Consider the following 288,358-nt stretch of genomic DNA (forward strand, 5'->3'; position numbering starts at 1 on the left):
AAATCTCGCGAGCCCTAATCTCGCGAGGACACGCGGTCTCTTGTCTTCTCTCTTGCTGTTTTCCCGCCTAGCGCGGAACCTCACCCTGCTCTCTCTTCGTTGCTGAGAAATTACGAAGTAAATGAATGTGTCAAAGAGGGATCTAGATTCAGTTAGTATTGCTTTAGCAGACCCATGAAAACTCTTCTGTGCCCTTAGAAAACCGGACTAACAAAACTCCACTAACAAGGTGAGTGGTCATGATGGTAGCTGTTAGTATTGTTAACTCGTGGTTGCCTTCCCTGTGTTTGGATAGCACTTTGCAGTTCACAACACTTTCACATGACCAGCCACGGCCCCCCGTACTGTATCCTAAGACGCAGTCACTTCTTCTTAGGTTTCCCTGTAGTCACCGCAGCCCCCGGGGTAGTGACATCAGCCTCATCTTAGCGCAGAAGTGATGCTCCAGGATGTTGGTAACTGGCCGAAGCCACGTCATCAACAGGTCGGAGGCCTGGGATTCCGCCCCGGGCTTCCTCCTGCTTCCTCAGTGTCTCCCCTGTGGCCAAGGGAGGGAGGACACTGGAAGGGATGTCTGGCCGATCCACACGCTGACACGTGCATTTTTCAGAGGCGCTAAAGGCTTAGCCTGAGGATCGTAATTCAGGCCTTCTGACTCCTGTTTCCTGCTTGTTCACTCCCGCAGAGCTACCTGCCGACGGAGCTGCAATCTCCAGGCCTCCTCAGGCCTAACCCAGAACTCCTCACCCCTCGGAGAGGGGGCTGGAAAGACAGGCGGGCTGCTCAGCCCCACTCACAGCAGGAAAGTGGGAGGCTAGGTCCTGTGTGCCATTCCAGCCTCATTTACCGTTAGATGCAAGGGCCCTGTCTGGAATTGTAGGGTTTTTTGCATTGAGGTCTCTTTTGCTTGAATTAACTGTAGTTACGTCAGCTTTCTTTTGTTTAGTTTTACCCCATATTATTTTTCCATCCTTAATTCCCAGGCTTTCTTAACCTGTGTGTCTTGTGTCTTGTGTGTCTTTTTTTATAGAGTTGGATTTAGTTTCTTTTACCAAGACTAACAATCTTTATTTCATTGGTATATTTAATCCATTTACTGATATATTTGTACTCATTTCTACCATTTTAATTTGCCCCACCTTTCTATTGTTTTTCCTTTTTTTTTTTTTTTTTTTGTCCTCTTCTCGATTGAGTTTTCTTACCACCCTCCTCATGGCAGTTCTGGAAATGCTAAGGTTACCACATACTGTCAGGGCACAGCCAGCTCCACATGTGTTTGTCCCAATGCAGTCCCACTTTCACGTGGCTTCTGGAGCCAGAAATGCTCCTCTCCTGTAAACCGTGCAATGCTTTAGAAATGGATGTTGTGCTTATTTTTTGTTTAGTTTTAAATCAGACATTTTAGGTCTGCTGCTATATTGTCAGGGGTAAAAAAAAAAAAACAAAAAAACAAACCTCTGTATTTTTTCTCTATTCATTTATTTATTCAGTCACTTACTCACACAGCAAGTATTTATTGAGCACCAAATAGGTGCCAATATTGTTTTAAACAAGTAATACAGTAGGTACCCTTGTAATCTGATTTTATTTATTTGCTTGATATATTGTGGACACATTTCCTGGTCATTGAGTATTCTATAAAATCATTTTCATGACTTTATACCATTTGTTTTTATTCATATTGATAATACATCTAATGCCAGATATTAAACAGTAAGATTATTTTTTAAAGTGGCTTTTACGGGGGAGAATATAGCTCATTGGTAGAGTTCATGCTTAGCATGCACAAGATCCTGGGTTCAATCCCCAGTATCTCCATTAAAATAAATAAACCTAATTAACCCCCCGTAAATAAATAAATAAATAAATAAACAGATAAATAAAAAATTTTAAGTGGCTTTTGTAATAAGCCTTGTGATGAACATCCCTGTGGGAAGAGTTTCATGCACAGACTGCACAGGGTAAAAGTTTACATTTGGAATTTGTGTCTTAGAGGGTAAAATAAAAGGCTGAAATACAATGAGAATTTAATGAGAATTCAATATCTACATTAAGAATTCAGAGACTAATTCTATTATTTCAGGTGGAGAGGGAGAGAGACTTCCTAGGAAAAATTCTAAATAAGGCAAAACTAAAAAATTTGACACTAAAAACTACATACAAATTTTACATGTCTGTACATAAAAAGCATAAAATTACATGGCAAGCAACAAAATGGAAAAATATTTACAGTGTAAAACAAGGGTTAGCAACTGCGGTCTGGGGGCCAAATCCTACCTGCCTCCAATTTTTTTTTTTTTTAGGTTTTATTGGCACACAGCCACGCTCATTCATGTGCTTTTTGTCTACACTGCTTTCCCACTAGAATGGTAGAGCTGAGTAGTTGTGACACAAAACGTCAAATATTGACCATCTGGTCCGTTACAGGAAAAGTCTGCCAACCCCTGATACAGATGACAGAAGTTTAGCATCCCTAGTATTAAAAAACTATTACAAATCAGTAAGAAAGCAACCCTGACTGAAGAGATCATTACTCAGCATCTGTTTGTGCTGGACCTTGTTGCTGAGAATGCAGTAGGAACAAGACAGACAGTCCTTGCTCTTAGGGAGCTGCTTACAAGGGACTGAGGCAAGTATAAGTGTATTAACAAATGAATAAAGTGATATAATTCCAGGTATCAGTAAGTGCTGTGAAGATGCTAAAAAAAACAACAAAAACAGCAGTAATAAACTATGTTGGATTTGGGACCCAGGGATGTCTCTGGCTGGGAGAGTTTTGACTGTGGTCCTCAGTGGAGTTCATATATGAGCTTGCAATCCTTACATTGAGGATTAATTTGTAATGTCTGGAGCAGGTAGAATTAACACCACAGTGAAAAGCTAAATGTGGGTATTATGGTATGTATCCTTCTAGAATTGTATTTGTTACTCTGAAAATAGTTACATATCTATGAATACCGGGACAGATGGGAAGAGATTATATTCTATATTCCGCTATATAACTTATTTTACTAAAGTATCCTTCTACAGCATACTTGAGGATTGCTCTGCAATTTAACAAATTTGCTATGACTGAACATTTACTTTTGTTTTCATTTATTTTCTCCTTCATAATTTATGAAGTACTTTGTGTGGAATAGCCTTATAGTTGACTCTTGACTTAATGATTTCCTTGGGAAAACCTCCTAGAGGCACATTTGCTAGATCAAAAAGAATTCACAAGTTTAGGGCTTTTGAGATACATTGAGAACCTGAGTCTGAGACAGTTTGCATTTGCATTGCCTCTGATGATTAATAAGATTGCCTGTTTTCCTTCATGCCATGAAAACATTTAAATTATTTTCAGTGTGATGTGGGTAAATGTTATTTGTCATATTTTAGTTTCCAAGATTTTTATTCAGATCAAATAATATTTATGTCTATTTGTATATTAACTTTTTTAAAAATTCATTTTAAATTCTTTGCCCATTTGTCTGTTGTGTTTTGATATGATAACTAATTTGGAAGAGCTCTTTACTTGTTAAAAATAGTAACCCCTTGTTTTTAGGTATTTTCCCCAGTTTGTCATTTCCCTTTAATTTCTATCCATGATGTTTTATTGATAACAAAGTAATTTCCTGTCTTGTTAATCTAACCCATTTTTCTTTGTAATTTCTACCTTTGATGTCATTTGTAGAAAACTTCCCCAAGTAGCCTGTATTTTTACCTACTATTTTCATTATAACTTTTCTTCCATCTTAATATTGTAGGGGAAAAAACCCTTTATTACTCTTCTCATTTGAGTTGTTTTTTTTTAATATATATATTTATTAAAGTATAGTCAGTTTATAATGTTGTGTCCATTTCAGGTGTACAGCATAATGCTTCAGTCATACATTAACATACCCATATTCGTTTTCATTTTCTTTTTCACCAGAAGTTACTATAAGATATTGAATATGGTTCCCTGTGCTATACAGTATAAACTTGTTGTGTATCTATTTTATATACATTAGTTAGTATCTGCAAATCTCAAACTCCCAGTTTATCCCTTCCCACCCTCTTCCCCGCTGGTAAACATAAGCTTGTTTTCTATGTCTGTGAGTCTGATTCTGTTTTGTTAATAAGTTCCTTCCTCCCTCCCTCCCTCCCTACCTCCCTCCCTCCCTCGTTCCTTCCTTTCTTTCTTTCTTTCTTTCTTTCTTTCTTTCTTTCTTTCTTTCTTTCTAGATTCCATAATAAGTGATATCATATGGTATTTTCCTTTCTCTTTCTGGCTTATTTCACTTAGAATGACAATCTCCAGATCCATCCATGTTGTTGCAAATTGCATTATTTTATTCTTTTTTATGGCTGAGTAGTATTCCATTGTATAAATATACCACAACTTCTTTATCCAGTCATCTGCCAATGGACATTTAGGTTGTTTCCATGTCTTGGCTATTGTAAATAATGCTGCTGTGAACACTGAGGTGCATGTGTCTTTTTAAATTAGGGTTCTCTCTGGATATACGCCCAGGAGTGGGATTGCTGGATCATTTGAGTTGTTTTAAACCACTTGTTCTTTAAGATAAAATTTTTGTGATTCTTTATTTTCAACCTACAAAAAAAATTCTGTTAAAATTGTACTTAAATTATAGATTTATTAGGAATAGATTGAGGCATTTATATTGTCTTCTCAGGCAAAATTTCCACTTATTCTGATCTTTCACATTCCTCAGTAAATGTTTCTTTTCTTTCTTTTTTCTTTATACAAGTCCTACAATTTTCTGTCAGTGTGACTACAAGATTTTTTTAATACTTCTACTGTGAATGAAATCATTCTTTCATTATACTTTCCAACTATGTATTACTGGTATATAGCAATTATATTCCCTTTGTACATTTAGTTGTATTTGTTTTATAACTTTACCTTTATTGAAATTTTCCATCAGTTCAAATAAATTTTATATTATCTTTGGTTTTCTATGTCAATAATATCATCAACAAAAATGTAATTCTTTATTTATTAAATATTTGTATTATTCATTTTTCTTGTCTGGTCAAAAGGGACTGAAATTCCAAACCACTATTAAGTAATAACAGTAACAGGAGATATTTATAACTTGCTTATAATTTTAATGGCAATCTCTCATGTTTTTCACCATCAAATAAGAGGTTTATTCAATTTAACATAGACATCATTATGCTACTAGGAAATGTCCTTCCATTCCTGCCTTATCAAGAGCTTTTGCCCAAATGAATGCTGAATTTTAACAAACCTTTTTGCAGGGAGAGATGGTAACACCTATCAGGTTAATTACGTTACTGTATCTGTGATCTTTTAACCTGACCCTCTATATTAATATATTGCATCCCACTTAAAGTTCCTATCTTCATAAAATAAAACCTCATGGTTTCCTTTTCTGTCGATGAACTATGAATTCTCTGCAATAATGTATTTTATTTAGAATTTTCCTATATTACTTTGTTTTTTACATTTAAATCATTAATCCATTTGGAATTTACTTTAGTGTAAGATATGAAGTAGAAATAAACTGGGGTTTTATTTTTACAAAAATGGTTAGCCAGTTGTGCAAATACCACTTATCAAAGAATCCAAAACTTTTGAAATACAACATTTTCGTGGAATAAAAATATTATGTGATTGTCTTAGTCAGCTGGGGCTGCCATAACAAAACCCCATGGACTAGGTGGCTTAAACAACAGAGATTTATTTTCTTACAGTTCTGGGAACTGGAAGTCCACGATCAAAGTGCCAGCATGGTTGGATTCTGGTGAGAGCCCTCTTCTTGGCTGGCAGACAGTTACCTTCTCACTGTGTCCTCACATGGCAGAAAAAGAGTAAGGGAGAAAAAGAGAGAGAGAAAGAGCTCTCTCTCATTCTCTTCTTATAAGGCCCCAGCCCTGTTGGATTAGGGCTCTACCCTTACGACCTCATTTAACTTCAATTACTATCTCCAGACACAGTTGCATTAGAGGTTGGGGCTTCAACTTACGGATTTTGAGGGGCCCCAATTCAGTGCATGGCAATGATGTAATATGCTATTTGGATCCAAGACACAAAGAATTGAGTTAATCAGACTCTTCAGTACATGACATGCTGTCATCAGCAGTCTGTGCAAAGCAAATCTCTGATTTTCCTTTCTCCTTACTTCTTGTGCCATTCTCCACTCCTGCAGACACATAAGCTAATGTGTTTCCCTAACTTTTCTGGTATGTATGTATTTTTAATTACAAACATCTCCTGTTATTATCATTATTTAACATTAATTTGGAATTTCAGTCCCTGTGGTCTGACAAGAAAAATAAGTAAGAGATCAAATGTTTAAGAAATGAAAATATTAACAGTTTTGCAGTTGATAAGATCATCTACATATTTGTCATGTTGTGTATCAAAGTTATAAATCTATATGTAGACAGTAGAGTTAGAGATACAGATCACAAAGACACCATACATATTTAAGACAAATATAATCAAAGACATTATATTATCTGTATTGGTATAAAATGTTAGACTAATTACACCCAAAGGTGCTTCTAATTAATTGACATAAATCATATTAGGTTGTAGATCTTATTATGCTCCCTACTTTCAAAATCAACTTAGGTAAGAAAGATCTTATTTAAAAAATATCTAGAAAGTTACTGTAAAAGATATAAGGAGTAAGTTTGAACATTTAGTATTATAATGTTTATTGTAATCTATAAAACAAAACGCAAGGGAAAAAGGAAATAAAAGTACTTCCATATTAGAAGAAAATTCTAGATCTAAACTATCCAGGATGGTAGGCCTTAACCACATAAATTTATTTAAATTTGGATAAAATAAAATTTTAAATTCAGTTCCTCAGTTATACTATCCACATTTCAAGTGCCCAATAAATATATAAAGCTAGTAGCTACTCTTTTGGACAGTGCAGATCTAAGACATTTCAGTCATTGCAGAGTATCCTGGCAGAGAGTTCTTTAACTAGGCAATATCAGTACCGTGGAAATGGGGAAGGGAAGGGTGATGGAGAAAAGATGGTTCCTTTTCAGAGATACCGTGTCTTTGGAATACCACTTTAAATTAAAAAATAGAGATTTTCTAAAGTTTCACTTTGTATCTTTTGAGTATATTTGCTGAGATTCCATGTATGCCTCCATTTATTCATTCACTCTTGAATAAATATTTGGGTTCCTGCTAATTCCAGGTCTTTTTCTAAATGCTAGTCATAAAAAGAGTCTTCTTTTCTGATGCTTTTATTCTATTCAGAGGAGACAGGCAATAAATAAGTAAACAAATGACACATAGGATAGTTTCAGATGGTAGTAAGTGCAGTGAAAAGTTAACTAGAGTCTGTTGATGCAGAGATTTATGGAGTGTCTTTGGGGGCAGAAAGGAGCTTCTTTCTGCTGAGATGTTTCAAATGGAACATAAATAATGAGGAGCCTGCAGGTGATGGATTGCAGAAGAGTGTTCTGGGCAGAGGGAGTAGAAAGTGTGAAGGCTCCGAGCAGTAAGGAGTGTGGAGTATTTGAGAAAATCAACAAATTCTAGTGAGGTTTGAGCCCAGTGAGACCTGAGGAGGCTAGAAGGTGAAATGGAGAGATGGACAAGGGCAGGTCACGCAGGGTCTTGGAGTCCATGAGGAGGAGTATGGATTAAGTTCTTAATTCATTGGGTGAAATTAACAAAGTTCCATACAGAATCCCTTAAGTTTGGATTAATAAAGTAATCTTAAAGCTCATGTTGAAAAATAAATGGCTTGAAATAAATATAATTATGAAAAATGTGAGTGATCCTTCTGACTCAGATAAGAAGTCCAGAAGATAAAAGAAAAACAATGGGCATATTTGATTACATAAGATTTTTGTTTTAATTATGGAAATAATTTTTTGCAGGTTGGAACATGTTAAAGAGTTTATTATTATAAAATTTTAGACTGTAAAATATATCTTGACCTTTGCTCTGATAAGAGGCTATAGAGCCAGGGGTACTGGTCCCAGCTTCCATCACTAGGAAACACTTGGGGGATGTCATTAATTCAATGGATATTTGTTCTTTTGTGCTGGGCACACTTTTAAGTGAGTGATGACCACTGCAAGGTCACGTGGAGCTTACATTCTAATGGTTAACAATGAAAGGTGATGGTAATGAAGAAATGTGGGAAGCCTATGGAATGCATTGGGGGAAGGGATTCTACTTTAGATTGGATGATCAAGGAGAGCCTTTCTGAGCACATGGCATTGCATCGAGACCTGAAAAATAAAGGAAACTAGCCGTGCAAAGGTGTGAGTGAAGGGGGAGAGCAAGGGCAAAGCACCAAGCCATCAGTGGGCCTCGAGCACTTCATGAGGCATAGGAAGCACCATGAACTTACGGCAAAACAAGCGTAGGAGAGAACCTTAAAGAGAGATACTGTCTTGGCAGTAGTAAGGAATGAAGAATATTGATCTGGTAGACTAGAGTTTCTCAAGCTTGGACTGTTAGCATGTTGAGCCAGATGATTCTTTGTTAGCAGAGGGGGATGTCCCTGTGCACTTCAGGATGTTCAGCAACATCCCTGGCCTCTACCCATTAGGTTCTGATAGCATAGCTCTGGTTTTAACAACCCAAAATTATCTCCAAATATTTCCAAATATCCCTTGGGACCCAGTTGCCCCTTGTTGAGAAGCTTAGTGCTGGACTGTCCTGTTCTTCTTTTTCAGCGTCGGTACTAGTTTTATTCTTAGATTTATTCACAATATCTATTTGGAAGACAGAACCGCACCTTCTTTAAAGTCGGATTTTCCGTGCACCAGACTGTGGGACAGTCCTCTTCCTTAACTTCAATGTCATGGTATCAGTCCCCACCAACCCGTGACTCCAGCTGCTGGCAGTCGTGGCAGCCAGGCTGACTTAGCTTTCCCTACTTCACTTACCCGCAGCGGGGGGATCGTCGTATCACAGGCTTGTACTCACCAATGAATTTTGGCTGGTAACCTTCCACTTTATCAGAAAGTATCAGACGGAGCCTCACAAAGAATCTACTGCTGTGTCCCAAGTCAGCGACTCTAATCCACATACTCCGAATGTCAGCTCGATTTCTGTTTCTTGGCAGCACCATAAGACACCTTACGTCAGATGCTGCAGGACTGAGCAGCAGTGGCGAGAGGAGAAGAGGGTGTAGGGTGAGGCAGTCTGGGCCCCTCTCTGGTTGGTCTACTTATTGTGATAGGTGTTCTTTGGGTTGAAACCAATATTGTATTTAATTGGCACGTGGTTAGTGTGATGGTGGAGTTTATGTGTCATCTTGACTGGGTCACCGAGTACCCAGACATTATTCCGAGTGTGTCTGTCAGGGAGTTTCTGGATGAGATTAACATTTGAGTCTGTATACTGAGTAAAGAAGATGGCCCCTTCCCCAATGCGAGTCGAAGACCTGAAAAGAAGAGAAAGGCTCTCTAGCAAGCAGAGAAAGACTCTTCCTGACCATCCTCAAGCTGCAACATCAGTCTCTGCTGCCTTCAGACTCAGACACAGATTGGAACTTACCCCACCAGCCCTCTCGGTTCTCAGGCCTTTGGACCTGGACTAGAACAATGCTGTCCTCTCTCCTTGGTCCACCGGCTTGCTGACTGCAGAGCCTGAGGCTTCTCAGCCTCTGTCATCTCAGTTATAAATTACATATAGCATAGCAAAACGGAACATTAAATAAATATAATACATATTTATATATAATAATATAGCATATGTGTATGTATGTTGTAATATCTAATATGTTACATATTATGTACATGTTATATATATACATAGACACACAGTTGTCCCTCAGTATTTATGGGGGGATTGGTTCCACGATGCCTGAAGATACCAAAATCCATGGATGCTCGAGTCCCTTATGTAAAATGGTGTAGTACTTGCATAAAACCTACACACATCTTCCTATATACTTTAAATCATCTCTGAATTACTTACAATACCAGTGTCAATGCTGTGTAAATATTTGTAAAAACAATGTAAATTCTGTGTAAATAGCACATGGCAAATTCGCTTTTTGGAACTTTCTGAAATTTTTTTTCAGATAATTTTATGTATATATATAGGGAGAGAGAGAAAATGGAGAGAAGGAAAGAAGGAAGGGAGAAAGAAAGGAAGAAAGGAAGGAAGGAAGAGAAGAGAAGAGAAAAGAGGAGAGGAGAGAAGAGAAGAGGAGAAAAGAAGAAGGAAGGAAGAAATACTAAGGAGGCTGAGAAGTCCCAAGGTCTATAGTTGGCAAGCTGGAGAACCAGGAGAGCACATAGTTATTACATATATATTATATAATAAAGAGATTTATTATAAGGAATTAGCTATTGGTTCTGTCTCTCTGGAGATCCCAGACTAACACAGATAGGATTTTAACTTAGGCTTTCAAACCCATAAAGAAGAGTCATTGTAGGGGGCAGAATAGATATTTTTCAATCACACACATGGCAAAATGATATTTTTGAAATATTCATAGGCACTTCCCCACCCTGCCAATATTTACTCCATCTTTGTGTTTCACCCCCAACCCTTGCTATGCAAGAGCTGGATTATTCTCTGCTCATTATTTCTGAAGGAGAATGTGACAGCAGAAAGAAGGAGATAAAAGTAGCTGCTGTCTGGCTTTGATATTAAAAACACAGGTCTTGAGAGAAAAGGAAAAGAATGAAAGATTAGACAAAAACTTTAGAGAAAAACAGGAGAGGACAGGGAAGGCGCCTCTTCCTCCTTTGCCCCCACCCCCTACACTTACATACATACATACATACCCCACACACGTGCATTCAACCTAGGCCTGAAGGGTGAAGAAGAGCCAGGAGGGAAGTGAGGGGACAGGAGCCAGCAGGGTCTGGGGCAGGGAGCACACTAGCTGTAGGAACTGGGTCACTCCTCCAGATCGCCTGACCTGCTCTTCGCAAGGAGCCTGTCCACTGTGTGAGCGCAGAGGCAATGCCCATTGCCTTTTCAACAGTGTCCCTCTGACAGCAGGCAACCCCTTGCCCATTGGTTATGGAGCAAGAAGGATGCCCTTTTGCCCCTGACCCCTTAAAACCCTTAGCAACATCCCAAGACACTTCTGTGTCCATTACCTGACTGTGGCCACCAAATTCAGTGAGGCTGGGGATGGTGTGGAAAGGAAACCCTCAGAGCTTGGTTACACAAACTCCATCCAGGTCAAGAAGTAGCAGTGAACACGTCTTCTGAAGGTCACAGGTGGCTCCCCGCAGCCTGCTGTTCTATGCCTTCTGCAAAATGGCAGCCGAGCCATCACCCTCTGCTTCCCATCAGCACCAGGCACTTCGCTGGGGTACTGGGAGATACCTTATCCCCCTAGTGGCCCATCGTCTCCATCTTTCCCAGTCTAAGCTGCTGTGAACTTGAGGCTTCCCAGAGGTCACAGGGTGGTTGATGCTCCCCTCCATCTGTATGTCCTGTGGAAGTTCCCCTAAGTTTCTGACATATTGATGACTTAGACTGATTTCCCCCTCCTATTTCCGTATTTCTTTGGTCATTTCAGTGGAACTTGGAAGGGAGAGGCTTTACCCAGGTGGACTAAATTACTTCTCTTGAAATTCAAGTAGGCATTGTCTTTTCCTCATGTCATCTTAACTTCACCACGGTTTGTAAAATAGTTTTGAAGTTTCTGGAATTCGAGCAATGGTACAAACCCTTCCTCATCTGTGGTCATTTTAAGGGGGAGGCGTGATAATACATTTACGAACATGTGGCCTCAGATTGCATGTTTTCACCAGATTCAGTAGGTTTCTTTTAAATTCCAGCTCTAAGTTGACAGAATGTACAGAAATCTCTGTTCTGGGATTATTTCTGCTGTTTTAGGTGTGGTCATGGATGCTCTCTGGAGCATTTGGACATTGACAAAAACTAATAAAAATTTGAAAATAAAAGAAAGACATTCCCTTGTGTAATACCAATGCATGCAGCTGCCTTCTTCATTTTCTCCCGTGCTGTGTAGACAGCAAGCCAGAATTCATTCCCCCTTTGCACCTCCTTCAATTCTTTCATTTTCTTTATTGGCACTTGACATGAAAGAAAATGTGCAGATTTAAGAATGCACTTTAGGGTCTTCCTCTCTGCCAAACTTGCTTGCAAATTTTGCTTCTGCTGGAGGATAAAATGGAACACTCTTGACATTGCCAATATTCCTGACTGTAAGATCACTTAAGATATTACTTTCCCACTTAGCAGTCCCTGAAAGTTGTTCTCCTCTGTGATTTGATACAGATCTTTGCCAATTTGCTCTATTTTTTTTCACTTTTAACATATTTCCATGCAATATACAAACGCCAGTGTGCAAATCATCCTGAAGTATTCACATCCTAAAATAAAGTTCCTGTTCTTTTCCTGTGAGATTATAAAGCTGAAAGTAAAGTTTAAGAAGAAAAAGTAAAAGACAAACCCAGACGGATTGTTTTCATTTGTGTCTGCTCTCTTAGTGTCGCAGTGGTGGTTTCTGCAGTGCACCCTGAGAAGTACTCTAGCCACCCCGACCAGATGGTGAAACTCGTAGGCTGACACCAAGCAGGACATCCAGAGGAAGGTAAAAACCTTAAAAAAAGTACTGGTATGAATAACGAAAACGCCCCCGTGGCCTGGTCATCACTGAGTTCAGATGTTAAGGCTGGTACTCTTTTCTGTACCCTGACAAGAACAAGCCCAAAAGGAAACTGAAGAGACCCCTAGCAGATTCGAGGGGCTGCGGAATTAATAGTGAATCTAAACGGGGCCGACTGCCATTATGGGAGTGCCGGGGACGAGGACCCCGGAGGGAGAGATGGCTGCTTCTCGGAGGGCCTCATTCCTGCCTCTGAGGATTTCAGAGTCTGGAGCAGACACTAGAGGCCCAAACTTGGAAGAGGTCAAAGGCAAGAGCATGAGGGTTATGACCCTCTCACTGGGGTCAGCTCTTGAGACCCCGACACGGTCCTGTGTCAGCTCAGACACAGGCCTGGCTGAGCAGGAAAAATGAGGCTTGACCGCTTTCCTGTGGAGCCTGCCTTTCCTCTTCTTTCCTCAATCCTATGGTTTCCATAGTTATTTTTGGCTTATTTTAGGGCTGATTAACTGTTGTTGAGAGCTGACCTCAGCCAGGCACTGCATTAATTGCTTTATATTCCTGATCTGATTTGATCCACACAACCCCCCGCCCCAAGTAAGGACCACTATTGCCCCCATTTTACGCATCAGGCAAGTAGGAGGCATATTAGCCGTGTGCTCAGGGCCACGCCACCCGTAAGTGTTCACTCGACCCGTGCTGTTGCCACCAAGCTTTGGGTTTCTTCATGTTGGACTAATGCACTTCTTTCAAAGTACCTCAATTTATTCTATCTCATTTTAACCTTTTAAGCTTTCAGAGTTTCATCATCCCTTTTATCTCTCATTTTTATAATCATTTAAAATTTGTGTCTATTTGTCCTTTAAATATTTTATATCTTCTAATATTTACCCTTTAATAATTTAACATCGGCATAATTTTTATGTCCTTTAATGTCTGAGCTTTAATTTCCAATGGTGAGCACTTTTCCTGGCACATAGAAAAATTCAAATTAATATTTTTTGAAAAATGAGTGAGTTTCTAGCTTTCATATTTCTGATTTGTTAACTTGCTCTATAAGTTTCCTTTTAATTATTTATCCTCTTTTACTTTTTATTATTCACCCTTTTGTAGTTTAACTTTGACATAATTAGGTCACTAAGTTCTGAGAGTGGTTTTCTCTCTTGTGATTGTTTCAGCTTTTCCATAGGTTGTTAATATGTTTTAAACTTTTAATTTTAACTGTCAAAGCCCTGATTTATCATTCTTTTGCCCCCTCTTAATTTCCCTATATATAAGTTCTTAAATTTCTGTTTTCCTTAAACTTTTGGTTTCTTTTTCCATGTTACCATATGGTCTCACCTTTTTATTTACTCATTTTCCACTGATCATTGTTCTACTCTGAATCTGGCTTTTAAGTGTATGATTTGGGAGAGGGTGGAAGACCAAAAATAAATCCTCTTCATGTTCTTCTCCATAGATTCTTCCTATCCCATTGAATTCTGCTGGTATAAATAGTCACCAAAAAAAAAATTTGTACCAGGAAAGAACAACTAGACAACAGGTATCCACGTAGTAGGATGAATGTTAAGCCTCCTTCACTATCAGAATAGACGCAGGCACAGGCACCAGCCAATCAGAACGATGCTGGCTGCCCACGACCTTCCAGGCTGCCTGGAGAGGACTAGCCGCCAATCAGGGCCAGGGAACCCATCTCTAAGAAAGGGGAGACTGCCACCTCTTTCCTTTTTCCTTCAGAGGAAGTCCCATTGGAAATTTGGGGTTGATTATTCCTTTCATTTTCTTCATGGTTTACCACATACCTGTGCAACCTTAAACAGTACATTATTTAGTTTTTGCACTTCAAAAGCAACTTTTTGTAAATAGATTTATATTCAATGCATTATTTTAGGACTACCTTTAATTCACCAAGACTAAGAGGCATCCTTATTACTGTCTGTAGCTGTGGTTTATATGTTTGGGGATGGGGTAGTAATTAGGTTTATTTATTTACTTTAGTGGAGGTGCTGGGGACGGAACCCAGGACCTCATGCATGCCAGGCATGTGCTCTGCCACTGAGCTATACCCTCCCCCCATGTGGTTTATATATTTTTATTGCTGTATCATATTCTATTGTGCAAATACACTACATTTATCCAGTCTAAATCATAATGTGTGTTTGGATTTTCCTTAGATTGTTTTGTCTTATTACTAAGCTATGAACATGTTGATTCCTGTCTCCTGATGCGCATTTGCAAAGGTTGGTTTCCAGATGTCCAACCAGTTATCTAGAAATGGAACCAGCAAGTCTTAAGGGATGTGCATCTTCAGCTGCATTAGAGACTGACAGATTGTATTCAAATCGTGTTATACCAGTTTACACTCCCTCCAGTACAGTTGTAAGAGTTCCTGTTTCTCCATGCCCTTGTCAGCATTTGATTTTACACATTCGAATATTTTTGCCAACGTGGCAGGTGTGAAGTGAAATATCATTGTAGTTTTGCTTTGCCTTTTCTGAGTTCCAAATAATAGCCATGGTCTTTTCGTAAGTTTTGTTGGTCATTCATTTCTTCTTCTGTATGGTACCCGTTCAAGATTTTGCCTATTTTTCTACGAGCCATTTTCTTTTTCTAATTCATCAGTTAAAATTATTCATACATTCTGGATATTACACATTGTCTCATCACTTTATTTATGGGCCTTTGGTTAAACATAAGTTCTTAATTTAATGTCGCAAAATGCATCAGCCTTGTCCTCTGGAGTGTGCTTTATGTTTCTTGCTTAGGAATTCTTCCCATCGCCAAAGTCGTGAGCGTATACTCCTGTGTTTTCCTCTGAACGTTTTATAGCTTCGTCTTCTACACTTAAGACTTCATCTATTGAAGAACTAACTTTTGACCTTGTTCATTCTCTCTATTACATGCTTTATTTCTACTTCATTAATCTGTCTTTCTATCTGGTATAAACATTGATGATCCTAAACACATCCAGATAAAACTTAACCTATACATAAATAGAAATGTTTCAAGTTTCACAGTGGTCATTTGTTTAGAAGATATGAAAGAGTTTTCTTAACACACATACATGGATAGATGATAACACTTCACTTAATTCTTCAGACCTTGGAGAACTACCAAAATCTACTAAAACTTTTAATGGCCAGAACTGCATTTTCAAAAAATAACTGCAGCTGGTGTAGGTGAGATCATGGAATCCTGAGTGATGTCACTGACTGTGGGTATTCAAGAAGAGGGTTTAGTTGGGTCTCACTGGGTGTGAGGGATGCCAGAGAACAGGTCAGTATTCAGTTTATGGTTAGTGACTATTAATTAAGACAGAAAGTACAGTAGGCTAAAGTCTGCGTCCCCCCCTTTAAAATTTGTATTTTGAAATCTAATACCCAATGTGATAGTAGCTGGAGTTTGGGCCTTTGGGATATGATAGATCATGAAAGTAAAGCCCTCTTGGAAGGGATAAACCCCTATAAAAAAGACCCCAGAGAGCTCCCTTGCCCCTTCTGCCATATGAGGACACAGTGAGAAGACAGCCATCTACATCTCACCAGACACCAAATCTGCCAATGCTTTGATCTTGAACTTCCCAGCCTCCAGAACTGTGAGAAATGAATTGTTTTCAAGCCACTCAGTCTATGGTATTTTTGTTATAGCGGCTTGGAGAAACTAAGACACAGATGTATGGGACTAAAAACAGAATCAAAGGTTGAGAGTAAGAGTAGGCCAGTCAGGATCCCAGTAGGAAAAGATGGCACACAAATTGGATAATTTCATGAGTCCATGGTCAGGATTACCTAACAGGAGCTACAGCTTTGGTATAAGGATGCAGCCAAGCCCTTGGGACCCAACAGATGCAGGGAAATACATTTCCAACCTCTCCCCCCACCTTCCAGTCTTTTGCTAATGCTCCTCATTTGGCAAGCCCAATTAGAAGCCAAAAGGAAAGAAGCCTCTGATGTAGGCTAAGCTAAGTCTCTCTGGACACAGAGCAAGGAGCTAAAAGGTAGTGAGTGCATTTGAAGGGACAAATGGGTGATTTGCAGCACAATAAGCAAAATGAAAGGATCTTTTTCATGTTCTTTAAATAATCAACAGAAAAGCAGAGACAGGTGAAACAGTATTGGCATGGTGTCTAAAGCCATGGAGTGAGTTCTTCTTGGGGGCTCTTCATACTTCTCTCTATATGCTTTCTGAAATTTTAAAAAGTAAAAAGAAGAAGAAAGAAGAGGAGGAGGAAGAAGAGCAGGAAGAGAAAGGGGGAGATGTGATTCTACTGGTTCCATTGAAAGTTAAGCCTTGCACACACATTATCCTCAATACGTGTTTTGCTTTTCATCGTGGGAAGGTCTTGTTAGTACACAATGAAAGCACTGCAGTATCTGGGAAGAGAGAAGAGAATACAGCCAGCCTCAGAAAAAGGTGTGGGGAAGCAAAGACATGATGGAAGTCTGACCATTAGATTGTCGGGGAGCAGACAGGAGAAGAGATGGCTGCACAGAAACAAGGACGCAGAGCAGCCTTCTTGAGCACCACCCTACTCTCAGACCACGTCAGCAGGAGGGAGAGTAGCTGATACGTTACTGCAGAGAGGAGAAATAGCAGCCCCAGAAGATACTATCCTGCACTCCAAGGTAAGCCATGGCCATCTTGGAAAGCGAGATGGAGAGAAAGCGTCCTGTGCAGCTGGAGCAGGAGCCCCTCTGGTAAGACACCACCACCCACCCCACCCCTGCACAAGTGAAGACTGCAGGACTCTGCATTGTCCATTATTTGGGTTCAGCTTTGACCTTTCAAGAGCTTTGCTCACTCCTTAAGAAATAGGATGCAGAAACCAGGGTGGGCGCAACATCAGGAGTCAGGTCATATTAAGACTGGGTTCCGAGCTATCCAGGGTAGCACAGGTATGGTCCCTGTGGTCCAAGTCAGAATCACACAATTTTCAGACTTCTAAACGTATCTACAGCTGGCTCATCCTATAGCTTGGTGGTGATGCACACAGAATTGTGGTGTCAGACGAACTTAGGTTTCAACTCCAAATACTAAAGCGTGGCAAGTTATTTAATTGTATCAGAAAAGGAGCAACATAAATATATGTACTTTATAGGGTTGTTGAGATTAGATGCAAACAAAGAGGAAATAGTTAAGATCTCAATAACTATTATCTGTGATTATATTTACCATTTTATTTATTTAGTTTTTTTTTTTAGTATTTAACAGTTTTCAAGTCACTTTTTTTTTCTTCTCTTTATTGAAGTATAGTCAATTTACAGCATTGTGTTAATTTCTGGTGCACAGCATAGTGATTCATTTTTGTGGATATATATATATATATATATATTCCTTTACCATTGTCTTTGAATGCTGTATACCCAGTAAGTTTTGTCCTAGGCATTTAACCTACATTTTATTTGGTCCTCACAATAACCACCAAATTATGCTAAATCACGTTAACATTCAGTGAGCCAGGCTCAATTTGTTAAATAATTTCCTTGATTGTTCAGTTAGGAAACTTAGGGGTCATAGTTTAAATCTGAGTCTATTTGATTAAAAACACTTGGGAATTTTCACTGCATGAGGCTGAATTATATTTCAGGTGATTCAGAGAATTTATTTCAAAATGAAGCAATGCCTAGATAAGGATTAATGTATTAGGTCCTAAGTTCAGTTTCTGTCTGAATATTGTTTTTCCCACTTTATTACTTTAATAAACAAATGAGTTTTTAACGTAAATATGGAAAATCGGGGTGAATGGAACAAATCTCATGGATTAATAAATAAGTGAATCTAAGCTTACTCTTTGAAATATATTTTTATTATAAAATATTTCAAATATTCAAAACTACAGAGAATAATACTGTATCACCTCATGTACTTATACCCAGATTTGACATATGTCAAGAATTTTCCATATTTTTTAAGAAGCAGAGCATTACTGATAAGAGTTGAAGCCTTAATCTCATTGTCCATCCTGCTTTTCTCCCCCCAGTAGTGATAACCACTTCTTGCAGTTGGTATGTATCTTTGTCCAGCTCTCTCTTTGCAGAAATAAATAATGTGTCATATTGTTTCCTTGATTTTAAATTTCATATAAACTATCATACTGTATATATTCTACCACTTACTTTCATTTGCTCAACATCATTTATAGATAATACATGTTCTTATATGTAATTCTAATGTAGTTATTTTTACTGTATTATAATATCCATACAGAATCTAGTATATTTATACATTATGCTGTTAATTAATTTATTCATTCTACTATTGTTGGGCATTGAGGCTGTTTGCAATGTTTGCATTAAGAACAGTTACAGTGCACACTTTGGCACATGTCCCCTTGAATACATGTCTCTAAATGTGGGATTCTAGTCCTGGAGTGTTTCCATCTTCAGATTAAGTGAGTATTTCTTGGGTATTGCAACTTTGTTCCAAACCTTATAAAGACAATGAATTACAAATATTTTTGTGCACTTTTTCAATGATTTTCTTAATTTGTTTACTTCTTTTTTTCCTTACCTCCTAACTCCTTCCCAACTATAGATCTCATTCCTTTTATTAGCTAAGAATATCCCATGTCACAGTTGAACCACAGTTTGTTCAGCTGTCCTCCTTTGGGTGAACAGTAAGGTTATTTCAATGTTTTATTTGGCTGCTACAAACAACTGTTCAATAGGCATTCTCACTCATTACACCCTTGTCTACTGATACTGTCGATCCCCCAAATTAGACTATTAGGTCAAAGTTTAAATGTACTTTTACATTTTAGTAAGGCTGTAGCAGTTTTCTATTCCCACTCGTTTGGTATTATCTCTCTTTTAAAAATCCTTTGCTATTTGATTTTGTAGCAACCTACTGACTTTATAGCAACCATCTCTTCTGCCTGATTGACCATTAAAATTCTCTCTGGTTGAAACTGCCTGTTCATCTTCTTTACCCAATTTTCCATTGGGCTTTTTTCGTTACCAATTTGAAGGAGCTCTTCTTCATATGAATAATATGAAATACCTTTATCTGTTTCATCAAGCATTATGGTTATCCTGTTTGACGACCATACCCCCAGCTCTGCACACACCTCTCTTCCTTGGTAACACAACCCTGAATTTCTTAGACATCAGGTATGAGATGCTCAGACCCATGAAAATATGTCATATTGATCCATAACCCATGATGGAAATCTCCCTCTAGTTTCCAGTATCTGGTGTGGAAGTAGCCTTGGGTCCTAATATATCCAATATAGATATAAGAGAAAATTTATGGGAGTGGAGACCTTCTGTGAAAGATATGCCAGCTCCCCACCTCAAAAAAAAAACAAAGATGAAGCTAAAGAGGCATTGGGCCGTTTTGGGTGTGGGGGATATTATTTGCAGCTGAAATCATCCTGATACATCAGTTACACTTACTGCAAATATTTTCTCAGTTGTCAGGAAACTTTGAGTTTGTTCATATCTTTTGTTAGGCAAAAGGTTGTTTTATGCTTTTAAATAGGGCTGTCTTTCTTTAAAGATGGTGCATTCCCCTAGGTGATAGAATGGTTGCTGCTGTTTTACACTCAAGTTTTTACAGTGCTGGGAATTAATTTTTTATAACATATGATGTAGGGATACAGTTCCTTTTTTAGGTGAATAGCAAATTGCTCCATTATTGAATGTTAAATAACCTATACTTCCCCACAGTATGCAAAATGGAGCCACTCCACTGACTTTTTATCATGATGTTTAATAAATGTATAAACCATGTGGTGTATCCTACAGTCTGACTAAATAAGGGAGGAGCACACAGCACTGGCCAGCGGTTCCTTTTGAGAGATGCTCTCTGAGCTCTCCTTTGGGACAAGACACTCCATCCTCCTCCTGCAGATGCCCTGTACTATGTCTGTCCTGGGAAGAACACTCTCTCATAAACTTTGGGAAAATTGCCATTTTTAATTTCACCACTATAATGAGTCTTCAAATAGTCGCATGAAATTTAATCTGGGGGAGAATAAAATCTCTCAAATGTACTTTCTCTCTGGCGTGAAAGGAAACCAGAATGTGTCCTGGGCACACTTTTTCCTGAGCCTTCACCATCTGTGTGTCATTGAACATAATCTGAGAGACAGAGTTGGGGCAGAATTACACAGCTTTTCCCCAAAGTGGATTTTTCCATGTCGCAGTCAGTCTGACGGTTCTATTCTGGCGCTGGTAAGTCTTCCAGTTTTTCCTGGAGCCAGCCAAGCTTTTATCCTGTTAATATGTACTTTCAACTTTATTAACAAGAGTGACTTACCAAACAAGGCTTTTCAAAAGCAGCAAAATCAATGGCCTTCCTTTGCTCTGACTCCTGGGGGCTGACAGAAAAGTAGACCCGGGTTAATTATGTTTCTACCACATGTATTTCTTGGAAGCTTCGGCAGGGGTGTGTCAGATTTACAGTGGCTGTTAAGAAGAGCTAGTGCACTTTCATCTGCATGCATAATTTATGCTAATGGAACACATTTTCCGTGTGTGTATACAAAACACTAGCAGGTTGAATTGTGTTCATGGAATGGATGCAATCAGGAAATCACATATGTGGCATTTTCCTCTTCTGCAGTTTCAAGTTTAATCCAAAACACGGAACTACTTAACGGTGATTATAAATGCGTGCTACATTGAAAAGATAATTGCTTTTACATTTTGTCAGTTATTTGCTAGCATAAACTTCCTTTATATGTGGATTTCTTCCCAAATGCCTTCCAAGTGAATAAAGTCACCATTTACAATAAACTATGAACTCCCACTTTGTTGCAGTTGGGAGGTTTTACAGTGTTTTCTGCACCAGATCTTCTCAAATGCTGTATAGAAGAAAACAAGTTTTTTCCCCCAATGCATCACTGACCAGTCATTTTGGAAAATATAACAAAAGTGAATTGTTACAAAAACAAAATTTAAAAAGTACAGAATATAATCCTCAGGGATTTGTTTTAATTTTTCGATTAAGGAGACATAAGGTTACTCATTCTGCCAGATTGTTATAGAAGTTCTAACACTTACTCTCAGTTCCTATATTTATCTCGTTGCAGACCAGCGAGACCAGTGATAGTTCAGGAGGGGACTCCTATTCACGTCCCTATTTTGAGTAACACTGCCCTAGATAATGACTGATAAAGGAACATGTGTGACTTTCAAGTTTCTACTCTGTAAGGAGATGCTTAGAAAGATAATAAAAGTGTCCCCTGTCTTTGTCTAAACTGCACAGGTTTATGGGAGCTGATGATATGCCCTAGACTGATTTCTGAAAAGCTAGCTGAGACCAGGATTTTCTTCTGAATCCTGTTTGGTTGGCCACCTAAATGTGTGAATAAATCTCTTTGAGACCCTGTTAAAGAACCAGAATTTAGGGAAAAGTTTCCTGAGAATGAGTGCTCTCAGAGTGTCACAAGAACATCTCTCAAATCTGCCCACTTCTCTCCCTCCCACTGCCATCACCTGGTCTAAACTGGCACGCCCCTGCTCCCCTCTGAACTCCTGCAGAATCCGTCTGCAGTTCCACCCTGGTTCCCTTCCAAGCCATCCCTTGCGTAAGTCCCTTCTGTGGCTTCCCATCCCCCCAGGGTGATATCAAGATGACTGACCATGACATAAATGATCTTGTCCACATCTATCTCCCCAGCATCTTTGTCACTCTCTCAACACCCCCAGAAAACAAGGGGACATAGAAAAACTCAGAAGCCAACCCGAAGTGGCTCTTACCAGACAAAGATGGGGAAATTTAAGCAACCATAGGAGTAATAACTGTATAGATCAGACATGCCAATAGATTTAGATCCACATGTTCACAATAACAGTTTTAAATACATGTAGATGATCTGGAAAATACGAGGGAACTAACTCATTATTCTCAAAGCAGGTGACGAAAGGAAAGACACAAGCATTTATTCCGTCTTTGCTATACAAACCATACCTCAGGATAATCAAATAATTGATAAGGGAAAGTTTTTCTTCATAGAATTATTCCAACAATAAATGAAGAAAGGCTATCCGCAGTTTGCAGCCCCCTAATGGAATAGTCGATGCAGGTGATGACCAGTAATGGGAGTATTCTTGCTGAAATACTTAATCAAGAGTCTAGATCCAGCTACAGGTTTCGGGAAATACAGGCGGTGGTGAAATAGACTACACATGCTATGGGGACGCAGCCAAGAATATCTAGAGTATGAGAATTCTACGAGGGTGAACAACCCAGTTTCTCCAACAAATAAATGGCAAGTTGGAAATCTGTAGGTTAAAGTACACTTATATGATGGAGCAACCAAATGTCACTTTTAGACCTTGTTTGGATTTTGATTTGAATGACCCATACAATATATATGTTATTATATACTGGTTATGTAGATATGATATACACATTAGTATTTTATATATTAATGAGTAAATTAAGAAAACTTGAACCCTTGATATTGAGAAGTACTGACAGTTACGCTAGTTTGATAGTGGTGACGTGGCTGGTTTTATAAGATCCTCTCTCTGTTAGATATGCATACTGAAGTGTTACAAATGAAATTGTGCAGTGCTTAGGTTTGCTTCAGAATAAACCAGTTGGGGTAGGTGGAAGGATTAATACGGGACTATAGATGAACTTGGATTGACCACGAGTTAATTGTTGAAACTAGATGTTAGGTCCAGAGGGGTTCGTTACTCTGTTTTTTTGTAATATTATGTTTGAATTCTTGCAATGAAATAGTCTTTCACTAAATCACCTGTAATTTCAGGCTCCAAGATAATCACTACTTGTAACTTTTTAGCCAGTATTTTTCTATGCATATATATAAATATATGCATATAACACATGTAATTCATATCTAGTTTGATTTTTAAAAGAGGCAGTTCTATACATAACCTTCTCACCTGGCCATTTACACATAACCGTATGCCATGATTGCTTTGCGTATCATTAAATATCCTTCCACAATATTATTTTAATGACTTCAGAGGGCCCCATTAGATGTATATATAATTATTTTTTTACTATATTTACAATTTCTGTATTTTTGGTCATCTGTATTATTTCTGCTGTATTACTGTTATAAATAATGCTGCATTGAACTTCCTTGTATGTTATTTTTTTCAAAGGATCATTTTCTCAGGAATTGTTTCAGATATACTGAAATAAAAGACAGAAAAAATTTAAGACCCTGCACATTTAGTGTCATATTGCCTTTATGAAAATTGTGACCATTTTATCACTCCTCCTTCAGCAGTAAATACTATCAACTTAAAAAGTGGATTGAAGCTGTTTTACGCTGAGTTTTTTTTAATCTGCTGCAGAACATTGTCAGTGAGCTACCTTCATTCTGGAGGGGACTTCAGACAGAGGAAGTCAGTAGCCAGCTATCCTCAAGGCCAGCCTTGTCCTGCAGTAACCTTTGGGCCATACCACCCCTGGGGCACTAAGAAATAAGAAAAGCTTCCCAGTGAACTATGACATGTCATGGGCTGTGAAATACATCCTGATTTCGAAGATGAAAATGTGGAAAATTTTGCATTTTATAACAAGAGTATGGTATTCCCTTCCTGTCGTTAACTGATTTAATAACCTGTTTATTCAGTATATAATTCCCTCATTCAGAAACATTTTCCAAGTTTCTCATAGTAGTGTTTAGATACTGTTTAGAGCATCAGTGTAAGGATAGATAAGAATGGGTTCTCTGTCTGCCTTCAGAAAGGCTGAGGCTTAAGTCTATGTAACTAACTACAATACAGTATTTTCCTGTTAGAGCAGAGGTGAATAGGAGATATTATCGGAGCAGAAAGATTAGCACACTTGCTGTTTTTCCTGGGGAGATTGGGAAGCATTAGTGAAGACCACGCACGCCACCTGCCCTTGAAGAGGGAGCCTGTTCCTCCGGGCAGAGGGAGGCAGATGTGCAGAAGCACAGCTTGGCCCTGGTCCGGCCTCTGAGCCCAGCTCCTGGCTCATTTTCCTCTCGTAAACGTGCGCTTCAATTAGGTGGGGTAGTAAAGGTGGCATTTCAGCCTTGGCTCCAAAAATCAGAGAAACAGGTTTTTTAAAGGCTTCTGAGGAATTCAAGACTACAATAGATTGCCTCTGATGCTGGGGTGAGAATCTCAAATCAATGCAAAAGGTTAGAAGAAAAAATGTGTAGCTAAATCTGCCCTGGGGAGAAAAATTGTCTCCTTTAAATTACCGGGACTCGAGCTCTTGAAGTTCAAAAGACATGATTATTTTTTTTCTTCATTGTTCTGCACGTTTAAAGTGATGCCTTTCTCTTCCTTCTGGTGTTTGGGGAAAAGTCTTGGGAAGGCAAATGAGGAAGATAAAAGGATTCTTTTCCCCGGCCTCTCTCTCTCTCTAGTCTCAGGGTTGAATTTGCCTGAGTAGGATACTCAGATGATGTGACTTCGTTCACATCACTTACAGAATATAAAGCAAGTAATTTAAAACATTTAAAGAATTTAGCGCAAACTGAAAGACAAACCAAAGGAAACCATGAAACACGTAAGTCACATGAAGTCATGTAAAAACACAACAGATAAAAGCGTATGAACACAATATTATTATATATGTATATATGATATATTTTCATATATATAAACAGAAAATCCAGAAGCATATATACCAAATTGTTAACAGTGCCTACATCTGCGGAATAGAAACAGGAAAAAAATTGGAAGGACATTCATTTTTAACTGTATCTAATATTATCTGCATTTAAAAGCAGTGCTTACGTCTTCAAGTTGAATAATTATTTAAAATATGAACTTGTAGTTTAAGTCTACATGTCGTTCTGTGTTGTTTTGAATACATCTTTGCTCTTTGCTTTTTTTTTTTCAAGAAATACAAGTTTATTTGAGAAACTTGCTTCCAAATTACTTTTATGTGTTTTAAGAAGCCCCAAGGAGCATCCAGGAAGAATGTTCCCTCCCCCACACCCATATAAGTGGTTGGGGAAGGAATCTGAAAGATTAAACATTTAATCAAAAGAAATGGGAAAATGCACTAAATTTTATTAAATGCCTTACCAGTGCCCAGCTATTCAGTGAAAGTGAGGGAATCAAAAACTATATAAAAACTAAAGAAGTTAATTTTTTTTTCACTGCAAATCTGAGTAAAATTGAGTAATTTTGAGAGCTAATATACATGCATGTCTACCTAACCAACCTTTTCAAAAAATAACAGAATAACAAATGAAAATAGATTAAAACATTCAAGTAAAAGACAAAACCTCATAGACTGGTTGATATACACCAAAAATATAAACCTAAGTTTATGCAGTTTAAAAGGGAATATTTAAAACCAAGGAAAACAAATTTATGTTAGACAAATATGTATTACATTTGAAATGTGAAAAATGAAAAATGTTGTAAAAGGAAGTCATCTATTGGAAAGAGATCAATGGAAATGAATTATTATCATAAACCTTTATGCAAGGAATGATATATCCTCAAAATAAATAAAGCAGATTTTTAAAAATTTTATGGACAATTCACAGCAAAATATGATGTCTTGATTTTTCTTCCTGGGAAAAAAATTCCCAAAGTATGTTTCTTTCCTGATACTTACATGTTGTTTGTATGTTTATACCCTGGAATATTTTTGTCATTTCCATGTTCAGTCCTTAAATGTGTTTAACCTTAGATCCTGCCCCTGTGTTTTCTCCAGAAACAGGTAAATGGATTCTTGCTGAATTAGGTAAGCACAGTTAGGAGTCTCCCTTTAGATCTCCAGGCCCTATGCCATTTGACCAACCCAGAGGGAGAAGATGGACCTGGGGCCCACAGAGAACCTCATAATAGCTCTTCCTCTGGGCACTTTTCCCTCACTTTGGCATGTGTTTTGTACTGTACCTGATATGAAGGGGCCTCCTTTCTGGTGCTGGAGTAGTCCCACTTTATCTTGGACCTGTTTCACCAACTGTCAAATTTTGCAACAGAAGAAGAGTCTCCTTGAAATTCCTTCTCCAGAATCATTGCTGTAGCTTTGGCTAGTTCTGTGATAGTCTTGCAGTCAGAGTCCTTGGAGCCAGCTCACAATAATAAATGTAAATGGATCAAATTAAAAGGCAAAACTTCATAGAATTCAAAAAGCATACAGGATTTGGGGGGAAATTTTTTTATGTCCTTTACTGGAGGATATAAAAGATCTAGAAAGAAAAAGGAACGCTATATATATATATATATATATATATATATATATATATATATATATATATATATGGAAAGACATACCATATTCTTATGTGGGGGAAGTCAGTATCCTTAACCGATTACTGTACTTTCTAAAAAATAATATATCAGTTTGGTGCAGCTCCAAGCTCATTCCCAGATATTATTTTGGGGGAGGATGGGGATGGAAGAAACAACGCAGGGAGGTTGGATACAAAAGTTTTTTTTAAAAAACCAGAAGAATTATAGCATTTTAACAAGGCAACTAAAAGAGTACAGAAATTTTAAATTAAAGGAACTGAGAAAGCTTTCATAAGCAAATATAAAGTAAAAATATAAAGGATAAGGCCAGCAATATAATACTAGGTAAAAAATGGTTTCAAGAGAGAAGGCCCTGAATGGGACAAAGAAGGTGATTTTAATTTTTAACCTAAACTTGGAAATGAAGATGTGATATTTATGAATCTTTGAATTAAATAAAATCACCTTTAAGTTTACCCTCCTTAAGGTTACTCTCCAGTCATCTTGATTGGAGTTGTAGATGTCTCTCAAATTTCAATCACGAGATCACAGGTAACCTTTTGATTTGATCCCTCAGATGACTAATTATAACCAGTATGTATGTGGTTCTCACCAATTTACATCCAAGTGTTGGAGGGGACCCTTATTTTCTCCTCCTTTTACTGACAACAGATGTCAAGGTAGATAAGTTTTTTTCAGAGTGAGATTCCTCTTGGTGGATACAATCAATCAATCTTTGAATAGTGTAACCCCAGGCTTCATGGCTTCTGTATTATTTTTTAAAATAGGAAGAAAGGACATAATGAGGAAGAATTTTTGGATCTGCTGTTCACTTCACCAGCTCTGAGGTGAAACTGTTAGGTCAGAACACCACTGAGATGAGTCAGAAGGAGTCAAAGGAAGAAAGAAACAAAGAATTATCTTGGATTCATTGGAGGGGATGCAGGCAGCTGGATCATCTGTGTAGAGGACACACATTGTCTTCAGTAATCGCCACAAACATGGTCCTCTTTTGCATTATTGAAACACATTCAGACGTTTGTTACTGCTGAGGTATTTTACAACAGTGGGAGAAATTGCTGTAGGAAATATAACCTTGGAAAGAAAATTGTAAAAACTGTATCTAGGTTAGGTGATCATTTCATTTTCAGCACATACACAAAAAAGTCCAGAACAGTGAAAGAAGCATGCTGGTCTTTTCATCTTTATTCTCCTGTGTTGATTCAAACATCTCTAAGAGCTATTTCAAGAACTGTTTTCACACATTCACTGATTTTGTTTCTTTTTTTAAGCTTTCTGGAAGCAAAACCCAAGCTGTCAGTTGCAGCCATGGAGATAAACAGAGATCTGAAAGCCATCATTTTGAAGTCCTCTTCTCTTTTAACTATTCTTAACAGGATGAAGCTACCCTGACTCCATGATAGATCACCTAGGGAGCTTTTCAAAAACCCCAGATGCTCAGGACACATTCAAGGCCAATTAAACCTGAATCTTGTGAGGCGTGCACCCAGGCACAGCAGAAGTAGGTGCCTCCTGGCAGCAACTTTGTCTTGGGACCCAGATTCATGGATAGTTTCTAGGTCATCATAATAAGCCCTTACGTTGAAATAGCTTTCATTTCTCTCACAAATACGATCTCATTTAATCTTCACTGCAAGCTGCGTGGTGGATCAGACTCTCCCAATTTTACAGGTGAAGAGATTTAGGTTCCAGTGAACTTGTAAATGTCAGACCCAAGTGTGCAGCCCAGTGACCTAAATCCAAGGATAAACTAGATCTTCCTGAACTAGACCCTTTACCAGTTTCCCACTGACTTAACTCTCATTACAGAACTCCTACAGAAGAGAACAGCTGGGTCCACGTTGTCAAAACTTGAACACTAGGGAAACCTTCCCTGGCTTCCATATCGGTCTCCTTCTGGTGAGAGTCCTGTGACTTGGAGTGAGTATTGAATTCTTGGTATGGATTAGAATTCTTCATGGGCTCATACAGTCCTGTGAGACAAAAGAATATTTATTAGTCTCTGCCTCTGGTTCCTGGCATAAAGTTCCTGAAACCCTTATAATTTCCTAAGAGATAAAAAGCACTAGAAGCATCTTTCATTCTAATAGGTGGCCTCTGACCCCAGTTCTTGACACAGGGCTCCTGGAACCTTTATACTTTCTGCAGTGAGAGGATGTCTTTTGTTCTAATGAGCTGACTCTGGGTGGGCAACTAGATGGGAGCTGGTCACCGGAAAGACCAAGACATGATTAGAAGTGTGGAATTTTCAACCTCACCCCTTATTCTCTTGAGAGGGAGAAAGACTGAAAATGGAGTTAATTTTTAATCATGACTATCTGATGAAACTTCCATAAAAAAATCCCCAAAGTACGGGGTTTGGAGAGCACCCGTATTGGTGCACATGTGGAGGTGCTGGGAGAGTGGTGCTCCCAGAGGACGTGGAAGCTCCATGTCCCTTCCCATGTACCTTGCCTGACACATCTCCCCCGTCTAGCTGTTTGTCTGTATCCTTTATCATGTCCTTTTACAAACCAGCACATGTGAGTAAGTGTTTCCCTGAGTTCTGTGAGCCATTCTAGCAAATTAATCAAACCCAAGGAGTGCCTTGTGGAAACCTCCAATCTACAGCCTGTTGGCAGAAAAACGGACGAAAACCCAGGCTTCTGAAGTGTGTGTGGGTAGAAAGAGGGGCCGTCTTGTGGAACTGAGCCCTTAACCTGTGGGAACTAAAGAACCAAATGGAAGAGCTAAAACTATAAAACTCGTAGGAGAAAACATAGGTGTAAATCTTCATGGCTTTGGATTAGGCAGTGATTCCTTAGATGTTATACCAAAAGCATGAGCAACAAAAGGAGATAGATAAATTGGACTTGAATTGGACTTCTTTTTTAACTTCACAAGGATTAATTTAATGGTAAGTAAATTACTTCTCAATAAAAAAGAAAAAAATTATAATGTTGAACAGAAGAAATCCAAGCACAAAAATTCTATTTGTATACATTTCAAAAGGCAAAACTGTAGCATTCAGAGATTTATACTTAGATGGTAAAACTATAACAAACATTTATGTTTCAAAGGACACAATCAAGAAAATAAAATGACAACCCACAGAACCAGAGAAAAGTGTTTGCAAATCATAGGGACTAGTATCCAGAATATATAAAGAATTCTTACAACTCAACAATAAAAAGACAAACCAATTTAAAAATGGACAAAAGATTCAAATAGGCAGTTCTCCAAAGATATACAAATGACCAACATGTACATCAAAGGATGCTCAATATTATGAAAAAGCAAATCAAACACCACAATGAGCTCCCACTTCACAGTCACCAGGATGGTTATAGCAAAAAGATGGATGATAACAGGTGTTGGCAAGGATGTGGAGAAACTGGAACCACCACACATTGCTGGTAGGAGTATAATATGGTGCAGTTGCTTTTAAAAATTTGGGCAGTAATTCGTATATTCAAATGTAGACTTCCACATGATCCAGCAGTTTCACACTTTGGTATGTAACTAAGAGAAATGTAAACATATGTGTACACAAAAACTCGCACACAACTGTGTATAGCAACAGTATTTTCTTCTAATAGCCCCAAAAGTGGAAACAACCCAAATGACCATGACTTCATGAATGTGTAAGTAAAGCATGGTATATCCTTATGTTGGAATGTTACTCAGTCATAAAGAGAAATGAAGTTCCAATATATGCTATAAGGTGGATTACCTTGAAAACAGTATGTTAAGGGAAAGAAGCCAGACACAAAAGCCACATACTGTATGCTTCCTTTTATATGAAATATCCAGAATAGGCAAATCCACAAGGACAGAAAGTCGAGTAGTAATTGCCAGGGCTGGGAGAAAGGAGACACAGGGCGTAACTGCTAATGGGTACAGGGTTTCTTCCAGGGATAATAAAAATGTTCTAGAATTAGTCACTGATGATGACTGTACAACTTTGTGATGATACTAAAAATCACTGAATTGTACACTTTAAACGGGTGAATTTTATGACATGTATTAGTTCTCAATTTAAAAAAAAGAAAGAAAAAAATCATGTTGAGCAGAAGTATCCAAACCAAAAAAAAAAAAAAAAATCCCATTTAAATAAATTTCAAAAGACAAAGCTGAACTATAGTGTTAAGGAATACATACTTAGGTGGGAAGACTATTACCAAAAAAAAGTTAAGTGATTATCGTAAAATTCAGGATGATGATTATTTTAGAAGTTTAGAGGTTTTTGGTTTGGAGGCAACACATGAAGAGAACTCAGGGTGCTGGTGGTACTTCATTTTGTGGTGTGGGTGGTGGTCATCTGGCTGGTCATTTTATGATAACTCAGTAAGTTGCACATTTATATAGTATACACTTGTCTATTATGTGTTTTATTTCACAATAAATGTTCTTTTTATTTTGTTAGAAAAAGCCCATGAATTAGATGCACTACAATTTACTTAATCATTCCCATATTGTTGACATTTCAATTGCTTCCAATTTTTCATTATTCTTAATAACACTTCAATTAACATTTTTGTGCAAAAGTCTCTTCCCGTATTTTTTTATCAACTTGGGATAGATTTACATATGTGGGACTACAGAGTCAAAGGATTCACATACTTTGCAATTGATGCTGTGAGCCCTTAAGTGTAGTTTTCCTTTGTTACATGTGGTTTATTTCAACCCAATGTTCCAGTTTTTCAAGGCCTTTCTGAATTCTGATTCTGTCTTCAGAGATGTTAGCTATCCCTTCTCCCTCCAAGGCATCTCCATCTTCCTCTCAAGCAGGCTCATGGACCTCTCACTGCAAGCCCAGGTTGTGTAGTGAGCGTGGTTCTGCTCCCTCCTGGTTACATGCATAAATGTTTGGGATCATATCCAGAGCACTCCTGATAAGGAAGCCTTGTGGCTTCCAGCAACCTCTGCTCTGCAATGTACTCTTTTTTTTTTAATTTAATTTAGTGGAAGTTCTGGGGACTGAACCCATGACCTCCTGCATACTAAGCATGCACTCTACCACTGAGCTATCCCCTCTGCCCTGCAATGTATTCTTAAAACCACAATGAGGTGCCATCTCCACTGTCAAATACAGCATTCATGACTCATACAGATACAAAATGAACGTGTGCCCAACTTTTTCTTTCACTTCAGTTAACAAAAGACCAGTAAAGAATGGTAAAACTGGTTTAGAGAACAGTTCAAGGAATGAAGATTGACGGAGTTAGTCGGTCCAAGAAAGGCTGAAATGAATTTGCTGATAGATGCAAAACTATGTTGAGCCCCAGAGGGTATTTAAACACAAGTTATCTTTTTACCGGACAGAAATTCACAGGTGAGCATGTAACTCCACAGTGTGTGGGTATTAATCAAGTCAAATTTAGGCATCTTTGGCTAGCTGATAAATAACCTTTAGGGGAAGGATTGTGAAATAGTGCCCCAGAATGACATTTAAAGGATATGTAGTCATCCTTTGGCTTTATTTCCCAGTGTTGGATATTTTTTCTAACCACACTTTTTCAGTGGCCCTGAAAAAAATCACTGGGTCTGTCTTTTGCTATTTCGAAAATACTGAGAAACTTGGGTAGATTGCATTGTAAAATCTAAGTCTCTACATAGAAAACATTTTTTTTTCCTAAGGCCAACTCAGTTCTGTTTTGCATTTTTGCCCACAAAAAATCAGCTTTCCTTTGTTGACACCATTGATGTTTTGCAAGACGTAAGAAATCTCCCATCTTCAAATGTCTGTGGACAGAGCACACGCCCCTGAGTCTCCTAAAACTGTTTCAGATGATTGGGATAGGTGCACGTGTGCTTTCTGCTGAAAAAGGAAACAAATTTCCATGACCAGAGTTAAAAACACTGCCAAGTGGGGCCTCTGCCCCTGTTATTTCCATGGAATTAGCCACCATATTGCAGGGAGCTTTTGCCTTTCCTTCATGCATGTCCGGCTGCTTTCTTTACAATCACTGGTTATAAACCCTGCTTTTAGTCACATCCCTCCTGTCTGCCAGCTTTATCCTTCCTAGGGGACAAAAGGTACCCATAATCCTCTGCAGCACCAACACATCCACGCACGGAGTAACACTGCCAGAAAGGGAAAGACACGCAGAGGTGCCATACTCTTGGCTATTATATTTTGCAAAGCAAGCAAACAAACAAACAAGCCCCGCTGTTAATGAGGCACTGCTCCTTTGTTACAGTAATTCCTGCTCTTCTACATTTTATTTGCAGCCTGTCTTTGTTAAGAATTCAGACACACTCTAACATAACATTTGCATTATGTGAATATATATATGAATATATATTTAGCATAAAACAGTTGCAAGACACCAAGAGTAATTGGTGCTAAGGTTAGAGTTCCTATGTAAGCTGTGAAGTAAAAAGTCCAAAATCCATCTTAAGGCAGGAACGATCCATCAGCGTGTTGGAGGTTCAGTAAGCCATGTTGTCCTTCGGTCAGTCCAAAACAAATGCCTCAAGCAAAGCCATTAAAAGCCTCTTTCAACTCACAAATTTTATTTTAATTAGAGACTAGGGTTCTTGGTAACTGAAGGAATTGTGCCTTAAATAAGCTTTCTATTTATATACCCTCTGAGATACTATTTTTAACAGAATTTTTTTCTTATTTGAATAAGAGGGATGGCATTCTTGGGGCCAAAAAGATCGGGGGTAGGAAAGATAAAAGAGACAAAAAGCAAGATTTCAATCTCTCTCCAATGGTGGGTAAATAACATTTCACAGTGTAACAGTAGTAACGGCAGGTGCCATTTACTGAACACTTAATATATGGCAGTCATTGTGCCATGTGTCTTATAGATGTGTAGCCGTTCATTTACCTAATATCTATTCAGTGCTTCTTGTGAGTCAAGCACCGTCTGTATGCCCTAGCCCCTAAAACAGGAAGTTGCTGGCCTCTCAGTTGTTTGTATGCTAAAGAGAGGAGAGGCCATAAACATAGAAATAAATACAAATACACACACACATTTTTAAGCCACTTTACTGAGGTATGATTGACATACAAAATGCTGTGCCTATTTAGTGTATACAATTAGATTAACTTGGAGCTAAGCATTCACCCAGGAGGCCATCACCACAGTCTATGCCATTAACGTATCCATCACCTTCAGACATTTCCTCCTGTTATTATTATTACTGCGTGCGATAAGAACACTTCACATAAGACCCACCTTCTCAGCAGATGGGAAGGTATATAATACAGTATTACTAACTACCAGCACTATGCCACATGGTGAAGCTCTAGCTCTAATTCATCTCACATAACTGAACGTTTGTAAGTTTTGACTGGTATTTCCCAACTTCCCCTCTCCTCAGGCCCTGCCAACCAGCATTCTGCTCTCTGCTTCTGTGAATTTAACTTGTTCAGATTCCCCTATAAGTGAAATCATGCAGTATTTATCCTTTTGTATCTAGCTTATTTCACTCAATACCCTCCACGTCCATCCACGTTGTTGCAAATGGCAGGATTTCCTCTTTTTTAAGGCCGGATAATATTCCATTGTGTGTATACACCACATTTTCTTTATCCGTGTGTCCACTGATGGACATTTAGATTGTCTCCATGTGTTGTCTACAGCGAACAATCCTGCAGTGAACATAGGAGTGCAGAGATCTCTTTGAGATCCTGATTTCAATTCCTTTAGATACACACCCAGAAGTGGAATTGCTGGATAATACAGTAGGTCTTTTTTTTTTTTTAAGAACTTCCATATTTTCCATAGTGATTGTACCAATTTACTTTTCCACTAACAACGTACAAGCATTCTTTTTTCTCCACATTCTTGCCAACTCATCTTATCTTTTGGTTTTTTGTTAATAGTCATCCTTAAAAATGTGAGGTGATATCTTACTGTGGTCTGACTTGCATTTCCCTAGTTATTAGTGATGTTGAGCATCTTTTCATATATCTGTTGGCCAGATATATGTATGTCTTCTTTGGAGAAATGTCTATTTTATTTCTTTGCCCATTTTTAATCACATTATTTGTTTTTTGCTATTGAGTTGTAGTAGTTCTCTATATATTTTGAATATTGACCCTTTGTCAAGTATATGGTTTACATTTTCTCCCATCCCATAATTTATCTTTTTATTTTATTATTGTTTCTTTTGCTCTGCAGAAGCTTTTTGTTTGTAGTCCCACTTGTCTATTTTTGCTTATCCAATAATTCATTGCCAAGACCAGTGTCAAGAAACTTTCCCCTATGTTTTCTTCCAGAAATTTTATGGTTTCAGATCTTATGTTTAAGTCTCTAATCCATTTTGAGTTAACTTTTGTGTATGGTGTAAGATAAGTGTCCAATCTCATTCTTTTGCCTGCGAATATTTAGTTTCACAAATACCATTCATTGAAGAGTCCTTTCCCATTGTGTATTCTTGGCACTCTTGAATTTTGGTATACCTTTGTCAACACACACACACACACATGTGTGTATATATATATATAGTTTTAGAACCTGAGACATACCTTAAGGAAAACAGGCTAACAGAATAAGAGGTAACTGGACTGGGCTGGAGGAGGAGTATCTTGTCCAGATGGTCAAAGGCCTCTCTGAGGAGGTCTCATCCCATGAGATGACATGGGGAGGAGCTTTCCGGGCAAAGGAAACACCAAAGGCAAACGCTGTGAGACTGAATAGAGTTTGGCATGTTTGAGAGACTCAGAAAGAAGTCCAGCAGCCTTGCTGGGTGAGGAGGAAAACTTTTGAGGGTTTAAGTCAGAAAATAATGTCTCTGCTCATTTTTCGAAGTGCCCTCTGGTTGCTCAGTGGGGAACGAATGGTAACGGGATAAGAACAGAAGCAAGGAGAAGGTTAGGAAGTCACTGAGTTGGTGCAGACAAAAGATGATGATTGTGATGGGGTTTACCAGGGTGCATGGCAAGAAATGGCAGGTTCTGTTTATATTTTTGAGGTGGAGTGATTAGGATTTGATGATGGCTTAAGTACAGGGTGTGAAGTCGGGGGAATTAGAGATGAATACAAAAATAGACCACTGTTCTCCTATCTCCTTTCCCATTATGGAAAAATTGATACAAGATATAGAAAACCCACCACAGCAGTCAAACAAGTGTCCCAACACAGTGCATAACGTGTTTAACTTTGTAAATAAATAGGTGAAAATTTATAAACCAAAACTGTCAAAACAAAGATTTTTAAATGATATATATCTGGATTATGAAGGATGGTTAAAGAACCACTCTGACGCCCAAATGGTAAAATGTAAATGAATCCAAACACTCTGAAGAGAAATCTGAAAATTTATTTTCAGTCATCTTCATAGTATATGCTTTCTCCAGTAATTCCACCTCTTGGAAAATATTCTAAGGAGATAAATATATGAACTATACTTACATTCAAAAATTATTCATTACAATAATAATAAAGGAAGATTAGAAACAATATAAATATTCAATGATAGCTAAATTGTTAAAATATGGTACAAACATTTATACAAAAATTATTGTCATAATTTTTGTGATTATAAAATAATTGTGATATAAATAATATTGAGTTCAAAAAGCTTGATAAAAAACTTTATATGCATAAACATACATGTGCATACAAATAACAGGGCGTAGAACTCTAAGAGGCTAAGCATGGTTTTCTCAGAGGTCAGATGACAGCTAATTATTTTCAGAATATCTACAACGAACTTATATTACTTTCTTCCTCCAGTGTTACAGAGGCATGATTGACAAACAATAATTCTGTATATTTAAGGTGAATAATGTAATGTTTTGATATATACATTGTGAAATGATTGACCTTTTATCATTACAAACTGTACAAGCCCCAAGAAATCCAGAGAGATTTCTGGGCCTTGATTGTGGCCCCACCGCAAGATATGACCGTTGCTGGCAATTTCCACGGCCTGGTGAGGGCAGGACTGCTGCCTGAGTCCACCTCTCTAAGCTGGGGGACATCTGCAGGGTCCTCCTGGGAGTCTCTTATATCCACTCTTGTGTTGGATTTTCTTTCTCATGTGACTGACACATTGATTGGCTTTTCTCTTTCTCTGATCCTGGCTGTGAAAATTGTGCTGAGAAGTCTTGAGGTTGGAGGCGTGCTTCCCCGAGACTTGTGCTGGTAAAACACCTCTTGTGATGTTCCTTTCACGATTGAAGTGGGGGGTGTGAGACCGGGAGTCAACTTGCTGAGCCCAGGTCACATCTGCACACAGTACCCTAGCAGCCGAGCTGCTACACTTCTCCCGGCTGCCAAGTTCCCTCACGTGCCAGCAGGAGGAGGATGGGGAGAAACAGCAGAGCGTCACTTCAGGGGGACCCAGTACAGTTGTTTTTGCCACTCTCTCTCCTGTGATCTCACCAAATCAGGACCCTGTCTGTCTAATATGTGTAAAGCTGTAAAACCAATGAAACCAAAGATACACTAGCAAATATCTTTTGCCACAATGGCCATATCTAGCCAGCTACAGAAGCATACGTATAGGTGATTAATTGGGGTCCAAACACAAAGCAGAAACCAAATTTTCAACCTGTTTTGGATGCATAGTCTGACTTGAAAACATTGTGAATGTAAGTCGGCAAGTTCTTCCAAGATTGTCACATCCAGTGACTCCAATCTTCATTGTATCAATTCTCAAATTTTATTTAATTTTGTATTATTAGTCTTTTATGAAAAACTTTTCTTGTATGATCATTCCATCTCTCTTGGTTTTTGGAGGAGAAGCAATACCCTGACAAGGTGGTTGCTGAAGGGTTATTTAATCAGCATTCTCATAAATTACACATGTTTTCTGTCTGATTTGCATAGAGGGAAATTTCTTAGGGCAGAAAGAGTGTCTTCCATATTTTAATTTGATTTCCCGGCCTACTTACATTTGCTGAAACTCAACACACTTGTGAGTCTATAAGGAGGGCAAGTGTATTGTGTGATGTTATTCGGCTTCTTAAAACCTCTAAAGTTGGTTTCCTTTCCTGGAAATTGAACTCCTACTGTAATACAAGGATATAGGCATCAAAGGGAACTTATTTTTATCACATATTAAAGAAGAGATTTTAATACACAGTTGATAAATTGACAATGGCCTCTTGGCAGAAAGTGATAACAGAAAATATGGCTGGAATATCAAATAAGAGCAATAGGATAAAAAAGTGCCAACTCTGTCAGTTCTTCCAGACACACAAGCTTGCACCTTCTCCCTAAACGCACCAGTTACTTTACAAAAGGTTTTCAAAGCTTGTCAATTTCTTTTGAAATGCTTTGCACAATTTTTCAGTCCCTTTCATTACCAAATTCTAGATTGAAACTTAAGTGTTTTTTTACAAGCCTGAAATATTGCAATATCTTGTATTTCCTCTCTAGTCTTTCACCTACTGATCTATAAAACAGCGACATTCTCACTTTTATTATATGAGTTACCTAATTAAAATACCCGTAATTACCTCCTCAGTCAGACTCAAGCTCTTTAGACTGGTAGGAGAGTAAAAAATAAAACCACAGTAATGATAATGATACTGATTGTGGCCAATTTTTACCGAGTATTTATGTTCCAGACACTTTTCTATATGTTTCACTTGAATTTAACTCATTAGTTTTCACAATCACCCCATGAGGTAGGTAAGGTGATGTACCAGTTTGCCAGATGTAAAGGCGAAGGGCAAGGCTGAGCTGACTCTAATCCCAGGCATGGACACCCGGGCAGAGGGAGAGCTCCTGAGCCTGGACTGAAGCTGGAAGTGAAAGGGAAGAGCGAGCCAAGGTGGTTAGAACCATGCTTTCCAAGTAGCTAGTGTACGTGGTGGTTGGAGGAGAAGCCGGTGGATGGCCCCAGAGAAGCTATGGAGAGTCTTTATGGTAAACAATACTAGAGGAATTTAGGATCAAGGAGCCTGTGGTCAAAGATATCAGGAACAAGTCAAGCACACAATGCTTCTTGAAGCAAAATCAAGTCCAAATGTATTCCAGGAACAGAAGGAGAGGGTCAGCATCCATTCTCATTGGATGGTTCCGAGACAGACCAGTGTGTTCAAAGCCTCAAGGAAAGGCAGGAAAGTAATGAGACTGTTTCTTCCAAAATTATCTAAATGCAGACTCTTCCTCTACTTCCATATCTTCTACAAAATTGTTTCTGGACACTTTGCCTATAAGCTACTACTCTTCTGATCTCACACAACATTCAGTCTCTATAAATGATAAACTATATCATGATTTACTATTTGACATTTTATTTATGTATGTTTATATGCCCCTCCTAGTTCCAAGAGGAATTTAAAGTATTATCATTTAGTTTCTTTTCTGTATGCAAACAGTCTTCTCTATGTACATTATAGTTCCCTCCATCTGTTTGGCCTCTGCTTTCCAAATAGCACGACTGTGACAGACCCAGGCAGAGGTGTTTTTCTTTTAGGGACCTGGTATATTCAGGTTTCCACCCTTCCTGCTTAAGGAGAATGGAGAGTCAACTTCCATCTCCCAGAAAGAGCCCTGATGACTCTAAGCTCATGACAGGGCGCTGCTTGGGGAGGGGAGTGGGGATGGCATCTCCCTTGGGAATGCACATAGGACAGAATGATGGCCAGTGGAGCATAGGCAGCAGTCTGCTGGGAGATCCTGGAAAAAGTTGTCCCACTCTTAAGAAGGACTCATGATAAGAGAAGCCCTATATTGTCCTCTGGACAATGTCTAAACTAAATGATGTCCCTGGAACTTCTGAAGTCATTTAAAACCATAAGAGAAACTAACCTAGTGATAAAGCTGGTGCTAAGGATGGCAGAGCAAAGAGACGGAAGCAGTCAGGGTCTGTGAAGGTGGCAGGTTCAAGCCCCAGATGTACGGTGTCCTCCTCCTTCCTCCTCTGAACTTTCAGTTATATGAAATAATAAATGTGCTTAAGACAACTTGATCCTGGGTGTCTGTTTGTTGGAAAGTTGTTCCAACCCATGGCCTGGCACGGCCCTTGACACATAGTAGGTGCTATACTCATACTGGCCGATACGTTGAATCAATAGTTCAGTACGCTGAATTCAGATCAAACCATCACAAAGTAAGAGGGATTATCACAGAGCAGTGTATTTGGTTAGCTGTCATAGAAACTGACATCTAGTTGTAAAATTTTTAATAGGAAAATGATAATAGTACCACAAAAGTTCTGTGCAAAGATATAATATGATGACACATGGTGATTTTACGTACTGTGGTGATGCAATATGGTTTTATACTTCGTTGTGAATATTGGTTACTACTAATGGTTATTGTATTTCAACAGACATCAACTCTTATTTTTTAGAAGCAAAATATAATTTAAGATACAGATTGTGGTAGTGGATTGTTATTAACTGCAGTAATGCTGGATCTCAGAATCACATAATTTTTTTAAAAAACTACTTTATATTAGCTAGTTTATTTGTTCATTATTTTATAGTCCCATGCCTAGAGCAGTTCATTAAATTAGAAACTCAGTGGTGTCATTTATGAAAGAATATGAAAGAGGATGAGAGTTAGGTTATTTCTCCATTTAACATCTCTAGTTTATCTCCTTAAAACAGGTCATATACTTTAACGAGTGTCTGTGAAGACTGACCCCAGGTTTGGAGGATATTTTAAGGATGAGTCAGTTTTTCCTTTTTTGTTTTCTAGCATGAGGGTAAAGAGATCAACCCATTATTCCTTAACTAAAACTCACAATTTAGAGATGGAGATAGAAATGGAAGAATACACAGTATTTCCTTTAGTTTTTCATAACCATGGTTGTAGCAAAGTGACATGACCTCTGTTGACCTTCTCGAGCCCTCTAACGTTGGTTCATTACAACGTGTCAGAGCCATGCCTGAGGAATTAATGCTATGGGTAATGGAGCAGTTGCAAGAAAACAGGCATGGTCCCAATTTTCCGTGACCAGGTTGAACCGTGTGAACTCTGAGCTGCAGGACATCAGGAACCCATGTTTTATTTTCTTGGTCTCGGTCATGTTCAGAAACATGAAAGCAAACTCCAGGAACTGTCCTGCTGAGATCATTCTAAGAGTCAAAAGAGTAAGGAGAGGTCAAAGGACTCAGCAATTGCAGAGTCTCAGGTTACAGTTTGAAGCCAAAAATTTGAGCAGATTAGCAGAGTGAGGCTTTTTTTTTTTTTCCTTTTCTTTTCATTCTTTTGTCTCTCTCAGATTCTGCGCAACCAGGCGGGCATAGGGTGACTATTTTTGAAATCACATCCAAGGAAATAAGGATTAAATAAGATCCATTAAAGCACTTAGTGGTGCCTTACTTTCTTAGAACGTGGAAGTTAAAATATTTAATTTTTCAAGGAGACAACATACGGAAACCACCTGGGAGCTAGAATGTGCACTTACTTAATAAGTCTGTGAGTCAGCTGGGGCTGCCGCAGCAAAATGCCATACACTGGGTGGCTCAAAAAGCAGAGATTTATTTTCTCACAGTTCTGGAGGCTGTGAGTCAGATCAGGTGCTGGCAGATTTGGTTTCTTCCAAGGCCTCTCTCCTTGGTTTGCAGATGGCCGCCTTCTCCCTGTGTCTTCACATGGTCTCTGTGTGTCCTCATTTCCTCTTTTTATGAGGACACCAAGCCGGGTTAGGTTAGGGTCCACACGAATGGCCTCATTCTCGTTTGACTTAAATTGCGTCTTTAAATGCCTTATCTCCAAATACAGTCACATTTTGAGATATTGGGAGAGGACTTCAACATACGCATTTGGGGAGAATACAGATCAGCCCATAACATGAAGTTAGAGATAGTAACGTTAGAGATGCTATACCGAAATAAAAATCATGCCAAGTTGGGCACCAGTTTATGATAAAATAGACTAAGCCAGAAGCACTCAAGACTTTAAGAACTTGTCCATAAGAGTTGTCCAGATTGCCCCAAATCTGTCTTTCTTTTTCTTTGTAATCTCATAGGCTACATAATTTTTAAAAAATATAATATAGTAAAAAATCACATTATAATATGTAGTGCTTTTATTAGTATCCAATGCTAATGTGTTTACACAGTTCCATCTTGGGGTACTTGGTTCGTGAGTTTTTAAATGCTTAAGCACATGGTGCATTTTTCATTATCATGGTGTTACTGCTTTCAAGTTTCATTGCCGTATGGGGAGACAGCGTGTCCTGTATGAAAATAATTATTTCAAATGTGTCGAGGTTTGCTTTGTGACTTAGGACTTACCCAAATTCTAGAACTGTTCCATGTGTATTTGAGAAAAAAGTGTATTCTTTGTTAGGTGCCATATATGTCCATTAAAATCTATCTTATTTACTGCATTAGCCAACTTCCCTGTTTGTGTGATGTGTGTGTGTTTGTCCTACAGTTACTGATATGGGCTGGGGAAATTCCTACTGTGATGAATTGGTCACACTTTCCCTTGTAAGTAGTTTTATATATTTTAATGCAATTTTATGTATTTTAATGCAAGTGTCTCTCCCTGGTGAAGTGACACATTTTTTTTAGTCATGTCCTACCCTCATTGATGTTTTTGTCTCAAAAACCATTTTGTTTGATATTAGTAGACATCAGCTTCCCTTTGGTTAATATTTGCCTGGTATATCCTTTTTCACCTTTTACTTGCGATCTTTCAGTCATTTCAATGTCTTTATATGGTCTTTTATTCTCTTATAATCAGCAGATAGCTAAATTTGGTGTCTTTTTAATCTTATAACACAATCTCTGCCTCTCAACAGATGTGTTTAGACTTTTCACCTTTTTGTGTTATCAATTATTTAGTTCTATTTATCTGAAATTATTTTGTGCCATTTTCATTTTTTTGTATATTCTTTTCTCGCTCTCTCTCTTTCTTTTGATTAATTACACACATACACACTTATTCTGTCATCTTTTCTCTATAACTGGAAGATATACACACTATTTTTATTCTTCTAGGAGTTCTGCCAATCCTCAAATTCACAGCAGTTGGTTTGGAAATTTTTTCTTTGTGAGTTCGTACTTGGCTAAATGTATTCTCTGGGAACCCCAAGGGCTCCGGGTGAAGGATCATCTTCTCCGGAGAGGATCTGCATCTGCTTCTGTTCAGTGCCAAGGGCCCTGCCAACCTGATACCACTTTAATTTCACTTTCTTAGCTGGGGATGGTCATGGCTCCGCAGGCAGCAACCATTCACTCCCCAAGCTCACATGAGGTTCAGCTTTGGGTTCCAATTTTTCTGGGTGAAAATTTTTGCTTGGTTTTGTTTTACTTTGTGGTTTCTTTGTCTGTCTGTCTGTCTGTCGGTTTGTTGTCCCCAGTCCAGAGCCTGGAGGTGATGGCCAGATCTCCTTGTTGATTGATGCTCTGCCCCAGTAGGTGTAAATGTTGTAACCCCCTTCTCTGAGGGAATGTCCCTCCTAAGGGTCCCGACTTGATGTGGTGTCCCAGGCTCAGCTCCCCTCCTCCTCATGCAAAGCCCTAATCTCTTGTTCTCCCCTTTGCTGTCTTCAGGGAAGCTCTGGGATCTTTGCGTTTTCATACTCTGGATTCAGCCCCCTCCAGTGTAGTTTAGCCTTTTACTTTCTGGAAAGTTCAGTGATGCTTTTACAATATGCTTGTTTTAATTTATCCAGCAACTCGTTATTTTGCAGTGGCAGAAATTTTCATAACACTGAGACCACCATTCTGATGGAGGCAGAAACATAAAAAGCACTTTTCATCAAGTTGAATATTGAACTTGATCAAATGCATTTTTATCCTGTATTGAGAAATGTTTTCTCCCCTTCCATTTATTAATTAGTAACATTTATAGAGAATTTACAATATGCAAGGCACTGTGCTCTGTGATTTGTGTTCCATCCTATCTCATCCTCAAATCCTGAAAACCCTGAGAGAATGTCCCAGACCATTACTCTCTAGAGATGGGATGTGCTTACAGGTAATTCTTTGCCAAGAACCCCCTTTTAAAAAAAAAAAGTTATGAATTTTACTGATATGAAGGGTATGTAGCGCATAATTTAGAATTAACAATAAAATATACAGTACTCTTTATTGTTAATTCCACAGAAAAGGCCCCTTTATCCACAGTCATCCACAAAACTCAGTTAAGTATCATTAAAATGGGCAACTTGCTATAGATGTCATTGTTCAATTGTTGCTTAATTATATTGCTTAATCTTTTTAAGTTTCTATTTTTTCACCTGTAAAAAGAAGGTAAAACTAATATCTACCAGGCAGGGTTGTATGAGATGAAATGGGAAAAAAAAAAAGTAGGTACAAATGTAGTACTGTACTTGGATCATAATAGATGCTCAATTCATCTGTTCATTCATGCAGCAAATATTTAATTGACTACTTTTGATTTACTGGGCAGTGGGCGAAGGGCTGGGAATGGAGCATTGAACAGGCACAGACACGGCCCCCACCTTCATGGGGCTTACATTCTGAGGGAGGTGAAGGAGGCTACGTAACAAATCCCACAGCTCTGCTCGTCATTACAGTTGTGATCATTTTGATGAAGGAGACGTACATGGTGAGATGGCCCAGGAACCAGAGCTAATCTCAGAGTCTGGGAAGGCTTTCTAGAGGTACTGACAGCTAATCTTTCCCAGCTTACCTGGAATTCTGTTAGACGTAATGCAATCTGCAATACAAGTCTGTAAATGCAGGCAGAATCCAAGGCGTTCCCCAGTGCCCTTCTAGAGTGGTGAGCTAGTGGAGGTCCCATGTGTTTGCACAACTCTAGATAGAACAGCAAAATAAGCCTGAGATGGTGACAACAGTTCTCTGCTCTTTTTTGAGCCTGGATGTACTTCTCAGAAATGTACACCCTTTTGTGCAACTGTTCATCAGCAGAACTCTTGTGATATTGGGTTCTTTTTCATCACTATTCAAAAAACACCCCACTGCTCCATCACCGGAGAGAATATATTCTTTGAGATCCCCTGCAGTCCCCTCTTGATATGCACTGTCTTTTGCTAAGGCATAATTCAGTTATTGACATTGATATGATATTCTCTGGTAATCACTTTGACCCCAAATTATATTTTAATCAAATTGCATAACCAGAAGAAAGTAAAGAAATAAACCAGCCCCTCAGTCATCATTCACTCACTCATTCAGTCCAGACTGAGCCTTTCCCAATGTGCCATATCGTCTTCAAAGGCTAGGTATACGGTAGGAGCCAGTCAGGAAAGGTTCCTGCCTGCTGTGACCGTAAACTCTAGGGATGGGAGGTAGACAACTAAGTATCAGATGTGATGGGTTTTACTTTGAAAAGGGCTTGATGAAAATAAGAAGGGAGGTTGAGAGAATGCCTGGAAATCATTTGAGAGAGAACGGTCAAGAGAGGTCTCTCCAGTGAGATGACACACGAACTGGGAGATGAGACAAAGAGCCAGGAAGTGAGCCAGGAAAAGAGCCTTCAGGTCCCCCGGGCACACTGGGCTCCAGCTGCGGCAGGTTTCTCAGTATAACGGAATTCAGCCATGACCGCAGGCTCGAAGGGGCAGATGCTGCCGGTGGGGGGTTCAGCTGCGACCCCGCTTCCCTAGCAGGTAGCTTCTTCCCAGAAGGCTAGATGTACAGTGTAGCCGGGGTGAGGTGCAGGTGGGGGTGCCTCTTCGGTTCCTTTGGGTAGAACCTGTGTCTGCAAGATCAGCTAATACCTGATGGAAGGAGGTTAGGCGGGGAGCGACTGTTGGTGAGAACCGCCCGTTCCCCTGCCAGCTGAGCCTGGTCTTTTCAGTCATGGGTTTAGGCAGCAAAGTGTGCAGGTCTCCGATTGCAGAACGATGCAGTCAGACTCGCCCTGTGGTTTGTGAATCATCTCCCAGACTTTTTGAAAACAGCTGGACCGCTACCTTCAGTTTTTAATCTGATCTTTCTCCCATGACGTGACAAAAGACCATAGCAGGACTTGCTCTCTTAAAACAGAATAAACCACAAAGACTGAAGTCGTGTAGACCAGACCTTCTATGTTCTTGGTTTTATAGCAGGTATTTTTGTATGTCTGACTGCGTTGCAACAAGAACCTTCACAAGTAAGTTCTGTAGTGACACATCTTTGAGCACTTCCTTAAATCTGTTCCAGAGAGAGAAGAATCCACCTCAAGGGGTCCTGCAAGAACACAAAGCCTATGTTTTTTGCATCAGAAATTTCCACAAGCACGAGTCTATAACAGCCACAGGCCTGAGCAAAGACCCTCCCTAGAAAGGTGTCACAGATGGGGACTTAGTGACAAACAGGGCGGTTTCCCTCAGCCCGCCTGTCTCTTGTAAGCAACACAAAGGCTCTTTGGAAATGGAATTCTGGTCTTATAGTTCTCTGGTGCCATCTGGAGGTCTGATGCTAAATTCACATCCAATAATTTATTTCTGCAAAACTGGTTCAAAAGTGGCAAAGAGAAACGAGTACGTAATTCCTAAATGAAGACTCTTTGTTGCATCCGTAAAGGTGAAGCGAAGCAGTGGACTGAGAAAATTATTTAGATAATTTTGACCACCTAGCCTTCCTAACATAGAATCAAATGGCATGGTTTATCGTTTCTGTAAAGGGTGAAAAAGGATGAGCTGTGCAGATGGACTGCCTACACTGGAAGGACGCATCAGGCAACTGTTCAGTGTTTGAGTAGACTCAGGCTTCAGCTGCATTAACTCAAATTCAAGGCTTAGGAAGACACTAGGAAAACATGGGAAGCATTTTTATTTAAGAGCCTGCGTTCTGAAGACAGTTTGCTTTGGTTCGAATACTGCCACCACCAATTATAAACTGTGCGATCTCAAACAAGGCATACAAGTTATTTTCTCTCCTCCAAAATGAGTTTAACGGTCTGAACTGTATAGGGTCGTCGTGAGACTCAAACGACGTCATGTGTGTCAAGTGCTTCCCGCAGAGTCTGGAGCTCAGCGCTCAACAAACATGGAGATGTATTAGGCGGCCCCAGACCTGTCCCAGCCCTCCACCCAGGGCTGGGAGGCGAGCTCCGGCTGGGAGGGGCAGGCTCTCTGCCGGTGAAGGTAGTGAGTGCTTCCTGGAAGGGTTAAGCGTTCAGCTGACCGCATTCACCATGTGTGGCCTATCATCGAAGCATGAGGTCAGGCTGGACATAGGAAGATGGCTTTGCTTCTGAGAACAAATCATCAGAGTGCCTTTTTGCAGCTGGAAGTCACACCCAGTGCAATTCTGGGAAAGGCAGCCCATGGGACTTCATGTACTGGATGCTAGTTGGTGAACAAGATCTGATGCCTCCCAGGGAGAATTGTTTTCATGCTTCACAATCTCGTTGGGGACATTATACAAACACAGGCATGATTCCGGTTTAGTATGGAAAATTCCACCCTGGATGCACACAGAAGAGGGCCAAAATCTTCAGATATAGGTGGGACGGAAGGGAGGGCCGTGGTCTCCAACATGTTGCCCATTGAAGAGGTAACGAGGTCGGGTGTGGTTAAAGCACACGCTGCACAGAACGTGCTTCTCCTTTCTCTTAAATTCACACGAACATGACGTGCAAGTTAACTTCTGCAGCAAGGACGCAGGCTTACTGTATTAGTGATTGCTATTCTTGTAATATCAGTAACACCCTCTGACAATCACGTAGCCTTTGTAGTTTGCAAAGGATTTTCATGAACAGGAACAACCCCAGAGAGTGTTATTTTTTATACATACTGACTTAATAAATGCAAAGCACCTCAGACGGTACGTGCCACATAAGCAGGGCTACATTTATTACTATTGTGGTTGTGGTGGTGGTGGTTGTCCTTAGAGGCAAGTGATGTCTAGATACACTTGGCTCTAAAACAAATTTCTTCATAGTGTGTTGCACCATGTAGATGTGATTTTAAAATATATCCAATATAAGATGCAGTCTTTAATGAGGAAAGTAAATGATTGCTTTGAGAAAATTAACCTCTTTACGATCAAGTTGTTTGTCCCACAATTGAATCTTGATAATCCCTGGTATCATTCTCAGCGTTAAAAGCTGTCTTTGATCCCTAGGTGATAAACTCAAGCTACTTAAGATATTGCCCGTTTAAACCGGTGTAACTGGATTTATTGAACCGTCTAAACCCAATAAGCACAATGTGAAATGGTTTTTGCTTTTCTCTGATCTTCGCTTTCAGACTCAATAAATTGCATCTCTCCTTCTCAACATTTAAGGATGCTTTGGGCAAATCTCAGAGCTTTTCAGTCACTTCCCGGCACTAACGTGATATTCAAAAGCCCTCTCTAGTCCAGTTCATTTTGAACTTCAATCGCTTACCTGACCTATCACCCGTCTCCTGCTCCCCGAGACCTGCCAGGCATCAGACCAGAGACTTGAGCATGGTGTGATACACGCTGTCTCGAGCCCTTCTCCCTCCCTCCTTTCTGCTCCCACCTTAGAACAGGGGAGGACGACTCAGAGAAAAGGTGCAGAGGTGTTTTTATTTAATTGGTGTTATTGCCCATTCTGGCAGCAAAAGTGCTCTGTGTAGGAGGCTGACTGTTTTGTGAGGCATGTATGTGTTCCTTTGGGGACCGCATAGGTGGCTTTTTCAGGTACATTTTCTTTATAACTTGGGACAGTCACTCCAGCTTAACCCTTCTGTAAGCCAGCTCCTGCCCCCAGAGAGATGCCCTCATCCTCGTGTTTTGTGTGAGGCTGTAGCTGCTCCCGCCTGCCCACTGGCCCACTTTGGTGAGGTACCATCAAAGTCATGCAAGCCTGACAGCCTTCCACAGTGTCCACTTGAAAAGCAGGAAATCTGCCCACCCGGCCACACCAGATACGGGGTGGGGGCGGGGGGAGGGGGCTGGCTGTAGCCCCTCTGTCTGCCATCTCTCTCCTTTCTTTTCCTTTGCTTGATTAGACGCAGACGGCACATAGGAGCGGTTCACTACTGACCCAGACGTCTAGCCAGGGATGGAGATGCCCACAGCCCCCCACTCACACACACACATTACTGAATGTCCACATCTCTGTCAGTGATTCTTAGCGCACTTCTCACTTTGCCTGGAGGAGCAGAGTGAAAAGCCTCAGCCTTCAGCCAGGACTCTGCAGGGTCCCATCTCTTCCTGAGCCTGGTCTCACCTGCACTGAGGGATGTGGTGGACGGATGGTACCCAGGCCAGTTCTTCTGTCTCTCTGCAGCTCCTGCACAGCCCCTTTGTGTTCAAGCACCGCCCACCCCCAACCTCCAATTTCCATCATAGACATTAGTTTCAACGTAGTAATGTAGGAATACAGATGGACTAATGACACATCGACCACGCATGACACGGGGAAACTCGGGACTGTCCGCTAAGTCGGGGCTGAGACAAACTCATCCATGTAGATCTTGGAGCACTTGAACAACCTGTAAAATGTACTAAGTAGGAAGGCAATGACATTTATAACCAGTATCACATTTTAAATTGATAGAAACTTATGTGAGCAGAATTGTTTCATCCTTTTTTCTCTGAAACTGCCCAACTACACGAGGACTCCCACCCTCAATACACCAAGAGGAATTCGTAGATCACAACTTGAGAAGCATAACGGAGGAGGCTCTTGGCTTTAAAAAGCCAACGACGTTGACGCCTCCTACCAAATAAATGAGAGCTGTATGCACTGAATGTCTGTGTCCCTCCCCCGATGCGTATGTTGAACCTCTAACCCCCAATACGATGGCCTTTGGAGAGGTGGTTTTTCAATTGGTGCGGCTGCTCCATTGTTTGCTAAGGAAATTAGTGTAGGTGTGAACCAGAGACCTCGCCAGTCATCCCAGCAGAATCCAGGGGTAGGGATGGGATTACACGAGCAGACACACCACCAGCTGGGATGAAAGGACACAGAGAAAGCAGGGCGGGATGGAGGTAGACCGCGAACAGGCACCGTTCTTCAACACGTGGAGGAGACTGACCATGGAGGCAGTTCGGAGGTCATTAGGGCCACCACCTCCATTTCAGCAGGCCAGCCGGCCTCTGCCCAAAGCCCTGGCAGTGGGCTCTGCTGGAGCCCTGGGGATGAGACCTTCACAAGCAGGGCTTTGAAGATTTATTTCTCCCTTTTGGAACAGGAATGTCTATCCGACACCGGATACCCCCTTTGTGTTTTAGAAACATATAACTTACCTGGTTTCACAGGTTCAGAGCTGGAGAGAGGTTTTATCTCAAGATGAATCAGACCTCGATTCTCACACCTTTCTGATTTAAATGGTATTTAGAAGAGACCGTGGACTTGACTTGAGAGTTGATGCTAGCGTTAAGACTTTTGAGGCTGCTAGGAAAAAATGAATGTATTTTGAAGGAAGAAGGCTATGAATTTGGTGCGGAGAGCGGGGAGAACAGGGGCACAGTTTTATCAACTGAATGTGTTTCCCCCAAATTCGTGTTGAAGCCCTAATTCCCCACATGATGGTATTTGGAAGTGGGAAGGAGGTAATTAGGTTTAGCTGAAGTCCTGAGGGTAGAGCCTTTGTGATAAGATTAGCACTTTTATAAGAAGAGGAAGAGACCAGAGCGCACTGTCTCTCTGCCACGTGCCACGTGAGATACAGCGAGAAGATGGCTGTCTACCAGCCAGGACAGGAACCTTCAGTTGACACCGAATCTGCTGGCGCCTTGATCTCAGACCTCCCAGCCTCTAGAACTGTAAGAAAGAAACACCTGTTGTGTAAGCCGTCCAGTCTATGGTGTTTTGTTACAGCAGCCGAGCAGGCTTTTATAGTAGCATATATGAGGGGGAGGGGGAGGGCACATGTGTCTTTTCCTGGGCATAAATGTCAGGGTAGTTGAGAATTGGTGAGGGGGGTTAGCCTGGTGCAGTTCATCTCACATTTCAGTGTAGTTCAGAATCATCCCTTCTGGCCATGTGCATGGACTTCACCCTATAGAGTATGATTCAGTAGGTAGTGGGACCCAAGATCTTGAATCTTAAACAAACATCCCAAATGATTCTGATGCAAATGATTCACGGAACTGACCTTGAGAAATACTACCTTAGATCACGTTTAAGACCTCTCTGAATCCTAAAACTCTGATTCCATAAACTCCATACGACCTTCCTGTCCCTGGAAGGACTTTGTCTGATACAAGATGATAGTGCATCGGAAATTTCCCACCAGGTTTTTCCGCACTTGATGAGACATTGAACTCATCAGTCTTTTAAACCTTTTCCCATTTTTAAAACGTGTTCGTTCATCATGCACAGCTTGAGAGCTTTCTTCACCTTCGCCCACTGGTGTGACAAGCTGACACACAGACACTGCTGTCCTCCTCGGGTACAATCTGTCACTCCACAGTCCCGGAACAGGGGACAAGAGAGTGAGGACCAGGACAGGGGTTGAGATTCAGGATGACAGTGAAGGCAGGGAAGTCTGTCTCAGACATACTCAGCACCAAGTGCAAGGAAGCATGGCAGGTGATGATCTGACTACTCATGTATGAAGACGGTCCTGCAAGAGACCCTGGACTTGAGTCCATGGAGTTCTGGGGGCTTCCACAAAACACATGATGAGCGAGGATGTCCCTGTGCTTTTAACAGGGAGGCTAGACTGAACAGGAGCCGCTCACATCAGTGCTGGGAAACGGCCGATAAGGAATTTCATGTCACAAGTAATCAAGGGAGCTCTGCGACAAGAATTACCCAAGAAAAACCAAGAGACTTAAGAAATACAGTTCTGTGAAGGGTTTACTGCTCACTTTATGAGAAGCCTGAAATGTATCTAAGATGCACTGTCTTCTAGAAAACATCCAGCATGAGCAGAAACAAGGATATCCAACACTTTCCCACAATATGTCCTCAGAATCTTCCCCTTAAAAATATGTCTTGGAGCCAACGTGCTTCTTAGACAATGCACACTAGCGCTAAATAAAAATAATAATAAAATAAAGAATATTCTGGAGAATTATAAACAATACTCTGAAATTACGTTACATTGTTAGCTCTCTCTTTTAAATCAAATTATTTTTTCCAGGTAATTTGAAAAGTCAAATATCACTACAAGGTTTATAATTTCTTAAAGGGCTGCAGTCTTTGAGGCTTCCTTTTCTAACCTCTAAGATAGCTAACACAAAGTCCAAGAGAGATGAAAATTCTCCTTCCACAAGCATGGAAGTGAGCTTGGAGGGTGCTGAGCTGGTCTGAATTCGTTCAAGTGCTCTTTCCTAAACTCATCACTGAAACAGGGGGATGCTTATAGTGAGGGACTTAATGCCAGTCAGGACCCACTCCTGGAACTGGACAAAGGTCCCTCTGAATCATACCTCATGGCTGCTATCCGGCAGTGGCAGCAGTGGAATAAACACTGGACAGACCAGTAACAGAGTCCACTATACTGCTGGTAACACTTTTCCCAAGCTCCCATCACTTTCTCCCTGTAGTAGACTGACTCCTAGTCCCCAAAGATACCCAGGTTCTAATCACGGGAACCTGTCGATAGCAAATCCCTGGACCTCACACGGCAAAAGAGACTTTGTAGATGTGATTATGTCAAGGATCTTGAGATGGGGAGATGATTCCAGATTATTCAGGTGAGCCCAGCAAAACCACAAGCGTGCTTGTAAGAGTGAGGTGGAGGGGGATTAGACAGAAGAATAAGGCCAGGTAAGGACTGAAGCTAGATGCTACCCTGCTGATCTGAACATGATGGAAGGGGACATACGCCAAGGAAGGAAGGAATGCAGCTCTAGAAGCTGGAAGAGATTAGGGAAAAAATTCTCCCCCAGATCCTTTGGAGGAAGTGTGGCCATGCCAACACCTTGATCTAGATTCAAACTGACTTTGAACTTCTGACTTCCAGAACTGTAAGAGAGTAAATGTGTTCTTTTAAGCCACCAAGAGGGTGGTAATTTGTTACAGCAGTCACAGGAAACTAATATACTCCCTAGTTCCCTAACTTTTTTTTTAAACCAAAACACACTCAAATCTCTGCTCTATTTCCGCTTCCCATCCTACGGTCTTCATCATGTAGATTGCCCGAGCCCTTCCCGAAATCCTTCTCCCTTCTCCTCTACGTTCTAGAACGTCCTTCTGTGTGTAATTTTTGATTCTGCAGTGTGCGCACACACACAAACAAATCTAGGAACTAGTTAAACAGAGAGCCTTTAACAGCTAGAAGAAGCTGAGTGTAGGCAGAGGGAAAGTTGGCTTTGCCAGTGAGGAATCTCTTTGTAGATGGAGGGGAGACACAGGCATGGAGCGAGACTATGGACAACTAAGCCTTCATGGTTACATCCTGCACAGGGACCTATATTCAATGGCTGGTAGTAACCTGTCATGAAAAAGAATATACTTGTATATGCATAACTGAATCACTATGCTGTACACCAGAAACCAACACAACATTGAAACTCAACTATAGTTCAATTTTTTAAAATGTTTTTAAAAAGTCATATCCTGCCAAAAATAGCCAACCAAGTAAAATTACATTAAAAAAACCAAATAATAAAAGGAAATACAAAGTGAAACATAATTGGCTGATGAACTTATAAGAGATTATATGTTTAGTTTGCTGACTAACCATCAAACAAATGCAAATTTAAACCACATCATGATTGCATTTTTTCGCTTAACTGCCTAAGATTAAAGTAGTTGCCTAGTGTTTGAGAGATAAATTTTCATCTCATAAAACGCTCACTGAGAGATTAATGGGTCTAGCCTTTTTTGAGAATAATGTGCTTCAATAGCGAATCTCTTTAAAATATGCATTCTGTTGAATCAGCTGTCCCACCTTCAGGAATTTATCCTTAGGAAAAGATCATGAACACATGGAACCTTTAGCTAGAGCCATAGGAATGTCCTCAGGAGGAGTTTTATAACAGCAAGAAAATTAAATGGTAGAAATAATATATGGGTGAAATCATCTTTGCTCCATCTGCTTAATACATTATTTACGTCCTTTTTGCCAAATGACAAGAAGGCATCATTGACCTCACCATCCTTTTCATAGGCCTGTTTTATATTAGTCTTAATATCTTAGTTCTCCAACTTTTATCTTCTAGCCAACAGTCTAGCCACAATTTAATAAAATTTGAAGTTTGCCCCTCTTGGGGAGTGATGGAAATGTTAACTTATCTTGATCATGGTGGCGGTTTCACTGGTGTATATACATGTATCAAAATTCATCAAATTTGTAATATGTGTAGTTTACTGTGCAGGAATCATAATACAATAAAGGTGTTAAAATATTTTTAAAGAATAGGATAGAACTAGGATGCAGTAAACAGTAAAAAAAAAAAAAATCAAAACTTTTAACTGTATCTCCTAAGGAAGATTAGAACTAACTGGCTCAGCCCTTTCCCCAGGGCACCGGCCACGTCTTAACACTTCCTTGAGACTTTTTCTTTTCTTCCATCACCAGCTCTAATGATTTGCTTTCTTTCCAAGACCATGTATCACAAAGAGTAGGATTTATCACCTCATGAGATCTACTCTTCTCACAGCTAAGAGTAAACTAGGAGACAGCCGTCCTGAAACACGGATGTGGGGACCCCGTGGGCCTCGCCTTTTGGGTGTAAGTGACATTGGTTGCCTACATCAGTCATGCACAGGAGAGAGCTGCAACGTGCCCTTCTTTCTCTCGTGGAAAATTTCATGGGCTAAATACCACCTTTTCTGGTCTTGTGACTGCAACTCTTGCTTGGTTTAGCTGAACTCTGCCTTGTCACACACCTGCCCACCTTTCCTCTCAGCCCTGCTCATCGCGGCACTTTGGGTCTGTCTCTCCTGAACGGAAGAGAGCCGTGTTCTGCTTTTGATCCAATAAAGTAATTTTCTCCTTATAGATCAGGTAAACCCATTAGCAGTTATTCATGTGACATATTTTGTCTCGGTTCTGTCATATTATTTTGTGTAAAAGTTTCTGCTTTATAATTTTAAAAGCTTTTCAAAAGCCAGGTGGCGGGCGTGTGTGTGTGTTCAGTTTTTTGATGCAGGTATATCCCTCTATCTGAAAGTTCACTTCAGCCACTTGCCTTTTACCAGAGACCTGCATTAGTACCTGTTTTTGCTAATGGAAAGAAATCTGAAGAGGATTTTGAATTCTATCAAAAAAAAAATTTCCGTGCTAATGTAGATCGGAACGGGAGGGACACTCTTCGCTTTAAGTCATTTCAGCTTCAGAACGGTTTCATAGGAACACTCTGCGTGGTGATTGCAGATAGCCGGGGGAACCGTATTTCTGAAGGTCTGTCTGTGCGCTCTGGTGATGATCTATATGACATTATTAAATGCCATCACTTCTTGATTTCTTTAGATACAGTGGGGACCAACAGTGACAAATTAGCAAATTTCCTTTTCTTTTCCCCACTCCCTTTCCTACAACCCTATTTTAATTTATAATATTATGTCTCTCCCTGTTGCTTTTTGAACTATTAAATAATATGATTACTTGATTTAAATTAAGCTTTGGGGGGGTAGGGTATAGCTCAGTGGTTGAGTGCATGCCTAGAATGCGCAAGGTCCTGAGTTCAATCCCCATTACCTCCATTAAAATAATTAATTAATTAATAAAAACCTAATTACCTCCCCACCAAAAAATTTAAAGTAATTAATTAAGCTTTATTCCACTTTAGCACCTAGGACCTTGTCATACCCTTGATCCCGTCCACCTCTGGACCCTTCTCCCCAGCCCTCCTACCTCTGTTCTCTTTTAACCTTCCCCTGCCCTCCCAACCCATGTCACAGGACACCAGGGGATTCTTTCTAAGTGCGTGTGATTTCAACCCTTCAGCTGACCCTCAGGGTAAAATCTAAGTTCCTGATAGTAATGTACATTGTAAGATTTTGTTCCTTTTTTAAATTCCACTCCCTCTGACCCCTACATGTAATGATCAACCACTCTCTTCTCTGCCCTGTTAACCCCCACGCCTCCTTGAGGTGTCAGTGCAGATGCCTGCTGTTCTGGAACACCCACCCGAGTCCCTGGCTCTCCCAGGTGTTCACACAGCACATCCACCTACATGAGCACCAGATACCCTGTACTTCCCTGTCGGCTGGTCTGCCCCGCTGGACTGTGAACTCACCGGGAGCAGGCACTGTGTGGAGCACCAGCCTGTCCTCGCTTCCCAGCACATTAGCAGGCCCTCTCTTGAGTGAAAGAATGAAGCGATGTCTTCGCACAGTCCATGGTGCAAGTTGGAGTCCACTTCCAAACGGCTGGATGAAACCTGCCTGCCGGGTTTCAGCTGACAAGGGGTGTTTGTTTCCCATGGAAGGTGCTGACTCTTGGATGGTTTGATGTTCATAGTACTAAGCCGGCGTGCAGAGCTGAATTTAGCCACAAGATGGAGACTTCATCTCAGTCCTGGAAAGCCTTGCAGCTCCTAGAATTTCTGTACTTAAAATTTCAGGATGAAATGACTGCATTAATTTCTAGTCCAGCCTCTGGCCCCGTCTATAAAATGGAGGGGTCACAGAGAGGTCACAGAATCTGTTTTCAGCGGACAGGAAGGAGAGATTCTCCTGCTGATCTTGAAGAAATAAACAGCTGTGATGTGAACTGCTGATGAAGAGGACCCCAGAGCAGAGGACCAGGTAGGGCCAGACTCGTTCAGGAGTTTAGACTGGATTTGGAATAATTCAAATTGAGCAGTTTCTCATGGGATGAAGGTGACTGCACCATTCAGTCTCTTTAACAAGGTACCTCAACACATCCTGGACATCCCTGTGGATGGGGCGGAATAATAGGCCGAGTCGTAGGGCCAGCGTGCAGGAAAAAGGTGGAAAACATTGCACTTTTTTTCTGGCCTTAAAGGTAATGTCTTCAGGATGGGAGCCCCTAAAAGCTGTCGTCATCGTCTTCAGGTATCCCTCCCACCCATCTACACCCAGTGAGAAGGACAAGGTGTAGCATCAGTCGATTATCACAGGGAAAGACCTTTCCCAATCAGGGGCTGCAAACATGAAGAGAGGGATTCTAGCGTCAGTATTTTGACATAGGTCTCTCTAAGCCCAAGGAGGCAGGAGTTGTCTCCTTATGTGGCCTTACCACTACCAGGCCTCAGCTCCTGGAAAGTAAAATGAGTCTGTGTGCATCCTACACACATGTTGGGATCACCTAATTTCATCCCTGGTGCACTGGAGTCTCTTTTACCTTTCTGAACCCCCTACCCCCTAACAAAGCCAGACGATGAGACATCAGTCCGTCACTGCAGAACCAGAAGACAAAGGATGCAGATACTTGACTGTTAAATTCAAAAGCTCAGTGGTACCAAGATGGGCAACTTATCTAAGTAAATGATAGAAGGGGCTGAGGGAGAGCCAGAGAAGGAAGGGCCAAGGTAGACAAGAAAGAATAAGGTCCAATGATCTCCAGCAGCCGAGGGAGCAGGCATCATGAGTCACCGTGACCTTAGAGCAGAGTTGTCTTTCTTTCCGTCATCAAGGGAAGATCAGAACTGGAGAGCAGCCACCACTGCTCTCAGTTCTCCAAGGAGAAGAGCATCTGTCTGTGTGGTGGGAATTTGTTCTAGCCTCCATCCAGCCCATGCCATGTGGATATCCCTCGTTCTGTGGTACAGAACACATTTCAGCTGTGCTGCACCCACAGGATGGCATCCTGGAATCCTGCAGCACGGTGGGGTCAGAGGATGTTATCCTCCTGGCACATTATGCAGAAATATTACCAACCAGGAAGCATTACCCCAGCTCTGGTGTCCAGAGTTTTTATTGAGGTTTTATTATGTAGGCACAATTGATTGAATCATTGACCATGCAGTTGAAATCAACCTCCAGGCTCCCTCCATTCTCTAGAGATTGGGCTGATATCACCTGCCTCGAAGCCTCAAACCATTTAATCACACAGTTGGTTTTTCTGGCAGGACTGGTTCCCTTCTTGAGTTATTCCCTGAGCATAAACTATCAAATGTTAGCCTCAAAGGCCCATGAATAATGAAGACACTTCTACGATGCAAGGAATTCCAAAGGTTTAGAGTCTTCCACCTTAATAACAAAGACACTTCTATTATGCAAGAAATTCCTAAAGTTTAGAGCTATGGGGACAACGGTCAGAGACACTCTTTATTATACACCAGTTAAAATATAAGGATGGTAACAAGAATTGGTTGTGGGAGGTGTCAGTGTTCAATGTCAGATTGTAGTTGCAAGGAGAGTGATAGTTGTAAAGTCAGAGTGTGTGAGCGTTCCAGGGCCCAGGAGGTGGAGTTAGGGAACAGGGGGCTAATGCGTAACGAACAGTCTCAAAGTGTGAAAGAACAATGGCATGAATCGCGCCTTCAAGTAGAAGGGATTGGACTCTTGGGCTCTTTCAAAAGCTGCCGTCTTCCAGTGTTCCTGTGTGGCCTTCTGGCACTCATATCTCTAGTGGCCTCCTTTTTCCTTAGAGTACCTCAGTCTTCAAGTACTGACCCCGCTACCCAAATACACATTGAAACACTTCTTTGTGTCTACCCAGCCTCGATGGGGAGACTTCCTTTTTTCACTCCTATTGCATCAAGGCTGAAGACATTGGGAGAGAATCCTTTCTCCACCTGCATTTCGTCATGGACTAGGTCAAAGTCATGGCTTTTATTCTCATATTATCAAACAAAACCCATAAGGACAAAGGAGATAGTTCACTTACTCTTCATTTCAACTCCTCCCTTGAGAGGAGTTCATGTCTACAAACTATAAATTTAAAGACTAGCTTAGAGATCCCATTCTGAAGGACAGGCACTCTGATCCAGACCATCTAATCATGTGGTTTCTCACATAGAGAACTGTCTGCCTGGCCCGTGCGACCAGCCCTCCCGGTGTGCCTGGCCATGACTCCCCCGTATGAAGGGACCTAGCCCCAGGCTGGGGACAGGGGCTCCTGTGAGTCAGAGATGAGGGAGCTCCTTATGCAAGGCTGGCTGTGGCCTAAAGAGTCAGTGGATTCTTCATGGGGAGCTCAGAATTCTAATGCAAATTTACAGAAGCTCTTCCAAAAGGAGCTTTGTTTGTGTTGACTTGTTCTGTTTATTTGAAATGACGGTGATCCCTGTTCTCCAGGAGCTAATGACATCATTGGAACAAACAGTGCTGCGATTGATAGCCTGCTTCTCTCTGTTCCGAGTAACAGGCACCGAGGGCGGCCTTGGGAAGACACTTGGCCAGACTTCCATCTATTTATCTGCATCAGGGCTGGCGGACACTGTAATTGCATTTGCTTCATTTCCTATACAATTTATAGGAAGATCATCGAGCAACAGGAAAGAACAGAAGTCAGAATATATGAGAATGACACTGAAAGGTTTAGGCTGGGCCGTTGGGATTAGAAAGACCAGAAAGGTCTGCTTCAAAGACTTAAAAAAAGGTATGAAACAAGGCTGTCATTCTCTCCGTGACTGTCATTCCTTGAGCCAGTATTCTTCAAATTTTATTTCAAAACAGTGAGACCATTGATCATATCAGTAGAGACTATGTAATTACACTGTCGTGGCATAGTAGGTATTATCCATTAAGTCTCTGATCTGTAGGAGTCATCATGAAAGAGGTCATATTCAACACCACCAAAACTGGCATCTGGCTCATACCTGAGACTGATGTGGTTCCAGTGATGCTGCAGGGAAGCTCTTCTCCACGCAGTGACTCAGGGACCCAGCTTACTTTCATCTTGTGGCTCCGCCATCTCAGCCCATCACCTCCACGGTCACTGCCAAGGGGGATAAGCCGTGTAGATGGGTTATACCAGCTCTTAAATGGCTTGATCTATATTTAACGCATTTTACTTTGGTTCCCATGTCCTTAGAACCAGGCATAAGACCTGGGCTAATCACAAAGGTGTTGGGAAATACAGTGTTCCCAAGTGTCTGTGAAGGACAGAAAAAACAGATATGAATGAGTCCTGATGGTTCCTTCCTTCCTGCCTCGTAAGTGTCCTTATTATCAAGCCTCTGACAGAGTTGCGCTGTTGCAGTGCGTAGATGCAACGAGTGCACAGGAGGTGTTTAGTGAACGCTAGCTTTTGTCCTTGTCTATTCTTCCATGTCATCAGAGTAAGTGTGTAGTTCTCACAAAAGAAATAGCATAAAAATAAAAGGAGAAGATGGCATTCGGACAGGCAGCTGAGAGCTTTGTTTTCAGTACCTGACACTACCATATTTTAAAATAATCTTTCATTTTATAGTAGTTCTCTATTTAAAGAAAAATGGTAAAGATAATACAGAGAGTTCCCGTATACTCCACGCCCAGCCTCCCCTGTGTAATGTCTTACATTAGCACGGTACATTTGTTACAATTAATCACCCAGGCAGGGCTTAGACAGTATCATTAATCAAAGTCCACACTGTATTAAGGTTTCCTTAGCTATCACCACCTGGCCTTTTCTGGTTCGGGGGTCCCATCCAGGATTACATTAAGTCATCATTTCTTTTTCGACTCCTCTTGGCTGCCATCACCTAAGCCTTCAGTTCCAGTTCCTCTGATCCATACCCGGTGTCTAAATGTCCACACCCACGTGACCCCTGCTACGTATCTTGTAACTCCCTCCTTTGTGCCCAGTGGCTGAGGCTGAAAGATAAGTGGATAACAGAGTATCAAGGCTGCGGTTCGGAGCCTGTGTCATTGGAGGACAATTGGGGACGGCTCCTACCTGTCCCCAAAGACCATCGTAGCTTTTCCTCTTGGGTAGCCTACAAATCACCTCCACTGTCCTTTCAGAATGATAAGTCATCTTTCAAGGCTTACACTAAGCAATACTCCCTTCTTCTCTTCTACCCTTCTGTAGCTCCAAGCATCTACCAAGCTGAGGGTTCAGAACATGTCACCCCAAAATATGGCACTTTGGCATATTGATTATTTTGAGTTAAAGGTGCTTAAGAAACAGCCAGTGCAAGAAGGACACTCCCACCTTCCTTGTCCCCCTGAAAACGGGAGGTGAATCTCGCAGGTGAAAGGTGCCCTCCCTTATCACCAGAGCGATAGAAGGTATCCTTATCACCAGAGACAGGGAACTTAGAGCCAAGAAATCGGTAAACAAACCTTGTTACTTCTTCACCATTTCCTGCCCTAGCCCAAATCCCTTTGTCTTGTCAATGCTTCGCAAATTTGTTGTGCCTTTGTCTACAAAGAACAAGAGCTTCCTTCTCTGGTCACTTCTCCAGGTCTTCCTTCTCTTGTGACGTCTTCCACCTTCACGTGAAAATGCAATGACATGTGTACGCTTTACTCCTGTTAATCTGTTTCATATTAGTGTCATTCTTCAGCTCAGCCAGAGACTCAAATTGGGTGGAGGAGAATTTTTCCTTCCCTGCATACCACAGCAGTTACCGCACTGCACAGGGATTCTTGCTTTGTTTGCCTGTCATCCCACAAAGCATCACGTTGCTTTCGGGAGAGGACCATGTAGGTTTTCTGTGTCATCCCTCAGGGAGTGCACAGAACCAGGCACAAACCAGACAGCAAATGCTTGGTGAGGAAGCACGGGAATGGAGGGGCTCGTTTACGCCTTAGGCGTCCTGGTACATCTGCTTGTGCTCCATGCCCCGGCCATGGCAGCTCATCCCAGAAGAGGCCAAGTTTGAGAATTCTACCATGGCCTTCATATTAGGTTGGATTGGAGGGGACAGGGGAGAAAGGCTATGGACAGCAGGCAAGGAATAGACATTTTTTAAATGACAGGACCAAAGGATTTCTGCCAGAAGGGAGAAAGGACAGGAAAGGGTCAACCCAGCTTTCAGAATAAACAAGTCTGGATTTTAGCAAGCTAAACTTTTTTTTTCCCCTCCTGCATGTCTGTTGACTGCCATCTCTATTTTATGGCCATTTGGAGATCATTTGAGGTCCATTCCATAATTGTTTTCTTGCTAAGCTTCCTTTATGCAGAAAAATGATAATACAGTTAGGATGCTTTCAAAAGTCCTGGGGGAAATTAATTTGTTTACAGGATTGTGTATCATATGGTTAAACCAACAAGGAGGAACAGACGGCTCTCTTTCTCAGCAGAGCTAAACCACTGCCCAGTGAGGTCACCAGGCGGGCGATGTTTGCAGGGTCCCAGTGAGCTCAGCGTGGGCTCTCTGTTTTGTACTGTGGCCATCCAGATGCATCATATCGCCATTCTTTCGAAGGTGGCTCCCAAATCATCCTTACCACAGGGCTGCTCTCGGTTACACTAGCCCAGCTCTTTGCTCTGGGATTTCGATCGTCTTCCCTGGATGCATGTGTGCAGCCCTCACACCTCTTCTGCTGTCCATCCCTGCACCTTCCTTGCCTGTGTCCTCATGAGCTTTTTCTCTCCATTTGACCACCACTCAAGTGCTTTCCTGGCATGTGGGTATTCCTCCTGCACCCTGAGCGCTAGCCTGGAAGAGAACCGTGACCACACTCAAGCAGATGGCACAGAGGGGTCAAAAAATAAGTACACAAAAATGAGAGACAATAAACTTAAATAAATGACTGGCCTGAATCACCTAACGGTGGACTGTAATATAAAATTTCCAAGGGATAGCACTGGATCATACAGCTTTATTCTCTATCAAGTCGGCACTATCACAGTTTCCAAATTTGCAGGGTAGAAATTTAATAACCATAATCATCTAATAATCAATAATCATGGCCCTATCATAATCAGCACTAGTTTGTCTTCCTTTTTTAATCTCACGCAAGATACCACTGAACAGATTTCATCCTTCCTGCAGCTGGGCTGGGACCGCGTGTTCACTTACACGGTACAGTCCCTCTTAGAGGTCAGCCTGCTTCCCTCACCCGTGGCTGACTGTAGTAAATGCAGACACCCAGAGTTCAGCTCCACATGGGTAATTGGCTACTGTTTGGGCTTATTTATTAGACTCAGATGCTTTTTAAAAGAGGGAAGGCAGGTTCTGGATATGTTCTGATGGCCGAATTACTTTGCATAAAAAGTTACATTTCATTAATAACTTCACCATTTACCTTTTTAATGTTGAAAAAGTATATGGCCCAATGTTTTACATAAATCTATCACAACTGTATCTTACATTTATGAACATTTACTCTGCCCAGCCCTGTTCTCTGCTTTCTGTAGATACTCACTCATTTTATCTTTAAAAAAAAACCTTGAAGTAAAAACTACTCTTAATCTCGTTTTGGAGATAAAGGGACTGTATTCCTTTCCGAGGAGTGCTGACACAAATGACCACAATCTTGGTGGTTGAAAACAAGAGAAATTCGTTTTCTCACTGTCCCGGGGGCCAGAAGTGTGAGCCGGTATCACTGGCCAAGATGAAGGTGAGAGCAGGTCTGCTTCCTCCAGCGGCTTTCGGGGAACCTCTCTTCCAGCCGCTGGGGGCACCAGCAGTCCTCGGCTTATGGTCCCCTCACCCCGCCCTTCAAGGCCAGCATCTTCAAACCTCCCTCTGCTCTGTTTTCACGCCGTCTCCTCCTCTGTGTGAAGTAAAATCCCCCTCTGCTGCCCTCTCACAAAGTGACATGTGGTTGTTTTTAGGGTTCATGCAGGGAGTCCAGGATGACCCTCCCATCTCGAGATCCTGAACCTAATCCTACCTACAAGGCCCTCCTATTTTTTTTCCTTTTCTTTTTCTCTTACCTGTAAGATAACATTCATAGCTCTTAAGGATTAGGATGTAAATATATTGGCGGAGGTGGGGAGCATTTCCAGCCTGCCTCAGTGACACTGAGAGCATCCTCTGAGTTTAAACATTACCATAGCAATGTTCGTTTATATTAATTGTGAAATGCACGTGGGTAGATTGTACCAGGAGCGAAGACATTGTGACACAGGTGCTTAGTAAATATTTGCCAGGTAAATGAATGCAGAGGTCCTCCTGAGAGATGAGAGAGAAGGGGAAAGAAAACAGTGTGAACATGGGAATTCCATCCAGCAGAAGCGGGGACAATTGTATGTTTCATTTTTTTTTTTTTTTAATTAGGGGGAGATCTGCGGTAGCACTAGAAACTGGGAAAGAGAGGCTTCAACGTACTAAATGCTTCAAGTTCCTGGAAGATATGGTAAAATGGAAGATGATTAGAGGCAGCTCTGATGGCCACTTCAGAACTCGTGTGCACAGGAAATTTGAGGTGCATTTAGCAGGAAGTTGCTAGAGCCCCACAAACACCACTATTACAAAGGGGCAGGGGCTACATATGAGGATGGGCAGTGGAAGAGATACGGAGCCTCCCTTGTTCTGCCCTTTTCCTTGCTGTAGCTTGAAAACATTCAGAATGATAAGCAAAATGTGGTAAACACATCCAATGGCGAATGAGTCAGCCTTTAGAAGGAAGGGAATTCTGACACATGCTACAACATGCATAAGCCTTGGGGTCACGATGCTTAGTGAAATAAGCCAGTCACAAAAAGACAATACTGTATGATTCCAATTCCATGAGGTACCTGGAGCGGTCAAATTCATGGGGACAGAAGGCAGGATGATGGTTGCCAGGGGCGGGGGGGGGGGGAGAGGAGTGGAGAGTTACTGTCTAATGGGGACATAGTTCCAGTTTTTCACAATGAAGAGAGTTCTGGAGATGGTTGGTGGTGATGGCTGCACAACGACGTGAATGAACTGAATACCACTGAACTGTCCACTTAAAGTGGTTAAAATGACAAATCTGAATATTCAGTATTAGACAGTAGGGACAGAAGTGATCGAAACAATTATGGTCACTCCAAACAGGAAGTCTCCAGCCTGGGTATTTTCTGTAGATTCTGACAATCTCTGATGTGGCAAGATCTTCCTACCACGGAAAAGTCCCTAACAGAGCAGGGTGGGAGGCAGACGAAGCCACATAAGGATCTGAGGATGAGGCCATGCTGAACAAAAGAACAGAATGAGAGAATTGCCCACTGGTGCAGGAAGGGAGGAGCGAACAGAACAAACACTCAATTCTTCTTTTTAGGATGCTCCCAGCCTTGCCCCCCCACCACTTTCTCGCCCCACAAAGTCATCATCCAGCAGTCCCCACCCCCACCCGTGAAGAGCTGAGAGATGGAATCCACCAGCATCCCTGAAACAGGAAGGAAAACCACAGAACATGATGGGGGAGCAAGTATCATACAGGACTAGACTATTTCTTATTCAAGGAGCATGAATAGAAAAAGAGTTAACATGGAGCCCAAGTAAAAATGCTGCAGCATCACAAAGGAAGTGAATGTGTAGCTCTCAAGAGGTAGAGAAAATGCACAGTTCAGAAAAAAAAAAAAACTTTACTACAGAAAACAAATGGTAACTCTGAGACCATATTTGCTTCTCTCAGTGACATAAAATCAAATGCTTCTTTCTGAAACAAGAGATGCAGATTGATGTCATAAGAGAAGATGGTGAGTTATAAAGGAAACCGGAAGAGTTAAGAAAAATGTGAGTGGAGACTGACATGGCAAAATGAAAACTGGATTCGCAGAATCTCAAGACATCGGGTAAGAGTAATCCAAGCTCCTCAGTAGTCTTGAATGAAAGGCTAAAGTCAAGGATTATAAAAATAAGGGAAAAGTGTAAACATGGTAAAAGGAAGGATGTCAGTCACATAACACAGGTGACTGAGCTTTTGTGTGTGTGTCTTACTCATATTTGTTTATTCAAAAAAAATTTTTATTAAAGTATGCAGTGTAGACAGACCAAGTTACTAACACACAGTGGGTCCTCAGGAATCTAATCACAACTCCCACTTGGCTCTTGGCCCTTTCTGAGCAACGAGTTGGGAGGAAGGGTTCAGGGAGAAAGTTAAACTGCCCTGGCAGAGCAGTACAACCATCTCTAATTTAAGAAACAAGAGTAGCCACGAGAGCTTTTCAGCCAGGGTTCAACCAGAGAAGCAGAATCAATATCTAGGGTTTGTTATAGGGGTTAAAATCACCTTAGTCATGAGAGGTGGTCCAGTCTAAGCAAAGACATTGTTTTTGCCTCTGCTCTTGGGCCAAAGTTGCTCTAGGTCACATGGACTGGGAGTCAGGAAGGAGAGCCGAGTGGGAAGTGATGGGGAGTGAGGACAAGAGGGCTTCCTCCCTCGCCATCCTCCCCAGAGTGACTGGAACCCGCACAGGCAAAGCAGAACCCACCTGTGTCTCCCATCACCTCGACCTCAAAGATGCAGATGACTTGGAGGAGTGGTCGGTGCCGTCATACACAGCTGCACACACACGTGGCCCAGGGCTCGGAGAAGCTGGAGGGAAGATCCAACGGAAGCCGAAGGAGCTGAGGGTTGGGATACAGCCCCAGGACGACAGGGCCAGCCAGCAGCTCAGAGACCCCGTGTGTGACGGGCCACCGCCCCTGCTGCCCTTCACCAACCTGAGAGCGTGGAAAATGGCCACCCCTTCTCTTCCATCTTCTAAACCCGTCCGTGTCTCTCTTTTGTAGCCAGCCACAACCCAGAGCCGCACAGAACAGGGGCCACTGGGAAACACATTTCCAGCTTAGCTCCGTTATCACAGTGCAGAGCTCCCCCAAGAGACAGGAAGACCCTATATTTGGAGTCTCTTTTCTCACTGCAGATCCACACCCCTCCGCTGCCCAGGAGACTAAAGGCAGCGTTTCACTACCAGATACCAAAGGGTGCTGCTGGTCGGGCTTCTTGCTGATTCTGCGAGGTTCAGCCTCCACGGAGAGCGCTCAGCCAGCTCCCCGGTGATGGAGGGCGCAGCCCCTCGGCCACGGCCACACTGCGGAAGCTGCTGGAACGGCAGTGAGGCTGGAAACAGACGGTGATGCCAGATGCTGGCAAAAGGGAGAAACACAATAAGAAATTTTACTTCTGCCTGCTTTTTTGCCAGTTGCAGCTGCCTCTACCTCGGGCTATTAAATCTCTAAACAAGTAATAGAAAAATCCCGGAAGATTTGTAGGGAAGATCGTCCCTACATTTGTGTGTACAACACTTAAGATGAGAATAGAATGTGCGCATGAACTATTGCTGGGCACACACAAGGCCAAAATAGACCTCTCCTCATTAGAAAATCAGCAAATATGGGTGGACCTATGAAAACATGCTTTAATCTAAAAGAAGGAGGTAGACTTCAAAAAGGAAAAAAAGGGAAAAGGGCATTTAATTTTTTTTAAGTCTTGGTTGTGGGAAATGAAGTAAATTTTAGGGGAGAAATTGCTTTAAGGGAAAGGATTTTGAAAGGTCATGATAAAGCAGGAAATGAAAATGTTACATCAAAAATACAAGAAGAAGGCATGCCAATAAAAATTGAAGGAAGAAAAGGAATATATTTTCCTGAAAGAGAGGATTTTTTTTAATATCACACTTAGACTAAAGCAAGAACATGGTAAACATCGCGGTTTGGTGGTAGGTCAGCATATCACAGAGATGTCTTGTTCTGTTCTGTTCACTCAGCTGATCCGTAGATATTCCTCGGGCTTCCGTCAGCTGACGGAGACATAGCACTTCTGGGAAGGATTGGGGAGGAAATGCTGAGAGGAGGCCACCCCTCCTCAGAGACAGCGCCGGCCTTGCTGTCTAAAAGTCCCCCCAAATTAGGGAACATGCAATCTAAACATCATAGAAGAAAAATGGCAGCCGACTACGAAATGATTGCTTGACAAGGAATTCAGCTGCTTTCTTTTACCCCAGTTTTTGAGAAAGTTCGATTTTTGTCCATTTCCTAGGAGTTTATGTGTTTAGAGATAGTCACCTGTGCCAAAGAATTTTTTTTTTTTTGAGAAAGCATAACTGCAGTGCAGTACAGGAAAGCTCTATAATTTGTACCCCAACTGCAACCAATCTGATCATCAGTTCCTCCTTCTAAAGGACTCTGTTGGGGTGGTGACTGTCTTCGCTTACTGCAGGGGGCAAGAGGAGCAAAGGACAACCCCACCCTCCAGCCCTGCTGTCCATCACTCACAACTGTCTAATGAGTAACAGAAGTGTTGCAGTTTCCCTGATGGAAATCTCAGAGTGTCTGCTCAGTTTCAAACTTATTTGCAGCTGATGATTTCAGGAAGAATTCAACAACTGCAACAAAAAATTTGTTCTCATGTCTCAACAAATCTCGGTATTATTTACAAAATTGAAAACAATTCGTGAATGTCTTCCCTAAATCACATTTTCCAGACCCGAATCGTATTTCTAAACTTCAAACAAAAGCTTTTAGAGTCACTCAAACAATACAACAGGCCTGTAAATAATATCTCACAAACAGAAAAGTCTCGTAAAATCCAGAGCTAAAAATGTGGTAACTTAGAAAAGGGAGCTTGGCGTGGCTGCCGGGACGCAGGCATTACCTCTCAGGGATGTGAATGTCTCAGAATAGTTCCCTTGGCCGGAGGGACGTGTCTTTAACTGATGATGAAGGCTGTGCATGTTTCTGTTCCTGTAAGCTAAGCCATCTGATGATTTCTGCTCAGACCTCCTGGGATTTATAACAAAATTTTATTCTTTTTTTTTTTAACTGAAGGGATTTGTGTGTTATACAAATAGACCTTCACTTGCTGCTTCTCTCCTTTCCCCTTTATTATCTTCTTCCTTCTCCCACCACCCAGAACCTGTAAGCAACTGGTCTAGGAGATAATAGTTTCAGCCCATTTTGACATTGGATCCTTTCTGATTTGTTTAGATGTTTCCACTGTAAGCACTGGAGGGATTTTTAGTCATTTTGTCTTTATACACATGCTGGCTTACCTTAAAACCATCAGGCACATCGAAAGCCTCTAATCAAATTGTCAGAGGAAGTCAGATGCACGCCCAGTAATTTATCCCTTGCATTCGGAACGCGACATCTCCTGCCTGCACTTCCTCTTTCCGCCTGGCCCTCGGGAGCCTGGAGGAGCTGGGGCCCAGGGAGGAAGTGGGGAAGTGAGCCGGAGTCCCTCGTGCTGGGATTGAGGAGCAGCAATGACAGCCTCACCTTGAACTCATCACTAAAACGAATGCCAGGTGGACTTCAAGACATTTTTTTAATCAAACCAAGGAACCCATAAAAAAACCGCAGACAAATTTGAGCACATTAGCACAGAGAACTATATTCAATTTCTTGTAGTAACCTATAATGAAAATGAATATATGTATGTATATGTGTGGCTGGGACATTGTGCTCTACACCAGAAACTGACACATTTTAACTTACTATACTTCAGTTAAAAAGAATTTTTGAGCACATTAAAACTCATTTTATCAATATGAATAAAAACACATCATATCATAATCTGTTTTAATAAATCTCTGTAGTATACTTCAAAATTTGGTATTACCCCTCCCTACACCTCGAAAAGCTCAAGTGTGTGTATATATATATATAATATATGTAATATATATATAATACATATATAATATACATATATATGCAAAGAGACAAAAATGCTCAAAATAATTGGTTGCATAAAACTAATATAAAATATTTCAAATTTTGAATAAGTATTTCAAAATAAGGCAAAGGGGCCTTTAGGAAAAGGAGGATGAAAAAAAAATCTTCGAAATGTTCGGAAATAGTCCATGTAAGTAAAAACATCTAAAAGAATGCTCAAAAAAACGGTCAAGAGGCTGAAAATAACTCTGCTGTATATGCCATTTTGTCTGTCTGATAAACACAAATTGTATCTAGTATTACTAGTAGAATATCATGTCTGATGTCCTCAAGCAAACTGACAGGCAGGTGACTTGGTCTCCCAGGCCCCCAAGCCCATCTCTGGGTGAGGGCTGGCTCTGGTACCCGGGCCTCTGCTTCCTTCCCGTGCCCTGAGCCCCAGGTCTGGACGCCGGTCTGGTAGCCCTTGAACCTTAGGACCCTGGGCTAGGGCTCTGGCTTCCTTTGCCAGACAGTAAGAGGGGTCTAGTTATTTCCTAATGAATTAATGGGGGAATGAACGAATGCAGTTCCTCCCCTACGCCCCACACCTGGAGCTGCTAACAGATCTCCCTTCTTTCCTGTTGCCTGGCGCCTCTCATTCACGTACCACATTGTGGAGTCTCCCGTGTATGAACCAGGAGGCGTGTTCAACTTTCTGTCTCTCATTTCTGTCTCATTCCTGCACCTCCCCATTCAGCTAATGTGCAATTAACCTTACGGCAGGCAACCTATCTCTTGTGTTCATTTGAAAATGGAGGCTTATATGGTGAAACTACGGGAAAGTCCGGGCTTGAGGATGAATGCTTTGACAGACAGTTGTCTGTCACTAGGATTCTAGTGAATGGTACTGGTGAATGGTGAAAATGGGACCTTGCAGGTGACAAGGGACCTGGGTACCATTCTGCTGGTGGCTGGGGAAGAGGAGAGGGAGCTGCTGATCTTTGCCCGAGGACCAGGATGGGCTGGGCGTCCCATTTGACAGCAGGAGATTTATTTTCAGAATATTTGTGTGATCATTTAATCTCTCTCAAATTCTGACTTTCTTCCCGTGAAACTCTAGGAAACTATTTAATCTCTTAGCCCCAGAATCATAGGATCATCACACTCATGAATGTGACCACGTTTAGGAAATGTAAAATATAATAAAAAATTAATTTGAATATTATGAATATCACGCTGAAGTATTTTGGGGTGATGAGTCATTATTGCTGAAACCTACTTTTAAATGGTGTCGGGGAATTGTCACAATTATTGTAAACTGACTACACTTCAATTTAAAAATTTTTTAATAAAAAAATAAATGGATGGGGGAAGGTGTATCGATAGAATAAAGCAAATGTGGCAAAATGTGGCAAAAGTGATGAATCTGGGATAGAAATACATAATATTCGTGGTACTGTTCTATCAACATTTCTGTAGGTTTAACTTTTTTCAAAATAGAAAAAAAAAAAGCTGAGAGTAGATAAAAACAAAATGTATGATGGTGCCTCTCCTGGACTCTGCTCTGTGAATGGGGACAAGATTCTTACTCTCTCTACACTTCTTTCTAGATAGTTAATCGTGACAAGCTATGCCTTGCATTCTCCCTAACCAGTCGTGTAACAGATGTAAAGTACTTTGCAAACCACAGGGCCCTTTCTGGGCACAAGGGGTCACAGATGTGACTATTTGGGAAGCACCAAGTGATCCTAGATCACCTGGCCAAGCCTCTTGCCTTTGGCTGTCTTGATTCCAGCCAATCTCTGCTGCCACAGCCACCTTCACATACATATGCATGATTGGCTTCCTGGCTTCTCCGCTGCTCTGATCATCGGCTACAGACGTGCAGTCCTGCTCCTGAGAACTGGAGGGCAGGGCAACTTGCAGATCCAGTTCAGAAACCTCCGGTGGGAGCAGACCCCTGCGTGCCAGCTTCCCAGCACCCTGCCCACCCCCTACTGCTCACGGGCAGCCTGTCGCTCCCATGAAACCATCAAAGGCATCCCAGCGTTACAGAAGCATCCGGAGAAATACCAGCCAGCACTGCTTCTACCAGGAGTCCCTGCTGCTCAGGTGAGCGAGCCCCATCCTTCCACTGGGCGGTGAAGGCAGGTTTGTGAGGAGGGAAGGCCTGGGTCACCCGTGCTCGAGTCTGAGCAGCGGACCAAGTCCCCGTCCTGTTGGGTTCTCCTTCAGAATGAACTCAGAAACTCCTTTCTCCAGATCCCTGTACAGCGAGGGTGGCAACCTTGGCCATGTGCACAGAGGGTGATGGCTCAACCTGCTTCTGATCAGAATCCAAAAGCCTGTATTGCAACCTGTCTGTCTTTCTGGCCAAACCCACAGGCATGCTTTGTCTACTTTCTCTCGTTTACTCAATCAGCGATATCAAGAGAGAGTAGACAGTTCATCTGTCATAATAAATGAGATTTCTGTTGGAAAAAGCCTCAGGCTGATTAGCAGTGAGGGAGTGTTATTCAAATTTGTTAAATATTTACAAAGGTATATTAACACCTCCATTAAATTTGGAGAAATGGGAGACAATTCTCCTTTGAGTAAGTAAAAGCAATCTGAATTAGAGAAAAGCAAAGGAATTATTTTTCTCTTACTTTTAACTGCATCATTGATCAAATAGCCACGGCAGAATATTCTTATCGCCTCCTGAAAATTTGCATTAGGATTAACATATTAATTGTTACTGGGAATAAATGTTGCTACATGTTCAAAAGTTGTTCTCCCAGAGAGTGACTATTTCCCTGAAAGATTTGTCCATGTAAATTTGCTTAGCTAATTTCTCGTTCACAGAAATTGCTGCCTGTTTGCCTCTGTGATCTCTGATTTCAAATGAATCAAAGCGGCAGTAAGGAGGGGTCTCTGGATGAGAGAGTTTGGTTTCTATTTATTTCATATCCAGAGTTAAGGGACAGGGAGGTGTCCTTTCTCTAAAATCAGCTGATCATTTCAATAAGCCTAAAAAAGAAATTGTTTTGCCATCAAAGACGCTGCTGTTCAGGAATCGTACATAAGCACTGTCATGGTTCCTTTTATGACATCTTCTGATAATATCTTTTATCCTACGAGAGCTGTAGCTTTCACTGACCCACCAAAGTGCTAGAACCAGGGAACTGTGTTCCAGTGACTGCTAATCCTGCAGAATTCTCTCTGCCTCCCTGTTCCCTCCCCTTCACACACCAACTTCATACGATGACCTGGGGCTGTAAGATGCTGAACTTGCCCAGGGCAAGATCTTGGCTGGAAGCAATTCTGCTAATCAGATTTTGTTCTTAATGCCTTGATCCATTCAGCACCTTGGATGACAGTTTTACTGCTGATGACACAGGGGACAGCAATGATCCAGAGCAAATCTTCCAGAATATACAGTTCCAGAAAGATCTCATGGCAAACATTCGCTGCCGACCCTGGACCATGGGACAGAAGCTGAGGGCACTGAGGTAAGGATCCCAACAGCATTTACTGGTTATTGCAAGTATGCTTACCATTAAACCACCCTGCCCCTCCCAGGGAGACGAGGGAGACAGGCATAAAGACCCATGTGACAGTCATGGGGCTGACACTCTTGATCTGACTTAGGGAACTCATAAGCATGTCCGAGGGGTCCAGCTGGTCCAGACAGGGCCTCCGTGTGTGTGTGTTGTGTGCACACGTGCACGTGTGTGTCTGGCTCGAGTGTGTGTGTTGGTGGAGAATTTGGGGGTTTCTACCTCCTCTGTAAATAGTAGATCTTAGCACTATGCCTAGAGGTGAACAAAATAACCAAACTCTCTAGAGACAGGTGTACCATCCAGAATGAAAATAGATATTAATTTTACCTGCTTGGTTATGACCTCCCTCGAGGGGGAAAAAAAACCTCTGTGAGATACTTAGAATCATACTGGAGAGTCTGTTTAGATAATAATGAAGAGCTAAAGATGTGAAGACGGATTGCATGGCCACGTGATATTAGGTTCTTTTCATAATTTCTCTAAGGACCAGTTCCTTTCTCCTTAAAGGTGAGGTGGTGGTGAGGACCAGCACCGACTTCCCACAGCAGTGTTTCCAAAATGTTGACTGTTAAGCCATCAGGGTGCTGCTAACGACAAAAACCCCTGGCAGCCCTCAGACTTACTGAATCAGAAACTACAGCAGAGGGCCCCAGCATTCTAACGGGCATTCAGGTTGATTCTTTTGCAAACTGAAAGTTTGAGATTCATGGAGAGCAGTTCACGGATTAAATGCCATGTGATGTTCAGCATTGTATCTGGTCTTCAGTAGTCCCTCCCTGCAAGTGAGCAGTGATTGACGGCGCGGGTGCCCGGGATCACAGCAGAGGGACTGAGCAGAGTGGTCCTGATGAGCCGCGCGGCTGAGCCGCTCTGACCCAGGACGCGGACCTTTCTGGAGAAACAGACCCACCTGACCGTTAGGCACACACTGTGTGGCCAGGATTAGAACCACTGCCGCATCTTATTTTTTAGCGCCTCTTTCTAGATGCCAAGCAGATTGCCCTTTCTCTCCAGTCTGCCATTAGGTTTGCATTTCTTTCCCATCAGATCACGCCTTTATTAGATTTCCACTCCAGGCACTGTTCTTCCAGCCTGGCCAGTGACCCAGCCTGCCCCTCAGGTGGCTGCGGCAGACAGCTAAGGTTATCCATAGTTTACGCTCCCAGAAGTTCCCAATTAATTCTCCATGCCTGTTACCAGCTCTCGTCACTTCCAGTTCTTTGAGTAAGAATGGCATTTTTCAGATGAGAAGGCTGATACTCAGAGACGGTAAGCAGCTTATCCCAGGACACACAGCTGCTGAGTGCTAAAATTGAGCTTTAAAGTTTGGCTTCCTGATCCCAACTCCAATATTCTGTTCTATTGAAACAGAGGGATCCTACCCAAGTAATCACTGGAGTAATTTATCTTAAAAAAAAACAGTCATACGTTCTATCAGAATTTTAAAAATCATACAGAAATGCTGAAGATGTATGATTATCTAAACTGTAAGAGGGTGAGCTTTTTTAACCTGGGGGCAGAGCAAAAGCACACGATAACTTCTCTGTCAAAGCACTTCAGAAGCAAAAGAACAGATCAGGCCTTCAGCCCCAAGCATGGCCAAGGCGCTCGGCCGGGGCTCCGAGGTGGCCAACGCCAGCGAGGCCTCGGCCAACAGTCCAGCTCTTGGAGAGCAGCTCGCCCTCTGAGACCTGCATTTGTCATCCCCTTGTCACACGTCTCTTCCCGGTCACCTTGAGAAGCTACTGGAGCAACGCTTCACTAACTGCACCTGCCGAGACTCGTCCTGGCGCCTCTGTGGGAGGCGCAGAGAGCACCGGACCCTGACTGCTGGGGGCCCGAGGGAGCGTGGCCAGCACAGATGAAAGCAGGGAGCTCTAGCTGGGGTCCGGAGCAACAGCCGCTCGTCCGGGAGGACGGAGCGCACACCTGTTTCCTTTGTAGGAAAGTACGTGCCCGGTGCCGGTGGAGTCATCGCTGGTCTGTGACGGGAGGAGGTTAGGTACGGTCCTCCTGCTGCCTTAGCACCAACTCAGCCTCCATCGCCCTCGCTCACCCTCTCTCTCTCGTGGGGTCACTTCAGGCCTCTCTCACCCCAATTAGCTAGTGGACTCTTCCTGGGCAACCACTCTGTTTCATGCACCTCCGTATTCCGCTCTGCCTGACTCAAATAAGTTTGCAGAAAATGTCTGCAGGACAAAAAAATAATAAATAATGAAATGAAATGAATTATTTTTTCACTTGTGTAGGCATGTACCTTCTAGATGCTCTATCGGGCAGAATATCAACCCTTCCCCTTGCCTGCGTGTCTGGTTCTGAGCAGACTGCAGCCGGTGCATTGGCGGGGCTGTGAAGGTGGGGCGATGGCAGTGAAGGTGGGGCGATGGCAGTGAGGGCAGGGAGGTCCCAAGCTCAGCACTCTGTTAAGTCATGTTCGGAAGAGATCATACTCTTTGTGGAAAAGGGAGTTAGATAGTTCCTTGGGTCTCTCAAGAAAGGTATCCGAATCTGTGGGTGTTGCTGGGATGTTCCTTGGGTGACACACACCAGAACTTCCTAATGAGTAAACTGGTCAAACTGGCAAACTGAATGATTCAGAAGAACTAAGTTCTTCGACGCTGAGCATGATCAAATGTTCAACCACATGGGGAGCTCATCAGTGCAGAACCAGATGAAGTCACCTTGAAAAGGACATTCATCTGTCAGAGTCTTTGACTTCGGTCTGTCCCATGGCACTAACATTTGTTTTCTAATCCTGCAGTTCGTTTACATCCACACGTAAACCATCCATCCTAATAAATTCAGTCCATTTTCAAAAATTAACCATTTAAGCAAGACATCAGTTCAAGTCACCAAAGGGGGCAGCTAGTGAGTCAGTAGTTGGTCTGAGCTAAATCTGGTTGTTCGTGGCTTCAGAGACGCAATTTTCTTGCTCACATTAACCAGATACCACCCTTTTCTGAAGCAGATTCTCTAGGGTGGGTCTGACTTTCACTTCTAAAAAATTAATTGCGGGGGAAGGCTTCTGAGATTAAGTGGAGAGGCCGAGACGCTGGTACCTGCTACAAGGATTTTGAAATCTCACGATGCCCAGCCAACAGCCAGAATCAGGGCGGGGCATTAAGAAATCCAGTTGCAACTGATGTTGACATTAATTCATCATCTCCTATGAATTTGTGCATTTAAATCTTAAAGAAAATACTTTCAAGGTGTGATAAAATCATGCTCCTCATCATGGTTTTCTCCCCTCAGACGAGCAAAGGACATTGTGCTGAAGTTTGAAGGGAGGCTGACCAGGACCCGAGGCTACCAAGCGGCAGGCGCAGAGGTAAAGCCCCCACACACAGACGCGCCACCCTCCCTGTGGTCTCCGGGCCTGGGAAGCTGTGCTTGCCCTTGCACGTGCCGTGGTACACAGGTTGTGAGCATCCGTCACTAACAGCTGTAGAGCAGTAAGGTGAACTGGAAGGTCTGTGTTTCCCAAAACTTGGATTTTAGTCCCCAGCGCCACCACTTACTAATTGGGTGACCCTGGGTAAGCCCAACTCTTAAAAAAAAAAGAGGATACCTTCCCTTAGAAGAACAATCTAGCCTCTTTCCTGAATTAATCCCGCTTGTTCTTGTAGGTTTTAGTTACTGAATATCTTACAGTGCAAAAGTTACAGGCGTATTCCAATGCTCATTGTATAATGCAGTGCTAATGTTTTTGTTTCTTATTTTTCCCATTCAGTTACTTAAAGCTAAACTTTAGGAGGCCTTGACATTATCTGTTTTTAAAGACATTCCAAAAATTTTCATAAATGTTTAGGAGACAAAGGAAAAATTATTTCTCCTTCTAGGATTGTCTATTTCCCAAGGTAGTATCTTTTTTTAAACTTCACATTTCACTCATTGGATATATAATTTTCACATCAAAGTAATTATGGTATACAGGTATTTTTGTCTGGATTTTTTTTTTCACTTAACACCATAACAAGGATTTTTCTCCATGCTGCTATGTAGTTTTTTTACTTATCATTTTCAATGACTGTGTAATATTCCATCAGATAAGTGTATATTAATTTAATTAGTTACTTATCTGTTGATGATACTTAAATAGCTTCTAATTTTTCATTATTAGTAACAGCCTTGCAAAGACTATCTTTACACAGATGGCTTTTCATATCTTTTAAAATTTTCTAAAAATTTCTAAAACTTTTTCTAAAATTTTTTAGAATTTTCTAAAATTTTTTAGAATTTTCTAAAATTTTTTAGAATTTTCTAAAATTCTAAGAATTTTTAAATTCTTTTTCTTAGATTATAATCAAAACTATGATCTCTGTAGAAAAGAGTATGATCCATCTTTTTTGGCTCTTGATAAATATTAATAAATCATTTTACAAAAGCCTTAATAATTTACACTGCCACCCACAGTGAAAGAATTTACTGTCCTCATAGTCTCTCCACCTCCACTGAATATTGTACTTTTTAAAAGTTTGTTATTTTAACAGATAAAAACTGACAGATGCAATCTTTTCAGATTCTCTGAAAAAAAATACCCTTAGTGAAGTTTAAATTAAAGCTGTCATGAATTTTACATAACTGATAAATTAGAAAACATCAAAGAATCCCCACGGCCCTGCCTTAGCTTGCTTGCTTCTTACACTTCGCAGAATCTACCTGAAGGCTCTAATCCGTTCTTACGATCAAAATTACTCATGACTCCTTGTGCTTCTCACACTATGATGAACCTGGTGGGATAAATGTACAAAACAAAATTAGGTTTTTATAAGCTTATGTGCTGCCAAGCTCTCTCTCATTTTCTCTAAATAAACTGTATGAAACGCTACGGAAAAACGTTTGAAAAAATATAAGGTCTTTCACTTGGGTTCAGACAACCTGTAAAATAATTAACCATGAAAAAGTACTGGGGCTTTTAGTAACCGTGACCTCAGTATGGATTATAACTTACTAATGGACTGAATGTTTCGAATCAGAGCTTTTAAAGTCAGAATGGTGATCTGAATTTTCAGCCTTACCTAGAGATTGCCCAAAAGTTTTCAACCAGCACTTAGCAGACACAGCTGCCCCAGTCCTTTCAATATTACCAATGGCCCTGCAGAAAACAGGTCAATCTAGTTCAGTTGAATCCACGCATCATGCTTTGTGCCGGGCACTGGGGGGTAAAGAGGTGGCTGAGGCAGTTTCTTCTGTCCTCTGGAGACGCAGCAAAAGGTCAAAGAAAAGTCATCCACCATGTCTTCCTAACACTTTGATCTGTCCCCTCCTCATTCAGAACATCATTCCTCTACCTTTTTTATGTTTAGAATTTTTTTTCACACTAGAAATTTTGATACGTATCACTGAAGATCAGCATCCACTTACTCCGCCTGCAAAGTAGAGAGAAAATAGAAGATGTCTAGCCAGTCTGCATTATCGCCTGCAGTCTAATGAGTTTTGTCTCCATTTATAGTCATTGGTTTCTATCATAAAAATGATCATTTTGTTTTTCAAATAGTAAACTTTACATAACCACACAGTCTCCCATGACTCCCGCTACTGAGATCCTGGTCACCACTCACCAGGGCTGCCACTCTTTCCTCTCTTGGGAATCACTGTTCCAGAACACAGGGCATCCTCTGGAGCCCCTTCCAACTCTTTCCCACCTGCATCCTCTGTTCACGTAGGTTTCTTCCTGATTCTAGCAGGAAAACACTTTTATTATATAGTCAGTCTGCCTTTAGCACTAGCATATTGCTGTGTTTCATAAGAAAACACGGTCTGAGTGTGTGACACACCTGGAGCACCAGGTATCACGTGGGCAGAAATGCTGCACTGGGCACACAGAACAGCAAACACCGGGAGTCAGGGCACCTAGGTCCTTCCGCCATCGTTTCTCTGCTCTCGGTAATGACTTTGGAAGTGATGAGGTTTTCGTGTTTGAGTCTTAAGATTTCTTCTAGTTCTAATAGTCTCTGTCCTTGGTTTCTCACATGATATCGACAGGGGAGGTCATCCTTCCTGAGAAAGCTTCATGGCATGATTTGGCAAGAACACTTCCTCTGTGAAGGATCTAAAGGCTCCTGTCCATGATGGTGTGTAGACTGACTGGCCTCCTAACAGATCCTCCTGCTTCTGCCCACGTTCCCCCATAATCCATTCTCTTCCATATAGGAGCCAGGGAATTCTTTGAAACAGTGAACCACTCATACCGTCTCTTTCTTCAAACAATGAAGATAGATAGATAGATAGATAGATAGATAGATAGATAGATAGATAGATAGATAGATAGATATACAGACAGACAGACAAAGTGTCATTTAATCACACTTAGAATTATATCCAAACTCCTTCCTCTGGCCTGCCTGATCTGGCCATTACCTCCCTATTGGCTCTCATGTCAGTGCTCTCTCCTTCACCCCCTTCTGTAGAACGCCCAGCTCACTCTAACCCACAGACTTGTACGGGCTGTTCGCTCCTCCTAGATAGTCCCTCTACCAATTTATTATTTTTCAAAATATTGATTCATCTTCATTCAAGTCTCAAGTATGAGCACCCCAGGTAGACGTTCCTTGACCATCTGTTTCAAAGAGCCTCCTCCCGCAGTCCTAATGGACTGGCCCCAGGTGGCATTGAATTCTTTGTTGCTGCCTCCCCTCTACCTGAATGCAAATTCACAAGTCTTGTTTACTATTTGCATCCATGCTCCTGGAAACACAGCCCAGGTGCTCAGTGCATACTCTGAATGAACACACTTTTCACAAACTATAGTACCTGTTGTTAGAACCCATTTGCTCCAGGTGAATTTATAAACCTTAACAAAACTCAATAACCCAGGCCCACAGTTAGAACCTGTTTCTTCTAAGTTTGGTTTTTGGTTTTGCTTTATTTTGTTTTCACCTTGCTCTTAAAATCATGATTCATTCCAAAGTTTCAAGGCTTTTGTCATGGAGATTTGGTGCAAATCATCAAAGAAGCGTGGTGGTTTTCCCCATAACTTACCAAGTCTTGGTCATTAACAAATCACATTTCTTCAGTCACATTTGCCTCACCAGAATGAGCGCTGGGGAGTCATTCATTCTATTGCTCTTTAAGATGAGTTTTGAGCCCCTGGCTTCTCAAATAAGCACCAGAGGCCAGGGAAGGAGGCTTTGCTCTGCTTTCGTCTATTCCATGTACTGAAATTCTCACTGAAATTTGATTGAATTTTAGATTGAAGGAGCCCTCTGAATCCCACTGATTGAATCCTACTTCTTCTTGTACAGATGAGGAGATGGAATCTCAAAGAAAGAAAAGGACTTTCCCAGGGCACAGAGTGACAACGAGGTTGAGCTGGAGCTAGACCCCCAGGTCTCTGGTCTCCCACCTGGTGCTTCTCACACTTTAGGGCTTCACAGTGGACCAGAAACTCAAATGCTTTCAACACTAAACCCTCACCGAAGGATGTTAAGCACCCTGCCTCCGGACACTCTGGGGGATGAAAGATCAGAAACCCTTGGTCCTCCTCTCTGTGCAAGAGGAGATAAGCCAGGTGAACCACATAGAGGCAAGGCAGGATGTGATAAGCATTATCAGAGAGACCAAAACAGTAGCTGGGGGAGTTTACAAATGAAAGAATGTATTTCTGGCTACAGAGAATCTGTGTGAGGGCTTCAGGAGCTTGGCTGTATTTGAGTTGGGTCTTGAGCAGCAAGCAATTCTAACTTCTGATAAAATTCAAACAGACTTTCATTTCCAACCAGCCGTCCTGGCCTTAGCAGACACATTCAGAATAACATAATCATGCGTGTCTGCACCAGGACCACGTGCCGTCTTAGAGTTCAGAATGTTGTAATTACATTTGTAATGGCCCTTCTTTTGGCAACGATATCATTTGCTTCCAACACAAACCCAGATTGTTTGTGTGTTAAAATGAACAACCTGCCAAGGTCGTGGGGGAGCCAGCCCAGTGTCAGGGCACAGTTTTCACATTTTGCTTTATTCTCCTTCGAGAAAAAAAAAAAAAAAAAAAAGACTTGAACTTTTGGCAGTTGCATCTTAAATGTACAAGACAATTTCCAGACCTTATGGTGGCGCCTTTGGCCGGGAGAGAGGCTGGAAAAAGAGCTCCAGCTGCAGGATTAGAGGCACACAGTGGGGTTCATGTTTAGGATATGTTCTAGACTCTTAGGATGGGAATTGTCATCATCAGGGAATTTGTTAGCCATGTGGATTCCTGGGACCCACTCCCAGAGAAGGCCAAGTGGGTGTGTTTGGACGTCATTCCTCAAGCAGAACCCCCCCGCTTTAGTCCTCGCAGCAGGAGTGCCCTAGAATAAGGCAGGCCGCGGCCCTAGAGAATATGCGCTCGGCGCAGACACCCCCACTCAGAGCCCAGAGCAGGAGCCCTCAGCTGCGCAGCAGCACAGAGAAGACAGGGGTTGCACTAGTCCTAGGGCTCCCTAAAGGTCTGTGAAATCAATGAAAGAGAGCAGCTGGTGTGTCTGAGAGTGGGGAGTCTCTCCTCCGCTCGGGACCCTGGTGCCACCAAGTCAGCTCTAATCCTCTAATCCTGCTCCCTCCTGTCTAGCTGTGGCGGAAGCTTGCTCGTCTGGCCTGTAACTTTGTGGTCATCTTCATCCCCTGGGAAATGAGGATAAAGAAAATTGAGAGTAAGTCTTGGCACTTGGAGGGGTGAGGTGGGGTTGCGGTCCTAGTGGCCAGCCAACAGCATGGTCTGAGGTGGGACTGGTGCGTCCTGGTCCTTACACTGGGCAGCCAGGGGCGCCTGCACCCATGGTGCTGACCTGGGCTGGACCTGGGACAGTGGAGACGGAAGACGCGGTGTCTGTCCCCACCACCTCCCAGGATAAAAACAGCCCCACGTTCCACTGTGGCTCTGCTGTTCTCTGTTCTTTGCCTTAGTCAGACACAATGCAAACCCAAAAGGACAGCGGGAACAACCATGTAGATGAAGAAAAGGGTAACGTGGGCAGCTGCAAAACAAAAATACAAAAACTCGCATTTTCAGAGAGGTGATTGTAACCACTTAGGAACCACCTCCTAAAAAATAAATAAATCACAATCACATTTACAAACACACACACACAGTACAAACACACCCTATGCAACACACAAGACCAGGAATAAACTTTACTAGAAGTCTGAAGTAAAGAACACTGTAAAATTGGGGCACGGGATATTAAAAAAAAGTCTTGTGACAAGACTTAGGATGATTTAGTATTTAGAAGGTGTTGATTTTCTCAATATCAATTTACAAGTTTAATGCAATTCTAATAAAATTCTCGATGTAATGTTTTTTGTATTCAACAAAATGAACTCATACGGAAGAAAAACATGAAAAAGACTAAATGAAAGCTTTTTAAACGGAAAACCACAAATGAACTTGCATAGCCAATAGGTTAAAGTACATTATAAATGCTATAAAAATTGAAACAGTGTAGTGCAGTGCCAAGATGATGCTGGAACAGTTGAGTCAACTGTTTTAAAGAATGAGGTTAGATCCTTCATTTTAATGTTCCGTTAAATATTTAAATACAAAATAGGAAACCATGAAAGAATTTTTTAAAAATAGAAATAATGTGATCTCAGAATGGAAGGCTGTCAAACTATAAAAGAAGAAAATCACCGAGAAAAGTACTGTTATATTTAACTACAATTAAAATTAATTTTGCACACGTAAACAAGTAAAGCTAAAAGTTAGATGGCAAATTGAGGGGAAAACATTGTCAACATTTAGATGAAACTAAGCACTTTCTACCAGCTGGTGGAAATGTCAATTGGATGATATTTCTAGGGGGAAGTTATAATTTGTACCAAACATCTTCAAAATGTTTATACTCTTTGATAGAACTCTTCCATCCCTTAACAACCAGAGACAACAACAGCCACAACAGAATTAATGCACGAGGCTGTGTGGACACACTTGGTGCCCTGCCCGGATCCCTTCACTTGGCTGGTCCGCCTTTTCTCAGCTCCTCAGGGTATCGGCTGCTCTGACTCATCGCTGCCCCCTTTTCTGGGAGATTAGCCTTGATCCCCATTGTTCCAGATGTCGGGCCCTCATCATCTGCTCCCCCAGCTCCACTGGGCAGCTGAGAGGCAATGACCAAGGGGTATTCAAGTCCAGTTTTTTTATTGAAAGGGGTTCAACTCTGTGATGCAACCTGCCCTGCAGAGCTCCCCATGCGATCAGGCTAAGCCAGGCTCCAGCTGAGACCACATCTCTGCTTAGTTCTTTCCCCCTGACCACCCCCGATCCCCAGTCCCCTTTCTCCTGAGAGCACTTCCTTAATGTATCACGTTAGCTGAACCCTTTCCTCAGGCTCTGCTGCTAGGAAGCCTGACCTTAGACAGAAATTGCTTCCTGTAGTTATTTATCCTAGTGAATACTCTACCTATGAGAAGTTAGACACTTCGGGACTATCAAGTCGTGGGGGAGAAGTTAAATAATGTATGGAAAAATCATTTGCTGGGACAATAAAATTCAGTTTGTAGGGAAGTAGCTTTCATGAGAAAATGCTTGTAATATATTGATAACTCAAGATGCATGTTGTAGAGAAATGCCAGTTTTATGCCAAAAAAGTATACATATGGAATAATAATGAAGGGTTACACTAAAAGTTTACCAGAAACTAATTCTAGTAGTGATTTTAATTTACTGACCTTGTAATAGGTAATTTGGGGGTTTCTTTGTGATGTTTTATGTTTTTCTACTTATTATGACAAACAAGCTAGATTTGAAATAAAAATTTGAGACTATTTTTTTTAAGTATGGCACAAGTCTACCTGCTCCCAGAGTCATCGAAATATCACCCACATCCTCATCCAGCTTCTTCTACGCTCCCTTATTTTCTCAATAGAAATTTGTTCTTAAATGCACTTTCTAAGAATAACTTTAGATGTATGGAAAAGTGGCAAAGAGAGTTCCCCTAACCCCTTCACCCAGGTTCCCCTAACATTAATATTCAGCGGAGTGTTACTCATTTTGAAATTAAGATAAAAGAAAAATCCTTGGAATTCTCAAAACCATGCAAAATAAAAAAATACACATATCAAATTCTCGAAGGACATTAATACTTCCGAACATACATGAAATGTTTTTAATTTGATAACAGCATTCTAGATGAGTATCTCATTAGGATAATTATTAAATTTGGAATTTTTTCTGCATGTATTACATGTCGATATTACTGAACATCTTAATCCATCTAAATGATCATTTGGGTGGGACACCCTGACTGGTACAGCGATGGAGTTCTCACTATGTCGTGTTGATAGAAGGAAAATCAGTGTGACTTCACAGAGAACTTCTTGCACCGCGTGGGTTTTATATCAGCTGTTCTCGTTTTCTTGTCTCTCTTTAGGTCATTTTGGATCTGGTGTTGCCTCTTATTTCATATTCTTGAGATGGTTATTTGGAATTAATATTGTGCTCACGATTATGACAGGTGCTTTCATTGTCATTCCAGAGGTAAGAAGTAATTCAGGAGAGTAGGAAGTGCCATTTGTTGAAAAGAAGAGACGTTTTTAAAAAGAAGAGACGTTTAGAGCTGTAGCATAAAACAGCTGCCCTCATTATCCTCGTGGGAAGGACAATCTGTGCATTAGAATAGGGCTCGCAGACTTTTTGGGTAAAGGGCCAGGTAATGAATATTTGCAGCTTTGTGGGCCATGTGGTTTCTGTCACAACTACTCAAAACTACCGTGCAGTGCAAAAGCAGTCCTAGACGGTAGGTAACTAACTAGTGTGGCCGTGTTCTAATAAAGTTCTATTACAGATACTGAAATTTAAATTTTGTATCATTCTTAAATATCACAAAATACTATTCTTTGATTTTTTTTTCTAACTATTTCAAAATGCCTAAATCACACTTAGCCCTCAGGCCATACAGAAAGGGGCTATGGGCTGGATTTGGCTTATGGGCCAGTTTGCAGGCATTATGTTAACATAAAACCCATTTCTCAACTAAACTTTCTCCTCCCAAAGTAAATGGGGCCATTTCCTATGCCTTTATAGAAACCTGGTGGCCTCAATCATCCACCCATAGAAGCCACATCCAGCCCAGAGAGAGTACACCCAGACAGGCCCCCATCAGGCAAAAAGAAAATCTGGCCACCCGTGATTAATTTTCCATCAATGGGAATCAAGCAGAATCCACTCCCGAGAAATCTCACATGTGCAGCATCTTCACCGGGGCATGGAGATCAACAGCCCCCTTTCTTCTGGTCCCTCCCACTCAGAGGACCACGTGACATCCTTTCCTGTCTCACCAGCTCATTGCAGGCCAACCCTTTGGAAGCACAGCCAGCAAGACCATCCCCACGGAGCATGTGGCATCTGCCCAAGACTTGGACACCGTCTGGTCCCTGGGGGTGAGTTTCAGGCTTGGCCACAGCCCCGCCTTGAGGGAGTGGGTGAGTGGGCCTGCGTGCTGGGACCTGGGAGTCAGCAGTGACCCCGAGGGCTCTCTCTGCAGGGTTACCTCCAGTACTCTGTCCTCTTCTACGGCTACTACGGCAAGGAGAGGAGGATCGGGAGAGCGGGCTACCGGCTGCCCTTGGCGTACTTCCTGGTGGGGATGGCAGTGTTTGCTTACAGCTTCATCATTCTCTTAAAAAAGTATGTCTGCTGAATTTCTCAAAACATGATGCAAAATGATACACATGATCTCATTTAATTTTACCAGTACCATGTAAAGTTAAGGCAAAGCTCTGCCCATTTTACAGACGAGGAGACCACGGATAAAAGAGATATATGCTCATTTCGACCCACACTGATCGAATACTTACTACTTTGTGCCGGGCTCTGCATTGGATGTGGAGAGGCAAGAATCTCATAGACGTAACAGTTCGTGTCATTTGAGACAATGTAGTAACTGCACTAATAACGATGTGCACACGATGGTCTGGGTGACCAGAGGTTGCAGAAAGCAAAGCATCCTCCTTTGAGTGTATGTTTGCCTCTTGTCTGTGTTGTGATGCAGTCGAACATGCAGTTCGGTACTGAGAGGAGGCACAGCGGGAAGAAAGCAAACTGGCTGGGGCAGGAGTCCTGCACCGCCCCCTCATGAGACCACAGCTACTCACTTCCCCTCTCTGGGCAGATGGCTGTAAAATGGGCAGGTTGGCTCAGAAAATTCCCAGTTTCCCTTGCAGCTTTCACATTCTATGCTTCCGTGTAGGGGGCTAGATCCATGCAGACTGCCAGAGAGGCTCTGAGCCCAGGGAGAGCCTGGCCCCCACCAGCCTGGCTCACCTGCCACTTCTCTCTGATTCCTGGGTACTAGTATGTCTTCAGCACAATGCCCCTTGTGGCATTTTAGCAACGTGCAGGTAGAATTGATTGGGATTTAAAAAAAAAAGATAAAACAATCACCACCATCATCATCAAACAAACAAGAACCTAAGGAAATGCATAGCAACTTGAGGAACTTCAGTTCACGGGAAGCTTTCCAGCTTAGCCTCCAGGTGGCCTCAAGACTCCACCTAGAAGACAGACTCTTTGCTGGATGTTACAATTTAAGAGACAAGTTGAAGTGAACTCAGGAGCAGGAAACAGGGGTGGAGAGGAGAGGTAAAAACCTGTAACAGGAGAGATGGTCTAAGGGACAGGGACTTGCGCCTGAGGAGGGAGCATGGCTCCTGCCTTCCCATACAAGGAAGTGTCGTGTACAAGAGGGACCCCCCATGCTGGTGAGGTGGAGAAGCGTTTCCCTCAGTGGGAACTCCAAAAAGACTGATTCAGCTCAAAGGAGAGAATTTTGTTTCACCATCACAGCTGCACAGAGATGTGCCCACACCTTCAGGGACCTCCCAGCCACCACAGTGGTGGGACCGCTTGTCCAACACCCTCAGCCAAGGATGGGCCATTGGCGTCTTCATACTGTTCGGAGGGGCTGGCTGAGGACACGAGCCCTGAATCCCTCCAGTGCTGTGCTTGCCGGACCCAGACGGGCTGCCGGCTCTGTGCCCCCAGGGGCTGGGCTGACTGCTGGCACTGTGCACGCGTGACCCCTTCCGGATCCTCTCTTGCAGGATGGCTAAGAACTCCCGCACCAGCCTCGCCAGCGCGTCCAGTGAAAACTACACGTTCTGCTGGCGGGTGTTCTGTGCCTGGGATTACCTCATTGGAAACCCGGAGGCGGCAGAGAGCAAAACCGCGGCCATTGTGAACAGCATCCGGGTGAGTAAGCCCGCCAGCCTGCCGGGGCTGCCGGGGAGGGGCGCGGGGCCGGTGCTCTGAGCACCGCGACCGCTGCAGTGTGAGCCGGGGCCCTCTGCTGGGAGAGCCGGTGGTCCTCTCCCCGCAGCGCTCACAGGCCAGGGCGGCCGTCCCCACGGTGAGGCGACACGCCCCCGCCACCACGCCCCAGACAGTCCGGTGCAGTACAGGAGGACAATCCTGGACCTTCTCTTTATCTTTTTTTTTTTTGATTGTGTCCTTCTAAAATTTCAATGCATCTCTGATAATTTGCAAAATAGATTACTACCACATGGCATGTCTCTAACTTGTCAATAAGTGAATACATATATGTTGGAGATTTACGCTTTTAGTGTTAACTTAGAAGATAAAGCACTTGAAAGCATTCAGAGACTTGGGTCAACTGTATAACACAGACAGCGAAATGGTGCCCCCTTTGGAGAAAAAAAAATCATTTAGATCATTTCAGTGATCTAAGTAATTTACTTCTCCATCTCTTCTTCCCAATCCCCAATTTGTTTATCTAGTTATTATTAGATAAAGCACTGATATCAATAGAATCTTACAGAGTGAAGTCTAGGTATTGAAGTTGTGATTGAAAATACTGGATAAATCATTTCTTTCATAAACAATGTGTAAAGATTTATGATTATTGAGAATGCCAAGCTCTCAATACCGAATGTGTCTTTCTTTAAAGGAGGCTATTCTGGAAGAACAGGAGAAGAAGAAAAGCAAAAACCTGTATGTATTAAGACTCCCCGTATTGAGTACATTGATAAGCTGTTTTAATTCGGTACCAAAATCACCAGACTGTATCTTATTTCCACACACTGTCAGGCAGCTCTTCTTTCTTCTTAACATCTCTCCTTCTGGTGATGTGGCCTGTGAGGACGCCATCATTTCTCCAGAGCAGTATATTTAGGAGTTGTTCCTCCTTTCATAGATCCTGAAGTAAGGATGAGAGGTCTGAGAAGGAGCTGCTTCCTGCTTATAAAAGAGGCCTTTTTAGCACAAATTTCTAGTTTGTTAAAGCAAGCAAAGACTAACTTTATTTAGCGACAAATCTCTGACGTCCTAAGACACAAACCGCATGCATTTCTTGGTAACGAAGCGTCTAAGGTGACCTCTCAGATTTGAAGCTCTTCTCAAGGTTGGGAGGGCCTCCTGGGTGAGGGTGAAGCCAGTGCTGATGACACGGAAGGGCCGTTCCCAGGACAGGGGAGTGACCCTGTCCTCCTGGGACAAACACGCCTGCCCATCCGACACCCTCGGTGGCTCTTGGGCCCCACGATTAGTTCCTACATTGCAGAAGACCTGTCCAGAGGGACGCCGCGGACCCAGGGAGCTGGCCAAACACCCTGCCCCTGCGAGGAGCAGGGGTGTCACGGTGGGACGGACTCTCCCCAGGGAGTCGGAGGAGGGATTGTAGCCCTTGCTTTGTCATTGTGACCTCGAAACCCCCTTGACTTTTCTGGGCCCCCACCTCTGCACCTATGAAAAGAAGGAATAGGACTCCCTCCGTGCTTCTCAGCGGGTGGAGAGCGCCCACCCACATCAGATCACCTGTGGGCACTGCAGACACAGACCCCTTTGGCTCCCACCCTGATTTACTGCGATAAAACCTTAGGAGTCAGACACAAGGGTCCACATTTTTAGCAGGTATTGCAAAGCAAAACTCACAGGTGATTTTCACGTTCCCTGAAATTTGAAAGCGACAGCCGTCCCAAATCCACTCTAGTTCAAAAACATCTCATTCAGTGATTCGTTATTATAGGAAACACGTCAACCCAAAAACCTATTTCTCATCTCTTTTCCACAAACAAATCCTGAAGCCTCCTGATTCTGTCAAAACTTGAGAACAGATGTGTAATAGGCCTTCTGGGATATCCAGGGTATTACAGCAGGAGGTGGAAGGAAGAGGCTGGAGAGAGGGGAAACTAACATGTGACTGGCTACTTTCCCGCAAGCCCAGCACATGCGTTTGCTGGTGCGATCACCATGAGGACCAGCAGGTGCAGGAGGAAGAAAGAGAGGGACCATATGTGCAGGACCTGCCTCAGGGGACCACGTGGGTCACCTGACCCTACAAATGATGACAGCGTGGTCGGGGGACAGGGAAGAAGCACTAAGATGGTATGAATGGACCTTACCCTGGAGTCTTCCATCTCCAGTGCTCTATGATTTGTTACCTAAAGCTCTCCTCCACTGGAAAATAAGGTGGCATTTATCATTTCATTTAGGAGTGAGTTTCCTCATTGCACAGAGGAAGGGCTAAGATGCATGTAAAAGATGTCATGACCTGCCCAAGTCACCCAGAGGGTGGAAACGCCCTGTGGGAAGGGGATGGTACACTTCTCATGTGCCCCCCCAAACCTCCGGGCCACATCTCTTTCTCCAGCCCCTGCTGCCAGGCGGTCTGCCAACGGCTGCACACACACGGCTCGGACCCCTCGCTGGTGCCTACTGCTCACTGCCCAGGGCTCCTCCGAGGCTGCAGCGTGGGGCGCCCGTGAGATCCCAGTCCACGCGCACCCACGGGCACCTAACAGGCTGGTGCAACGCTGGGAGTTAGTGCTCTGGGGTCGCCCTGGACCAGGAGGGAACAGGATCAGAGAACAATTGCTTCTCTTTATCACCCTGGGCGGCAGTTCCAGTTCCCAGCTGCGTTTCATAGGCCCAGCTCCACCACCACACCCCTTGTCCTGCGGCCTTTCTCTCCTGTCGCACTTCCCAGACCTTCACTCACTTTCTGTCATCACTTCCCCCAAAAAACTACTCGCAAACACCCCTCTGCCTGAGGTTCTGCTTTCAGGGGAAACAGACTAAGACTGGCCCCAAAGTCAGAAGAAGATGCCTTAAAAATAAGGCAGTTGGAATCCGTGGGTTTTCCTGCAGCGCTGGAAAGAGCAGATTTTTTCAGGTGACACTGGAAAAGTGTAGGTAAACAGTAGCATCACGGTTGACTGGGACAGCCGCCCGCGCTCACCGCCTGCGGCCCGGCAGCCAGGAAGGGAGGAGCCCGCGTCCCGCTCCCTGACTTACCTGCTCACCTAGCAGGTCATTGTGAAGTGCTCAGCTGCGCCGGGTCTGTTCTAAGAGGTGAGAATACAGCAGTGAGCAAGACTAGAAAAACAAAGTTGAGAGCTTACATTCTAGAGGGAAAAGACAGCTAACCAACAAGCAAGTGCGTGCATGGTGCAAGGTGGAGTCATTACCTCTCCCTTCCCCCGCCCCGAACTTGAACTCCTATAACTGAAATATGCATATGACAGGACTCCAATTTTAAGTGGCAAAGCAAGGACTGAAACCCAAATACTCAGACTCCAGAATCTGTTTGTGTGTGTGTGTGTGTGTGTGTGTGTGTGTGTGTGTGTGTGTGTGTGTGTGTGTTTGTGTGTGTGTGTGTGTGTGTGTGTGTTTAAAGCCCCACTGAGGCTGGTGGCTTAGATTTATAACTCACTGTTGATCTCTTAAGAGATGAGGAGTTCTGGGGGGAAGAAAGAGCTCTGATTCTTCAGGGCAGAGAACCCACTTGGCAGTAAATGTGTTCCCGGGCTTACCTGGCGCCGTCTGTACACTGAGATGCTCCGGGCAGAGCGCCGTGTACCGCCCTCACGCCTGCCTCTCCCCGCAGGGCAGTGACCATCTGCCTGAGGGTCGTTGCCAACATCCTGGTGCTCCTCTCGCTGGCTGGGAGCATCTATCTCATCTACTTCGTGGTGGACCGGTCCCAGAAGCTGGAGCAGTCCAAGAAGGAGCTGACGCTCTGGGAAAAGAACGAGGTACCCACGCCGCAGGAGCCGCCCCTCTGTTTCCATGGTGTTTCTTAAGTGGGTTAGCTGGAAACGCACCACAGAAAAATTGTAGTCTGCTTGTTCTAGAGCGCAGACCACAAGGGCCTGGAGGTAGAGCGGCACCCCCCAGGCTTGGCTCAGTTATTTCCCTGGTCTAAATCAGGGAAGATTTTTGATTCAGAAGCACCTTCCTGTGTTTGCACGTGCTTCACCTTTGAGTTTTGCTGCTGACCGTGCTTTGCTTTTCTCGCTTGATGTTTTTCCACAGACACGTCACAGACACCGACTTCACCTAGACTTGCGTTAACATTGCACTGTATTCCATCACGTGGGACAAAACTGACTATGTGGTGATTATCGAACGTTTAGGTGGTTTCCATATTTCAAAATCACAAATAACAATTCCTGAACCATCTCTATGCCAATAACTTGGTTTTTTTTTAAGATCTTTTCCCTCCACTTAGGTGAATATTCCCATTAATAAAAAATCACCAAGGGGAATGTTATGGACAATTTTATAATTCTTAATATTTGTTAGAAGACTGTTGTCCTGAAAACTTGGTCCAACTTACCTATAAGATTTGAATAGCAGAAATAACACAAATGCCGCCTCTCAGACCACTTGTATGAAAATGACCATCATCTTTGGGATTTAAAAACAAAGTGTGCAGATGATACGGTGATTATAAATTTATCCTCAACGTACAGTCGTTTTTCAAAGTCTGAGACTGCATTAGACGGTCTTATCCCACATCTTTTGCTGTTTTGCATCAATGAACTGGGTTCTGTAAATGTGTGCTTGTGTGTCGATGGCTGACACAGAGAGGTATCTAAACAGATAGACAAGTTTTTTGAAGCTCTATTCATAAACTATGTCTTACTTTAGCTCACACCTCTTGAATACCAGCTAAATCTCCTCGTTCATTTGTCAGACGTACAGAAAAACAAGAGCCAGGCATAATTCGCTAGACAATTCATCTTCCATGCACAGAACGGATATTAAATTTCCTCTTTTCTATTCATAATAGCTGCAGTTATTTCCTTCTTCCATCCAAGCGAAGGGAAGGATAAATAGAACGAGATGGTCGTTGGGGAAGGTGGCAGAATAGCCAGTGAATCCCGGATGGCACATCCCCATGTCTTCAGATTAAGGAGCCGTCCTGAAAGGAATCGACCCATGACAAAGTGGCAGCGGCCTTTTGAAAATAGCAAACTAGCAGAGATTTGGGGGACGGTTCCCATGCAAGAACTGCATGACCCTCAGAATACCCCCGACCAAGTATTAGGCTAAGAGACCGACTGTGAGGTGAAGGAGGCTGGGATGCTGGACCCCAAGGAACTCAGCCTAGCCCGCACTCTCTTGGTAGGTGAGCGTGGTGGTCTCCCTCGTCACCATGCTGGCACCATCAGCCTTCGACCTCATCGCCGCCTTGGAGATGTACCACCCGCGGACCACGCTGCGCTTCCAGCTGGCGAGGTACGGCCACCCTGCTGGGAGATGCCTCATTGGGGGTCACCTGCCTGGCCACCCATGGGGGGATCTAAGTCCCTCGAGAGCCAGGGCTTGCTTTGTTCCCCCCAAAACTTAGCACAGAACTTCCCCTGTGGATGCATCTCAAGCAGGATACCACAGGAGAGAAGGGCGAGAAGGAAGAGGGAGGGGAGGCAGGGAGAGAGGAGGGGCCGGAGAAGAGGGAGGAATAGGCAGAAAAAGCAGATACCAGGGAAAGAGGACAGAGGTGATGGAAAACATGCCCTGTTTGCCTCACTTCCAGTCCCTCCATGGGTTGACTGTGCAGAGTAAGAAAAACCCAAGCTGTTTTTCCAGACGTGAGACAAACATAATACTTTGCTTCCTTTAGCTGACGCCGGCCAAACTGACTCTGAGGGTCTTGCCCGGGGCCAGGTACTGTGAACACAGAGATGGAAGGGTCCCCATGGTGCCCAAGGGACTCCTTCCACAGTGCACAGGGGAAGCCAAGGTGAATCACAGAGATGCCCCCTCCAGATGCCCTCGCTCTGTTTCCCTGCTCACCCACTGCACACAGGTGGTCACAGGTGTGAGCTCTACCCCTGCGGAGATCAGGAGGCCTGTGGGGCTGGGCAACTCAAAGCTTTCATCTGGAGTCTTTTCCTCATGTTAAATCTGCTTTTCTCTTTTTCACCAACTGGCTTTGGCTTCATGATTCTCCAAGCGCTAAGCTCTGTCCTGTGAGGGATTTGTAAACCGGCCACTTTCCTTTCTCATCTCATTTTCCCAGGCAGGTTTCTGATAAGACTCAAGGCTGCATCCTAGGAGGTTCAGTGATGTGTTTCCAAACTTTCCAACTCTGGGGAAACCGGCATCCAGTCTTCGATCATTGGCTGATTGAGGTGGCTGCTGGCAGATTCCATTTCTCATGGTTGCCCACCTGTGAGCAGGTGGAGCTGTGCCCACGGGCCTCTCAGCGCCTGTCTGGCGGGTTCAGCTAGGATTTCAGAATCAGACCACTGGGATCCCGAATTTGTATCCTGCCTAAATTGTGGTCGGTCTAGAGCCGTGGATTTTGTGTGATGCTCTGGTCTCTCAAGGTGGGCTTGTGGCTTTCAGGGTCCTTGTGTTGTATCTGGGAAACCTCTACAGTCTGATCATCGCCCTCTTGGACAAAGTTGACAGCATGAGCATTGAGGTGAGTGCTCCCCACTGGGCACTTGCCCAGCCAACCACTGCCCCCCCATACACACACACACACACACACATACATACACATATACACACACAAAGACAAGTATACATATGTACACAGAAACACTACACAGACACACACATACACAGACACACACGTACACATGTACACATGTACACACAAATACCATATATGCACATACACAGACATGCACAGATACACACACATATATATACACAGATATATGTATATCTAGATATACATCTATATCTAGATAGAAAGAGACAGAGACAGATTATTCCCAAGCAATGCAATGATACCCTTGGTATTCATGGTAGATTCTTACTTATAAATACACGGACAACCTTTTTTTCTTCCCTCTCTTTCTCCACAGGAAGCTGCTTCCCAAAATAGCACAAGTCACTGGACAGATTCTGCCACGTTCGCCACCAGGGCTGCCTCTGAAGAAGAGAAATGGTCCACGCTTGGGCCTGGGGTAGGGCTCAGGAGAAACAGCACCTGGGCTCTGGAAGAGGCCAATGTTCCAACTTACACCTCACCTCTCTCAGGGGCCAACAAGACCACCGTCTCCACCAAGCGTCCACAGGACCAGTGCTGGGAGACCTACGTTGGGCAGGTGCCTCCCTTTCTCCCTTATAAAGCCCTTCCACGTCCATTTCATCACTTAACCCCAAAACACAGATAGTAAAGAGCAGGATGAGGGCCCGAGCCCAGGCATCTGCTCCAAACTTAGCGCTCAGAACCACTCTGCCGTTCACCTTCGCTATATAACCTTGTCCAGAGAATCTCAACCCCAAGGTATCATCCCGTGACAACACCTTGAGTAGTCTCCTGTGGTTCAGAAGCATAGGATTTTTTCCTGGTTTTGGTAATGCTGGCCTCAGATGTCAAAATTCAAATTAACAAATATTTATTGAGCCCCCTTTGTGTACCAAAAATGAAGTCGCCTTTGGAGGGGACCCAGTGGCTCAAGCCATGGGAGTGAACAGAGAAGGGGGGGCCCTGAGGAAGAGGTGGAGGGTGGGAGGGGCAGGGCGTGGGGGCATCCGAGGACACCTGTGTTTCAGGAGCTGCTGAAGCTCTCCATCATCGACATGCTCTTCACCGTGGCCAGCATTCTGCTCATAGACTTCTTCCGAGGACTTTTCGTTCGGTACTTAAGTGACTACTGGTGTTGGGACCTGGAAAGCAAGTTTGTAAGTAAGATGCTGTGTCCACTGGGGAGGTTCGTATGGCTAGATCCACCCTTTCCTGATGTCCATCCAGGGAAACTGATGTGGCCAGGAGAAAATACGTGAAGGAAGAGGGAAAGGGTATACAAAGCTGAATTTCCATTTCTTTCTTACATCACTGTCTGCTGGGATGGCCACATGGACAGTGATTCCTGTATATCTGTGTGAGCAAAGAATTGGATGTGTGTGGCTGTAATGAACTGGTTTATGCAAAGAGTTCTGGAACGTTTTTTGATGCAGAAGTTCATTTTCTCTTGCAGCCCGAATACGGAGAATTCAAAATAGCAGAGAATGTGTTACATTTAGTCTACAACCAAGGAATGATTTGGTAGGTGTCAAAGCTTCTCCCTGCCTCTGCTTACATCTAACTTGGGCTAAGATTTTAATTTACTTAGTCTGGACGGGACGTGACAGTAAAAAACACAGTCATAAGAATCCAGAAAGGATGTAAACAGTTTCTAACTGAACTATTTCACATGTCTAGTCATTTTAGTCGTGGTTTTCTAAGCATTTTACAGAAAGGAATGATGAAGGAAATTGTCCATTTTTGGGCCCTTAGCCCCCTACGCTTGCTCCCCCTTGCCTCCATATTTTCACTTAGACACCGAGGCCAGGTGCACAGCCATCCCCTAAACTGACAGACCCATCCAAGGGGGAGACCGGGAACGTGGGACGTCTGCCCATTCAGGGCAACTCCCAGCCAAGGCAGTTCCTAAAGACACTGAAGGTGGAAAGAGATCATCCACTCCACGTGGATGTGTGTCTGGAGGGGCACGGCGGGGAGCCCCTTAATCGTCCCTCCATCTCTGACTTTCCCTGCTAGACCGCCAATAGTGCTATTTGTTAACATACAAGCAAAGGAAAAAGAGGAACCCTGGATGTTCCAAACATTCAGAATTTAACGCAATCTCTCTTTCTAGTCATTCAGTAAGATGTAGGGGGAATTGAGAGATGTTACATAATATTCCTTTACTCAAATTCTATATTCTTACAGTCCACTTATTTTGAAATGTGTTTTCACAAATACAGTATTAAAAATAATACATAATTGAAGTATAGTCAGTTATAATGTGTCAGTTTCTGGTGTACGGGGTAATGTTTCAGTCACACATATACATACATATATTCATTTTCACATTCTTTTTCATTGTAGGTTACTACATATATTGAATATAGTTCCCTGTGCTGTACTGAAGAAATTTGCTTTTTATCTGTTTTGTAGATAGCAGTTAGTATCTGCAAATCTCGAACTTCATTAAATGAGCTAAAATATGTGAAGATGTTTAGCACAAGGTCCAACAAAAGTAGCTGCTCTACACACGTTGATTAAACCTGAAAGTCAATAATTTATTAACGTCACCCTTCACCACAGACAGGCCAAATCTAGAGCTTGCCAGATACCTAGCTATCCATTTATCCTATTCCCCAAAAGAGGACCTTTCCTTTGCTAAGTGGGACGACAGAGACCAGCCCTTAGCACCCCTATGCTGAGAGGATATTTTAAAATAGGATCACTACTCATCTGCAGAAGTGACTCATCTCCAGAAGGTGGAGGGTTGGGGTCCCGGGCGTTCGGGGGCTTCTCCAGTTCTTTAAGTGCAGAGTGTGCATCTCAAGCTCTCAGAATCAAGAGAGACTGGAGGAGAACAGAAGCTAACTGCCCTGCCCTGTGGTTTCAGGATGGGGGCCTTCTTCTCCCCCTGTCTCCCTGCGTTCAACGTGCTCAAGCTGATTGGGCTCATGTACCTGCGGAGCTGGGCTGTGCTGACTTGCAACGTGCCCCACCAGCAAGTCTTCCGCGCCTCCAGGTCAGTGAGCGTAAATCTGCTGCCCAGAGACCTTCCATCACTCACATTCGACTTATGCAGGGCACCCTCCAGCCAGGGGGTCTCCCCAACTCTCTGCCTGCCCAAATCTTGTCTGCCTTCCAATTTCATTTCCTCCTTGAAGCCAAGGCCAGTGCCCCACCCTGGGAATTAATCGTGACTCTCCTTAAGCTCGTGGCACATCTTTTAAAACTTTTGACTGCACTTTAGTGTGCAAATCACAAATATTTGGCTTGATGAATATTCACAAACTGAACACACTCTGTCACCAGCCCCCAGCTCAAGAACCAGACTGAGAACAGCCCCAGAAACCCTCCTTGTACTCAGTTTCAGTCGCTCCCAATCTAACAGCATCATCACTTCAGCCAGTTTTTAATTTTATGTAAACGGAATCACGCTCAGCATGAGCTCCTCGGTTTCTGTCTTCTTTCCTTCGATATTGTGCCTGTGAGATCACCTCACTGAGGGCGTGTACCCCAGTTTCTTCACCCATCCTCCTGTCAGCTGCAGTGAATAACGTGATCATTCTCAGGAGCGTCCTTTGTGGGCCGCATACCTAGACGTGCACTCGCTGGCTTGTGGACCACGCATGCAATCACCTTCAGTCCACAGCGCCAACCAGTTTTCCAAAGCAGTGGCGCCCTTTCCACTCCCACCAGCGTCACCTGAGTGTCCCAGTTGTCCCACAACCTTGCCAACACTTGTTCTTCTCTGCAGTTTTCATTTTAGCCATTTTGGTGAATTCATAACATATTTTGAACACCTTGATTGAAAGTCATTTATTTAATTTTTACATAATCGTTATTTATGCAGGTGTGTATCAGTGGCTTTCAGACTTCGTGATGATATACAGCATGACAGTGTTTATATTTTACCTAGTGACCAGTACACAGAGATGCATACATTCATATGTATATATTTTGTATATAATTTGTATAGCATGTGTATAACCACTTATATGTGTGTTTGCATATATAAATACATGCATACATATATACATAGTAAATATGCATACATACAAACATGTATGAATGGATACACACACATACATAGTATCTATATATTTAGTATATATACATAGAGAGAGAGAGAATGTGTGTATAGAGAGAGAAAGTTTCCACAAATTGACAGTCACCTACTCCCTACATCCTATGTGCCCTGATATTTTTCTGTTCCCTTTAGTCCAGTCTATTTCATTAGAGACAGAGGGACAGAGAGTGCTGGCTGAGATCCTCCAGGTTGACAGACCACCCATTCTCTTTGCAGAACCGTGTACAGGGCCTTGAACACAGGGGAGGCCTGGGCAGCCAAGCCCCCTGACACTGAGGGCCCGGGGCCCAGGGCTTGATCAGGCAGGGCATTTACCCCCAGCAGCCAGGAGCAGAGAGGAAAGAGGTGGAGAGAGACATCCAAGTGAGAGAGTCAAGAGCCATAACGAAGGTGACGAGCCATCCTCAGACATAGGGGACAAGTTCAAGGCTGGGAGCAGGAGAGGGAACCACTAGGTAAGGATTCGGGTGGGTGGGGCAGAGATTCTAAGGTTTTCCCCCGAATTAAGCTTCTTGTGTGATGGCCACAGGTTCACCCCTCTCTTGGTTTGAGGTGACAGGTGCTCAGCAAGTGCTTAGTAGACAGACAGGTTGGGCTGGATGGCCTATGAAGTCCCTCTGGGCGCTGATTTCTGGTTGGCTAAGCTGCCCATGATCTTACAACAGACCCTTTCCTTGGCAGCGATGCAGGGATTTTTCTGCTTGCAAAGCGTCAGGGCTGCAGTTTCTGTGTCGGTCTTTGGAAGGAGGGGTGCATATGCGTCATCGGCCGCTGGCCATGGAGCGAACCTGGCGCGTGGCACTTGATTTCTTTACAGATCCAACAACTTCTACCTGGCGATGCTCCTGTTCATGCTCTTCCTGTGCATGCTGCCAACCATTTTTGCTATTGTGCGCTACAAGCCCTCTCTAAACTGCGGGCCATTCAGGTGAGTTATTTTGGTTCTGTCAGCTCTGCCTGGAGCTGCTGATGACTGTCAGGGAAGGACCCCGGCCTTGAACTGAATTCTTCTTCTGGCTCACAGCCCAGATCAACAGCAGAGAAAAAAATTTCAAACTTGTATCTTGTATTTTTGAATTTTTTATTGAAGTATAGTTGATTTACAATGTCGTGTTCATTTCTGGCGTACAGCATAATGGTTCAGTCATACATGCATATGTACATGTTCTTTTTCATATTTTTTTCATTATAGATTACACGATATTCAATATAAACTCATGTCTTTTGAATCCAAGACCAGTGCCCTTTCCTTGCTAAGGAGGCTGCTCTCAAGTATGATCATCTCTGCGCTCATCTTTAAAAGACACAGTGCACTTAGAATCAACAAGGGAAGCGACATTGCTCCAGTGCTAGAAATAAATTCTGCCTGGGCCATCTTCCCTGCCAGAACTCAGAGAGCTTCTATTAAAAGACAGTCCACATCACCTTTGATTCTGCAGTATCTAACTGCGCCAAGACAGGAATCCCTAAAGTTATCTCCACCGAGCTAGCATTTGCTTTAAGTCAGTTTTGATGCATATCTGTAACATTTGGAGTTTATCTTTGTGTACATTACTCACACACACACACACACACACACACACACACACACACCATGGGATCATTGACCCCCTCCTCAAACCTACATGTTAATTAAGTGACTAGTTCAGATGCAATCATCTTAGGAATGTTACATGTCTTTCACATTCATCAGATATTTACTCCAGCTTTGTAGCTGACCTGGAGGATTGGATTCTAGCCAGCTAGCCTTTTTTTTTTTTTTTTTTTTTGATGACTTACAGGATCCTTCTGCCAAAAAACAATATAATCTGGAATGATGGTTTTCTTTCTGACAGTGGCCAAGAAAAAATTTATGACATCGTGTCAGAGACGATCAACAAGGACTTTCCCGCGTGGTTTGGCTCTGTGGTGGGGTACATCAGCAGCCCTGTGGTCATCCTGCCAGCCGTGCTGCTGCTCTTGTGAGTAACTTTCCTGCCAGCTTTGGGGGTACTTCTGCGTGTTTGGCCAACAAGAAAGCGCTGCTTTCCAATAATCGCATAAAGATCAGTGAGTTCATTCAGAAGTCACTTATGGAGCCTGGTGACCTAAGGAGGGCCGTGGAGTCACACCAGGGCCAAGGGGGTGCGACATGACTGATTCACCACCAGCATTTGGGCAATCGCCCTGGCCACTGTCACGGGGTTGAATGCTTCTACCATTATCTCATTTTCCAGAAGTTTAATATCAAAAAGGAATTTTACAGTACAGCTGAGTAGCATCCGTTTGTTTTAACTTAAAGAAAAAGAGCAGCAAGCAGTGGATCCAATATTCCTAACATGACACACTGTAAGATGCTCTCCTGTCTTCACATCTTCCTTATCGCTATCGCCCGTGCAGAATTCCAGGTCAATGCGGGTGGCTTTGAAAAAGCAGCCCCTTCCCAGTGTTCCCCAGCTTGAGAACTCACGGATACCTTTTGTCCTTGGGGGACAGTGCATGGTTCGTGGGCAGCCCACCTCTGGCAGGGAACGTGGCTTTTCAGTTGGATGAAGTACCCTCACTGTTCCATGCTGTTCCGTCCTAGCATGCTCATCTATTACCTTCAGAGCATCGCAAGATCCTTGAAGCTCAGCAACCACCAGCTCAGAATGCAGATCCAAAACGTAAGTATTGTGTAACCTTTGTGCTTGTGAATGTGAGTCAACCATATGACTGATTTCACCGGCCAGGGAATACAAATGAGGTCACATTTTCAAATTACCAGGACTCTTGGCCACTTGCTAGGGCACAAGGCTGCCCCTCCCTACCAGGTTGCCCAGAGCTGTTTGCAAGAATACCCTGGACAGCTCCCAATGGCCAGGAAGGAGCCTGCCAAGGGCCTTCCCTCCTCTCCAAGACAACTTGCCGATGCCCTGAGCACTTCAGCACCCCTCTTGTGGCCACATCAAGCTTGCAAGGTGGTGGACTGTTCTCCTGCTGTACTGGACTGGGCGGCGGGGTGAAGGTCCCTCCTCAGTCCCATGTCAGTTTGGACATCTGAGTCCAAAGGCACTGTTTGGAACCAAACACACACCTTTTTCATACCTTTTCAATTCTAGTTGTCATTACCTTCTCTCCCATCTGGGGCTCAAACCACAGATCTCTAGACAGCCAGAGGGAGACCAGCACTCCCCAGCTCCATAATATCTCCTCCTCTGCACAGCCAGATGCTCCCCTAGGGCCAGGACTAGGTGGAGGCAAATGCCAAATTGAGACGCACACGCTCTCAGGGTCACACCGACCCTGCATTCTCACAGCCCCAAGAGTGAGCACCTCCTTGTATTTGACCCCAGTTACCTGACTGCTTCAAGTCAGCCCCAGAACCTCATGCAAAAAATTTCCACCTTTCCCAGTTTAAAAAAAAAATAATTCTCATGAATATCAATTCATGTGAAGAAACACCAACTCATTGCATCAATAGTCAAATAAGACATGCACTAGGAGTTGCAAAGGGCATTTTTAGGGAAATATGCATCTCCTCCATGTGGTTGAGCCATATTTTCTCTTTTGTGTCTCAGGCAAACCATTCTTAGTGGAATTAAACATGGTCTATCAAAGAGCTGCCCCTAAAATTAAAGCTTGCCAGGGATAAAACTGCAGCGCTCAGGTGTCAGCATTGATTCATTCAAGTACCAGGCCTGAGTCCAGAGCACGCTGTCCCCAGGTGACAGCAGTAGCTCCGCCACGGCTCAGCATCTGAGCATGATGCATACGTCGTCCCCGCCCCCAAGAACAGGATTTGTTACCCCTTCCTGCTAACCCCCAAACAAACATATGATTATCATTTATGTTTTAGGCAAGATCTGAAGATAAGAAAAAGGTTGCCCAAATGGTAGAAGGTAAGTACAAACAAAAATTCCCACTGTCTCATTAAAAACACAGCAGTTTAAGGGACACCACCGGTAAAAAAATTCCTGATGAACTGTGGTTTTCACAACTAACTAGACACACTAAAGTAAAATCTAGGGATAGAAATGTTGATCTAAATCTATGATTTTTACATCCTGCCCAGGCCTGTGAACAACCCCAAAATATGTCTGAAATCAGAAGGAAATGTTGAAGTAGGAGAGAAGCACAAAAACCTGGGGAAAACCCGTAAGAGCATCTCGGCCCTGTGCACTGTTGCACACTTCCTCTCAGTGGCCCACATCTTCCTGACAAGGCCCCCTCCCCAGGGTCTCTGCCCCTTGAGTCGTGTCCTTTCTGGGCCACGCCTGCAAAGCAAAGCCACGTGGGCAGGTCCAGCCATGAAAAGAGATTCCCGAGTGAGAAACCCAAACCCAGCGGGCACGCCTTCTCCTCCCGTCTTCTCCAGCTGCACCTGGACGCGCTCGTTCCCGTCCCATCGAGGGAAAAGGAAAGAGCCTCCCTGCACAAAGAATGAAAATACGAGGAGCAAAAGGCTGGTGTGGGCTGAAGGGAGGACAGAGCGGGCAGGTGCAGCTGGAGGGAAGCAGGTGGGCCACTTGGGGCCACATACCGGTCCTGCTGTGAGCTGGAAGGACCACTGGGCAGTGGGAAATGGCACAGTCCATGTTGTCCCCCAGAAGATGAAAGAGAATGAGATCCAAAAAGCCTCTGTGGGCCCACTCTGTGTGTCCGCCTTAATGCAGAGCCACGTGGGAGAGGTCTGATCCCTTCCACGAAAACGCCTGAGTAAGAGTCAGGGGGCCTAAGGGTGGTGGTTGCCCCATCCAACAGCCTGCAGGTGAAAACTGCTGGGGAGAGAGACTGCAGCTCCTGCTGTGAAACTCCGCTGGAACTGTCAGGTCTTCTTTGCTAATGGAGCATAACTCAGTTTAGCTCCACTTGTCTTCAAAAGCTAGGGTTTCCATAAACTCTCAGGGTAGCTATAGCCTTGTCCAGTGTCCACTTACCAGCTCAAGACCACAATGTTTTTTCAGAACCGTTTCCAAAAAATCGTAATTATCATCTAAGCTTAGTAGATAAAGAATCAGAGCCCCAAAGCTGGTGAGTAACCCACTCGGCCTCACGGGGGCATCAGATGATGCGTCTGCAAGCTTCCGGGCGTGTTGGCTTCCTCCTGCACAAACCTGCCAGCCCCGGCTCTCTGTGAAGCAATGATCTGAAGCATGGAGTGTTTTGTCGCCCATGGGTTAGGTGTGCCTGCAAGTGCGCACGGCTGCTTGGAGACGCCCCATTGGAAGTCAGGACACCCCTGCAGCTGCACCAGCCTGAGTGTGTCCTGCCTTGGGCTTGCCTTCTCATCACCCTCCCTCTTCCTGCAGCTCGCATCCAAACCCAAGACGAGAGCACCAAGAGGCTTCCAAAGGACAGCGATCTCGGCAGCCAGCTGTCCTCCACTCACCCGGCGACTCCCCAGAACAACGGCAATGTGGTCAGTTTCGACTCATCAAGCAGCAAGAGTAGCAGGATAGAGACCGTCACCCACCCCGCGCCCCGGAGTCCCCGGCCAGGGCCCGGCAGTGCCACCTCGCCCCTCCCTGGCTTCTCCAAGTCCAGGCTGGAGCCCAGCACTACCAGGTGAGCTTACCTGCAGCTCGGCAGGAAACTTGCCTCCTGGGTGACACCTACCAGTGACGGCCCAGAGCCATAAAGCGCAGAATGAAAAGCCACCAGGGCTTCAAAGGTCTTAACAGTTTCAGGAAGTGAGAGCCTTGAATTCCATTTCTGACTGAAGGCCACAAGGTCAAGGGCTGCCACAGCTGACACTGAGAAGAAATGAAGGGGCGAAGTTCACCCAACAAGGCAAACTCTTCCTCCTCGGCCTCCTGCCGTCTAACCGTGAGCCAACCTTCCTGCCACCCTAGGGTATTTATTTCCATAGCCCAAGAAAAGAGCATGCCTTAAAAACGCTTTTGTCCTTTATTTTTTGCACTCCAGACTGGCCAGATATTGGCAAGATGATCTTTTAGCTCTAGGCTGCCAAGTAACTGGCAGGTTCACCTCCACATGACACAGGTCTGTTGCTTCAGTCGTACCTGCATACGAGGAGGGCAGGGGAATCCTGCACGGCTTCCACGGAGGGAGGACATCCAGAAGGATGTGCTGACCCCAGCTCAGCTGGAGAGTTACATCTGAACTGAATGTAACACGGTGAAAGCAGTGTAGATAAAACATAAGGGGTTTGGGTTTTTTGGATTTTTCAAAAAGACAATGACTAAGTTAAGAACGAATTTGAAGTCTTGCTACATGAGGAGTTCTTTTCTTGTATCTATTGGGCTTTGACAAGGAGGAGGGATTCCAATAGTCTTGGGTAGGTGTCAACTGAAAAAAAAAATGCACAACCTAAAAGTTGAGAATTATGTTTTATTCGGTGGACTTACTAAGAACTATGGCCTGGGACACGGCCTCTCGCATAGCTCTGAGGGACTGTCCCAAAGAGGTCAGGAAGGAGCCAGGATATACAGAAATTTTTTGCTGGGAAAAAAACCGCAGAGTATAATATCAAAAGATTAATTAGCACTAATTACAAAAAAAAAAAATCCTGACATCTCAAGTTAGTGGTTTTAGTGCTTGTCTATGTATGGGAAGAGGCAAGAGTCTGGGCTCACTGCAGTCATTTTTTTGATATGCATCTTTACTCTCTAGGGCCAGTATCTTGTTTTTCTCTATCCTGAATTCCCCTCAGGGTGCACCGTCAGGGCTACTGCAGTGGCTGATGGCTTTCCATCCTTTGTTTACTGAAATGAACTGGGACATTCTTTGCCTACGTAGGCTACAGAGGAAGTGTCCTAGAAGCTGGACAGCTCCATGGCAGAGGTGACGAGGGGCAGTGTTCCCATTCTGTGCTACACATGACTAGTCCCACTGTGTGCTCCTGGACCAGAAAAAGGAGGGCTCCATAATGAATACATTAGCACAACACTCTTTGCCCTCCGTGGAGGTTCACGGTGCACAGCGTCACACTAAGGCTCCTGAGAATTCCAGCAGGAAGGGAATCTGTTGAGCCCAGTCCTCCAAGTGCTCCTATGCGTGGAATCCACCAGACACCCATGAACATTTTAGAACCAGCTGCAGTGAAAATGCAGCGAAAACTGCTGCCCTGGGTCTCTGTGCTGGGATGGCACGGGGTTCTGAGAACACCCAGGCCCCAGATGCTTAACCACCTCTGTCTTTCAGGTATCCACATGCAAGCACAGGTGAGCTTCACAGGAGCAGATCCTGCACACCTAGGACGTTTACAAAGCACGTGGAAGATGTTTACTCAGAGCCTCTTTTCCAAAAGGACATTCAGCAAATTAACCCTCCTTTTCCTGGATCCGGGGTCTCGGACTTGCTGCCCCATGGTCGCAGGTCCCATGCCCCCAGATACTATATCGTTAATGAACGTGACTCTCACCAAAAAAACCGGTCAGCTTTCTGGCCCGAAAGACACTTCAAGGTAGATGCTTTTGAGGACACGGTGGAGATGTACCCCAGGAACACACGACAGTGTGTGTCCTGGGCCTCCCGCCAGCCTCGCTCTCCACAGCTAAGTGAAGAAGAGGGCGAGATTCTGAGGAGAGAGGTGTTCGAGCAGGCTTTCCACCCACACTCCCTGACTGACCTCCACGGGGCTTCTCATTTTTATGTGGGCCAAAGTTTAGAAAGCCGGGCCCTGACCTCCGAGCCCCAGAGACGGACACATTACAAGTCTTGGAATGATGGTTTCGAGGGCCATCTTGACAGGCCGATGTACATGCACAGAAAGCCACGCTCCCGGAATTTCCAGTACCCACAGCACCCTCTGAAGCCCAGAGTTAAGGCCAAGTTCGAGCCGTCCCTCACAGAATCCGACTCCATGTCAGCAGCGTCCAGCAGTGACCAGCAGAACAGCAGCGCTGACCAGTACCTCCAGGTCACCCGCAGCCATGGCAAGTTCCTGAGGTCTGCGGGCCAGCTCGGCAGGAGGAAGGCCCTATCTCGGCAGGAGCTGACTACGGATCTGCATGACCTGGTTTATTCAGACGTCTAGGGCCTTCTTCTGGAGTCCCGTTCGTAGAGATCAGAGCCCCATTAGAGTGCAGCATGGTGTGACAGTGCATGGTCCTTCCCCTGCTGGAAACAGAGGTGAACACAGCCAGGAGCTGAGACCCCCGGGGCCTTGCGCAGGCCGCTGGCCGCAGCCCCGAGACTCACACAGCTACGACTCCCTGTTCTACACCAACCACATGCGAGTGGGCTGCGTCCAGCACCTCGGGCCCGTTAGGCCATCATTTCAAAAAACCTCAGTCTTTGACCTCCATTCAGGGTGATCACAAATCGTTGGCAAGGCAGACAGCTCATCTAGTTGCAGAAGCTTCACCCGACGTGTGTGTGCTTGTCCTCGACCTCACAAGTGAACTGTTTGTATTGTGATGTTGTCTTTCAGCGAACAAAACTCAGCCCTCCCTGACAAGCACCCCGGAATGAGTGGGCCGCTCGTAAAGATTTCACAATGCTCAGTTATTTCATATCAATAATCAGGTTAGTAATGTCAAGAGTAACTAAAATTTATTGAAAGCTTACCATACTGTTTACCCGGCTGTGTATCTGTATTAATTAGGACACCTGGGTTGGAGGCAACAAAATTCCCAAGGTTTCTTGGTTCCTTTAACTGGGAGGAGTGGGAATCAAGCTGGCTTCAGGCTCAGTTGGACCCAGGCGTCAACTATCTTCAGGATTCTGTCTTTTCAATTCTCAACTCTTTCTGTTTGTTGACCTCGTTTTTGCCTACTGCCCACAGGGTTCCTCCATGTAGGTGGAGGAGGAGTGTACAGCCACAGAAAGTTCCATGTTGATGGCATCCAGACAGTGAGCCCCAGGGAAAGAACCAGGGTCGTCCCTCCGCACTTTTATCTTCACCCTCTTCCATGTGCTTGGTCTCGGGCCGTGGCCGAGAGCTCCCTGGGACACTGAAACGTATTTGGGAAAAGCCTGGCCCTGCTTCCAGACACCTGCGTCTGTGTGAGAGCGGGGAGCCACTCCATCAGGATCAGAGACTCAGCAGGTCCTGCCGCATTCCTAAGAAAACCCGAGTCTCGCCAGTCCATGTCCAGGGCTGCGAGTATGTGTATCGCCTTTCAGTGAGCGACTCCAGCACTGAGTACTGGGCTGCACTTCAATGTAGAGAAATTTAAAAGAGGCAGAACGGCACAAGCGCCCGTGTCCCCACTGTGTCGGCAGCTGTTGAAGCTTTATTCCCATCTGGCCACTTTGCTATCATTATTAAAGGAGATGTTACAACTGTCATCAGAATCTGCTCTAACCCCCACACTTAGTTTCATTCCCCTCCTGCCACCAGGAGTTCAGCCTGGGTCCATTCAGCCAGCCGTGTATGTCGTATGCGTGCATGTAAATATAGATGTATAAGATTCATCTACCGTACGTGAGGATGTCTTACTTAGGTAAATGCTGTCATGCTGCATGTATCGTACATATTTTCGTTTTCGAGGTCAGTTGAAGAAATATACAGATCCAGCTCACTCACAGCAGCTGCGTAGTATTTCGTCATATGAATAAACGGTACCATATTGATCCATTTCTTACTGATGGACATTGAAGTCATTTCCACTTCTTTGCAGCTAAAAATAATGTTGCACTGAACATCTTTCACACAGCCTCTGCTGCCCGTGTGCTTGTGTCGACTTAGAAGCGGATACTGGTCCTTTGAAAGGAGACCTCCCTAGCTCACAGGGGAGGAGCACGCTCAGCTTTCCTAGCTGATCCTTTATGAGTCTGCATGTGCCCAGACCCCACGCAGACTCCCTCTGCAGAGGATGGGGGGGCATTTTTTTTCTTCCCAGCCTCCCCAGTACTTGATATTGCCACACTATGTCATTTTTACCAACCTGATGGAAAAAATATACATGTTCCAAGTTGTTTGAGTTATTTTGCATTTCTTTGATTGGTAGCGTTTTCCCCTCTGTTGACCGGCCATTTGCATTTTTTTCTTCTCTGAACTGGTTGTCATTTTTGGTCATTTTTCTGTTGACAGGAGCCATCACCTCTAGCCTTTATCAAGTTTCAGCAGCAGAAAGCTCTATATCTACACAATCAAAATGCCTTTGCGTAACTGATTTCACAATATTCCTTTGGCTTTGAGGAATAGTCCATGGCGGGGGTGGGGGCGCGGGGAGATGGTTCATGTCTGCCTGGGGCTCCGACTCACTGGGGACTTGTTCCCCAAGATTATTAAAAGTCTCCCCAAAAAATACGTGTATAACAGACTCCTCTCAGGTCTCAGGGATCAGAACAGTTGTGTCCATTAAATATGAAGAGTGAGTCCTCTTGGTAAGGACAGTCTGATACGCATCTAAGGATGATTCCCTCGGTCGCTCCTTATCTTTCTGAATTCGTGAATGTCAGGCAACTTAGGGAAAAGTTTCCTATGCACCTCTGCAAGGCTAGCGCCCCTAGTCTGAGGCAGTATTCCTGTTTTCCTGCTATTCTGCATTTGTGTTTCTCTTCTCTTTAGGGTTTGTAGGTTATTGTGTGTGTGTGGTGTGTGTGTGTGTGTGTGTGTGTTTTAACCTTTGCCCATTCCATTGTAAACACTGCACATCCTTATAGGAGGTAAGAATCAGTAAAACATACGAGCAAACATGACCTTTAAGAACAGAAACTGGGTGTGGTGTGTGCCACAGCTGTGTCACTTGCTAGCTACGTGACCTTGGACACCCTACGTGGTCCTCAGTTTCTTAACCTATAAAATGGGGAGAGTTGTCTCTACTGCTGACAAAAGATCGGCCCCCACCCCTGTGGAGCCGAACTGAAACTCAGAGACAGGGTCTTAGTGCATAGAAGCAAAGAGACAGCTTTATTACTTTGCTGGGCAAAGGGGACTCACAGCAGGCTAGCGCCTTCAACACTGTAAGCCCTTCTTGGGGATGGGGCAGAGTGATTATATAGCCATGGCTCAAACAATAAAGCATAACAATCAACAGAATTATTTTCTTCTCATAAGACTCAGTGGCGTCACAGTGTCTCCAGGTGACCAATTCAATAGAGGCTAGTGGTTGTCGCTCTTTCCATCTCTTTATCTTGTAAGTGCCCGTGGCCTGGTCTTCTTGGTAATTCAAGCTATTTTGTAAGGTTACAGTCCCATGACCTCCCTGGAGACAACTCAGAAAGCAACTATGATTATTGCTTTCGATTAGTGGAATAAAGAAGAGACAATCAAATTAATAGCTTCATTTTAACAACGGGCCTGGAGCTGTGAACAGCAACCGGTCAGTCAGGTTAGCTGGACAGCTTAAGAGCGAGCAGAAGAAGCAGCAGTCTGTTAGCCTAAGTGCGGCCATTTTATTAATTCTCCTTCACTGCCTCGTGACGTGTTTGGTGCTGTGAGGGTTAAACGGCACAGTACAGGGTAAGTGCGTAGGACAGTGGGTGGCGAGCCGCACCTGCTGATGATCAGCTGTTGCTCAGTGAAGAATGAGTAAACACACACATGTTTGCCGAGGGCGCTCACCGAGCGCCTGCCGGAGCTAACGTAGGAAACACACATACAGTTCATCATCAGTGTCTAGGTAGAAAGCAAACTCCATTTAGGAGCTTTTAGGATTGGAGCACTTGTGTTACCAGTCACAAGTTTGTACGCCCGACACACTATGAGGTCGAACAAACTGAAAGGTCAGAGTTCGGAGCAGAGAAAGGTTTATTGCAGGGCCGAGCAAGGACGACGGGGTGGCTCATGCCCAAGAAAACCCTGAACTCCCCAAAGGGTTTCAGTAAAGGCCAGGTAAGGTGGGGGTGGCTCACAGGGTGCCTGATCAGCTGGTGAACAATTATCTGATTGGTCGATGGTGAGGTAATGGGGCTGTGAACACTATCAATCTGAGGCACCCCAAGGTCTAGGGGCCACGTGTTCTGGATCATCAAATAGTTAATTTCTTCGATTTGGTGGCAGTTTTTAGCATCTGAAAAACTCAGGAAATATGCATGAGATACTGTTCTCTGAGTACTTCAGAAAGGAGCTTACAGCAGAGGATATGGGGGAGGGGGCTGTCCCAGGAAGCTCCCAGAAGGTCCTGCTTGGCTACCTTCGGACACTGGGGCTACACCCCCTTGGTGGTCTGGCGGTGGTTTGGGTTAGAAGTCACTGGGCCCCATGCCTCATATACACAAATTTAAAATTCAGCTAGCATTTCAGTGAGGTCTACTCTGGACAACTGGGTGACTCAGAGGCCAGAGGACCCCTTGGGAGGGGCTCTGATGGATGGAATCTACAGCTGTCAGTCATTCCTTCTACCCCGTCAGTCTCACCTGGGCTTCAAGCAGCTTGCTAAATAGAGAGCCACCCCAGGCCCAGCCGAGCAGCTGTGTAGGCAGCTCCCACCCTCTACTGGCTCCATGCAGCTGCTCATCCTGCCCCGTCCCGGATTCCAGAGGCAAAACAGAGCAGACGCCTGCCCACAGCTGTCCCCACCTCACCCGCGCCCACTGCCAGTGTACGCAGGCCTCAGGGATAAACAGTCTGCTTCTCCAAATGTTTCATATATACCCAGGACTTCCCATTTTCTGGCAGCAGAGATTAGTCTCTTACAGTGCTAGAAAACTTTTTAAACCCATGCTCCATTTGGATAAGCATAAAAATCTCTTGAAATGTCAATGTCTACCAAAAGTCATTTTCTACAGCAAGACTTACTTTCCCTCAGCTTTGTTTTCATGGTGTTTTATCCCCAAACAAAATTCTAATAGCCTCCCGACTGAGAGGGTCTCGAGCTACGGCTTTACAGACACACTCTACATGGAATTTTTTAATGATGCTTTTTAAATTTAAGAACTACCTGTTAGTAATTAATATATTAAGCAGTATATGATGATATGAAATGAAAAAGAAATGTCCTTTGGTATTACCCCCTACTGTTAACAATTTATTCTGTTTATACCTTTCTAGAAGGGACTATTCTAAACATATACATATATAAACATGTACAACATATATGTAGACATAAAAATAAAAACATATACAAGCACATCTCTAGTAATTTCTCTTTCCCGCCCAAGATTTATATGCATGATATATGATATGTATATTATCAATAGGATATTATATATAAATGTTTACTGTATGCCAAGCAATTCTCGTTGCTGTTCCTTTACTAAACCCTTTAACCCATATGTCAACCCTACGAGTTAAGACTAGTATTTTTCTCATTTTCCAAATGAGGTCGCAAAGGTCTGGAACAGTCTCTAACTTACCAAGTTCATAGATAGTAAGTGGCGATGCTGGGATTTGAACCCTGGGCCATCTAACTTGAGCAGTGATCTTCTTATCTACAGAACTGTTGTCCTTCGATTTACATATTTTGACTTTATATATTATGGATATCATTCCCTGTCAATGCACATATAAAACATTTTATTTGATGGGGTAAGAATTTAAATAATTTTAAGTAATTTTTAAAGTTAAGTTTGAAATACCATTAATTTCCTTCATAGAATGTGAATTGCTCTTGGTTAGACTAATTCACTGATAACAACTCATACTTCTAGTCACCTGGGCTCTACTGGCATTTCTGATCTGTTCCAGCCCCACATTCCTTCTTCGGTGCCACATTATTTTAACGGATACATAACAATCCACTAGATGAATATCCTGTAACTTTGTTTAATCTATGGACTAAAATAATGAGTTGCTTCCAGTTGTAAAATCTATCTCCTACATCTTTGTGCAGGAGTTGCTGTTTCAAAAAACAAGCAAATTAAAATTTTCATGTTATTTTGCCCTCAAACAATTACATAAATTTACACTCTCACCCACAGTGTATCCAAACAACTGTTTCTCCATACACTCACCACACAGGGAATTAACAAGCCTCTCCAGATTTGTCCCTCAGGTAGGTGTACAAAGTGCCCCCTTGTGTGAATTTGTAATTCCCTAACTGTGAGGGCGGTGCTGCATCCTTTCACATCTTTGTTAGCCAGGTTAATTTATTTTTCTGCCAAGTGCCTGTTCATATCTGACACATTCTTTTTGTCTGTTGGGTGGTTTGAAAATGCCTTAATGATTTGTAAGAGCACCTTGTACATTAAGAAAATTTACTGTTAGTTAAAACATGCTCCAATTTTTCCCCTCAGACTATAGTCTGACTTTTTATAATATTTTGATGTGTTTAATTTTTTAAACGTGGTTAACATAATGGTCTTTTCTTTTATAGCTCCTAGGAACCTTCACATGCACTCCTTCACTAGCCTTTTGCAACGGCACAGGGAGACATTATTATTGTCCCATTTCACCTACGGGCAAACAGGCTCAAAAAGGCTGAGTGACTTGCCCAAAACCACACAGTGAATCGTGGGTGAAACTGGGTCTAGAACTTGGACTCCCTAATTCTCCATCCGGGCTCCTTAACACCTTGGTAGCCCATCACATCCTCCAAGAAGAGTCTTCAAGTAGTCATTTTCTTTATACTATTTTCTTCAAACCTTTAAATGAACAATAAGGGCACAACACAGAAAAATACAAACAGATCTCAGTGTTTGATCTTTTCAAATATTTAATTGGTTATAGCACTGAAGAGGAGGAAAGGAGGCTGGGGGAATGTGACCCCACTCACTCCTCCAGGTAGAGGCCACCCAGGTGCACAGAACTCCCTGACCTCTTATCTAGAGTCCAGCTCTCTTCCAGATGCCAGCGCATCTCACTGTCTCCTGTACACCGCTTAGAGGTCTTGCAGGCACCTCCAACTAGATATGCCCAGAACTGAACTCTTAATGTTCCCCCTCGAGCCTGTTTCAGGCCCATCTCAGCTAAGCTACCAGTGGCTCAAGACAAAAGGTGGGAGTCATGATGCTTCCTCCTTTTGCACCCCCCCGCATCTGTCACAGAAATCTCTATATTCCATCTTCCAAACACTCTACAAGGGGTCCTCTTCTCTCCACCTCCACCGCCTACTCCCTGCTCCAGGTCACCACCACCTTTCCCATTATCACTACAACTTCCTAAGTGACCTCCCAGGCTCCAGCGCACTCCCTCCTGCACCCCTGCAAGAGCCGCCCTGGAAAGGTATTTCTGATGCAAATTTCACCATCGCCCCGCCAGGCTGAAAGCCTCTGCATTGAAGACAAAAGTCCACGCCCCTTATACAAGCCTACGACGCGGTCCGTGACTTGGCCCAGCCCACTGGGCTCTTCACCGCGGGCCCTGTAGAGCCCGGGAGCTCCAGGGTCCCTCCCAGAGCCGGGACCGGCGGGAGGCGGATCCCGCAGAACTTTGCCCGCGGCGCCCGGGACTCGACGGGGCGGCGTGCGCCCTGCGCTGGGGAGGGGTCGGGCGATCTCCAGCTCTGCCAATCTCAGAGCGGGGCGGGACCCGTCCGACGGCCTGGACCAAACCGAGAGCGGGGGCGGGGCTCCGGGCTCTGCTCCCGGTTCCTGCTTTCCGGCTTCCCAGATCCTAGTCCCCGGCCTCCGCCACCGCTCACCACACCGGCGACCCCGGAGCCTCGTGCAGCTTTCGGCGCAATGGACCCGGCGCTGGCCGCACAGATAAGCGAGGCGGTGGCGGAGAAGATGCTTCAGTACCGGCGAGACAAGTCAGGCTGGAAGATTTGCCGGGAAGGCGTGAGTGAGGAGCTGGGCGGGAAGGGGTCGAGGGGCCTTTGCTCCTTGGGGCCGGGGTCCCAGAAACCCCCAGGCTCCTCCTCTCCCAGAGGTTTTCTGCACTCCAGTCCCCCAGGGCTGGATTGTGGAGGAGACTCCACTGGCGGTTGTTTCCTTTAAAAAGATATATCGGGCCTGTTGTGTGCACAGTGACCCCGGGAGGTAAGTATCTGTACCTTTCATTCAAAGATTTGGCCAAGGTCACCTGGCTGGAGCCAGAAGCACCGGGCTCCAAAGCATTTACTCGTTCCTCGGGGCGTGAGCCCCTCTCTGCGTTCCCTGGCCAGGGGATATGCTGCTCACCAGACGCTTGGGGTTTTTAACAAGCAGACCTAAACTGCTTGAGGAAACAAGACTCGTGGTAGCTTTTAAGGTGGTTTGAAAACTTGCCAGTGCTCCTAGAGTCAGCCACTTCAGACCCCAGACCCCTTTGCCCACCACGTGCTCCTGCAGGGCAGCTTTATCCAGGACTGGTCCCGACTCTGCCACGTATCAGGTGGGTCACCTTGGAGAGTCGCATCTGGAGACTCGACTTCTCTTCCAAAGAACAGGGATCGGGCCAGGTGATCTCCCAGGGCCCTTCCAGCGCTAAAAGTCTGCGATTCTGTGCCTTTTGACAGAACGGAGTTTCAGTTTCCTGGAGGCCGTCTGTGGAGTTTCCAGGGAACCTGTAAGTGCATGCCTTGTTCAAAGCTTGTCAGGTGCCCCACCTTTCCTGATGTTTCTGTGGGTTTTCTTCCTAAGAGACGCTAATCGGCCCTAGCACCTGGAATCAACTTGCCAGTTATCTTCCAGAAAAGCTTCCGTGTTTAACTAAATCGTTTCCTCGAACTGTATTCTTGTGAAAGCTTTCCTTCTGTCCATTTCCGCCAGCCTGAGGGGAGGTGGGCTGGTACACTTCAGCCCCTTCTCTGCAAGGCTGTCTGGAAGAGCGATGACAGACGTGGCTTCTAGTCCTTGTATGCAAGCCCAGGATTAACAAACTTGATTGATACCTTGGGTCACATTCCTCTTTTGTGCTCCAGGTACCGAGGAGAAGGCATTGTGAATGGGACACCAGAGCAGGTGTGGGACTGCGTGAAGCCATTGGCTGGGACCCTCCGAGATAAATGGGATGAGAATGTGGCCGGTTTTGAAATTATCGAAAGCATCACTGATGTAAGTCTTTCCGAGCACTGTTATTCTTAGACGGTAACCTGACTCTGTGCCCTCTGCAGGGGGTCAGTGACATCTTTAGGCAAAGGGGGTACACGGCGAGCCCCCAGCACCCAGCAGACACAAGCCGCCCACTGCTTGACACTCGAGCCCAGCCTCAGCCCAGGTACAGGTAGGAAGCAGTGAGACTTAGAGGGGTAGAGGTGCCCGCGACACAGCTGAGAGAACATCGCAGCGGCTGATGAAGGCAGGAGTGCAGAGTGAGTGTGAACTCGGGGGGGCACTCTGAGCACGCTGCAGTGCCTGGATTGGATGCGTCAGCACTAGTTTGAAATACTGTCCCTTGACAGGATGGGACCATGGTAATGAACCGAGTCCTGGCCAGAGAGTCAGGCTTCTGTGCCGCTGTAGGGCTGTGCCAGGGGGCAGCCTCTACATGACAGCTTCTCCGTTGGTAAAAATGTGTGGTGTCTGGTCTGGTGCTGCCCAGCAGAGCTTTCTGCGGTGATGGGAATATGCTACCACAGCGCTGTTTAGTACAGTAGCCCTGGGCCCACCGTGGCCACAGAGCATTTGAAAGGTGCCTAGTTTGAAGAAATAAATTGTTAGTTTTATTTAAGTATCATGACTCTCCACGTAAACTTAAATAGCCACATAGAACTTGTGGCAACCATAATGGACAGCACAGATCTAGGTGGTCCTGTCCTGGGATCCCCTGTACTGTTAAGAATCCACCTCATTTTGCTTAGAGGAGTTGAGGGGGAAAAAAAGAGAGAGACGTAGCCAAAATGAATTAAAAAGTTGCCTTGGGGAAATGTTGCTGGCCTATTTTTTTTTTTTTTTGATTCTGTTGATTTTTATTAGTTCAGATAATTTGCCGGCCTTTTTGATTTGAACAGTGTCTTGATTTTGGCATCCGTGGACACGACACCCCCCTGGACGTTTCCATAGATGGTGTTGTGAAACCTCAAGCCAGAGCTCTTTGCTGGTCCGTCACTCAGCAGGACCCGGGTGTTCTTAGCCTTGACCAAGAACTCACATTTCAGTTCGTTATCACAAGAGTTTATGTCAGTGTTTCTTGAAAGGCAGGGCAAATAATGTGGGGGCACAAGGCGATAGTAGGTCTTTAACAGTCAAAGCTGGAATGGCATCTCACGTAGTGAGGTCAGCCCACTTCAGTTCTCCTTCAGCCTCCCTGATAACGTGAAGGGGAACAACGTCTCAGTCAGGTGCTCGTGTGCCTTTGACACCTGTTTAACACTTGCGGATCTCTTTTATCACAGAACAGACAGCTGGCCTTAGGCTCAGAGTTAGAATTTAAATCCAACCATCCCTTGTATATATATTTTGCAATTGCCTTTTATTTATGCCAAACGATACTTATTTTTTCATTTTTAGTTGTTAAATAGCTTCCTTTTAAAAATAAACTTAAGTTTTAAAAAGTAAGCACATTTAGATAAAAATATTAAGTGAATAATAGGATAGGTGCTACCAGAGATAGAGATAGGAAAAAAATTGTGACGGTAGTAAGTAAATAATGATACACAAATGCTTGAAGTTAAGGAAACACGGGTTCATGTCCTTCAAAACATAATAGAATTGTAATGACAGAATGCCCGTATATAGAATTTTCTTTCTGCAGATAAAAGTGGCTGCATTTTTTTAATGTGTTTAGATAGTCTATCTTCGCACAGTGAGTGGTAGGACATGAGAAAAAATGAAAGGTTTAGGAAATTATAGGAAAAATCTTAAGCTGCCGTAATAATGATTAAAATGCTAAGTGCTGCCATTTATCGAGTCCTTTTATACTCTGCCACGTGCTCAAAGCATTTCAGTTGAATCCCTGTGGGAAGGACACAATTTCACAGAAGTAAAGAGATGCACCCAAGTTCACCCAGGTAACAAGTGGCAGAGCCGGCTGATGGCTCCTGACCTCTTAGTCACCCCCGGGTCCTGCTAACCTGATCCCCTGGCAATGTGTTTTCCTCACGGTTCCTGTGTAACCACCTAACCACTGCCCTTTCCCGAGCCTGCTAGGGCCATGGATCACCTGTGCTCAATTCTGCTTCTGTGCACACTGTGGAATTTGGTGGGTGATGCTGCCAGGGTCCCTCTCCTCTGAGCACCCTGGGCATCCCTTGGGGAGCATGCCTGCTTCCCTGTCTGGGGCCGCTGAACCAAGCTGCACAGAACCCTCCATCCCTGGCACCCACTTCCCTGAAGGCTGAGCCCGTGTCAGCAGGAAGCAGGGCTCCCCCTCCCTGCACCGCCCCACCCCCGCCATACCCTGTCTGACCCCTCAGTCCTCCAGTGCAATGCTCTTCAGACTTTTTGCTTGCATACCTCCAACAGATTTTTGAGAAATTATGTATCATCCCCACACATCTAGCTGACATTTAACACTTAGTTGACATCTAAAATTTTCATCGTAAATTGCAAAGCATGTCATTTCTAATGTGTGATAAATTTGACAATTTTGAACCAATGACATCATTCTTTTAGACATATAGAAATAAGATAAATTTGTATTTATCACCAGCCATTTTAAAAAGACATGAACAAATTTTCCTTACTCAGAAATTTTATATCGTTTTTTTCCTTGAACTCAAATTTCTTTTTTTTTTTTTCTTTTTGGAAATAATATGATTTTTTGTTTTTATTTAGTTAGTTATTTTACATTTTTTTATTGAGTTATAGTCATTTTACAATGTTGTATCAAATTCCAGTGTAGAGCACAATTTTTCAGTTATACATGAGCATACATATATTCATTGTCACATTTTTTTTTCCACTGTGACCTACATCCTTGAACTCAAATTTCTACCTCATGTATCCTCCTGAATTTTATCCTAATAGATTTATTCTTGAAAGTCATCATCCTACATCATAAATTCATATATAAACTGAAATTAAATTTTTAAAAAATGGGCTGCCTGTGACCATCAGGCTCTAAAGTGTTGAAAAAAATCTGAATTGAGATATGATTGTAATTTATTAAAATAATATGACTATATTACAACTATTGAAGGACCGTTCAACATAAAAAGTAAAATAGTGTCCATCTCTAATGAGGTGAATGGGAGGTCTTTGTTCTAATTAATTCATGTGACCATGAAAAGCTACGACATTGCTAGAAAGACTCAGCCTTCAATAGACGTTAACTGCAAAAAGAAAAGAGAACACAGGCTGCTGGTAGGCTCAGGTTTCCGAAAAGCAGAGAAGCAGCAAACAAGTGGTAGCTTTTTGTCATTTAGTGAAACAATGAAAATGCAGAGAAAGGGCCCTTCCTTGCAGATTGGCATTTAACAGGATGATTTTGACAAATCTCAAATATTCTAAGGTAGATCATGGACAGATGGACAGGTGGATGGAAGGATGGGTGGATGGAGGGGAGACAGCCACATTACAAGTTTATTGCATTTGTAACACGTGCTGCCACCTTCCGCCGTTCTCACCCGTGTCCTCTTCATCGTGTTCTCCAGACACTCTCTTCAGGGCTGATGCATTTGTAACAGCAGTCAGGAGTGGAGGCTCTATAGTTTTTCTTTTTAAAAAAGTCTCATCACTTCTGCCATTCCTACTACAAAATATCAGAATTCAGAAAAGGCAGAATTACCTTGTCTCTAGCAGCACGCATTGGCCTTTAAAAAGAATATGCTGTAAGAGGGGGGAAACATGAGACTCTGACTCCCATGTGCAGGGCCGTGGTTAGGCACTGAAATCAGCATCGGCAGGTGTCCCTCTGGCCCCTGGGGGCCTTACACCCCAGGGCAGTGCGTGACTGGAAGATCCCAGGTAGGCAGGGTAGGTGGCACCTTTCGGCAAGTGGGAAAGGAAAACCAGCGCGAAGGCGCAGCCCGTTCTCAGGCTGGTTATTTTAGGAAGAAGGACCCACGGAGGTTGAGGCATCTGGAAACTGATTCCCGGGGCACCTACTGGAAGGTTCTCAATCTCATGCTCACCTGGAAGACTCAGACCCCGAGGTCAGAGGCTTCTCAGCAACACACGGTGCCCTGAATCTAAACACTGAAAGGGCAGAGACACAGGGGGAGCGATCTTCTCCAGTCCCCCCAGAGCTCTCAAGACTCCCATCCTCAGGCCTGACCTGAACTTGTGACCTTGAAAGGGCGGGGTCCTGCTGGTGGAGCGGAATAGTGGGGTAAAACATGGGGTGAGTTTGGAGGGCCCTTGGCTTGTAAAGTGGGAGAATGGACTTGGTGGGATACCCTGAGCCTGGGTGAAACTCAAAGGATGCTCCCTCCTGGGGCTGGAACCATGGGAAACCAGAAACACACATTTAAGGAGGCACTGCCATCAGGGATAGGCAGGTGCAGGGTCAGCCTTAGAAAGGAATGGCCTCTCGCCTCATCCTAGTCCCAGTTCAAGTCTCATCACCCCCATGAGCTTTGTGGTGAATTCTTTCTCCAAGCCTCAGTTTCCTCACCTGTCAAATGGATTAATGATACCTATTTCTCAGAGTTGTGAGTGACCACTGAGTGCTTTGTCCAGCCAGCTGAGCTAGATGCTCAGTCAGTGACAACTCTAGGATCTTGGGGAACAAGCTCAGAGGGGCCCTGATCAGCCCTGGGCAGCTCGGGTCACAACCCTAGATTTTACAAACTGGGTCTATTCTCGTGCCCCTTGGCACTTCAGGAAAGCTCACCCTGACCCTCCAGGTCACAGTGCCACCCTGCCATCAGTGCTTTTCCCATTTGCCAGACCCTAGAGTGTGGGAAGGGGTTGATGAGCTCAGATCGGACTCAGGGCGGGAGGCACTGGCTGACCCTCAGAGGCAGCTGGACTCCCCTTTGCTGTGACAGACACTGTGCATCTGCCGAACGACCACCCCCTCGGCCGCCATGAAGCTCATTTCTCCCAGAGACTTCGTGGACCTGGCGCTGGCCAAGAAGTATGAGGATGGGACCATCAGTTCCAATGGTGAGTGACGGCGGGGCTGCTGCCCAGCCTTCGTGGGACGCCGGGCTCTTTCTCCTCCACACCCGCCCGGGACCTCAAGGAGAGCCGCCCAGCTGGACGTCACCGGCAAGCTCACAGCCTGGGCCCCTGTATCTGTGTGTGCCATGGAGGTCTGGGATGGGAGAGCCCACGCCCTAGTCATTGGAGTTGTGATTCGCCCCAGTCATCTGAGTTGTGAATCACGGATTTGGTCCGCACCCCTGATCATCCCTGCTGAGGCTCAGAGTTTGTGCCCTAGACACGCGGGGTTGTTTGGCTTCATGGGAGCCCAGGGTGCAGTGATCCCTGGGATCCACAGTGTGCCCTCCCGGGAGGGCTGTGGGGCTATCGCCTCCCCCCTTCCCAGCAAGGAGCAGAGTTCCTGCCGCCGCTGCAGTTTGTGTCCCTGCCTTCTGAAAGCTACGGCCCCTGCTGCTCCTTGGAGTCTTCCCCACAGGGGGAGGCGGTGGGCGCATCCACATGTCTGTTGGCTGCGGTTTGAGACAAGGGGGACCCTCGTCCTCCTACGCCCAAGCCTTACAGTCTGAAACATTCTCTTCTCTAATATTCTGGCAGGCTTGGGGGAGCTGTAAACGTGAGCGCATGTATGTGTGCGTGTGCGTGTGAGTGTGTGTGTGTGTGTAAGGGACAGTGGAGGGTGGGGCGGTAAGAAGAGCTCAGGGCCAAGTAGCAGGGTCACCTGCTGACAGGCTCCGGGTGAGCAGTCTGCACGCACAGGGGGTGCCCAGGAAGGCCCTTCAGTGGTCGTGGCCCGACTGTCTGAACTCGTAGCTCACTGACCATCTTGCTCTGTCCTCCAGCCACCCATGTGGAGTATCCATCCTGTCCCCCAAGGCCGGGTTATGTGAGAGGATTTAACCATCCTTGTGGCTGCTTCTGCGAGCCTCTGCCAGGGTAAGGATCACCTCCCGGACTGAATTACATGCCCAGACTTACCTGACTGTGGCTTAACTGAGGACATTCTGTTCAGTGGGCACCTGAACTGTGATTCACAATAGTAAGACTGCCTCCCAGTCCTGTCGGCCTTGACATTAAGAGCCCTGCACGTCCTTGTCAGAGACGTAGGACACCAGAGTTCTAGGCGCCGGGGAAAGAATGGTGGGGAGGCGACGTTTTTGATGCAAGGAATCCTCCCTTCAGCCCCAAGCAAGCTGGGCAATTGTCATGGTCCCATTTAGCAGAGGAGGAAACTGAGGCTCGGAGAGGTTGAGTGGTCTGTGCAGGGCCACTGGCTGGCGGTGCAGGGCCTGACTGCCCAGCCTCTGCCTCCGAGAGCTTTGCTGTCCCCACCCTGTATCCCACGTGGTGCTTGTCTCCCCTCAACGAGGAACGAGGTGGAGGTGTTTGGGGCTGAAGGATGATTCAGAGAGCAAACCAGGAGTCGGCCCCAGACCTAAGCTCAGGTTTTTACCAGGAGCTTTCTGTGCGGTAATCACCTGAAGGTCACTAGTTTATCCTGGGAGCCAGCCAGATTGACAAGGAAAGAAATTGTGCCTGAGGGTGTGTCCCTGTCACCTCGCAGTCCATGAGCAGACACCAGGAGGGGTAAGTCTGTGCTGTTGCCACATCACCCTGGGAGTAGGGCCGTGGTGCTGTAGCATTTTACGTAAAACCCACGTCCACACCTCCGTGTAATGCTTTTGCTAAGCCGGCTTCCAAACATCTTGTGGAAGACTTATATTAAACACAGCAAAGCTTTTGAGTTTGAAAATAATAGCATGGCTGCAGTCCAACACAGTTCCCCTTAACACACACACACACACACACACACACACACACACACGAATTTTCAGAATAAGAGGCAGAGCCCTTTCTCCACGGCCACCTTCTTTCAGGAGAACACACAGTATGATGAGGATTGTCATGCCTCATGGCAGACAGCAAGGGTGACTGCTCGGACTTTGTAGCTGGGGCAGTTGGAGCCAGAAAGGTCCCACAAAGCCCAGCTGAAGTGAAGGTTTTCACCCAGCTTGATTGAAGCCTTTTATGTTCCCAGTAACGCTGTCTGCCGAAGTCAGCCACATGCAGGGTTAGTCTCCTGAGCGGGGGGATTAACTCATTTTTATTCTTACAACGACCCTAAGGTACTGTTATTGCCGTCAGTTTTTATCTAAGGACTCTGGGGCACAGAGAGGTTATGTAATTTACCCAAGATCACACAGCCAGGAAGTGAGAGAGCTACAATTTAAACCCAGGCATCTGACTCCAAAGTCTAGCCTCTTAATTTCAGTATTGACCCCCTCAAAACAGACAAGTCCTCTTGGAGTTGAGATTCTAGTGCGAGCAGGGTAGACAGACAAAACTCAAGCACAGTAACTCTCAGATGTACAGGTATGTCATTATCAGATGTTAAGTGCTTTGGAGAAAATTTAGACCAGATAAAGACGCCAGGGAAGGGTGGGGGAGTACAGCATCCGGGGGTCATCAAAGGCCTCCCTGATCAGGCATTTGAGTGAAGCACAATGCAGAGAGCCTTGGGGATGTGGTGGAGGGTAGAGGGGGTGTTCCTGGCAGAGGGGTGAGCAGTACAAAGTCCCTGAGGTGGGGGCAGAGGAGGGGCATTTAGAGGTCACAGCACAGAGGCCATGGTGCTAGATTGCAGTGATCTGGTCACCAGGGCAGCAGGGCCCGCACCTCGGAGGGCCGCGTGGGCCGCAGCGAGGACGTACGCGCTCTCCTTTGAGTCAGCCCGTGGTGAGGACCGGGAAGCCAGAGGAGAGTTTTGAGCAGGATGTGCTCTGAGCTGGCTTTCCAGTGCTGTGATGCACCTGGAGTGCATGAGGTCGTGAGCAAGTGACAGAGGTGACTGAGCTCAGGGTGGCTGCAGGGGACGGGAGAGGTGTGGATTCTAGTTGTCCTCCGGACTGGGGGGTCCGTGTCAGAGCAGAGGCAGGAGAGTCATGTCATCTATGGAGCCCTGCACGTCTGCGTTAGTCCTTATGACAGACCGGTGGTGGCCGCCCTTCCCTATCCCAGCCTCCTCTGTGAGAAGACGGGGCGGCTCCAACCCCTCTCTAAGCCCCCCTCTGCCCGCTCTGTTAATGATGTACAAGCAAGAACCGCTGTTCGCCGTGGCCGTGGCACTCTGCAAGGTACCAGGTTTGCCTCTTCCACCGTGCACATCACATACTTACCTCCTACCAAGCCCCATCCTCACCCGGAGGAAAGCATGGATGCTGAGCAAAATTTCTCCCTCACCTGTCCGTGCTTCCAGACCAAAGAGGACACTGCTGAGAGATGAGGGTCTGAGGTAGCGTGGGGGAGGAGGAGCAGAGAGAAGACAGGGTCCCAGCAAAGGTGGAGGGGCTGCGGGTTGGTGAGTAAGGAATAGAGGCCGATGGTGCAGAGGCGCTGAGATGTCAGGCAGTCTCTGACCCCCGGACTTGGGGCTTTGTGCAGAGACTGCACGAACAGAGGAGAAAAGCCACCGCCCAGGGCAGCAGGTGCTGTCCTGCGTGGTTGTTCATCTGCTGGCCCCGCCCCCGTCTGTGCATCCGGGAGGGAGGGCGGGGGTCTCCACTTCTCAGCCCTTGACCCTCCATCACGTCAGGAAACATTCCGTGGGCAGGTGCAACGCTCCGTGGGGTTCCAGATGAGACTCTGATGCTGTTGACGGCACCATTCAAATCAAATGCCAAATGGTCTCCAAGGCCTGGCCTTCAGGAAGTTGTGACAGTGTAAACCTCCTGTCCCTACCAAGTTTGGTCCCTTCTCCCATACGTGCCCCTCACTGAATCTGACTCTGGCTGGTGGGTCTCACCCTCCTCGTGGCCCTGAGCATGAGGCCATCACATCTGCAGCCTGGGGAGGTCCACCGAGTTGCTGGGTTTGGTTTCAGGACCCTGCCTCTCGACTTCCAGCCCAGGTCGGTGCCCTGCTCCCTCTGAGCTTTGCCACCCCCTTCACGTGTGCCCAAGTTCTTGGTCCAGTTCTAAGTCAGCGGTTCTCACGGTTTTGACCTAAGCCTTCGTTGTCCTCTATTATTCAGGGCATCAAAGGGCTTTTGTTCATGTGGAGTATATCAATATTTACTAGATTGGAAATTGAAATGGGGACTTTTAAAATATTTATTTTAGAAGAACAATAATACGTTGGTTATATGTTAGCAAATTTTTTATTTAAAAAAAAAACCCTACTTTTTCAAAAGGAAAAAATAGTGAAGAGTGGCCTTGGGGATATGGATTTTTGGAAATCTCTTTAATGTCAGGTTTCGTAGAAGCTCTACCTGCTCCTGCATTCAGTCTGTTGTGATATCATACATCATGTAGCCTCTGGAAACCCCCACCTGAAGCTGTTGGCAGCTCCAGTCAAATAAAATGCTAAATGGCCCCCATAAACCCTCTGCCTTCATTGTCCTGGCCATTGGGAAGTTTGTGAGAGTGAAGTCCACTCTAAGAGAACGGAAGTGAAAAAGACAAATCATATCTGAGTGCTGTGATGCAAATAGCTTTGACCTTGCAGACCCCTCCAAAGGGTGTCAGGAACCCCCAGGAGCTCCCAGGCCATTTGCCCTTAATGGATGAAGGCAGCCTCGTGTCTGTCCCCCTCCACCAGGACCCGGCAGAGTGAGTTCTCCGAAAGCCTTTGCCAAATGAATCAGGCACAGGGAACTAATGACCATCCTGGGCTGAAAGTGGGGGCTCCTCCTCGCCTGACGGCCTGGCAGGGCCATGGAAGCATCCATGAGAGGGTGTGCTCACATCCTGAGGAGGAGCAGGTCCAGAGGGGGCCCCGGTGCAGTGAACCAAGTCCCTGTGTCTGGGCCATTTCCCTGGGTCGGCCGCTCTCCGCCTGCCCTGATGCTCAGCCCAGCCCGGTCTTCCTGCTCCAGGCACGTAACAGCCCTGCCTTTGCTTTCACAGGGAGCCCCACAAGACCAGTGTGGTCGCGTTCTTCCAGACCGACCTCAGCGGCTACCTCCCGCAGGGCGTGGTGGACTCCTTCTTCCCCCGCAGCATGGCCGGCTTCTACGCCAACCTTCAGAAGGCAGTGAAGAAATTCTACGGCTGACGTCTTGGCTTGTTGGCAGAGAACTGGCATGACTCGTGGAGCTGCAGTTACCGGGACACTGGAATGCCTTTGAGAACTGTGTTTGTCCCTTGAAACCCTCTGACGGACAGCTCTCCTGGAGCATCAGCCAAGGGTGGCCCTGGCCCTTCCTGCTCCTCCTTCCACTCGGCTCCACCGGGAGGAGCTTCTGCCATTTTCCAAACACACCTCCTCCGGCCCCCAGGCACCAGACAGGGACTCTGCCCTGGTTCCATGTGATGCACTCGGGTCCACAGCCTTCTGTGCCAGTCACTCTCGGAGACCTCGTTTCCCCGTTTGTCCAAAAGAATCACCATAGTTAATGAAAACCTGGCTCGGCCCCTTTGGAGCATCCCGAGCTCGCTCAGTCCTGGGCTGCAGATCCCTGGGTGTGCCTTTCTGGTAACACCGTGCCAGATTTCCCCCTTAAGAAGATGGCAACTTGGAAAATGATGTTTAAAAAATGATACAAGCATTCAGGAAAAATACTTTCGATACTCCATGAATTGTCTCTTCCATTCAAATCATTTTCCTCTCTTTTTTTCCCCCTGTACAAGTTTCAGGCACCTGGCGAAACCAGGCAGCTTGAATCTGCTCCAGGCAGCACACTGGAATGCTTACACGTGGAAGTCAGAGGAGAGCCTCCTCTCCATGGACATTTGCCTTTTCTTGTCCTCTGTTATAGAAGATGGAGCAGGGGTCCTCTGGCCTCCAGGCCCTGGTCGGGCCGTACTGCTGTCAGCAGGAAGGAAGCAGAGCAGACCCCGCCGCCGCTGCCGCCGCCCCCAGCCTGTTAATCTGGGCCAAACTGCAGAAGAAAGGACTCACTCTCATCATTGGCCATCTGGATAAGTTGCCTACTATTTCCGCGTCTCAGTGCCCTCATCTGTACAATGGGACAATTCCAAGCTCTGGAGACACTGCTGTGATTACTAAAGACAGTGTCCGCTTGGCACCATCACAGGGCTTGGCATATGGCAGGCGAGGGGTAGCCATTTGTTACCCTCTCCTCCCCGGGCCGGTCCTCTCGCTGGCACAGCTGAGCACACGTGGAGGGTCTCCTGTACTCCTCTCTGCTTACTTGCTCTGCCACTGGTACCGCCCCTGCTAGGAGCACCTTTCCAACCCAACCAACCAAAAACAGGTTTGCAAATGTTTCATATAATAGACTGTACTTTCCAAAACTAGCCCCAGCAATCTTCCCCCTCTGCTTAAAGCGGGGCAGGCCTGGGCCAGCTCTGACAGAGTACGGCAGAAGTGATGCTGTTCAACCTTGGCAGCAAGGTCAAAAAAGGATGCAGCTCCTGCCCGGCTCTCGCACTCTCTGGGGACACCTAGCCACCATGCTGAGGAAGCCCAGGCCACAGAGGGAGGCCAACGGTAAGTGTCCGCGCCAACAGCTCCAGCGGAGTTCCCAGTCCACAGCCAACATCAGGGGCCGCAGGTCTGCGTGAACTGACCCTTCTGGGAGTTCCAGCACCCCCCACCCCAGCCTGTGAGCTGATGCCAGGTGGAGCAGGATGAGTCACACCCTCCAAGCCGGCCCACGTGGCAGATTCATGAGGAAAACAAAGGTTGCTGTTTCAGGTGGTTCGTTACAGTTATAGTACTTGGAAAATCTGCAAAGCCAGGCACGGATTTCATACCGAGTCGTAATATACCCATTTTATTTACACCACGATATTACCATTAAGCTCTCTCTATACACAGTCTACAGTCTGTATCAGCACCCGGTGTGACTCTGCCCTAACTTGGGACAACCCTCTTGCTGCGTGGCGTCCCAGAAGGTCCAGACCTGGGCAGCAGCCCCCAGGAAGCACACCCGTGCTTTCCCCCAGGGGGTGGGGGCTAGCAGTGACCCTGAGAATTAGTGGTTGTGGGGGGCTGCGCGCTCTCGGCTTTGGCGTCAGCACTGGTGTCCGGCCTAGGGGTCTCCGGTAGGCGTGGGCCCCTGGGACTGGAGACTCTTCCTCCTGATGACGATCGTGACAGGTCCATCAGGCAACGCCTTGATGATGTTCCAGGCTTCAAACCGTGTGAGGCCCTGCGCGGCGGTGCCGGCCAAGTGTAAGATTTCATCTCCCGGCTGGACCGTCTCACTCTGTTCTGAGGCCGACCCTGAGAGGGGAGAGGAGGTCATGGATTCCGTGACTGACGGGGGAGTAAGGCGTCACCGCCTGCCCCTGGTCTCTGAGGAGCCAGGACAGCTCAGAAGGGAACTGGTGCCCATCCCTCCGGAGCTTGCTGGTGGCTCGAAAATGAGACATCTCATAAAATGGGGACTCTGAGGTTGGCATACCTAGCGCCAGCTCCCTGTGGCCCATGCTGTCCCCAGAGAAGGGAGATTTCAGGCAGCGCCAAGCCAGCGCTGGGCCGAGGAGACACCCATGGGTCTCAGAGGACTCCCGGGAACTGAATCCTCCTCGGAGCCTCCCTGGGCACCGTCCCCACGCTCCACTCCCTTCACATATGGTCTCCCTACTTCTAATGAGATCACCAGGCATTGGGTGCTATGGGGATGGAGCTGGTGGGATGTTTACAAGACAACCTTCACAGGACTTTTGGTTCTGAATGGCCTGGAGAAGACCCCTGGGTCCGTGTAAGAAGGATGTAATCACATACGGCTCCCACTCTTTTTTTTTTTTTTTTTTTTTAATGGAGGGACTGGGGATTGGACCCAGGACCTCATGCATCCAAGCAGGCACTTTACCACTGAGCTCTGCCCTCTACTCCCCCTCACTCTTTCAAAGGTACCTGTGGAAAGAGAGCTATATACTGTTTATGTTGGAAGAAAATTTCCCATCTGTTTGACACAATGATACTCAGAAATATTGAATGAGATTATGAGATAGTGGTAATGATAATAATAATTTAAAAATAAAGTATATTGGGCAATTATATACAGCAAGCATGTTGTTAACGCTTTGCATTGATGGCAGGAATCCTGGGAGGCACCTACTCCTACTGTTTATTCCCTTTCTACGTGGGAGGGAACCAAGGACTCAAGTAACTCACCCAAGCCTCAGCGCTTCTGAGTGGTGGTGCCTGGGTCTGAACCCAGACCCTGCTGCAGAATCCACAGCCCTTGGTACCACATCATCCTGCAGCCAGTAGGCTCATCCCCATGTAAGCAAATGGGACCAACATGGGGAAGTGATTTGCCCAAGGTCATGCTGCCACTGGAATCCAGGTCTCTTGACTTTGAACCCTATGATCACTCCAAGTCGACCTTCCAAAGTTAAAAATATTTTCCCTGGAGTTGGAGTAAACATGGATTCCCAGGGAGCCTCCACGTGAGCCTCAGCCTGCCCCCTGGGTTCCAGCAGCTGCAGCGGATCTCCCGTTAACAAGACCAGTCTGCAGCAGGAGCTCCCAGGGCCGGGGAGCAGAGCTGCAGGGCCTTCAGGTCCCCACACTCAGAGCCCTCAGACACATGCCTGCACGTCTCTTTATAGACAAGGAGCCCAGGCCCAGAAGGCAGTGGTCACTCAGCAAGTAGGAAGCCGAGCCGGGGCTAGAACCCAGGCCATGCGCCTCCCCGCCCACAGCTCCTTCCTCTGTCACTCGGCGGGTCCAGCTTGAGAAGCCGTGAAGACTCGGGGGGAGGAGTCTATGTGATAGCTGCAGTCCATGCATGATTTTCACAGGAAACCCGAGTGACCCCCTACTCTAGGCTGGCCTGCTGCCCGATCCATGATGAACAAAATCTCACAATTTTGAGTAAAGGCAGGAGCTGAGGGGTCCAGGAGGAGGGTGAGGCGAGGGAGGCCGAGCTGTGCAAGCAGAAAGTCAGACTCTGTCTTTATTTACAACTTGATGGTTTGTTCATTATGGATTTTTGGAATTCATTTTGATTTTTAAAAACATTGCATCGAAACGGTATGTATCTTGATTACTGAGTATTTTGGTGCCCCCAGGGCAGTGCCACCTGGTGCCTCACCCTAGTCCTGGCCCTGCAGGCTGCACCAAGCCCAGAGCTCGGTCACTTACAAGGACCCAGCAGAGAGGGGTTAAGGGGCTGTCTGAGCCAAGGAGAAAAGCGAGAGAAAGCAAAATCGAGTCCTTACCAGGCCTGCTGGCCTCCCCAAACAAAGGGCTTGGGTTGTGGGAAACCAACATGGCCCAGAAGGTGCTCAGAAACCTTTGCGGGGGCCAGGCCAAACACCCACAACTGGAGGGAAAGCCAAGAGGCAGACAGACACACGCCGCACCTTTGAAGATCCTGTTAACGGTGAGAGGCTTGTCCCCGTGCAGGGAGCCCTTCCCTCCTTCCAGACTGAAGCCCAGCCCTGCAGAGGTCTTCTCCAGCGTCACCGTGCAGACCGTGGCCTCTGCTGCTGAGAAAAGCATGGAGGTGTTGTTAGGGACGGCCTCCTCCCCAGGCCAGACATCCGGGCAGCAGGCGAGCCTGGCTGTTGCTGCCGGCAGAGCTTGGACGCGTGCACATGCAAACCCAGGCCGGCATCCTGGGCAGCGTGCAAGGCAGGCCACGTGTTCTGGGGGCCACCAGGTACTGAGCCGCTTCACCAGGACTGGCCTCGTGTGTCCAAAGGTGGTGTGGCCCACGGGGCTTCGGGAGCGAGGGACTTACTGGGTTCCACGGAGACGTCACTGGCCGCTGAGGCCGACGTTGCAGAGTCTGTGGAGGAGTTCAGGTCGGGTGTGGCCTCCAGAGCTGGCTTCCTTGTGACAATCACAGCTTGCCTGGGGTCCCGGGCTTGGCGGAGGATGGCCAGAGCGTCGTTGTGCGTGGCCCCTTTGAGGGACTTGCCGTTGATGGAAAGAACCTCATTGCCCTTCTGAATAGTCCCTTCCTGGGAGGCCAGCCCGTTGGGGAACACCCTGTGAACCTGAGCAGAGCAAAGGAGGTCAGATCTGGATTCTTGTGGGAGGAGGACTTGAACAAGTCAAATCCAGAAGATTCTGAGGCCAAAGAAAATGAAACTAAATGTGTTCTAGATCAGGGCTGCGGATTCCAGCCTTCCCTCCTTCTCCACCCAGAGCAGAGATCATTAGCAAAAATGGCCAGGATGGCCCTCAGAATCCTTCCCAACACAATGTCCTGGACTGTATCACTACAAACCCAGTTAGCATTCAGTGAAAACTTTTTGCTTTATCTGCTCCACATCAGCATTTCCCAGAGTGATTTCCTTCAAACACTGATTCTGTGTCATATTAATAGGCATTGTATAATAGGCAAGTTTCTCAAGTCTTAAGAAATTTAAGAACATTGAAAAAAAACGTAAGCTCTCAAAATGTCTAATTTAAAAACATATATGAGAGACTCTACAGTGCGAATCTGCATGCTGATTCTCTAAGAACGGGCAGTATAACACAGTGATTTCCCCCAAAAGCATTTCAGCAAAGAATCTTTTTTTCATAGACAAATTCTCAGGCCCCATCTCCTGCAGAATTCCTCTCCTAGGAAGTCTAGACATTTTTAAAGCTCCTCCCCTAGAAATTATGATCCTTTAACTCCAGTTAAAAGGGACTAACACACCCACCCTCCCGTTCCCTTTCTGGAAGTATGTGGGATTAAAAAAAAAAACTTGTGACTTCGCCTCAGCCTTTTTAATGATGTAAATTCTAATGTGTTTGATTAAGAGGACTGAATGACAACATGCTTGGGCAGTCACTAAACTGTGCTGTGTGCTGTTTTGCAAATTATCTTTTGAATGAGGTTCTTTGTTTCTCTAAATTGTTTCGGTGTTAGAAAAGTTTTACGTGGTCAGGTGTGCGGTCAGGATCCTCAGGCTGTAAGACCCAAGTACGAAGCAGGACCTACGCTCTGCATCTTAGGTCCTTCCTCTACAAAGGAAGCATCGTGCCCCCCACTCCCCATCCGGAGGTGTGGGGAAGACGAACTGAACGTGTGAGTTGGTGCCCAGCTTGCCTGTGGTCACAGACAGTTGCCCAGCGTTAGTTCTCTCTTAATGAATTTGGAAAGGAACAGAGATGCTCAAACACAGAAGGAGAAAGGGGAAGTCTGGCGCACGTGATCAGCCACTGCGTTTAGTGGCGGCAGTGTCTCGGGGGGGCTGGCCAAACGGGGTGCAGAAAAGTCCCTACTCAAGGAAGGTCAGAACCCCAGATCCAAAGTGCTATTCCCACAGGCAAGTTCTCTTTTCTTCTCTTCAAATAGAAAGTAAACTGCACCACCAGGAACCTCTTTATGGGGCTCTGCTCCGGGCTTAGTGACAGAAATAGGTCCTCATTGGTTTCATGTGCTTTTTTTTTTTTTTTTTCCTTTGTGGCAGAGAGCTTGCTTGCAAAGAAGGAAGTTGCTGCTCACACACGATGGGCTCAGAAATGGCCAACAGGAATGGGCCAAGTTACCACTGCCGGGGGACGTGCTGCGTTTAATGCTGACCAGTGCGGTGAACTGGAGGGGTTTTTCAGCTGGGCGAGGAAGTCCAGATGAATTCACATAAAAGAGGCACTGAGACAGCACAGCCATGGGATGAGAGCAGTGCTTTGGAGAAAAGAAGCGGCCACGTGACAGCTCGGTCCATGAAGACGGGCTGACCAAAAACCACCTGGGTAGCATGCAGGCGACCTACCGAGCGGGCGGCGGGCAGCGGCTAGTGCTGATCAGACTGTGTGGGCCAGAGAAATGTGTTCCACGGGAAGAGACGCAGATGGCCTGGGGCTGCTGCCCTCCTCACTCTTACCCTGGCTCTAGCAGGTCCTGAGAGAACAGGGGCTGGACCACGAGACCTGGTGCCTCGGGTTTATCCTGGGATGTGGGCTGTGCTCTGTGAGCAGGTGTAGGAACTGCTTCCCGTTCTTTCCAGCATGACCCCACCCAGCCATCAGACCAGCTTCGCAACTGTCCTGTGAACACCCCCAATCTCCAAGGGGGCAAAACCAGGAAAACAGCCCCCTCTATAGGCTTCCCAAGGCCTCTTTCTGTCCAGGTGAGGCCTCCTCCCAGCCAGGGGCGCTGTGCCACGTACCAGGGCCAGGTCTTCAAAGCTGGCTGTGGACCCTTCCATAAAGGACCCTGTGGTCATAAGTCATTCTTGCCTAAATGTTGGTGGCTAACGGGTTTCTGGTCTCTGTGTCCAAAAGAGACACGGCACTGAACACGATTTGCTTTGGATCTTTTCTGCTTTGTTGTTGTTGTTGAGGTGAGATTCACGTAACATTCAGTTAACACTTTAACGTGTACAGTGCAGTGACAGCTAGTGGGTTTGAATTTTTAAAACATCCCTGCAGACAGAACCATAAAAAATGCGGGCATTGAGGCTTCAACCTTGGGAAATTCTGATTCAACAGCTCTAGACTGAGGCAAAGACACCTGCCTTTTCTGTAATGCTCCACAAGTGGTTCAGATTTCTTTTGGTAAACTGAAGCTGTTTTGTGTACTCAGAGACCTTTTTAAAATTAAGGATCATGATTTCCCTGTGCTGTACAGTATAATCTTGTTCGTCTATTCTACATTTTGAAATCCCCGTCTGTCCCTTCCCACCCCCCACCCCGCTGGCAACCACAGTTTGTATTCTATGTATAACTGAAAAATTGTGCTCTACACTGGAATTTAACACAACATTGTAAAAGGACTATAACTCAATAAAAAAATGTTTTTTAAAAAAAAGGATCATGATGAGGGTTGACTACGGGGGTGGGGGGAGCGGACACAGATGACAGTTACTATGCTTCTTGGAAAGGATCTTAAGATTCTACCCAGTGGCCGGGGGTCCTGCGTTCCTCTGACCCTCCTGGTGGGTGCTCCCCACGCAGGGCCACTGCCTCTGGCTCTGCTGTGCCCCCAGGGCTGAGCCACTCACCGTGATCACCTTGTTTTCCAGATCTGCTCCCCCTGCCAAGCTGAACCCAAGGCCAGCGCCTTCCTCCTTGTGTAGGATGGTGACATGGATGCTGTCTAGTTGCTGCAGAAGGAAAAACATGTATTAAACAAACTTCTACTGCAACAGCATGAACAATTTAACAAGTGTTCTCACATCAGGCTGCTCTGATCTCAAACCCCAGTTCAGCCACGCTCTGGGTTATGTCACCTCCTCCGACCCGTTTCATCATCTGCAAAGAGAGGACTACACTTTCCAGAGTCATGGGTAGCTCAGAAGGAAAGGATGTGTTTGAAGCAACAAGTAGGGCTCTTTTCCTCTCCTACTCGCCGCAGCTTCCCCCACGTTTGCACTTGGGTGCTACGAAGTCCGCTGGAAACCCCAGCATGCGGGATAAGACAGCGGGGCCGCTTCAGTGGGGGACGCTATGAGGCCAGCCCGTGGGACTCCGGGTCAGCAAGCCCAGGGCTCCGCCTTGCAGAAGTCGGTTGCTCCTTGCCTCCCCCTGCTGCTCCGTGGAACACAGCAGCAGCACTACCCAGAACACACACACACACACACACCCCTGGGCACACACAGTACTTCCCGGCCTGGACATGGCTCACCTGGAGCCAGAACCGTCCCTCCAGGCTGTCTAACTAAAGTCACAGACCCTCATTCTGGTCACGATCAGGGCTCTCAAACGCAAATGCGTGCAGGGCCCAGGCAGACGCCGTCAATGAGCAAAATGGGCAGACGTGAGGCATTTAGGAGTGACGGGGACTGCAGGGAACTGGAGAGCACGGCTCCTGCTCAGATGGGCCCGCTTCTACATAGGAATGCGGACCCAGTGCCAACACAGTGTTCCCTTGATAAAGACAGAGAAGCCAGAAACCCAGGCTTTGATTCAGGTTTTGTAATATTTAGAATATAATAATTTTTATTCAGTATCTTGTAATAGAAGATGACTTCAATACTTACAATGAAAATAATATGAAAAAGAATATATATATACACACATGTATAACTGAATCACAATGCTGTGCACCAGAGACCAACACAACATTGTAAATCAACTATACTTCAAATTAAAAAAAAAAGAATATAATAATGTTTTACAAATCACCACGCAGACCAAATAAAACATCCCTGCAGGCTCGCAGGCCTTGTTTGTGCCGTGGCGCTAGGGAATAACCTTATGTCAACGACTCCCCCTGCTCTGACAGCACCAGAGCACCCGTGGTGCAGCTGGCCCTCTGATCCTCTGACCTGGTGGCCCCAAGACCCAGGAAGGAGGAGGGAAGAGCAGACCCCGCTGCCCCCGCCTCACCCCAGCTCCGGCCCAGATCCCCCAACTTCTGCCCAAGTATCAGCTGACTTGTCCTGTACGAGGCCTCTGTCAAGTTGGAAAGCAAATATCCTCCCAGGAACACGGCAGGCAGGATGGCCCTTTGTGTTTGATACAAGCACTTCTGCCTCTGTTATCCTGTTCGAATCAGGCCCTGGGGACAATGGTCCCAGGGCACAGGTGATGAGTGAGAGCCACGGAGGAGGACTCCTGGCCCAGAGCACCCTGTGTTCCTCAGGTGCCCACAACCTTGACCTAGGGGATCCCAGCGATGGTGGCCCCTTATCCTCTCATCCCAGTCTGGATGATTCCAGTGCAGAAAGGCTGCACGGACCCAGGGCGGCCCAGGTGGGTGCAAGGCCTGTGAGCCTGCGCTAGCCTGAGCTGAACAGGCCCCAGCTCTGCCTGGCCACTTCCTTTCCATGCACCTTTGGGTCATGCTCAGAATGCAAAGAGGAAGTGGGACTTTCAGAATGACTTGACTGAAGTGTAGGAGCCCTTGTGAGCCCTGGGATCAGTCACTTCTCAGAATGCAGGGCAAGTCCCCAGACGAGAGCTCAGAACCATGCTGCTTACAGCGGACAGCGTGCTCCCACGCAGCATCTCCCGGAGACACACGCCAGGCCGGCAGCCCCTGGGATGCGGGAATAGCGCTGAACGTGGAGACAGAAAATGCCGGCTCTGGGACCTTGAGCCTCACCTGTCTCATTTATAAAATCGTCACGAAGATACAATAAGTTAATGATTGAAAGCACTTCCTGAGCTCCAAAGCTCCCTGCAGTGGAAGGTCTTCCTGTGGTCCTCTGCCCCAGGCAGGACACACACACCTGGGTCTGGTGTCAGCCCCTGGGAGCTGCCTTCTCGACCTTGAGGAGCCCGGGGCCACCTGAGCGGCTCCCCCTCCGGCCTAGCTGAGACGACCACACCGCTCACAGCCAGACCTTCGTCTCTATAAAGAAACCTACCTTTAACGTCGCCTCGTCCAGAACCTTCACTTCCTCCATGAGCTTCTTTAATTCCTCGGAACTCAGCAGGGAGATAACTGATTGGCCGGACTGAGAGGTGCAGTGGTCCCAGTCGTCGGCGTCCGTGGGCTCACTGAGACCCTCTGTGTATTCTCTCAGCTCCGAGAGGCTTTCACAGGGAGAAGAGTCATGATATTAATAAGAGCTGACATCTCTTGCACAATTACTTCATTCCAGGCCTGGTGCTGAGCACCGATGTGCATTCTATTATCTGGTGCAACAAACCACAAGTAGCTATCAGCATCCCTGCACTCCAGAGATGAGGAAATTGAGGCTCAGGGAGGGTAAATATCTTATCTATAATCCCAAGGCTCTGAAATGCTGAGATCTGGGAATCCCAGATTATGGTGTGTCTGACACCAAAGTCCGTGCTCTAAACCTTGACACCTCACCCAAGAGAACAGTGGATACTTTGGACCTACCTGCACTCATGCCACAGTCACCCGCAGGCCCCACACCTAGATGGTCACCACGACTGGTGTCCTTTCAGACACACACTCACTCGGCCTCCTTCACAGGTGTTGCCAGCACCTGCTCAGCCTACCTTATTAGCACCTTATCACTACACCTAGTGCCCACGCAGCCAGTAACTGGCCGTCCTTTTTCTTTTGAGCCCATGTTGGTACCCGTAGCTGCTGTGTGTAATGACACTTCTTATTTTGCATGAAACTGTGGTTTCAGTAGTAGGAATTATTCCTCCCTCTGACTGACAGGCAGGTGAAGAGGGCCTCAAAGCAGTAAATTCTAATGGTGAGCCCCCCAGTTCCAGCAGGGGAACAGACTCTTAGCCAGAAAGAGCCATGTTAGAAGCTAAGGGGCGCGGTTCTCCGGCTGACCGACCCCAACGAGCTACGCGTGTGTTGGGCTGGCCCTTTGGCCCCCGCTCCGGGCGCGTCCTGGCAGAGCTTTCCTGTTCCCTCAAGGTCGCTGGAACCTCATGGGGTATCTGGGTCAGTGGGCCTAAAGCATTTCTCAGCAGCATAAGAACAATAAATAAAAGTGATAAACTCAGAATTGTTCTGCTTAAAGAGGGAAGATTAAACCCCAGCCCTGCAGCAGGAGCTCTGAGGCGTCGTTGGGAGCCCCCTAGTTTTGGGGAGCAGGGCTCGCCCAGCTCCTGATTTCAACTTTAGGAGAAACTGAAGGTGAGTGTGGAAGGAACCAGCTCGTGGTCAGGGCGTCAGTGCCGGAGCTGGGACTGGGGCCCAGTCCAGGGGCCTGAACCCACATGCAGAGTACAAGTGGATTCCTTTGCGGGGGCTGGGAGGCAGCAGGAACCCTCAGTGGATTGTCTCCTGGCCTCCGTCTGGTCTTCCTGAGCAATGGCAGGACACGTCCAGGGTGCATTAGTTCCGAATATGCATGGGCAATTCACCAGGGGACCAGTTCTGTCCCCCAACCTCCCACCCCTCCCAAAGCCAGGTGTTGTGAAAACCCCTCCTTAATACAAAACACAGGTGTGTAACACACACACATGCACAATAAAGAACCATGGAACAATCCTTTAGCATCCCTGAGAAACTTTTGTAAAAGATACATAGGATTATAAGAGAAAGAAAGATGAGGAAGGTGGACACTGGGAGGAGACACTCACTTGAGCGAGAACCCCGTGTCCGAGGCAGGAGTTTCAGTAGAACCATTTGCTGCGGGGTCTTCCCTGGACGCAAGCGGTGGCGATGCCCCTTCCTTGGGGCTGCAGGGAGTCTGGCCGCAGGAGACTGAAGACGGAAGGCACAGCAGGGACTTCATGACCGCCGATGACACCTGGCTGCTGATGGAGTAGAGTTTACTGGTCTTTTCATCCAGAGGCTTCATCTCGCAGGACTGGGTCCTGCTCAGGGGGAAGCTCCGTGCCCGCTGGCTCGGTATCTTGACCACGGGGCCTCGAGACTCCTCGGTCTGCGTGGAGAGCAGCCTCGAGACAGGGTCGGGGTCTGGGGGAAGGGTTTTCTGACTGGGCTGCGGTCCTGAAGGAGGGGTCCCCGACACACCCGGGTCGCTGGCCTCCGGGGTGGTGGGGGAGGCCCGTGGCGGCTGCTCCGGCTCCAGCCGCTGCTCCACGGAGTGGGGAGCTTCTCGTCCCAAGAGACCAGAAGCCGGTCCTCCATCTTGCTTCCCGGGAGGTTTGGCTGCCTCCCCCAGGGAACTGGAGGGCTGGAGGCTCAGTCTCTGGGCTCCTCTGTCAGGCAGCTGAGAGGAGGAGCCAAAGGTTTCAAAGGAGCTGATTCTCTGCTTGATGGAGGAGGAGGCCCGCATGGGTGGCCCCAGGGGCTCCCTGGAAGCGGGTGTTGGCTGGGTGGAGGAGGAGGCCTCCGGCAGCCGCCTGGGGTCTGGAGCACGATTCCGCAAACCTTTCAAGCTTTGGCGAAACCAAGCTGGCTTGGGGGCCACCGGAGGCCCCTTCTTCACAGTGCTGCTGTCTGCCGACTTGCATACTTGGGCGACACCACTGGTGGCATCCAGCTTTGGTGCAGTCCCATCTGGGTGGCCCTGAGTCCCAATGTCTTCACCCAGTCTGACGCTGGGCTGTAGAGGCACGTGACTCTCACTCATGATGGGGCTAAAGAGATTTTTGATGCAGTCAGAAATTCTTACCCAAGGGTCTTCGGCTGTGGTGTCCAGGCTACAGTCCATCCGAGCCTGCCTCTTAAGCAACGGGTGTTTTATTGGGGACGTTTGTGTCACTAGGGAGCAGAAAGGTCAAAGTTGTGCATGACATCTGACTGCGAGCTTTCTGCCTAAGTTCCCGCTTCAAAGATGACCAGCGAGGAGGATTCCCGAGAAGGAGGTGAGCAGAAGTGGGGGACCCCTGGCTGGGTGAGCTACTACCCTAGGTGCCATTACCTGGCTGCAGTGCAAACAGGCAGGGTCGCAGAGCCAGAGGGCCAGAGCTGAGAGTTAGGGCCAGAGCTGAGAGTTAGCGCCACAGCCTCCTAGCGCTTCAGAACTAGAAGAGTTCGCACAGAATCTCTAGTCTGATCTCTGGCATCGTATAACTGAGGAATCCAACATTCAGAAGGGAAAGCGGTCATCTGATGGCCAAGCCAGGGAAAGACCCCATGTATCCTGATTCCCCTACTTTCGCGTCCTTTCCACTGTACCAAGTAGCCTTTTAGATAACTCATTAAAACGTTAAAAGCCAAAGTAGATTCTTACTTTTTAAACTTTCAAGCCAAAGGTTATGAACCGGCAGCCATATTTGGTTTGGACCATCCATGTCATTAACAAGCAATGTGGACATGCGCCCCTTCAGATGGGGCGCACCCCACTCAAGGCAGTAAGAACCCCCTTTCTTACCAGGTCAGCATTTCACACATGGAAGCATGCGCCTGGCCCCCGAAGTCACGTGAGCTCGCTACTCTCCCTACTCGAAGGTAATTAACGCCTTTGCTCAGCAAAGGCGTGTCCCCGCTGCTTGATGAGGCAATGAGAGGGTTCCAGGCAGAAGGGAGCTTTGTGACAATGACTCCCAAACTTGGCTGCACACTGGAATCTGGAGGGTCTACAAAAGCACTGATGGCTGCCCCAGGTTCTGATTTAATACACCTGAGATGCAGCCAGGGCACTGGCATTGGGTCATTCCAACTTGCTCTGTCAGCCATGCCCTGCCAAGTTCAGCCCCTCACCAAGGGCACAGCATGTGAGGTCTTTCTTGGAAGCCAGCCTTGAACAAGCCAGAACAAAGGAGACTCTGTCCCTGATTCTTTCCCAGAGACAGAGGGAGGCCGGCCCCCAAGCCCTGCACAGCCGAGAACCCAAGTGGATGTGTGACTCTTCAGTTACCCCCAGGTTTGATCTCTCCCTGGTTAAAAGAATGCTGCTCTGGCTCCATACTCTGGGGGATGCTTGGTAACAGAAGCAACCCAGGACAAGGAGGACCGATTCCTCCTGCCTCCTGCCTCAATGCCAGGCCTCGAAGGATGCAGACCATGCAGAGCATTAAGCCTTGAAGATACCAAAGAGAACTTCCACATGATCCCAAAAACTGGGGTGGTGACTGCTGAATCCAGGGCTTTAGCAAGGAAGTCCTGCCCTCTCAGTCTGGTTCTGAATTTACACACTGCTCTCTGTTGTAAGACTGTAGTCAGACATTCTACAGGCGAGGCCTTTGCGGACTGGGGTGAGGACCTCTTGCCAGTAGAACACCAGGGCGTTTCCTGGTGTGTTCCTCAACTGGGATGACTAAGGGACGGGAGAGGGGAGGAGGCGGAGCCTCCAATATTAGGGCATCTGCTCTGGGTGAGATGTGCCAGGTATTTCCATTCAAAACGTCCCTTAACCCTCCAATAACCTTTCATGTACTTATCACATAATGTTTCTCAAATGGGCGTATGGTTTGTAGCCCCATATGTATTGCTCTGCCACTCCTGGGAGCTCCCTGATGGCAGGAACTGGTCTGTTTTCTCTCTCATTCTTACTCCCTCTCTCCCTTTTTCCCTCCCACCCTCCTCTCCTCCTTCCCTCCTTCCCAAGAACCTAGCACAGGGCTTCACGAAGCCAGCATTCAATACGCGCTTGCTAAATTGAATCACATGTTGGGATTCTATGGGATTTCCCACCCCTTGCTGGTGAGTGAATCAAGGCTCAGAAAAGCAACGAAAGTCACCCAGAATCACATTTGTAAAGGGCAGAGCCAGGTTTCCTACCCTGGTCTTCCTGACCCCGAATCTGATGGTCTTTCTAGCAAACCTCTACGCATTCAACTCATCTCAGCATTTCCAGGGCACCACGTGGGCACAGCCCTTCCACCCCCTCTACATGAGGCCGTGATCGCCTGCAACATCCCATGCATTCTCTCTGAGCCTGCGTCCCCAGACTTGGAAGTACTGACTGCAGCTTGCTAGAATGTTGTCCCCCTAGAGGCAGTGGCCACCTACTATGGTTGGGTGGGAGGTCTTGAACCTTTTCCCAAGGTCTCCATTCTCCAGCTGACTATCTGCCTGCGTTCCTCAGGCACTCATCCAACCAGGAGGCTCCCACCCTGGACAGCACCCCCACTGCCCTGCTGCGCTGCCGCCTCCAGGGACGCCTGACGGTTCATTAGCCCAAGGCCAGCTGTCAAGGTGCGCAGAACCCTCCAGTGCTCTGGAAAAACGCACATCCCCCCCTTATCACTGGACCTTTATCTGGAAGGTCCTTCCTTTCGGAAGATGGAAGTGGAAGCCTACCCGGGCTGGCTCCTCTCCTGGCCGGCTGGCCCTCTGAGGAGGATGTCGTCTGCGAGCCAGCTGCAGCAGGTCCTGGGCAGCAGGCAGCGGCGCGCGGGGCTCTCCCTGCTGTGTCTTCCTGCAGAGGCAGTGGCGGAGGTAGCTCTCTGGCTTCCTGTGGTGTAAACAGGAAGCAAGACCGTGTCAAAAGCTGTGACAGAAGCGCCAGCAGGAACCACTTTAGTGAGAAGCTCAGCCCTGCCAGGAGGGTCCTCTCCTCCACCGTGTGGACTGCATCACTGATCCGGGGAGCCCGCCCCTCCTCGGGGCCCAGAGCATCCCTCTGCTTCCAAGAGCTAGTGTCCAGAACACGGACTCATCCGGTGGACATCTGTGAGGACCCCGGGCTCCCTGTGATTGGGAGAAGAGGCTTAGGAGTGTGTAAGGGGGCCGACACTTCCTCATTTACCATGGCAACCTGGCGAGCCACCTGTCCCAGGTGGGGACAGCACAGGGTAGAAACCAGTAGGCAAAGAACCGCCCTCAAGTCTTCGCTCAGCTAAGGTCAGAATACTCAGAGGAAACTGTGTTAGTTGCTTTCTACATTGTTCTGCATTATTCAGTTATTTCGGAAGCTGTGAAGGCTGACAAGTGCTCAGGACGGGGCCCCCCGCTTCCCTTTGCAGCCCCTAGGTGACGTCCTCAACCTCGGGCAGCAGGGGTCCCTGCCGGGCCCAGACGCCGTCTCAGGCTCCTTCACAAAACAGCCTGGAGACGAGCTGGACCAGACAGCAAGTAACTGCATGATGCTTGGCTAGAATCTGGGTTTTCATACAGCATGAAGGAGGTGCCGCCCGGGCCCAGAGGAAGCAACCAGAACTGGTTCCGCCCCAGGGCCGTGCAGAAGGCTTCCTGAGAGAAGTGCCGTTTGTCCGGTGCTTGAGCAAAGGGTAAGAATTCTCCAGGTGGAGAAGCCGGGAAAGAGTGTTCCAGAGACACAGACACACACGGTGGAAGGAGGAAGCGCGACACCAACCCGGGAAAACAAAGGCGAAGGCAGGCGTCATCAAAGTGATGCCGCCTCTGTGTGACTGTCTGCAAGGGGAGCGCCCTGCCCCGCTGCGCTGGCCTCCCCACTCTACTCGCTGCAGTGTCAGATGGAGCGATGGGCTGGCTCTTCAGCAAAGCTGTGGGCTTCCTCCCAAGGAGGAAGGAAGATAGGAAGATAGGAAGGAAGGAAGGAAGGTAGGAAGAATGCATCACTTGGAACTAAAACAGAAATGGAAGACGTCCGTGGCCTGAGATTTAATACCTACATTGACAATAGACCTTCTTTAGGAATGAACGTTCTACAAAAGTTAGGAATGTGTTCACAAAGCGCTGCCCCAGCGCAAGGTCCCTACGGTAGAACTGAGTTCTAGGGGAGGGTTTTAGAAACACTGAAAGACCAGCCAACTCAACGGAATCATTGTGTTTCCTGCTGAAAAAGCAAGATGTGGCCGTGACATTAGAAGCTGAAAATAATAGAGCGATGGCATCTAAGACACTCAACAGCAGGAGGAAAAAAAAAAAAGGCATGTAGCTGACTTAATTTCACCCAGTTGGGAGCTCTGTAAGGTGACATCTGTCCACATCCATGAATTGCTGACACTTTCACAGACCGATGCTCTTGGTACCGAGCACAGTAGCGATAGCAACTTTGCATCTTGGAACAGATACAGATGTGTTTTGTCTTTTCATCAACACACGTGATGATGTATCCTCTTCATGAGAGGTGTTTTGTATTTTTTAAATTAGCTCCTAGAATAAATTTGATTTTACTTGATTTTTTTCTTTAAGTTGTGTTTCCTGCGCACTGCTTGGTGAATGAGAGAGGGAGAAGGGAAAGAAGGAAGGCAGACAGACCTGTGGACATGAGAGATAAAGTGTTTTGTGGGGTTTTTGTTTTTGTTTTTGTTTTTCAGTCACAAGTGATGGTTTGAGCTCATTTTCTATAAGGGAGAAAACTAGTCTTTTGTTGAAGATGATATCCCAAAGGTCATTTTGGTTGGGGAGTTGGTCCCCTTGAGTTATAGCAGATGGGAAGGATTTAGGGTTGTCACAGACACTTGAGAAGGGTCTTGGGACTCTGGAGAGAAAAGACTGGGGGAGACAGAGGGTAGGGGACAGAGAGAGAGAGAGAGAGAAGGAGGAGGAGGAGAAGGAAGTAAGTGGTGGAGGGAGGGAGGAAGGGAGGGATGGGGAGATATTATTCACTGGGGCCAAGGAGAAAAACACCCAGTGAGAAATGCCCAGGAATGGTGGGGGAGATTTTAAGAATGACGTGTAGCAAACAGCCTCCTGTTTTTCTTGTGCTGTAATCCTTTCCCTGTACTCCCCAACGCCCAGTAAAATAATGTGGTGTTGGTTGTGCTTTTGTAAAAGGCTGTGGAAGGGTCTGTGGGCCACAGGGGAAAACACGGAGGGACAGAGAACCGCAGCTGCAGAAAGCGAGAGGATGCGGGCAGGAGGGACGGATGCTGCAGGGGCAGCACAGGGCGGCAAAGACCAGGGACTTCTGCCTGCAACCAAGCTCCTTGCCTGTCTTGCCTGCAGAAATCCCGCTTCCTCCTCCAGCAGCCTCAGCTAGGGGGGGGAATGCCTGCCCCAGATCTGGCCCAACCTGGCCAGATGGCCCAAGGGCATCACCCGGCAGCCCTAGTGGGCCCCAAAGACCTGCCCTGGCAAATCCACTCCTGTACTGGGGCTCCAGGAACAAAGTAAAAAGCCTGGCTTCTCAGCCTCTCTGTTCCTAAATGCCCTCCTGGACTTACAGGTCTCAGGCTTGAAGGAAAATGAAATGTTTGCTTAGCGGAGCGGAGGGGGAACCACCTTGCCAACTCCATTGTGAGTTGCTAACCAGCCACATCCTGTCGGCTCTGCAAAACTGTATTTCCTTTTTGGTACCCTGGTTTCCCCTTCACTGCCGCCCCTCCTACTCAACGCCTTCCTCCCTGGGTTTTCTTACTCCTCCTGAAGTTTGCCAACCCTCAGACTGCTAGAGGGGATTTCCAGAGGCCCCGGTTCCGCCTGCCCCGGAACGCAGCCGCCGGAGTGAGGACATGAAAGACAGCGCAGCCTAGTGACGAAGCGGCCCACTGGCCATGTGAACCTTGGCAAGTCCCTCGGCTCCCTCTTTGCGTGAATGGGACCCTCATCCCCAGGCAGCTGTGAGGCTCAACTGGGACAGAGCACAGGAAGGGCTCAGCGCAGCACTGGGCATGAAAACGGCCCTGGGATGCAGCAGCTGCTGGGCCAGCAGCCTTCCCTCCTGTACGGGAGGGCGACGGGGCTGCAGAGAAGGGAAACCAAGGTCTGCCGGGGTGTGACAGAGGGACGGCCATCGCAGCGGACACCATTATGCCTGAGATTCTGTTGGGCATTCACCTGGCTGGTTCCCTTTAATCCTCACACCAGCCCTTGGAGGGAGCCACTACATTTAGCCCCAATTAACAGGTAAGGAAACTGAGGTGCAGAGAGCTTGTAAAAGCAACCTTAAATTCCAGTGTGTTACGGATGGGAACCCAGAAACCTATCAGCAAGACCAGGGCTGCAGTGAGAGGCACCAAGCAGCAAGCCCATCTTCCTGCACGAGGTCAGCCGTAAGCGTGAGCCGAGCCCCGCCTCTCAGCTGGAGCAGGAGAAACCCTTTTGCCCACAGCTAACCCTCTGCTAACGCTCGAAACGGTCCGGGCTGGTGTGGAAGAACACTCAGCCCATCACCTCTCTTACCGGGCCACAGGTGGGCAAGGTGTGCCCAGAAGGGCACAGGGAGTCCCCTCTCCCTTCTAGACTCTTCTGAGTGTCGCTGTCACTTTTGAAGTATTTTCTGGGTGGAGGCTTGGGTTTCGAGGACGTAGGCTTTCTCACCAAAATCTCGAAGGATTTCTTCAGCCTCAGTGGCGGGTGACCGCCCCGGCCCTCAGGGAGGGGTGGGCTCTCCTGGGCTGGCCTGGATGATGTCACGGGGGGCACCCCTGGCTCCTGCCGCAGGGGCAGGCTGGGGCTGTGTGCGCTGACTTCCAGGTCAGAGGGCGGCTGCTCTCCACCGCTGCTGGGACTCCCCCCCGGGGACCCCGACACGTAGCTGCTGTCGCTGCTGGAGCGGATCATGACCTTCTGAGCCCTGCGATGCGGGGGTGCCGAGTTCTTCTCCCGCTCCTTCTCCAAGGTCGGCCGCCCGTGCCAGCTGCTCTCCAGCCTTTTGACACCTGCATCAGAAGCACAAGGGAACCTCCAGCCCCGGCCTGGCTCACGACTGCCATGGGCAGCACACCGCTCGCCCAGACTGTCTGCTTCCCATCGGAGATCACTTTGGTTTGGAGCTCAGCAGCCTGGGGGCTGGTGCCCAAGGATGCCTTTAGGTTGGGAAAATAATTTAAACTTTCTGAGTCTCCATGTGACGGATACTGAGATACACCCCCTGAAGTGCCCTTCAAGGCAGGGCTTGAGGTCCCAGCAGAGTGCGGGTGGCAGATGGCCTGCAGCTGTCAGCCCCTCCAGGAACCGCCTCACCTGAGGGGTAGCTAGTCTCCAATAACGGATGGAGATGGGGCTGGAGAGGCACAGTCATCTCTGCCAACAGGACAGCTCTGATGGGCCATTTGAGCTCCAGGGGTTGGCTGAAGCTGCTTGGTATCATCTCAGCTCGACTGGTCCCTCTGCCCAGCCTGCTACTGGGTGGGTCCCTTTCACAGGTGTGGGTCCACAGGCTGCTTCTGAATGAACATCCTACATGCTAATCGCCATCTCAGAGTCGGCCTCCTGGGGATCCAACCTCTAACACTCGATTTCCTCATCTGTAAAATGGAGATCATAATTCCAGGGTCACCGGGCATTTTGAAGCTCAACATCAAAGAGAAAATGCTGGTGAAGGTGCTTTGAGCCTCATACCAAGAGGTTACAATTCTTTCCAGAAATGAGGGTGATGCGAGGCCAGAAAACCATTGTTTGCTAGCCAGCGTGCCCTCTTTCTTTTCTCTCCCTAGTCAGCTCTTCTTCCTGGTTCTCAACCCCTCGCCACCCCCCACCCCATATTCGCAGCACCAGGGCCAACCCCCCCACCCCAGACGCCCTTCTCTCTAGCAGCAAACTGTGGAAGATGCTCCTTTCCTAGAATCCCAGCTCAAAGCAGTGGGAGTTGACTGAGGCCGAGCCTCACCAAGAAACCGAAGCCAACAGCTGGAGAACTGGGATCTGCTCGGACGTGGTTTATGGTTTAGACACTGTGCATCACAAGGAATACTGCTGAGGGGGGAAAATGACCTTTTCTCAAAATGTAACTTGAAAACAAAGTAAAATGTGCAACATAAAAAGAATTGCTCAAACTCCAGCTCATTCTGCGAGGCCAGGAGAGCCCGGGGGCTCCATGAGGGAGCACCTTGGACCTCAGGAGAGAACCAAAGCCAGCCGAGCTCAGAATTCAAATCCTCTTTAAAACAATGTTTTCTTTTGCTTTTTCCTGATCATAAAATAATGCATCTTTGTTAGAGAAAAGTCAGCCACAAGAAAGAAATAAAAGTAAAAATTCACCTGCAGCCTATCAGCCAGAGATAACCTTTGCCAAAAAAATTTTCCACTGGGTTCTTTTCTTGAGCCTATATGCATGTTAAGTGGGTGCAAATGGCAGAACATCACTGAAATACAATGTTGTGTCCTGTCCTTTTCTCTGAACATTTTCCACGCCATTTAACCTCCTTGTCAATATCAGTGCTAATGGTTGCACGTTGTTCTATCGTGTGGACGTTCCACGAAGACCTGGCCAACGCCTAACAGCCGTGCATGGAAGTCAGCCAGTCCAGGTCCCATCCCAGACCCTCTGTGCACGAAGTGGAGTGATTTGGGGGTAAGGAAGCCCTCAGGGCCCCCCTTTTTCCTAAAAAATATGCATTAAAATTATATGTGAAGGTTCAGGGAAATGATGCATTAATTAGCCCATTGTCTGACATCATAAGAACTGAATGTATGTTAGAAATTCTATTAACAGATATCATTATTTCTAAAGATTCTATTATTTGGGGCTAGGGGTTGAAATCTCAAATGCCTACAGGGACAACTGTGAGACTGGCAACGTGGTAGAAGATAATGGGGAAGGGTGGAGACCACAAAGAACTAGAGAGAGTTGCTCATTTAAAGCAATTCAGATTCAGACCATTTTAGAATCTTGTGCCTCCCAAACAAACAAACAAAAAAAAAAATGAGCCAAATGTAGCTGGTGGACTCCTAGCTTTTGCCCCTGGTCAACAAAGCACGCTCATTTGTGATGACCATTACGTATTCCTGGGGTAGAGGGTGAATTAATGGCTAAACTCAAAGATTTCTAAGAAGACAAAGATACTGCAAATGAAAGTCCACTATCTCCTTACCTTCCAGACTCCACTGGTGCCTCTCCTTTCCAAACTTGATGTTCTCCACAGCCTGGGCCACAGCTTCTTTGAGTTGCTGCTCAGAGACCTAGAGAATATCATCACCTCCTCAAGTAAACCGTGGAGACTCCTGCGGGAGGACCAGAGTCCTGCACCAGCTCCCAGGCTGGGCCCCTGCATTCTGCCTTCTTTCCTTCAACACCCACTCTGCAAATCGCTGACAAATTTAATTTCCAAAAATAGCCGGCATCAATGGTTCCCTAGCATCTTCTAGGTCAAGTCCCTACTCTGTCAGTAAAGGGGTTTCTGACTCTCCAACCTTCTCTCCACTACTTGCTGCAAAACTCCAGGTAAAGTTACCACTTCAGAGTTTACCTCTAGGAGCTATTCCATTCTTGGCAATGATGTCATGACATCATCATCATTGTCATTACCACCACCACCATGGACAGCAACATCACAACCATAACCATCACCACTTTATTGTCATAGGTAACTAATCACCTGAGAGTAACAGTTAAGAGTGTGAGTCTTGGAGCCAAACAGACTTGTGTTCAAGTCCCAGTTCCCCAGTTCCTAGTTGCATACACTTGGACAAGTTGCTTAACCTTCTAAACCTCAATTTCTTTTTTCTGTAAAACAGTAACAATCATAGGACCTACTTCACAGTAAGAACAGAAGGTTTAAAAAAATGAATTGTTTGACACCAAAAGCACAGGCAACAAAAGAAAAAAAACAGATCAACTGGACAGCATCAAAATGAAAATATTCTGTGTCTCGATCAACGAAAGAGACAACAGAGTGAAAAGGCAATTCAAGGAATGGGAGAAAACATTTGCAAATCAGACTCTTATAATGCAACAACAAAAACAAACCATCCAATTAAAAAATGGGCAAAGGACTCAAACAGACATTTCTCCAAAGAAGATATATAAATGGGCAAAAGCACATGAAAAGATGCTCAACATAACTAATCATTAGGGTGATGCAAATCAAAACCACAATGAGATATCACTTCACACCCATTAGGATGGCTACTATCAAAATAACCTCAGAAAATTACAAGTATTGATAAGGATGCGGAGAAACTGAAACATTTCTGCACTGCTGGTGGGAATGTAAAATGGTGCAGTCACTACTGAAAACAGTATAACAATTGCTCAAAAAATTAAAAATGGAATTACCATATGATCCAGTAATTCTACTTCTGTGTATATAAAAGAATGGAAAGCAGGAACAGATGTTTGAACACCCACGTTCATAGCAGCATTATTCACAGTAGCCAAAAGGTGGAAGCAATTCAAGTGTCCATCAACAAATGAATGGATAAACAAAATATGTTATACATATACAATGGAATCTTACTCAGCCTTAAGAAAGAAGGAAATTCTAGCACACGCTACAACATGGATGAGCCTTAAGGACATTATGCTAAGTGAAATAACTCAGCCACAAAAGGACAAATACTGTATCTACATGAGGTATGCAGAGTAGTGGGGGAAACTAACTTCTGATATTTCTTGCTTTATGTAACCTTCCCTTCTGTAACCCCTGTATTCTCCTAGTCATTACCAGTCTGGATTGCAATTATTTCTATGTCAGTCTCCTATCAAGAGCGTAAGCTTCTGGAGGACAGGACTGTGTGCTAGGAGCTCACTTCTCCCTGTATGCTCCATGCCCAGCTCCAGACAGCCACATAATGGGGACCCACTGGAAGCATGGATGAGTTAACCTCTTCTATCTGCTAGTAGGAGCTCTGGGTCCCTATTTTCCTGTCCAAGAGCTTGTAGTCCAGCTGCAAGCACTTCCCTAAGCTAATGCCCATCACCTCCTCATCTAGGAGTTTGTCAGAGGACCTCTGCTGCAGATGCTTGGTACTGCAGACACGTGGAGTGGCTTCTTGGAAATTCGGGTTCACTCTTGGTCAACAACGTCTCTATTTTCATAATTTCTCATTCCAATCTGAGTACTGGAATAGTGGGCCTGGGTAGAAGAGCATGTCCAGCAGGTGGTACCTGTGGGTCTGGATGTCGGCTAACAATGATGGGGACTGGACCCGGACTGCAGTGACTCAGGATCGCATAGACTTCATTGAGTGTCATGCAGTGCACTGGGGAATCGTTGATCTCCACAATCTCATCACCACACCTGCAAAGGCATCAGCAGGAAGCCATCAGCAAGCTCCTCAGTGTGGCATGTTCACGGCTGCCTCCCTAAGGTCCCACCCCTTCCTGGGCTGTGTAATCAGACCTAAAATTCACCGCAACAAGTAGATCTCCTCAGCCAGCTTCCTGACTGACTTAGCACACAGCCAACCAAGCAGCACATCGCACACCCCTCTGCTGCCAAAATGGGGACGCAGACCCAGAGTGGGGCAACGGTCACAAAAGTTGGTCACTTTTTTCTGCTCTTTTCTGTTTAACTCAGCTCAGTCAAGATTTGGGGCATAGTTTAAGCCATTTAATGGATTAACCAATTAGCTACAATTGAACCAGTCATGTCCTCTCCTGGGTCCTCAGCGTCCCCATGGGTAGGGTGGCAAAGTGGAAGGGTGGGCGGGACGGGCTGAAAGGTAAAGAAATCACTGGGCAAGGGAGCAGTTGAGGTTCTTGCAAAGAAAAAAGAAAGAAGGAGGGAAGGCGATGGGGTTGATTCTTGTTGTAAGATAGGAAATGGGTTATCGGCAACCCAAACAGAAAAAAATATGTGTGTGTATATACATATGGTAAAAAGATAAGATTGCATCGACACATAGAGGATTTGTACAATCTAGTCCCCTTGTTTGACTAAGGCAATCATTCCGACTCTGTGATCCTGTCCCAGGTAATAACAGCACAACAACTCGGCAAATCAGCTGTCACCCTCCTGCCTACGACAGCAGCAAACCCATCTCTAATCCAGAAGCTCCTTCAAGATACCATCCTAAGCAGGGCTTGTATATACTGTAGTTATAGGAAAACCTTTTAAAATATGGCTAAACTCTCCTGGTTTAGTAAAACCTAAACCCAGTAGAGAAGACATACTTGAAGATACACTATGTGAGAGAAACACAGAGATATACAGCGTATGTCAGATGCTATGTGAGAGAAGACACACCATATATAAATGCTGGAGTGAGAATAAAGGATTGTAATAAGTTAAACTGGAATGAAATGTTATTGCCAAATCCAGATCACTTATTGGAAATAAAATTTAGACTTTCACTTCTCTTAGAAGTTATTCACAAAAAGATATACGTTGAATGCCTAAAAGTACTTTGTTTATGCCACCAAGAAACTGAGTTGATATCACTGATCTGCTTAGCAAGCTTCTTTTTCCCTACATACCACGCGGGTAAATCTCACCCAAGCTCCTATTTATGTTACTATACAGTCTGTTAGTTAACGACTGAATTAAAGTGTGTTCATTTCATGTTTTCCGTTTCAGACTGATATTCTCTGAGACAATGCCTCTTACACTGCAGTGACCATACATATCCCCAGGGATCTAGTTAAAAGCAGATTCTGATTCAGTGGGTCAGGGGAGGGCCCTGAGATTCTGCATTTCTAAGGAACTCCCAAGTGATTGCAATGCCACTGGTCCAGGAACCACACTTAGAGGAACAAGGCTGTGAGCCGTGCCTGGATCATTCTAAATGTCTCAGCTCCAAATCAGTCTCCTGACACTCTAAGGGATTCCTTCCCTCTGTTGTAAATCAGGGGTTTTTTCAAAAACAGAAATCAGAACATACCGGAGCCGTCCATCCAGATGCGCCACAGATCCTGGAGAGAGGGTATGAACGAAGATGCCGGAGATGCACTGGAAATAGGGGACGCTGCACAGGCCGATCCCCAGCCCAACGCCAGCCTCTGGAAGGCAGAACGGGATGCGGTGGGGGGACTTGTGACTGAGCTTTCCCACGTGTGCACTAGTCTACACGATGCCCAAACACGGTCCTGGGTTAGTGGGTGCCCCCTATTTACTAAGACATTCTTTCCACCCATGTTGATGGAGCATCCACGTGAGTAGCAGGCTTTCCTAGTCTAGGGTCAGTAACGGTGGCCCAGGCAGATAAGGATGCTAAGGTCAAGTAGGGAAAGAAAAGGAAGGAAGGGAGGGAGAGATGGAGGGACTGAGGGAAGGAAGATATCAGGAGTGGTAAGTATGATGCAGAGAATTAATGGGGAATGCACTAGAACACAACAGGATGGCCACTTCAGAGCCCAGAGTGGACAGTATTTAAGCTAAAATACAACACAAAGAAACCAGGGATGTGGTGATGGGGGCAGTTCATTCCCAAAAGAGGAAAGAGCCAATGCAAAGGCTCAAGGTAAGAAGAAGCATGTATGTTGTGCGGGACGGAAAAGGAGGCCAGTGTGGCAAGAATGTAGCCAGTCATGGGGACAGTAGTACGAGATGATTTAGGAGAAGGAGGCAAGGGTCAGCTTAAACGGGACCTTGTCAACAAGGATGTATCGGTGAAAGGATGCTATTCTGTACTGAGAAGGGATGCCATCAGAGTGCTGAACAGGAAATGACAATGATCCAACCTCTATTTTTACAAATAGGGCTGGCTTCTGGGAAAAGAACTACAAGGGGTCAAAAATGGAAACACAGATGGGGTAGGAGGGTGCAGCTCAGTGATAGAATGTGTGCTTGGTGTGTATGAGGCCCTGGGTTCAATCCCCAGTGCCTCCGTTAAGGAAAAAACAAAAATAAAATATAAACACAAGGCATCTTTAAATAAACAAATAAACACAAGGCATCTTTAAAAAATGGGAACAAGGAGAAAAGTTAAGAGGCAATTTTTGACCCAGCAGGTGGCTTCAACTTTACCACTAGTGAAGACGCAGAGATGGATATACATGGAATGTACCTGGAAGACAGACTTGCTAGTGGACTAACTATGGAGATTTCATTGATAAAAATTAAGATAACTTGGAGTTTGGTTTTTTTTTTTTTTTTTTTTTTTTTTGGCTTTAAGGACTCAGAGACTTTTTGGCTGGAGTAACTGGGTGGATGACAGTGTGATTTACCAAAACAGGAAGACTGTGGAGGACCAGAATCATGAAGATGGTGACGAGATGTCTGGTTTTGCCCATGTCACTCTTGAGATGCCTATGAAATATCCAAGCGGACATGTAGAGTAGATAGTTGGGTAGATGAATCTGGAACCCAGCAGGGAAGGCAGGGCAGAAGCTTACAGTTTGAAAGTATCAGCATGGAAGTAGTGTTAGGGTCATGGGCTGAATGGGTCCCCCAGAGTGTGTGGGAGAGGTGGGGTCTGGGGTTTGCTAGCATTGAAAGGACAGGAGAATGAGGGGCAGCCAGGAGGAAGGACCAGATGGCATGGCCTGGGAATAGGACAAAGACCTTCTTATGGTTTGCATCTGGCGATGACGATTTACGGAGCACATTCAGGAAGTTCATGAATGTTTTCGCCTTCCGATACTGGTCCTGCCAGCAGTCCCATGCGGGTTGCCAGGGCAACTGTTAGCAACCCTATTTGACAGACGCATAATTTGGGTTGTGACGTGGCCCACAAACAAAGGTCAGAGCCGTTTCCAGAGCCCAGGTTTCCTGATCAGAGTGAGAGTTCTTCAGCCTAGTGGGCATCAGAATTGTCACAGGAACTTATATAAATTGGAGATTCGCGGGCCTCACCCCTAACACTGCGGAAGCACGATTTCTGGGGGTAGAGATTAAGACGCTGTGTTACACACGGCAATCAAACAAAAACCCTGCCTAACGTATTTCTGATGCCGCTGATGAGAGGAAACACCACCCGAGACCAGGGCTCTGCCCAGTGGCCCACGGAGCCCAGTAAGGAGAGGAAGAGCCGTGATTCAGCCCCTCCGCCCCGTGCCTGCTCAGGGGACTCACGGAGGGAGCCCTAGGTACAGCTGGTGGCAGGTGCCAGCACACACCTGGAGGGGCCTGGTACTTGTGCCAAGCACCATGCCAGGCTTCTGGAGGCACGGGGATGTCTAACCCTCAGGTTGCCTGCAGTCCAGCAGGGAGCCAAGAAATGCAGGAGACAAAGCTCCACGCAAGGAATTAATTATACACCCTCTTCATTCACTTCTACGACGTATCTCAAATCCCTCCACCCCTCTCCACCTCCACCTCTCCATCCTCTCTGACCCAGTGGCTGCAACTGGTTCCCAAGCCTCCCGTTTTGTCACACGTAGGCCATTCCCTAAAGGGAAAGCTAGGAGGGATTTTTTTAAAGCATATGCTGATCGTGTCACTCCCCTTCTTAGGAATCCTTAAAGGGCTTCCAACTGCGATTAGAAGAGAACTGCGCTGTAAAGTCCCACCTGGTCTGTCCCTCTGCCTCCGCCAAGTGCTCCAACATCACTTCCCACCCTGCCCACCTCACTGCAGCCACACCCGCCTTCCCTGCGCCCCCAGAATCTGTTCTGGCCCCTCCGCGGGAGCCCAGCCACGTGCTAGCTGCCTCTTCCTCCTCCAGGACACGGCAGAGAGGGCCTGCCGGGCCACCTGCAGCCCCCGGGGCTGGCGAAGGGACTGGATGTCGATCCCAGATGTCTGAGCTTGAGAGAACCTCGATCCTCCGCCGCCGCAAGTAAGGAAAAGAGTCCCAGAGGGGACGTCATGACCTGCTCAAGATCTCCCAGCAGATTAGATGTAGAGCTATAACTGTGTGTGTGTGTGTGTGTGTGTGTGCGTGTGTGTGTGTGTGGCCCGGTCAGAGGGTGGGGGAGGCTGGGGGGAGGTCCCCCCGGGAGGCAGCGCCCCTACCTTTCTGCAGAGACACCTCTACCATGACTCTGTAGCTGGGCTTGGCGGTGCCGGCCGCAGCTTCCGGGCTGTCCAGAACCAAGGGGCCGCAGTCCTTGGTGACACACGTGCTGGAGCTCAGGGAGCGGCACAGCGGCGGGGACAGGTGGCTGCCCAGGGACGGGGGCGCCGTCAGGCGGGTTCTCACCGTGAGGGTCAGGAGCCCCTTTTTGGCTTGCTGAAAGGAAAGAGGGGGCTACAGCCTTCTGCAGCAGCGCAGCGGGATGTGAAGAAAATTGGCCTTTGTGAATAGCAGGAGAAGACTTTAAGGAAATGCAGCCGTGTGTGTGTGTGTGTGTGTGTGTGTGTGTGTGTGTGTGTGTGTAAATGTCTGTATACACATATATAACATATATTTGCATGTATGTATACAGATATGACATCCCTTTATATGACATTGATACATGCCAGAGTCTTGAATTGAACTCAACAGAGCCTCAAAATGTCTTTTAGTGATTGTCTTAAAAACTTCAAATAGATTGTAATACAAATACCCAGAATAGTTTAAAACAGTTCTATAAACCTTAGATAGTTTGACACATCTCCCGGCAAGGGTCCTGATGACACTATTATTTTCTGAGTAAGGTCTTTTTTTTTTTAAACACTGTGCCAAGATCGGCATCAGCTGGGTGACCCTGGCAAGGATCCCATGTTTTGAATTTGTCAGTTTGAAGGAAGGGGGAGTGAATGCTGGGAGCTCGGGTCCCTTGTGAAGGCCCCAGAGTTTGGCCCTATATTGATAACAAAGGGTCACCTTGAACTTCTGCAAAGCATCCTGATGTGTGAGTCCAGCCATTGATTCACCGTTGAGTTCCAGAATTTCATCACCTATCAGGACAGGGAGAAACCGTAGCTGAGAAGAGTGTTGCCCAAACAGGGGCCCTTCTCCCTACCTTGAACTCCGGTGTCCCCCCCAGCCCCGCTTTCTGTGCCACGCACGAAGCCCTGGGAAGAACATTTTCTCACTCAGGGCTCTCCCCCAGGGAAGCAGACAGGGCTGCAGTGCTGGGCCTTCTCCGGTGTCTCTTATCTTCCGTAGAGACATGCAGGGTCCTCAGCCAGGCACACAAGGCCTGGCCTGATGGGCTCCCTGCCCATCTCTTGGCTTCACCTCTTTCCCTCCTGCCTCCATGCCCCTCCCACCACTCACTCCCCTGGACCATTTCCGGATGCGATACACCGGCCTTCCCCACCGTGGTCTACGCAGCTACACGCTTGTAGTTCCACCTTGTTTCCGTGCCACCTTCTCAACGCACAGGTACGTCTCCCACCTTCCTCACCTACCACGTCTTGATCGCTCAGTCTGCTGCCTCCGTACCTCATGGCACGAGCATCTACCTGGTGGTAACCCGTGACCTGTGACCCCTAGGCTGCCAGCTCCCCAGGACGGGGCTTTGTTATATCAGGTGCTGGATCCCCAGGGCCAATTCTGGGTGAGGCCTCCCAAGTGCTCAGTAAATGTGGCTTGCATGTCATGTTTCCAGACTGCAATGTGGGCCCCATTTTGCGGAAGAAGAAAGTGAGCTCAGGGAAGTCCAGTCATTTGGCAAAAAGAGTTAGAGCGTGGGTCTTTTTACTCCAAGTCTTATCTTCACAACACTACACACCTAATAGAATAATTTTCTTCTGAATCCAGAAATCCATTCTTCTGTGGAGGGAAAACCACCTTCTCCCTTTCATTCGATCCATTCAGTACACAAGCCAGGAGCCCCTCCTCTGTATTCCACGCTGTGTGGGAGGTTCTGGGGCCAGCGTCATTTTTGCCCCGGGTTTCTGGTCTCATTGTTGATGGCGAATCCGCTGCCACCTCATTATGGTCCCATTGAAGAGACTCCATCTTTTTTCTCAGGCTGTTTTTAATACATTTTTTCCTTTGTCTCTGATAGTCTGAAGTTTCACTCTGAAGCGTCAGGGTGCTTCCTCGTACTGAAGTTCACGCCTTAAGATAACTCTGGAAAATTCTTAGCCACGACCTCATTGATATGGCTTCCTCTCCTTCACTCTCTTCTTTCTTTCTAGTTCTTATTCGATTATTTCGGACCTTCTCAACCTAGTCTCCATGTTTCTCCAGGACTCATCTTTTGCTTCTCTAGTGCCCTGTGTGGCCCTGCTGGATAATTTCCAGTTCACAGATTCTCCTGACACCTGCATTTAGTCTGCTGTTTAACCCATCCGTTGAGGTTTTGTATTTTTTTTTCAATTTCAATGACTTTGCTTTTTTTTTAATTTCTAAAAGGTACTTTCAAATCCATCTATTTTTTCATTGTGTCTTATTCTTTCCTTGTTGTTTTTATATTCCTTCTTGTATCTTTTAAAAGATCTTATACATTGAGAAATGATCACAGTAAGTCTAGTTAATCTTAGTCACCACACATAGTTACAAGTTTTTTTTCTTGTGATGAGAACTCTTAAGATCTACTCTCTTAGCAACTTTCGAACATAACAATACAGTATTATTAACTGTAGTTACCATGCTAACATTATACCCCCACGACATATATTTTATATCTGGAGGTTTAAACCTTTTGACCTCCTTCACCTATGTTGCTCGCCCCTGCCCCCTGCCTCTCGCAACCACCAATCTGTTCTCTGTTATCTATGAGATGCAGGGGCGGGCGGGGGGCATGTTTTAAATTCCACATATAAGTGAGATCATGTAGTATTTGTTTTTCTCTGTCTGACTTATCTCACTTAGCATAATGCCCTCAGGGTCCATCCATGCTGTTCTAAATGGCAGGGTTTCATTCCTCCTTATGGCTGAACAACTGTAATCTTTATTTTCAACTCATTTTCTAGGGGAGCTTGTTTTTCTGTAGAATTCCCATACCCCTCAGGTTGCTGCCGAACAATTTTTCCTTCATTTCCAATGGGCATCCAGGGTTGTCACTGGCTCAGAACTAGTTTTAACAGTAGCTCCTCAGCCTGGGAAGTCCTGAGCTCCCTTCTCGTAAAGGTGGTGTCTTTTCTCCAGCCAAGAGCCACGGACAAAGTGAAGTTTCCTCCTTGCTTCTCTTGGCCTGCTGGCCTTTCCCGACAGCAGCTCTGCAGCATGAGGGCTCTCTGCAGGTTCTCAGAGGTGGCCAGGGGCCAAGGCCACCTCTCCTGCCCCTGTGTGGGCATTCGAATCCCGGCCCCTGGGCCATAGGCCCTGTGAGCAGCTCCAGGTGCTACTGTATCCTCACCTCCTGAGAATGTCACACTTAGAGTTACAGTTGTTTCTTTCCTAGAAGCTGGGCATTTCCATGTCTTTCTTTTCAGTTCAGATATGCCATTTTATCCAACATGTCTGTGTTGACAATAAAGGGGTGAGAAAAATATTCCCATCAGCTTAATCTAATGTTCAGTTGCTAAAACTAGAGGAGAGAAATGAAAGGATCAGTCCTTTTCCTCACATGTTTCAAAGTTGAGGAGTAAAAACGGACAAATTAAAAACTCATCAAAGTACAGCTAAATGCTGGAGGAAGCCTCTACCCAGAACACACGTGAGAAACACCCGTTCTTAATCACACAAGAGGCTGCACTTTCAGTCTTCAAGTTAGGAGAACGTCCAGCCCAGCGGGGCCACGGGAGCCCAACTCCAGGCTCTGGGAGAGTCTTTATCCTTCCTTAGCCATATCTGGTGGAAGCTGACCAGCCTTGGTTTTTCCAAATAAATCTTACACAATCACTTTTTTTTTGGAAGGGGCATACAAATGAAAAATTATCAGCTTTGATCTGGACACCAAATTTTTGTTGCAACTGATATATTCCTCGTGAACTCAAGGACGGATTCTAAAACTTCACTTTGGAAAGAAGTTACAAAAGGCAATTTGGTCAATTATTCGAGGCTAGAATCAAGGATTGCAAAATAGCTGAGTGTCTTTTCACTGACTTTTTACGACGGCTATTAACTAAGCGAAACAAACATCCAGAAAAAAAAAAAAAAGAAGGAAGCTTGGCTTGGGCAGGCTTCTCTCTGCTTGCCACTTCAACTCCTCCTCCACCTTTTATTAAAACAGAGAAATACAGGAGATAATAAAGCAGACAGGGACACAGTCTCAAGGCTCTGATCCCCCTTTCCTTCCTTCCTCTCAATGGCTCCACTGCGAGCCTCTGGATTTAGCTATTCCCGGCAAGCCGTGCCTCAGCCCCCTTCTCTCTCCTCTCTTCCCTGCCTCCTTCATCCACTCTATAACTTCAGCTATAACCCTAAAATCTACATTTAACCCTTGCTCCCTTCCCGAGCTGGGACCCAAATTTTCATTCACCTGCTGGACAGCTCCACCTAGTGGTCACCTGGATACCTCACTCCACTCCGCTGTAAAAACCTTAATAGTCTCGTTGGCCTTCCTTTTCCTCCTCTTCCTCCACCTACTGTTTTATGTAATTCATCTTTCTCTAGTTTACTGAGAACAGAAACCTTCACGAGTTCTCTGACCCACCCATCAGGTGCCACTTTCAGAGGCTGCTGCTCCTCCCATTGGCACTTTCTCCTCCCGGGGTTCTTATCTCAGGGCAGACACTTAAGAGCTGGGGCCTGGCTCTCACAGCCGCCTCTGAACTGGTTTCACTGCTTCTGGTGTCTTGCCAGCCCACTTCATCTCACACTCAGCTTCCTGAATCATCTAAAAACCCCGGTCGTAGCTGGTCCCTCCCAAATTATAAAAACCTTCGAACGCTCCCCACTGCCCATACAATAAAATCCATATGCATAATCCTGCATAATGTTAGAGTTGGCAAACTTCTTCTATAAAGCGCCAGAGAGTAAATATTTTAAGCTTTGCGGGCCATCTGCTCTTGGTTGAGACTACTCAGCACCGCACCAAAGCAGCTGGAGACCAGCGGTGAACGAGTGAGCGTGGCTGGGTCCCAGCAGAGCTTTTCTGCGGAGGCGGAAATTTGAATTTAATTTCCACAAAGGAGTCAAACATTCTTTTGACTGTTTCCAGCCATTTAAGAAACATAAAAACTGTCCTTCGTTCTTTATAAAAATAGCCAGTGGGCCAGACGTGGGCTTTTTTGTTTGTTTGGTTTTGGTTTTTGTTTTTGTGGTTTGCCAACCCTGCCCTAAACAAGTCAGGTTATTAAAGGTAGGCAGGCTCCCAGTGTAGTTTACAGAAAATGGCTGGACAGAAAAGAGTAAGAAAGCCGTGAAATCACTCCTCTTCAAAGATCTGTGTGTGTGTGTGTGTGTGTGTGTGTGTGTGTCTGTGTGTGTGTGTCCCAGGGTCACACCTGCAGTGTCTTCCCTCTGCTCTTCGACTGCCTGCCCCCCAATTCTGCCTCCTGGTTAGAACCCAGAGGTCTCCACAGGCCAGTCCTATTGCCCGATAACCCACATGTGACTGTAGGGTGGAACTGGGGGCGGGGAGAAGACCCTGCCCCTCCAGAACCAGGAGGCAGCGATGGGCACTCAGGGAGGCATCTCAGCTCCCTGGGCCCCCTCCTCTCTGGACAGCCCTCCCCTGAGGATATGAAAGAGCTGAAGGGAGACAGTTGATGGGAGGAGGGTGGGCAGATGGGGAGGGACGGCAGCCCCGCGGACCATGAGCCCCACAAAAAAGGGATCCCGTCTGATCTCCTCTGTGTTCCCAGAGCCCAGAACGCAGTGGCTCACACAGAATGTTCACCCAGCTCGTTAGAGGCATTGGGGCCGGCTCCCCCATGGTCGCGGGTCAGGGAGGGCAGGGAAAATGAAGAAAGGGGATGTTGATGGATGCCAGCAACTGGGAGGGGCCTGGACGAGAAAGGAGAAGGCAGCAGTGGGAATAGGGGTGGGGGCAGACAGACGCCTCCATCTTCTGCCACAAGAGCGGGACCGAGTGTGCAAACAACCAGCCAACGAACGTGCCAGTCATGATGGGGCCATTGGTGTGACATGCCCCGGTGCCTGCAGACCCCCGAATCCATGCAAGCTGGGTTCTGAGGGCTCAAGACACATTTTTCCTTCCCAGTAGCTTCGACTGGCCAGCAATTCTGCTTTTGATTCCTCAAACGTTGCCTAGCAGAGGCCGGGAAACTCACCTTCTTGTAGCCTTCCGTCTGCGGCCGCTGCTCCCCCTGCAAAGATGGTTTTGACGTAAATTCCAATGGGCCCATAAATGCTGTCCTTTCCGCCAACAATGCTGAAGCCCAGGCCCTGGGAAAGAAGGGGAGGTCGTCAGATTTCGGAGGTTCCATGCTCCTCACTGGGCTGCTGTTTCCTAAGGCTCCTCCCCAGCCTTGAACAAGGGACTCAGGGAGGACAGAGGTGTCTTTGGTCCCAGAGATCTCAGGACCTAAGGAACGGGAAGGTGGTGACTTTCAGGCCAGACTGGGCTGGGTGGTGTCTGGAGTTTTGCATGAGTCTGAGGTTCCCCACACAGAGGGCGTCTGGATGGAGGTGGAGATGAGCGCCCTGGCTCCGCCCCTCTGACTGCTAATTCTGGGCAGATCACTTCCTGTCTCTGAGCTTCAATTCATCCCCTTGTAAAATGATGTTGATATCACCTGACTCACAGGGTTGTGTCTGAATACTGAGCGAGACACCTAGCAACCACGACTAACCCATCAACTGCAGTAATAATGAGAGCAGTGCCAGGGGAAGCGGCACCCCGTCTCCTACCACAGGCTGTTCACTCCCCTTCTGTTCCGCCCCCCATCCCGCCTCTTCCTTTGCGTGGACATCACTCCAGCCCGGCGCTCTCCCTCCTGCCCCTGCACTACCCCCGTCTCCCTCCACTAGGTCAGGAGCAGCCAGGCGGCAGCAGGGAGGAGGCCAGAGGCAGGGGACACAAGTGAAAGATGTGAGTGGGGTCTACTGACCGCAGGAAGAGAAAGGAGGGCGGGATGGCTTCGCCTGCAGACCTGCAGAGAGTTAGGAGAACCAACTGGGCGGACCCCGCGAGCAGCGAAGGAAGGGCACACAGCCTGCTCTATTTTGCTGACAACTGGGGAGCTCCCTGCTTCCCAAGAAGGCTTAGCTCGGGTGGCGATGACCTCCTGTCTAGGCTGTGAGCTCCCCGAATTCAGTGAACGCATCTTATTTGTCAGTGTCTGGCCTCTACAAGGTGCTCAAGAAACACACGTTGTGGGTGGAGGGTAGAGCGGGTGCTTATCTAGCATGCATGAGGTCCTGGTTCAATCCCCAGCACCTCCAGTGAAAAAAAGAAAAGAAAAAGCAACACATGTTGTGGAGTAAAGGCATGAAGGCCAGTTGGAGGCCGGGCCTTTGGGTCCACCTTGCAAGCATGCCAGGGAGTGGTCAGCAGTGGTCAGCAGCCTGGCCCCCGGGGAAGACCCCTCCAAGGGATGGCCACCATGTAACAGCACCACTGCTCATGGCGATTTCGCTGAGGCCAGCAGCTGCTCAGAGCTGGGTACGTGCGTCACCCCTGCACCACAGAGATGGCAGGTCGGCGTCTTCAAGGCCCCACAGGGAACCAGGGGAGCAGGGGCCAGACAGGAAAGCTGTGTGGACAAGGAGCTGTCCTGAGCTTCTGATGAAGGTGGTGGGTGTTCCAGGAGGGGAGAGACGAACGGTGTCCTGGAGTAGCACAAGGGTAGGACAAATGAGAGGACGGGGCAGCTTCTGGGCTCCTGAGCGGCCCCCGGCTTCTTTCACCAGCCCTGGTGAGGCAGGGTGGTGTCGTGGTTAAGAACAAGCTCCAGGGTCAGACAGTCTTCATTCAGCTGCTCACTAACCAGGCGCCCCTGGGCAAGTCCTGTGACTCCCCGACCCTCAGTCTCCCAGGCTATTAAAGGGCGATACTGATAGGGGTTTGTGAGGATTGAAGGAATGATCCCTGCAAGGCCCTCAGCACAAGGCCGGGCTTGGGAAGCTGGTTTTATTGTTAGATTTTGGCTCCGTCTCAAGCACTCGCGGGTCGTTCTAGCTCTGCGTCCTCCTCCTCCTCCTCCTGAACCCAACGCTGGCCTCACTCCTACTTGTCATCCCTGCCAGCGAGGAGGTCTAGGTGTGTAGGTTGTTATCAGGCGGGTGGTGGGAGGCCTGACTTATTTCCAAATCCACCCCCCCCCCCAGGCTCCCGACACCAAATAGCTGGCTGCTTTCCATCTCGGCCAGCTCAGTCTGCCCAGGGACACATGTGCCCAGAAGTCTATTTATTGAGTATACAATCTCCACACACCAAGATAACTTACACCATTTCTGATCATCTTTGCATGTTGGTGCCCTTTTCCATATTGCCCTCCTTTGAGCACTGCAGACCATCTAGAAGTCAACCACGTTAAAAATGCTTCTCCCAAAATTCAAGGCCAGGTGAGGGGAAAGCACCGTGATTTACTATCAGAAAAAGGGGCCCTCGCAGAAGAGTCAGCATTGGAGACGTCAGGCCCTTGTGATCAGAGGAACAGTCATCTCAGCACTCCTCACTTCTGTCCCCCCGTTTACCTCTGCTGAGCTCCCAGGGGACAGAAGGAATGTGTGTGTGCGTGTCTGTGAGAGAGACAGACAGAGACTGACTCCAGATGTGTGGGGGCCCTGCCTCCGGGAAGAGCATAAACAGTGCTTAGATCTTCCCTCCCAGCCCAAAGATCACACGAGGTGGGAAAAACCCTCCCCTTCCATTATTTAAGCATCCCGGTCCCTTGGGCTGGTCTGAGAACTCCGCAGCAGCCGCCCGTGTCCACCCCCGAAGTTCCTGTGCATGCAGGTCAGCTCCACGCCTGGGGCAGCACGGGCTGCAGGCAGCACAAAGGAACACTTGGGGTGTCCCACCACCACTGCTGCTTCTGTTCCCCCTTGCAAAATTTCTCCATTGTGGGGCAGAAATCAGTCCGAATGTGTGAATTTTGGAGAGACACATGGACTGAATGTTTGTGTCCCCCCCGAAATGAATATTTGAGGGGGAGACTTCAGGAGGGGACTAGATCATAAAGATGGAGCCCTCATGAAGGGGGGAGGGGGCAAGAGAGGGGTAGGAGATTACAAGGCACAAACTAGTATGTATAAAATAAATAAGCTAAGAGGGCACATGGTGCAGCACAGGAAACGTAGCAAATATTTTATAATAACTATAAATAGAACATAACCTTTAAAAACTGTGGATCACTGTGTTGTACAACTGGAACTTACATAATTGTATATCAACAATACCTTCAATAAAAAACAAATAAAATAAGACAAAACGAAAGCAAAAAGAAAAGAAATGCTCATTTGTTTACATATGCACTTGCTTGGTTTACAAAATATGTTTACTCTAGAGAAAAATGCTACCTTGGTCAAAAAAAAAAAGGGAATGAGCCCTCATGAATAGGATTCTGCCTTTGTAACAGATCCCAGAGAGCTCCCCTGCCCCTTCCGCCATGGGAGGACACAGAGAAGGAGGCACCTGTAAATCAGGGAAGGGGTCCTCAACGTACGTGGAATCTGCCGGCCCTGAAAACTTGGAGCAGCTTGGCTCCCGGGAAGAACCCTCCAGGTGACAGCAGGGGTTCTCCAACCTCCAGAACCAGGAGAAATAAATGTCTGTTGTTCAAGCCTCACCGTCTATTGGTACTTTTGTTATGACAGCCTGAACTAAGACACTATGCAGATGATGTGAATTTAATCATCAGGTGAAAACATCATGCCCGGAACAAACTGGGGAGCACTTATCCTAGCATGACCTGCACAGCGCGGAGCAAGCCCACTCGTCGCCCTCTGTGTCCCCACCAGGCAAACTGACACTCATATACTGAGCTGGAATCACCATGTCCCTGTCCATCCTTCCTTCCCTTGACACGACAGCTCCTCAGGAACCAATGCCGAGCCAGTCATTTCTGCTGGCAGCTGTCCTGGCTCACCTTGGCCTGGCCCTTCATCAGCACGATGTTGGAGATGACGGACGCCTGGAGGCCCCCAGACGGCTGCACGAGCTGAGCTGTGCTGAGCGACCGCGTTGGCCTCGATGTGCCCTGCAACGAGGGACCGGTGGGGGAGAGGATGGGTCAGCAGGACGGCAGCACCCACTGCACAAGGAAGGGGAGACCCAGCCAAGGGGAGGATCCAAATCCCCTCTCTCTGAGGGCCACAGCGTCATGGCTGGAGTGTGGGTAATGGGGGGGGGGGCATCTGGTGGAGAGGGGCTGTTTCTGATGGTCCCAGGTGCCAGCTTGCTGAACCCAGTCTCCCTGCAGACCAGTAATCAGAGGCTCACTAAGGCTTGTCAAGGGAGTGGATCCCGGGTCATGTCACAGACCATGCTGCCCCAGGACAGTGAGTCCCACTACCAGAGTCCCAAGCAAAGGCTGGGAGGCCAGCTGTCGAGAATGCCCTCAAAAGGATTCAAGACACGTTCACTGAGCCCCCATTTTGTGCCAGGCACAGGGCGGTGGATAGAGGGGCAGGAACCCAAAGACGTGAAAACTCAGAACACAGATTCTGGGGGAGGCAGCCAGGTGGCTCAGCGCTCACAGAGAAGTAAAGTGTGCCTGAGACACATCTGGCGCACAGGACGCAGCCCCGGGGAGGGAAGACAGCGCTTGCTGGTGACATCTTAGACCTGGGAGCCCCACTGCCTGGGTTGTCTCCTGGCTCTGCCAACGATCAGCTGGCAGAGTGACTCAGCCCCTCTGTGCATCTGTAAAGTCACCTGTCACTTCGGAAGTCACATCTTTTTCTATCACTGGAACAACTATGCTTCCCATTTCTGAACGAAAAGCGTAACAGCTCAAGGAAGGGGAGGGAGGAGAGAAACGAGGTTTTCAAGCATCTGTGCTGTACCGCGTGGGGAGACTCAAACATCATGTGACTGCGGAGCCTGCCCTGGGAGGGCCCAGAGTCTGCAGGGGAGACAGATGCCGACATAAGTCGTGACACCAACGAGGCGCGCTGGGTGGGCCTGTGAGAGGGGAACAGACAGTCTCAATGGGCACACGAAAAGCGTAAGGGTCGTGCAGCTGGAGAAGTCGGGAGAGCTTCCAGCAGAAGCTGCGTTAGGAGGGTTTTTAAAGGCTGGGGTGGGGTTTGTAGAGCTGGAGATGAGAGGCAGAGGGGCAGGGTGCCACCGGCAGAGGGCGCCGTGTGACCACAGGTGGCAGCGTGAGGCGCTTTGCCTGCACTGTGCCTGGCGGGGGCTGGCGGGGGTGACACGTGCGGGGACTCCATGCTTCATGCCTGCTAGCGCCCAGTCTGCACCCTGATGTCCCAGGGTGGGCAGGGCACTGACTGGGGAGCCACCCAGGGCTCAGTTCAAATGCTGGCCCCTTAGGGTTTCAAGCTGTATGAACTCAGACAGCAACCCCCTTGCCAAGCCCCCGTTTCCCCGCTGTAACGTGGAGCTAACATTACATTCCTTTCTAAGCTTAAGAATTAGAGGCAATATATGTAAAGCAAGTCACCGTCACAGCGGCTTTAGCACAGGCTGTAGAACCCTGAAGATCCGAAGGCAAGTCCCGGCGCCGTCTTGGATTAGCAGTGTGAGCTCGCACACCCGCCTTAAGGTGTGCCCGCTTCCCTCGCCCACCTCCCAGGGTCACTGTGCAGGTGAAACGAAGGGGTCCCCACAAAGCCTCAGCGCAGGGTCTGCACGTGTGGAACGTTCTCTGCTTATGAGCTGCTAACAGTATCAAAGCAGCAGGGGTTGTAAGCGCCTGGTGCCCCCGGGCCACTCAAGAGGGGACCATTCCTAAAGTGGTTTTTTGCTTGGAGAGGCCCTCCCCCACGAGGCCACACCTCCCTCCTCTCCGGGGTCCCTTCATTCTTACCACAGCCCTTCCGGCCGGACAGTCCAGTTGCTGAGAGAGAGACTTCCTGTTGCTGCAGAGGGAATAAGGCTGCCTGTCTGTGGAGGCTGCGGGTCTCTTGCTGGCTGGGAAGTCAGTCTCTCCTGTGCTGTAGGGGTTAACACCTAAGCCAGGCGAGGGGAAAGGGGGAAGTCATCTGTGCTCTCAAGGAGTCAAGTGAGACCATCAGACCCCTCTGACTGCCAGCCCTCCTTAGCCAGGGGCCAGAGTGACCCTGAACCATGGAGTGCCCGGGGCCAGGAGCACAATGGGGAGAGGGTTCCAGGAGGAGGTGGGCGGCATCCTCGTTACCTCCACACATGCTGTCTGCACCACAGGGTACAGGCAGGACTATCACCTCCATTTCACCCCAACTCAACTCAACGAGAGTTGACAGACATCTCCTATGGGTCCAGCAGTGGGCTGGGCTCTCAGGAAACCACAGTGCTCAGTCAACTCCAGTCCCTGCTGCCAGGGGGCTTTCCTTCCCAACCCAGGAGAGCGAGAAGGAAAGCACAAAGGATGCCCAGGACGGACAGAACCAGGGGAGAGCCTGCAGGATCTGCTGTAGCAACATCCAACTTCCCAATAGCCTCTTACACATGCGCGCACACACACACACACACATGCACACACACACACATACAATCACGCACAGGCACATACACACCCCTAAAACAGACAGGCAGAGAGTCAACCCTTGATTCTTTGGAGATCTAAAAACAATGCAAAGCAATCATCTTCTTTCTCTTTGCGAGGAAGCCCAGACCTCCTTTCATCCAACCAGGAACCCTACTCGACTGCATCCAGCTGGAAAATCTTCAGAGATTATCTGCTAGTTGGAGATTATCCCTCATTGTCTAGAGCAGCGCTTCCCATGGAAATACAATGCAAGTCACACATGTAATTTAAAATTTTCCAGTAGCCACATTAAGAAAAAGTCAAAAGAAAAAAGTGAGGTGAGAATTACTAATGTATTTTATTTAGTCCCTTATGCCTAAATGCCTGTTGCCTCAACATACAAATATGATATGAAATTCTTAATATGGTGTTTTGCATCCTTTTTTAGTTTTATACTAAGTCTTTGAATTCAGTGTATCTTTTACACTTCTGAGCATCTCCACTTGGATGAGTCACATTCCAAGAGGTCAAGATGTGGGCAACGGCCACGGTCCTGGACAGCACAGCTCTAGAGACCCAGAGAGGGGCAGGGCTTTCTTAGTGACCCTCCACTCAAGTGAGCAGACAAGGCTTTGGTGGAAAATTCCACCAGCGAAAGACGTGAGATTGGTGGTGGTTCCGAGGGAGGAAGGCAGGTTAGAGCAGGGCTTCTGGTTTGCTTTTATTCTTAGGATGGCAAAGACGTAAGCTTATTTATAGGCTGAAGAAAGGAATTCACTGCCCGGAGTGGGCTGAGAAATGGGACAGAATGGGAGTCCTTGGGGACGTGAGATCCCTAAGGGAGGAGGAAAGGGGCCAAGGCAAGGGGTGGGCGGTACAGTCTCAAGTATTAATTAATTAATTAATTAATTAAACCTGATTGATTAGTTAATTAATTTAACTGAAAGGAAACCAGACATGGTGATCAAAGTTGAATAAACCTTCCAAATCACTGCAAAAGTTAAACACACACACACACCCCACACACACACCACACACACACACACACACACACACACACACACACACACAGAGCAAGAGGCAGAAAACAAATGACAAGCGACCATAAAAAGAGAAAGTACAAAAAGAACACAAGTAAAAGCAAATATTCGTTATAATAATTATGATACTGAAGTCAATGGCTTAAGCGTGTCTCTTTAAAAAGATTGCCAGATTTGCCTTCAAGATCTAACTGCGTATCGGTTACGAGAGATAAACAAAATAAACAAAAAGAGTCAAATAAAAGAGTGGACAGAAACGATCAGTGAGTGGTGCTGGAATCAGCCACTTGGAGGAAAAATTTATCTAGAGTCTTGCTTTATGTCAAGCACCAAAATAAATTACAGCTGGAGTAAGTCTGGAAAAAAGGCAAATCATTTAAAAGCTAGAAGAAAGCACTATGTAGGAATACTTTCATGGATGTGGTTCTGTGCTAAACAGTCTTTATATTATATAACTTCTATGATCCTCTCCTAAATATGTAATCAGATATGATAAAGGAAACATGTAACAGGATGTATCTATAGCTATTTTGACAAATTGGAAGCAACTTAAGGCTGTCGTAGTGTAATAATTAAGTAAGTATAAATGAGAGCAAAAGCCTGTACAACTGACATACTTTGAAACAGATAAACAGCAAGGTCCTACTGTACAGCACAGGGAACTACATTCAATAGCTTGTAATAGCCTATAATAAAAAAGAATATGAAAAACAATATATATACTTATAACTGAATCACTGTGCTGTACACCAGAAACTAACACAACATTGTAAATCGACTACACTTTAATAAAAAAAAAAAAAACAGAAGAAAACACAGCCAAATATGTAATAGTTCTCTGGATGTGGAAGAAACTTTTAACATTAGACAGGAAAAAAACTGTTAGATTTGATTATGTAAAGATGCAAACATCTTTATGTTAAAAAAAAAAAAAGAAAAGAAAAACAGCAAACTGAGGAAAGTATGTTCAACAAATAAAACAGCCAAATATTTATTTAACCAAGAGACTGTTCATAGATCAATGATAAAATAATGATCATCCCAATACAAAAGGAGCTGCACCCACAAGGAGGGAAATAAACAGGTGAAGGACGCTGCACTGCACCCGCGTGGAGAGCTGCTCTCCCCTCCGATTTCAGAGGCACGCGTACCGGTCAGGGTGTGACAGAAGCACAAGGCACACTCAGCTAGGACTTTGAGAAGACTGAATGAAGGGGCCATTTACAAAGAGTCGTCAGGGTTTAAGAAAATAACAAGACCTATGAAGGTACCGGGAACTGGCATGAGCTGGAAGCCTGAAGGAGCGTGGGAGGCCATGGCATCACCAGCCCAGCGAGGCTGGGACCAGGACACTGCCAGAACTGCAGGGCCGAGGCAGGAGGGGCAGGGGGAGAAGTCCCGCGGCTCTCGCTTCCACCCTCCAATCTCCTACTGCCCCTCTCATTGCCTGAACTCAGCCAGAAACCAGAGGGCCAGGGGGCCTGGACGATGCCACCTGAATGAGTGTGAGCCCGGGTGCAGGCGGGGCTGGCTTCACGGGCACGCGACCTGTGAAGCCACCCAGAGCCCCAGACTTAGACGGTGTTCAGCTTGGTTTAATGCTCTGCTGTCACCATCTTCAAATTCTCAATAATATTTGAACAGGGGTCCCACCTTTTCAGTTTACATCACTGTGCACAAACTGTGAAGCTGGTGCTGAGTGCGAAACAAACCAGGAAAAAAAAGAGCAGACAACGGGTAGGGGAAGCAAGGAACAGGGAAAACCTGCATAGCAAATATTTTTTTAATTATCACCCAGTGTGGGCTACAACTGAAGAAACAGGTATTCATACACACTATTAGAGTATCCGCCACAGAAATTTGGCAGCACAGATCAAAACCTAAGGTGTATTTACCTTTTGAAACTCCATTTCTAGGATATTATGCTAAAGGGGGAAAAAGTGATTCAGAAAAAGGCAACTATCCGTCCAAAAAAAGGGTGTGATTAATTTAATCCCGGTACATTCTGTAACAGAGTAATATGAGGCTTAGAGAGTTTCAGGGACTTGCCCAAGGTCACACAGGTAATTATTTCTGGAAGCAAGATCTAAATCCAAGTGCCTTGGCTCCCAAATGTGAGCTCTTAACCATGCACCAGTCCACTTGCCTTGTATACCTGGTCCCTTAAGAAAACCATCACAAACTTGAACAAAATTTCATGGGCCTCAGCAATGTTGATCACGTTAATGAAAAGCTGAGAATAACTTAAACTACCCAATAACAGGAAGTTGGTGAACTAGATTACGTACATTCATACAACAAAATACTAAGTACCCACTAAAACTAGCGTTTACAAAAGAATGTCCAATGACATGAGGCAAGGGGCGTGTGTGTGTGTGTGTGTGTGTGTGTGTGTGTGTGTGTGTGTGCGCGCGTGCGTGCTTCCTTCAGGCATATATAGGCACAGAAGGGAAGTAACTGACAATGTTAACATAGATTGTCTCTAATATTAGGATTTGGCATGGTTTTAACTTCTTCCTGCTTTTCTGCATTCCCCACACTTCCCTGACTTTGCATAGCTCTGTTCTGTCTGCAACAACCAGGAGCCATGACAGCTTCCAGCCCCAACTCCCATCCTGTCACTGGTGAGGCCCTGGGAGAGACAGCGGCCTGCCTAAGCTCAGAAGCATGTCAGAACACAGCAGGAGTGAAGCCCTTGTCTTTTATCCTCTGTGCCAGGTCTTCCCAACACAGCATTTGAAGTCCATCTAGAGGAGGAGTTGACTAACCACAGGGAGCTCCAGCGGCAAAAGTAGACGTGCTCTATGAGGCTCTGCGTGGCCACGCATGCCATGGAGGATGCTCTCAGAAATGCAAGCGGACCACCACTGTGGGATAGTCCCGCCAGACTAGCAGACACCCACCCTCCCCGAAATGCCCCCCACCACTGGTGTTCCCCGATACCTGGCAACAACTAATCCCTGCTCCTAAAGACGGTTCGATGACACACTTACTGGTTGAGTTGCTGCGTGTCCTTTGGTGACAGGCTTTGGGAAGCAGGAAGTTACTACTTGGTGCATCTAGTTTTCCGGACTTTTCTCGGGAGGAAGTTGTAGAAGTTTCCTGCAAAACAGTTTCCATCTTTTATTCAGCAAGTTAGTTCGAAGAAAATAACATGCTTATAAAACTGAGATTTCAACACTGATCATGGAAGTACTTAGATTATCTGTCTCCTCCACTAAATCACAGGATCTCTGAGGGCAGGGATTTAAAATTACGGTCATTCATTAACTAATAGACAAATTAATTCATTTAGTAAAGAATATTAATTATAACATTATATATTTTATATACTACTACAAAGCATATAAATTACAATAAAGAATAATAGATATTGCATAAATGCTGAATAATGCAATAAATGTTGAAAAATGATGTTGCTATTACACGTCAGGTTCTTTGTTAGGCATTAGTGACTTAGCTGTGAATAAGACAGAGAAGGACACTGGTCTTGGTGAAATGGCATTTTAGTGAAGGAAGACCAACAGCAAACAAAGATGGAAGATAATTACAGAGAATAATAAAAGCTAAGAAGGAACGAACTAGGCAGTGACATGAATGGGAGGCTGAGAGGTCTGTTTTAGAGAAGACGATCAAGTAAGTTCCATTGTTCTGGCACCTAATAGGCACTTAGAAACATGCATTGAATGACTATTATATAAATAGAGTTCTTGATATTGAACCATCCATGCCTTCTTGAGTGTACCATGATTTTATCATACTGCTGATTTCCCTCTGTGAAGATTAGATGCAGGACTTTAAAAATCAATATTCTGAAGTTAAATTCAGTTATTATTCTGTTATTCCTTCTTCCTTGCCATCTTGATCAAATGTTCCTTGCTTCTTTTTTATACTAACAATTCGGAAACTCTCGCATTGTACTGAGTTGATAAGCAGCATGTATTAGACGACATACTTGAACTCATCTCGATCAGGGTCAGTAACAAAGGAGAACACATATGACCCTTTCACAGGCGAGATGAGAATTTGAAACAACTTTCCCTCACTTTCCTCTCCTCATCCTGGTATTTTAGAAACAGAGGATAGAGATTGATAATGAGGATAATGGTATGAATTATTTTACTTCTCTTCCCAGAACTGTTCTTTGTATTGTTTTCCTATTTCATATCTTTATTGGCCACAATGATCTTGACTTAATTCTTGAGTTATGTTGGTTTTATTACTCACTACTATAATCCTTAAGAAAGGAAGAGAGAATGTGTATGTGTGTGTGTTTTCAGGAAAGATGTACAGACAGAAAGCTCTCTGAATGTTTGCATGTCTGAGAATGTCTTCTGTGGTCATCACACTTGAATGATCTGCTGAGTACAGCATTTTGGGATATTGGTTATTCTACCTAGAAACTCAGGTTGGCTCAAATGCTACCCTGATTTAGTGTTCTAGCGTAGAGGTTTGTAGGAGGTACCTGCCACCCTTTTCTGATAGATTTGTCTTATTCAAAGCCAGGCTTGGCAGTGCCTGGTTAATTTCACGTGCCAAGTGTGTGCAGACTTCCAGCACCTGGTGCATTTCCCAGAGTGGAAGGAGGATCTTTGTTGCCTATCTCTGTGCACCAAATCACCCACCTACCCCACCAGCCCCTGGCACTGGGAGCTGGCAGGTGTAGGGGGGTTCTGCTGGCCTCTGTCCCATTCATTCCCAGACCTTCCCCTCCCGTGCAGTCCACGACAGGCTAATGAGCCCTTCCCTCAATCCAATCTCACCTGCACTATGTCATGCAGAAAGTTCTCATGGGTTCCAGAATGTGGCTGGCCCCTTTCCATAGCTTCCTGTTCTGACATGCATTTCTCCCTGTTTGAATTTTTTTTTTGATAGAAATTTCTAAGAGGTGGAGGAATTAATAAAGTGTACTCTGTAACCACCTGGAGCCAGAAGTCCACTCACAGCTTTTTTTTTCTTTTTAAAATTGTATCCATTTCTGACACAAGGGGATCCTGCAAGAAACCACAGATCAATTCCCTTTTATTTCCCATATACACCAATGTCTTCCTAGACACTCATCTTCCTTCTCAGCAGCAGATGGTGCTATATCAACCCGAACAAAATTCTCTCTCTAACCAGGGTAGCCCAGGGAAGTTTTTAAAGGAGAACAGGGATTATACAGAAAGTGATTTAGTTCAGTTGAACTCTTGAGACTATATTTCTAGAACTTAGCACAATGACTGATTCTTTGAATTAGCTGTTTTATACAACAGAGTAGTCAAAAGATACCTCTTAACTACAGTAGTTCTCAAAGTCATGCCCTCATTCTAATATCAAGGCTGCCCTCTAACATTATTCCCACTTCTTCATGTTCTCCAGTGAGACTATGAACGTAAGTAATAAAATGTGATTTCAGTAGCTCTTTTGGGTGTACGGAATACAGAGGAGCTAATAAAACAGTCAATATGCCTACTTGTTCAAGTGAAGTCTTGTTTGCAAAAGCACAGTTGAAATGTGTATTTTCCCCAAAACATCTAGTAAGAGGAAGACAAATAAGTAGATGAGGTATACACAAAACATGGACTACTAAACATCTTTTAAAATGATGTTTGGTATTACCATAGTTAGTTAAAAGAAAGATACTATGATCTGAATAGAGTCGGACTACAGTCATGTAAAATTGGCATAGGAAAAGGACTGTAAAGAAATATACTAAAATAGTAACCCTCTTTCATTCATCATGTTTTACTAAGCATTTACTGTGTGCTAGGCCGTCTTCCAAGGGCGAGGGTATGGCAGTACACCAGAACGCAAGGTCCTGCTCTCGTCAATTGGCAGGAGTGTGTTTGGGTGGTGGGATTATAGACTCTTCTTCTCTTTTTTTTACATCTTTCTGTATTTTTCATGTATTCTACAGTGAGCGTGTATTACCTTCCCAATCAGACCAGTAGAGTGATGAATTTTACATTTGTTTCAACTGTCAGATTAGGAGACTTAAAGTGCCTTTATTGTTCAATTTCTTTCTTCTAATCCTCTTTACAAAGCTCCCTGTTCAAAATATGATTTAGAAATTGCTTGACATGTAAAGCCAATTATGGCAGGAGGATCATAGAAAGCGGAGGGGTTTTTTTGGTTCTGTTTTGTTTCTGGTCCAGGTTATCTGGAAATGGTTAATATCACATTCAGAAGAGGGAATCTTCTCTTCCAAAAGAAACTGAACTGGCCGGATGAACCCCTTGGCCGGCCTGTGCTCTACATTTCAGGGGTTCAGCCCTTCCTGGCCATGGCGCAGGAGCAGCAGCCTCTGTGCACGTGGAGCCTCTTCTGCCTGCACAAAGCTGAAAGCACGAGCATTCTCCTTCACAGCTCTATGTCTTCCAACCCATGCTGTCTCAGACACAGATGACAGGCGGCTGCTCCCCTCCTTCTGCCACGTAGCCAGTCTCTGAACTAGCTGGACGTTTCAATAACTTGCGTCTAACCAGGCTACTGCCAAGCTCTTGAACAGTCATGAAAAATCGATGTGCTTCTCTTTGGCACGGCTGTGACATGAGTTTGCTTGCTGGATGGCGACTACAGGGTAGGGGGATGGAAATGTACTAGCATAAACAGGAGATGAGATCTCAGTAGCAACGGTCCTACTGCCTAGCACAGGGAACCATATTCAATACCTTGTAATAGCCTATAATGAAAAAGAATATGAAAAGCAATATATATTTATGTGTATAACTGAATCACCATGCTGTACACCAGAAATTAACACAACATTGTAAACTGACTCTACTTCAATTAAAAAATAAAGATTTAAAAAAAATCTATATGGTCCCTAAAAGCTCCCTAAATAGAGGCAATGCACAAGTTCTGTGGACCTTCTATTTCCTGGATATCCACAAGGATCCAGAGCTCATCCACACTCAGGGCTCATCTCAAGGTATTGTTCATTCTTTTTAATTCATAAAACCTTGCACTTAATGCTTCTCCATCAGAAATGCACAGTGGGAGAGAGCAGAAAGAGGGTCATGGGACCAGCAGCATTAAGCCTCTATGCCCCTGGGCTTGTCAGCGAATTGACTGGTCTCAGTATTCTCTTTTGTAAGCTGAAGGGGTGGACTAAACAAATTCTATTAAACAAAAGCAACTTCTGTGGTCCTTGTCAGCTCTATACTTTTGAATGTAACTGATGACTATGTTTGAAGAGCTTTAGGGCTACTGTCCTCTCTGAAATGATCACACATGAGATCACTCCCAAGGACAAAAATATCTTCCCTAGGCTCCCAGGGACGCCTGGTCACTCTCCGGCTAGGATGTTCTGGGTGGAATGCTTTCTCATCAAAGCAGGCTCTGTAGGAGCCCCACGTACATGTGCACAGCTCGGCTCCCGCGCCAGCCCGCAGAACAGAACTCTTCTGTTCCTGCTCCCAAGGTGGGGCTGCTCTCGAAGCTGAGGATTTGTCACTGAAGTCAGAGGCAGGCAAAGTCATTTCCAGACACATTTCTCCTTGTTCTCATCAGAGGCTGCAACCCAAAGCAGCAGCATCACCTGGGAGGTGGTCTCTACATTTATCAGTCCCACGGGTGCCTAAGTGGGGAATGAGGTGGACTGTCCAGAGTTCACTTTATGGTATTTTTCCCAAAGTAAGGATCAGTCACGTAACTGCTAAGACTTAACAGCCAACCCCAAGAAACAGAAAAAAAACCCCATGATCCTCATGTAACCAAGGAATAAACCCAGAAGGAAGATGCAGAATTCTGGGACATTTTTGTCCTACAAGCAATATTATTCTGGAGTCTAAACTCCTCCCCAGAGGTGAGAAGGCTCTATTGCTCTCTTAGAAGGGTTCACTTTGTATACAGACCCTTGACATTACTGACAGAGCTTAATGCTTCTGGAGCTTGGTGACTGCATTCCTCTTAAATATAAGCTTTTCCATCTTCTCTTTGAACTGGGCTGCTATAGCTGCTCCAGCCTAAGGGAGCCACAAAATAGAATTCAACTGTCCTCTTGATCAAGGCTTGTTTCCTGTGGTTGGGTTGATCATGCAATAGTAGGCTTTGATCTTTAAGTCATGAGGATAAACAACTGGCCCCGGCAGATTGGTTCTGGGATGGTCACATAGTCATGAGGGATGTTGAGGCCACATACCTCCTGATATGGAGAGGAAGAGTGGAAACTAGAAACCTAGGCATCCTCCCGAAGTCCCCCTCTCCTCCTGTGGTCCCTACAGGACCACAATCACCAAGTCCTTGTAATTCTACCCTCTCAAATTTCCCCAGCACATCTATTCTTGCTGCCTATGTTCTAGTTCATGGTATTCCTTTTAGATTAGACCATTAGCATGGCCTAGAGAGTCTAGGAAAAGTATTTTTAAGAATATTTTTAACAAATGGTCTGGGACAACTGGCTAACCACAGGTAAAAGAATGAAGTTGGACCCCCTTCCTCACACCATACACAAAAACTAATTCAAAATAAATCATAGACCTACATGTAAGATCTACAATTATAAAACTCTTAGAAGAAAATATAGGAGTAAATATTCATGACCTTGGGTTAGAGAACAACTTGGTAGATTTGACATCAAAAGCACAAGTGGCAACAAGCAATTCTCCAAGGAAGAAATACAAATGATCAATAGGCACATGAAAAAATGCTCAATATCACTAATTACCAGAGAAGTGCAGATCAAAAACTACAATGAGGTATCACCTCACACCAGTCAGAATGGCCATCATTCAAAAGTCCACAAATGACAAATGCTGGAGAGGCTGTGGAGAAAAGGGAACCCTTCTACACTGCTAGTGGGAATGCAGTTTGGTGCAGCCACTGTGGAAAACAGTATGGAGATTCCTCAAAAGACTAGGAATAGACTTACCATATGACCCAGTCATCCCACTCCTGGTCATATATCCAGAAGGAACCCACTTCAAAATGACACCTGCATCCCAATGTTCGTAGCAGCACTATTTACAGTAGCCAAGACATGGAAACAGCCTAAATGTCCATCAACAGATGACTGGATAAAAAAGATGTGGCATATTATACAATGGAATACTATTCAGCCATAAAAATCAACAACATAACGCAATTTGCAGCAACATGGATGTTCCTGGAGAATGTCATTCTAAGTGAAGTAAGCCAGAAAGAGAAAGAAAAATACCATATTCACTCATATGTGGAATCTAAAAATAAATAAATAAATAAATAAATAAACAAACAAACAAACAGAAACAGACTCATAGACATAATACAAACTTGTGGTTGCCAAAGGGGTAGGGGGTGGGAAGAGACAGACTGAGATTTCAAAATGTAGAATAGATAAACAAGATTATACTGTATAACACAGGGAAATATATACAAGATCTTACGGTAGCTCACAGTGAAAAAAAATGTGATAATGAATATATATATGTTCATGTATAACTGAAAAATTGTGCTCTACACTGGAATTTGACACAATATTGTAAAATGACTATAATTCAATAAAAAAAGTCTTTAAAAAAGCACAAGTGGCAAAAGAATATATACATAAATGGACTTCTTCAAAATTAAAAACTTTCTGTGCTTCAAAGGACACCATCAAGAGAGTGAAAAGACAACCCTCAGAATTGAAGAAAATATCTGCAAATCATTTATCTGATAAGGGACTTGTATCAAGACTATATAAAAAACTTCTACAATTCAATAATAAAAAGACAAATCTAAATTTTTAATGGACAAAGGATCTGATTAGATATGTTCCCAAAGAAGATATTTTTTTAAAAAGCCAATAAAAAAAAGAAAAGATATTCAACATCATTAGTGATCAAGGAAATGCAAATCAAAACCAAAATGAGAAAACCACTTTACATCAATTAAGATGGCTATGATCACACTCATTTAACATCCACTAATATATTTGGAAATAATATATTTGGAGGTTTTGGAAAAATTAGAACCCTCATACATTGCTGGTAGAAGTGTAAAATGATACAGATGCTTTGTACACAGTTTGGCAATTCCTCAAAAAGTTAAAAGAGGGTTACCAGATGACCCACCAATTCCATTCTTAGGTATATACTCAAGAGAAAGGAAAACGTACTTCCACAAAAAAAAACTCATACACAAACGTTCAGAGCAGCATTATACATTACAGCCCAAAAGTAGAAACAACACAAGTGTCCATCAGCTGATGAACAGATGAATAAAATGTGGTATATCCATACAGTGGAATATTATTTGACAATAAAAAGGAATGAAGTACTAATACATGCTATAACATAATGACCCTTGAAAACATTACAGTAAGTGAAAAAAGCCAGGCACAAAAGACCATATATTGTATGATTCCATTTATATTAAATGTCCAGAATAGGCAAATCTATAGAGACAGAAAATAAGATTATAGATCATCAGGGATGGGGTGATAGCATGTGTAGGAGGTGAGGTAGGAATGAGGAGTCACTGCTAATGGGTAGAAGGTTGTTTTAGGGACTGATGAGGATGTTCTAAAATCAGATGGTGATGAAGTCTTTACACCACTGTGTAAATACACTAAAAACCATTTAACGGTACACTTTAAACAGGTGAATTGTATGGTATGTGAGTTTGATATTTTTATTAACGATTTACATGGAATATTCACTTATTCATTCATTCATAATCTCCCTGCCCCCAAACTTTTCTGACTTCAATCCCTCTGCAGTCTGCTGACAGCATGATTGTACTTTCTGATTAAGTCTGTGGTGGATTCAAGACCAAAGCCAAACTCCCCGGCATGTCACTGAAGGTCCTTCCTCCTCCAACACTACTTAAATGTAGAAAGGCATTGACATGGTTGCCTACAGTTGTTTTAATGTACCTGATAGGACTATCCCTTCATTACCCTTCTTCTCAACTATTCTTACATGTTTGTTTTTACAAACACATTATAGAATTATGTTGCCTGGTTAAAAAAATTATTCCTCTTACTAATTTGGGGAGAGCTACCTTAAATTTGAAAATAACTTTAGGGAATACCACTTCTCTAAAAATTGGATACTTTTCTCCAAAAACAGGGTCTATATTTCTAATTATTTAGTAGAAATGGCCCTCAGTGGAATTTTTATTATATTAAGTCCAGTGGGACTTTTGGAAGGATTAAATAAAATAATACATGCCAAGTACCTAGTTCAGTGACCAGCAAGAACCCTAAGAATCCAATCACTTCCCAGGTAGTGTCAATCTACCTCCCAAATACTTCTCAACTCTATCATTTCCTTTTTACAGTCTAGAAATTTATTAGAGGAAATAATAAGGCAAAATACACAAAGATGTGTATACAAAGATCCTCATCATCACGTTGTTTGTAATAGAAAACACGGGGGAAATGTTCAATGGAAGGGAAGTGACTGTAGATGTTATGATGGGAGATTTCTGTTTCTGGCAGGATGGTGGACTAGTTACTTTCATCCTTCTGCTTAAAACAAGAAAAATGTTGGATGGAATGTAAATGTATCAATGAAATAGCAAATGAGTAAGAAATTCTTGAAAGCCAAAAAGTAAGTAAAGGCTGCACCACAACTTTCCTGAGAGGTAAAGCAGAGCCCATAAGTTGGCTGCTGCTCTGAACCGTTTTATGAACTGACGGAACTTAAACTTCATCTTCTATAGCTTTATGGGATGTTGGGAGCAGGGAAGTTCTGGTTCCTTCTCAAGATGAGAAGTTTAATAGGACTCTCCTCTTACACAGAGGGAGCCCCAAAGGATTTTATCCTCATTTTAAATGTGAACTGGAAATAAATCTATCCCACCCTCAGGAACTGCATGAAGATTGTCAGTCTGGAAATGGCCCTAAATGGAAGGAGGAAAATCCTTCCTGATTTGCTGGTGAATAATAATTACCAGATGGTCCTCACAAGAGTTGGCAACCCTAATTCATACCACATGGATGTCTTAAAAAAACAAAACCCTAGACAAGAATTTAGTCTAAAATGGTTCCAGGCTAGTACTGCCCCAACCACCTGGCGGAAGCAAGTTCAAAACTTCTCTAGGGGAAGGAACCAGCTTTGACTTAAGTCACAAAGAGTCCTGCAGAACAAGTGACAGGTCTTATGAGATCTCAGAGAAAAAAGTAAGAAAAAAATTGTTTAACATAAAGCACATATTGGAATAACGCACCATGTGAGAGAACCAGAAGTAGCAATACACATCAAAATCAGACCTGCAGAAACTTCAAATTGTGGAAATATCAGACACAAAACTTTAAAATATATTTAATATGTTTAAAGAAATAAATGAAATAATTGAAAATTTTTGAGAGAGAAACTTTCTAAAGTTTCTAAGCAGACTTGAAAAAGAACTAAGGTATTTAAAAATAAAATTAATAATATGAAAAAATGAGTAGAAGGATTGAACAGTACATTAGACGGCACTGAAGAGAAGACAAGAGAAATGAAATATAGATCAGAAAAAAGAAACAGATGGCAACAAAAAGAGGTGGAAAATATGAAAGAGAGGTTAAGAAACATTAAGAAAGAATGAGAGAGCATAGACCTAATCTGAGTCCCAGAAAGAAGGAATAGAAATCATCAGAAAGAGACATAATGCATTGTGATAATGCCTGAGGATTTTCCAGTCCTAATGAAAGACATCAATCCACAGATTCATGAAACTCAGTGAATCCCAAATAAGACAAGTAAAAAGACATGCATATTTAGGCAGTTTCTAGTGAAACTCTAGAACATCAAAACATATGAAAGATCTTGAAAGTATCTGGAGAGAAAAGACAGACTATCTTCAAGTGGGCAACAATTAAAACTCGTGTCTCAACTATAATCATACAAGTCAAACAACAGTGAAATAATTAATTCAGTGTGAGAAGAGAAAATAACCAACAACACAGAGTTGTATACCAGCTAGGATATCTTTTCATACAGAAAACCTGAGGAAGTGTGCCACTGGCTTATCCTCACTATAGGAATTTCCTCCAAAAACATGTTTTTAGGGGTAAGCAAAGTGGTCCCAGTTTGAAGGCCTGTAGTACAAAGAATGGTGATAACAAGACAGAGTCAATATTTGGGTAGATCCAAACAAACAAATAAACAATTGACTGAAATAATACCTGTGATTTTACTAATAAAAAAGAGCTAATTACCTGAAAACATATAAGCTAGGGGAGGGTACTTTTGGAATGAAAATATTCAATGGCTTTTGTATTTTTCCGAAGGAGGGTAAAAGTAAAATTTAATAAATTTTACACTTTGAAAACCTGACTGTGCATGACAAATTTTCTGGGATAACCATGAAGTAATAGAAATAGAGTTATAAACTGAACCAAAAGAAGAAAAGAAATTAAATAAGAAAAACAATAAAGAGACAAGAAAGCAGACAAAAAACAGGAAAAGTAGAATAAATACTACAAAATGAAATAATTTTGCACACGTGTGCGTGCATTTAAAATAAGTACATACAATCCAGCTAAAAGACAAAAATTATCAGGATGGATTAACTTAAAATTTTTTAAACACTTTATATTTTTAATGAAAATTTAATTTTTTTAGAGCAATTTTAGGTTTACACAAAAATTGAGAGGAAGGTATGGAGATTTACCATATGTGTAGCCTCTGCCCCAACACGTGCATAGTCTCCTCCAGTATCAACATCACTCATCAGAATGGTATATTTTTTATCAAAAATGAACCAGTATTGATATATCATAATCCCTAAAAGTCCACAGTTTGCCTTAGGGTTCACTCTTGGTGTTGTCTATTTTACGGGTCTGGACAAATGTATAATGACATATACCCATCATTAGAGTATCGTAGAGTATTTTCACTACCCTAAAAATCCTCTGTGATCTGCCTGTTCATCTTTCCACCCCTGGCAACCCCTGATCTTTTTATTGTCTCCATAGTTCTACCTTTTCTAGAATGTCATATAGTTGGAATCATATAGTATTTTCAGATTGGCTTCTTTCACTCAGTAATATGCACTCCATGTCTTTTCATAGCTTGATAGCTCATTCATTTTATTGCTGAATAATATTCCAGTGTCTGGATATACTACTGTTTATCTATCTACCTACTAAAAGACGTCTTATTTGCTTCCAAATTTTGACAGTTATGAAGAAAGCTGCTATAGACATTTGTGTGCAGGTTTTTGTGTGGACATACGCTTCCAACTCACTTGAGTAAATGCTAAGGAGGGTGAATGGTGGGTCACAATGCATGAGTACGTTTAGCCAAACTGTCTTTCAAAGTGGCTGTACCATTTTGCATTCCTAACAGCAACGTATAAGGGTTCCTATTGCTCCATAGCTCTGCCAACATTTGGTGTTGTCAGTGCTCTGCAATTGGCCATTCTAATAGGTGTATAGAGGTAAACTTGTTTTAATTTGTGTTTCCCTGATGACATATAATGTGGAGCATCTTTTCATCTTATTTGCTATCTGTATCTCTTCTTTGGTGAAATGTCTGTTAAGGTCTTTGTCCCATTTTTTAATTGAGTTTTTGGTTTCTTATTGTTGAGTCTGTATATTTTGGATAACAGTCCTTTATCAGATGTGTATTTCACAAATACTTCCTCCCAGTCTGTGGGAGAGTTTTTTTTTATAGTATGTTAATTAAAAAATTTTTTTCATTAAAGGCGAGGGCTTCGAAAAGAAGAAACAAAACCATCACTCTTCATGGAAGACTTGATTATCTATGTAAAAACCAAAATGAAATCTATAGACAAAATATTAGACTTACAAGAGTTTGCAAGATGCTGAATATAATACCAATGTACAAAAACAAATTGTAGTTCAGCTTCTTGGAAGATGGAGGAGACATACTTTCCCCTACTCTGCCCACTAAGTACAACTAAAAATCCTAGATATTATATATAAAGCAAACATAAGAAGACTCTAAATGGTAGAAAGAAGACAGACCAGGCAGAAGCCTTAGGACCCAAGAAACAATAAGGTCATGAGGTCCCTGGGACCACTTTTTGCCTAATACATCCCAAAATTGTCCCTGAAATCAGCAACCTGAAATTGCCAATGGGGCAGACAAAAAAGTTTTGATCAAAGTCTGCCTGATCTCGCTAGCCAAAGGACAAGGAAAGGGACAGCTTAGCAAAACAGAAATAGACAATAACTGTGCTCCTCTGCCAAAGAAAAACGGTGGCCCTAGCTCCACCCATGCCTAGACACCCAGCCTTGCCGGCTATGATGACACGCTCCACCTCCTCGCCAGGGTGGTGTCAGAGGAGGCTGAGTTGAGTGCTGAGAGTTTGACCCCTGACCCATGGCAAAGAAACCTCTTAACTCATAGTGTGAGTGAAACTACTGGGAGAGAGAGGGCGACTGTAACTCAAACCTCCGCCCAGCAGTAATGAGAAGCCCCTCACCTTGGATGGCAGTGGAGGCCAAGTGGAGAACCTGTGTTACTAGCTTGACCTGGCAGTAATGACGCGATTCCTCCTCCTTCCACTGCAGGAACAGTGTCAAAGAAGGACGGCTAAAATGGAGTGTTTAAATAAGATCCCAGGTCTCATAATAAAAGACAAAAATATCCAGGGTTCAGTTGAAAGTCACTCATTATATAAAAAACCAGGAAGGTTCCAAGTTGAATGAAAACAAAATCAAGAGGTGCCAACCGTAGGATGAAAGAAACATTAGAATTATCTGACAAAGCTTTCAGAGCAGGAATCATAAAATATTTTAATAAGTAATTATGAACATGCTTGAAACAAATGGAAAACAATGGCAGGTCTCAGCAGAGAAATAAAACAGATAAAGAATCAAATGGAAATCTAAAACACTAAAAAATATAACTACTGAATTTTAAAAAATGGTGAGGGGATGAAAGAATCAATGAGTTAGAAGACAGTACAACAGAAATTACCCAATTTGAACAAGAAAGAGAGAAAAAAGGCTAGAAAACACAAGCAAAGCTTCAGGGACCTGTGAAACTATGACGGAAGGTTTAATATTTGTGTCATCAGGGTTTTGGAAGAAGAAGAGAAGGAAGGTAGGGCTGAAAAAGTACTTAATATTAGCAAATAGAATTCCGCAATATATAAGAAGTAGTATAGAAATGGTTGTCTGGGTGGAGGTGGAGGTGGTAGATAAGTCAGTGTGGTTATGAAGGGGCAGCAGGAGGAATCCTTGCGGTGATGGAAACGTTCTGTGTACCGACTACTTCAACACCAGTAACCTGACTGTGATGGTGTACTATAATTTTGCAAGATGTTACCACTGGGGGAAACTAAGGTATATGGATCCCTTTGTATTACTGTCTTACAACTTCATATGAATCTACAATAATCTTGAAATAAGAGAATTTAAGTTAAAAATTATTTTAAAATCCATTTCTATATGCCAGGAAATAGCCATTAGAAAATAGAAGTATTTAAAAGATAACACTTACAATTGTATCAGAAAATAAAGAATACCGAGGAGGAACCAATCCAACAAGATTTATGTAAGCCCTTTCTGAAGAAAAATGCAAAACTTACTGAAAAGCATCAACTAAGGCCTGAATGATGGACAGATAGATCGTGCTTGTGAAAATGGGAGACTTCTTACTATTATGTATGTAAATGTAAGTTCTTCCCCAAACTCATTTACAAATTTAATGCACATTAACCAAAATTTCAACTATTTTTTAGAACATCACAAACAGATCCTTCAATTTTTATCAAGGATCAAAGGGCCTTTTAAAAGATACAGACCTTAATAAGAACAAAGGGAAATAAATTTCCATACAAGAGAACAATACTTATTTTAGCACATAATGATTAAGACAGTAGAGTTTTGGCATAACAATAACAAACTGACCAACAGAACAGAACAGAGAGCCTAGGATCAACCTCACATTCAGGTGAGGGAACTAACACCATACATCTGTGGGGAAAGATGGCCACTGCAACAGTGGGTGCTGGGACAACTGGTTAACCCTGTCAAAAAAATGATAATGTACCGTATACTTCACCAACATCAATTCCAGGTGGGTTAAGAACCTGAAATACAAAAGGCAAAATTATAAGATATTCCTAAGAGAATAGACATTAAAATAGAACATGTTCACTTTAGATAAGGATAAAATTTTCAAATGAGATGCAAAAAGCACAAACTATGAAGGACATGATTGATAAATGCCACGTTAAAATGGAGAACTTCTACTCATCAATTAAAAGAGTAAGAGGACAAGTGAAAAGCTGGGAGGAAGAAAAGACCCGCAACTCAAAAAGAAAAGCAGAAAAAGCGTGGATGGGTAGGCATATCAGACATGAGGAAGTTCAAAAGTTCCATAAACACATGGAAAGATGTGCAAACCTACTAGTAACGAGGGAAATGCAAATTGCAATTAATATGAAAAAGTGATTCACTAGGCCCCAGACTGGAAAGTTTAAATGGCTGAGGATATCAAGAATTGATGAGGGTGCAGAGCGACCAAGAAATTTACATCTGTTGATAGAAGGGTAGATTGACGCAGCCACTTAAGAAAATAATTTGGTGTATCTAGCACAAGTGAAGATACCTGTACCGTAAAATCACTGATTCCACACCTAGCTTTATGCCCTATTAAAACTGCAGAAATGTACCATGAGACCTGTACAAGAATGTCCAGGGCAGTATCGTCTCTAAAGAGGAGCAAAAGGGAAATACCCTTAGTAGAGTGGATAAATCAACTGTGTGCACACGACAGAACACCATGAAACCGTGACAATCAACGACCCACAACAAAATTAAGTAACATGAATGAATTCCTGGAACATAACGCTGAGTAATAGAAGCAAGTCTACCAAAGAGGAATCACCATGCCACTGCACTGACATCGTCTTCCAAAACAAGTGGAACTGAGACTTCCCAGTTCCAGGACAAGGTGGTGTCAACTCACGTTCCTTCTCCTTGCTAAACACAACTAAAAATCCCTGAAAATTATTCAACAGATAACAATTTTAAAAAAAATTCTGAATGCCAGAGAAGAGAAAGCTTATTGGCTAGAGACCTCAGGACCTGAGGAATGAAAATATGGTGAATTCTCTGTGTTGTTTTTATTAAGTACTATACACCCAGACTGAGCACTGGAGAGACCTGCAACCCAGAACTGCCAATAGGCAAAGACGAGAAACAAACAAACAACGGTGCCCTTTCCTCTCTGGCCTGGCCAAAAGACCAGGAGAGAGGGAAAGACCAACAACGACCTAGTGGGAACCCCAGCTCCTGCCCCACCACCAGGGCACCATCAGGAGCATGTGCTGGTAGCAGCAAACCCTGGCAGGTGTCCCCACCCCTGTCCCACAAGTAGGGCGCTGGGAGGTGGTCCAGTCTACCTGCAGTAGTGGTGGCAACAAAGCCCAGGCTGACCCAGACCCCACTGTCCAACTGGGGCACAAGCAGAAGGGAAAGCCGCCCGTCGGGGCAGGATCGGCTGAGTGCTTCATTTTCCTGCCCTCCACCTAGCGGCAAAAGAGACCCAGGCCCAGCAGCTTCTGCCCGTCCCCACCCTGAGTGGCAGGTGGTCACCGGGGATGCCAGGCAAGCCAGGGGAGCTCTCTCCACCCCAGCAGGCAGAACCGCGGGGGTTAAGCAGGAGCTCTAGCAGTGCCAGAAACACAAAGCAGACCGGAACAACACTGCGAGGGCTCTGAAGATGAAAATGCCATTACAACAAGAGCCCACAAAAGTAGTCCAGAACTATATACCAAATGCAAGCAGGTGGCCACCTGCTAAAATGGAAAATTTAAACCAGATCAAGAGACTCCAACATAATAATGAAAATGACAAGATATAATTAAAAGTCATTTCTAACAACAAAAACCAGGAATAGGAACCATATTCAATATCTTGTAGTGGCCTATAATGAAAAAGAATATGAAAAAGAGTACATATACATATATATGTGTATATGTATGTATAAATGTGTCACTGCTTTGTACACCAAAAATTAACACAATATTGTAAATCAACTATACCTCAATTAAAAGAAGAATCAGGAACATATGATTTGAATGAGAAAAGACAACCACTGATGCCAGTACTGAGATGAATCAAACGTCAGAACTGTCTGACAAGGTTCCAAAGCAGCCAGCATAAACGTGCTTCAACAATCTCCACAAAGGCTCTCGAAACGAATGAAAAATTAAGAGAAATCAACCAAGACACAGAAGGGGTTTGTTTTGTAAAGAAAGAAGCAAACGGAGATTCGAGAATTAAATGCAAGAAACCCAGAGAAACTAACACCAAGATACCTCCTAATTAAACTCCTGAAAACCTAAAGACAAAGAAAAAATTCTTAGAAACAACCAGTAACAAGTTCATACCGTACAGCACAGGGAACTATATTCAATACCTTGCAGTAACTTACAGTGAAAAAGAAAATGAAGACGAATATATGTATGTTCATACATGACTGAAGCCTTGTGCTGGACACCAGACATTGGCACAACATTGTAAGCTGACTATACTTCAATAAAAATATGTGTGTGTATGTATGTATGTATGTATGTATATATATATATACACAAATAAAATAAATTATGATACATTCATGTGATGGAAACTTACACAGCTATTAACATTCTTTCAGACGCTCTCCTATCGCCAGTACCCAGCATTCATTCTTCAGTGGGAACATATAGATTCGTCTTTCTGTGACACACAATTGTGGCAGCATGTCCCAGAAATCCAGAGGGAGAAGGCTGTCTCAGGGAGGGATGGTGGCCGCTAAAGGGTAAAGGGAGGGTCGGGAAAAGCTTCACGGCAGATATTGTGTTGGCGCTGGGCCTTAGGGAATGACTACGACGCGGATTCATGAGAGTAAGTGTCAGGAAGGTGTTCCAAGTGGAGGGGACGGCAAGGGCAGAGCTCGGAGATGGTCACCAGTGGGCTGTATGCAAAGAACAGGGAGAAGCCTGGGGCGGCTTGGAATGTGCACATGAGGGGCCATATTGAGAAACAGCTGGAAAGGTGGATAGTTTACTTCTTCTTCCCGATTTCTCTTCCCCTCCTGCTTCTTTCCACCAAATTCCTTTCCACCAACCAAGTGGTGTCCCATCAGAACCAATGAGATTCAAAAGACCAACTTCCAGGCAGATCGCTCCAAATGTCTTTTGACAATGGAAACAACAAGCAGAAAGCACGTGGAGTTTGGGAGACAGCAAGTGCCTGTTAATCATACCTGGGGGCCGCCCGGCCCGTTTCCTGCACGTGGACCGCCCTGGCCTCTGTCCCCACCCTCCCCCCAACACACAGGGATGTGGCTGGCTCCGTGGGAGTCCTGGAGCCCCAAGCTTCCCTCCCAGTGGCTGCTCTCCGCCTCCACAAGCTGCTCTTCTGTGGCAGGAAGGGGCAAGCGGCCAAAGGACTGGGTTTCCCACTTGCCAAGGGAGGCCGGGCCTCAAAGCCACAGGCTGAGCTGCTCAGAGGCAGCAAAACGAAGGGACTCATCTGCTCATGGAGGGCCTTGACCACCCTCTCCCCACCCAACAGCACATGCCAGAAACTCAGGCAGCTGACCTGACCTCATCACATCCTGAGTCACTCTGCATGAGTGGTGACTTTGCCTAACCGATCATTTGAATTTGTACAGAAAAGCAGGATTTTCCACACTACAGAGGCCATTCCCATGTGGATCAAAGCATTCTGCATCTTTTTAGGAGGGCAGCCCCAGAGGGTGGACCTCCCACACTTCTGGTCTCATCTGCTGCTGTTCTATTCCCAAAGCGAGTGTCCAGTGACTCCAGACCCCAACCAGTGGGAATGCCCAAAGCAATGTCCAATGTAAACCCATGTGTTGGCTCAAAAGACCAGTGCAAGCTCAGGCTGTGTCAATAGACCCTCGGCCTTAAGGGTGGCCTCATTATACTCATTTATGCAACCATTCTTTCCACAAATATTTATAGAGCCATTACCATGTGCCAGTTCCCAGTCGAGGGTGAATAAATACTGGGCTTCAGGCCTCTTTGGTGATCTGCTAATATTTAGCTGGAGAGAAACTGAGAAACAAATGAGGTGGGAGGCATCAGATTGCATCAAGGGACCTTGTGTCCCCAACCCCATCTCTCTCCCCTTGGTCTATCCTCTCAAGAGCAAATCACATCACTGGTGTGCACAGACCGAGGCAGGAGGGGTGCCGGGGTGGCTGTGTGCTGGGGTGTGGGGGTTGATGGTTAGAGAACTGCAGGTGTCCACACGCTTGCATGGAGGCCACTTGTGCCACTGGACAGTGCTGGGAGTAGTAGGAGAAAGGGGATCATGGCCAGTGGCCAGGAGCCAGGAAAGGGCTCTCCCTGTGTCCTCATAACCCAGCACAGAACGCTGAGCAATCCAAGAACTTATTTGAACTTGGCTATCCAAGTACTTACAAAGGTATGTTTGTCAAGGTAGGAGGGCAGAACATATTTTCAACTTGACTTTTAACTTTTAAACATTGAGACATCTGACATGTAGATCTTCATTTGTCCTCTTGTCCCAGGTCCTGCCCATGTTAGAGGCAGAAGGGAAGTGATCTCAATGAGAGGCCCAGAAATGCAGGAAGGAATGAAGAATGATGGAACGGGTGAGCACGTGCATTAATGTAAGTGAATGTTAACTCTACAGAACAGTAATAACGATCTGGTCTTGAGTTTTAAAAATACGTAGACTTGAGATGCATGATGATAATGTCAAAATAGTAGGCTGGTGTAAATGGACTTGTATATTCTAAGGTCTTAGTGTTGTCTGAGAACTGATAAAAGTCCTAACTTATGTAAGACTGTAATACATTAAGAACATAGCTTGTATATTTTAATGATTAAAAGAATGGTAAAAAAAAATGTGTAACTAACAAGCTAATTGAAGAGGAAATGGAGTAGTAAATATATATATATATTAATCTAAAAGAGGGAAAGAAGAGAGGGTAAAAAACAAGTTTAAAACTTTTGGGACAACTAGAAACCAAACAATAAGAGAGTACAGACAGATCCAAACATACCTGAAATGACATCAAATAGAAATGGTATCAATACTCACTATTATAAAATAAAGATTGTATGATGGAAAAAAATAACCTAATTACATGCTGTTTACGTGAGCTATTCCTTAAATATGTGAACAAAGGTTGAAGATAAAAAGAGGAAAACAGATACACGATGCAAACACTAACCAAAAGGAAAAAATAAAAAGGCTAATGGCTCAGAATGGAGATCAGAGTTAGACAGATAGATAGATAGATAATAGTTAGTTCTTGACTTATAAAAAAAGATAATATATCATGACTAAATTGATTTTATTTCAGGAATGCAATATTATTTTAACATTCAGTGGGGCAAGGACAGGCTTTTCAAAAAATGGTGCTGGATCAACTGGATAGCCATACAGGAAAAAAAAATTTTTTTAATGTGTATCATGCAAGGTATACAAAAATCGACTTCATATGAATTAAAGATCCAAATGTGAAAGATAACACGACAAAGCCTCCTGAAGAATCATGGGAAAATATCTTTACGACCTTGAGGCAGGCAAAAATTTCTTTAAAAGGACCTCGAGTAAGTCTGGAGTGGGGCTTGATCTGTGAGGTGTAAAAGTGTCTCCCTCCCATTCCCACCACCTCCTTTGGCTCCCGTGCCCCCACCGTCTCCCTCTGCATTTTGGCCCCAATCCCCCTCGCACACCCCGCCGTCTGGCTCCCTCCAGGGAAGCACTGCCTACAGCCTTCGTCCACACTCGCTGAGCCTCCTGGAGCATCAGCTGGGCCTCGCTCACTCTCCTGTTTCAAGGTTGCTTACATTTTACACAGACTGAGCTGGACCCATTCACCTCCAGGGAGGCCCCATAAAGAAGGACATAAATCCTACGCCTGTAGAACACTCAGGGGAAATGAAAAACAACCTAGACAGCTCCTTCAAGGATATAATTCCCCAACGACTCACCCTCTGTATGGGACTCTTTCCATTAAAAAAAAAAAAAAACTGAACAAGGAGCTCAGGGGAGGGGACAAGGGACAGGATTAATCATGCTCACCCTGTCCCCTTCTCTAGACTGCAAGCTCCCTATGAGAAGGAACAGTATCAAATGTGTTTCTCCATCCCCAGAGGATAGCTCATAGCAGGTGCTTTGCCAGCGTCTGGGAAACAAATGAAAAGGGATGAGGAGGGAAAGAGAGGCCGGTTTGGGCAAGCTTCAGTCCCACCTGACTGGGCTTCCTTCCCTTTGGCATCAGCATCCTACTTAAAGGGCATTTGAAAATCCTCTTTTCATTCGGACAAAGACCATGGGTCTGGAGCAGCCAAGGAGTCTGCGCATCCCCACCTTTGAAAGGTCTCGGTAAATCGCATTTGTCTTTGCTAGGTTGGGGAATCTGGCTTTTAACATTCTTCCCCTTGAATGCATCTCAGGGGTCTGGAAGCTCCCCCTGAGGAAGGAGCCCCACCGATCCCTGAATGCCCAGGACAGATTCAAATGCTTACTCCAGATTCGGCACATCCCTGCCCAGCCGGGGCACAGCCCTGGGCGGTGATTTACTTCGTCCCGGTTGCGCCAAACACAACACATCCAATAAGGCTTTTTTTTTTCAGTTGGCTGTTTATCTAACTTCCTCCTTTTTAATTTTCATATTAGGCGTTTCTAGAGGAGAGGCTGATGTCACAGGGCCTCTTTCCAGATGTTGTTTTGAAATCCAGGTAACCATGGCATTGCTGGAAGCTGAGGAGTCCATCTGGGCCAACTGAGTCACGCCTGGGTGCAGGGCAGGGCAGGAGCAGGGCGGGGACTAGAGTGTCCCTGCGAGAAGGGAGAGGGAGGGGGGCGTTACTGAGTACACAGAGGCTCCTCCAGAAAAGATACTGGGGCCAGTTGTCACCTCTGACCTTCCTGCCCTGGCACTTCTTTTTTTAACGCCTTTGCTGAGGTATGATTCCTGTACAGTAAAGTACATATACTTCAAAAGTACAATTTGATGAGTTTTGATAGATGTATATACCAATGAAACCACCACCACAATCAAGATAGCTAATATTTCCATCATTCCCCAAAAGGTGCCAATTTCAAATTCCTAATTTATGCCTTCCCACCCGCTCTACCCCTTGCTAACCGCAAGTCTGTTCTCTATGTCTGTGAGTCTGTGCCCTGGCACTTTTGATAAGGGACCTGCTCAGGCAACTGAAACCCTCACTTGCTTAGAACTCATTAATAGATGGTTAAAGATCACCTGTGGTCCTTAAAAAGAAAAGAAGATCCTGGGTTCTGAGCTGACCAATACCCCTCTCTGCCTTCCCAGGTCATCCCTGCCTCAAACCTGACTCAATGTGCACTTCTGCCCCGACCCCTCCTCAGCAAATAAACTTCTTTCCAGCCTGAGTCCCCCTTCATGTCCCTCTGCCCATTTGCACCGCTATGATCTGGATTTGACTTGTCTACTTGGAGATCCCGCTTTTGCCTTCTCTAGGATGCCCCTCCCCAGACAGAGCTGCATATTCCTCCTTAGCGTCCCTACGATTTCCCTTACAGATCTGTAGCCACGCCCTGAAACAGGACGGACCCATTTCCTCCTGTCTTCATCGTTAGCCTATGAGCACCGCAAAGCTACAAGTCTTGCCCATTGTCTGACACATGTCTGAAGGCACTCAGTAAATGCTACTGAATTCATTCACTACTTCATTATCAGTGTCAGCCAGTGTCCCCACCCTAAAACAGAAATAATAAAAATAATAATAATAGTATTTATTAAGCAATTACTATGTGCACTGTTTTAGGTAGATTTTCTCATTGTAAATACTTATAACTTTATCCTCATAAAACTCATACGAAGTGTATTTTATTATTGACGTTCTCCATTTATTTAGTGGATGAGAAAATGGAGGCACAGAGAGGTAAAGTGAATTGTCCAGGATCACACAGCTACTAAATGGAAAAGCTGGACTCAAACCCAAGCAGTCAGACTAGTGAGCCCGCACCCCTAGCCTTGAGCCACTGCCCCTGAGACATACTAATGCTGCTGTGACCACCTACTCCCAAGGTTCAGGTGGGAAGGGGACAATGAGATAGAGCTGTAAAAACATTTTTTAAACCAAAGTATGGTGCACATGCAGATCACAGAAAGATGAAAAAGGTGCAGCTTGTCCATGACCCCTTGCCAGTTTCCTCCCTCGTGCCCATTCATCCAGCTTCCCCAGGACTCCAGACTCCTGCCCCTGGCCGGGTGCCCAGAACAGAGCTCCAGACACACTCTCCTGGGGACGGTGGCCCCCGCATAAGCACTCGGTGCATCTCACCTCCCCGTCTTTGCTTGTGCAGTTCCCTCCTCCCGGGATTCTCTCCAACCCAATCCTGCTTTGTCAAATGCTGTGTCCCTCGGGGAACATCTCACCTTTTCCCGATCATTTCACAGCCCCAAGTGTTTCCCATCTTAGAACACGCCATCTCCTTTCCCTGGGGTTGGTCAGGTCAAATCTTGCCATTAAACTTAATGCCTCACATCCTCTCACACCCTACATCCTTCCATCCACAAATGCTGTTGGCTTTGCCTTGAAAACAAATGCCTACCCTGACCATTCTCAGGTCCTCCATCACAACCCCCTCCATCCAAGCTACGTCATTTCCGACCTGGGTTACTGTTGTAGCTCTGCTAACCGGCCTCCCTACGCTCCATCCTCGGCTCAGCAGCCAGCGTGCTCCTTAAAAGGATCATGTCACTCCCCTGCTCAGTCTTCTGACATTTTCCCATCCTTTTTAGAATAAAATTCCACGCGTGGTGCCTGGCTACCAAGCCAACTCCATCTCCCCCCTTCCCCTTCCCTGGGTACCCCATGCATGCTCTTCTCCTCTGTGCTCCACCTGCACACTCCTCTCTTCATGTCTTTGCACATGCTGTTCCCTCCGCCTGGAATGCTCTTCCCCCAGATGTTCAGATGATGCCCTCCTCCGCTCCACTCATGCAGGTCCTGGCTCACATGTCACCTCTTTGGAGAAGCTGTCATGATCGCCTTTTCAAAAAGGGCAGTGATTCCCTCTCCTCACTCTCTATCCCTTTATCGTGTCATTTCCCCAGAGCCCCTCCCTATTTCATATTACATCATATGCTAATTGGCCACCATCTCTATCCCCCAAGCAGAATAAAAGCTGCCCAAGGGCAGGGACTGAGTCGTTTGGCTCACTCCCCAGAACCGGGCCTGACATGGGTCAGTACTCCATATAGATTTACTGCAGGCACTGACGCCCACCCCCATAGACATGCCCCCTCCTTCTGAGCTCCCTGCAGCCCTCCTGGAGTGTATCTCTTTACTCCAGTTTAGACAAGTTCCTTGAAGGCATGGGCTGGACCCCCACAGTGCCTGGCACATAACAGGTGCTCAGGAAATGCTCGTGCAATTAAATAGAAGCAAGTAAAAGTTCATTCTTGGAGTCCACTAGAGTCTCAAAATGATTTTTAAATTACATTTATCTGAGCTCTAACCTGGACCAATCAGTATTATCATTAATAAACTTGGCTCTCAATTGGTGGACTGTAAACTTGTCATATTTGTGGCAAACCCAGAGCCTGGCCAGCCCGCCCCCACACTGGCAAACCCAGTGGGCTGCTGGTCCCTCCTTCTATCTTGTCGGGTGAGTTCAGGTCATATCAACAGACACCACCTTGGCGGAGATGGAGCAGCCTCTGCTGGGTGGGGCCTCCTGGAGGCCACTGTGTCTGGAGACGATTGGGCCTGACCTGCTAACCTGTTACATAACGTTACATGATGTTCGTTATTATACACATGTTAAGCAATGATTTTCCTCCTCGAGGAGGCAAGTTGTGCCAAAGCACTGAATTCCCTCCAAAGGTACCATAATGCTTTCCCTATTTGCTGCTGATGGTCACGCGACTGTGCCCAGCAGGACTGGGCGGGAAGGGGTGCAGGAAGCCCCTCTGGGCTGGCCCATCGCTGAGCACGCCGCACTGGCTCCAAGGTTCAGGGCTGCTCGGACCCTTGAGAAGAATCCCACCTTTGACGGGAGGCTGAATACGCACTACTTGACAGAGAACAATCCGAGAGTAAAATTCTTTAATCAGCCTCTACCTCGCGGTACCCTGCAATTTCCACCTTGCTGTGATAGCAAATATTGAAATACGGTCCAACGGAAAACGTTCTGAATTTTGGCAGGTCTCCTAACCTTACTTAGCTTTCCCTCTCTCCCTTATGGCTCCGCTTGTCACCTTCAGCAGTGACACGGCTGCCGGACGTGGCAGGAGCAAACTCGCTCAGCCTGCACTCCCAGCCCAGCTGGACATAAGGGCTCCTCCTCTGCCCGGGCCCCACCTGTCAGCTTCCATCAGGTTCTCCGCTGGCTGTGATCTGAGCTGCCTGTGGGATGCTGGCTATCTGCTGTCTGGGGACGAGACCTTCCCAGTGTACTGACTGTTGTGTTGCACCTGGCATTTTCCAGCAGGGATTGAGGCTCAGTTTACCTTGAGCTGACACAGCACCTCAACGGACCGCTCCAGCAGGAAGGTCAGCTGAGCTTGTTCACTGCTGTGCTCACTCATATTCCACTGGGCCCTGCCTCAACTGCTTCCCTGCTCTCGGTCACAGAACGCTGTGCCTTCCTGACTTTGGCATAAAGGGGTTCGAAGACTTTAATTCACAGCACCGGAAGCCAACGGTGGGCTCCTCCGGCCCCACAGCTCCTGGACATACCTTCATGAAGAACATTCTCCTGCAGTTCTTGCCTCGATCACTCCCAGCTGCCTGGAGCTGAGCGGCCTCGGAGGGCAGCGTGAGATCAGGAACACTGCCGGGCCCAGCCTCCGACGTGTCTGCCAGCTGCACAGAGGAGTGGAAAATCCCCTCCTTGCCCTGGCCCAGGGAAATCTCAAAAGGATCCGGATATTTCTCATCAGGGCTTGAGCCGTCGTCACTGGTCTTAGCATTACAGAGGATCAGGGACCGGGAGAGCGACCGGAATTTTGTGGATTTTCTGCTCTTTCCCGAACGGCTATGCGGCTCCATCCTCAGAGAGGAAGTAAAGCTGCCTTTCTTTCGTTCCTGATCTCTGGCCCTTGGCTGACGGCTGGTGACTGGACTGGGCTTAGCCACCACTTCATGCGTCCCTGGAGGGAAGAGAAAACAGGAAGAAGCCATGTGACTTGCTGCTGGCACGAGGGGCCAGACAAGAATCCTGGAGCTGAGACCAGTGCCCAGCACGGTGCCCGTGAAACAGGACAGATGGGAGATCGTCATTCAGTGTCACTGGTCCTTCCAGGTGCCGCCGTAAGGGTTTGGTGAATCCAAGTGTTTACCACGTCCTGCACCCCCAGGCTTCTGGAAGCCGGAGCTTCTCTTATCCGAGCCCTCATTCTACAGATGGGGACACTGAGGCACAGAGAAGGGAGGCGCAAACCCAGAGCCACAAAGAGCTTTCACAGAAGAGCCAGTGATCAGAGTCACAGGAGGGCCTTTGAGGTCCTAGCGACCTGTGCTTTGTGATTTTTAAACATAAAAACCATTCTTCAAATAAAAGTCTACAGGGGACTCTGGACTATACAGTAGGTCAGTGGGCCGGGGTGGGGGAGGTGGGCACAGAGAGGGTAGAAGGAAACTAAGCCACACTTTCCTGTCCCCTTCTGATACCCCTGGTCTCTCCTGCAGCATCTCCAAGGAAACCCGAGAATTCACGGAGCCCAGCCTGGAAGACTATTGGTGTTCGTGCCCTCAATTCTCAGATGAAGAGCCTACGAACCAGGGAAGTTGGGCATCTTGCCTGATGCTGACACCCACAGCCGTCTGAGTGCAGAAGAAGGGGAGGCACGGTCAGCGCGTGCCGCAGGGCTGAGCACACAACAGGCGCCTGGCCAACCTGCGCACCCTGCCCTGGGACCGAGGTCACCCCTGGCCGGCACTGCAGCCAGGCTTGGTCTCCTGCTCGGTCGCCTGTCCCCACCGGGGGGCCAAACTCTCACAGGCTGACGGATCAAAGGCTGTCTCCATCTATCCGTCAAGAGGCGCAGACCATGGATTCGGTCTCCACGAGGCAGGCGGTGAAAGGAGCTCTGGGCCCAAAGAAGCTCTGGCTCAGGCCCAAGCCACAGAACAGAGCCTGCTGCCGGAGTGACAAACCGTGGGTGCTCTTGGCCCGCGGGTGTTGCCGTCTGAGCAGAGACCTTCCAACGTTTCATTAAGTAGGAGCCCTTGCACGTTATATAATCCCCCAAAGAGAACTTCCTCTTAAAAGAAGACAGTGTTTTTCAATACCCAGTTGCCCCATTTTATTGTTCTCTGTATTAGCATTTTAGTTTCATCAATTCATCCACCAACCACCTACAGCAACCAATAGCAACAAATTAAAATGAATGAACGAGAAACCACTGGAGAGCCTACTATATACACGACACCCTTCTTAGTGCTTTAGTGTAAGTTAATTCAGTGTCGGTCCATTTCATCAAGCACCCTCTTGCCAAAGTCCTGGCCTCCGTCCTTCCGTCTCAGATAACAGCAAAGCCCCAAGCACAGGTGAATCCAGTCCTCTACTGAGTTCCACGCCTGCTTGCAGGCTTCCGAGCCCTGCAGGGGACAGACACTTCCACTCCCGAGCAGATTGGCACCGTGAAACATTCATGGTCAACAACTGGGCCTCCGGCTCCAGCCAGCAACTGTACAGTGCGTGCGTCCATGGTTAACCCAATCGTACGTTCCCAGTAACGACTGTTTCAGAACTTCACTCTCTGCAGAACTAGATTTACCTCTCTCCTCATCGTAAACAGATAATGTCACCTTCTGCTTCAGAGAAACACAGAAGTTCTCAGGTAGGAAGCCCCCAACTTTCCACCACTGAATTTACAAATCCATCTGCCATCCATACATACCTGTACATTCCCTTTAGAGTGAGACTTCTGCCCTCCTCTTGAGGCCAATCCACCCATCTGTTCTCTGGGTCCCACTCCTCAGTCTCCTTAGGCTTAGCAAAAATAAAAATAATGACAGCTAACATTTATTTAGTGCTTGTGATGTACTGTTCTAATTGCTTTACCACTCAGTCCTCACCAAATCCTTTATAGGCTCCACAGATATCCTCATTTTACAAAAAAAGATAACGGAGGCACAGAGAGGTTAAGTAACTTTCCCAAGCTCACACAGCTAAGAACTCAGTCAACGAAGGCCTTCAACCAGGCAGTCTAACTCTGGAGCTCGCCTGCATCTTCGTGGTGGCTCCACGCTGCCGCTGATATTACCTCTTCAGCCTCAACTTCGCCCTCTGTTCTGGGTTTTATCATCAACGTGTAAACACACTCAAATTGTTTGTCTTTTAAAAACTATGTGTTGAATCCACACCCTCCTCCTGTTACCTGCCTCTCTTTGATCCCCTTCATATCTTCTTTTTTCTTTCTTTCTCTTTATTATGGTAAGAACACTTAACATGAGATCTGCCACCTTAACAGATTTTTTTAGTGTACAACACAGTGCTGTTATCAACAGGCACAAGGTTGGCAGTGGACTCAGCCCTTCCTACCTTCTCGAACAAACATTTTATGGTCCGTACTTTCTGTCCAAAGGCTCACCTCCCCTTTAAGCCACAGCCCAGAGTCTGCTTCCTTCCCCGAAAACCACAAAAACTCTCTTTGATCAGTTCTGCATTTTACCTGCACCAAAGACATGAACCCAAGCCCAGAGGGCATGGTCTGCTTGCCCAAAACCTGCTTTCTTTCTAGAGGATTTATTAACCTGAATATCAATGCTCAGATCTCTTGGCTGAAGAATACAAAGAACTCAAGCTTTTAGAATCGTCCTTTTTTCCTTTTTATTATTTGCCTTTACTTCCAGATGTCACCTTTCAAACCCAAACTGTAAATGCTCTCCTTCCTGCCACCATCCCCCAACACGGGAGTTCTTCTGCATTCCACCAATCCACCTTCCCGGAGCCAGCAGCTCTCAACACCAGCATCACTGTAAGGATGAATATATCCAACCCTCTGTGCATTTTGTTCAGCATTAATGAGGACTCCCCATAGTTCACCTGGGACTCATGGAGAAAGCAGAATGTGTGTGTGTGTGTGTGTGTGTGTGTGTGTGTGTTGGTCACAGCCAGCACTGTCCACAGTTCATTAGGCATTTGAAATACTGAAAGATAATCAGAATTTAAAATCCTTCTGGACTTTTGTTCATGCTCTACAGGGAGGATATACACATGGAGCTGCTGAGGGCCACCATGTAAAAAGGGCTTCCTAAGAGTGAAGCCAACACAGAAGGTACAGAATTCACAGAGGAAGCAAAAGAGGGAGAGGAAGGAAGATCGAGAGAAAGAATGTGAAGGACGGGTCTAGATGATACAACATAAGCACTCAGATGCAGCCATGCCTGAAGCCACGCTCGCTATCCATTCACTTATGCAAACTAATGAAACCTCTCCTTTTTTGCTTAAAAAGAATCCTCCTGGCATAGTTTTTCTTCTGTCTGATGCCACTGGCATAAGTTATGGAAAACAGAGACATTTAAGGACCAAGAGGCTTTTTAAAACTGTCCTTTACTCCATCCTAAGCCCAGAAGAGGAGCTGGTCACCCCCAGTCAAGGCCCAAACTCCTCTCTCCTTCAGTGCCTGGCTCTGGTATAAAAGCCTCTTGTGTTCTTTTTTCACCAGGCATTGCCACAGTCCGCATGGACTCTTAGAATTCAAACCCAATTCCCTTTCTCCTCCACACCCTCCCTAGCCTGCAGCAGGTATCCCAGCAAAGGGAAACTCAATCACTGGTCATTTTCTGGAACATCAACATTTGGGGACCTTTGGGACACAGGTACAAGGCTGTGTGCTTCACTCAGCGGTAGAAAAGTTGGCTGCACGTAGGATTTAGGAGACCAGAGGGCTCGAACTCCGTGGTGGAAACCAGGCTAATCCCAGTGGACCACTGCAGGAGTGTCTGATGAGTACTGTCAGTGTTTCCAAATAAGCTTCTGCAGAGAGCACTGGGACTTTCTGTGGCCTTGGCTCTCACGTGGGATGGGAGACTGGCAATGATGCACCACGGGGGAGGGAATTAACCCTCTGGTCCAGAGCAGAGATGCTTTGCAGAATGAACCTTGTCATTAAGGAAAGTGTTAAAAACTAAAGGGAATGACTGCAGAAGGGTTGTAGAGGAGAAGCCAGGACTGGACTTCTGTGGGATACTGCGTTCCCCCGAGGCCTGGCATAGAGAAGGAGAGGAGAGAGAGGAGAGAGAGAGAGAGAGAGAGAGAGAGAGAGCGAGCAGGGGGAGTAATTGAAAACACAGTGCCGTGGTCACATGGTTCAGCTTAGCTTTGGTAATTGTGCTCAGGACACTGGAACCAGCTCTTGCTCCCTAATGGAACCAAACGTCAGCAGAGCTTGGGGGCAAGCCCGTGCCCTTCCCCAACTCCAGCCCCCTTTCAAAGGTCAGAACTCAGGAGCTTTCTCTGATTGTGCCCTGGGCTCCACAGGCACTTGCCAGACTCTTGTCAGATCTGCTCTGCCCCCAGTGGATCTGGTGGGTCCCTTCCAGAGGCTTCCCGGGAAAGCACAGCTATGGTTTCTGACAGGACTAAGCAAAGAGCACCAGCCGCTCCCACTTCCCAGCAGAAAAATCCAAAGGACCCGCTTTGCCCCAGGAAACGGCTCTCCTGCTCTGCAGAGGCCTCTCCCCCGACACCAGGAGAGTATTTGCTCTTTAGGTAAACCTTCCAATAGAACGCTCGGGCCGGTAGGGGCTCCCCCTCACGCATAGGAGAGGATCTCACAGCCAAAAGGGATAAGGGCTGACTCATCGCCACAGCTTTCCACATGTGTTTAGACCAACCTTGGCCGAGCTGTCATCTGTACAGAAAAGCTCAGCGCAGTGAAATGAATGGTTCCTCCTTTAAAGGAGCTTGAAAAACTCCCAGATCGTGTGCCTGGCGGGGAAGGGTCAGTAAGTGCCACCTTCTCTCCTTCTCTCTTTCCTTTGTTTTCATCTGTTCATGCAGCGAGCACTTGCTGAGAAAAACAACTATGTTCCACGCAGGGCAAAGCTCACCCGCTGGAGGAAAGGCCACACTGTTTCCATCTGGTTAAAATACACTTAATTCACTGGAGAACTTCGAGAGGGTGACTAACCATATGGAGAAAGGGGAACTCGTTGATAAAATGTGTTTCACATTTCTGAATTCTTCCACAGTGTTCTATATCAAAGGCAGTTTTTCAAGTTTGGTCACTCTGGCCCAGGGGGTATTTTTGGTCTTGAACTGAAGAGTGACTCAGAGATAAGAAATGAAGGGAAGAAATTTATGGCTCCTGCTTTTTCTAAAAGAGTATCTTTTATAGGATTCTGTGTGATCTGTGGCTGGGACCAATGGTGTGTGCCTGTATACATTGTTCACAGGACCAGACAAATGGCACAGTGCCTCACAGTCTCCTTCCCAAATGGTAAAGAGGGCAGGTTGTGTTGAAGTTAGTTTTATACTCTCGGTCTTTCTTCCTCGGCACAGTAACCTCCAGGACAGGAGACCATGTCCCAGAGCTCTGCCGGGGCTTGGCACAGAGCAGGGCATTTGCACATCCAGTGAATGAATGAATGGTGGGTGAACATCTCAAAGGTCCCTCTGTCTTCAGTTGACCTTTCCCACACCAATATAAAGTGACATGTTCCCAGGTGTGAGATGGTTAATTTTCTGTGTCAACTCGATCGGGCCAATGGGTGCTCAGATACCTGGGAAAACATTATTTCTGGGTGTGTCTGTGAGGGCATTTCCAGAAGAGATTAACATTTGAATCCATAGACTCAGTAAAGAAGATCGGCCCCTCTCCCTTGAGGGCCTAAACAGAAGGAAAAGGTGAAGAAAGGGAAAAATCACTCTCTCTGCTGGAGCTGGGACAGCCATCCTCTCCTGCTCTTGGACACCTGGCTCTTGGGCCTTTGGACACAGACCAGGACTTACACCGTTGGCTCCCCTGGTTCTCAGGCCTTTGGGTTTGGACTGGACTGTATCGCCAGCTTTTCTGGGCCTCCGACTCACAGATAGCCGATCGTAGGACTTCTCAGCCTCCATAATCATATGAGCCAATCCCTCATAATAAATCTCCTTCTTTATATCTATCTATCATCTATCTGTCCATCTGTCTATCCATCTATCTCTATCTATCTATCTATCTCCTATTGGTTTGTTTCTTTGTAGAACCCTAATATACCAGGGGAAACACCCCATCTAGGCCCACAGAAAGAAGGACTCCAGGTGACCAACTGACATCAGAGGGACAACGGGCTGCAGTGGGCTGCTCTTCAGAGTAGATGACAAGTTAGAACATCAGAAAGACATTCTAGTGGGGAGGGTATAGCTCAAGTGGTAGAGCACATGCTTAGCATGCACAAGGTCCTGGGTTCAATCCCCAGTACCTCCCCCAAATATAAATAAACAAACCTAATTACCTCCCTCTCATTAAAAAAAAAAAAAGGAAATTCTAGAATCTGCTCCTGGGGAAAATCCTGAAGACAAGTGTAAGAGGTCCTCAGACGGGCCACCGCGCTTTCAGCATCCTGGAAGGCGATCGAACCCATCAACACGTAGGTACAAATGCGCCAAAGCCCAGGCCTCTGAGACGAAGGATGGAGATGCACAGGGCTATTCCCCTTAGCATGTATTCCCTCCCAGATGGTAAAGGCTGAAAACATAATTAACCTCAAGAAGAGCCTAGATACACTGGAGAAAGGCACATCACCCACCGCTGTTCTGGGGGGACTGGCTAAGGCTGGTTCCTCATTAAATCTCAGTGCCTGGAGCAGGGCTTCACCTACAGGAGACCCTCAATAAACGCTGCTGCAAGTGAAGCAAGCAGTCATCTACACAAAGTCCTCCTCACGGGTGTTTGTAACTGGGAGGAGTGACAAGCAGGTGTACAAACATCCTGGCGGAGGGTTCAGACTCTGGAGGTCTGCCCCATATTACCTGTGTGACCTCAAGCAAGGTACTGAACTCCGTTCTGGCTTGGGTGGTCACCCACAGAGCAGAGACAACGATGCCAACCACTGTGAGAATGAAAGCAAACAGTTCGGAGAAGGACTCAGCTGAGCGCCTGACCCGTAACATGGACTAAAAAAGAAAAAAAAAATTTACTCAAAAAGAAGTAAAATAGTGGAAGCAACCTACATGTACATCAGTGAGAGATTTTATTCAGTATGCTATGGAGCACTGACACAATGGGACACGATGCAACCAACACCAAGACTAAAATACGCAGATATGGAAAGAGGCCCACGGCACACGGCAAAACTAAGAAACACCATAAAATACCCGTATCGACTGCTTTGGGTTATAAAAATGTACTTGTATGAATAAACACCAAACTGTTAATAATTTTGTTTGGAAGGTGCGGTAAGGTGCTTGGGGGGAAAGGTATTTACAAAGAGCTTTTCCGTTCTACTTAACAATTTCCTATTCCAGATTTCTTTTGACAATAATCGTGTACCCCAATTAGAAACAAAAAAATTAAGCTTTCTATTTTGAAGAATAAAACTGAAATTTATGGCTAATTTTTGTTAACTAGGCATTCTGATTAACCTTATAATAATTTTCTCAGGTTTGAAAATATCGGGTTGAAACGTTTATTGAGATGGCCTCAGATTTACAGATGAATTTGGGAAGAAAGTCTTCCCATCCAGGAACACTTTTTTAATTGTTGTTTTGTTTCTGTATTTGTTCAGATTTTCTTTTTAGACCTTCAATCCAATTTTGCATTTTTCTTCATATTAGACTTTAAATACATTTTTCCCTCAGCATTATGTTCCTATATTGAATGGAATCATCTGTAAAATACTTTTTCCTAATTGGTTATTGCTTATCTATAAGTAAGTTGTAGCTTTTATATATTGATTTCATAACTGGCAACCTTACAGATCTCTGTTATGCCAGAAACTATTCAATAGTTTCTCTTGCATTTCCAATCGTGATTTCTGAATGTTAATAAACTTGCCTCATTTTAAAATATTTATACCACTTATTTCATTATTTTCTAAGTTTACTGCCTAAAGTTTCCAGAGCTTTAGTAAATAATGGCTACAATAGAGTAGTTCCTTCTAGACATTAATAGAAATTCTCTATTTTTATGGTAAGAAGGCTATTGATGCCTAGATCAAGAAAAAAAAAATTTTTTTTATTATATTAAGGAAATAGCCTACTACTTGTAATTTGGGAAGTATTTCCTCCAAGAATGGATGTTGCTTATTAAATGCTTTTTCAGCTCTTTGGCCCTCCTGTGTAACATTCTTCTTTTGAGTTCTCAGTGTGAAGATACAAATTACTGGCTTTCTTAAGACTGAGCCCCCTATATTTTGATCCCATTGGATCCAAGTGCGCAATTCTTTTGAGAATGGGATTTAGGCTCTTTGTATCTATGCTCACGAACAGCAATGTCCTGTCATCTTGTTTTCTGCTGTCTTAGGTTGTGCTGGTGTTGTAAAAGGAATTGGGAGCCCCGGCATAACTGCCTACTCTCTGAAATAGTTTACTAGCTTAAAATATACCCAGTAAAAGTCTGAAGTCGTTTTCCATAAAATCTTTTGGTGCTGGCATCACTTTTGAGGTGGTTCTTTGAAATTTTCCATCATTTCCTTGGTTACTGGTCTATTCAATTTTTTTAAAAAAACTTTTCCTTTGGCAATGTGGATCCCTGACATTGTCTTCAAAGGACCCTCTGGCCAGATTTTCAAATTCATTAGTAAGAGTTGTCCATTATAGACCCACAATTTAAAATGTTTTCTCTGAAACTGTACACACATGCTCTGTCTCTTGTGGCCAAAGTTGTGCCTTTCCGTTGGTCCTCCTTCTTCTTTGCTTTGATTTACTTTGATTGAAAAGATCTGTTCTATCCATCCTTTCAAAGGACTCATTCTTAGAATTAGTGAGAAAACATCTACTCTTTCCGGCTCGCTTTCCAACGTATTTATTTCTGCTTGAGTTTTACTACTTTTTCCCTCCTATTTTTCTTCTGTTTATCTTGTTCTTTTCTCCAGCTTCTAGAGCTTAATATTCACTTTCCAAAATCCACTGTTTCTGTTTTACAAGGAGAGCATATCATGCAGGGGTGACCTGCTCTGGCTTAGAGCCCAACTAGATCTGGGTTCAAATCCCAGTCTGATTATTTACTAAGGGTCTGACCTTGCAAATCTACTTAACTTTTCTGTGACTCAGTTTTGTTGTCTGTAAAATGGGGATGACCTTAGGAGCCACCTCAAAGCAACTGTGTGGTAACAAATGGAGACACTGGATGTAAATCCCTTAGTAGAGTTTGCTGACTGGCTATTATTGCCACCATTGTCATCATCATCATTATTATAAAAAGTTAGAAATTCTCCTCTGAATATCCCTTTGGCCACAACCCATGAATTTTGAAACGTGATGCTCTGATTGTTGTTATTTTAGAGATGGACTGTAACTGCAATTTTGATTTCGAACTTAAGCTCAGTTCTTTTAGAAGGCTGCTGCTGTTATTGTTAATTTCTTGTGGTTAAATTTCCAAGATTTAGCCTTGTTGTTCTTGCAATTTTTTTTATTAGAAAATTCCAATTTAATTGCATTGTGTCCACAGGATGTGTCCTGGACACTTTTTATTTGTTGGGATTTATTGAGGCTATTCTGTAAGCCAGTATGCAATGTGGCTGAAGTTTTAAATGTTCTGTGCACATTTGAAAAGAATGATTATTCTGCTTGGAGTTTCAAATATGATATTAAAATACATATGTATGTATAGGCTCAATCTTACAAGTCATCAACTCTTTACATTTTGTCTAAAGAATCTAAAAAAAGCTTAGAGTGCATTGAAAGTTGGCACCATTGTCTGTAATATATTTCCAAAAATGTTTGTTTTACATATTTCAATGCCTTTATTAGGTGCATAAAGTTCTCTGATTTTCTTATCTCCACTGTGTGTTCTTCTTTGATCTTTTTGTAAAAAGTACCTCTTGATCTGTTTCACAGTTGCCTTAGTTTTTATTTTGTCTGACAGAATTAACATGGTTACCCCACTTTCTTATCTGCATTTGCATGGGTTTTGCCCATCCCTTTATTTTTAACTTCATGTGATTTAGTTTTAAACGTGTCTCTTACAAGTGGGATGTAATTGGATTGAGAGGGAGTGTTTGTTTCTTTGGGTTTTTTCATTTCTCTCTTTTTAAGCAGAATCCGGGCATCTTCCTTTTTAATATATAACCTTATATCTTGTCCTATGTCCCATGTACCTTGTACACATTTAATGTGCAACCTTATATCTTCATTGAAATGTCTTCTTTCGACATGTTTTGTTCTGTCCTCTTTACTTGGCTTCTTATTGCCTCTTTTTTGTTGTTGTTGTTTTTTTGTTTTCCAGGCAAATCATCATTCACTCTTTCTTGTCCTCCTTGATGAATCAGAGGTTTTACATTCTATAGTTTTATATTATTGGTGGCTCTGTGAAGAACTTTTGAAAGTGAGATTTGAACGTAGATGTTTCCTTTTCATTCACCCCAGGGAAGACACGGTATCCGACGCCTCTCCCTCCAGGTGCTGGGAACCCTCTCCCTTCTTCCTGACCCCCCTTCTCAGACTGCAGTTCAGAGCCAATGGTTGTTTGCGGGACACTGTGTATTACCTCTTACAAGATTATTTTTACCATTCATATTATTTCAAACTCCTGTTAAGAACAATGAGTGAGGTTTAACTACCTCACAGCTGACTTGGGTCCGGGATCCCTGCCTTGGGTGATGGGGAGAAGGCCATCTTGTTAAAAGAGAAGATCAGGTGTAACTGGGGCTTAAAATGCTCTCCCAACACATCTCTGCCTCCAAATCCCACCCAGCTGCCAAATCCCCACTCAGCGTTCTACAGTGCCGCTTCTCAAAGTCTATAAACCATGGCTTATGGTAAGAATTTACACTTTATATCATTATACACACCATATAAATACACGGAGGATATATACATATATAAATATCAGTGAATACATACATACAACTAAAACAAAAGTTTCGTGAAATAATATACTTACCATGGTATAATAATGTAAAAACATGACAAAGATAATATAAAAATGATTTTGCTAAAAACCTGATGCATTCTGATAAGCTCTATTCTTCTTTATCTATTTAAAAAGAATTGATCTCAACCCACTAAGTTGATTTTCAGTCCACTGATGGGTCACGTTGGAAAACCACTATCCTAAGGTTTGCCCTGATTTCTTACAGTGATTCTATTTAAGGGGATTTGCTTAGGTTCCTCGTTGAGGTCCCTACTGAGCCTCTGAATCTTTTCACATATTCGTGGCTTTCCCTGCATTTGCTCATCCTGACTCAGAGACCTGTGCTTATCCAGGTTTGATGGGTGGGACGGATCCTGAAATTCCCTGCTCAAATCTTTCCTATGCGGATGGAAGACTGAGGCAAGGGCTCAGGCTGACCTAGCTTTCCTTTGCCAGCTGAGAGCTGCGTGGGCAGCAGGGAGGGCTCACCAGAGCCAGCTGTCCCAGGAGTGCAGAGAACATCTGGATCATTTAGACAGCACACTGGCGGGTGCCACCTCCCCTGGCCAGGCAGGGTAGCCATGTCCTCACTGCCATGGCTGTCTGCCTGCAGAGCATTTCTGGCCCAGCTATGTGGCCAAATCTCAGCCAGAAGTAAGACCAGCAGAGACCCCCGGTCTGGGTGGTCCCCAGCCTCTGGGTCACTGCACAGAGGCACTGCCAGCCTCCCGAGCTGCTCCCCACCAATGCACACCCTCTCCCCCAGTATCTTCAAGTGTGGCAAGCAGAGCCGCTCCCAGTGGGCTCTGCCCTTCCACCCGGGCATCCTGCTCCTCCACGAGCCGTCCTCAGCACTCCGTCTGCTCTGCATCCTGCTGTGCAGACCCCTCAATGTTTCTGCCATAGCTCGCCTAGCTAACAGCACCCACAGATCCATCCTGATTTAAGCTGCCATCCAAAAGAAGAACTTGAAGTAAACTCCTAATTTCAGGTCGCCTTCCTAACCAAACTCCAAACTCTTTGTTTATTTTTGCCTCACTGGGTATTTTTCTCTCTGCCTATATGCATTATATTGCGAGTCACACTGATTTGTGTCTTACTATCAAAAATATCTCATACATGAAAATGGTTTGCCAGCCCAAATGGACAAAGCAAATATAAGGTTCTATTGTTAGAGCTAGGATGGCTGTTACGTTGATATTGTGCATTTATTTTGGGACAACTATTTTCCGAGATTCGTTGTGTGCCAGGCAACAATGATGTAAAGGAGAAAGACATAGTCCCTTACGGCCTGTCAGAGAAGATAGATGTCTAAATGGATACTATTCCTAGCGTGCGGAGTTTGATGATAAAGATTTGAATCAAGTGCCACAGTCCGAAGTGACCTTATGTATGGTTTCCCCAAGGAATCGGCCCACGAGCTGCGGCTTGAAAGCCGAATGAGGGCCTTCCCCGTGGAGAAGGGAAGACAGAATGTTCTGGAACAAGCCTTTCCAGTAGACAGAACAACATGCAAAGGCACAGCTTATTTACAGAACAGAAACAGACTCACAGACGTAGAAAACAAGGTTATGGTTACCGGTGGGGGGGAGGCAGGAAGGGGTGGGAAGAGATAAACTGGGAGTTCGAGATTTGCATATACTAGCTAATAAATATAAAATAGATAAACAATAATTTCACACTGTATACCACAGAGAACTATATTCAACATCTTGTAGTAACTTATGGTGAAAAAGAATATGAAAATAAATATATATATATGTTCATGTATGACTGAAGCATTATGCTGTACACCAGAAATGGACACAATATTGTAAACTGACTATACTTCAATAAAAATATATATATAATAATTTTTTTTTAAATACACTCAAAGTTTTAAAAGACTCTTCTGTATTCAGATCAGAGCAGATCTCTTGGTGACACTGGAGCCAGGGGGTGTGAACAGAGGGGAAAGGGCCCAAACTGCCCATCCGGGTAGATGAGCAGTTGTGGCTAAGGAAGGAAGACCCTGTCCTGCTGGAAAGTGGATTTCATTTCAAATTGCACCCTCCTCCTTCCACCTCCAAATACCGGGGTCGGTGGGGCGCCAGCTGGGGTGCAGAAAAAGAAGGGGGGATCTTGGCAAGAGGGCAGTTCCCAAACTCCTGGCCTGCCTTCAGCCTGAAAAATTCTCCTTCTAACTGTGTACATATGAATTTTTATGTAAGATTTCAATTCTAAAAAGGTTTCCATGGATCAAAAGAATTAGACAACACCTGCTGTAGGTAATCATAATCCAACTCAGATTTCTTTTTCGCCCTGTGGATATATGACTGTCTTTGGGTTTAGGGAACAGAAGTATTTGTGGAGGCACTTAGCGGAGCAGTTACGAGTGTGGATTTGGGACGCAGGCGGGCTGGGGTTCAGTGCCACTTTCTAGCTGAGTGACCCTGGGCCAGTCACCTCATCTCTCAGTTTGGGGGATACACTACCTAACTCTGGGTTGTAAGGCTCCGATGAGATGACGCAGCGAAGATTTTAGCACAGAGCCTGGGGCAGGAAGAGCGCACGGGAAATGGCTGAGATATTAAGTATGGCTAATCAGCATTAGTGGGGCTGAGTAAGTGAGCAGCAGGGGCTTTGAGAAGGCGACTGGCCCACCCTGAAAGCTCATGCCTCCGGCATGTCTGGAATACAGGAGGTGCCCCCTCCGGTGGTCATAAATGTCGGCTACCACGTAACTGCAGGACAGAAAAGAGAACGGAGGAGAGGAACGGAGTGGAGCCCTCCTGTCCTTCCCAGCAGCCTGGAGAAAGGGCAAGAGGCCGCAGAGCAGCAGCCTGGGCCACGTGGGGAAGGCTCGGTGCTGGGCTCCTGGGACAGAGGCGCCCCCTTCGAGGGGCCCGGCCTGAAACGGGAGCATTTCACTTGGCAACAGAAGGAAGTGGCAGCTTCCCTGTGTCCACAGGGCACAGGAATCTGCTGGGTTTCTGAGTCCTCTGACAACGGAACAGGCACATTCATCAACCAAAAGAACACTGACCATGGGCCTGAAACCACGCGGAATTAGTGTAAAGCAAGTGGACCCTCATCTAAAGCAAGTGGAATGACTGACAGGCAGAGGGAACCCTCTTCCCATGGTGCCCACGCGCCGTGCCTGCCTTGGAGAGGAGGAGCCTGGCAGGCAGCGGGGAGGCCTCCCCAGTGCCTCCGCTCCCTCCTCTCCATCCTTCCTTCTGCCTCCTTCCACATCCCCAGTCCCAGGGATGAGGCCTTGGCTGATAAGGTGGAAATCCCAGAACCAGAAGCTCCTGGGGCTGTGGTGTGAGGAAAGTGACAGTCCTCTCCCCAAGCAGCCTTTCCCCTCTCACTCGGTAGCACAGGGCCACCCAGTTCCCACCTAAGCAACCGGCACCTGCTCCTGCCCAACCTCAGCACAGCTTCCAAACAGGAAACTGAGCGCCAGCAACCAAGCCCTTCCCACACAGGTCACGGAGGCCAGCCTCCTGCCCCCGTTAACTGATCAGAGCCACTGCCCAAGGGACCTTCACTCCCCTGGACCCACCTACCTCTCTGCTCACGGCCCCTGGGGCTGCCACCTCCTTGGCTTCACTCTCCAGCTGCCCAGCAGAGACCAAGGCACCGTTTACCCCAGGAAAGCCAGAGCCCGGGCCTGGGTCAGAGCCGGCAAAGAATGAGGAATGGATGCTCCTTTCTCACACAGAAGCTGGTCTCCGAATCGGATCCCAGGCTCCGATGGCTGGGATGCTGTGAGTCAGACACTGCTTTCACCACCTGCTCTGGACAGGTGACTCAGGGCAACTGTGTCCAACCTGGCACGGGTTCGCTCGGAGACTCCCGACCCGAGCCATCTGACTTCTCCACGTGAAGAGGCTTGGTCCAAAAGGGCTGTGCTGCCAGCACTGGGAAGCTCAGCCTCAGAACAAAGTCCACCATCTGCTGGGCTGGCAGAGGACACGCAGGAGGCCAGCCCCGCCCAGGACCCCAGCACCCAGCGAGGCTGCTCACTGCAGCCCCAGTCAGCCCCCGCCTTCTTTGGACAACCCGGAAGTGGCCGGGCGGGTGGACAGAAGGTAAAGGACATCACTCAAGCCTCCACAGGGTCTGGCACAAACGTCAGCTCACACAATCTTGCCCTCAATCTAGTAAATATTATCATACTCATTTTACAGGTGGAAAAGCCGCTGCACAAAAGCTCATTGAGTGCCTCCTACGGGCCAGGCCTGGTGACCCTGGGTTGGAGCCCATCCCTGGCTTAGCGAAGTCCAGCCGCTTCCCAGAGGTCGCCTGGCTAGCAAGTTATAGAGCCTGGAGTCCAGTCAAGACCCACCTGACGCCGTAAGGCCAGGCTCTCTTCACAGCATCGCGTTGCCTCTCTGGGCCAGGCTGTCCTTAAAATAAGAAACTGGCCCTCAGGAGCCAGTCTGGCCCTCAGGCCAGCAGTGGGCGTCAAGAAGGACGCCTCCAGGGGAAAAGAAGGGAGGGGGCAGTAAGTTACGTAACAAGTTCGAGCACAGAGAAGATTTTACTAGAAATGCAAATTCTCAGGCTGCAACTAGTCCTCCAGAATCCGAAGCTCTGGGGGTGGGGCCTGGCACTCTGCTTCTGCAAGGCCTCCAACTGACTCTGGTGCCATCTCAAGTTCGAGAACCGAGGACTTGACTTCCGTAGAGCATGCTGAGACCCATGGCATGAAGGGACAAGGCACTTCTGTTTGTCCCATCAGGATTTTCATCGTGTGACCAGCGTGCTTTTCCCCCGCAGGTCCCCTTGGAGAGCCTAATGTAAGGGTGACATTTAACCCATCTGCCCTTCAAGAACATCCCACACATCTCTCCTAAGCACAGCCTCTGTGAGCCGTTTGTGTGAGCCAGGCTGGGGCTTGTGTGTGGCCCTCTCTTCTGGAAAAATGGACTTGTTTTCAGACGCTTACCCTCAGATGTTTCGGGGCTTGCTGGGCGCTTTAATCAGGGTGTAGGTGCAACTCGTAGGAAGCCCCTGGAATTCCACACAAGCCTGCGGAGATCCAGCTACGGCTGTGAGACCCAGGCCCACGGTCACAGGGAGGCACTCTGGGGACAAAGCTGCCTTTGTCAGCGGGTGTGGGGGACAGTTCCACATTGCACAGCTGAGCCTGGAGGGCAGTGGAGTAACTTCTAAAGTGCAGGGAGCATGGGCTTCCATCAGGGCCACCTGCCGCCCTCACCCCACAGCCTCCTTCAATTCCCTGGGCCCACTGCAGCTGGGGCTCGGGCCCAGGGATCAGCCCCCAAGGCTGTTTCACTGGCAGAAAGGCTGGGGGGGGGGGGCAGTTTGGTAGCTCAGGCGTGAAGAGGCCAGCCTTCCTCTTCCCAGATCCTGCAGCCTCCCTCCTACACCAGGCCGGAGCCCTCGCCACCTGGGCCTGAACCCAGCTCCCGCCCCTCCATTTTCAGATCATACATGCTGGCTCACTCCCAGAAGGTACATTGAGTCCTGCCTGATCTTTACTGACACAGGGTGGATTCCCTCGAGGTGCAGACTGTATCCCATCAGTGCCCGCCAGGACCTCGTCCAGAAACAGGAGGGCGTCTTCCCTCTGCGCCCTCATCTGCTCCACAGCCCAGCACGTTTCCCGCCTAAGGAAAGGAGGGCAGATGCAGCTGGCAGAGCCCTGCGGCAGTTAGAACTGGGGCCCCCGACCTGCATGCCAAGCTCGGCCAAGGACTGCTATGCGATCGTGCTCACATCTTGGCTTTGGTTTACTCACCTGCCAGATGGAATTAAAAACTCCCACTGCAGAGGGGCATGTCCCCAGCCTTGGACCTTCCTCTGAGTTCTAAACCCTTTCTTCCCCCCACCTGTTTAACATCTCCTCTGATGGTCTAACAGGTAGTTCAGACTTCACACCATCACCCAGTACTCTTGATTTCCCCCAGTGAACTCTCTTCCTCCCCGGCTTCCATATTTTGGTAGTTGTCACCATTGCCCACTCATTTGCACAAGGCAAAAAAAAAAACAACAAAAAAAACCCCAAAACCATATCAAGGAGGTAAGAACATGGGTTCTGAAACCAGAATTCCTGGATTCATGGCTCAGGCCTGTCCCTGGCCAGATGGGACATCACGGGCGGGAAGAGGCACCTCTCTGCAGATTGGCTTGCCCTCCCATAGGATGGTTACTGCACCAGGACCTGCCTCCCAGGGCTCCTGCAGACTAAATGTGGTGACACTGGGAGAGCTCCTAGGAAAGGCCTGCCAGAACAAGCCCTCCGTGTCGGCCTTTATTAGTCTTGATCTGTCCTTCTCTCTGTTTCTCTTGACTCTCTCCTGCTCTCTCCCCTCCTCTCTTCTCACATCACAGCCAATTTATCAGCCAATTCCCACCAGCCCTACCCCCAGAAGACGTGACAAATCCAACCTCTTGTCTCCATCTTCACTGCCACCGTCCTAACTCGACCACCATCGCCTCCTCGCTGATAACCACACTCCCCTTCTAACCGGGCATCGTGCTCCTCCTCGGGGCGCCATAACCCACTTCCACACAATAACCAGGTCAGTTTTGGGAAAATATCAAATGGATCATGGCACCCACCTACATAAACCCCTCCTAGGCCTTTGCATTGCTTTTTTTAAAAATTAATGTATTTATTTTGTATTGCAGTACAGTCAAGTACAATGTGTCCATTTCTGGTGTACGGCACAGTGTCCCAGTCATGCATATGTCTACATGTATTCATTTTCATTTTTTTTCATTAAAGGTTATTACAAGATATTAAACATAGTTTCCTGTGCTATGTAGAGGAAACTTTTTTTAAAAATCTATTTATATATATAGTGGCCAACATTTGTAAATCTCAAACTCCCAAATTTAGCCCTTCCCACCCCCTTTCCCTGGTAACCGTAAGACTGTTTACTACGCCTGCGAGTCTGTTTCTGTCTTGTAGATGAGTTTTTTTTTATTTTTAGATTCTACATATGAGTGATCTCATATGGTATTTTTCTTTCTCCTTCTGGCTTACTTCACTCAGAATGACGATCTCTAGGTCCATCCCTGTTGCTGCAAATGGCATTATTTTATTCTTTTTTATGGCTAAGTAGTATTCTGTTGTATGCATTGCTTTTTAAAACATTTTTAACTTAAAAAAAGGCTTTATTTTTTAGAGAAGTTTTAATTTTACAGAAAAATTGTGCAGAAAGTACACAGAGTTCCCATGAGTTCCATGCACAGCTGCTTCTGTTATGAACATCTTGCCTTAGTGCAGTACCTTCTTACAACTGATACATCAACACTGGGACAGGATTATTAACTAAATTCCATAGCCAACACTAGGGTTCGCTCTTCGGGTTGTATATTCCATGGGCTTTGACAAATGCATAATAACATGTACCCACCATGACAGTATCACACAGAAGAGTGGGTCCATTGGCCTAAAAATACCCTGGGCCCCACCCAGTACCCCTCCCCCAAGACTCTGCATTGCTTTTTCAAAATAAAATCCAAATTCCTTACCATGTCTCAAAAGACTAACATCTTGCCCCTGCTTGTCTTCCCTTTTCTGAACAAGCCAAGCCCATGTCACCCTAAGGTTTTTGTCCAAGCCGTTTCCTCTTCCGGGAAGTTTCCACTTCCAGATCTTCATGTGGGGGGCTCCTTCCTGCCCTGATATCCTAAATGTGGCCTTTCCTGTCCACCCAATCTATACCAGCCCCGGGTCCTCCCTACTACATGCCCCTTTTCTACTCTCTTCACAGAACCGTCACCATCTGAAGGTGTCTTGTTAGTCCTTGAGTATCACTTCTGTGTCCCACCTAGAAAGCAAGCACCCAAACAGCGACTCATCAGCTTTGCTCACCGCAGGCCCTAGGACATGCCCAGCCCAGAAGGGCTCGGTAAACATTTACTGACTGAATCAACCCAAAACTGAATGAATAAATAAATGACTAATGCCATGTAATGAGCTTCTACATTTGTTTGTACTTTAGAGTTTACAAAGAACTCTTGCATACATCTTCTTAATCTAATTTACGTGATTAGACTCAGATTTAGATGGAACTTAAAAAAACAAACGTATTCACGCCCTCTCTCCCAGTGTCTCAAGGCCACAGATGAGGAAAGAGTGAGAATGTTCTCTCCAAGGGATGAGAGTTTATTTCCGAGAGCATCCATCACCCTTCGGAGTGGACAAGCAGAGGGGGGAGGGTTTAGTGGGGAGGGTGTAGCTCAGTGGTGGAGCACATGCTTAGCATGCACGAGGTCCTGGGTTCAGTCCCCAGGACCTTCATAACTGCTCCCCGCTAAAAAAGAATACAGTCGCTTAATTTAACTTGTAGCTATAGGACGAAGGAAAACACCTGGAGATACAGAACCTTGACTGTCATCTGTGCAGCGCTTGCTGTGGGCCGGACACTGTGCTAAGACTGTCCACACAGCGTCTATCTCCGCATTAAGGAGATAGGGTTGGGGCCATTGTTCATCCCTGTTCTCCGGACGAGGAAGGGAGAAGGAGGATGCACGAGGTGGTAGAAAGCACGGGGCCAGCATCTGAACCCGAGGTTTATCCAACAACAACGTCCAGGCAATCCTGGTCCTGGAAATAAACACTGAATAAATAAACTATGCCGAGTTGAGCAATCTGGACCTCCCTACCCATCCCAGTCAGCCCAGTCACATGCGCAGGTTGAGAAAGGGTTAAACACCACAGCCGGAGGGGATGGTCTGCCTTGGATGTTGCTTTTTCAAGGCCAAGATTGAGATGGCTTGCAGGGCCTGCCCCCCCCACCAGGCCACAAGAAAAGGCCAGGTATTAATGAATGACACACCCAGGAAGAGAAGGAGGGGGTGAATGTTTCCACTCAGCAAGATTTTGGCAGGAACTGTGTGTTCAGTTTGGGGTCTTGCCTTTCACAAGGGTGTAGAGACAGTCCCTCGTCTCTTCTGGCTCTTATGGGGATGCCGGGGATGCTAGAGCTCCCCCAGCAAGAGGGCCGGACCCCTGCTGGTGGGTTTTCAGACTGGATGAGGGACAAGCCGAGGTGGAGCGTGCTTGGCCGGGGAGGTGGCCGGTCCCCGCCACCGGCACCCCTTCTGCCCACACAGTTATCTGAGGAACGCCGCTTCCTGCCTTGCATCAGAAAGCAACATTTTTCAAGATGAAGAAATCCCTACTTTCTTTTCTTAATTTGTTATTGTCATGACATGACTGACTCAATAAGTAAAAATTTTAAATCCCTGCCCAAGGTCGCAGGCTTGTCTCCCCCAGGCTTGAAGTTCCTCCAGATGCTTTGTGCCTTCTCCCACCTCCGCACCTCAGCGCACGCACACGATGTCCTTTCTAACTCACAGAGCCCCTGCTTCCTGGCCAACTCTCATGTGTTGTTCTGGGTTTGGCTCAACATCACCTCCTCCAGGAAGTCTTCCCTGACACCTCCCTCCTAAATCACTGATTTAATTAGAAGCTGCCCTTCTATGCTCTCGGCGCTCTCTCATCTGTGCCTTAGCCAGTAACTATGAGATCCTGGATGTCAGGGACTGTGCCTCCCCCAGCCCCTCTCTATCTGTAGTCCTGTACAGTCCCCGGCACAACATGGACATTAAATAGCTGTTAGGAAGAAGGGATGAGAAGAGGAAAAGTAACAAGCAAAAAATGCAGGAAGAAGGAGGGAGACAGGGATCTCTGTGGTCAGATGCATAGACACAGATACAATACAGAGACAGACGGCTATAACTAACTGCCCTGCACACCCGGGTATGTACATGCACGCTCCAGCCACAGGCAGGGTACGCCTGGGAAGAGCACTGGTCCAGGAGTCCAGAGGCCTGAGCTCTTACCAGGCTGCTGCTGACTGGCTGTGTGACCTGGGATAAGCCACTCCCGCTGCTGAGCTTCAGATTTTTCATTTGTGAAATACGTTATTATGAGACTTAAATAAGAACGCAGTCACTGCCTGACACGTGGTAGTAATTCAGCCGACAGCAGCTTGCTCTGCCTTCTCTCAACAGCACTCCACCCTCCGTGCCCCAGATGCCACTGGCATCGGGGAACACCGGCAGCGTGCAGGAGCCAGGGGTCCCTCCGTTTGGACCCTCTCCATTTCTGTCTCATACCATCACAGCGATTCAGATGCTCAAAATATATCCATCCGACACTGCATGCAACCCATTTTGGCTGCTCCTGTGTTCATCTCCCCAGTGACAGATGCAGGCACTGGCTTCAATTCCTGGACCAGTCTGGACCACAGCAGGAAGCAGAAGGCGGCCCCGGTGAAAACTATTTGGTACCCATCACCCTGACTCAGGATCCACGGGGGCCCCACGGGGGCCCCACGGGAGGCCCTAGGCGTTCTCCCCACCACCCAAGGGTCCAGCTCCTATGACAGGGCCCCTGCTCCAGCTCCTCTGTCCTGGTCTGTTCCTAACTCCACGGTCAGACCCCGGAGCTCCAGCTCTTAATCCCGTACCCCTCCACCCTGCACCAGTCTGTATCTGCTTCCTCACAGCCCCGAAAAACCTTCTGCTTGGTGCCACTCGCTTCTCCCAAAGCCTCAGCCCGAACTCTGCACTTGAACCCCTTGTGAGGTCTGCCCCGCAGACGCGGGGGCCTTTACGACCGAGGGTTCTGCCCCCATGGCCAAGGTAGGACAAAGCAGGTACTGTACTTTATTAAACCAGGCCTTTAAATCTAGTCACACATTATGTATTATTAGTAAAAATGGAGACTAGCAGGAGAGGGTATAGCTCAGTGGTAGAGTGTGTGCTTAACATACACAAGGTCCTGGGTTCAATCCCTAGTACCTCCATTTAAATAAATAAACAAACAAACCTAATTACCTCCCGCCTAAAACAAAACAAACAACTGAAAGAGAAGGGGCATGGTAGAGCTTTCTGGAGTGAGGGTAATGTTCCTTATCATGCTAAGAGTTTGTCTTACATAATTGTATGCGGTTTTTCAAAATTAACTTTACATAATTGTATGCGTTTTTCAAAATTAACTGAATGGCACATATAAGATACATACATTTCACTGTATGTAAATTTTACCTAAAAGAATAATAGCAATCAAATACTGAACTTGGTTTAATCAAACACATGCTAAAGTGTTTAGAGGTGAAGTGTGGTGATGCGTGAAACTTACTTGGAAATGTATTCAAAACATAAGAGATGCAGGGATGGAGAGGGGGTGCAGGGATGGATGGTCGTGCGACAAGGTAAACTGAGTAAAAGGGTACTTGCAGAATTTATATAGTGGGTATATGCTTGTCGACTACAATTCTTTCCACTTTTCTGTATGTTTGAACAGTTTTCATAATAATATTCTAGAAAAGCTACAAATGAAAGCAAGCTAAGGAGTCACTACTTCGGGGGATGGTGAAATCCGCTGTGTCACTGATGTGGTTTTCTGAGGCCATGATGGTGATGGTTCTGATAACTCGGCAGGGACTGAGAAGCCTAACACCGAACGGAAACACCAGCACATGAATCGGTCTGTGTGTAGACAGGGATCACTTGTTATTTCTCAGCCATGTGCTAACAACACGGGCTTTAGGATGAAACAAACCTGCCTGGGTTCCAGTCTCAGTCCTGCCCCTCCCCATTTGGATAAGCTCCCCATGCCTCCTTTTTGTTCACCTACAAAATAAAGACAACGGGGTATGTGCCTCAAAGGCTTGTGGCAGGGAGATCCAACGAGTCTGGCCCAGCAGGACACTAAATCAGCGCCTGGTGCTGACAAGCACCCAGGTGAAGGGAGGTGCTTAGTAATTACAGAGAGGTTTCCAGGGGGCACCGGTGGGGGCCAGCCACCAGATGTGGGGAACAGAGATGACTGGCTGACACATGGAGAGAAAGGCTCCTGAGGCCTTGAACCACCAGCAAAATTTCTTTTTCCCTGAGCCAACAAGTCACCATGATGAGTTTTTTTTTTTTTAATGCTGCAAGAAAAACAGGCTGGATGGAAGTATGCTTACAAAGCTCACAGTGCTTAAGTTAAGCTCGGAAGATTTGACACTGTCCTCTTTCCTCATCCCTGTTCTGAAGCATGCTGTTCCCTTTACCTAGAGCTTGCTTCTCCACCTCTGCACCCCACCAAGCTCCCGCACCCTGCACACAGCTCAAACAGCGCCTCCTCAGGGAAGCCCACCCTGATGCACCAGACTAGGTCGGTTCCCTGGTTAGAGCCTCTCATGGCACCTACCCCTCTTTGTCATTATATTTATGTGTGTGTCATTGTTTGCCTCAAGTCTCCCGTCAGATCCCCGGAGTCCAGCACAGTGCCTGAAGCCCAGCATGCTCTATATAAATCATGGGTTGAAAATGAATTCCAAGTGTTTAAGAACGTGACTTCATTCTTTGTAGATTGAAAAAGAAATAGAAGATGGGTGGTGGGGTGGGGAAGGCAATAAAATAAATCCAGCTACCATCTATCTTTGTCCCAGGCAATATTATATAGCTCTTAACTATTAAAGATGTATGGTAGTGTTCACTGTGGCTTTACTTTGTTTTGGGGAGAAAAGTCAGGGTGAGGATGGAAAAGGAATACAGCAGAATTCTCCTTAAACCCCTCCCTGCCCTCCTCCCCGTCTAACAGGCATAGCCTTGCCCTGATGACAGCTGGCCATGGGGACTCACATGGTATCTTGATTCCACTTTCTGTAAGAAGGAATTGAGGCACCAGTGGAGGAGATCGTGTTGTCAGGGACATAACCAACCACCTTGTCCCATACTCAGAATCTGCAGCTGTGGAATAGCAGAGCTGTAAGGGTCCTTAGAAACCATCTCTGCTTCAACACCCTTCCATCCACCTTGTAACAGGGACAATGAATGCAAATTAAAACCACAATGAGGTATTACCTCACACCAGTCAGGATGGCCATCATTCAAAAGTCCATAAATGATAAATGCTGGAGAGGATGTGGAGAAAAGAGAACCATCCTACACTATTGGTGGGGATGTAATTTGGTGCAGCCATTATGGAAAACAGTATGGAGAGTCCTTTAAAACTAAAAATAAAACTACCATATGATCCAGCAATCCCACTGCTGGGCATATATCTGGAGAAAACTCCAATTCAACAAGATATCTGCATCCCAATATTCATCGCAGCACTATTTACAATAGACAAGACGTGGAAGCAACCTAAATGTCCATCTACAGATGATTGGATAAAGAAGATGTGGTGTATATGTACAATGGAATACTACTCAGCCATAAAAAAGAATGGAATCATGCCATTTGCATCAACATGGATGGAACTAGAGATTATCATACTAAGCAAGTTAAATTGGACAGAAAATGACAAATATCAGATGATATCACTTATATGTGTAACCTAAAAAACATGCAAATGAACTTATTTATAAAACAGAAAACAGACTCACAGACATAGAAAGCAAGCTTATGGTTACCAAAGGAGAAGGGAGGGGAAAGATGAATTATGAGTTTGGGATTAACATAATACTATAATAAAAAGATAGTATTAACATACTACTACATATAAAATAGACAGCAACAAGGTCCTACTGTATAGAGAACTGTATTCAATATCTTGTAATAACCTATAATGGAAAAGAATATAATATTAAATATCTTGCAGTAACTTACAGTGAAAAAGAATATGAAAATGAATATAAGTATGTTCATCTATGACTGAAGCATTATACTGCACACCAGAAACTGACACATTGTAAACTGACTATACTTCAACAAAAATATATATATACCAAAAAATATATATATATGTATATATAACTGAATCACTATGCTGTACACCAGAAACTAACACAACATTGCAAATCAACTAGAATTCAAGAAAAAAAATTTTTTTCAACTTGGTTCCAGCTCAAGGTTGTCAAAGGATTAGCTTAGAAAAAAGTGCCTTCATAAACTAAATATTTTATATATCTGACTGATCCATTTTTGGTCTTATTATAAAATAAAGGTACTGAAACACACACACATACACAAAAACCAGGGGCAATGATATGTGAAGGGGCTTATCCAAGGTCACACTGCTGTGTAAGAACTTAACTGGACTGGTGTCCATGCATTTAATCCTCAATCTTGCAGTTGCTGAACTCAGAGAAAAGAAGGGACTTGATCAGCGTGCTTGAGTGATGTCGCGGGTGGTCACTCAGACAAGCTCCCAACCCCGGGACCGAGGCACTCATCCCCTGAGCTGACACACAGACTGCCTGGGACAGCTCACAGCGGAGCCTCTCTCCAGCAATCACCCTCGGCTGGAGGGAGCTGCCTCTCCCAGGGTTGTGCCCCCGGCCCCAGGGCAGCCCACACGCAGTGACGGGTCACTGCCAGGTACAGAGCCCCACGGGGTCAGCGGCACTGGCTGAGGTCTGTGTTGTAGCAGCCTCACGGCCCAGCCTCACGGCCCTGTGCGGGGTGAGCCCTCACAGGTGTCGTCCCCAGGAACACTCTCCAGTGACCTTCCACACACAAATCTCTTATCTCACAGTCTGTTACCACGGCAAGACCCCATGTAAATAAAAATGAATAAAATGGTTTCACCAAACACCAAGCACCTACTAAATACCAGGTCCAGCCCAGTCCTGGAAGATCCCCCACTGCTGGGAAATGCACCCTGTAATTCACCTCTGAGGAGGGACATTCTGAGTGCCTGGCCCGTTTTCTCTAAGGCGGGGAGGCCACGGCCACCTGGGGCCCTGGAGCACCTCTTCTAACAACCCCAGGGGCGGGGCGCTCTGCGAGGGTCCCTGTGTCACACTCGGGAGCAGCCACTCACGGGTGTTGAAACGTTCTCGTATCACACATACGCTGCTCAGGCCACTTCGCCAGCTCCACCTCGCTTATTGCACCCGTGGTCCTGTGTGGTAGGCATTTATGATCCCGCTTCGCAGAGGAGGAAACTGAGCCGTCGCGAGCTTAAATACCTTTTCCCAAACCAACGAGCCTGTTCATCTCAGAGCCAAGGTTCCGTCCCGGTAACCAGACCCCTCAGCCCTGGTTCTTGGTCCCTATGCTCCCCTGCCTTTCTTCAGAACTCAGAGATGCCTGAATAGAGCCTAACCAAATGGGTCCAGGGTTCTAGCCTTATCTGCCATGTCTCCCTGAAGCTGGGAAAGTCAGAATACGCCTTTGACTTGCCTTGCTCTCCTCTTTAAAGAAAACCACGTGTTTACTCTGTTATGCCAAAGTTACAACAGAGCTGAAGCTTTGCCAGTGTTGACTTTAAAAGCTGGACTGAGGGGTTAAAATTCCTTTTCCTGATGCCTGTTTGTTTATGTTTCCGGAGCAAAAGAAGGAGGTGGCCGTAAGGAAGGATCTGACCCACCGGGCAGTACCTGCAGGCTGGCAGGGAGTCGGGCCAGTGTACCTAGAGCCCCTCCCAGTGCTCAGATCTGTGAGACACAGAGCAGCCGCCTGCTCCAGAGACCTGTTCTCCGGTCCCCTCAGAAGCTGAGCAGCTCCCCCTTCTGTTCTGCATCCCGCTCTAGGGAGCCCAGCCAGTGGGGACTCTTGACAGCTTCAGCATTTAGACACGGATGACCCCGCCCCTGAGTGAGGAAGAGAGGGCAGGTAGAAACCCGGCTCACTCTCACCCCCTTGGGGGTCCCGCAATACGCCCACCCCTCACCCTCTGCCAAGCAGCCTAGTGAGCTCTCAGCCAGCCTCTGCAAGGACAATGCAGACAGACAGGGGTTGTGTCCTGCTGCACCACACACGTGCATGCACGCACACACACACTCACACACACTCTTATACACACACACACACACACACCACAGCATAACCAAAACTACCCTCCCTATGCTTCCCCGACGCCAGGCGAGTGTCAACAGAAGTCCAACCCTCCATCCTCACCTCCCCAAGAATCCCCGAGAAGCAGCTCCACTTACCATTCTCCCTTTGAGGGAAGATTCTCTTCTGTAAACTCATGCCGGGGGCTTTGAGGATGAGGGAGAGCCCTGAACAGTCCCTCGGAGTCCAGATCAAGAAGTTGTGGGAGATCTCCGGCAGCTTCGAGGGCTGGAAGTATTTGAATATGAGTTAAAATTACAAAGTAACTCCTCGTTAGAACTGCGTTTCCTCGGCAGGGAGGGAGGGAAAAAAAAAATCCCTTCCCCTCTGCCAGCAAATCTTTAACGTCTCAAAACGGTCGCTTCCAACTCCTGCCCTCCTTGTGAAGCAAATGTGTATAAGGCAATGTTATTTCACTGAATCAAGCCCTCAGATCATAAGCCTTTTCCTGTACCACAAACAGAAATGTAAAACCTCAAACTTTCCTTTGGACTCGGAGTCTGTGCGACTCCGTGAGAGGGCAGAACACAATGCTTTCTGAGGTCTAATGTATGGAAACTGTGCTGAAGTGTTAGGTCATCCCAAGTCCTGGGCTCTGCGTCCCACCCCCCATCCTAAATCTTTCTTTTTTTAACGAGTTCTGGTGTGTTTATGTAATTGCAAGGGACAAACACAACACCTCAAATCCTTGCCCAAAGTTGAAGTGATTCATTCTCCCTCACACACCACACACAAACACAGCGCCTGTTTAATCCAAGTGAAAACGCCTTTCATAAAATCTGCAAAGGGCTGGGGCAGAGTGACGCGTGGTGAATGCAGCCTGTGTCCCCAGAAGGGCAGTTGGGCTCGGGGGAAGGCGGAGACTGACTTTAATCAAGACAAACAGAAGGCGCTCTGACTCCCGCCCATGTCAGGACAAGGAGGGATGAAAGAAAAGTGGGCGCTCGCCCCGGGGAACTGGGATATAAAATGTCTCCAGCCTACTCTACCCAACTTCCCCTTGCTAGCCTTCCCATACCAGGGGGTTTATTTTTAGACTTGGACAAGATGTACTATTATTTTAAATGGCCAATTTGATTGCTGGGTTAAATAAATCCTTGGATTCCCCCACCAAAAAGACCAAAAGAATATACAATAAGTGGGCAAAGAGTCAGAGCTGAAAACTGGGGAAGAATGTGATGGTTTTCGGGACACAGCAATGTAGAGAGCGGACAGAAGGGAAAGCCTGCTCTGTTTGAGAGAGAGAAAAACTCACCAGGGAAGCAAGCAAAACAGACCCTGGTCCAGTTCCTAGGTTACCTGTCACCTGCCAGGTGGCCCAGATCTTCTGAAGGGCCATAGCTGCCTCTGGCCCTTTGACCGATGTCATTCCCACATCTGTAGTCTTAAAGAGCCACCATCACTTGGTCAAACCACCTCCAGGTCACTGTGATCACTGTAAACCCCCCGGCTTTCCCCCCACACATCCCTTCAATAATCATTTCCCAAGGCTGCGTTGCAGGTTGCCAGAAAAACCTCTGCTATCAGCACCTGGAGTCAGAACAGCTCCCTGAGAATCATCCCTATCCCAGGATGAGGGCTGGGATCCAGAGCTGGCACCACTCTGCCGCCTGCTCTGCCTTGCTCTGGATAACCAGTTATCTGCCCGGGCCATGAGCCTGCAGGATGCTACAGCTATACGATGCATGCAGCACTATGAGGGCCAGAAACTGGCCTTGCATTCTCGTGGTACCCAGCGGCGGCAACCATGCAAAGACGGCTAGATAAATAGGGAATACTTTGCAGAAATTAAAATGACGCAATAAAGTAAGCTTTATTGTCATAGAAAGATGTCCGCATTACATTGCTAAGTGAATTAAATCAGGTTATAAACACAGAGTGTGTAGTATGATCCATATACATGAAAACAAGATTAAATCTGGAGAAGTCAAATTGGGTTTTTTTTTCCCCTTCATGAGCTTCCCAACATCCACTGGGCTTTCCAATATCCGTTATGTTCTCCCCACAAGTCAGAGAAAAGCAATAGCTTTCAATTCATATCACCTAAAGGATGACAGAAACATTTTTAAATTTAAAAAAATTTAAGTCAAGTCATTGGCGTTGGAACAAAGTAGACTTTGTTCAATCAACAGCAAAGGCTGTAATTTTGAAAGCCATAGCTTGTGATCATATGAATTAAGCCTTTGACAAATGAATTATTACTGTTTGATTGGTAGGCAGAATAACAGCCCCTCTAAAGATGCCCACGTGCTGTTCTCAGGAAGCTGTGAACATGTTGTATTACACAGCAAGGGAATTAAGGTTGCTAATCAGCTGACTTTAAAATAAAGGGATTATCCAGGTGGGCCCAATGGAATCACAAGGGTCTTTAAAAGTAGGAGAGGGAGGTAGAGGAGGAGGTCAGAGTCAGAAAGAGAATTGAAGAAGCCACACTGCTGTCTTTGATGACAAAGAAGGGGGTCATAAGCCAAGGATGCAGGTGGCCTCCAGAATCTAGGAAAAGCAAGGGAAAAGATTCTCCTCTCCAGTCTCCAGAAAGAAATATTAACTCTGCCAACACTTTGATTTTAGCCCAGCGAGACCCATTTTGGACTTTTGACTTCCAGAACTGTAAGATATTACTTTGTATTGTTTTAAGCCACTAATTTTGTGGCAATTTGTTACAGCAGCAATCAGAAACTAACACTTTTGGATTTGCTTTCATTTTGTTTGTTTCTCCAATGCCAAAAGCTTGGCTTTGACTACAAAGAGCAAAGCCTGGAGGATACAAAGCACAAAAATTATACCATCAACCCACAGATTTGGGTTGTGTTCACACGATGATATAAGCAAAGCTATTTTCTTATTTAAAAGAAGATAGAAGTCTGCCCAACTGGAGGGAGGATGGAGTTCACAGACCACAGGCTGGGGCCTGAGAAGGAATCCCTCACTCTCCCCCTTCCTAGTTGGCACCAAGACACAGGGGCAGTACACACTGGGGACAAGACAGCACAGAGATCTGCATCCCACCTTCTGCCTGAAAAGCTGGGAGGAAAGAATCACATTTGAGTGTCCTGAGCCTACTCGGGGTGGAAATGTCCGCCTGGGATATTTAGACCAAGATCCTGGGACAATCCCCTGAGTCTCCTACAGTGGAGGGGGTGGTGGCTGGGGTGGGAGACAGTGTAGCTGAAAGTTCCCTGTGCCTTGAAGAGGTACCCAAGATGCCTGAATGCGCCAGCTGACCCAGGGAGCTCTGGACAGTTAGATGCGGAGGAAGCAGGGTTACCTTCATGGTGAGAGAACCAGATGCCCTGGCAGCCAACATAGTAGGAATGGAACCTCCCAAACAAAGGAGAGGCTGACAGGCCGGGGGCAGTTCTGAGCAGGCAGCCGGGATGCTGGAGGCTCAGAGCGCTTGGCTGGTGAGCCCACGATGATCCTCACTGCTGCTGGTGCAGGATGGGCCATACCTGGAGTGCACCCCAAGGCTCCCGAGTTCCAGGGAATTGGCCAGGCCTGCAAAGCCTTCCTCCTGCTTCTGTTGACCAGCCTGTCCACTCCCTACTGGACCCAGAGCCTGTCCTTCCGGGTGTATTCCATCTAATTTAGTGGCCCCTAGCTTGGAGAACAGACTGTGACACCTATCCCTGCTCCATTCTCCCAAACTGCAAGCTATGCCCCCACCGGGTTCCGATGTGGGCACCTTTCCCTGAGGGAACAGCCCAAACCAAGTCCAGCTCCAGCTGCCCTCCTACAGAATGGGTCTGTGGTATTCCCCAGGCTCAGGCCACAGCAGCCCAGGGTCCAGTTCCCACAGCCCACGTCCTCCCATTCCCCTTTGCCTGGGCATCTCAGCTCCCTGCTGACATTGTCAGTTCACACTTAACACTGAGGAATGAGCTAAGTCATTGTTTTGCAGGCATCACTCCAATGTCACAAACCTCTAAGGTTTTGCCTCTTCATTCTCCATCAGGGCCTGTACGGCCAGTGGCCTGTTCCATCACCAGATACGGTCAGGACTGTTTCCCACACATGCCCACAGGTGGGAGTGGGAATGGAACCTCCCAGACAAAGGAGAGGCTGACAGGAGGGACATGTGACGGCCTGCGTGACAGTGACCCCAAGGGAGCCCAGGGTGGCTCCGTGAAAGCCAGTAAACTATTTTTTGGTTTAATGTGTAATCATTAACCCAAATGTCCTTGTCCCTGTGGATGGTAAATGCACCTAAAAAATCAATGTTCTTGTTCAACCAGCCTATTCATGTTAAAACGTTTACTGCCTTGAAATTTCACTTTTGCTCTCAGAAAGTTATAGAAACAGCCTATTGTGCCAATTTATGGTATTTACAATGCTTTACCATTTTCAATTATTTATTTTAAGGACAAATTGAACTTCCTACAACATTCAAAGATGTGCAAAAGCACAGACCGGTTCTCTAACCTGGTGACCCCAAATCCCAGGGAAAGGCGCTGAAATTCCAGCAGGTCACCATGGCCGCGCTGGATACCACGGAGCCTGCTTAACTGTTAAGGCTCTAATAAGGATGGTCCGTACTCATTCTCTGCACAGATTAGAAAGAGCTACCCTATGGCATACAGCACTGCTTAATCCTCATTGCTTCCTCATTTTATGGAGGTGGAGACGGAGGCTCAGGGGCGTTGAGAGGCTTGCCTGGGGTCACAGAACTAAGAAATGATAGGGGCGAGGCACCTGGTATTCTCATGTAAAGGTCAGAAACTTGCCTATGACAGTGTCTCAATCAAGAACTAAACAGATAACTGCATCAGTGACAAGGACCTATCCCACGTGACCCCAGATGGGAAGGCAGGGATCTTTGGTACCCACTCCAAGCCGTGGGGGAGCCAACACATAGAACCATGAAAGTCAGAGGTGGGAGGGCTTAGGGATGAGCTAAGGACAGTCCGAGAGCTTTTAGGAGGACCAGACCCTTTTTAGGAAACACCTTACGTGGAACATCAGTAGATACAATAGATCAGCGTGAAGTTGTTCCGGTTGAAGGCAGGTGGCAAGTCTGTTGCCCTGGCCTCCAGCATCCCCCTTTACCTCTCAGGCAGCCCCCTTAGAGCCCTGCCCAGCACATCTGGAAAACAGCAGTTCTAAAGCAGCCCCCTCACCACACAAAAGGGGACACAGAGGCGTAGAAGGGAAAAGGACTCACTCAAGGACAGAGGATCACAGAAATGCGAGCATCCTCAGGGCCACCCACTCCCGCCACTCTTCTGCCACCAGAGTCCCTTTCAACTGCCCCTTGGTGACCAGTCCACTGCACATGAAGACCATGCAGAGAAGCCCTGTGATGCCCTGGTCAGTCTCCTTTGTCCACAGGAGCTCCCCACACAGGGAGACATCCTGCAAATCACAGAGATGGATGGAACTAGCTTTGTCAGTCTTTCACACACTTGATCTTTGTGAAAGCACATCTACAAATATCTTAACCCGTCTTGTATTTTTAATTTATTATAAAACACTTTCTGCAGACCCGGTGGTATAAAGGCTTTATTCTGGAAGGCTTTTCCTATTTCACTGCAAGAGTTTGGCTCTGAGAGCGTGTGTGTGTGTGCTTTACAGACACACACATATATAAACACCCACACATATACATCTGTATCATTATTGACCCATGGCCAATACACAGAATTCCACAAATATTAAGCTGACCACATATGAGCCCCAAGAACAACTGAGAGGCAAGCACAGGCCACAGGGAAGAAACCCACAAAGACACCTGGCATCGGGTAGTCAGCTCAGACCAACACGGATTTCCAAGGCGCTTCGGCAGGGCTGCAGGAGGCAAGCGGGGCCCAGGGAGCAGTGAGGGCACAGGAATGGCTTGGGAACCAGAACCGACATGAAAACTCCGGGTGGTAACTTTGGGGCATCATATCTCCTCTCCCTTGGAGGGGTAGGGAGGTGAGCAGCCCACCATTTGGAGGGGTGAGCGAGCTTCCTCGTCCTGCCTCAGGTCAGGTTAGTCCTCCAGCGGAGAGGTGTCTCAGTGGTCCAGCTGGGAGAGCCGGGGGAGGCAGCAGCGCGGGGGGAAGGCTGAGGTGGAGGCTGACAGAGAGTGCTAAGCCAGGGAGACGAAGGACTACTCCCTCCAGGGGAACTGGATGTGCTTGGAAGGATGCCGCCCTGAAAGGGGCCCAGGGTCCACCCGAGGCCAGGTCTCATCTCTGAGGCGGCCTCAAGTACAGAGGGTCGGCACTGAAGGCCAGAGATCACTTTTCAAGGGAAGCCCACGAGCCAAGCTGTAAAGACCAGACCCCAGGCCTGTGTCCAAAGCGCAGACAGAGAGGACGTCGGGGAGCTGAGGACACAGCGTGGGGGTGGACTGGACTGGCCAGAGGGTCCGCAGTGAGCTCAAGGAAGGACAGGAACTCCAGTGATGGGAACACAGACTAGACTTCGTGGAGGAGGTGGTGTTAAGCTTGGCCTCAAAGGCCATCTCCCTCCCTCCAGGGTGCCCTCCCAACCCCTCCCAGGCCACTTCACGCCTTCCTGGCCCCCTACGCTGGCCACGGAGCCTGCAGGATCACCAGGGAGGCCGTCAGCCCGGCACCTCCCCAGCACCAGTCCCCCTGCAGGCTTGGAGCTCACGTGGGTGGAGGCCTCCGAGCCCGCGCCGCCTGCAGGGGACACGGCACGCAGCTTCTTTGGGGCTGTTGTTCCTTTCCTCTTCTTTCCACTGCCCTAGGCTCGTCCTCTGCCCCTCTGTCCTCAACGCCTTAATCATCTGCTTCCCTTGTCCTTTCCAGGGATCCCATGTGCAGCTGACACTTATCCTATGCTGATGAGAAGCAAGGGAAAGGCTTAGAAAAGCCCCACCACTGAGCTCCCCTCCCTGCGGCCTCTTGTTACCTTCGTGCTGCTCCTGCGGCTACTCAGCGCTTCCCTCAGCCCCTCTCCTCCCCCGCGGGTCTCTGAAAGGCCTGAGCCCACGCCCTGTGGTCAGTGGACCTGCCTCCAGAGAGCTGGCCGTCACTTGCACAGGGGAAACCTCCCCCTCACCAAATAAATAGGCAGATAAGGCCCCGAGAAGTCACTCCAGCCCCAAGTCACACCGTCAGATGGTCACCAGCATGCTGTGGTCCTCCCTGAGACCACGCTGGAGCAACTGCCACAAAATCAAAGCTCGGCTGTCCTCCGCGCTGTCCTCGCCTCGCTAAGGGATGGAGTTTTCTATAACCAGAAAGAACAACTTTCACTTCTTCTCAAGCGGCATTCAGCAGTCAGCAAACAGCAACTGAATGGCCACTGGGCTGCCGTCTTCAGGAGCTGTCGAATGGAGAGTGACAGAAGGGACAGAGACAGTTGCATTGCAATGGGGTGGGTCTGGGGGTAAAGCCTGGTCCTGGGAGATGTGGGAGGACAGACGAAGGCACAGACCCCGCAGAGGCAGGTCAGAGAGGCTCTGAACTGATGAGCTGACTCTTATCAGGTGAGTTCAGGTGAGCTAGGATGCTGAGCCCGGCCATGCCAAGGAACCAGCGAGCACAACAGTGTGGAGACACAAAACAAGAGGGGTTCAGGAACCACAATCCAACATGCAGAAAATGCTTCTGAAACCTCCTGCGTTTTCTCTCCTATCGCCCAAGCCAGATAGCTGCCAGCTTTTCCTGACTCCTTTCCCTTATCTCTACTTCCAATTCAAGTCCTTCCAGTGGACATTCCAAACATCTCTCAAATGCACCGACAGCTGTCTGTTCCCTCTGCTGCTCCTGGGCTGAGGCTCCCATTGCATGTAGCCAGGGTAGCCCTAGCATCTCTTAACTCCTCTGCCTTCCTCTGTCTTGCTGTCCTCAAATACATCCTCTCCCACAGCCACAGAAATCAGACCTTCATACTTTCTACTTAGCACTTCTCTGGATTCCACAGAAACTATCTGATGAAATCCACACCGATGAGCAAGAGAGGGAAGAACCTCCATGCCCCCATGCACCCCTGCAGCCACAGCCAAGCCCTCACCTGCCTCAGACTCCAAACTCCAACTGCACTGAAACCGTGCTAGCTGTCTGCACCCCCCTTGCTGTTTCTCACCTCCACGCTTCTGCACGTGCTGTCCCCTCTCCGACTTTGCCTGACTCACCCTTCGATCCTCAGCTCAGGCCTCATCCTTCTAAAAGCTTCCTTTGAACGCCCCCATCTCCAGTGTGACTGTGCCCCTTTCTCATGCTGCGGAAGGGCCTCTGTATATCTCTAATGCTGCGCTTTCCAGGGTCCTATGGTCATTCATCTACATGCCCCTCCCCCCCCCAGGCTGTAAGTTCACTGGGTCTTAATCATCTCCACGCTCCCTTATCTAACTCCGTGCCTGGCGTACCAGCACTCAAGGCTTCCCGCACTAATTAAACAATGGCATTGGCCACTGAGGACTGGCCCTTCCAGTTACTAAAATCGTGAAGGCAGAGAGAACGGCTGGAATGAGGAAGAAAAGGGTGAGAGTGGTTTGGACGGACTGTTCATCATTTTTGGACTGCTGCCTGTTAATGATTGATTGACAGGTCAATCAACTTTTTCCCATTTCTCGCCATTGATTTAAAATTATCTGAGAGCATAACTTAAATTTTTTTAGAAGCACTTATTCTTAGAGCATAATACTCTTGCAGTTAGTTGGCGAGTGGGCTACAGAGCACAGAGCTGCCTGGTGGGCATACGGATGCAGGAGTTGGGGGTCAGGAGAGAGATCTGGCCTCAGGATAGAAATCTGAGCCTCAGCGGTGTTGAAAAAGTAGTCAAAGGCAAGGGCCCAGATTTAAAATAAAGTAGAAGGTACAATAAGAACAAGGGGCTCAGGATGAGGCCTTGGGAAATGCCCACATTTAAGAAACAAGCAATGGAAGAGACATGCAACCTCAAGAGACAGAGAAGAAACTAAAGAAAGAAATAAAAATTAAGAAAGTTCCAACACAGAAGCCAAGGGGAAGGGAGGGTCCATTTTGTATTTTGTTTAGTCTTTGCTGGCTTTGGGACAAAAGAAATAAACTCCAGGAACCTTTGGCAAATTAAGTCGGCCTCCCATCTTTCTTGGAGGAAAGACTAAGCGTTCCCCTGGAACGAAACAGCTGTCATTTCTAGGGTGTCAAGGAGGGGATCTGGGGGGGAAGGACAGATGGACGTAACCAAGCTGAGGATCTGGTCAGGGATTCAACCCACTTCCCAAACCTAGTGCTAATTTGTGCAGCCCACAGCCCATTTCCCATAAATTGAAATCCCTGTGTATTTGAACGGAAATATAATCCACGTGTTCATGATTCATTTGCACTTTATGTAACCAAATGTTGGGCTGTCGTTGTTTGATGTCCAAGAGACCATCTGAAGAATCTTTGCAGCCAGAAGTCATGAGCTGCCAAAGAAATGAAAAGGAGACCAATCTTGGCCAGCCCCGTCCCTAATCCAAGGCAGTCCGCTGGCAATGAGCAGGTACAGTGTGAAAGACAGAGGCACCCAATCTGCCAGTTATTAGATCACATCTATGTTCTGTGTCTCAAGCTGCGAACCCCCCACACTAAACAAGCCACATCAGCAAACAGGCAATGCCTGGAGAGGCACCCTCATCTACGTAACTATTTGGTTACTGTTGAACATTGAGATGATTTCCAATTTTGATATTATAAAGCTACAACAAAAATCTTGGTTCTTCAATTTTTGTCTACATCTCTCATTGTTCCCTGACAATAAGTTTCCAGAAATAGAATTGCTGGATCACAGGAGATAAACACGTTGTTAAACTGCATTTCAGAAAACTTGCACTCAGTGACCCTTTTCCACGCAATGCATGAACTTGTCTTTCTCATCATCCCTTCCCAAGCATTGTACACCATTAAAATGAAATAACACGATGAAGTATTAGGAAGTTATTAAAAAGTCATGTTTCAAAAACTATTTTACACAGTATGGGAAGCTATTCATAAGTATAAAATCGTATAATTGAATAACAGTAGACAAGGAAAAACTCACTTTGATTTAAACTATTACACAGGTGTGATGTATGTTACGTCAGGCAGAACAGCAGTTCGAGTACATGAAAAGATGCTCCACATTACGAATCATTAGGGAAAAGCTCAATGGTCTCTCCGTCAAGCCAGACGCGGCTGCTCTCTGTTCAGAGGACTATCCTTCTAGGGCAATGGTCAGCAAACTTTAATTTCTTAAGGGCCAGGGAGTAAATATGTTAGACTTGTGAGCCATAAGGTCTCTTCTGCAACTATTCAACTCTGCTTGCTGGAGCCCAGAAGGAGTTACCCACAATCTGCAAGTGAATGGGCATGGCTGTGCTCCATGCAGACTTCATTTACAAAACCAGGCAGCAGGCTGGATTTGGCCAGTGGCATTTGCCAAGTGCTGATCTAAAAAGTCAAGTTAGCTGCCCTCTGCACATCTAGCATTCAGTGCTTTAGGGGCAGGACAATAGTCATAGCATCTCCATTCAAAGAGAAGGAAGGCAGGAGGCACCCAGGAGTCACTGGTCCATAGGTCTTCTGAAATCTCCTGGCCAGCCACTGTGAAGACTTCCAGCCTGGGGAGAGGGCGTGTTCCCTGATCAGTCCTCGAGTTTGCTTTCAGGAGGGCACTGTGTTGTTTACTGCTCTCCAAGGACATGTTTTGGAAAGTTCTTCCTTTTCCATTGCCTCCTTGGCCACATGTGAAGTAGACTAGGAAAGTATGTCCTCCCTGGGGGCTGCAGAGTTTTCAGTGGAATCTCAGGGTGATCATAGGGTTAAAGGTCTCAAATAATCACAGGCTTTTTAAGGACAGGATTTTTTTTTTTTGGCAGTATGACTCTCAAACTCAGTAGTCAGTTTCCAGTTTCATCTTCCAGGAACCACACCCATTGTCCTTTCAAGACTTGGTCCCCAGATCTGCTTTATTTTTTTTATTCCACACCCCCTCCCAGGCCTCTTTCACTCAATACAACAGTGGCTGCCTTAAGGCAACCTCCAGCAACCAGTGCGAAGGTCACAGCCTTCTATTTGCTCTGAGACAGTATAACCAGAGGGAAATTTTAATAATAGGTGTTAGACCCACACCTTTCATTTGATTTTTGCCCTGACTCTAACTGGACACCACCTTGGGTACCACACCCTTAATCTGAATTTGCCTTTGGCTTCTCACAAAGTCTTTCTCAATCCCATTTCTGACTCTACCATCTAGAGGTAGCTAACTTTTCCAACCTTCATTCCTGGCCTTTCTCCATTCCCTCTTATTACTCTTGGAAACCGGCCGATTCTTTTCTGTGTGCATCTCTTCCTTGTAACACCTTGTTAAACACCGCCAGGAACAACCCACAAACTACCAACATTCTATTTTCCAACCGCTTTCTCCAGAGGTACAAGCTCATTAGGAACGAAATGTACTGTCCAAGTAATCGCAGGAGACCAGGCATAAACAGTTCACCGCGACATCACAGGAGCGGACGGGGCCCCCCCAGCCCGCCTCCTCACCGCCGGTTACCTCACCAACATGTCCATGCCACGCAACTTAGGTTTTTGCTACAGCGGCGTCTCACATTTACTACCAATTTCTGTATTAGTCAGAATAACGTAGTGTACATTACGATCACAAATTCATCACCAAATTCAGAGCTTTCACACAACACTTCACTTGCTTGCTCACATAAAGTTTGACATGAATCTGGAAGCACTCTGTGGCATATAAGGTATCTGTTAAGAGAACCCACTGAAAGTTAGAAACACTTATTTTATTTTCCTCAATTTTCTACATTGAGTATTCATCACTCTGCCACCAGAAGAGAACTACAAATACTTAAATCAACAGGCGATCCAGTTGCTTGGGGGATGGATATGGTTCTCAACAGTTCAACTGACTTGCCCCTTTGAAATCTACATTCTCTGTATGGCCCTTTCAAGAATCTCTTTCAATGGGGGAGGGATAAATTAGGAGTTTGGGATTAACAGATATGCATCACTATATATAAAACAGACAAACAACAAGGACCTACTGTACAGCACAGGAAACTATATTCAATTTCTTGTAATAACATACAATGGAAAAGAATCTGAAAAGGAAATATGTATATGTATAACTGAATTGCTTTGCTGTACACCTGAAACTAACATTGTCAATCAACTACACTTCAATAAAAAATAAAATTTAAAAAAGTTTCTTTCAAGATTATACACAAATGTATAGACCCTTCCTTCTACTGGGCTGGCCTTTACTAGGAGAACCCTTCCTGATCCCAAAAGAATCTTAGAGTCTCTCCCCTTTCTGTTTTCCCACAGTCCTATGTATGTACTGGTAGCCTTTGGCTATAGTAGTCATATTTTTTAATGTATTAATGTGGATTTCTGGATCTCCAGTCACACAGTGTTCCTATAAACTAGATCTGTTGCCAGAAAGGGATTTCCCAATTGGTTTTCCGGCCCCATTTCTCCCTGGCTTATCAGGAAGCAGGTCTGGATGCAAAATTCCTTAGTATGGTCCAGAAGAGTGAGAAAATACCTCTGGCCTATGAAGGAGACTTGGATGCTGCCCAAGAGAGGGCAGGGCGTAGAGGAAGTGAAGAAATTGGAGCCACACCTCTGGTCCCAAAGGCTAATGGACAGGAGGGGATATTAGCAAGAAAAGGGGAAGGGATGTAATACCTTGACCCTGATGGCTTAGGGAAGTGGAGGAAAATGCTTTTGCCCAGTTCAAGCTGGACTCACCTCTCAGGCACGACCATAGGGAGATTACAACCCACACGACCCAGAGGGATATCCCATCAAACTGAACTTGAGATATGGCAGGACTAGGGAGGGAGCCCTTGAGTTTAGCATTAATGAGCTGCCTCCCATCCCTCTGTGCTGTGCACATGATGAAGAGGTTCCGTTGGTTGAAGAGGACAAGCAGAAGTCAGCTGAGGGTCTGGCTGGACTGCTTAGCAGAGAGGTCCCCGCTGCAGGGACGAAGAGGCTTATACCCGAAGGCATTAGGACAGCCACAGTGCCATGGAGAACTGAGGTGATGCTACGCCAACCAGGAAGGACCAAGAAGTCCTGACCAAGCCAAAGGAGAGGCCCGATCACTAATCACTCCAACCATAGACTCCCATCGTCAGGTCCACAAATACCAGGGGAGGGAGCTGGTCAGCCCCTCAGTAGTTACCAGTCCAGGGAGCAGAGCAGACCAGGTGCCCCAGGGCAGAGCTCAGCAAGGATCTGAGGATCCAACAGGACAGACCACAGACTCAAGGACCTGCCTGCTCCCCGCATGCCATGCACACCTGGCAAGCCCTCCACATACCCCAAATGCCATCTCGGGGTAGAGAAACACCATGAGGACAAACTTAAGAGACCAGAATTTTTACCTAAGGTGATGTTTGAATTGCTGCAGTGGAATAAGATTCCGGGGTCAATTCGGTCTAATTAGCTCCCTCCCCCTCATCCCTTTGTGAAGAAAATCACGGTGGCTGCAGAGTGTAAAAGTTCTTTGCTTTTCATATCCAGATTGCAGTGTGAGTAAATGTTCCAACCCCGCCCCATTTATTTCTCTATTTCACAAAACTGTGAACTCTGCAGCCTCAAGCATCCTATGTCATGGGTCCCAGGGGACTCCAGTGAGGGATAAGAAGGCAGGAAGGTTGAGAAGGTTCCTGGTGGATAGGAACCAAGATTAGAGGTAAGCGTGGAGACAAGACAAGACTAATAATAGAACAAGGTTCACAGTCCGTGCCTGGAGGTGTGAAGCAAGGTGCAAGCAGGGACGTGGAATGAACAAGTCTGGAGAGGTGACGGGGACAAGTGCTCTCTTGTCATGCGGGGTGTTCATGTACGGGTTGAAGACGCCACGAACTCTTTTCCAGGAATGTGCCAGCCAAGTAATATCCATCCCCAATACCTGGACCACAAGCAGGGGCTCGAGGAATGAATGAACAAGTAAAATGAACACACCTTGTAAGGATGCTTTTGATTGAAACAGCTCTTTTGCCTCTATTTTTTAAACATTTTGCTATCAGTCAGGTTCCAACCACACTTCATCTTAAGCACCTTCTCTTGGGCCACCTGCTTTCTGCAACGGTGGAAGCAACAGAAGTCACAGTTATGGACTCAACCAAATCAATACCCTTCTGGCCAAAAGTCTTTCCTTGAAAACTAACGTCCCCGGAAAACTATAGAAAAGGAACCAGAACACGTGGGGGATTGAGGAAGACTTGGCGATGACGACATGGCCAAGAGGGGGTGGTCAGAGGAAACCTAACTTGCACCAGTGGGTCAAACTAACATGACACCAAGTGGAAAAAGAAAACCAGAACCCAGAGAACCCCGTCACCCCAATACCTGAGTGTACAGATCACCAGAGCAAAAGTGTGTATCTTAATTCTCTCCATCAGCTCATCAAGTTCTCTCAGTGGCTCATTTGGTACAAAACGAAACAAAGAGGCAAAAGCTGTCATTCGCACTCCCGTTGTCTCAGACTCAAGTCTCCTGGTCCAGCCCGTACGCGCCCCCTCTCCCCTAAGGATGTCATCGAACACTACAGAGCAGGTGGGGAACTGGATCTGACCTCCAGCCTCAGTAAAAGGTTCCTCTGAGGTGCCTGTGCAAGGGGTCTGCTCAGCCAGCACACCAGAGCCCCCTCCCAGCCCAAACCCAAAGGACTCACTCAGTCACTTAATAAGCACCAACTGAGCACCAGCTAAATGCCAGGCTCTGGGCTACTTGTTAGGGACGCCGCAGGGAACAGCCCGTGGTGCATCCTCACTAGATCCCTGCAGGGGCCACGGACAGGGAGAGCGAGCCTTACCATGGAGCTTATCTGATGGTGCAGGGGGAGGGCAAAGGCACCACCTCTGCCGGGAAGGCCAAGGGACACTGCTTTGAGGACAAAACGGAGGGGGCTGCACTGGGATGGCTCTGCATGCCTAGAATCCACTGGGTCTCTAAGAATCTGTGACTGTTCCTGTGAGCCAGATGTGAGCCCCATGAGAGAGAGAGAATGTGGGCATCCTAGGTCCTGTCCAGCAGGTGTCCTAGGAGAGTAAACGGACCTCAGCAGGAAGAATCCAGAAATATGAGGAATACCCAGGGGCCGAGTAGGGAGAGGGGTGCGTCTGTCTGCAACAGGAAACTCTAGGTAAGATCCTGGGATGGGAGACATGTCTAGAGGACTCACTAAAACCCACAAGGTAGACACTCACCGTGGCCATCTGTCAAGATGGGAGAGTGCAGAAGCTGGGTCTCCCAGCGGGGCCTGTCAGGAAGGAATGTTCCTCATGTCTTGATCTCTTTTTCTTCCCCCAAGCCTCAACCCCAAAAGGGTCAGAAAGAGCAGTGGGTAAGATGGCGGAGAAGACCCACCAGGGCCTCCTGCCAGCAGAGCGTCAAGCTGGAGGAGGAAGGAAGGCTCGATTTTCCATCAAGTCCAGAACTGGATGATTCCATGGGAAAATGACATTGTAATTGCTACACTGAAACCGAAGTTTAGTGTTTAACAATATAAAATGGTTAAAGGACCCTTTACCACAGAAGGGACTAGTCGAGTATTCACCTGGGGACCAGGGAGGAACTACCGAGCCCTGTGGAACAGGAGGAAGGGCGCTTCCTCGAGAGACAGAATGAAGTTCCTTTATGATCCCACCCCGTGCTTGTTCCAGGTTAGGGCTATGTAAGGAAGACAGAGAGGAGAGGCGGGTACAGGTGGAAAAGGAAAAAGTGAGGGAGATGGAAGGGGGGGGAGGGAGAGGGTGATGGGAGGGAGCGGGAGAGAGGGTCAGGAGGCGGGCAACTAACGGTGAAAAGGGTAGAGAGGTCAAGAAGAGGGGAGAGGAACCACCCCTATGCCACTGCCCAACTAGCCTTCCCCCTTCCCCCTCCTCCCCTGACAGCAGGCACCATCAGCATTCTTCTCTCGGTGGCTTCGCGCTGCCAGCCCTGAGGCCTCTCCACTGGCGGGCACGCCGATGAGCCCAGAGCAGCCCTCACGATGGCAGAGGGGAGCGAAAAATAAATCTCCTGCACGCCCACCCCCAGGTGGGGGAACTGAGGCTGTCTTTCAGGCTCCCCAGAAGGATGGAGTCCCAGGTGCCCCCAACATCACCTGGTTATTAAAGCATCTTTTATTGACTTTTCTCTCTTGCAAGTTTCACATCATCTCAAATAGACCCCCATCAAATAAACTGCTTGCACTGGCATCTCTGTCTCCAGGTCTATTTCCCTGGGTGCCCAGAAAGCCATCTCCTGCCCACATCCATCCAGGAGTAGAGGCTCTTCCTCCAGTCTTCGCCTCTCCAGGGCAGGGGGAGATTCTAACATATCTCCCCTCACCACTACCAGCCATCCCCAACAGGGCCCCCTTCTGTTGACTGTCCCTGACCCTGACCGTACTACTGTCCCTTCTCGGGAGGAGGGGAAGGATGTAGCGCCAAGGGCTCTCCCCACAGCCGCCCAGCCCCCCGGGGATCCCACCAGCCCCAGGCAAGCTGAGCAGTGTCCTGGTGCGGCAGCTAGCGGCCCCTGGCACTTTAGTCCAAGGGTGGTGCTGCTTCCTGCCCGTCTGTTTGGGAGCACACACAGGAGACATGAGCAGATGTCTGGCAGATGTTCAAGCTTGCTCCCATCGGCCAACAATAACACGGCACAGAGACGATGTTGCCGGGAGAGAGGAAGGGAGGTGGCTCCTGCCCAGCAGCTGGGGACAGCCATGGGGGACACCAGCTCCTGCTTCCTCTGGGGGAGGGGGGAAGGAGGCAGTTCGTGTGTGACCGGCATGCAGTGAGTGAGTATGGACCCCAGGGCATCAGTACTCCAGGGCAGAGCCCTGGGGCAGTCAGCCTGTTGACTCAGCAGCCCCAAGTGAGCCCCCAACTCCAATGCTAGGCAGCCCGGCTGCCCTGGGAGGCCTGGAGAAGCTGCAGGATTTGGGTCCATCAGAGGAAAGATTTGGGGCCCAGCATGGCCCATGGCCCCCTCCTGGACAGAGGGACATCTCTAATGCTCCCTCCGCTAAGACTGGACACATAGCCACTCTTGCTCCGCACAGGGCTCCAGAGAGCCTCTGCTCATCTCATCCCCAGATCTGGTACCCAAGACAAACCCCACACACCACCCATCCAGGTCTGCAGGATGCAGCTGGGTGACTGAGCCCAGGCAAGGCAGCCTACGGGTGTCAGAGAACTGAGCACTGCCTTCTGCTAAGACCCGTTTGCCATGGACTCATGGCAGTTCACAATCTTCCGCATGGCCCCCATCCTGGCTCCCCTCTGCCAGGGACTACACGGCTTTGGAGCTGAGAGGCTCCCTTACGCTCTCCCTCCCACTCATTCAATTGTGCCCTGCAGGTGTGGGTCTCCCGTCCCCCTTAGATGGCATTTTAAAGCAGCTGTGAATGTAGAACTCGAAGGCGTACTTATGGTCACTGCCCATAATGCACTATAATATTGCTCAATTTCCAGTCTTACTGATTCAATTCAATCCAACAAAAATGCGTCAAAAGCTTTCTGCAGCTTTTGACTCACTGATTAAGTGCTCTGGCCCTGGATCCAGACTGCCTGGCTCCCCTGCTTAGCTGCACAACCCTGGGTAAGTTAACCTTTCTGCATTGCAGTTTCCCCTCCTGTAAATTCAGATAGTGATGGTACCCATCTCACAGGTTACAGGGGAGGATTCAACTGACTGACACATGAAGAGGTGCTTAGAACAGTGCCCGGCACCTAGTGCTATGATGTTGCAGGTCATGATTATCTTCTAACCCTGGGGACACAACTCCAAATCGGTTTTCCTGCCCTCAGGGAGCTTGCAGTCAAGCATAGCACACAGTGTAAACACACAACTGCAACTCTGAGTGACAAGGACCATGGCAGAGGGAGTGTGTACAACGCTGGGTGACTCAGTTTACCTCTCCAGGCTTTCACTGATTTACGTGTAAATGAGGGAGAAGAGTGAATATTTAATAGTATGAACATTGAGGATACAGAGATGAAAACTGGATACGCATACATGCAGCTTCTGTACTTGAAGAGCTCACAGTCACGTGGGAAGGACTGATGTTAAAAAATCAGGATGCAGCAACGCCAGGCAGCAAGCACCCAGACAGCAGACACACATGACACCTAAGTCACGATGATAATGACTGATGCTACTGATGTGCTGCTGGACAGGATGCTAGATGTCTGGCACACACAGTCTGACAGCAAGCCTCTGAGACGGGGGACAAATGTGTCCTCATTAGCCCTTTTTTAACCTATGAGTGAGTAGAGGCTCAAAGAGGCACAGTGCCTCCCAAGGTCACACACCTAGGAAGCGACCAGTATCCTCACTGAGTTGCCTGACCCCAGAGCCAGAGCTCATAATCGTGACCCGCTCCTGCCTCTCTTGAGAATACATTATGTCATGTCATTCAATCTTATAAACAAGGCCGAGAAGAAGTCAGTAACCCAGCCGAGAAGACCGAGGCTTGGTGAGGAGAAGGACTTGGGTAAGGCTGGAACGCAGCAGAGAGGGCTTTGGAATCACCACCCAGACGTCGTGCTGCCGTCACTAAGGGCAACTTGGGAGCCCAAGGTCCCAGGCCCGGGTGCAGAGCCCAGTTTCCTGGGGAGAACTCCAGACGTCAGACGGAATGTCTATAAAAAGGCCCAGAGGGGCTGTATCCTAACCTGAACTCCCCTTGGCACAATCCCTTGGAATGCTGTTTAAGCAACCTTTACATATGCCTAATACATCGTTTCTTTTACAAGAAAAAAAAAACGAACTGATACCCTGACTGCAGCGCTTTTATGGTTTTTCCCCTCTTAAAATGTACATTTTGAAAACGGGAAACTCCCTCGTATTTTGAAATTAAGCTCAGCAGTTGAGCAACTGCGGCACTGACCTGTTAGCATTTTTCACAGTGACATCTTGTGGCCACTTTGGAAAACTGCAAGGCCAAATCGGCAGGAGAGAAACCTGTCTCTTCGTTCTTTTTTAAAATTGAAATAAAGTCAACCTACAATATTATGTTAGGTTCAGGCATACTGCATTGTGATTTGACATTTGTATACACTATGAAATTATCACCACAATAAGTCTAGTAACCATCTGTCCCCATACAAAGTTATTGCAATATTACTGACCATTTTCCATATACTGTGTATGTATTACGTCCCCATGGCTTATTTATTTTATGACAAGAAGCTTGCACCTCTTAATCCCCTTCACCTGTTTAATCAACTACCCCATCCTCCTTCCCTCTGGCAAACACCCGTTTGTCCTCTGTATCTCGTGGGTCTGTTTGTACTTTGCTTTGTTTGTTTTGGCTTTTAGATTCCACATGTAAGTGAGGTCACACATACGGTATTTGTCTTTCTCTGTCTGACTTGTTTCACTTAGCATGATACCTTCTAGATCCAGCCAGGAGACTTCAACACTTGTATGAATCTTACCCCAGTTAGTTCCGCTCCCCGAGGGACTCGGCTGATTGTGAGGCTGATCAGCCCAACCTCTCAACAGTCATTGTCATCGGAGGTGGGGCTCAGCTGCCCCTGCCCTGATCTGGCCGATTTCCGCACCTGTAAAATGGCCAGGTGAGATCAAGTCAGCTTGGGTCCCCGTGGGCTCTGACACTGTTACTATCACTGCCTTCCTTCAGAGGAAGAAACAGTGGTATCCTATTATCTTCATTTGAATGTGCTTTGAAATGCTTATTGGATTCTTAAATTATTCCTCGGAATAATTTCCAGTTCACGACTTTCGTCTTATTTTTCTAATGGAATGTGTGTGGTTTTCTCTGGCACTTGTAGGAGTTCTTTATATATCAACCAGTTTCCTTCCTTATAACATGGTCTCCCTTTTGGAATCAAACCCAGTAACTTAACCAGCTTCCACTTATGCCAAATTTCCAAAATAATTGAATTAATATGAAATCATTATCAAATCTATAAATGGTTCTAAATGGTTATTCCTTAAAAAAATAAATAAATGCAGCAGCTATTTCCCTTCTTAAAAGCTTCAGATGATGACAAGAGACATTGAGTTGATCTACTAACGGAAAAAACAACATTTCTACTATTTTTACCTTTGGTGAAGGGATAGTAGAAAAAAAAAATTCATCTAGTGAGGAGAGGCCAGGGATATGTCAAACACCTTATAAGGCACAGGACAGCCCTCCCCACAATAAAGAATTATCTGGACCAAAAAAAACTGAGAGAGGGAGATTAGAAAATCTTGGTTTAGAAGAAGGTCTGGAAGATCTGACTTGGTCCTGCCCAGTTCCACTACTTAAGAGCTATGTAACTTTAAGCAAATCACTTAACTTCTACAAGCTACTGCCACCTCTGTAAAGGGTATGGGTTCATTCATTTGTTCATTCATTCACTCAATTGATACTTGGGGATAGGGAATACAGCAATGAACAATATTCAATCTAAGCCCAGAAAAGAGTGAGAATTAAGTGAGGAAATGAGCGTAAAAACCCCTTTATAATTTTGTTACATGCGCAACAGACCCAAGGCAGAAGCTCCGATGTGACCACACAGGGTGGCAGAGAGGTGACAGTGTTCTCTCCATTCAGTAGCATTAACTTTCTAGTTATTGACTGTATTTGGCCTATTCTAAAATGTACAAGGATTCCTTTTTCATATTTCAACATCTTTGAATTAAAATGACTGTGCCCTACTGTTGCCATCAGCCAGGTGGCAGTCACACCATAGCTGTCACTAAGTACATGCTTGCAAACTTGGTCAGTATTCCTGAGGTATTAAAACCCTTTGGTGATTCAGTCAAGGAACCACTGAAGGATGGGTCAAGGAAGAAATGTGAGCCCCACGCTGCCTGAAAGCTTTCATGGACACCTCATGGTAGGAGCAAGAATGCACCAGAATTGGTCTAGATGCTTACAAACAGTTCACACTGTTAAAGGCCTTCTTTCTCCATATAGAGCCCAAATCTACCTACCTCCAAGTCTGGTTATGCCTTTTAGAGATACACAGGCAAACCTAATTCTACTCAGCTAAGCCAGCGGTTCTCAAGCCAGGCTGGACATTTAAATAAATTAGTGAGTTTTTAAATGCTGATACCTGAGCTCCACTCCATATCAATTCCATAAGGAGCCCTAGCGGTCGGCTCGACATTTGTATTTTTAAAAGCCTTACCCCAGAATTTCTAATTTAATGGCCCACCGAGAAAACCCTTTCCTTACCACCCCAAGGAACCATCGCTTCCTCCTCCATCTCCAAAAGCAGTGGGTCTCAACACAGGCGGCACATTAGAGACATCTGAAGAACACTGAAAATGCCCGATGCCCTGGCTGTACCCCAAACCATTCATTCGGAATTTCTGGGCTAGGGTCCAGGCATCAGTAATTGCTTAAGTTCTCCAGGTGAACCCAGCGCACAGCCAAGCGAGAACCAGCGCCCTGACTCCTACAGCGCTCGACGGCAAATGCCTGCCTCCAGGAAGAGGGTCAACCCACACTGGCTTGAAGCTGCATCTATTTAAAACGTATTTACATAACCTGTGACTTACTTTCTGCCTCTCGGTATACAGTCGTCCCTCAGTATCCGTGGGGGTTGGTTCCAGGACCCCCAAGGTTACCAAAATCCTGCGACGCTCAACCCCTTAATCCGGCGTCCAAATCTGCGGGTTCCGCATCTGCAGATTCCTCATCTGCAGATTCAACCAACCGTGGATCGTGGATCCTAAACACAGTCAGCGGTTGGTTGAATCCGCGGATGCGAAACCGCAGATACGGAGGGCTGACGATATTTATATGCAAAACCCTTAGCGCTTACCTTTACCTCCTGGGTTAGGCATCTCTTCACCCCATTATAACACCTTACACATCATAGGTACTCGGTACTCGACAGAGAATGAGTAGATGGACAAACACATGGAAAGATAGATATTTATTTTATCAGGAACTTTCTGATCACGCGAATGCTGCAACTAATGTGGTGGTTTCAAAGATAAGGTAGAAGTAAGAAGATTCTGCAACTTGAAAATCATTACAAAATAATAGACTGGTCAAGTAGAGGTCTTGACTCCCGCCTTCCACCCCCCACCCCAAGCCAGAGGAAGAAACAAAAATACAAGAAGGAAAGAACTCGAAGGAAATAACTCTAAGGTAAGGCCACAGGCCACAGCAACGCACTGTTTATTTCCTGGTACATTGGGGGGGGAGGGGTGGCGGGGACGCGGACAGAGGGTGGTGCCAAAAATTCAGTAAAGTTCCGATAGCTTTATTACATAGACACAGCTTTAAAAAGTAACACATAGCCCTTGTCGAAGCTGCTGCTACATAGGATTTAAATAAAGGAAGCTGAGTCTTCAGAATCTGGCCATCTACAAAGGAATATCATCTGTCACCTTCAAAATACCATTTCTGAGCTATTACCTGGGGAGAGGTTTGGGTTTTGGTTTTTTCCCTGCATCCTAGACTTCCACCGTTAATTCAGTAATCTTAATATAGCCTTTGTTTTAAAATAATGTTCACAGAGAGTTCCTGAAAAATAGCCTGAGGCACGACCCAACAGTCGAATTCCTAATAAAGCTGCGTTGGATGAGAGCACGCATGCGTGACGGGTGTGTTACTGCGCCCCCGGGCCCGCCACCTGCTCCAGGGCCCGCGTGTCCTCTGCCGGCGGTTCGGGGCGGTCCAACATGGTGGAAGAGTCCTTCCTGGGATTCCCAGTTACCAACATCCAGTGGTTCTTCGGCTTTTCGACTCTGTGTGAATCCAGGTATGTGTGAGCGGCGACCTCTGCTTCCTTTCCAAAATAGGTTCTGGGGCAAGAAAGAATTAACACTGATTGGAAGTGGAATTACAACCCTCTGTAAACTGTTCATTTCATCTCAAAAGCACCTAAATCAGCAGACTGCTGTGTAAAGCCCTTGCGGGGTCTCTAAAACACAGTGTTTGCCGGCAAGTTTCACCCTATTTGGGCAAGGATCCCATTAGAGCTAAAATCCTCTGTGGGGAAGGACTCATATAATACAAAGGGCTCTAACAGGCTTTTTCCCACGGTCAGAGTTCTACATAGTGATATTTCGTCATCGAAGAACTTTTTGTGTGTGTAGTCAGCCCCTTTAAACTGAGCTTCTTTGCCTGTATTCACAGACCCCACGCCCAAGCATGGCGTTTTACTGTCGCCTGCAACACAGTACCTTAAGAAAAGATGCCGGTGGGCCACCAGCCCGCGATTGGTGTGGCAGTGATTGATGAGAATTTTTGCATTTGCCTTTGAAGATAAAGAAAGTATGTTATTTGCATTATGAATTAAGGCCTCCATTTTCCTAAAAGCAAAAATTTGGAAATATACTATATATTCATTTACATAGATACATGTGGAATAACCTAGAAGCCAAACCATAATGGATTAATTAGAAACATGATTGTAGATACACCTATGATGGAACATTATACAATCATTCAAAGTCATATTGGAGAAGATCTTGGACAACTTGAAATATGGTTTGTGGTGTTTTTAAGTGGAAAAAATAAGGGTATTCCTGATGTCCTGTTTTTTGGGGTTTTTTTTTTTTCGGTGGGGGAGGTAATTCAGTTCACTTATTTATTTTTTCATAGAGGAAGTACTGGGGATTGAACCCAGGACCTCATGCATGCTAAGCATGTACACTACCACTGAGCTATACCCTCCCCCACCATGTCCTATTTTTTAAATTAAACTTAAATTTAAAAAAATAAACATATGCATGGGAAAAGAAATAACAGTGGCTTTCTCTGGAAGGTGGGACTACTGGTAATCTTCATGTTATTTTTTTATTTCTCTGACTTTCCTTAGGCAAATATATATTATGTTTATAATCAGAAAGTAAAAGACATATTATTTCAAAATCCTGCCTCATGTAAGCTAAAAGCTGAGCAAAATGGGGAAAAGCAGCCTCTGACATCTGGGAGTTGGCCTGGCAGCCAAGGCTGCGCGTTAGTGGTCTCCAGTGAAACGTAATTTCACACCATGCCCACATCAGACAAGGCCACGCTGCGGCCACGGTGGGTCAAGACAAAAAGAAGACCACTTTGTGATCATGTCTGAACACAGCAAAAACATGAGCACTGTCCAAGCCACAAAGTATCAAATGTCCTCCCCTCCCTGCGAATAGGAGTGTCTGCTCCCTCCTTACTAATGACAGCTTGCGCTGTGCTCTGGCCTGCCCTCTATAGATAAGATGTAGTGAGGTACCCTGCTTCCTGACACCATCCGATCCAGGGCAAAGCCCCACTTCCTGGGACCCTCCCTAAAATCTCCCAACCACAGCCCCAAATCTATAATATGTCCTTTCTGACAGCCTCTTACTTAAACACCCCAGTTTTCCATGGTGCACATTCTTCATCACTGCAGCCAGTACTAAAGCCCACTCATTTGACCACAGATGCTCCTGATGGTCTCTGGCCAGTCCTCGAAACAGCTCAGTGCCCACCAGACCTGCCTTCCCATTGGGACACTGTCTCAGGTTCCCGTCCCTCAGGGCCCAGGGTCCTGAGAAAATGTCCAGCAATGACAGTCTCTTTAGAAATGAGGACCTAACAGAGGCCTGGAAGAAAGCAGTGTCATAATCCTTACAATTTCAGGGGACTGGTTCTCAGCCTGATCTCAGTTTTTATAAAGCTCTATAGGTGATTCTACGTGCAGTCAGAGGAGCAAAGCACCAAAGCAGGAGGCTGCCACCAGGCAAAACAGCGCTTTCCAAGCTTGAGTTACAAATGAAAAAGGGAGAGTGAAAGTACATAGAGCTCATAAGGCATTGGAGCCATGACAAGCCACTGTTTTACACACAGGAGCAAATCACATCCATTTCATAGCATGAGCGCACACGTATCTCTTCCCCAGGCTGTGCTCACCGGAATGGGGAAGCCTTCATATTCCAGGCGTAGCTGGGGGTCGGGGAAGGCAGCCTGCCAGCAGTTCAGGTAGGAGTCCTCATCTGTCAGGTACACTTCCTGGAGCCAAGACCTCTTCGATGACCTCATCAGGGTCCTGTGGTCACTTGATAAATATAACTGAAAACAACAGCAAGCAGATGAACTACATCATAGCTACTCGAAAAGCTGGGGAAGAAAGAAGCTGTCCACTGGTGTGACCACAAGTGTGTTCAAAAGCAGTTTTCAAAAGGGAACCCTCCTACACAGCTGGTGGGAATGTAATTTGGTGCAGCCACTATGGAAAACAGCATGGAGATTCATTAAAAAACTAAAACTAGAGTTACCATATGATTCAGGAATCCCACTCTTGGGCATATATCAGGAGAAAACTCTAATTCAACAAGACACATACAACCTGTTGTTCACAGCAACACTATTTACAATAGCCAAGACATGGAAGCAACCTCAATGTCCATCAACAGATGATTGGATAAAGAAGATGTGGTGTATATATAGTCAATGGAATACTACTCAGCCATAAAAAATGAAATGGTGTCATTTGCAGCAATGTGGGTGGACATAGAGATTGCCACAGTAAGTGAAGTAAGTCAGACAGAGAAAGACAAATAACATATGATATCACTTATATGTGGAATCTAAAAAGTGACATAAATGAACTTATTTACAAAACAGAAACAGACTCATAGACATAGAAAATAAACTTAAGGGGAGTGGAAAGGGATAAATTGGGAGTTCGAGATTCGCAGATGCTAATTAATATAGCTAAAATAGATAAACAAGTTCATACTACATAGTGAACTATATTCAATATCTTGTAGTAACTTATGGTGAAAAGAATATGAAAACAAATATATGTATGTTCATGTATGACTGAAGCATTGTGCTATACACCAGAAGTTAACATAACATTGTAAACTGACTATACTTAAATAAAAATATATATATACAAAACAAAACAAAAATAAAATAAAATAAACTTATGGTTACCATAGGAGAAAGGGAGAGGGGATAAATTAGGAGTTTGGGATTAACAGATATACATTACCATATATAAAACAAACAACAAGGACCTACTGTACAGCACAGCAAACTATACTCAATAGCTTGTAATAACCTATAATGGAAAAGAATCTGAAAAAGAATATATATATGTGTGTGTGTGTATAACTGAATCACCCTGCTGTACACCTGAAACTAACACAACATTGCAAATCAACTAGACTTCAATTTTTAAAAAGCAGTTTTCAAAACCCCTGTTCTTCACTGATTGTGTGAGAACACTCAGTTTTCCTCTCCCTCAGAAATGCTATCTCAGAACGCTGAGACCACCCGCCCCACAGCACCTCAAGGTGCTCCTCCTTCCTTTGAATACCAGACTCAGCCCGCCTTTCCTTCTCGTGCATGACTCCTCTTTTTCAGAGCATTGGGCCTGGATCAGTATTTTACTCATTATAAATAATGTTGCATGAAAATTATTGCGTGAAGTGAAGTTCTCTTAAAGCCAACACTAGCACAGCTGATATGCATATGTGAGCCTCCGAGGGGGCCTCGGCCCCTCTGGAATTAATGTCCACACTTGGAACTTATGTCAGTGATCTGGCTGCCCGTAACTTTGCCAAGAGCCACCCCATCCTGCTGAAAAGTCGGAAATGTTAATTTCTCGTTGGCTGTTTGCTGACTCACCTTCACCCTGAACGTGGTGGTGGTTTCTGCATATTTTGACAGGTTGTCATTAAACACCTTTTATACGCAAAGCTGTGCCGTAAAGTGCTATGAGGGAGGCAGAAATGAGTTACTGCCCTCAAGAGGTTTTCCAACTAGCAGGAGAGATGACTGAGCATAGAAATGGGAAACACTTGTAGGTGTGGCCATCCAGCAGGCACGCAAAGAGCTGGAGGAGGACAGCAGTGAGAACACATGCTCTCCCAGGGCTCAGGAAAGACTCCGAGGAGGGGGTGATACAGTACCAGGGAGCCAGAGAGGACGAGCGTGGACAGGGAGGGTGGGCACATATTACAGAGGGCTTGAAGGCTACAGTAAACAGCAGCACTGAATTCAGAGGGCCGTGGAGAGGTGCCACTGACTTCTCAATGAGATGAGAGCTGAGCAGAGCTGAGCTCTAAAGGATCAGTTTAACAGCACCCTGCTAGCATGGGATGAAATCAGGATAGACTAAAGCAATCAAGCCACAGGGTCCTGGACTGAGGTACTGGCATTGGGAACAAAATACAGGCCTAGTCGCATTATGAAAGGAGAGCCATGGGACTTGACAATTAGCTGGATGTGAGGCGGAAAGAGATGGGTCCAGGATACACTATGGCTTTGGCCCTGGCTGATGCGGAGAATGACAGTGCCAGTCAGAGCATCAAGAAAACCGGGACCTCAAATGGCAAGTAATATCTATCTCAGACCACAAACTTTGTTAATATAAAGAAAAATAATAATAAAATCAGGAACAAATCTAGAAGGCCTCTATCACCAGATTTTTTATAAATACCCCGAGGTGCCTGCTAATTCGAAGACAAGGAACAGAAATAAGAGATGTGAGAACTTAAGAGATAAAAGTGTCGTCATTTCAAGATGAACTGACTGACTGCATACCTAGGAGTCATAAGAGAATCAACTAGAATTAATAAGAGTAAGTGACTTCATCAAAGGTGAGTATAAAAATCAACGTCTTTCTTATATTTTTGCTGCAACTGTCAAAAGGGCTTCCCTTCAACAGCTTCCAAAATAGAAGATACCAAGGAATAAACTTGACCAGACCAGTGTAAGATCTGTGTGAAGAAAACCACAAAACTCTAAAGAGATATAAAGGAATAATTGAATAAACGGAGAGACATCTTGGAAGAACAAATATTGTAAAGCTACCAAATATGTGAGTTTTCTTAATTGTACAAATGCCAATCAAAATGCCAAGCGATTTTCTTCCCCCATGGGGGCAGAGGGACTTGAAAAAAATTATTACTATGTTTAACTGAAAGATCAATTCCTGACATAAATTCAGACAAAGAAGTGTAATGAGAAGGAACTCGTCTTACAAGTTGTCGAAGTGTATCGTAAAGCTATAGTCCTAGAATAAAAATGAACAACTCCAGTTCAATGGATCCAAATAAGAAGCTTAGAAACAACCATATATGCTAATTTAATATATGCAGCGTGTCAGTGAAGAAAGGAATCACTAGTCGAGAAATAACACGATATGACTGACTAGTCACTTGGGGGAAATTTAGATGTTCACATAAACCCCTTATCAAGATAAATCCCAAGTGGATGAAAGAATAGACTTAAGCAATAGTTAAACTCCAGACATCTAAAAATTAACACAAGTTCTTTTTATCATATCTTTGGAGCAGACTTCAAAGGATCTGAGAGATGGAAAGAATGACAAAGAAAAGCACTGAAAGACTTTACTCAAAAATTGATTAAAACAACTGCAACTTAAAAGCCAAGTAACAAATGGGAGGAAATACTGGCAACAAACATGATGAGATTTTCCAATCTGTGGAAGAGCAGATATGGAAACCCAAGTCAATGAGCAGGAAAGGGCAGATGATTTATAGGCGAGAGGAGACAGGAGATGGGAGAGAGAGGTGGGAAAAGGAGGAAGAAAAAAGGCGGAGAGTGACCAAGAAAAAAAAATCTAAATGTTGTAGTGCCTGTAATTTTCCCTATATTTTAAGACTTTTCTCTTTCCCTTTATAAAAGAAAACGAGCCAGAGGTTAGCAGTGCCAATCTCTGGATCAGACAGTGATGATTAACTCTCCTCTTTCAACAATTGGGCATTCCCTCTAATGGCCACATTTAAAATCAGGCTGCACATAAAATAGAACAAAATAATGCCATCTGCAGCAACGTGGATGGACCTGGAGATTGTCATTCTAAGTGAAGGAGGCCAGAAAGAGAAAGAAAAATACCATATGACATCACTTATATGTGGAATCTAAAAAAAAAAAAAAAAAAAAAAAGACACACAAGAGCTTATTTACAAAACAGAAATGGACTCACAGACATAGAAAACACACTTATGGTTACCAGAGGGGAACAGGAGTGGGAAGGGATAAACTGGGAGTTCAAGATTTGCAGATACTAACTACTATATATAAAATAAGCAACAAGATTCTTCTGTATGGCACAGGGAACTATATTCAGTGTCTTGTAGTGACCTATAATGAAAAGGAAAATATGTATGTGTATGACTGAAACATTATGCTGTACGCCATTATTGCTGGACACAATAGTGTAAACTGACTACACTTCAATTTTAAAAAAGGACTAAAAAAATAAAATCAGGCTACAGCTTATCATCTATGGTGTGTCAGAATTGAATTGCCAGCATTGGTTTTATTAGTGGTATAATAATAATTAATAATAATAATAATGCCACATCATACAATAATGGAATCCCTGGTTCAATTAAAAATGTTGTGTAATACCAGCTCTGCCACTTAGTAGCCAAATTACTTGGAGCAAAATCACTTAACTTGTGCCTCCGTTTCCCCATCAGTAAAACAGGAGGACAATAGTCCCTACATCAAAGCTTTGTTGGGAGGAGTAAGTGAGTTAATGTATGTGAAGTACTTAAACACGTAGTAAGGCATAATAATCTCCATTGTATACATGAGAAAGACTCAAAAAGTTTAAATAACACCCAAAATCCCGTCCCATAGGCATGCATCTCAGCTGGAATTCAAACCACGTTCATCTGGTTCTATTACACCACCTAATCCCCAAGGTGGAGGTAAACAGCAAGGACTTATGCACCCTGATTTATGCAAATTTGTTAGCATTGGTGACATTAAACAGCTGTCAGATTATTATCATAGGATTCAGTTATTTAACTTACAAGTGGAGGTGGTATACATTTTTGCTTTATATCAACTGCACTACAAAAAGGTTTTTTTTTTTTTTTATTCTTTAGCTTGCAAGGATGTATTTTTGTAATTTGTGACATTAGAAGGGAGGAATTGCCCCAAAAATGCCTTGGAGAAGCTGTAGGCTGAAACCATAACGAAGCCAGAGATGGAGCCCACATCTCTAGGGTTCTCTGTCCACTTCAGTAAATAGCCATCAGCCCACGTGGAAACAAAAATGGCGGGTCCAAAGTAGACGTGCAATTCGATGACTCACCATTCTGCCTTCAAATCCTCCTGCTATCCCGAGGCGAAAGTTCTGCCCGTATCTGAGGACTTGACCGATGACCTCTCCAGCTGCACTGTCAGTGGAGGACGAGCATAATGTAAATTCTCTGTGTTGGGATCATTCTACAGCTCTATTTTTTGTGTATGCAGTTTTGTTCATAGTTTTCTTAATAACATCTATTCATGGACTGTAACTGAAGTAAGTCACTAACCAAAAGGTGTTTTCTTTGGGTCTTCAAATCTTGCTGGCACCTAGTCTCTGCCTCCCAACATAGTCAGACATGGAACGTTCCCGCTTGGTGAGCCTAGGGTGGACTGAGCACATCACACTGTCCTACACTAATGACCTGGGCTAAGTACACTGACATCTGTTTTTGAATTGAAGTATAATTGATAAATAATGTTGAGTTTAGTTTTAAGTGTATACATAGTGATTCAACACTTACGAAGGATTATGAGATGATCACCAGGATAAATGTAGCTACCATCTGTCACCATTTAAAATTATTATGGTATTTTTGACTATATTCCTTTTTCTGTACATGACAGCCCCAGTGCACTGACATCTTTAGAGAGAAATAAGGTAACACATTTGTAGGCATTTAGTACAGTCTTCCCTCTTAAACTTCCAGGAAACAGAAATTGTGATCAATTTTTAAGTTGTTTTAACATAAATCATCTGTATTCAAAAGAAATCTAAATTAAAGACTTAAAGGACTGGTTACATCGCTGTAATATAAACTTGCTGTCACAGCTTAGTAACAAGCTGAAAACAACTGATTTTTAATTGTAATTATGTATCTATTCTCTAAGGATTTAAAAGCTCATTTTCAGAAATTCAAGTACATCTTTAGTGGACAACGAATTTTTAAGTAACAAATCCCACGTTCTGCCACCTTGCATTAAGCTATATATTTCTGATGTAGAAATAACATAGCAACATTAAAAACAATGAAAGCATTCAAATAAGCTCAGAGCATTCTGAAATGTTGCTAGGAAAACCCACTTTGCTTCTAGACAGCATGTGAATTTAACTCGCTGCATCCAATACCTTTGAATTAAGCATTTTGAATTGAACTCAAATTACTCATTATCCTGATGTTTAGAGTAAAGGGACTGTAGAGGCCCCTTGACAATAGTTCTCAAGATAAGAAAGCAAGATGAGCATCACAGAGAGTGTTCATATAACCTTTGCTGTAATCCCGGGGCATCCTTAAGCTACAAGTGAAAACTGGTATTTATGATGAAAATGAGATGGAAATTGAAGTATCTTTACCACAAAATGGTAAAAGTGTTTCTGCCAACCGGGATCTTGGTTTGAGATGCGCTCAGGCCACAGGGCACCTCTAAATCGTCACTCAGATGGACTTGCATTTCATCTGGGGTCATACACAGGCTCAGGTCCCCGCCCAGAAACAGATGAGCTTCTATCTCAGGATGGTCGGGATTCACAAGCATCACTTTGTCGCCATAGTGAACGTATCCATCTTCAGATACGGAAAGCTGCATCTACAATTTAAAAAGGAGTTTTAGAGAATTTTAAACATTGTTGGGTTTGTTTCTAAAGAGAAAAAATGGTAGTTTTCCAAATGATAACTCACTAATGGAATTTTTGCTAGCTTAACATAACTCACATGTAATTTCACAGACTTTTGAAAAAGAACACGAATTTCAAATTACCTGTCTCAAAAGGTTCTCTTTTAGTCTTCTGTTTCTCTGTATGAGAAGTTGTCCCTTATCCCTCTTTGCTAAGAAGTCTTTCATGAGCTCCTGGTTAAAGAGAAAATGAATGAAACCCAAAGAGTCAACAATCGTCCTGAATAATACAGATACTTAAGAGTTTTTAGGTCAAAAGTACATCAAGTTGAAAAGCAAAATTTAAGAACAGAAAAAGAAATGTGAGCATAGTGAGAAATGGTGGAAATTTTTTAGCATTACTTTAATATTTTCACTTCATTGTAGAATGTTTAGAAAAATGAGAAAGACACAAAAAAAGAAACATTACTTGTGATTACTCCAACAGGTGACAATCATGAGTAACCTTTGGAGGTCACGTGTGCCCCCTCATTGAGGTCTCTGCTAGCTGTGTGACGATGGACACTGGTAGGGGCCACCCCCACCCACCCAACTAGTTCCTAAAGGATGGCCCAGAGCCTTGTTAAGACCACCATACGCGCGACGACAAGGCCAGTAAAAGGGGCACTCAGGAGAGCATGTGTGACAAGTGAGGGGCGGCAGGGTTTCTGCTTGGAGCCTCCCTCCTCACCTGGGCCGCAGCTTGTGGGACTGCAAGTCTTTAGGAACAGGGGATGGGGGAACTTAGTGAGGCTGAGGCACAGGCAGGGGCCTTGAGAGTTTGGGAGGGAGGCCGAGGGATGCGTGTGAAGAGTACAAGGGCCTGAGACCTGCGTTTGCAGGACGGCCAGCGCGATTCCTTGGGCGTCCAGAGCGGGGTGGGATTTTAGGGGCATTAAGTATGTGCTGGGTGAGAAAGGAGCGTTGGGATGTTCAAAGCAGGGGCGTGCATTTAGGCGGGACTTGGGAGTCCTGGGCTGTGGGCGGGCCGCGCCCAGCCACGCCCGCCGTACCTCCTCCAGGTAGACGTCCTCGTTCCAGTTGCCCATCCGGACTCGTGGACCGTACAGGTTCCGCGCCATCGTCCCCAGCTCTCCGGCGAACAGGCTTCCGCGGGCCAGCGCCTGTGTTAGCGTGCCCGTCGCCATGGCGACCCAGCCCCGTGCGATTGGCCAAGGTCCGGGACCCTGCTGGCCAATAAGTGACAACACACGAGTCGCGCTGGGTACTGGCGCGGCCCCGTTCCAGGGGCTGTCACCGCCCTCCACCCCCACACCTCGCCCAACTTCCACCCTAAGGGTTTTCTGGAATTTAATTGCAAAGAAGGCAAGAGAAAAACTCAAGCCTACAGACCTCATTGTCCTCAGTGCTCGCTATAGAGAAATTTTTAACTTTTTTTCTTTTAAAATTTAAACGAAAATTGCTTTTAAGTAGAGTATCCCTTGCTTCGGGGGACAGCGAAGAGGAGTTTTGAAATGGAAGCATATGTTGCTTGCAGCCTATTTTTATAATCTGCAGCAGCAGCATTTTCAGCCTCATCGTAAGACAATACATGCTCCGTGTGGAAATTTGGAAACCAAAATGACACAGAAGGAAGGAGGCAGGGAGAATGACTCAAAACTTCACCGCCTCCAAAGTAAGAAATACATCATGTTAGCATATTTGTTTAAATGTTTCTGAGGTGGTCCTCATTTTCACAGACTTTACAGCATTCCTCCTCCCTCTCCCAGTCTCCAAGTGCAGGGACAAGCCTATGATCTGCAAGAACTCTTGATAAAACCAGAATACGCTGGAGCCAACATTTTTTAAACAAAATACAGTTTTATGAGTAAGTAAACAGTTACCGCAGAACTCCCTGGAGCTTGAGGCTGGTTGAATGCGTTCAGTAATGCACCTTTATTTAGTTTCTTCTAAGACAGGGCAGAAGTGAAAGACAGTGGGACCTTTCTTCCCTTCAGCAACCCCAGTCTAAAGAGAAGAGAATTCGCAAAAACAAATTACTTCATGAAGAATGGAATGAGTGCGATTACAGCTGTGCCAATGAAGGGCCACGGGAGTTTAAAGAAAGATTCATTTCTACCTTGGGGGATGGTGAGAAGGAGAGTGGAGAGAACTATGTGCGGTGATTGAGGGAAGGGGGACTTTGGAGCCGAACTTGGACTTGAGCTGGCAGGCTGCAGGGTGGAGCACAAATGAATTCCCTTACTTCTTAGAACATGTTTATAATAGTTGCTTTGAAGTCTTTGCCTACTAAGTCCGACAGTTGGGCCCTCTCACAGCCTGCTCTTTTCCCTGGGTATGGGTCACATCTTCCTGTTTATTTGCAGGTCTCATAATTTTTTGTTGAAAACTGAACATTTTAGATAACATATTTTAGGAACTCTGTATACTGATTCCCACCCCCCAGTGCCTGTTGCTGGCTTATGCATCTGTGTACCTGTTTCGTGACTTTGGCTAGACTGTTAGGTGAGGTCTATTCCCCAACAGTGTGCTGTTGTCTGATGCTATTCTTTGTTCTGGGGTTTTTTTGGGGGGGGGCAGGTAATTCAATTTATTTGTTTTTATTTTTTATTGAAGGTACTGGGGACTGAACCCAGGATCTCCTGCATGCTAGGCATGTGCTCCACCACTGAGCTATACCTTCCTCCTGCTCTGATGCCATTCTTCAGGGGAACAGCCTTGAACATGCACAGGGTCCCCTGACCCTCTAAATAAATCCTAATATGATAAACAAAGTAACATAAAGAAGCCTCTCACAACTTAACAACACAGGAGAGTTTAAAAGTCAGGTGATAATAATAAAACTATAAACATACAAGGAGGCGTTCTTTTTTTTTTTAACTAATTTTTACTTTCATTTGTGAAAATTGTAAAATCTTTCTGTTATTGTAATTATAGTATATTTTATTTTCACATTCCTCAAACCCCCTCAAAGTTAAGACTAAAATAGAAGTGCACACATACATCGCTAGTCTCTGAGTAATTTACTCAGGTCACTATATAGCAATAAATATCTTTTTAAATTAGGACACCATCTCCTCCCTTTTATGGTTATTGTGACTTTGACATAAACCACGTATACACTGGAAAACTCATTTGCTATTTTTTTTCATGATTTGATGAGGCTCTTGGAAAAATTTAATTGGAGCCTTTTGTTACTTACTTGTGAAACATCTGGCAGGGAAAGAAAAGCCAAAGAAATACTTGGACGTGATCATCTTGAGAAAAGTAGGACAAAGTTCAGATATTGAGAAAGAGAAATGAGAGCTATCATCCTAGAAGCAAGGAACTTCCAGGCGGTGGAAAATAAGTTTTCAAGTCCTCATTGGACAAGAAACACGGTAGGTCATCACTGTGTCTTAAAGAAAAAAAAATGGAACTGAATCACTCAGCTTGTGCAAGCATTTTTTTCCCTGAGCCTCAGTATCTTCATCAATAAAAACGGTTAAGGATTATTTTACTGATAACTCTGTAGGAAGCATTTCTGGTCTGTTAATGGAGATGGGAGGGGGAAAGAGCTCTGCTGTGTGTGAGTCTGAGAAACGCTGGGTTAAACAGCTGTCCTTGGCGCAGCCCTTTTCAGAGCCTTGAATGTAATGGCTCTCACTATAAATCCACAGAAAGGTAACACAAACAGCGTCGCCCGAGCTAAGTTCACCATGGAATACATTTTTTAAGGCTCATCTTGTAAGAACAATTTTTTAAGAACTCTGACGCAGAGATTTTGTGAGGCTCCAATGACATAATGTGAAAAACAGGTAGGATTTGGACGCGGAGATCAAAGAATCAAGGTAAGCACTTGCCAGACAGAGGCAGCAGGATGCGGCCAGGCACGGAAGCAGAGAAGCTGGAGCTTCTAGGGGCCAGAAAGGAGCACATGGCAATGCACACGAGTGGGGAGAAGATGGGGAGGGATCTGTGGGACCAAGTCCAGAGCTGTGGATTTTCCCCTTTAAGTTGAAGAAAGCATGACAGTTTCAAAAGAGGAAACCGCCAAAGGGCAGAACTGAGCTTTGGAAGTTTGCTGGGGCTACAGGCTGTGGGCTTCAGGCAGAAGGGCCAGGTAGGGGCGGGGGCGGGAAGCTGGGTTAGGAGACAGCCTGGGGAGAGGTGATGGGTGTGCTTGAGTAGATGGGCAGAAATGAATGATAAAACAGCTCAAGTCAGGATGGTGAGCACTTGGAAAATGACTGGGGGTGGGGGTGGGGATCAGGGGACTCCATCCTATTGTTCATCCAACAAGTGTCACCGAGCCCAAACCCTGTGCTCAGGGATGAACAAGGGAACCACGGGCCCTGCCTTCGTGGAGAGTCAGAAGGAGGACACAATTCTGAGCAAGTCCATACAGAGGTGAACATGGTGCCAAGCAGCCAATGCGGGAAAGACTCCTCCAAAAGGATGTTGGCAAGTGTTTTCCCCCTAAATAACTGTCCTTTGACAAAGTAGGTAGGCTCCCAAAAGTTCTGATAGAACTGCATCATTGTTTTGTTAGTATCTTATCTATTCGCTCCTCTCCAAAGACCGGAGGGTGGTGTCTGCCGGGGAAAGGGTCTCCCCGTCTTTTTTGCCTCCATCTGTTTTCGCTTCTGGTCACATCAGACCCCTGGGGAACAGACCACCAACACTGCACTTGTAAATACAGCATCAGAGCTCAGCCTTCACCCCAGGGGCAAGCCTGTGGGACTAGGAGCTCTCTGTCCTTCCTTATTGCTCTTGGCGATCTTGCAGGAAATCAGGAGTCCCCCTCCATCAAAGCTGGCCTCTTGAGTGATAGGCTGGCAAGTGCTCTGACGTCCTGATAGCAGGGGACACTTCCTTCTGTTTACAATCCTGACTTCTGAGGAGGGTGTGCTCTGTTTTACTCATCTCCCCGGTGGGTCTGGAAACTCTAAGGTGGCCCCAGGACAAGGTCTGGCAGCAGGAGCCAGGAAAAGCCAAACTGTCTGCCTAAGAGAGCAAGAAGAAAGCAAGTTTCCCAGTGCCCAGAGGAAGGGGTGACCAGCAGGACAGAAGCTCTCTGGGGAGGACTTTGGACTTCCCACAGACATGGAATTGGGGCTGCCAGCCATCTTTTCTGGACCACAAAGAGCAAGGAGGATGTTTAGCTTCCAGGAGTGTCTTTCTCTTTTAAAATCACCAGAAACTAATTTCAAACCTTTTTCCCCCTTTTAAAGTGAGGGAAGTGGGGGGAAGCTATAGTTCCATGGTAGAGAGCATGCTTAACATGCATGAGGTCCTGGGTTCAATCCCCAGTGCCTCCATTAAAATAAACAAACAAACAAACAAACTTAATTACCCCCCAAAAATAAATTAATTACATTTAAAAAATAAAGTGAGGGAGCCCCCCTTTTCCAACAAAAGCAAGACCAAACTGAATTACATAAAACAGATGCAAATAGCGAGCCCCCAGACGTCCATCGTGCCCCACGGGGGTCACTAAGCGTCTACAGAGCCTAGTTTGAAAAACCACTAATCTAGTTTGTCCCACGCCTAATTTTACAGGTGATGAAATTGAGGCTTACAGAGTGGGACTCCACTACGCAGTGCCTGGAGTTCTTGGGGAGGAAAATCAGGGGCTGGAATCGATGTCACTTACCTCGCAGCCCAGGGCTCTTTCTGCTTCCCAGCCCTCACCAGTCCCTGTCCGTGGGACCACTCATCTGTTGATCACTGATTCATTAATCTTGCCTTCCTGGTCAAAAGAAAGTTCTGGCTTTTTGTCCAATTCAGAAAGATACAAATAGAAGCATTTCACACATTGAGGGCAAGGTTAAAAATGCAACAAGGATTAATTCGTTTGGGTCCATTTCTACTATTCTTTTGCTATGTGAAAGCCAGTAATTACAAACATGCTCTGAGAGCGAGACAACCATGCAGACACTTCCAGTACAACGGGACACAGTTAAGAAGTGAGCCGGTTCCAGGAAACTCTGGGGGGCGTCAATGTAAAGACACATTTCCTCAAACCGTCAGCATTTCCAGTTCCTTTTATCGGCTGGGAAAAGATACAGTGCCCCTTCGGTTCACAAATGAGGAAACGGAAGCACAGAGAGCTTATGGGAAATATTCAAGTTAGCATCAGAGCCAGAACTAAAACCCACCTCAAGAGTACAGGAAGAGAGGAGGAAGAAAGAAAGGAGAGAAAACAGAGAAAAATATGGTCTTGTATCTTCATAGCATTCCCAGGTGTCCCACTACCCTTGCACATATCATTTCATGTGGGTACCACCATTCCAGGAGGATGGAAAATCATTCTACCCTCCATGGCCAGCTCTGTGATCTGAAATGCAAGCTCTGGAGTCAAACAGTCCTAGTTCAAGTCCCAGAACTAACCACCTGCAGGCTGCGTAACCCTCAGGCAAAGTCACGACCTCTCCTTGACTCAGTTTCCCCACCTGTGAAATGAGGAAATAATAATACCCATTTCTTATGGTTATTGTCAGGCATAAACAGGACTGTGCGTGTAACACCCTTGGCACAGTGCCTAGGACGTAAGTAAGCACTCAGTAGAAACTGCTACTCATCTTTTTGGGAAGACTGACATCAAGAGTGGCTTAACCAAGGAGTCTTCTGTTTGCTAGACTCATAAGTTTGGAGTTCAAGGGAGATATCATTTCGCAAATGGAAAAACAAGACCCAGCCAGGGAAAGAGAAGTGTCTACAGTCAGACAGCTAGTGACCCCAGGACTCCTCCTAATTTCCTCCGTTAGGCTCTGAGGCGCCAAGTCAGAAGCGGGGAGGTGAAGCATGTATGTAATTCACAAATAGACAGTGATGGAGGTAATGCTGAACCTCAGAGCTCTGCGTGGTAGAAACATTCCGTATGGGGGAGTTCATTATCTATAAAGGCATCATTCTCCCCTGTCCTAGGGTGAGATCCATGGGCCAGGAGGGTGGCCTGAACTGCCCAAAAACACAAAGCCAGGGCCAGTGCCTGGCCCTGGGTAGAGCCCTGGACTCACTGCCTTCAAGTCCAATGCTCCCTGAATCATACAACTGTCACACCCTCCAGGAAATGGAGAGAGAAGTTACATGCACAACAATCCTTGGGTTGTCAAATTTCTGTTTCTAATGTCCTTCTAGGGACTTCTGTGAGTTACACTAAATGGTGGCTTCAACTAAGGCAGGGACACGCTATTTATCAAAATCTGATGAACACCCTGATAATGTCTGGGAAGCCTTCTCATCTGCTGCTGTTGAAACTGCAGCCATGATTCTGGAAGGCAATTTTGCATGACATTATCAAAAGCCTGAAAAATAAATGTACTACATATCTCTAGGATATTGTACCAAGATGTTTATTTTAACCGGAAAAAAATGGCAAGGAACCCACAACTCAAATGTCCCATAATAACGGGTTGTTTCAGTAAATCATAGAGGATGTATGTTTTGGAAGGCTATGCGACTAATAAAAATCATGGCATAAGAGCAATATTTAACGATTTGGGAGATGTTCACAATATAGTAAGTTAAAGTGAGTTTGCCAAGAGTCTTGTAAGATGTAAGTTTTATAATGTGAGACATCCATTTTAAATGAGTATTTTAATGTATTAAAAAGAGTATTTAAAATGTGCATTCATAGGAAAAAGTAATATAGTTTATAAACATATCATGATCCATGTGTACAGTCATATGTAAATATGCACACATGCGACACATAAAACATCATGTATAATCATACGCATGTGTCATCTACATAATTTATACATATATAATCTATACACATATATAGACTATACATTCATAGCTGATGGGGAGGGGGTATCAGGTTTTCCACATGAGCATGCGTTTTTTTTTTTTCCTGGAATGAGCATGCAATTTGTAATCATAAAAACAAAACTCTGAAGCCCTTCTGGCCCAGTGGCGTTCCACACCTAAACTAAAGCTCCGACCTGTGTCACAACAGGAGGTAAAACGTCTCAGTGGGTCAAGAAGTTGGGACCACGAATCGGAGCCAATTTTCTGCTCGAACCCCTCCAAGCACCTCACTTAGCGATATCTGCAGCTTTTTTACAGTCCCGTTGGACCTTTTCTCATGCTCATTGGTAGTTTGTCATCCAGAAGTGCTTGTGAGGACAAGGTCTTTTCTGACCTTTCTTTGGAGGGGAGCTTTATAACATAATTGGGCAACTGCGCCCTCGTGTGGCACCTCATGGGTACAGGTTTTTGTCCTTAAGGAAAATGTTAGTGTCTACTGTGTCTACAGACAGAGACAAGATGGCCTATGGGCTCAGGACGGGAGACCCTGGTTTACAAGTGGGTCTCTGATCCCAAAGGGAGCTGCTAAATTGGGCTTCTAGAAATTATAATGCATCTTCCCTAGAAATGATAAACACTGGGATTAAGAATCAGTCAAATGTCAAAAGCCTACTAAATCGTTGTCTACTTGTAATAGTCTCAGCTTCCTCTCCTGTAACACTGTTTTGCATCATGTTCTAAGAGGACCAGAATATGTGAGGTTTCCCAACGGGATGCTTTTATCGCCTTTGATGTTTCCTCTATTTGGGTTTTCTTACTCAAGACACTTCTTCCCCATGTAATTACTATTCACTCATAAAGACAATCCCAAAGGCCACCTCCCTCAACAACACCCCCAGACTGAATGAAGCCGCTTGCCCCTCCCTTGGCTCTCAAGACACTTTGTATTTTTGCTGCAAATCGCTATCATTAGCAGTTTTTCTTGGCAATGAGAAATTTGGACCAGTGTAAGCTCCATGAGGACAGGTTTTGTTTTTGGTTTTGTTTTTGTTTTTTGTCCCTTAGCACTTAGCACAGCTCCTAATACATAGTAGGTGTTCAAAAGCACATGTTGCATCAAAGAATTGCTCAGGTATGTATTCCTCTTTCCCAGCTCCCTTGGGACCATCTCTAGTACAGTCCAGCACAAGCATGCTTACCCTTAGTTACAGTCATAAACGTTATTCCCTGAAAATGCCCAGCTACACCCACCACCCATCCACCACTGAGACTTTGCACGTGGACTTGGCAATCTCTTGTCAGCTACAGCCTTTGATTCACCCAGAGCTCACATGAACTCTGAAATGAGCTGCAGCATTAGGCAGGCCTCAATTTCCCCAGCATCATGGCCTGATTAATAGGATTCCTTCCTCTCATGCTCCCAGCATGCTCTGAATCTTGGGGGCAGGCAGGAAGCCCTCTGCTATTTGTCCCAGGTGAACTGCTCTTCCTTCATGTCTGCCAGCCAGCTGCCGGAGTGCCCCTACTGTGCTCAGCTGCTTTCTTGCCTCCTGAATACCCAGGACATCTTCCCAGACCCCCAGCAGGCCCTCCATCCAAGGCACACTCCTTCCAGCCAATGCCGGGGGCAGGAGGTGGCTAGTGCTTATTTGATAAATGGATTTCTCTGTTCCTATAACTTGGGTGCCCTGGGACAGGATGAGCAGATGGAGGAATTGCGATCCAATCCAGTCGGGAAACCATGCTGAGCCCTAGATGAGGGCTGGCCGCTGCCACCCTGGTCCAACCCCAGCCTTGTGAACCGAAGTCAGAACACATCTCACTGCAGAAGCTGTTCCCTTTGCTGAACATTCCCACAGATGGTGGTTACAGGCCCCAACATGACGACAGTGCCAAAACAGGACCCTCTCCTCCCCGAAGCATCTGCTCTCCTATCCTCCCCATGTGTTTGGTTCCCAAAGAAAAATCACCGTAGAATATGCAGAAATTTCCTCTCTCCACCCGTGCAGCATTCAAAACAGCCTTATTTGTTTTTCCCTGGAAAATGTTAGTTTTCCATAAATACCCACATTCATTTGATAAACACTGATGAAATGCCTACTGTGTGTCAGATATGGAGCTCTCTGTGGCCTTGAAATGAGCTACCGGGGCGGCCATGGAATCGCCTGCAGACTCCCACATTTGGCGTATCAAGAAGACAGCCCACAACCTGCGATCCCTCTCATCCACCGCTGGGGCCCTGCTTGAGGGCCTCAGTCAAGAGATGGCAAGATAACAAAAGTGCACGCCCTTTTTGTGGGGGAGTGTAATAGCTCAGTGGCAGAGTGTGTGCTTGGCATGCACAAGGTCCTGGGTTCAATCCCCAGTACCACCATTAAAAAATACATAAGTAAATAAAAACTAATTACTTCCCCCCCTGAAAAATACAAACAAAAATGAATAATTAACATTTTTTAAAGTGCATGCCCTTTGGATCACCAACACTATTTACAGTATTTCTCTAAAAAGAACAACTCTACAAGTATAAAGTCAATCACATGGGTGTATATCAAACGGATGCCAAAAATAGCCAAAGAGAAAAATATAGTAACCTAGATATCAATCCACAGGAAACTGGTTTAAGTAAATTATGATACATATCTCCAGTGAAATATTATACTTCCCTTAAAAATAATAATAGACATCTATATTTATTTACATAAAGAGACGCCCATATGTGCTGGGTTGAATGGTGTCCTCCACCCCTGAATTTATGTTTACCAGATGTAATGAAGTTTAAAAGAGGTCATATTAAACTAAGGAGGGTCCTAACCCAATGGCTAGTGTCCTTATAAGAGGGAAATTTGGATCCAGACACACAGGGAGAACACCACATGAAGATGGAGACCAAGACTGATGTGATGAATCTATAAGACAAGGGACACCAAGGATTTTCAGAAACAACCAAAAGCTAGAAGAGAGACATGGAACAAATTCTCCCTTGGATCCAGAAGGAAGCAACCCTGCCAACACCTATATTTCAGGCTTCTAGCCTCCAGAACGGTGTGGGAATAAATTTCTGCTGTAGCCAGAGTTTGTAACAATCTGTCACAGTCATCATAGGAAACCAATACGCTATGTAAATAGCAAGCTAGAAAATACCATATACAGTATGACACTATTGATGTAAAATTGTATACAATGATACCCATGCACAGAAGCTTAGATGGATGCCTAGAAACACTTAGGGGTCCCCCGAGTCTGCCTTCTCTGTTCTGCCCTGTGTTAGGGGGAAAAAAATCCACTAACTCTAGCTTGTGAATATAGTGTCTTTATGGATGATGTCTGGATGTCCGGATGTCAAAGGAAGAAGCAGTTGATGTCATCATAGCCTGCCACCATCCTGCTTACCCTTCCTAACATTCTTCCATCTTCAAAGTTCACATTCCCTGTTGGCCATGCCCCCAGAGGCCATGGTCCCACTGCTTCATTCATGGTGAGGAGCAGCTCTCTGGCCGGTCTCTATTCCCTAGCCATCCTGGAATTCAACAGCTAATACACCCCGCCCTTAAACCAAACACTTTCTAGCTCGTGACTGGGGGGCATAATGCACGGATTTAATTTTTCCAAACTTGCAGGTTGGAAAAGTCTAAGACTTAGATGTAAAACATTTGGAAAGAATTCTTTTACGTGGTTCTTCGGTGTGTGATTGCCAAAAGCAATCATTCTAGAACATTCCATAGAAGGTCAGAAGTGTGCCTTGTCTTTCTTGGGTTGCTGCATTCCTTTGGCACAACCTAAGGCCCAATTGTGGGAGAAAACACCTGCCCTGCAGCTCCTAGTTTCCCTTTGAATGTGTCTTTCCATGTCTTGAGACTTGCCACGGTTCAGGCTGGAGCTATCTAAGCCCATTTCCTCACTCCAGCCCCAGAGGAGGAGAGGGAACCAGTTCCCATTGTCCTCGGCTCCTATCTGACCTCACACACTAGCTGGCACTTGAAGCAGAAGTTGGCACCAGGGCTGAACCCAAATCCCCAGCCCGTTGGCAACAACAGTAGGACCAGAATTTCCAGAGAAGCGTACTCAGCTACCCCTACCAGACCCAGACACAACCTGCCCACTATTTCTCTCACAACTTGTCCAGATATCCTAGGTTCACCAACATGTAGGTTCTTTTCAGGGAGCATGGACCAATTACCTCTCATAGAATGAGGTGGAAATGACCTACAAGTCCAGCATCTCCCTCCCTTCTGTTCTTGGGTCACTGCCCATGGCCTTGCCAACCCCAGTGTGAAGGGCTTCGGTTGTCAGGGCGGCCGCTCTGCAGGAGGAATCTGGAGCAGCTGGACAGCGCTGGACCTAACAGACTACCACTCCAGCCAGCCAGAGCCCCTGATCTGAAACTCTTTTCTAAAAGGCACAACTAGTCTACACTGAGGACCGATTCTTTGAGAGGATTTAGCTTGCCCTCACACGTCCATCCCTCCCACAGTGGTAACAAAATACGGGTCCACCTAACTGTGGGTGATCTTAAACTTCATTTCAATCCTACCTGCTCCACCAAGAGCTTCTGAATCCCCTGTCTTGAAAGCAGCCGCCAGCACTTCAGCCTGCCTCTGTTCAGTTGTCAACAAGACTTGACTAAGGTCTACGAAGCCGTCTCCACGGCTCCACGGCTCCACGCCCCCTGCCACAACTTTCTGGCCACCCAGCTTCACTGCATTCGTGGGAGAATGAAGAATTGGGGGAAGAAGTTGACTAAAATGCCTGTCTCTGGATGCCTCCTGGTAGTATTTGATTGAGCCAATCCCTGTTTTTCATGCCAAATTCTACTGCTATTTTCTCTGCTTTGCAGAAAAATTCCTGATTTACACTACCTCCTTGGGAATCTATTTGCTCATTCTTCATCAGTGGAAAAGAACTTGACAACCGACTCCATCACTTATTAGTTCTGTGACTTTGAATAGGTTTTTTTCTCCCCTCTCTATGCCTCTATTTTCTCATCTAGAAAATGGGGATAGTAATACTCCCTCCCTTGTTCACTTATTGCAACAAGTCAGTGAGTCAGTGGATTTGAATAACGCCAAACTCACGCTAAGTGCTCAACGAATGCTGCCTGTGATAACCATCGTCATCGCCATCATCGCGACATGCTTCCCCTTCCTCCAGCTAACAGTTCTGCAGTAAACTGAGCTATCTGGTCCTTTAATAGATGCTCCCTGACGGCCTGTCTGGCAAACTCTCAGTAACCGTCCTTTATTCTCATCCCTTAGGATGTTCCATGCCTACCTGCCACCTCCTCATTGTAGTCAATCCCATAGACCGAATTCTTCCCTTCTGAACGAATACTCAGTTTAAGGATCCAACACCAACTTCATTCCTTGCCCCATGCCCTGTCTTAGCCTATCAGCCCCGGATCTTGAGGTGTCTGCAAGCTAAGCCAGTGACCCTTTGGGTTTGTCCGCCAAAGACAGCAGCCTGCTCTCTCCAGAAGCAATCCAAATGTCTAAAGAATTTCTGTGAGCCAATTCCATATTGGATTTATGGAACACTCTGCAGAGACCATCTCCTCCCACATTTCCTGCAAGAGGTCTTGTGCAGGAACTGGACTAGAGAAACTTGCCAGGACCCAGTCCCAGCAGCTTCTCAGAACCAACCCTCACGCCACAGCTCAGGTGCCAAGATCATGGCCATGATTTTCCTGATCATCTCCCTGGGTGAGAATATTCTGAGCACTGTTACTGTTTATGCCAAATAAATCTGTAATTCCTGGCACCTTTCTCCTAACAGTTGGACTGCCATGTGATGGAGCCATTCTCTGGCTCAGCTCTGGGAGAGGATAAGATTCAGTCACAATTAAATGCCACGCTTGGTTCAACATCCAGATGGCACTTGCCATCCCCCAAACTACCCTCAGAGCTACACCTTTTACCGTGGAAGAGAGCAGGGCTCCAGTCTGCAGTATGGTGAGGCTGGTCCAGGCATACGCTTAGATCCCTGGAGAATGCCCAGTCACTGTCTTTAGAGGATTTGGAGGATGCCACTGGTATTGAAGCAGCATTGCAAAGCATCCCTGCCAGAAGGACCCAAAGCAAGCAAAGTCACTAATGGAGAACCTGGGGGAACAGAGCAAAGGAGTCATCCCTAACACTAGGGGCTGGACATGCACTGGCCTGACTATTCCAATTTTAACATATTGATCTGCTTCCATACCAGTGGGCAAATAGCTGTTGACCCCTAAGTGTCCCTCTGCTCCAGTGGCTTCCCCAGATTCCCTTCCCTTCAGACACCAGACATCACCCCCACAACACCACCATTATTCAACAATTCAGGATAAATATTTGGCATAAAAGCCAGTCCCTAGGCTCTGCCCCTGGACTACCTGCTTCTTTCTGTTGGCTACCAGCCCTAGCTGGACCCACTCACAAAAGGAAGCTAGAATTGATCAGAAATGTGATACAGCAACTTTGCCCCAGTAAAGTAGCATCATGAAAAACAAAACATACAGATCTAAGGATTTCCTAAACCCCCTCCTTCAGCCACCAAGCTGGTGGCCAAAGCCTTGAACGAGTAACACAGACTTGATCAGCCAGCCCTCCACCATGGGAAACAAAAGGAGTCACCACATTCAGGACAAATCAACTGGGGACCCAGGGGATCGCAAAATGCATATTTGGGGAAAAAAATACCTGGCCAACTTAAGCCTCTGTTTGGTGAGAATGAGAACTCTCAAGAGATCAAAAGTGGAGACGTTTTAAAAAATTATTATTTCAAAGATAAAGGAAGATGCCTATAATCATCTAGGCACAGAAAAGTTCACAGGCAAAGGAATAAAAATGGAGCTGGCCTAACTCCTCACCTAATGGACCAATAAAAGTCTGAGCGGAGAAAAGTCTGGAAAGCAAGATTTCAAAACCCAGCAAGTTGTTGGTCATGATTTAAAGCAACAGAAAGACACTCCAAGTATATATCAGTGCAGAATATGCCTCTTAATTAACTTTCTTTAAAAATATTATGTAACTGGGCTATAAATTAAGTTAAAGAACTCAAAAATAGTAAGACTTTTATAAAATGACTTAAGATTATACAAACACTGAAAATATATGTATTCTATAAGCATAAAAAAAGCATAGAACTAAGACGAAATAATTATAGTGGATAGACTGACAAAATAATTCACTGTTATATCATTCTTGAAGAAAAAAAATACTTAATAATAATGAACATTAAACTGTAAATTTTTTTATAGTCAAAAATCCCAGACTGTACCAAAAGCCTGGGAGTCAGGCAGGGGTGTAAGAAATTAAAAGTGGAAATTTTCTCTCCTTATGATAACTTTTACTGAATATCTGCAAAGTGTTTTAAATGCTTTATATGCATCATCTTATTTAGTTTAATCTCACATATTTATGAGGTAAAGATTACCCCCAGCTTAGAGATGACAAAATGGATGCAGAGAAGTTAATTACTGGTATAAATAAAAGGAAAAACCGTTAGAAACATGATAGCAATGACAGTACAACATACCTTTATGTCTAATAAAATAGATTTTTAAAAATAAGGATTTGTGAAGTGATGTCATTAATAAGTTTGACTTAACAGACATTTAGCCGCTCTGGCCTCAGTTTCCTCATCTGTAAAAGGGGGGGGGGTGCTTCCTGCTGTTGTTCTAAGTGTGCTAAGAGGATGCTTCAACTCAGCAGACCGACGTGCAGGTCAGGCTACTTGTGGGGCTTTCGGAATCTCCAGAGCGCAATTTTTAAGGAGAGGTTCAGAATTCTGGACTCAGTTGGAAGAAAGGACCAAAGTTCCCTTCTGCTCTCAGTGACATTAGGGACCTTCATTCCTCCAGTTCCATAGTCATGGAGCATCCTGAGAGGGGCTGCTCGGGTCCTGCTGGGGGTCCTGGAAGAGTCTGGCAGCGAGACTCCTTCATTAACGCACAAATGAAAGCAGGTGAGCTCCTGGTCTCCAGTCCTCAGCTGGTGACCCTCACTCTCCCTCCTCTGGCTAACTCGTTCCCTTTGGGGTAAAGGACCGGGCAGGGCTCCTCTCTGGTCATCTGCTTCTGGAGATAAGTCCATGATGACTCCCTGCAGCCTCCCATTCAGGAGATAAATTTCCTATTTGGGAGGAAATCACACCCCCTCGTCCCCAGGGGACTGGCTACATCTCCCCGCCTTCAGCAATGGTGGGAAGTGCCCACACCCATTCTTCCCAACCCTGGGGGATTCCAGCATTTGCAAGTCCAGAGCTGGAAAGATAAACATCACTGCTTATCCCTCACTCCCTCATTGTTCCTCTTCAGCCACAGAAAAGGAACTGAGAACCCGGCTGCATGGAAATCCACCCATCTGCAGGCGTTGTTAAGGGAACCGCTGCTTTAATTTACACGCAGGGGCTCCTCCTTTTCCTCCTGGCCAACACCCCCACCCACCCCTTAAGGGAAAAAAAAACGAAATTTTGATTCTTATTTCCAAGGTAAGCCTTACAAGCCTGGCCCTTTGAACCCCATCCTCCTATATTTCCAGAGATGAAACTTTAAAAAAGGTATATTGGATCCAAGTTCTATTTGCCAATGGCAAAGTAGATATCACTGTAAAAGAATATTATCCTCCACTCCCAATGCCTCCTCCATGGGTCCCAACTGCCAGCTGATCTCGATTCCTAATGTTTTTGCCAAATGTGGGGGGGAATCTGTTTTCCCTCCACTATTCTTTGTTTAGACTGTTCCCTTGGTCAGAAATGTTCTTCCTTCTCTACCTCCGCCTTGGAAATCTTTTCCATCCTCCCCAGTCTAGTTGAAATGTCCTTCCTCCAGGAAGCCTTCCCCCTTCTGGTGTCCTTTCCCCGAATCACTCTCTCTTCTTCAGAACTCCTCCAGCCTTTTCTTTGTCCCTGGATGTCAGAACTGACTCTGTTCTGCCTTACATTCAAGTTCTTGGTCCAACTGCTTATCTTCACGATAGACCAACTGTAAGCAATTCACAGGCAGTGCCATTTCATCATTGCACTCCCAGTGCCTGGCATTTAGCCTGGACCAGGGCCATGGCAGTGGTGATGGTAAGAAAAGGACGGGGGTGGGGAGGGGGGGCGTGGATGTCATGTATATGTGTATGTGCGCATGGATTTACTGGGGGGACATTTACACCTCACTCTTTCCCAGAAGAGTCTAAGGAAGCCTTAGAAACTGAACACCACGCAAAAAATTAGAGTAAAAGAGAACAATGTGTTTCAAGGCACCTGGGATGAGTTGTTTACTACAAATGATTGCTGGATTTATCTCTGAGTTTCCTGGATGAAAGGGAAACGTGCTGGCTCATATACTTTGCATTGTACAATAACTTTGGAATCAGATTGGAAAGAGAAATTTTTCCTGGCACCGTGTTCAAGGAGAAATTTATCAAGTGAGTCCTTATATAACAGACATGAGGTAACACAATGAGCAGCATCTCCAACCGGCTTTGTTCAAAGGAAGCAAACGTCCTCAGATGGGCAATTCTTGTGTTCAAACACAGTTCAGAGAGATGGGATTTCTGCAAGGAAATGAGATAACGTGGCCCATATCCAGGGCTTTTTCTATATTTGTAGAAGTCTTGAGAACTTAGTTTAAAAAAAAAATTGATATGAGTTCGTTTAATATCAGGTTTCAAAGATCTCATTTAAATCCATCTTTAAGATCTTGGTGGCCGGCTTGCAACAGCTCAAGGCAGACAGAGGCAGGGAGTGAGCCAGGGGCTCACACAAGAATCCCCCGACAAGGGGCAGACTCCAGAGGGGCTCGTATGCGCTGAGGCGGGCAGGGCTCTGCGTCAAGGACAGCCAGCGTCTGTCCTTCCATGGCTGATGTCGAGGAACCCACTATTCACCGCAGGGCACGCCCAGTCCTGATTAGCCTCAGAGGAGACTCAAGAGAAATGTGGGAGCCACACAGACGCCATGACAGACAAGGAAAGAGACTCAGGAAAGACGCAGTTCAGGACAGTAACACCAGGCTCCGGGTCTGAAGGAACAACTTGTGGACAAAAGAGTGTCGCCTGCCATTTCAGCAAACAAAGGATGTTGAGGCCATCAAGCCGTCGGTCACCCTGAGGGGATTCAGAGTTGAGAAAAACAGGGTACTGACCCTAGATAGCTAAGGTGCATATCAAAGGGATAATTTTAGTAAGCCCAGACGCTTGCATCTTCCCATACATAGAAAAGCGCTCAATTCATTAGCTAGAGATGTCTGGTTTTCCTTAATTAGCAGTAATCTTTTGATGTTCCGACTACCTATATATTTGCAAAAACCCTGGCTCCCCTCTTACATCTTCAGAGCAACCCCTCAGAGCGATGTGAGAGTCCGCGTCCGGGCTGAACTCCTCAGCAAGTCCGCCAAATAAAACATAATTCTCAACTTTTAGGTTGTGTTTTTTTTTTTTTTTTCAGCCGGCAGACTCAACGCTGAGACTACCAAAACAGCAGGCAAGGACCCCTATTTTCTGCCTCACGCGGGACTGGGAGCCTTAGGGTGTCCATCTGTGAGTTTCACAGACAGGAAAGAAAGAAGGCAGTCGACCATCTCAGATGATCCTCTTCCTTTGTATGGGAGGAATCGAGGTCCAGAGAACGTCTCTGACACCCAAGGGCTCAGGTCTGTGGCGACCACAGAGAAAACTCTTACGTTCTTCAGTTCTAAGTTGGCTGCCTTGTCTCCATATAAAGAGGAGAGCGCTGGCCCTCTGGGGCCTCGCATGCATCTGAGGAACAGCGGCATCTCACCGTGAGCCCGCTGCTGAGACGTCTCCAGGGCTCTCCACAGAGTTGTGTATGTCTTGAAGGGGCTGTCTCTCTCTGTCTCTTCTTTCTTCCTTTTTTGCATTTACTGCAACTAGAGCACCTTCTGAAAGGCGGACTCAGTCCTTCCCACTTAAGTGACTCCGGAAGCCTGGCCCCTTCTCTCTGGGGGCATTTCTGGATGAGAAGAGGGCTGGTCTCTCAGTACATCTGACTCCAGTGAGACTTGAGAGTCAAGATCCCCATAGTCACCTCAGGCCACCACAGACATCACAAGGTTGGCAAAGAGAGACCTCCCATTGTCTTTATCAGTAGGTGCCATGGGAAAGGAGATGTCAGGGACAGAGCATCAAAGGCTCGAGGAAGGGACCACCAGGATGCCTGGAAGGAAAAGTAAGTGCGGTTGGAGGGAGAGTATAGCTCAGTGGTAGAGCGCATGCTTAGCAAGCATGAGGTCCTGGGTTCAGTCCCCAGTACCTCCATTAAAAAAAAAAAAAGTAATTCTGTATTCCCTTTCTTGTTTATGTGCTGTAGCTTTATTCTGGTAGCCCCGGTGTGGACATTCTGCAGCCAAGCCAGGGAAGTTCTGAGATGGACTGTCTCAGTTTCGTTCAGCAGAGTCCAGTTGATAAGACTGAAGACGCACTGCTGGTTGAGCTGGAAGTGCAGGCGTGGGGACCACTGTGCGGGTGAGAATCACTAGGTGGCTGACGCAGTGAAGATGCAAATTCCGTCCTGCTCCACAGGAAGTGACACTAGAACCTGGGGCAAACCGCAACCTTTCACTCTTATTATTGTTACTACCACTGCTAACAGCCAACAACCCTGAGTGGTATTATGGGTCTGAACTGCTTAGCAGTCAAGGACAAAACTGTGACGTGTGTTTTCCCAAAAGTAATTAGATATATTTTCATTTAGCTGAAAACTCTAGAGCATGAAATTAATTAATTGAATAAATGTTTTCTAAAAAAAAAACACGTTAATAACTTATCCTGTTAAATGACTGTCATCTTAAGCACCCACAGTGCGCCCATCACTCTATTAGGCACTTCACACGGATACTGCATCTGATCTCTACAGCAGCTCTGCAGGGCACACCTGTTCCTTCCAACCTTAGAAGAAACAGCACAGAGAGCCAGGGCCAAGATAAGTAAGGAAGCTCTTAAGAAGTTACTTGTCACCATTTCATGGTCAACCGGAAAATAAATGTACAGGCCAGATGTTCCTTCAGTCCTGCTCTCTGCATGCAAACCTAGCAGATAACTGGGGAAATATGGAATAAAGAAACCAGCCTCAGAGCTCACGATGAAGTAAAGAACCCTCGAGGCTGAATCCAAGACCAGCAAGACCAGAAAAATCATCTACAAGTATTTCCAAGCAGCCCTAGTTTCGGCTAGCCTACCAGAGGACCTCCAAGGTGCTCCGGTATATTGCACTTCATTTCCTCCGCCCAGTACCCTTTGAATTAGATTTCTTTGTGTTGCTGATAAAGAAAAAGCAGTACAAACAATTAGGTAAATGGCTCAAGATCCTGGTTAATCTGTAACAAAGCTGGGATTCGAAGCCCAGCCTAACTGCCTGCTCCTGACTGGCACACAGCTATTGGCCAGCTGCTGAAGTGCATGATCAGGAAAGATCATCTTTTTTTTTTCTTTTTTGAGTTTAAAAAAAAAAAAAAAAAGGATGGACTGCTATCTTAGGGGAAGCCACTGGGTACACACAGCACAGCTGAAAAGGGATAAGTATAGTTTTTGTCATCTTTCCTTCTTCCTTTCCCTCTTTTGTTTCTTTTTTTCCCCCCCTTCCGCCTAAACTCCTCATCTCCCTGTCTAAAAGGGACAGGGTCTCTGCGAGACTAGAACTCCCTTTCTGTTTTCTTTCTCTGGGCTCGGGGTCATCTGGCGCTCACGTGAGAGTTGCCATAATTATGAGCGCATTTGTGTGGCTCAGGGCGGAGGGAGAAGAGTTAGCTCACTGCGGGGCTGGGAAAGGAATGGCCTTGATCTAAGCTGCAGCCTGGTTCTAATTTTAGCAGCGATGGAGCGCTGGACTTCCTGGAGGTATCAGATTGCCCGGGCTCTCCTGCTCCCCGCGCTGGGCTGACACCAGACATGTGGAAGAGATTCAGATCACAAGAATCACCAAATCAGGTCACACCCAGGTCTCATCCAGCCCAGCCTCTGTCTCAGAAAGTAGGAATACGGAGTCTCAGACGGTCGGAGTTTAGCCACCTCCTTGCAAAACTCCTTTAGTTTATAGACAAGGGCAGAAGGAAAGAGACAGAAACACAGCTCTCCAAGATGAATGGCCAGCAGAGCCAGGTCTCCAACCCAGGGCCTCTGGCATCTAGTCTTGTGTGTTACCTGCCCTGTCAACCTCTCGAGGTCACTGCTGTAGCCTGAGGATATAGTCTTGCCCTTTTGAAGTATGAGCCACCAGGCCTATTTTAAAATAATTTTCCCTACTAACTCTCTCTATATTTTTAAATTTAGCAGCAGACGCTCAAGGCACTTGGATTCTCTTCCCTTTAAAAACCAGTGTAAAGACAGCATGGCCGCACTGAAGAAAAAGCAAAGAGAAAACAAAGTCCCCCACAGTCCTGTCACTTTTATGTAACAGCCACTGTCCTGCGGCTTCCCTTCCAATCAGTGTCCAAACGCAGGCATTTTTGCGTGCTGCTGTCACATCGTGCAAGTCATTTTATAATGTATGTTTACTCAGCGTGTACACAATCGGTCCTCTGTATCCGCGGATTCACCATCTGCAGACTCAACCAACCAAGGATCGAAAATATTTGAAAAGAAAAAAATTTTCGGAAAATTCCAAAAAGCAAAACTTGATTTTGCCCTGTGCTGGCAACTGTTTACATAGCATTTACGTTGTAGTTACAGTCATTTCCATAGCATTTATATTGTACTGGGTATTATAAGTAACACAGAGTCGATTTAAAGTATGCGGGAGGATGTGCCTAGGTTATGCAAACACTATGCCATTTTATATAAGGGATTTGCGCTTCTGTGGCTTTTGGTATCACAGACGTCCTGGAACTAGTCCCCTTAGGATACACTGAGGGGCGGCTGCATAAGCATTTTTTTCTAAGTTGATGGACCAACTGAAGATGGAAGCATCATCATTTTCTAAATAATTCCCTGTAAATAAGAAGATCTTTCTTCTTATAAATTATTTGCTTAGGATAATTCCCAGGAGTGTAGGTCAAAGACTACGCAGTATTTTTGGCTGTTGATGCATATTGTTAAAAGAGTCAAACCCAAAAAAGTTCCAACCAATGACACAACTACCTGCAGTGAGGGGGAGACTTCATGTCACTAGAACACGCTTCAGAGATAGGAAACTACTATTTCAACAAGACTGCAAAACCCTTCTGTGCAAGGACCAAGACTGGCCCCAGTGATGTCTTACAACACCAAACACGTAGTAGATGACCAAGGCCCATCCAGGCTTGTGACACCTGAAACTTAAACAAATCAAGGAGCCACCTTTAAGAGAAAGAATATGAAACCACCAAAATAAAACCAAGTGTGGAAGTGACTTTTTCAAATGAGGGGCAAAAAATAAAAACACATCACCATTGTTTAAAGGGCCTAAACACAACAAATTCACAAAATAGAAAAAATATTTTCGCAATTTTCACTCACTCACTGCCTGGCACCTCTCTTTAATACTACATTTCCTATATCTTTGGCTCCATATTCTTTGGTACCTTCTTCATATGATGACAGTTTTCAATATCATTTTCCATAGCAAGACTAGAAGGCTAACGGGGTTTGGGGGTATGGCTCAGTGGTAGAACGTATGTTTAGCACGCGTGAGGTCTTGGGTTCAATCCCTAGTACCTCCACCAAAAAAAAAAAAAAAAAAATAGAAAACAAATTCGGTCTTTCCTCTGGCATGGCCTGATCAAAGTCGTTTATTACTATTAATATGTTATGAAAGTTTCCTTCAGCTTCGTAACTTGTTATTAGTAATATCACATAGGGTTTAGAATTTTAAAATTTGAGACAACCTCTTGGTCAGGTTTCTTCTGTGCATAAGAGGAATTCATCTTCGTGGGTCGGTGCTGCTTTTATCATAAGTTTAAACCAGAATTTGCTTTCCTGATTTGGGTAGATCCCTTGGAATGAACTTTATGTTGCAGTTGCATGTAGAAAGCAACCTAGGTGGAGGCTGAGCGTATTTCAAACTTTGTTTCTCTGCCAGTACCCACGTACTTCCTGTGCCGAGGGCCGCAGGGCATCTTCACACGGGCTACAACCCCTGGCCCTACCACTGGTGACAATATGGGGCTGATGAATCAGAGAATGAGTGTTCCTGAAAGCTATTCCTGTACAGAGGTTGGGAAGCAAAATTTAACTCTACTTGGAAGGGTGAATCATAAAAATGCATCCCACCAAACCCAAACTAGATGTTATCTCTACATCGATTCCAGATCCCAGACAGACCTGCAGCCACCCCAGTGCCAAACGACACGGAGGAAATGACTAGGGAGGAAGTCAGAGTGCGACGAGACAGCAGTCTTAACCAAATGTGGTTAAAAATATCGCATGTGTTCAAATTGTGTAAACACATAAGACCATGTGAGCTCATGTCCAGGACTCCTCCCAGGACCTTGGGACGGGGTCCGTGTGAGGACGAGCACCTGAGGCTGAAGCTTCATTTGCTTCGTCTGTGAGTTACTCTGAATTAATTCGTACACTGGTTTGCTATAGTAAGAACTTTTAATTACTTTAATTGTAGTAGAGTGTTCTTGCAACTGAGAAATTATGCTAAGGAAAACCTTTTTTTCATTTCAAATAATTGGCATTCCTCCCTGCAGAGATGATTAAGAGGAAGATGAGTTCCAACCATCACCCCACCTCCCTCACACTCTGTTAAGCAGACAGTCACCAGGGGACCAGGGTGCAAGAGTCACTCGTAGTGACTGGGGGGCTTGAAAGAATAGGAAATTAACACCCAACCCTGGGCTGAATGCTTGCTTACTCAGAGTAGTGTAAGTTCCATGCCTATTGGAAAAGGAAGGAAAGAAATGGGGAGAAATGGCAGGTGGAACTTGGGGGGCAAGGGGCAGTTTGAACTCCCACAATTTGGAGGGTCAACGATACATGGATTTCCCTAGACTTACCCTATGACCGAGGAATCCCGCTCCTGGGCATATATCCAGAAGGAACCCTACTTTAAAAAGACACCTGCACCCCAGTGTTCATAGCTGCACTATTTACAATAGCCAAGACATGGAAACAGCCTAAATGTCCATCAACAAATGACTGGATAAAGAAGATGTGGTATATTTATACAATGGAATACTATACAGCCATAAAACCCGACAACATAACGCCATTTGCAGCAACGTGGATGTTCCTGGAGAATGTCATTCTAAGTGAAGTAAGCCAGAAAGAGAAAGAAAAACACCATATGAGATCGCTCATATGTGGAATCTGAAAAAAAAACCCATAAATACAAAACAGAAACAGATTCATAGACATAGAATACAAACTTGTGGCTGCCAGGGGGATGGGGGGTGGGAAGGGACAGACTGGGATTTCAAAATGTAGAATAGATAAACAAGATTGTACTGTGTAGCACAGGGAAATACATACAGGATCTTGTGGTGGCTCACAGCAAAAAAAAAAAGTGACAATGAATGTATGTATGTTCGTGTATAAACTGAAAAATTGTGCTCTACACTGGAATTTGACACAACATTGTAAAATGACTATAACTCAATTTTTAAAAGGTAAAAAAAAAAAAGGATACATGAATTTCCCATAGAGGGGCAGACACAACAAAAGCAGTCAAGACTGCCTTCTTGCTGGTATGTCATTCACAAGGGACGGCCAACAGGTAAGAGAACCTCACCAGCGGGAAGCTCTGGAATAGATCATCAAGGTGGGAGGTCGGGGTAGTAAGAAGACGTCAGGCCAGGCCAGAATGAATCTCCCATATCAGGGAACTGCGGAGGTCGGAGGCTCCTTCCAAAAGGGCCTTTCATAAGACTCACGCACGGCCCCCACAGAGGAGCCACCATCTGAGCACCTGCTAGCCAGGCAGCCATGATGGAGAAGCAGCAACCATCGAGAGAGAGGACCATGGTAGCACCAATCCCCAACGCACTGGAGGACAAAGTGACCCAGAAGAAGGAGAGGAGGGGTTGTAAAAGAGAAGGTCAGTCCCATCCACTGCAGGTCCCTCAGGCTGAAGCCCAGCTGGGCAAGGAGGGAAGTGGGCATTAAATTCAATATGATCATGAAGTTCTATACTGAGGCTTCAGATCTGCCTGAGGGGACTCTGTCACAGAGCAACTGAAGGCAAAGGAGTAGAGGCTTTAAAAAAACTGACTCTACTGCAAGTTCAGACTGTTCGATGAATTATCCATAAACTTGAAGAATTTGCAAAAATAGATTAGGCAATCTGCTGTGGGACAAGAATCATCCTTCAAATGGGTTTCTCTGTTCTCTTCCATATCCCCTCGATGTGCCAGCCCAAAACCGTCATGGTTGTCTTTCGTCTAATGAATTCCCCAGTTAGTGGGAAAAGTGTTTCTCTACAAACCTCTGGTTTATTCATCAAAGTGATAGTCATGAAAAATAATGCTTAAAAAGAAAAATGGGTGCTTTTAACTTTTATCATCCATAAGTCTTCCAAACATAAAGGAGAGTTCAGATTTGCAATGATCTTTTTCTCCTTTGGGAGTTCTCTTGACCGTCTAAGCCGTGAGAGGCCACACGGTCCAGGGAAAGGGACGGTGATGGTCACTGGTGCACCTGGGCTCCAGGTCCTTCCCCGTCTGCTGTCAAGTGCAAACCTTAGCCTCTGTGGCAAAGGCTTTCCCCACTCTCAAAGAAGGCACATGACTTCTCCAGGGTCTCCAGATTAGCAAGAAGCAGACCCATGTCTCAGGACTGCGTCTCCCCACCTCTGCTTTAGTGGCCATTACTGTATTGCGGGCGTCTCTCCTTTCTCGGCTCTGTAGGCTCTGAAGGATGGCAATGGCATCTTTTTCACATTTGTATCCCAGCACCTGTCCATGCCCCTGGCGTGGAGTAGAAGCTCAGAAAGTGTTCAATGAATAAGCACAAAAGGCATGCACTGTGCAAACAGAGACAGCGCGTCAGCATTCTCTTCGGTAGCGCCCATGGTCAACAGTGATGAGCCCCACTTGATCTTCAAAGTAAAAGGGAAAAATGGGAACGGAAAACAGCAGAAAGTGGAGGACGCTGTGTCTTATGGTGTGGCTGACCAAGGATAACAATGACATCACTGATAAAGTGCTCCCATCGCCCATCAGCACGCCACTTGTAGCCGGGAAGAAAAAAATCTGCTTTAAAAGCTGGCCGAGAAGATTGCCAAGATGTGGAGTAGAAGGACACATGGCTCACACGCTCCCACAAATAGACCAAAAACCACATCTACACGCAGAACAATTAGCACAGAATACCAGTGAACTGTGGCAGAGTATCCCTTACATCAGAAACACAAGGAGAACCCTCACAAGACCGGATAAACAACACGTTTGTATTGTATGGCCCAGGGAACTATATTCAGTATCTTGCAGTGACCTGCAATAAAAAAGAAGATGAAAAGGAATATATGTATGCATATGGATGACTGAACATTATGCTGCACACCAGAAATTGACACAGCATTGTAAACTGACTGTTCTTCAATAAAAAATTAAAAAAATAAAATAAAAGCTGGCTGAGATTTCAGGCATTTTTGTGTGTTTTGTAAGGAGGCGATCCTAATTATGTTTATAAAAACACTTTGATGGGTCTTCTTCAGCTCGGAAAGGTGAACCAAAGAGAAAATGAGCTGCATAAAATACTAACAGGAATTTGGGGGTTTCCCTCAAATTAAAGGGCTGTGGGGGCCCCAAGTCTTGGAGAAGAGGAGAGACAAATGTCCCCACAGAAAATGCACCCCAGCTGCAAGGTAGGGACCCAGAGTGTAGAGAGTAGACGGTCCTGAGGAGGCCCAGGGTGGGGTGGGGGTGGGGCAGGTATCGCCTCTTCTACACAGGCCCCTAGTCCCCATCTGCTACCCCCACATCTTCCGTAAATGTCTCCTAGAGACACAGGTGTTGTCCGTGGCTGGAGGAATGCAGGGGAAGGAGCTGGACTGTAAGTCTGATAAAGCTAATCGAAGACAACAGCATTTATGACACCCGTTGCAGGAGAACTGGCAAACAGAGTGCTGAGAGCGGGCCAGGTGTGAGAAGAGGTGGACAGGACACAGATCCCTCCCTCCCAGGACACTCCAGACTTTGGAGAGGCTCCTGGACTCCCCACACTGTGCGGGGTAGAGCCACCTTCTCAAAGCCGCCTTCCAGCCGTCTTCTCGGCATCCCAGCAGAGGCTGGCGAGACCTTTGCCCCAACCACTTCCGCGGACACCACCTGCTGACTTCCAAAGGCCAGCCCTGCATTTTTTGCCCAAGGGCTCTCTCTCATCACTGCAGCCTTCAAGACCAGCATGGCAGCAGTATGGAAGAGCAAAGGGAATTAACGCCCAGCCTCCTGCATCTCAGACAACCCTCAACCAGTGAGTGAAGAGAGGAGAGCCAGTGGGTAAATACCCAGCTCCCTTGCCCCTAGTAGAGGGGAAAACTCTGAGGTGTGTTTCTACGTAGCGTTCCAGAGAGTCCCCTGCTGGGTTCAGTCCTGGTCATTCTTGGTGACAGCTTGCTTGAGAAAGCACCTTTAGTTGGCTTCCTTCCCTTCACTGTCTCACCTCCCCACACTCCTCTCTTCACCTCCCAAATAAAATACTTGCATCAACAGCCTTGTCTCAGGATTGATATCTGGTGGAACCCAAACTAAGACAGGCATCACGTGAAAGAGTAACCCTGCAAAGCCGAAGGGCCTGGGAACACTCAGAGGACACCGGGGAAGTCTGATGACGCAGGAAGCCCTTCTCAGACTCCACATCAGCTTCAAACAAAGATTCGGTGTAACATATGTGTGTGGCTGTTTCCATAAGAGTGCCCTTTAAGTGCCAAATGCAAATCTCTTTCCACTTGCAAATCACCTTAAGCATTCTTTCTTGCTGTGAGAAGCATCTGCTCCTCTCCTTTAAAAAAAAAAAAAATCCATTAGAAGAAGCCAGATGGAGTCCACGATATTTTTATTTGTGACAGTTTGACCACTGGCCAAAAGGTCTGGAGAACAAGAACTGCCCAGCTGGGCCATTCCTCTTCCTTGGTCACTTGGTCTTAAGAGTCTTGGGAGGCGCCTCTGTGCTCATCTCTGTCAGTACAAGAACAGTCCCCAGAGGGAGGCCGGACATGGTGGTGCGTGGAAGGGAAGTGGCCCGGCCAAAAGACACACCAAAAGCTCCTGCAAAGGGACTCTGTTACCAGCTTGGCCAGCCTCTCTCATCTTCTAACCGTGTTTGCTCTCAGCGCCTCTCTCAGGCCACCTACAGCTGTGGGACAAGCCACTGAAATCCGCAGTGTCGTCTGGATGCTCTGCCGATGTGAACACTGGCCAGTGCTGGCTGGGTGAGCCCACAGTGCTGCTTGGCCAGCCTGTCATCCAAGTACCTTCTCCATGGGGCTCCATCTGGCAGCATTCCCACCTTCGCCCCTCTCCTCAGGCCTTGCCCTCCACGCCCAACCCCTGTGAGCTCCCTCCCACCTCAGAATTCCTCACTTTTGATGCTGGTCTCCTCCCTCCCTCCCTCCTGCCTCAGAGAAGAGCCCCCCTTCCCCAGCGCCCACCATCAGCACCCTGCCCTTCACTCGCTTCCCTTCCCCGCTGACTTTTCTCTCAGGTTGAATCCAAACCACTGTCTCCCTCCTCTTCAGCTCTGTCACTCTTTCTACGCCAGCTCTTACATGGAGACCTTGAGGCCCACAGAGCTTCCACTGGTGTCACTTCTTTTCCTTGGCCACCTGGGGCCCCATCCTCAGTCACACAAGCAGCTCGCTCGTCAGGAACTTCTGCCCCAAATCAGTACCCGTCCAAGCATCCGCCACCCCTACTCGTCTCCCAGCAAGAACCCAGCCAGAGGCAAATCGCGCAGCTGCACAGATCAGCATCCCTGCTTTTTGTACCTTACAATTTCTGGGCCGCGTCTCTGAGCAACTTCCTAATCACAGCTCACTTACACCCCTTTTGCTTCTAATCCGATGCTCCGGTGAATGTACTTTTTGAGGAACACGTTGGTTCCTTTCTCTTGGTAGGACACGTCCCTGAGATCTGGCTGAGTCACGTACCAGGCATGAAAGTAACACGTATTATTCACAAACAGTCCCTGAGACCAAGAGACAACTAGGGAGACAAATGAACGATAAGCCAGGGCTGGTGTGCATCTGTATTTCCTGCCAATAGTCCCCTTGAAGTAACTCATTGGCCAACCCATGGCCAGTTGACTTTATTGATATCTTACTCCCTTGGAAAACATTCAGTTTTCTAAATGATAATGTGGAAACCTGTTTGCTTCATTTTATTTATATCTATCATTTAAGTCAGAATTAATATGTGTATAACAATTCAAACAGAAAAAGATGTCTCCGAAGTAGTATCAATCATCTGATCCCCCCGCCCGACTTCAACCTCACTCCCTTGATGTAACTTCTTACAAGGAGGAAGGGGGAATTCCACCACAGTCTTGATATGCAGGGGGGGCCTGAGCTGGTTTTGACTCTTTCTGTCTTTAGGAGGGAGACTTCCCCTTCCTCATCACCACCACCTGTACAGGTGTGATGGAGTCTCATCCCCCATTCTAGAGAGCTCCTGTGTCAGCCCAAAGGATGGTGATATATCCAAAGAAGACTGAGCAAACTCAAAGGGAACAGTAAGGCTTTCCAGCACCTCTAAGCGGTCCACAAGCAATAAGCAACAGGCAAAGGGGTTCCTGTCATATGGAAATGATAAACAAGTCACATATCTCCAGTCTCAGTACAGACCCTGTACAGTACTCACCCCAGTGGAGGATGGAGAATCTGAAGATGCTGACCCAACTCCTATCTTATTCCTGGGAACTGATGATAAGTGATTCAGGCATATTCTGAGCCATCTCTTCATGACTGGTAAGTGAGATAATTGGATATCCCAGCCTGAAGCTGACAGAAGGGGTAAAAAGAAAACAGTTTGACTGAAATCTCCTAACCACAAGTTTCTCTTCAACAGGCAGCTCTGAGGTCAGAATTATACCTGCTATATAGCTTAAAGTTTTCCTAAACCCTAAACCCAAAGCTTCAAGTAGTTCTAGGTTAGTAGTGTCCTATGCATCTGGCAAAAGCAAATTCAGATTCTCTCTGGATTAATTTACTTTAGAACCAGGCTTCAAAATGTTTCCACAGATAAGGCTCCAAGATTTTTCCCACTCGTAAATCATAAAAGACACTGGAAAATACGCCATCATGAGTAAGAGACAGCAGAAATAACAAATAGCAGAATCAGAACCACAAAGACTATATATAATGAAGTTATCATCTACAAAATATAAAATTAGTATATACAAAAATAAAAGTGAGTGCTAAAATACGATGAATGAAGAAGAGATTATAAACAATGACTAGACAGAGATGAAGAGAAGCAAATGGAAATGAAGTAAAAAATAAGTTCAGTTTTAAAATTCATTTATGGTTTTGGACAGCAGAATCTTTAGAATATAAGAGGCAGAAAATCAAAATTAACTTGTTGAAAAAAAGAGAAAAAGGTAGGGAGAGTTTCTCAGTTCACGTAGCTAAACCAACTGAGGGTCAACTTCAGGTGGAGTTTGGTCTGATACTCACCCAACATGACCAGGATCTACACTCAGTTTTGCTTTCTTAGTCACCTCATATTGTCCTCTACTGTCCCCCCTTTCCTCTCTCTCTGCATCTCACCCCACCCCTGGCAGTTCAGTCTGCTTTTATGGCTCAAAAACTTAAGATAAACGCTCAGCGTAAAAGAGAATTTCGTACCAATATCTCTAGGTTTGTTCTGATTGGACCAGCCCTAGATCACATGGCCCAGTACTGAACCAATCACTGTGGCCATGGGGATAAGTCCCCACCCCTTCCATAGAAGGGTGATAGGGTTCTGTTTTTTTCTGAGCGTTCCCTTAGAATTAGCTGTCTATGAGTTATCTCTTGCTGTCTAATGAACTACCCCAAAACTTAGCAGCTTGAAATAACAAACACTTACTATCTTACAGTTTTCTGTGGATTAGGAGCCTGGGAGTGGCTTAGCTAGAGGTTCTGGCTTAACAGTTTCTAGGGAGGTTGCAGTCAAGCTGTCAACTGGAGTTAAAGTCATCTCAGGACTCTCCAGAGGCTGAAGGATCTGCTTCCAAACTCATCCATGTGATTGTTGGCAAGCCTCAGTTCCTTTCTGGTTGTCAGCCAGAGACTTCAGTTCCTCACCACATGGGCCTCTGCATAGGGCTGCTCTCAAAATGGCAGCTCCTTCTCCCAGAATGAGCTTCTCTGAGAGAGAGAGAGAGAGACTAAGAGAACAGAGACCAAGATGGCTGGAAGACATGTTTTTTATACCTAAACTTGGACCTGACACACCATCACCTCTGCTGTGTGCTGCTGGTCACACCAACTAACACAGGTACGATGTGGGAGGGGAGTATACAACAGTGTTAATAGCAGGAGAGGATCACTGGGGATCTTGGAAACTGGCTCCCACACTCCTCCACGTGACCTTGAGAGAACTGGGTTCACCAGAGTGACCAACTCATTCCAGTTGCCCAGAACTGTCCCAGTTTTAAAATGCAAGCTCTTCATCCTGGTAACGCCTCTCAATCCCAGGCAAACTGGGATGGCTGCTCACCCTAAGAGTGACCCATCTTAGAAGAAATGAAGAGAGATTTATCACAGAATATTAGATATTAACTCATCTGACACTTCACTTTCTCCAGGGGGACACTAAGATCTTGAGTGCTGCACCCAGTTTCCAATGCACTAGGGGGTTTTCTCCACCCCATCAAGCAATTCTCCAACACCAGCTGGATGTCCTACCATTCAACTCAATCCAGACACTCTGGGTATCTCTATTACCAGAATATAGTATTAGATTCCATGGGCTGAGGGCTCAGTCCCACAAGTGCCCTCCACTTCAGATGCCAATCACAAATCCAAGTTGTTAGGTGTGTTTCTGAAATACTGGCTATAGATCAGAGGTTCCCATGACCCCTCTTTGGGTTCAACTTGCTACAGCGGCTTACAGAACTCAGGAAACCAATTTACTCACTAGATTACTGGTTTATTACAAAGGATCTTAAAGGACACAAATCAACAGCCAGATGAAGAGATACATAGGATGAAGTCCCGAAGGCGGGCGCTTCTGTCCTCGTGGAGTTTGGGGCTCCACCCTGTAGTGCATGGAACTGTTCTGGTTCACCAGACGTGGAAGCTCTCGAAACCCTGTCCTTTTGGGTTTCTATAGAGGCTTCATGACGTAGGCATGATTGATTAATTCACTGACCATTGGTGATTGATTTAACCACCAGCACTCTCCCCTCCCCGGAAATCAAGGAGCGGGGCTGAAAGTTCCAACCCTCTATTCAAGGTTGGTTTCCCTGGCAACCAGCCTCCACCCTGAGGTGCTTTCCAAAAGTCACTTCATTAACATAAACCCAGTGGCAATGGAAAGGGGCTTGTTATGAATAACAAGACACCCATTTCAACATATGGATTTGAAGTGATTTCAAGAACTAAGGACAAGAGCCCAAATATTATGACAAAAGATGCCCCATCACCCTCATCACTCAGGAGCTGTGAGTCAGGAGACCATGGATGAAGACCAAATACATCTTTCTTAGTGTAGATCGCAATATCACAGATCTACAGGGGAAGTAACTTGCCCAGGGTCAAACCGTGAGATGGGGCAGAGCTGAGGCAAGAACCCAAGTCTCCTGCTTCCCAATCCATGGCTTTTTCCTTCAAGACTCCACACTTTGATGATAAGTTCAGCTCCTCCTTGGAGAGCAAGGGTCTTCACAATAGTCCAGGAAACAGTTACTTTGGAAACGACCACATGATTCCATTCCTTTTAGACCTCAATAAAGTGAGACTGTGGCCCCAAAGGAAGTGCTTAGAGCCTAGGAAGGGACAGACAAAAAGTGACCATCCATGTAACAAATAATCAAGACAAAATTCAGAGCAGAATGATTTGGGTCAAGCCCGAACGCTCTTAATTCAAATTTCATGATAATGTTAGGCAGATCACTTAACTTCTCTGAGCTCAGCTTTCATATCTGTAAAATGGATATAAGCCAAAGATTTCAAGTTCCAATCTTTCCCAATTTTTCTGCATTTTTTATTCCTCTGATGTTCAGATTGAATGGCTTGAGCTCCCAGACCCTAAATAAAGAGAAATCAATCAGGGCTCTCCTCAGTAGTTCCTCACATTCTCCCTTCTCTCTATTGAGTCAGCAAACATTTCATTGAGCATCTATCTGCTATGTGCCAAGGACTTTCAAGCAGCAAACAAGACATAGGACTCCTACAGGCATTCATAAGTCTCCCTGCTTTTCTCTCTCTTTCTGGGGCTACCTTAGGAAGCCCAAATCTCTCCCATAGGATCAGGTAGAGTCATTCGGTGCTTCCTTCAACTCCTCCCTGCCACCCAGGCTGTGCTCAGGGGGCTTTTTCTTTCTCAACCTCATCTCATCAAGGTGTCTCCTTAACAAGAAAACATCACTTGTCATGAAACCTGCCCCTCACTCTCCGAGAAGGCAAAAGTGAACGCAGAGAGTTTTGGTCTTAAATGGACACCACTACTTCCTAATCTGCTTGGGGTTTTTGGCAGCTCAAGTGAACTAGTGTGAGGCTATGAGAGCGTTACAAAAATACGAAGTGACTTGTGTGTATACAGAGGCCTTCAGGCACTTTCCCAAATTCTAATGTTATAATTTCCCCATGTCCTGATGCTCTGTTCTCCCCCTTTCTTAACCTGCTGGGGAACTGCGGAGTTTGACCAGATGGAATAAATTGAACCTTATGGGAACACTTCTCTACAAAGAAGAAATCTTGTAGGAGTGGTGATTTGGAGAAACGTGACTCTCGGCCCCAGACGTATGATGAGTTAGGCGAGTTATGGCTTCCAAACCAGAAACAAACTCTTCCAAATACTGCAGGGGCTGAACTTACATCAGCCCCTGACTCCTGCGTGAGGGAGGCCCATCAACATCCTCAAGAGAAAGACAGCGATTCCCTTTTTCAAAGGGAGCCCTGTGTTCTGTTTCTCTTGACACACAATGATAGTTTCGATTGCAATTTGAAAAGGCAGAGACCAAAGGGAACTCCAGGGACCGCCTTGGCTTTGGACCTCATTAAATAGCTCCGATTTCTTTCCTCTTTGCTTAAGTAGATAATAATATTGCCAATAAATACAGCCCAGTGTGTCCTCTGCCAAAAACAGGACTAGACAGTATTTTTAATAAAGTAAAAAATTATGTTTAGGAATAGAAATTTTTTATATTTCACAGAAAATGAGAGTCCACAGAGTGCAGGACACTGCCTCCAGCCATGAGAGATGTGACGACCAGGACAACAAAGTTATTGAGAAGAGGTAGTTCGGAGCAGAAGGAAACAGCCACACCAAGAGCAAGTAGCCAGAAGGATGAAGGAATGGCAGAGTTTGTAAACACGAGGTCTCCGGGTTCCAGACGGGAGGGCAGGCATTGCTGCGGGAGGGAGCAGCCTTGAAACCGACCTGTGGAAGAATCTTTGGAAGGGTCTGAAGACAAGAAGAAAAGCCCAATACATTGAGCTCCTTCTTCAAAATAAATAACTCATTTCTATCTTATTTAACAATCCCAATCAAGACCAAGATTTGGGTTTATGTGCTTAATTTTCCTACTCCCCCAGATTTTAATGGAGATGACCCCCCCCCAAAAAAAACCGCTTTAATCTGCGAAATACCACATGAGCAGTAGCACCTTAGGAAAGGTGAGCTCTCAGCAGCATTCCAGGCAGGTAATCACGCCTTTATATGCTGGAGAGCCACAGGGCTCAGTCTGAGGACCTCCTACTGCCGAGACTCGCTCCCTGGCATGAGCTGTCCAGCCCTAGGGCTCTATAGGTGATGCATTCATTGTCCCAGATGGATCCCCTGTCTGCCTGGACTGCCATCCCTCCTTCCAGCCTTGTCCCCCTACTTTCCCCTCTACACACAACTGCTCCTTCTAAAACCCAAGTCAGAGCATCTCCCTTGCCTCCTCAAACTCAGCAATGGCTCGCATCCTGCTCAGGGTAAAAGACAACACTCCTTATGAGAGTCTACGGGGCCTCACCTGATTTGACCCTGGCTACCTGTGATCTAATCCCCTGCTCTGCCTCCCCGTCTCCCTCCACCCCAGCCACACTGACTGTTCTGATGTTCCTGGAACACGCCAAGCGTTCAGGACCTTTGCCCACGCTGTGCCCTCTGCCTACAACACTCTTATCCTGGATACTCATATTCATTATGCCTTCATTTCCTTCTGGCCTCTGCTCCAATGTCACTTTATCACAAAAGCCTTCCAAGGTCCCCAATTCAAATATCATTCCCTTATGACCCCCATGCTCTATCTCTTCAACCTGATTTGATTTCTCCCCACTTAATGCATTCTTATCTATCAGTGTACTACATATTTGTGTGTTAGTTTGCTGTCTGCCTTTCCCTCTAGAATTTAAGTTCTGTGTACTGTGTCTCCAACCCTTGGAACCCTGCCTGGGCACACGGTAAGCGCTCAATAAATATTTATGAATGAACAAGTGAATGAGTCAATTAATTTACATGCCAATGATTTCCTTTTTTTTTTTTTTTTTTTTGCAATCTACAGCAGAGATAGGGCTGAATTGTGTGGAACATGTAAAAAAGCACTGCTAGCATGGAAGTGGATTAAATCTGTAGCCGACTTACAAACACTCCTGGGTCAATCAGTAGGGGCCAGAGGAGAGGGTCATCGCTGGCACAGTTCCCCTTGGAAACTGCAGAAAGTGCTTGACTTTCTGGGCAGTAAAATAAAAAAAAAACAACTAACGTATAACACTAACAAGACAAGCAGCGGACCATGAGACAGGCAGCCCAGATCCCCCTTCAGGATGGAAGGACTGAGTCCCCCAGCTGCTGGACATGTTCCCAGTGCTCAGGCCTCTTCTGAAAGAGGCTTGGCGGATGGCAGCTGCTTTGTCCAGCTGCTTACTCCCTTCTCAGGTCTTCTCACGTCTGATGACTGTTAGATGTAGAGGTATGAAGCTCGCCCCCAGGGCTCTCCTAGCTTCAGAGGGTTTTCTAGCTTCAGAGGCTTCTGTGGGGCTGGCTGGGGCTTCTTGAGACTGAATCACAGCCTGGTTTTTCCCCTGCCCACCCTGCTTCCTCTCATACACCAGTGTTGATCCCAAGGGTATTCTCAATAAGTTAATAAATTTCCTTCCTGCTAGTAGTCCCTGTCTCAGAGACTACACCCAGGAAACTCCACCTGGGACGACATTTCAGAGAGATTACTCTGTGTTTAGGGTTGGCTGGAAGGCACGAGATTGAAGGTAAGGGGATCAGACAGACCCAGGTGTTCCAATAGGGGAACAGATTTTAAAATGGGATGTATTCATCTGTTGAACTATTATTACACAGCAACCAGATAAACTAGATCTAAGTATCTAAATGGGCTAATCTCAAAAACACAATTTTGAATTTAAAAAAAAAGAAAGAAAAGTTGCAGACTATATACCATATGTTAGGATTTCTTCATTTTTTAAAATGCACAAAATAATACTATATATTGTTTTCAGGATGTAAAATACAATAAAAGCATAAAACATAAACCCGAAGGGCATCCACAACTTTCATGATGGGATTTTAAGGAGGAAAAAGAAAGGTTGGGGCTAAGAGAGAGTACAAAGGGGATTTCCGTGATATTTTATTTCTTGCTCTTGACAAGTCTGAAGAAAATGTGACAATATGATAACATCAGTTAAATTTCGGTAGCAGATTATGTAAGAATTATTGAATTAGTCTCTGCACTTTTCTGTACTTACCTTTTTCAAAATTATAAGAAAAGATTATTCAGAGCCCTTAAAAAAGTAAAATCATGAAATAATCAAAGTACTATGTAAGTAAAATTTAACTAATATAAGAAACAAAAAAGAACTTTCCAAGAATAAATGAAAATATAATCAATTTGACTTTAAAATAAAGTATAGAACAAAAAAACTGAATG

General features: G+C 45.7%; 4 protein-coding genes across 8 annotated transcripts; 2 read left to right on the forward strand and 2 right to left on the reverse strand.

Moving 5' to 3' along the window:
- The first annotated feature begins 70,749 nt into the window (after positions 1-70,749).
- Positions 70,750-105,214, forward strand: TMC3 (transmembrane channel like 3). The gene is made up of 22 exons (XM_010986824.3): positions 70,750-70,838; positions 72,071-72,217; positions 75,521-75,596; positions 80,817-80,898; positions 83,614-83,720; positions 84,524-84,622; positions 84,727-84,869; positions 86,285-86,432; positions 87,148-87,191; positions 90,085-90,232; positions 91,612-91,721; positions 92,835-92,913; positions 93,305-93,547; positions 93,999-94,127; positions 94,424-94,491; positions 95,843-95,971; positions 97,857-97,967; positions 98,875-99,000; positions 99,606-99,684; positions 100,857-100,899; positions 102,310-102,565; positions 104,165-105,214. The coding sequence occupies exons 1-22, from the start codon at positions 70,750-70,752 to the stop codon at positions 104,997-104,999; spliced, it is 3,291 nt and encodes a 1,096-aa protein (XP_010985126.3). The 3' UTR covers positions 105,000-105,214.
- A 6,946-nt stretch (positions 105,215-112,160) lies between these two features.
- On the forward strand, positions 112,161-130,289 carry STARD5 (StAR related lipid transfer domain containing 5). Of its 2 annotated transcripts, XR_010378297.1 has the most exons (7): positions 112,161-112,573; positions 113,233-113,282; positions 113,638-113,770; positions 118,588-118,705; positions 119,545-119,638; positions 123,607-125,152; positions 130,030-130,289. XR_010378297.1 is itself a non-coding variant. In XM_010986826.3 (6 exons), the coding sequence occupies exons 1-6, from the start codon at positions 112,475-112,477 to the stop codon at positions 123,752-123,754; spliced, it is 642 nt and encodes a 213-aa protein (XP_010985128.1). In that variant the 5' UTR covers positions 112,161-112,474; the 3' UTR covers positions 123,755-127,620. The 2 variants fall into 2 exon arrangements, 1 of the variants encoding a protein (XP_010985128.1); XM_010986826.3 differs by lacking the exon at positions 130,030-130,289 and having other exon boundaries at positions 123,607-127,620.
- Positions 125,411-220,689, reverse strand: IL16 (interleukin 16). Of its 4 annotated transcripts, none has more exons than XM_064480643.1 (19): positions 220,313-220,689; positions 193,192-193,604; positions 168,606-168,714; positions 163,934-164,076; positions 162,032-162,142; positions 158,270-158,384; positions 153,021-153,094; positions 152,228-152,444; positions 149,214-149,331; positions 147,499-147,631; positions 145,484-145,571; positions 142,851-143,329; positions 139,101-139,254; positions 135,527-136,616; positions 133,873-134,041; positions 131,563-131,664; positions 128,364-128,622; positions 127,984-128,106; positions 125,411-125,923 (listed from the first exon to the last, which is right to left on the reverse strand). In XM_064480643.1, exons 1-19 carry the CDS (start codon positions 220,350-220,352, stop codon positions 125,697-125,699), a joined length of 4,164 nt encoding a protein of 1,387 aa, XP_064336713.1. In that variant the 5' UTR covers positions 220,353-220,689; the 3' UTR covers positions 125,411-125,696. The 4 variants fall into 4 exon arrangements, with proteins under 4 accessions (XP_064336713.1, XP_064336712.1, XP_010985127.3 ...); XM_064480642.1 differs by having other exon boundaries at positions 127,984-128,109; XM_010986825.3 differs by having other exon boundaries at positions 125,411-125,890; positions 220,313-220,688.
- A 21,363-nt stretch (positions 220,690-242,052) lies between these two features.
- On the reverse strand, positions 242,053-252,918 carry CFAP161 (cilia and flagella associated protein 161). Its single transcript, XM_010986829.3, has 7 exons — positions 252,764-252,918; positions 251,856-251,945; positions 251,452-251,684; positions 250,165-250,249; positions 244,992-245,150; positions 243,296-243,369; positions 242,053-242,914 (listed from the first exon to the last, which is right to left on the reverse strand). Exons 1-7 carry the CDS (start codon positions 252,896-252,898, stop codon positions 242,719-242,721), a joined length of 972 nt encoding a protein of 323 aa, XP_010985131.3. The 5' UTR covers positions 252,899-252,918; the 3' UTR covers positions 242,053-242,718.
- Between the last annotated feature and the right edge of the window lie 35,440 nt (positions 252,919-288,358).

The sequence above is a fragment of the Camelus dromedarius genome, chromosome 29 (assembly GCF_036321535.1).
Source record: "Camelus dromedarius isolate mCamDro1 chromosome 29, mCamDro1.pat, whole genome shotgun sequence".
NCBI lineage: Eukaryota > Metazoa > Chordata > Mammalia > Artiodactyla > Camelidae > Camelus > Camelus dromedarius.

Excerpts from the sequence above, each read along its gene's own strand:
- TMC3 (XM_010986824.3), top strand. The coding sequence starts at position 70,750 with ATGAAACCATCAAAGGCATCCCAGCGTTACAGAAGCATCCGGAGAAAT. Across the intron at positions 92,914-93,304 it reads TTGACAGCATGAGCATTGAG|GAAGCTGCTTCCCAAAATAG; the intron begins GTGAGTGCTCCC and ends CTTTCTCCACAG. Across the intron at positions 99,685-100,856 it reads TCAGAATGCAGATCCAAAAC|GCAAGATCTGAAGATAAGAA; the intron begins GTAAGTATTGTG and ends TTTATGTTTTAG.
- STARD5 (XM_010986826.3), top strand. The coding sequence starts at position 112,475 with ATGGACCCGGCGCTGGCCGCACAGATAAGCGAGGCGGTGGCGGAGAAG. Across the intron at positions 113,283-113,637 it reads GTGGAGTTTCCAGGGAACCT|GTACCGAGGAGAAGGCATTG; the intron begins GTAAGTGCATGC and ends TTTGTGCTCCAG. Across the intron at positions 118,706-119,544 it reads TGGGACCATCAGTTCCAATG|CCACCCATGTGGAGTATCCA; the intron begins GTGAGTGACGGC and ends TCTGTCCTCCAG.
- IL16 (XM_064480642.1), bottom strand. The coding sequence starts at position 220,352 with ATGAGTTTACAGAAGAGAATCTTCCCTCAAAGGGAGAATG. Across the intron at positions 153,095-158,269 it reads AGACGGAAGGCTACAAGAAG|GTGATGAAATTCTGGAACTC; the intron begins GTGAGTTTCCCG and ends CTGTCCTGATAG. Across the intron at positions 136,617-139,100 it reads CAGGAGAGGAGCCAGCCCGG|TGACACAAACGTCCCCAATA; the intron begins GTAGGCTTCCAC and ends TCTGCTCCCTAG.
- CFAP161 (XM_010986829.3), bottom strand. The coding sequence starts at position 252,898 with ATGGCGACGGGCACGCTAACACAGGCGCTGGCCCGCGGAAGCCTGTTC. Across the intron at positions 250,250-251,451 it reads AACACTTTTACCATTTTGTG|TGCAGCTGGAGAGGTCATCG; the intron begins GTAAAGATACTT and ends CTCCACTGACAG. Across the intron at positions 242,915-243,295 it reads CACCGGCATCTTTTCTTAAG|AACCTATTTTGGAAAGGAAG; the intron begins GTACTGTGTTGC and ends TTCTTGCCCCAG.